This window comes from Neopsephotus bourkii, unplaced genomic scaffold, assembly GCF_033783945.1.
Source record: "Neopsephotus bourkii isolate Nb327-2 ecotype Australia unplaced genomic scaffold, CSIRO-AGI_Nbou_v1 NB_735, whole genome shotgun sequence".
Classification (NCBI taxonomy): Eukaryota; Metazoa; Chordata; class Aves; order Psittaciformes; family Psittacidae; genus Neopsephotus; species Neopsephotus bourkii.
Genome location: NW_026901233.1, coordinates 62,051 through 315,603, shown reverse-complemented (window position 1 = coordinate 315,603; position 253,553 = coordinate 62,051). Strand labels below are relative to the sequence as shown.

The 253,553-nt window shown below is 46.4% G+C and overlaps 2 protein-coding genes and 1 long non-coding RNA gene across 4 annotated transcripts; all 3 read right to left on the bottom strand.

The window, feature by feature from the left end:
• Window positions 1-11,095: 11,095 nt before the first annotated feature.
• Window positions 11,096-14,893, bottom strand: LOC133212693 (putative solute carrier family 22 member 31). Its single transcript, XM_061354379.1, has 5 exons — window positions 14,684-14,893; window positions 12,025-12,523; window positions 11,751-11,904; window positions 11,537-11,698; window positions 11,096-11,465 (listed from the first exon to the last, which is right to left on the bottom strand). The coding sequence occupies exons 1-5, from the start codon at window positions 14,891-14,893 to the stop codon at window positions 11,096-11,098; spliced, it is 1,395 nt and encodes a 464-aa protein (XP_061210363.1).
• LOC133212692 (ankyrin repeat domain-containing protein 11-like) lies at window positions 14,174-212,980 on the bottom strand. Of its 2 annotated transcripts, none has more exons than XM_061354378.1 (13): window positions 212,844-212,980; window positions 175,344-175,420; window positions 66,506-66,650; window positions 49,543-49,681; window positions 37,172-37,342; window positions 35,888-36,091; window positions 34,274-34,416; window positions 33,556-33,703; window positions 19,238-25,950; window positions 17,173-17,271; window positions 16,923-17,066; window positions 15,659-15,751; window positions 14,174-15,352 (listed from the first exon to the last, which is right to left on the bottom strand). In XM_061354378.1, the coding sequence occupies exons 3-13, from the start codon at window positions 66,590-66,592 to the stop codon at window positions 15,167-15,169; spliced, it is 8,127 nt and encodes a 2,708-aa protein (XP_061210362.1). In that variant the 5' UTR covers window positions 66,593-66,650; window positions 175,344-175,420; window positions 212,844-212,980; the 3' UTR covers window positions 14,174-15,166. The 2 variants fall into 2 exon arrangements, with proteins under 2 accessions (XP_061210362.1, XP_061210361.1); XM_061354377.1 differs by lacking the exon at window positions 212,844-212,980 and adding an exon at window positions 203,733-203,890.
• Window positions 59,901-61,353, bottom strand: LOC133212690 (uncharacterized). Its single transcript, XR_009725572.1, has 2 exons — window positions 61,018-61,353; window positions 59,901-60,295 (listed from the first exon to the last, which is right to left on the bottom strand). It is a non-coding gene; the product is annotated as an uncharacterized LOC133212690 (long non-coding RNA).
• Window positions 212,981-253,553: the final 40,573 nt, after the last annotated feature.

Here is a 253,553-nt window from a genome sequence, read left to right as displayed (position 1 = left end):
TACAGACTAAAGTGGCAGAATTGAAACAGATCTGGAGGAAAGTTGGAAACAAACTAAGATATTTCATGAAATGGCCATGGATGACACCTCCTGGGGGTTTAAAGAAATATGGAAAAAGTTAACTTCATGGTTACCCAATCTCTCCTGGTTGAGGCAATTGGTTGCAGAAATATTGGTGTTAATTATTTTAATACTGATTACTTGTGGTATGATACAATGTTCCCTCCGGTGTTGTAAACGGTCTATGATAAATTATGAAGATTGGAAAAGGAATGAAATTAAGCACCAAGTAGAAATGGGAAATTATTTCAGAAAGACTTTTGATGGTAATGGTAATATATAAAATGTTGCAAAAGAATTTGCAAAAGGACAGAAAAAGGGGGAATTTGAGACAAAGGGGAAAAAAATCACAAAATGGAATATGGAAACCTTTAGAATTAGTTTTAAGTAATGTTAAGTTTGATGGCTTTGTAACAGTAGCAGTGGAAAATTACTGAGGTGCATGATACATAGAGAAAAAAATAGAGTACAGCTAGAGAACATACTGAGAATTCTCACAAGATAAATCATTATAGTTGACATAGTTTTAAGAAAAACAGTCTAGAAGAACAGGATACAGGGATAAGGAGTATCTGGGAACTGAAGGTCTCCAGGATGGGCTACAGTTAAACTAACTGATAAATAGGAGAATAGGAGGATTATTATGTCTCTGGTGCTAACAAACCAATTAAACTGGTATGAGCATCTACTGCGCGTGCTTCAAAGGCTGCCATGAAGGTTGTTGAAAGAAGTAAATGACCCTCAGAGACCACCACCACAATTCTGTACGCATGCGGGGAACTCTCTAGAAAATGATGTAATCCATATATAGCCTCATGAATATGTATGTATGCCCAGGGACTATATAAGGTTGGCTTGTATAGCAATACAGGGACACACATTAGGAGCTATCCCCCATGTCTCCCGGCGCCGCAATAAAGAATACCTGCTTGTCAGCTTGAAAACTTTGTTGGCAAGTTTGTTCCTGGAGTTTTCTCTGAATCACTAGAGACCATAACAAAGAGGAGGGGATAATTATTTTTCCCTGTGTTGTGCTAGCCCATCCTTCCTTTTGGACACTCCACCTTGATCTGTGATTAATTTCTGATCTTCCTTATTATAATTTGGTTTATGTTTTAGGGAAATTTTCCCATAAGGAATTAGGGGCCCTTCAGCTGTTATCTCACCTTTTGTTGTTTCTTTTGTCTCTCTGTCCACCAGCTAATTTCCCTCCTCCAGTTCTGAGGTCACTTTCTGGTGTGCCTTGATGGACATAGTTGTTATCTTCTCAGGCTGTTGGACCACTTCCAAAAGTCTCATTACTTCTTGTGCATGTTTGATGTTTTTCCCTTGTGAGTTTAATAGTCCTCTTTTTTTCCCAAATGGCTTCATGTGCATGCACAACCCCAAATACATATCTTAGTCTGTATAGATGTTTATATTCTTTTCTTCTGCTATTTTTAAGGCTCTAGTCAGAGCAATCAGTTCCGCTTTTTGTGCAGAGGTGTTTATTGGCAAAGGTCCAGATTCTATTACCTCTCTGCGGGTGGTAACCACATATCCAGCATGTCATTTTCCACTGATGACATAGCTGCTCCTATCAGTAAACTAGATTTCTGCGTTGTCCAAAGGGGTATCCTTCAGGTCTGGACGGCTGGAGTGTGTGGCCTCAATGGTTTCCAGGCAATCGTGGTGTACCAGTTCTCCTTTGTTTCCATTGAGGAAAGAAGCCGGGTTGACAATGTTAGTCACCACTACCTCTACATCATCTTGTTCCACTATGATGGCTTGATATTTCAGGAACCTCTGAGGGGAAAGCCAGTGTCCACCTTTCACTTCCAGCACTGCAGACACTAGCACTGTCATTTTCTGGCCCAAGGTAAATTTACATGCTTCTTGGATATTTATCACGACTGCTGCAATGGCTCTAAGGCATCCGGGCCACTCTTTGGCCGCTGCATCTAACAGCTTGGATAAATAAGCAACTGCTTGTTGGTATGGACCCAAGTTCTGTGACAATATCCCCAGGGCAATCCCCTGTTTCTCATGGGAGAATAGAAAGAATGGTTTATTCACGTCTGGATGTCTTAGAGCTGGAGCTGACATGAGAGCATGGTGGAAGGCTTGAGTGGCTTTTTTTATCCACTGAAGATTCTTGCTGTCTTTTATGATTAGTGCATATAGAGGCTTAACAATTAGTCCATAATTGTAGATCCACAATCTACACTATCTGTAATTCTTTCACTACCTGGGGTTTTGGCGTTTGACATATTGTCTCTTTTCAGTCTTGTCCCAGTGTTCGCTGATCAGCACTAATCTCATATCCCAGGTAAATTATTTTTTCTTTACTATCTGGGCTTTTTTCTTGGATACCCTATATCCCTTGAGTCCCAGAAAATTTTAGAGGTTAACCATACAGGCAACACAGTCCTCTTCTGTCTGGTTGGCCATTAAGATGTCGTCTACGCATTGCAATAGCTTCCCTTCTTCCAGCGGAGCCTCCCAGGACTCTAAGTCTTTGGAAAGTTGTTCTCCAAACAGGGTGGGACTGTTCCTAAATCCCTGAGGCAGCACTGTCCACCTGAGCTGGGTTTTGCACCCACCCTTAGGGCTTTCCCATTCAAACGTAAAGATTTTCTGTCTGTCTTCCTGGAGAGGGAGGCAAAAGAAGGTATCTTTCAGATCTAAAACAGTAAAAATCTGTTAATAGGGCATATGGATTTGCTATCACAGGGTAAAGGTCCTCAGTTACTTTGTTAACAGCTTGTAAGTCCTGTACCACTTGGTATGGCCCATTAGGTTTATGACCCGGTAAAATAGGGGTGTTAAAATCAGACTGGCACTCCTTTAACAGTCCTAATTGGAGGAAATTTTCGATTATTGGGCAAATTCCTTCCCTGACTTCCTTCTTCAGGGGGTATTGTTTAATCCTGACTGTCTGTTTTCCCTTCTTGAGCTTCATCTCTACCAGGGGTGCATTATTGGCCCTTCCAGGTATGTTTGTAGCCCATATCCCTGGGAATACCTGATCCAGTATATCTTCCCTGACTTCTTCCTCGATATGGTTAGTAACCAAAAGCTTAATATCTTTATATACTGTTAGTTGTTTACTTTTAAAGTGATCTTACCTCCTTTGAAAGCAATGGTCGCTCCCAAGTGTTCTAACAAACCTCTTCCCAAAAGAGCTTTTGGGTAGTTAGTCATGTACAAGAATTCATGAATACCCCATTGCTTTTCCAATTGATATTTTAATGGTTTATAAAAATAAGCCTTTTCACTTTGGCCAGTCGCCCCTTTTGCCATAATATAATCATCCCCCTGTCCTGGGTTTAGCAGTAGCAGTCATTTTTCTCTTTCTTGGTAGCTGCTGCAGTGCTGTGTTTTAACTTTCAGGCTGGGAACAAAGTTGATAAAAATGATGTTTTGGTTTGGCCAAGGACTTTGTGAGCCTCATGCTCTGTCAGGGAGGAGGGGAGCCGGGAGGAAGCAGAGACAGGACACCTGACCCAAACTGACCAAAGAGGTATTCCATACCACAGCACGTCATGCCCAGGATGTAACTGGGGAGGGACCCGGAAGGGGCTAGAGGGGACTGCAGGGTTGGAGGAGGTATCGGTCGGTGCTTGGTCGGGCTAGGGGGGCGAGTTATCGGTTGCCTGGTGATGAGGTGTTGTATTCTCTTCCCTTGTTATTTCCTTTATCATTATTATTATTGGTGGTAGCAGTAGTGATTTGTGTTATACCTTAGTTACTAAACTGTTCTTATCTCAACCCGTGGGAGTTGCATTCTTTCTGATTCTCCTCTCCGTCCCTCCGAGAGTAGGGGGAGGGCAAGAAGGGGGGAGGAGTGAGTAACAAGCTGTTTGGTTGGGTTAAACCACGACAGTTCTTTTTGGCGCCCAACGTGGGGCTCGAAGGGGTTGAGATAACGACAGATCTGACCGGATTAATAGTCACTCATCACAATGCTGATTTATTGGCTCTCAGAGTTGTTCCTCTTGATCTCACAGCTTCAGAATGTTGTAACTTACTTAGAGCCGGTATTTGCTGTGTTAGTGTTTATCAAGTGTGGGGCTTGGGCTAAAGTTCCTGTCTCAATGTACTTTATGGCAATGACTTGTAATACGGGGGGGCTCCAGCAGCAGGGCGGGACGGACGTGGCCATAGACTGGTCCCTGGCCGTCCGGCTGCTCCTCACCGTCCTGGCCCTCGCCCTCCCCTCCGTCTGCATGAGGCTCTGGGAAGCCGAGGGGGAACGGTCCCGGGAGCCGGCGGCTGCTGAAGCAGCCCGGGAGAGCGGCCCCGGGGACCAAGCAGGAGCGGGACCGGAGGCCGCAAGGCTACGGCTGCCGGTGGAGGAGGTCGGGGCGGTCGAGGAGCGGGAGGGGGCGGCTGCTGAACAGCAGGAGAAGGCGGCGGAGGAGCCGAGCCCCGCAGAGGAGCCGAGCCCCGCAGAGGAGCCGAGTCCAGTGGCCAAGCCCAGCCCCGCGACGGCCGAGAGCATTCCCTGGAAGCCGCCCGCCGAGCCCCAGGAGGACGCAGGAGACCCCGCAGCAGTTCCCAGCAAGGCAGAGGAGGAAGATCTGGACTCAGGAAAAGAGAAGCTGGTGGTGGGAGAGCCGGCAAGCACAGCAGCTACACCAGCCCCAGGGACAAGTACAGCAGCATCGCTTGAGAGTTGTGAAGGTTTTGAATGGCCTTTGGGTATCTTTGGGCCCTGCCTGATGATTGTGATGGTGTTCACCATGTTGGCACACACACAGCGTGTGTTTTACCCACCACCATTTTGTCTGATCTCAAAAGTTAAGCAGAGTCAGGTTTGGGTCTTGTCTGGAGTTAGACAATATGGGAGGACCAAGAGGTTTCCCCCAAGGATGGACAGCCATGAGTGGCAGGGCATGTGGGACAGTATGGGCAAGTATCTAGTCCACTGGACCCCTCCAGTGCTTTGGAAACATTGGAGATGGAAGGACAGTGAACTATTTTGAGCCTGGTGGGCCCATGACCCTTAAGGCCAACAGAGCAGAGATGCAACATAGAGATGGACTCATAATCGAGGGGTGGACTTAGCAATGGACACTATTGCCCAGGTTATTCACAAGTGTGAACACTGCACACAACCTCTTATGTTACAAGAGATGGAGCCTGACATGATGGACCAGATGGACTCAGCAGCTTTATAGGGACTAGCGCATGCACTAAGATAGAAGTGCACTGAGATAAGGGTGATGGTATATTGAAAATGTAGGATCTGAGCATGACGTGAATGGTATGGAAGAAGGGGTGGATAATGTCCTGGGTTTAGCAGTAGCAGTCATTTTTCTCTTTCTTGGTAGCTGCTGCAGTGCTGTGTTCTAACTTTCAGACTGGGAACAAAGTTGATAAAAATGATGTTTTGGTTTGGCCAACGACTTTGTGAGCCTCATGCTCTGCCAGGGAGGATGGGAGCCGGGAGGAAGCAGAGACAGGACACCTGACCCAAACTGACCAAAGAGGTATTCCATACCACAGCACGTCATGCCCAGGATGTAACTGGGAGGGACCCGGAAGGGGCTAGAGAGGGACTGCAGGGTTGGAGGAGGTATCGGTCGGTGCTTGGTCGGGCTGGGGGCAAGTTATCGGTTGCCTGGTGATGAGGTGTTGTATTCTCTTCCCTTGTTATTTCCTTTATCATTACTATTATTGGTGGTAGCAGTAGTGATTTGTGTTATACCTTAGTTACTAAACTGTTCTTATCTCAACCCATGGGAGTTGCATTCTTTCTGATTCTCCTCTCTGTCCCTCCGAGAGTAGGGGGAGGGCAAGAAGTGGGGGGGGAGTGAGTGAAAGCTGTCTGGTTGGGTTCAAACCACAACACCCCCAAAGGCATTAAAGCTTTGTTTAAAACTGAATACGTTGCTCCCGTATCAACTGAAAATTGCACTTCCTTTTCTTTGCCCCCCAGCTTCATTAGAACCAGTGGATATGCTAGGGAAGATTCCCCCGGTTTCTATCAGTCTAGTTCAAATTCAGTCACCCGAGCCACCCCATGACACTCCCCCCCAGGGCAGTTTCACTTCCAGCCTGTTCTCACCTGGCCGCCTGACTCAGCACTCATCCCACGCTTAAACACACAAGCTGCGTGAGCTCCAGTCCTTTCCCCCTTGGTTTTCCGGATGTGCGGACTGACTCCACAACTCGTTAAAGTTGTAAAGTAGGTATGCTTTTTATTCAGCGCTGAGACGCATGGGGATAATTCCTCAAAGTCATGCGTACCTCAGTGTTGTTTCCCTCTACATTCATATTCATATCCTATCCCCGCTTCACATTACAATGAGCTACAAGGTCCTTTGCGCCTGCGCAGTGCCTCCCTCTGGTCATGGGCAGGGTTTTCAAGATGAAGTAAATGAGTCTTCCTCCTGTGGGTAGGGGTCTTCAAGATGAAGTAAATGAGTCTTCCTCTTCCTGACCATTTCACCCTTTAGTTCTCACCTATGGCCTTAGGGTTTGGTCCCAGCCATAAACCATCTGCTTCTTCCCCCTTAACAGTAGATTCAGATGTCTGCTTTTCCTTATCAATAGCTGCTTATCAGTAGAATCAGGCATCTGCTTTTCCTTGTCAATAGAACCAGGTGTCCCCTTTTCCTTATCAACAGCTAGTGCCTTTGTTCTGCTTAGTAGGCTTGATAGGTACAGACAATACCTTTACTTAAGCAGGGAATTCCTCTAACCCCCTTGTACAACCCCCTTGTACAACCCCCCTGTACATTGGTCAACCCTCTGCATCATTCCCACCCCCTTTTTTTTTTCTCAGACCTGTTCAGATGCCTGCCTGTGCAACAGCACTTTTGTTTTAACCCTTTCTTAACTCTGAATGTGAATCTGCCGCTTGTTGCCAGTGACAGCAATCTCTTCCTCCTTATCAATATCTGATAGGCCAGAGGTAGAGGGTGATCCTGTCGAAGGTACTTGTGATATATAATTTTCTAATCTATCTTCCTGATTACTGCTTTTTAACTTTAAACATCTTTCCCCAATATCACAGGCTGAACAACATCTCTCCATCTTAACTTTCAGTTTTTTTCTGTCCTTTTCCAAAGCCAAAATTAAGGGATCTGGCGGAGCTATATTAATTTTACATTGTCTGTCACTCTGGCTGGTTTCTTAAAGTGAAAAAAAAATCTGCATACATTAATTCATGTAATTTTCCTTGCCACCTCAAAACCAACATTAATTGTAACAATATTATAGTTCAGAGTTCCATTTTTAGGCCATTTTTCCTGATCTTCCAAAGTATAAAAAGGCCACCTTTGGTTACAGTATTTTATCAATGTTTTCTTGTTTACCAAGCCCCTGGGATACCCTCCCAATTATTTCCAATGTGCCAAAATGAAACCCAATGGGCTTTTCTTCAGAATTCCCTTGCTTTGACTGGCTCCTATTTCAAATAATCTTTTACAAATTTCTATAGCCTCTCTCTCTCAGTGTTCTGCAAATGTACTTATAAAAATATGAGAGTACCTACACACAAGTTTTATGATATTTGATATTCTCAGGGGGTTCAGTAAAATAATATCTCTGGGTTCTGCAGATCAACTCCTCTGCTGTTAGATAATAGTTTCTGTTCCAACAGAATTTACACTGTCCTAATATCCACGGCAGGTTCCACTGTTCAAAAGTTATTATGCAATCATATGTGAGGCTATAATTCTTTGTGTGTAAAGTCCAGGTTTCAAGAATAAGACCACAAATATTAGAGGTTACACTTTTCTCATACAGCCACTGGGGTGCAGAGAGGGAAATCTTCTTAACCCCCCCATTACCCATGGTTTACTTTCGTCTACTCCTCCCCCAGCGTTTAAATCAGAAACGAGAATATGAAACAGAACAAATACACTTCGTCCATCTCCGGCCGCTCTCCTCACAGAGAATCACAGAATCCCAAGGGTTGGAAGTGACCTCAAAAGATCATCTAGTCCAACCCCCCTGCAAGAGCAGGGTAACCTAGAGTACATCACACAGAAACTTGTCCAGGCAGGCCTTGAATATCTCCAACATAGGAGACTCCACAACCCCCCTGGGCAACCTGTTCCAGTGCTCTGTCACTCTCACAGTAAAGAAGTTCTTCCTGATGTTAACATGGAACCTTCTATGCTCCAGTTTACACCCATTGCCCCTTGTCCTATCACTGGACATCACTGAAAAAAAACTAGCTCCATCATCCTGACACTCACCCTTTACATATTTGTAAACATTGATGAGGTCACCCCTCAATCTCCTCCAAGCTGAAGAGACCCAGCTCCCTCAGCCTCTCCTCATAAGGGAGATGTTCCACTCCCTTAATCATCTTTGTGGCTCTGCACTGGACTCTTTCAAGCAATTCCCTGTCCTTCTTGAACAGAGGGTCCCAGAACTGGACACAATATTCCAGATGCGGCCTCACCAAGGCAGAGTAGAGGGGGAGAATAACCTCTCTTGACCTACTAACCACACACTTTCTAATACACCCTAGGATGCCATTGGCCTTCTTGGCCACAAAGGCACATTGCTGGCTCATGGTCATCCTCCTATACACCAGGACCCCCAGGTCCCTTTCGCCTTCACTACTTTCCAGCAGGTCAACTCCCAACCTGTACTGATACATGGGGTACGGAACTATGGATCAGGAATCCACACTCGCTTCCTAGTTATGCCACGTCTCAGCCACACACATAATTCTTGCACACAGGGATCCCATACACTCACACAGTGGTTCCACTTACCCTTCTCCTGCTTCCTACACAGTCATTAGCAGGTCTGTTCTGGCTCCAAAAACCTGGGATGCAGCAGAGACTTGGAACTTGCCTGTTTTATGGCTGCCAGATATGCCAACGAGTCCCTGGACTCACCTGATCCACCCTGAGGATCGCTAGCAGCCGCTCTATCAGTCGATGAGTCCCCAACTTGTTTGCAAGTCCTACCTGTCAAGGGGAACTATGATGTGTGCCAGATGTCTCTGCGTGCCTTACCAGCAGCCCCAGGCCGAGCGTCCGACTGACAGACCCCTAAATTACAAAAGTAAATTCCAAGGCCCCCTAAATTACAAAACTAAATTCCAAGCATACCCTTTTCCCACAGGCGGCACAGGTTGTTGTCTGTTCCTGCAGTAGGCGGATGAGAAGCGGAGCTCCTCCAGGCAAGTGGCCTGGGGTGCCTAGGATGTCTGCCCCTCAGCCCATCCTGCAGCCAAACAGAGGCCTCCCGGCTGGCTCACCAAATTGATGTGCGGGTAGACTCCACAACTCGTTAAAGTTGTAAAGTAGTCATGCTTTATTCAGCGCTGAGGCACATGGGGGATAGCTCCTCCAAAGGCATGTGCACCTCAGCGTCGTTTCCCCTTTACATTTATCCTCTATATTTATACATATGCATGAGGTTGTACAACACGCCTATACATATTCATGCCCTATCCTCGCTTCGCATTGTAATGAGCTAAAAGGTCCTTTACGCTTGCGCAGTGCCACCTGGTGGTCGTGGGCGAGGGTCTCAAGATGAAATAAGTCATCCTCGAGCCTCAACTTTTCACCCCTAGTCGTTATACATGCTCCCAGGAGGCTTGGTTATTGTCCAAACCGCAGAGCAAATTTCAGCCGGCCTGGACGTCCAAAGAACATGAACCAAATCAGGGTCCCTACCTCTTAACAATAGCTATGTCCTTATATCTTGTTCTAGCATACACGGTATGATAAGCATGAATGAGCAGTAACATTGTTAGGCAAGTGGCTTAACAGTAACCCCCCTGTACATTGGTTAACCCTTTGCATCATGAAGATTGTTGGGAGAAGTAAACGACCCTCAAAGACCACCATCACATTTTTGTATGCATGCAGGAAACTTTCTGGAAAATTATGTAATTCATGTGTAGCCTCATGAATATGTATGTATGCCCAGGGACTATATAAGGATGGCCTAAGTAGCAATTCGGGGATACACATTAGGATGAGCTATAGCCCGTGTCTCACAGTTCCACAATAAAGAATACCTGCTTGTCAACTTGAAACTTTGTTGGCAAGTTTGTTCCAGGAGTTTTCTCTGAGTCAATTCATAATTAAAAATTCTCTGCTAAATTAAATGGTTTTGTAAAAGCATTATCGTTCCTCTGTGCTCCATGTCCTGAAGCATTCTGCAAAAGGGTAGCAGGAGGAAATTTAGACACAGAACAATTTTCCTCCTGCTGGAAAAAGGCAGGTTTCTGCTCCTCGGGGACATAGCAGAGAGAGAATAAAAAAAATACCCAACCAAAAAAAAACCCAAGCCCAGGCTGTAATCTACAAGGCCACATTTCACATCTCTTTTTGTAATGTTAAATTTTATGAAAGGGATGTGGATAACACAATCAAATTACTTTTATTTTTGGAGGGTCATACCTTTAAAAGTAAGGCTGGCACACAGTGGAACCAGAACACTGAAACTTAGTTTCAAAAAACCCAACCTTCTACTTACTTACAGCAAATGTTGCTCCACTGAAAAAAAAAAAAAAAGTGAGTGTGTATATTTTTAGGCAGTACTGAGTTTTGAAAGTCACCAGAATTATTAACTCCAGATAGTCCCAAAAGAACCACAGAAAAGAAAACCCACCAAGTTTGGGAAAGGTCAGTCCTCCCCACAGTTGTTCCACAGACCCAGAACTTCTTGATCTATATTATCACCATAAATTAGATGGGTAACTCTATTCCAGTGATGTGAGGAATAGTAACGGACTAAGGAAAGGGTTTAGAGTTTCCTTCAAACTATGTATTGATTGTCTTAACTTAGTATAGGGAACAGGTATGTTCTTGTTAGTCTTGTAGTTAAACTATAACCCTGAATACTGCTTTTTAAGGCACAATTTTTAAGTAATTTCTTCCTGATATACTGCCTTCAGGTGCTTCTGCGGAAGCAAATATCCCCCCTCCCCCTTATGCCTAGCTCTGAGTTTTGCTCAGCTAGTGAAAGGGTTAAGTTTAATTTATACTGATTTCTATTTAAGATCATTCTCTCCCTGTAAGAGCCTGCAGCTGTGAATTGATTGTACTCTCTCATTATGCAGTCTGCATCACTAATGGCCTGTAACAAAGGCATGCCATGTTCCTAGCCTTACCCCCAAGGTCTGGGTGAGGGGGAAAAGCACCATCAGGGGTTGAATCCTGAACAAAACCACCCCAAGCATCGTGTTCCTAATCCCAGCCAGGAGAGCAGGGATACCCAGTCTGTCCTCACACTGGGTGAGGGCCAGCAGCAGGAGGGAGGAGATGCCTGTGAGGAGGGTGCAGAGCAGGAGGATAGCATTGTGCCCAAAGCGCTCAGCTGTCAAGAAGAGGCAGGCAGTCGCCTTGGTGTCCACCAGCACTAAGTAGCAGGAAAAGAAGTGGAGTAGGTGGGGGGCCAGGCTGCAGGTGAAGCAGTGGCAGATGCCAGAGCTAATAAACCTGTGGGACAGTGGGATCAGGGGGCTGTGGCAGGACCACCCCCTCCCCCAGCGCCCCCCTTGCCTGCTCACATTGTGAAGCCGAGGATGACACTTTTCTTCCAGATGACCCTGGTGCCAAAGATCTCGCAGGGGGCATGGTACCAGGCCTGTGGAGACCCCTTTAGACAGGGTTTCCAGCTTTGCATGGACAGCGGGACCCAGGTTAGAAGTGTCACCATCCCACCACCACAGCTTTAGGAAGGTGGCATGGTGCCTTTGTTTCTCTCAGCAGCCCCCACCATGCACCCAGGTGGAAGATTTCCTGTGGCAGGAGCTGTTGTCAGAGCTGGAGCCATTGCCTTTGGCCAGTACTTTCAGGGTCTCCCTGGCCCTCTCCAGCTGCTGTGTAGCCAACAGACAGTGTGGTGACTCCAGCAGCAGCGCTGGGCCACTGAGACACGAGTGTTTGTGTTACAGGGCTCCCCAAGGGCCTGACAGCCCTCCGGTACTGATCTCCCCTTCCCGGCTTCAAAGGGATGCTGCCCAGAAGCCAAGTTCAAACCTGAGCAAACATTTACCCGGGAGGAGGCCGGTGGCGGGCAGGGAGTAGTGCCAGCCGCATGCGCAGGGCCCAGTGCCGTTGGGCCGGCCGGTGACGCGGTACCAGTAGAGCTGGCAGGGGTTCCGGCCGCCGCAGAGGCCCGGGACGGAGGCGCAGAGCAGGGAGGCCCCCGCCAGGCGGCGCAGCGGCGCCAAGAGTGCAGCATCGGGGCGGCAGTGGTGTTGAGGGTCGGTGCCCGGTGCCCGGTGCCCGGTGCCCAGCGCCCAGCCCAGCCCAGCCCAGCCGCGCCCCAGCGCCAAGCACGGCGTCCACCCCCTTGCCCCCCGCCGGCCCCGCGGCCGACACCCCCCGACAGCATCGCTCTCCGCGACCGACAGACTGAGATTGGGATCAGGCTCCGGCTCCACGGGCAGGTGGGGGCGGCATCGGGGCCAACCAAATACCGCGGGGACCGCCCCGCCTGGCCCCAGCCCCGCCCACGTTGGACCGACACACCCCCGTCCCCGGGGCTCTGCCTTTCGCCAGTCAGCCCTGTAAGCTCCGGGTTCACCCCACACCGATTCAACCCCCAAGACCAGTCCAGCCCCCAGCCCGGTTCGCCCCCCTCCAAGCCCAGTTCGCCACCCAACCCCCCATTCTGGTCCAGTTCTTCCCCGTAACCCGGTTTGCCACCTCCCAGCTCGATTTATCTCCTCCCAGACAACCTGGTTCACCTCCCCAAGCCCGATTTGCCCCCCCCTCAAGTCCGGTTAACTCCCCCACAACTCCATGGTGCTCCAGGCCCAGGCACCCACTTGTTTGGTGCTGGGGGTCCTGGGGTGCAGCCGGGGATGCCAGGGCCTGGCTTTGAGCACCCACAGATGCACCCAGGTCCCCCTAAACCTCAAAGGTGTCTATAAGGTTGTTCCAGAAATGAGTCCCATTTTCTGACTCAGCTCTCTCTGGGGTGCGGTGTTGCCAGAGTGCAGCAGCCCAGATGGGTTTACCTCTGTGTTGCCAGTTGCTCTGCTTCCATTGCTGCAACCACCCCCACAGGGCATTTGCCACCATCGACGAGTCAATATAGAGATAAAGTACTGGCCACTTTTCTCATTCAGCAATATCCAGCTGGGGTCTGAACCCCCTGGGAAAGGAACTGGTCAGGGCCCCCCTTGCACCCAGCGTCAACAAAGCAGCCGAGTTGCAAACAAGCTTTTTGGTTTTCTCTCTTCTATTTGAAATTTATTTACAGTCACAATCTCTGAAGGACAACAATGTTGTCCTGGTGCTCCAAATCTGCAAAACTGCATCTGCATTTCTTTTGGCCTTGCTCCATGGGAAGTTGTACAGCCAAAGGGGTGATAAGGCTATATGGTGGCACAGGTCCCTAGGATAAGGGGTAATGGGTTTAAAACTTAAACAGGGGAGATTTAGGTTGTATATAAGGAAGAAATTCTTCCCTGTGAGGGTGGTGAGGCCCTGGCACAGGTTGCCCAGAGAAGCTGTGGCTGCGCCACCCCTGGTAGCGTTCAAGACCAGGTTGGATGGGGCTTGGAGCAACCTGGTCTAGTGGAAGGTGTCCCTGCCCATGGCAGGAGGTTGGAACTAGATGATATTTAAGGTCCTTTCCAACCCAAATCTATTCTATAACTCTATGCCAGAGGGATGCTCTATGCTGGTGGGGATGGCACTGCATGGCACATAGTGCTCCCAGCTGTGCTGCCCAACACCAGCCCCACAAGGGTGAATTGAGCCACAGGGCATCAGTGATCCCTGCAACCTATTTCTGAGGGTCATTATTAAAAAGAAGAGCAGGAGGTGGTGGGAGTGTAGCGGTGTCTGGAGCAGCACCCTGGGAGCCTGGCAAGGTGCCTGTCCCAGGGCACAAGGGCAGCAGCACCACAGAAGGAAGCACCTGGTGCTGCAAGCCCTGCTGCAGGCTCCTGGGCTCCAGTTTGCCCTGGCTGCTGGGAAGCCACCTCCCTTCCTGGGGAAGGAGAAAACCGATGTGGTGCTAAAAATCAGGTGAGCATTCAGAGATCCCTGTAGCATGGCCCATGGGTCGGACCACCCCTGCATACCTGAGCATATCAGATGGACTTCCAAGGGACACTGCACACCATCCTGGACCGTATTTTCTCCTTGAGAGGGAAAGTGCTGCCTAGGGTGAACTATACATAGAAAGATAATTTTAATTAATTTATTTATTTATTTACACATAACTGAAAGTGATGTTACATTACATAAGTTATTTACAACTGTGCAGTAATGTGTTGCAAAATAAATTATCTAGAAGGCAGCAAAAGTACACTATTAATGTATATAAAAACTGTACAGCATTTATGGGATACAATTTTTCTTTATATGCGTATTGGCTCTGTAGTGTTTTCAAGTTATGTTCTCAGAAAGAGAAACGAAATGCCCAAGATTAAAGGAAAACAACAAACCACATGGATTTTACTCCATTAAAAACAGAGTTGTCAAAGTCCTTTCTTTGTGTCACCATTTGCCTGCTCGGCCATGCCTCTTCAGCAGCTCCCCTGCTCTTCCCAAATGCTGGTGAGCAGCTGCTGTGGGCACCAGATCTGTCCACACGTTCAGAGCCACAGCTGCCCACCTCAGACACTGTCTTTTTGTTTCTACTTTTTTTTTTTAGACATACCCAGGATGGAATGAGAAACTCAAACACCCCCCACCCTCCCCCCATGGTTTCCTGCTTCAGCTTCTCCGAGAAGAGATCCACCACCGGTGGAAAACAGAGAGCTTGAAATCATGGTGTTCACAAGTTCATGAATCATGTGGTTGCTGGCACTGCTCAGCAGCTTCTGCAACATGCAAATGGTGTCCTTGGCCTCCTCCCTCCATGCCTCTGTCAGTCTCTCAGCCTGTGCGTACCCGCTGCCCATGCAGCCTGGCTGCCTCCCTGCCACAGCAGCTGGTTGGAAAGGAGATGCACCCTGGCCCACTGCCTGGCAGAGCTACCATCAGTTCAGAAGTGAGGGACATGTTGTGAAGAAAGTGCAATTATTTTTCTTATTGTTTTTTTCTGATAGCTGCTTCCTCCTCCTCTGACCAGGGATTCATCAGCAAGCGGTAAGGGTGAATGTGAGCTTGACCGCCTGACCTCAGATTGCTCCTGTCCATGCCAGTGCTCAGCGATGTCTCCTGGCTTTGAACAGTCATGCCGGCAAGAGCACAAAGTCGTCGTTCACGTCGACCATTGGCACATAGAATGAGGGCACCTCGTTCACACAGAGGGATTTGTGCCCCGTGGGGTCCAGCTCCTGCACCTTCAGCTGCCATTCCATCCTTTGCACCGCGTTCAAGGCAGCAGCTTCATGTTGCTGGCGCATGAGCAGGCATGTCTGGATCAGGGGAAAAAAGAACAAGCAAATATGAGGGGTGGGCAGGAGAGGGCAGGAAAGGCTCCTGCTGCACATTCCACCTGGCAAAGGCAAGGGACATGAAGCCATTATGGTGGGCAGAGCAGCAAAGGATGCCACACACATCCCAGCAGGCGTTTGGAAACCACAAAGGCAGCTTCCAGGGTACAGCAACAGCCATGACCCCTCCTGGGGAATCCCTCCTGGCAGGAGGCAGAGCAGCAGGAACTGATGTTGGCTATGCACTACAGCGGCAGCCGGGAGCACTGGGACTCCTGCACCTCTCACCTTCATTCGATCGTACTTGTCATCCACATCTTGCAACCAGGAAATGAACTGTCGTGCATTGAAACGGTCTCTGACTGATTTGTTTTCATCTCCCTAAGCAAAATACAGCACAAGGGAATTGCACAGGAGATTTTTGGTTTTGTTACTTTAAGCAGTTACAGGTCTAACAGGCCATATTCCAACCCCTCTTAGAACACACACTCATCAGAAACAAGAAAGGTGCCTGCAGGGAGGAGAATAGAGCATGCTGATCCCAGCTGCTTGTGCAGCACTCTGCCAAGACTTAAGCCTTGGGCAGCAATGTACACATTCATGCACACATGCATTCCCCATCTCTGCTTGTTTTGCAGAGAATCTCTCTGTGCCAGTCCCTCAGAGCACTCACATCTCTCTTGGCTGCTTCAACTCGTGCCCAAGATTGTAATGTCTTTGCTATAGAAGCACAGACAGTTGGCTGGGAAATGCTGGGGGATAAATCAAGGCTCTGGGATAAATACACCAGGTCACTAATGAATTACAGGATCCTGTTCCTGCACAGGATCCCTCCTGCAATGCAGCAGTGTGCTTCCCTGATCAGCCAGGCTGGCAGCAGCTGAAGGGCTGAAGAGGGTGCTGGCAAGATGGCACAGGACCAACTGCAGCCACATGGCCACCGGCTGCAGAAACCAGACATGATTCCCCCCTTCTCTGGCACAGAATGATGGGAAATTGAAAGAAGAAATGACCATTTCTTATAGGCTGTGAGATGGAGCCTGGCTCTTTCAAAGCCACTATTCAGACACATCAATTTAATGGTTCTCTCCCCTTCCTTCAACAGGAAAAGATATCCTGGAGTGTCCTACAAGATATCCCAGAGTGTAGTAAAAGAAACCTTTCAAGGGTGTGGATGATCCTGATCAAGAAGGGCAGACAGTCCTGAGACTCTCTGATAAACATGAGTCATTTCTGCTTCTAACAAGACAATGTGTTCTCTGTATCCCCATGTTCCTGGATGTTTCCTTCCCTGGAATGCATGTGGGGTATCCCAGAACATGCGACACCAGAAACTAAGTCAGATTAGGCAACCTGCAGGGTCAGATAGGAGATGCAGGGCTCCTGCAGCATGTCCTGCATCTGTGTGCCATGGTGGGTGACAGGGACCTGAGCAGGGAGAGCATTAGGAACTCCTGCCTACATCCCTCCCTCTATCCAGAAAAGCACATCCCCCTCAGGGTCTCACATAGCACCTCTGAGACACTCCTCCACCATTGAGACAGGCACTGACCTGATTTTCTAGAGGCATGTTATAGACCTCGGAGTCCAGCAGCATGGTGCAGGCACTGAAAGGCACAGCCTGGTTGGCAATAGTCCTTGCTGCCCGACAATGGACTCTCAGAATCTCCTGCTCACAGGAGACGATGAGCTTCTCCTGAGGAAGAGCAAATGAACCAGTGAGCATGGCAGCCTCAGTCTCCCCAGCAGAGGAAATCCAGGACCTCTTCCCCAGCAGGAGTTTCCTAGGTGTGCTCCCTTACCCGCTCTATGCTGTGCTGGAGCCGCAGCTTTCCCCGCACAGCTTCTTGCTGTTTGAAGAGCTCCTTCAGAGGCTCAGCAAGCGACGGTGGTGGCGCGATCTGCAGGCACACGGCAACAGGTGGTTAGAGCCAGCACTGCTGCTGGGTGTCCTTCCTGGGGAGGCTGCCTGTACCCCCTGCCACACAGCACCCTGCTTGCAGCACATTGGCCAAGGGAGCTGGTGCCACCTCGCAGGGTAATGTACTGAGCTCGCCGGAGAAGCAACTCTGCCTTTTTCCTCAGCAGGCAGTTGGCAAAGGACAACATCCTGCCCATGCCCAGACTACAGTGAGCAGTGAGACCAGGCAAGAGGTGTCCAGTGTTGAGAAATGAGCTCAGCCTGCAGAACCAGAGCTTACACTACCCCACATGCTGCAAGGGCAATTTGTAAAGGGGCCTGAGTGTGTCTGACAAAGGGGATGACACTATTAGAGAAATACTGCCAGGAGCAGCCCAGTCTGCGCACTGGTGGGAAGGGTACCTGTGTCCTGATCTGTCCTGCACTCTCCTGGGGAGCAAGGTGCTCCACAAGCACAGCCCAATTGCAGAACAGAGGAGCAGGGGGCTCTGGGTTAGTTCTAGGAAGGAACAAGATGTGAGCACAGGCTGCAACCACTGTGGTGCCGGGGCAGACTAAGCATGTATTAACTCATGGAAATAGTAACTCACAGTATCACAGTATGTTAGAGATTGGAAGGGACCTCAAAAGATCATCTAGTCCAATCCCCCTGCCGGAGCAGGAACACCTAGATAAGGTTACACAGGAACGTGTCCAGGTGGGTTTTGAATGTCTCCAAAGAAGGAGATTCCACAACCTCCCTGGGCAGCCTGTTCCAGTGTTCCATCACCCTCACTGAGAAGAAGTTTCTTCTCAGGTTTAAGTGGAACCTCTTGTGTTCCAGTTTGTGCCCATTTCCCCTTGTCCTTTCATTGTTTGCCACTGAGAAGAGCCTGGCTCCATCCTCGTGACACTCCCCCTTTATATATTTATATACACTAATAAGGTCACCCCTCAATCTCCTCTTCTCCAAACTATAGAGACCCAGCTCCCTCAGTCTTTCCTCATAAGGGAGATGCTCCACTCCCTTAATCATCTTAGTTGCCCTGCGCTGGACTCTCTCCAGCAGGTCCCTGTCCTTCTTAAACTGAGGGGCCCAGAACTGGACACAATATTCCAGATGAGGTCTCACCAGGGCTGAGTAGAGGGGAAGGAGAACCTCTCTCGACCTACTAACCACCCTTCTAATACACCCCAGGATGCCATTGGCCTTCTTGGCCACAAGGGCACAGTGTCGGCTCATGGTCACCCTGTCGTCCACCAGGACCCCCAGGTCCTTCTCCCCTACACTGCTCTCTAACAGGTCCTGCATGGACTATGCTGCACAGAAATATCCACAGACCAGGACATTCCACCTGCCTGCAGCATGGAACAAAGCCTGACACAGCTGGTCATATTGACCCTCCTCCTCCAGGCTGGATCCCAGATTAACTGCCTGCAGCACTGAGTTTATTGATGCACTTCTATTAGCAAGTCCATTCATGCAGCACAGCAGTGAAATGCAGATCCCATTGCCAAGGAGTGAGTGCTTCTGGCAAGTCAAATATCAGAGCTTGGAAAAACAAAGGCAGGAGTTAAGAGCCATCTTTTTCCTACTGTCCTCTAGGTTCATCATCTAATTATTATGCTGCTCAGAAAAGCAGTTTTGCCTTACAGCCTCAAATCCAATGGCTTCATATAAACCTGCCCTAAAACCTGAACAAACCTCAGGTTCCTAAGCACAGGTCAAGGTCTCCTCTGCAAAAGTACAGCATCTCAGAGGATGCATTTATCATGCAGCCATCCACTTACGGAGGCTTAGATTTGTCTTCATGGGCATGTTCTAAAAGTAGGCTGAAGCCATGGCTGGGGCACTGTCAGCATTGCAAGGGTGATGACGGTGCATAGGGAACAGTCTGGCTGTGCTTGCAGCAGCAAGGGAGGGGACAGTCCCTACTGCTGTGGTTTAAAGAGAGAAGGTGACTCACCACTGGAATATGGAGCTTGCTTAGAGGCTTGCCATCCAACAGGTAGGAGCCTGTATAGGTGACATACTCAGCGTAGCACTGTGGAGCTTGGGGAGTAATATAACAGAGGATTTTCCGTTTCTCTTCAATCTTTTTCCTGATCTGGAGGTACTCAAAGTAGGGGTTGGACCTGTCACTGTGATAAGGTTCAATGTCATCCAGTTTTATAGCATCTACAATAGCTGCCAGTGTTTGCTGTATCATCTCCCTCGTCTGCTGGGTGGATGTGTTGATCTGCTGCTGCAGCTGCTGGTGGTTGGATCGCTGGAAGCGGCGCTTGCGCGGGTGCTGAGCCTGGGAATCATCCTCCTCTGTAACACGGCCCTTGGCACGTGTGGCAGGTGCAGAAACAGGAGGAAATTCCTTCTCAGAAGCAGCAGTGTTCTGCTTGTTTTGGTTAGCAAGCATCTGAGCCCGGTTCCTTGTAATCCGCTGAGGAATCTCTTCCATTTTGGGTAGTTTGGGAGCTTCTGCTACTGTTTTTTGTACTGGTTCAACAATTTCTGCTTTAGCATTGCCTGGACGTGCATTTGCCTGGGAGGAAGGGACTTGGCTCCCACTGTGTGCCAAAGCATCCTCCTGTGGAGCACTGCCCTCAACAGTGGCCACAGGTGGGGGATAGGTCTGGGAGCTGTTCTCTGCCACCCCACCAGAGGAAGACAGGTCTTCATGTATGGCCTCAACCTCTTTGCTCTCTGCCTGAGCAGACTCAGATGGCATCTGCTGGGAAATCTGTGCTTCTGAGTCCTCCACTCCTTTTTCCTCAGCTATATTCAGTGCTTCTGAGGTAGCTTCTTGTGCAGCGACTTCTGATTTCTGCTCTTCTGCTTGCAGCTCTGTCTCCATGGGCAGGACAGCAGTTGCCTGGTTGGCCAGTGGCTCCTCTGGCTCACCGGATACTATTACGGATGTGCTCGCTTTGATGGCCCCAGTGCTTGCTTCTGAAGCCATTGCTGAACTTTCTTCTGCCACTTCTGCCTTGGTCATCTCTGCAACATCCTTAGATTGTAATGGCAGCTCTGGTAATGAGAAGGGGCCGAGGTCCAAGTCATCTTCTGTATTTGTGAAGGGATCAGGCCACGTTACCGCCTCCTCTGTATTTGCAGGTACAGCATTATTGTTTTCCAAATAGTTGTTTTCTGGTGCACTAACAACTTCTGCCTGAGGTTCTGCTGGCATACAAGGGGGCTCTGGAGCTATCTCAGGTGCGTCTTCTGGAAGAGGCTTGCAGTTATTGAAGAACATGTCTAACCTAGTAGGGGACATATATGGAGCTTGCTCTTCACCATTTGCTATTTCTCCTGGAACTGCTTCTTCAGCATCTTCCTTGATTTCATCGAGCCCTGGTTCAGACACTGACAGTGGATAAGATATGGGAGAAACAGAGTAGGAAGTATCTGTGGGAATGAAGGCTACTGGTGTAGTATGAATTTGCTCTAGGGAACAGAGTGGAGGTTTAGGGGACTCAGAGAACCTCTGAGGAGATTTCATCAGAAGCTCTGAGCCCATGGACCAGCTGACCGAGTGCTCTGTTGGGTTACCCATCAGGCTGGGAGGAATGGCAGTGTCAGCGTTCCTGGAAGGAGGGTTATCCCAGTCTATATTGTTTTGTTCTGGCATACTTGAACTAAAATGGTTTTCCTCAATTGGTGGTAAATAGGTAGATTCTGGTGGCATAATGGAAGCTGTAGCTTGCTGCTCTTCCGTAGTATCCAAGGGCATGCCAAGGTCAGGGGGAAGAGCATTTTCTACCGAAGGAGCCAATTTGTCTCTGTGGGAAGGGGAGGATTTTGCTTGTAAACCACAAAAGACATTTTCAGCTGACTGAGCGACTTCACTGACAGATCGTGGCACACAGTGCAGAGCTTCCACTTTGGGTGATGAAGCCCCATAATCCGGTGAGTAATACCCAGGAGATAAACACTGTAATTTCTCAGCAGGGACAGAAGAAAGTGGAACTTTCTCCTCCATTAAATGCTGCACTGGAGAGTCATAATTTGATGCCGCTGGAACACTTTGCTGTCTGAAAAATTTATCTCCGATACTGAATTCTTCTTCAGGTGCCCTTCTGATATCAACTGAGATGGAACGATAAAGGTTTGTGGGGGGTATGGTCTGAGCTGGAGTCTGACTTGGGTTCTCAAGGAGCCCACTGGAAACATTGGCATATCTGTCGAAGAAGGATGGAGAATAGGCATTCATGGACATGGTGGATATGGGCAGCGAGTGCTGCGAGTCCACACATTCCAACATCAGGTCCGTGTAGTCTTCGTTGCTGCATGAAGGAGTCCTGGGTGTCTGTGTCACCTCCTCATAGCTTGGACAAGAGACGACGGATGCCGGGGTTGGGACTCCTGTTGGCCGGTTCTGATCTGGCCTGGGAGATGCTGGGAGGATCTCCTTCAGCTGAGGACCTGTTATCCAGTCCTTAGAGTCTGTCCCAACAGCAGGTTGGGCCTTGTTTTCTGGTGACAGTATAGGAGTCAGCAGACCCAACTCTTTAAGTTTCTTGTCCTTGAGCTGAGTATCCAGTGTTAATGGCTTCTTCATTGCCAGATCCATACTCTTCTTGCGCACATCTTCTGAGCTTTTAAGTTTGTCCTTTAATTTGGGGTCTCCAGATCTGTGCCTCATTTTCTCCATTTGCTTCATTCTCTCTTTGTGTCTTTTGTGGCGCTCCTCAATCTCCAGGTCTTTCTGGCTCAGCATCCTCTCAAAGCTGGTCATCATCAAATCGCCATCTCCCAGAAGTTTCTCCCTTGGCCTGGCATCTTTCTTGCTGCTGTCTTTGGAAAGGGTTATTTTTTCATTCCCATTGCTTATTTTTATTGACTCTGATTTGTCTTTCTCTTGGTTCTCCTTGAGCTTCTCCTTCAGTTTGGTTTCGCCGAATTTGAGGTTGTCCTCCTTTGATTTATCTTTAAAGGTGGTAACTTGAGGACTGTCCTTGTCTTTAAGCATTGACTTTGGCTCATCTTTGTGATGTTTGAAGAAAGCATCTGCATGTTTGTCTCTATGTTTTTCCTTTTCCTCCTTCCATTTTTCCTTGTGTTTATCTCGCTTCTTCTTCTCTTTAGCTGTGCTGATGGTGTTGGAGACATAACTCTTGTCTTTTTCCACCTTCTTTGACAGCTCTCTTTCAGAATCATATTTATCTTTCTTTTCAGAAAATAAGCAGTCAGTGCTTTTCTCTGGTTCCTCATCAGTCTCTGCCTTCATGTTGTAGGTAGTGCTAAATGCCTCCCCATCCACGGAGAGATCTTTTTCATAATGAGTGGAATCCTTTCTGCTGATGGAATCTTTGAATTCTTCTGTTTTTTCCTTTTTCTCTGTCTTCTCCTTCTTTGCTTTTTCTTTCTCATGACTTTTCTTTGATGAAGATGAGGAATGTCTGTTTCTCTCCTTCTCCTTGAGTTTGTCCTGCAAGCAGGGTAAAGGGAGAGAGTCCTTAAACTTTTCTTCAGTGGCATCAGTAAGAGAGAGGTTAGAAGACTCAAAGAGGCTGGTCAGTCCCAGATCTTGTCCTCTATCTGTGAAACTGTCAGAAGAGATCTCGCTGATTTTGTCATTGGAGTCATCTCTATAGTTGTTCAGAGCCTCCTCCTCCAATTTCTCCAGCAGGCTCTTCTCCAATTCCCCTCCTTTCGAAGACCTTTTCTCTTTGGAATGCTCTTTATCCAGCTTCTCCTTATGCTTGCTTTTCACTTTATCATCATTGGCATGTTTCTTCTCAACCTTTTCTGTGAGCTTTTGCTTGTTTTTCTTCTCTTGAGTGGAATCTATGGATGTTCTGTCTCTCCTGTCCTTATACTTCTCAGTAGAGTCTTTATCTTTCTTCTCTTTGTGTTTTTCAAAGGAACTCTTCTCCTTCTTCTCTTTTCCCCCTTCTAATGTCCCTTTGTCCTTTTTCTTCTCCTTGGAGTCCTTATCTTTCTGCTTCTCTCCTGACTGTTGACGGTCAGAGGAGTATTTGCGGTGCTTCTCGGGGTACAGATCCTTCTCAGCAGCTGCACCATCATCCTTCTCCTGCAGACTGTCCAGACAATGGATGTCACTCCCAGCAGAGTCGCTGACTTTGAACCCACTCAAGATGTAATCATCTGTTTCATCTTCGCTTTCATCCGTGAAGATGTCTGCAATGCTGTACCAGCTTTTCTCCTTGCCTTTCTTCTCATCCTTTTTCTCAGAGAAGTCCTCTCGATCCAAGGAGAAGTTTTTCTCTTTCTTCTCTTTAACCAGGTCAAAAGAACTCTTCCTTTCTTTGTCTTTGCTGTGCAGGTCTTTGTACTTCTCCTTAGTTTCTTTTTTCTCTTTTAAACTCTTGTCTAGTTCTTTGTCTTTCAGGATTTTCTCAGGAGCAACTTTTTCATTTTTGTCCTTGTCACCTTCTTTGAATTTTTCCTTGTATTTTTCTGACTTTACCTTTTCTTTTTTTTCTTTATCAGGAGCATCTTTCTTCTCTTTTTCCTTCAAGGAATGATGTCTCTCCCAACTCTCCAGAGCTTTACCACTGAATTCAGGGTCAGACTTATCCTTGAAGAACGTTTCACAGCCATATTCTTTAAAGTCGTCTCGATAGGGCTCCTCCTGCTTTGTTTTGGTGTCTTTTCGATCTTTAGAGCCCTCAGATGAATCTTTTCTGTCTTTGGTGGTTTCACCTGTATCTTTTTCTTTCCTATCCTTGACACTCTCCGCAGAATCCTTCCTCTTCTTATCCTTCTCAGGCAAATAACCAGGAGCAACTTTGTGTCTGTCTGTTTGGTCCTTTTTCTTCTCGGAGATTTTGTCCACATAGTCTCTCTCTTTCTTCTTTAAGAAAGTGTCCTTTTCATTACGTTTCTCATTGTATTCCTTCTTATCTTTTGTTTTATTTTCCTTTTTCTTGTCTTTAATTTCCTCTTTTACAGGTTCTATGATTAGTTTTGCCATGGTGTCATTTTTAATCTCCCTGAAATCTGTTACTAGAGAATCCCAGCTATCTTCACCTTTGAAGTCGAAGGATGAATCAGAAGACAAGTCTGAAAACCACCTCTCTTGCTGATCATCTGAAAGGATGAATTTGGTGTCCTCACTGTCAGGAAATTGGGTTTTGTTATTAAACTCATCAAACCCAGACTCATCCCTGCTAATTTTTTCTTTTCTGCATTTTTCTTTCTCTTCTTTGAAGGATTTTTCTTTCTCTAGTTTAGAAACCTTCTCCTCCTTTATCTCATTCTTCTTTTCAGATTTTGACTGCTTGTCCTTTGACTTTTTCTTTCTCTCCTCCTTGTGTGTTCTCAGCTTCTCCTCTTTGGGAGACTTCTCCTTTACAGGTTTCTCTTTTTCTGATTTACTTAATCCTTCTCTGATGGATTTGCTCATATCTTTAACTTTTCTTAATGATTTCTCCTCTTTTGAGGATTTTCCAGTATCATCTTTAAACAACGATTCCTTCTCCTCCACTTTACCTTTGGGGAGCTTTTCCTCCTTCTTACTGTGTTCTCGCTCATGCTTCAATATTTTAAATTTGTTTTCGATTGGATCTTCTGTCTCTACTATAAAGCCTTTCTCAGGCTTTTGCTTAGAGTCCTCAAACTCAAAAGAAAACTTTTTGATTATTTTAATGTCTTGGCTGATGGGACACTGACCCTTCCCCTTAGTTTTATGTTTATGCTTTGTTTTATGCTTTTTAACAACCTTCCCCTCCTTGTCCAGCTTTGGAATTGCTTCATCCACATTGCTATGGAATGAATTTTTTTTCACAGAAACAGTGTTGTGTGTGTTGTTTTTCTTTTTGTGCTCTGGTTTCTTCCTGACTGGCTTTAGTGACTGTAAGCTCGAGTCCTCAGATGAGTAGTCTGACTCACTCGTCAGTCTTGTCCTTGTGGAGTCTGATAAGGAACCGACATCTGACCAAGCTGGAGAAGATATGGTTTTCCAATTGTCCATCCTCCAGTGCTTGGAATGCTGTTCTATAAGATTAGCATTATGTTTCTGGGATGATAAACTCCCATGAGAAGATGTCGATGAGGCACACAGAGAGTTAAGCAAGGAGGATTCCTTTAGCACTAGCATAGAGTCCTTTACACAGCTAGAGCTCTGAATAGAGTCTCTATCATCCTCACTCTCCATGTTTTCACTCTCTGATTCAGAGGAAGAAAACTTCTCATTTTTTTTGCCAAACCGAACCTCCTTGCTTTTTGTTTCCTTCTTCCGCTTCTTTTTTACTTTGCTTTTCTCCTTCTGTGGCTTTGTGCTTGTGGGCTCCCGAATATTGCTGCTGGGCAGTACTGAGTGGGTTGAAAGTTGCAGTTTCTCCTCCGTCCCCACAGCAACACTAGTCTCCTCCTCATCCGAACTATCCGACAAGATGCGGTGGGAAACTTTCTTTGGTGTAATTGTGTTATTTTTAGCATAGGTTTTCACTTCCATTTTGGGTATGGAAATGAAACTGTTTGTTTTAGTCTCTTTTCTGTAATCTTTTTTCAGCAAATGTTTGTCATCGACTGGCGGGACCCGGTCTTGCTCATCGTCCTCATCAAATTCATACTCATCCTTCACCAGGGTGATGGCTTTGGGGGGTTCCTGGACCTTGGGCTTGTGCTTCAAACCCTTCTCAAACTCTGAGTCTGTGTTATTGCCATCAACAGAACTGGAGGGAGCGAAGGAAGGGGCATCCTCCTCTTCTGAGGTCTCTGTAGACAGAGAAGAACAACACGTTGAGGGCTGTGAGGGGTTTTGGGGAGGGAACATCAGTCTGCTGCAGACATGATCCCTGTGAACAGCCCTGCTGCCCTTCTGCCTTACCAAGCCTTTGCTAAGTGTCCTGGGTTCAGCAGTAGCAGCCATTTTTCTCCCTAGAAGCTGGTGCAGTGCTGCGTTTTTGACTTTCAGCCTGGAAATAACGTTGATAACACCAATGTTTTTAGTTCTTGCTAAGTAATGTTTACTCTGACCAAGGACTTTCTGAGTCTCATGTTCTGCCAGGGAGGAGAAGAAGTCGAGAAGCAGCAGAGACAGGACACCTGAGTCAAACCAGCCAAAGAGGCATTCCATATCACAGCACATCATGGCCAGTATAGAAACCAGAGGCAGTTACCCGGAAGGGCTAGATCACTGCTCGGGTTGGACTGGATATCAGTCAGCAAGTGGTGAGTGGTTGCTTTCTCTTTCCTTGCTGTTTCCCTTATCATTAGTATTATTTGTGGTAGCAGTAGTGGTTTTGTGTTATACCTTAGTTACTGGACTGTTCTTATCTCAACCCATAGGAGTTACAGTCTTTCGATTGCCCTTCCCATCCCTATGGGAGTGCGGGGAGGAAGAGGTGGGAGTGAGCGAGCAGCTGCATGGTTCTGGATTGCTGGCTGGGCTTAAACCACGACAGTTCTTTGCGGTGCCGAAAATGGAGCACAATAGGTTGAGATAACAACAGGTCTGACCGGAGTGTGTCTAATCATATTTGTGATAAGCATTGTTTTCAGATTAATAGTCACTCGTCACAATACTGATTTATTGGCTCTCAAAGCTGTTGCTCTTGATCTCACAGTTTCAGCACGTCGTACCTTACTTACAGCCGGTATTTGCTGTGTTAGTGTTCATCGGCTGGAGGGCTTGGGCTAAGGTTCTTGTTTCACTGTACTTTATGGTAATGACCTGTAATACAATAGACTCATTGATAATGAAACTGATCTGGCTTGGGTTCCCACTGTGGTCACCACCTCTATACTTTGGGAGGTATATAATAGAAGTGTTTAACAACTACACTTCTTTTTTCCCCTCCTCGGGTGGTAAACCTATGAAGACATTCCCTTACCTTCCCAGCCCCCCCCCCCCCCCAGACTATTTACAGCATCACAGTATCACAGTATCACAGTATGTTAGAGATTGGAAGGGACCTCAAAAGATCATCTAGTCCAATCCCCCTGCCGGAGCAGGAACACCTAGATAAGGTTACACAGGAACGTGTAGAGGCGGGTTTTGAATGTCTCCAGAGAAGGAGACTCCACAACCTCCCTGCGCAGCCTGTTCCAGTGTTCTGTCACCCTCACTGAGAAGAAGTTTCTTCTCAAGTTTAAGTGGAACCTCTTGTGTTCCAGTTTGTACCCATTTCCCCTTGTCCTTTCATTGTTTGCCACTGAGAAGAGCCTGGCTCCATCCTCGTGACACTCCCCCTTTATATATTTATATACACTAATAAGGTCACCCCTCAATCTCCTCTTCTCCAAACTATAGAGACCCAGCTCCCTCAGTCTTTCCTCATAAGGGAGATGCTCCACTCCCTTAATCATCTTAGTTGCCCTGCGCTGGACTCTCTCAAGCAGGTCCCTGTCCTTCTTAAACTGAGGGGCCCAGAACTGGACACAATATTCCAGATGAGGTCTCACCAGGGCTGAGTAGAGGGGAAGGAGGACCCCCCTTCTAATACACCCCAGGATGCCATTGGCCTTCTTGGCCACAAGGGCACAGTGTCGGCTCATGGTCATCCTGTCGTCCACTAGGACCCCCAGGTCCCTCTCCCCTACACTGCTCTCTAACAGGTCTTTCCCCAACCTATACTGGAACCTGGGGTTGTTCCTGCCCAGATGCAGGACTCTACACTTTCCCTTGTTATATTTCATCAAGTTATTCCCCGCCCAACTCTCCAGCCTGTCCAGGTCTCTCTGGATGGCAGCACAGCCTTCTGGCGTGTCAGCCACTCCTCCCAGCTTAGTGTCATCAGCAAACTTGCTGATAGTACACTCAATTCCCTCATCTAAATCATTGATGAATATATTAAATAATACTGGTCCCAGTACCGACCCTTGAGGCACTCCACTAGATACAGGCCTCCAACTAGACTCCGCCCCATAGACTACAACTCTCTGGCTTCTCTCCTTCAGCCAGTTCACAGTCCACCTCACTACCCGATCATCCAGACCACACTTCCTCAATTTAGCTGCGAGGATGTTGTGGGAGACTGTGTCAAACGCTTTGCTGAAGTCAAGGTAGACCATATCCACCGCTCTGCCATCATCCATCCACCGTGTTATTTCCTCATAAAAGGCTACGAGATTGGTGAAGCATGACTTCCCCTTGGTGAAGCCATGTTGACTGCCCCTCATAACCCTCTTATCCTTGATATGCCTTAAGATGGCACCAAGGATAAGGTGTTCCATCACTTTCCCAGGAATGGAGGTGAGGCTGACCAGTCTATAGATACCCGGGTCCTCCTTCTTGCCCTTTTTGAAGATGGGAGTGACATTTGCTTTCCTCCAGTCCTCAGGCACCTCTCCCGTTTCCCAAGACTTGGTAAAGATGATGGAGAGCGGTCTAGCAATGACCTCCGCCAGTTCCCTCAGCACCCGCGGGTGCATCCCATCTGGACCCATGGATTTATGGATGTCCAGATTGCTCAACTGGTCTCTAACCCATTCCTCATCAACTAAGGCAAACCGCTCCGTTGACCTGTCTTCATCTGAGGTCTCAGAGGTACAGGGCTCTTCAGGACTGCCTCCAGCAGAGTAGACAGAGACAAAGAAGGCATTCAGTAACTCTGCCATCTCTGTATCTTCTGTCACCAGGGCACCCGTCCCGTTCATCAGCGGGCCTACATTGCCTCTGGTGTTAGTTTTATCTGCCATGTATTTGAAAAAGCTCTTTCTGCTGTCCTTGACCCCTCTCGCCAGCTTTAATTCCAAGGAGGCCTTAGCCATCCTAGCTGCTTTCCTACATCCTCTAACAGAAGCCTTATATTCCTCCCAAGTGGCCAGCCCCTCCTTCCATGACCTGTAAACTCTCCTCTTCCACTTGAGCATAGCCACCAATTCCCTATTTAGCCACACAGGTCTCCTGACCCTCTTCCTTGACTTCCTACGTGTCGGGATGCTCTGATCTTGACCTCGGAAAAAGCAGTCCTTGAACGTCAACCAACTATCTTGGGCCCCTTTACCTTCAAGCAGCCTAGTCCATGGGATTTCCCCTAGCAATTGCTTGAAGAGGCCAAAGTTTGCCCTGCTAAAGTCCAGGGTTGCGATTCTACTTGCTATTCTACTGGCCCTACCACACAAGATCCTGAATTCCACCATCTCGTGGTCGCTGCAACCAAGGCAGCCCTCAACCTTCACTCCTTCAACCAGACCCTCCTTGTTAGTGAGGATGAGATCCAGCAGCGCACCTCTCCTGGTTGGCTCGTCCACCATTTGCATGAGGAAGTTATCATCCATACACTGGAGGAACCTCCTGGACTGCGGCTGGGTTGCCGAGTAGTCCTTCCAGCAAACATCAGGGAAGTTAAAATCCCCCACGACGACCACGGCCTGTGACTGTGAGGCCGCTCTCAGCTGCCTGTAGAAGGCCTCGTCAACTTCCTCACCCTGATCCGGTGGCCTGTAACAGACCCCCACAACAGTATCACCCCTGCCAGCCTGCCCCTTAATTCTCATCCACAGACTCTCAACTCGCTCATCATCTGTCCCCGGACAGAACTGAATGCATTGTAGCTGCTCTCGCACATAAAGAGCAACCCCACCACCCCGCCTGGCTGGCCTATCTTTCCTGAAAAGGACATAGCCCTCCATGACTATATTCCAGTCATGTGAGCTGTCCCACCACATCTCTGTAATTGCCACCAGGTCATAATCTCCTGACTTAACACAGGTTTCTAGCTCCTCCTGCTTATTTCCCATGCTGCGCTCATTGGTGTACAGACATTTCAGGGAGCGAGCTGAGCACACCGATTTCACCCTAGGATTACAGGAGGCCTCCCAGTCTTCATCAATTCCGGAGCGCTGTCCCACTGAGGCAAGCCCAGCTACAACCCCATCCCCCTTCGAATCTAGTTTGAGAGTTCTGAATATTTTGAATGCCCTTTAGGTACCCTTGAGACCTGCCTGCTGATTGTGATGGGGATCACAATGTTGGCACACATACAGAGTTAATTGAAGAAGAGGACAAAGGTCAAGGATGATGTCCCATGAAAGATGCAGCTGCAGTCTCTGGTGAGCAGCTTCTCAGATGGAGTGGAAGAGCTGATTTTACTCCAGCTCCTGGGATAAAGAAGACTAAACCCTGACTACAGTAAGTAAGTGACCAATGTTGTGATCACTAATAGAGGGGCCCTGCCTCCAGCTAGGTGGAGGAGAGGGACAATTGGTTTTACTGGACTGTGTGGATCAGATGGCCTGGCACATTAGTCCCACAGAAGTATAAGGCTCTAGTAGATACTGGTGCACAGTGTACCCTGATGCCATCAAGCTGTCAAGGGGTGGAGCCCATTTATATTTCTGGAGTGACAGGAGGATCCCAAGAGTTGACTGTACTGGTGGCTGACATCAGCCTGACTGGGAGGAAGAAGCAAAAGCACCCCATTGTGACAGGTCCAGAGGCCCCATGCATCCTTGGCATAGACTACCTCAGGAGAGTGTACTTCAAAGACCCAAAAGGGTACCAATGGGCTTTTGGTATTGCTACTTTGGAGACTGAGGAAATTGAGCAGCTGTCCACCTTGCCTGGTCTCTCAGAGAATCCTTCTGTTGTGGAGTTGCTGAGGGTTCAAGAACAAGTGCCAATTGCGACCACAACAGTGCACCGGCGGCAATATCGTACCAATCGAGACTCCCTGATTCCCATCCATAAGCTGATCCATAGACTGGAGAGCCAAGGAGTGGTCAGTAGGACCCAATCACCCTTTAACAACCCCATATAAACAGTGCAAAAGTCTAAAAGAGAGTGGAGACTAACAGTAGACTATCGTGGGCTGAATGAAGTCACACCACAATTGAGGGGAAGACAGTCAGGGTTATTCCTGCTTCAGGTAAAGGCAAACCCACTCATGGGATTGCTTTTGCTCAGGGACCTGGATATACTTGGTGGGTAATGGGGGAAGATGGGGAAGTCCGATGTGTACCTCAAGGGGATTTGATTTTAGGGGAAACCAGCCAATGAACTCAATTGTATGCTGTTGCCTGCTATGTAGCACTTTTATAGCCAACCAACTAGATATCTTCAGATCACCAGCAACTGGTCCTGACTTCCCTCCGACCATCATTCCAACAAAGAATGAGCTTTGACAAAACCAGATGAGCTCAGTAGTGACCAGACGAATTCCGTGGTGTCATCAGCAGGCAACAGTTCAACACTGCACACAGATTGTCCTGCTCTGAAAGACTGTTACAAGAGATGGAGCCTGACATCATGGACCAGATGGACTCAGCAGCTTTATAGAGATTGGTCGATACACTAAGGAATGATATCTCTCTCTTTCTGTGTGTGTATGTATATATATATATGACAAGAGTGATGGCATTTTGAAAAATGTGGGATCTGAGCATGACGTGAATGGTATGGAATAAGGGGTGGATACTGTCTTGGGTTCATCTATAGCAGTCATTTTTCTCCTTCTTAGTAGTTGGTGCAGTGCTGTGGTTTTGACTTTCAGCCTGGGAACAACGCTGATATCACTGATGTTTTTAGTTGTTGCTCAGTAATGTTTACTCTGACCAAGGACTTTCCGAATCTCATGCTCTGCCAGGGAGTAGGGGAAGCTGGGAGGAAGCAGAGAAAGGACACCTGACCCAAACTAGCTGAAGAGGTATTCCATACCACAGCACATCATGTCCAGTTATAGTAACTGGGGGCAGTTACCCGGAAGGGCTAGGACACTGCTTGGGTCGGGCTGGCTATCTTTCGGCGGGTGGTGAGCGGTTGTATTCTCTTCCCTTTTTATTTCCCTTATCATTATTATTATTGGTGGTTTTGTGTTATACCTTAGTTACTGGATTGTTCTTATCTCAGTCCGTGGGAATTACATTCTTTTGATTCTCCTCCCCATCCCTTTGGGAGTGGAGGGAGGAAGGGGTGGGGGGAGTGAGCAAGCGGCTGCATGGTTCTGGGTTGCCAGCTGGGCTTAAACCAGGACACTAAGTTTGCAGTGGAAAGTCTGAAATGCCAGGTTTGGAGATCTTTTAGAAACAAATAGCTATCCACTCTCAAACCTGTATGGGGTGTTCCTCAAAACAACATCCTGGGTGTATGAAGAGAAGAACTTTTTAACAGGGGTAATGACTGCACGAACTGGAGGTCAAGACTTCCCATGAGACTGGAAACTCTAATGAGCACCAATTAAAACCTGCAGTGCTCCCCACAGGGCACAGCCACAATGGTGGCAGTCATGGGACTGGCTCTAGCAGGGTGCTCTGCTGAGGGACAGCCCAGGAGCACAGCCTGAAACATCAGCACTGGTATGGAGTGCCGTGCCCTCCAGCCAGGGAGGGATGGGGACACATGACTTGCACGCAAACCTTCTCCTCTCTACGCACAAGCTGGACTAGTACCCATGTTTTAAAGGTAAGTCATCCATTTACCCGGAATTGGCTTCCAATCCTACATCTTGATTGCACCAGGCAAGTGATGTCAATGTAGGCTTCCAGGGCAAACATCTAGAGCTCCTGGAGCTAAAGTGGGTGGTTATGTTGTCTGAATTTGGGTTACAGCTACAGATGGACTCCTGACTGTGGCAACAGTGTGCAGGTATTCTGACATGAGTCTAACTTCACCATCCTCTTAATGTCTCTGTATTAACAGACAGCTGCAGGCCAGAACCATCACTCCCATTGTTAGAAAAGAGTGAAGTTTTTAAGATAAATAATCATATAAAATGGTAGGAAAGATTATGTTTGAGAGGTTTATAAATCAATAGTGTGATTTTGTAGAGTAGAAAGAGCTATAATTTTGCAGTTCCGTCTGCAGTCCGGTATCATGGTTAACCTGTAACCAGTGATACAATGGTAGTCTTGGTAGCAAGAGCTTATATAACCATATATGGTGAAGGGTGTATGGGTGAATTTAGAGAGGTATATTGTGAAATTCTATCCAAGCAGAACCTAGAAATTACCAGAGGTAGTCAAGGGAAAATAGAACAATGCTGGTGTCCACATAATGGTTGGGATATGTCCAGAGGACAAAAAGGTGAAAAGAACAAGCCGAGGAAGACTTCTTACTTCATCCGAGGAAGACTCCTTACTTCATCAGGACGACCACCAGAGGGGGGCTGCGCAAGCGCAGAAGAGGCTGATGTCATAACAGACTGATGTGGCAATCCTTAATGCATATGTATTAGTTAATGATGCAATCTGTATTTAATATGTATTAGTTATGTAACCTTCAGTGTATAAATTGTGAACACGATGTGACGAGGTCGAAGCCAGATTTGGGCGCGTGCCCCTGGTTTCCCAGCGCTGCAATAAAGCACCTCATATAACCATTCCGGTGGTTATGTGTCAGTCCTTACGCTAACACCATGTTCACATAAAGGTCAATCTCACCTGTCGAGCTCTCTTCGCTAGAGAGGTACGTGGTCTTTCCCAGGAGCAGATTCACCATGGTGGGAGAATTGGCTACTTTTAAAGGTGTCTCGCCCTTCCTGTTGCTTTGATGAGGATCCCCTCCATAATGTAACAACAATTTCACCACCTGAAAACAGAAATTGAGACTTGAAGATGCTCATGACATTTCAGTTCCACGTGCTACTTTCATACAGAACTAAAAGGGGGATGTCCTCAAGCAGTCTGTCCTCAGAACATGCCTTATGGTATTAAGTCTTCAATAAGGAGTCAAAAATCAGCAAGATGAACTGACTTGAGCAGGAAATAAGGGAACAGAAGAAGACACAAAGCCACGCTCCCTCCTCAGCTCCAGAAGAAGAATGTATTATCCCCTGCAATAGGGGAACACCAAGTAAAATACTCAACAGAACTGGGGCAGGGAAATTCCTGCCCCTTACATGATGATCAGCAGCAAATGATAATAAAATCACAGACTGGTTTGAGTTGGAAGAGACCTTAGAGATCATCTAGTTCCAACCCCCTGCCATGGGCAGGGACACCTTCCACTAGACCCGGCTGCTCAAAGCCCTATCCAACCTGGTCTTGAACACTTAAAATAGCCAGAACCTCTATATTTGCACAATTGGATGCCTGAAGCACAAGTTAAAAGAAAAAAAAAGTCATTGTAAACACAACTATGAAATCTAGCAAAACCAACCTTGAAGTGTCCATTGTTGGCTGCATCGTGCAGTGGGGTGTCGTCATCCAACCCCTTTGTGTTGACTTCAGCACCCGCAGCAAGTAACTGCTTTGCAACATCATAATAACCCCGGTTGCATGCCTCATGCAATGCTGTCCAGCCTGCAAGCAAAGGGACACTCAGAATACAGACATCGCCTTCTTGGAGAAGGTTGCAGGTGCCAGTCTGTCAAGGGGATTGTTGCTCTGATGGCCAACACAATGGCCCCATTTGCTCAGCTCCCCATGGTACAGCAGGAAGAAAACTGCAGCTCTGCCTTGTTACTCCAACCAGCTTTTCCCTCTGGTCATGCAATGTACTACAGACAGATCACCTGCCAGAAGGGGCACCTGTGACCAGAATTAATCACAACTGATACTTCATAGAATCATAGAATAGTTACGGTTGGAAAGGACCTTAAGGTCATCTAGTTCCAATCCCCCTGCCATGGGCAGGGACACCTACCACTAAACCATGCCGCCAGGCTCTGTCCAACCTGGCCTTGAACACCACCAGGGATGGAGCATTCACAACTTCCCTGGGCAATCCATTCCAGTGCCTCACCACCCTAACAGTAAAGAATTTCTTCCTTATATCCAATCTAAACTTCCCCTGTTTAAGTTTTCAACCTAATACTGATATTAATCATACAGGCAGAGGAACATGCAGATCAATAGCCAAAAAATAGGGTGAAGAGAACAGCAAAGAGAAAAGTGAAGCTCTTGGACATGCTGGAAGGGCCACCTCATGCTAATTCAGCCCCATCACTGGCACAAGTGTTCACCAATAGCACCACTCATCACCTCACATCTGCCTTCTTGCCACAAGACTCAGGACTGTTCCCATCCCAGACTCCTTTCTCTATTTCCACCACCAGAAGCAGGAGCTTGGCAGCCTCTCTGAGGAGGAGTGGTGAGACCCCTGAACGGAGTCTCAGGACAGTCAATATCTCCTCTAACTCAGATGTTGGCCTGGTACAGCTGGGAGCCTGACCCCAATGTTTGGTACTTAAAAACAACCCCCAAAAGCTGTAGGCATCAGCCAGTCAACTCTGGAGCAATGATTTTATAAACCCCCTCTTTTCAATACTTTTGTGCACATCAACTGTTATATTTTAAATAAAAAAGCTAAACCAGACCACCTCCCTTTGTGAATTCCCTTCCAGACTTCCAAGAAGACACCCCTGCAGAGGGTGCCAGTCACAGTTTCAGAGCATGGAACCACAGCAGCCTCAGGGGTTACTATGATCAAGCCCAGCCCAGCATCACTGCCCTGAGCAGGACCATGTTTAGAGTGACAGGACAGCCTGGGAATTCAGCTCCCAAACTCCAACAAGGGAACTGATGCTTTTCAGGGATTTATTATTTTGACAAACTTGAAGTAGGGTTTTATTGTTTTGTTTTTAAAGGACAGCAAGACTTTTTTCCTCCCCAAAGGGCAAAATAATTTTTGCTTCAGACCCTCTTTACAAGTCACAAACCCATGTTATCAAGAAACCACTTTCTTTGGTGGAAGCCATTCTTGGAGGTGGAACATCCAACCAGGTGGGAAAAGATCTGGCTGTCCCCCCAGTGCTGCTAGCGGTCTGGTTACCTGCAAAGTCTTTCACATTGACATCAGCACCCTCAATGATGAGCTCCTTGATGCGCCGGACATCTCCTCGGATGGCAGCTCGATGCAGCCGAGTCTCTCCTCGCTCGTTTCTCTTATTTACTTTATCTTTGGTTTTGGAGGCAGAGTTAGGAGTTCCCTTCTGACAAACTGTAGACTGAGAGGGATGCTTTGGTGTTGTGTCAACTGCATGGAGGAAAGAGAGTGAAGAACTGCAATTCAAAGGAAGCCAAAGAAACCCTTAGAGGGAGCTTTTGCAACGCGCTTCACCTCGCGTCTTCCCAGAACGCTCACCACAAGGCACCAAGAGGCAACTGCACCTCTGTGTGAAAGCCTGTGTGTGCATAATGCAGATATTAATTTCAGGTTGCCAAAGCCCACTGGAGACAACTGCAGTCCTTTAAAAGACTGTAGGCAATACCAGTATTTGGAAGTAGATAATGCAGCTCCTTACCCTAAAACCTCATTTCCTAAGGGAAGTGGCCTTTTACACAAGGTCTGACAGCCTTGAGAGGAGACTACACATTTCCTGGGAAAACATCTGAATGCTCTGAAGACTATACAGCTTCTTAGCCTCCACCCCTGCCAAGTAACAGCAACATAAGCAGGTATATTTGTATTAAGAAGAAACAAAATATGTAGTTAAAAGCTGCAACATATGTGTGTAGGGTGCAGATGTGCACATGCAGACAGCACGGTGCCTCTAAAAACACTGGGGGGTCATGTATGCAACAGATAAAAATGACTAAAATACAAAATCAATGGTAAACACAATCCAGCACCTCCACATCTGAAGTTACAGTTGCAGTGGTTACACGTCTCATCCCTCTCCACAAGAAGAAACCTTAAAAAACCCACAGAAGAAGATATTTTAACTTTATTCACAATGTTCTTTTATTGAGTTAGCCTGAGAGCCAGTGGAAAACCTGGAGCTCTGACATGGAAGAGGCTCCCATGGAACCGAAGCTGTAGTTAAGCAGCCAGGGCAGGCTCCATGGTGGCCTGGATTTGGCCCGTGGGATATGTGCTACTGCCTTACGCTGGAAGAAGGAGGGGCAGCCGCAGGCATGTGTGAAACCCCAGCAGTGTCTGGAGTGGGAGCAGGTGTCCCATTGCCCCACTCCAGCATCCCACCTGCAGCACTGAGAGCAAGGAGATCCCATGAAGCATCATCAGGGATGAGCTGCTGGGGGGGTGCAGCTTATCTGTGCTGCCTTCGAGGAGCTTCCTGAACCACCCTGAGCAAAACCACCCACTGGACCTCACCTGGGCTGTTTGCAGACTCTTCTGCTGTCATCTGCATAAGGAGAGCGACTTGCTGGCGCTCAGAGAGCGGGTATCCTGCCCGGATCCCTGAAAGGCCCATTCCGAAGAGCAATCCAGGCTTTCTGGTAGCAGGCTCCTTTTTAATCCTCTTCCGCTCAGGACCCTGCTTTTCTGTGGTGCAAGGAGACACAGAAACACAAGCCGTGAATGCTGCTGTAACTGAAAACCATGTTCATTTCTGAGCAGCGCTAACAGCTCTTCAATCCATTTCTGTAACACACAAATGGAAAAGCCTGTGGTGAAGGATGCATCCCTGTGATGGGAGCACCAGCACTGCCAGGACATGCACTGCTCCTGCTGTCCATCATCTCCTCCAACAGCATCTCCCAATACAGGCTTCTACTAGTTCTCTCCCCACCATCAAAGAGCAGCACAAGAGGGAGGGAGTGGGTACTTCGTGGTCTGTACCTTGCATCTTGCATCTAGGAGCCTCCATTTCATGCCATGGTGCTTCAAGAAGCGTACACAGCCTTACACCACCACAGCATGGACTGAACTGGAGGCATCTAAAACCATCAACAAAAAGTGCTAGCAAAATACAGGCTAACAGCCTGGAAATGTTGCCATCTCACTTCCTCATCATCATCATCAAACCAAGGGCTCTGCAGCCAAATGGGTGCGTTGTCCTCCCTAGTGTAGATCATCCACCTGCATCCAGGCCAATGACTGCTTAGCTAATTCCTGCATCACACTTAAGAAAATCACAAACAGGAGGGGAGGAAGAAACCCCTGTGCCTGGCTTGTCATCCCCCAAATCCCAGCCTGATCCTCAGTCTCCTAAATCACCCAGCTACAAAGGCAGCTCTCTTTGAGGGACTGAGTACGGCTGCCTCTAAAGCCAGTATTTGCTGCTGGAATGCCATGTGCACAAGGATGAGACAAACCCCAACCTCACCCTGCACCTCTAGCCTTGTTTCCAGCACCCCATGCAGCAGCAGCCTGCTGCAAGCTGGTGAGAACTAGACCCTGTGTTGTGCAACCTGATGCCTCCCTCCCCACTGCCCAGCTCAGACACCTAACCTCTGTAAGAAGCCTGGCTCTACTACAGCTTAAGTACTTTTCCAGTTTTCTTTGTGCAAGTATTGATCTTTTTCCCATGCAAGGAGAGTCGGCAGCCCTTCCTCTGCACTTCTGGTTTGCTTGCTTGTTGATGCTCCCTGGTGAAAGCACAAATCCTGCTGCATCCTTCTCCCTGGTGGATCCACAGAGCTACAGCCATGCCAGAGCCATAGAATCACAGAGTGGTTTGGGTTGGAAGGGACTTTAAAGACCATCTGTTTTCAACCCCCTGCCACAGGCAGGGACACCTTCCACTAGACCAGGTTGCTCCAAGGTCTGTCCAACCTGGCCTTGAACACTGGGGCAGCCACAGCTTCTCTGGGCAACCTGTGCCAGGGCCTCACCACCCTCACAGGGAAGAAATCTTTTTCTCAGCCCCAGCAGTGTCTGGCACTCACCAGGACACTGCCAGAAGTTACAGAGGCATCAAGAGGGTTATTTATCACAGCAAACCTGCAAGTACCTGCTCCCCCGAAAGAGGAATGCCACAACCTGGAGCACTTTCACATGGCCTGATATGGTACACCAAGTCTTCCAGTGAGGTAGGATAGGCATGGGATCTCTTCTACTCAAATGTCAGACTCTACATATACTGATTATTATGCTGAAGATATTTTGAGAATCCCAGAAAGCATTAGAGGGATGATACAAGGAGGTCTGCAAACAAACAAATGTCTGACAACACTTTTCAAGAAACAGGGCTTCGACTCCCAGCAGCCAGGGAGGAGACACCTCACCACGTAACCACACAGCACCCTGAAACTGGGAGTCAAATGTGTGTGTGGAAATGTAGAGCTCCAAGAAGATTTGCAGCAGATCACATAGATGCAAGCTTCACGGACTAGCTGCATCCAGTCTCTTCCCTACTACCAGCCCTGTGCCAGGGCAGGGTCCAGCAGCCTGGGAAAGGCAAATCCTGCACCCTCCAGCCCAGCTCTGCTCATCCAGTCATATTTGTCATTTCATCAAATCCATTGCGGTCTCTGGCACACGGCCACCATCAGGACAGAGCCTGCTTTGCCTCTGCACAAAGTCCAGCAGGTCAGGAGAAACTGTGACAGATGGGTTTGAAGTCATTCAGTGGACTTTGCACCGAAGCACAGGTTTCCTCATTCATCCACCAAACTGCCAGTGGAGTAAAAGTCTCTGGCATTTGAGGGCAGCAGTGTGTGGGGATGTCTCCACTGCTCCAGCTCGACTCATGCCACTTATATCTTCCACACTCCCTCGGCCGTCATCAAACAGGCAGTTCCAAAACCCTTTGCCCTGCACCATGCACCAAGGTGCCACCCTCTGCTGCTCTCCTGTTGCAAAGGTCTTGCCCAGAGCAGATGATTTCCATTGCCCCCTGTACCTGGGACACTGTACATTTAAGAAATGACAACTCTGTACCAGGGAATTTCTCCAACCAGACAGCACAGGCCACCCCTCTTCAAGTAGAAGTCCTGGAAATACATCTATGCATTGGAGAATCCCAGTCTAATTCTCCAAAGTCACATTTTGGTCACCCTGGCAGCCATAATGGAGCTAGAAAATTAAATCAGATTACAGGAAAGTGGGTAGTTTTTTTAATGGCTAAAAATAAAATTAAACTGGATGTGTTTATGGTAAGAAAACAACTGAGCCCAGGCAGTTCTAGGAACCACACTGCCAAGCAAACAGTTGGCTCTGGAGCTCCTGCTCAAAGCAGGCTTGTTAAATCCTGCTCAGCCAGGCCCACTTTATCCACACACCTCAGCTCAGCAGGCAGCTCCTGGTCACATCCAGCTGTGCTGCAAAGCAAGGCACAAGGATGCTCAGGGGGTAACACCTTTGCCAGTGCCACTGGGCAGGGTCTTTGAAGTACAGGCAATGCACAAGGGTTGTACATGATAGAGGACTGCTCCCTGCGTACATGTGGAGGAAGCCACAATTAGAATGGGAATGTTTTCATTAACATTACTGGGCTGCTGCAGGCTGTCAGCATGAGCCTGTGATTTGCAAGGCTTGATTACCAAGTTCAACCGAAAACCCCTAAATTTCTATCAATCCTGCAGTTGCAGAATCTCCTCCTCCACAGAACATTGAACATTAAAAAGCAGGTGATCAACAAGACAAAAATAAACTGGAAAGCAACTGGCTCTCCCTGGCTGTGGTGAGGCAGACAAGGAGTAGGGATTGTGTGTGCTTCCCTGTGGGAAAGTGGCATCACCCAGCGCTGCACAGGTCCCTGGTGCTGAAGGACTGCATCTAGGTTTGCGTGACCATGGTGTTTCACTCCTCAGTACCTCCTTCTGCCAGGCAGGAGAGGGATTCTCTGGTTTCAGGGCCAGAGCTGAAAACGTGTTTTATTTCACTTCAGAAGACTTAGAATCTGATTTTCAGCAGATTTAAAAGGGGCACCTGCACAAAGATCTCTGCTCAGTGCTTCAAGTGCCACTGGCTCCTGCGGGCTGTTCCTCCTCTGTTAAATGCTTCTCTATAACACCTTGCAGCAACATGGAACGTTCGCAGTGGGTAAATAAATACCTCAGCAAACAGGAATAAAGGTTATTTTACACTAAAACCCCTTTAGCAAGCTGCACACATGCCAGTTCCTGCATGGAAGTACAAAAACCAGAGGCACAAGGGGGTGTGCAGTCAAGGAGTTATCGCACTGCCCAACTCCAGAGATGATGGCTGGACCAGGCACACTGATCCCAGTAGGAAGGAAGATGAGAGCAGCCCAGTGATGTGCCATGCACCTACAGTCAGATATTTTTAAAACAGCTCTCTTGCTGCTTGCTTCAGCCTTCTGCAAACTTCCAGAGCAAAGCCTCAGCCTGGCGCCGCCATGGTTTAATTTGGGAATCCTGCTCAGCTCTTCCCTCATGCTGACACTGGCAGGTACCGCGTGCACAGGCTTAAAGGAGAAAAAAGCAGGATCTGAGGAGAGCTGTGTCTGTCCAACACAGCCAGGAGCTGCTGCTCCTTCCCTTTATCAAACCCAGGAGGTTCACAAAAGGCAAGATAGGAGCAGGTTCCCAGGACAAAGGGGTTTGAGCATTAGCCTGCAGGTGGTTCTTGTGCCCAAATTTAGAGTCCAGGTCATGCAACACTCATGCTACTGCAGTGGGGACTAAATCCAGGATTGCTGGAAGACTTTCAGCAGCTCTGTGGAAGTCCCAAGACACAGAGGCATTCAGGGCTGTTGGGATGGCTCTAGCAGGCCCTAGCCAAAATGGGAGAGAGGCAGGAAAGGAAAGAGAAAACGGTGGTGATAGAAAATCTGTTGGAGATTTCTCAAACACGCACTGTGAGATACTGGCAGGTTGTGAGGATGGGAGCTCCAACCCTGAGCTGCAACTGAGCCACATGGCTCCTTGCTCCCCACAAATGTGTTGTATCCTGTAATGCAAAAAGCTTCTGTTTAAACTGTTCCAACATGACAACACACACATATAAGGTGGTACCCTGCAGAAAAATACCATTTCCAAACCAAGCAGCTCATGCTGAACATCTTGGCGCTGACTGTTGGCTAGCCAGTGAGTGGGGATTTTCAAGTTTATTTGCCAAGCAAGTACACAAACAAAAGGTCCATAAGAATAAATTAGAATGGCACAGACAGCAACAGAGACTGTATTGCACCCCTGAGAGACTGCACAAGCCTCTGCTTTCCCCATCCCCAGCCTAGCACACATAAGATTGACTAATTTTTACTGCAGAAGTTGTAGGGCATGAAACGTTTTGGAGCATGTCAGCTCAAACCAGAGGAAAAGCAGGTTTAACCTGAGTGCGGGCAGCCTGGAGCTCACAGGGCATCTGCAGATGTGGACCAATGCATGCTGAACAAGGCTGATCACAAGTCAAAGGGTTTACAGCAGCATAATACAACCACTTCAAGAGGCTCTGTGTGCATCCCCAGAATTTAAGGACAAGCGCACGGTATGGTGCCAAGGGGAAGGCTTCAGTGCTGCAGGGGCACAGCAATGGTGTGAAATGGGAAGCAGCACAATGGCATGGGCAGACAGACAAGAGAAGGGCAGCTGGGAGCAGGACAGAAGTAAGGCAGTGAGAAGGGTGAACAGGGCTGGCACGGCTGCACAGAGACCACTGAAAAGCAGAGGAAGGCAGCACTTAGGCCAGAGAGCTGCACCTGAGGGCCAGCACAGGGAGGAGGCTCTGCACCATGAACATGCTGCAGAGCCTGCAGTACACACAGGCTGGGGAGACAACAGATGGGAGATGGTATCTGGCTCATCAGCTAAGTGAAAGCAGGTGCCAAAAAGGAAATCGAGGAGGTAAACGACAGGAAAAGCTGTAGCAGGGTCTATTTCAGCAGAAAGGCAAGGAAGGTACCTGAGCTGCTCCTGTACAGCAGTGAGCTGTTCTCTAATCTGAAGGATGGAGATGGATCAGGACCAGAGCCAGAGCCTGATCCTGCACAGCTAAGCTAAAAGGATGGTAGAGATGACAGCTTCAATACTCGGGAGCAGAGGAGAGGTGCCAGCAGGAAGAACAAGCCTGTTTATAACCATGTCAGGTCCCTGTGTGGGGCTGAGCCCCATCAGCCCAGGGACAGAGCACCTGCAGGCTGGACCCCAGTAGTTGCAGTATTTTTAAAAGCATCATTCTGCTAGAGAGGTTCAATGCTGTGTGGTATCCTGCAATCCAAATACAGGCATTCTCCTTCCACTTGCAGGACAGACAACACTGTCTATGCATGTAAACATGTAAATGCATCTTCTCACCAGAACAGCCACTGGCTAACAAACTGCTACAAGAGGAACTAAGGGGCTTACATCAAAACCAAAACTCCATGTTAAACATGAATAATTCCAAGACCCCAATTTGCAGGTCCAAACCTTTCATTTCCTACAAAACAGAGGGAACCAGAGGAGAGAGGACAGGGAAGAAGGCTCCACACAGCCCCCCCTCCTGGAAGCTGGGGGCAGGACACTGCAGACAGAGCTGATAAAAGCTCTTGTATGAAGGAAAAAGACATAATTGATAGATTTTTGGTTCACAGACACACAGCGCACTGCAACCTCTCACTCTGCATGTTAAGGAGGTGATGAGGGGGGAGGAGGGAGATTTATGGCAGCTCCCATCATAAAATGACCTGCTTTTCCACACAGCACTTCCCAGATGGCTGATGCACAGGGAGTTTCTAAGGGTGACCTGAAGGTTGGTGTTTGCCAGTCTATCCACACTGTATCAGCATTATGGAGCCCAGCCAGAAATGGAGAATTCTGACATTCAGTCTCTCCCTGGTTGCTAGGTGAGAACAGTTTATTGACTATTTTATTAAAAGGACTGAAATTATACAAAGACAGACCCAGTGCAGCAGAGCCCGTTAGAGTCCCCCAGCTGCACACAGCAGAATGAAGCCAGTGACAGAAAATGAACACAAATAAGAGTTTCAGAGGCAGATGCATTTTTTAATAAGCCAGCAATTTGCTTCTCACAGATTCCCTCACCAGCTTCCCAACTTGTGACTAATGAGCCCGTTCTCATGAAGTAGCACTCAAAACCCTTGCAGGCACTAGGCAACCCAAGAGCCAGCTCCAGAAGAGGATGATGTTTTGGGTCATCTGATTCATCAGGAATTTTCTAACCTAGTAATTAGAGGAATGTAACATACTCAGGGGATTAGCATGAAGGAGGCTATGAAGCAGCACAAGTTTTAAGCTCAGAAAACAACTCCTGCTGACCATCCTCATGTCTCCCAGCAGCATATAAACCCATGGGATCAGCCCTGGGCTCCCAGACAGCCCTCTGGAGCCAGGGAAAGGTGGGTGTGCGCACATTAGCTCACAGGGCCAGCTGGGGTTTTGTCTCTCCCCTCTTTCCCCAAAAGCAAAACCATCCTGTGCCAAGGTGGGGCCTTGGGCAAGTGCTCAGGTGCTCTTCAGAGGGGCAGGGGCACCTCCAGGGTGCACAGCTACTTGCTAAATAAATATATCATTATACAGGGGGGGACTGCAATACAAAACCTCAAAAACCTGCTGTCTGGCCAGGAACAGACCTCAGGGTGGGGGCAAAGAAGCTGCCAGACATCCCAGGTCAAAGGGGAGATGGACACTGCCCCAGCCCCATGGCCAGGGGGGTCACCAACACCCCTCAAAACACCAGCAGAGTGTGATGGGCAGCTAGGAGAGATGGCAAGAGAGAGCAAGGGGTTGGGGAGGCAGGAGGGCTGGAGACACAAAGTAGTTCCACCAGCTTCTTATTTTCAGCTTATACCTACTATATTATTCAAGAACTTAAAAGCACAGTATTTCTTTCTTTTCTTTTTTTCTTTTTTTTTTTAATCAAAGCAAGAGACAGAAACAGCTTAAGGACTTTCACATTTCAGCTGCAGGGCTCTCAGGACATGTTTTCTATTCTCCCCCACCCAGTCTAGCCACCTCTCCCTGTCCCCCCAAGCTGAGATGACCATCAAATGCCACAAGACCACAACAGATGCAGATGACGACATTGTTATTTCAGTCAGCACAGCTCTGATAGCATGGAGAGAAACGGGTGCCTGCTTGGCTGTGAGCTGTTGCTGGGCTGATGGAGGAGGAGGCAGCTCACCATCACTGCTGGATCTGAGGGCTCCAGCTTTCAGGTTATCACCCACAGGATTCAAATGGCATCCAACCCACTGCAGATCCCATTCTGCAGCACTTCCAGAGGCACACAAACCCCTCCTGCCTCCCCCTGCTCCCTCCTCAGGGAGGATGTAGGGAGAGATCAGGGAAGAGCATCAAGGAGCATCTCTGTGCCAGCCACCCCAGCCCACCTCTCCTGTATCTCCCTGCAGGTGGCTTCCCAGCAGGACGGTCCCCTTCTCCCTGCTGTGCCTGCAGGATGCTCCTCTGCATGCTTCGTAACATCACCAGTAAATGCCTAACCTGCTTTCAGCACAGGAAACAAGCAAGGAGCTGCTGAAATTACTGGGAAAGAAGCTGTCTGTATTTGTTTGGTGGCTGCCAGGCAGCACACAGGCTCTCAGCAACATCTGAGGATGTGGGGAGATGCCACACGAGTGAGAGGAGAAGGAAGGAGAACTCTCAGGCAGAGAGATGCTGTTCCCACAGTGCTGGATCTGTAACATGCATAGTCACATGCTCACAGCTTTACACCTATTTTTTCCCCTAAAGATGGTTTATTCAGTTAACTCTAAGGAACCCAAGAGCCAGAATTGTTATTCTAGAAACCATTTTGAAGGAGCTAATTTAAAAAGATTTATCACTGAATCTACTGTACTCAGTACCCTTTAAACCAGTGCTGGGCTCCAGGAGCCCATCTCCGGTACGGGAACAAACCCCAAGCGGAACTGGGAGCTGCCTCAGCATCAAGACGCAGTAAAGGCACACTGCCTGGGGGTGGGATGCTGCAAACAAAACTAGATCAAGAATGAAATCGCTTGCTTTCTGAGCACCTCAGCACTCTGCCATCAGGGCATGCTCCTCAGCCATCTCTAGGAGGGAGCTGCAAGAGCAGGACTGAAGGAAGAAGGGCAGGTGAGGTGCTCTGCTGCAGGGAGTGAAGGGCTGAGGCAGATCTCTGCCATTGTCGTGGTTTAACCCCAACCAAGACAGCTTGTGCACTTACTCCCAGTGAGTGGTGCCAGGCTGGAAGCAATCGAGGCCCATGTTAGTCCGTCCCCCCGCCCCCCTTCCCCAGAGGGATGGGGAGGAGAATCGAAGGAATGCAACTCCCACGGGCTGAGATAAGAACAGTCTAGCAACTAATGTACAATACGAATCACCACCGCTACCACCAACGACAACAATGATAAGAGAAAATAGCAAAGGAAAGGAGTACAATACCACGCGCCGAACCACCAGTCTGACCCGGCCGACCCCCTGTCCTTCCGGGTACCTGCCAGTTCCCCCCTGGGCATGACGTGCTGTGGTATGGAATACCTCTTTGGTCAGTTTGGGTCAGGTGTCCTGTCTCTGCTTCCTCCCGGCTTCCCCTCCTCCTTGGCAGAGCATGAGACTCACAAAGTCCTTGGCCAAACCAAAACATCATTTTTATCAGCTTTGTTCCCAGCCCGAAAGTCAAAACACAGCACTGCACCAGCTACCAAGAAGGAGAAAAAATGACTGCTGCTGCTAAACCCAGGACAGCCCTCAAGCACACACCTTCCCCAGGAACACCCGGGTGCAGCTGGAAAAGCCATCCTGGTGACATGAGGCACCAGTGCTCAGGATAAGTACTATGAGCACACAAGAGACAGAGGTTAATATTTGCAACCTGACAGCAAGGGGATGGTGCCATCCACGCACCAAGGTGGCAGAGGCAATGAGGCACATGGGCTCATCCCAGCTGTCCCAGCACAGGTTGGCACACCAACAGTGCTGCCTGACACCTGGCCAGGGCAGGCTTTGCCACCCTTCCATGGTGAGGCAAACCCAGGACAGATGCTTTCTTGCACTACAGCGCACACACGTCAAAGCTGAGCCAGAGCTATTCAGGCACAAAAAAAACCCCAACAAAACAGGAAACAGATACACTGTGCTAAGGAAAATGAGTCACTGCAACAAATCAGGATGAGGATTCACTACTGTTTAAACATTTAAAGAGGGGAGAAAATATCCCACTACAGGCAAAAAAAGAGCTCTCCTAGCTCCCACATTCTTACAGCTAAATTCCACATGGCTGTGTAATACCCTAGCAAAACTACTCTCGAACACACACAATAGCCTGTGTACAGCAGCTCGACTATGTTATATAAATCATCTAAGACCAACCCTACAACTGGAACACTAATGTCGCAATCCTGATTTTCCCAAGAGCTGAAATCAAAGTTTAGGAGTGTGCAACTTTGGTGCACTGCAAACACACTTCTACCTGCTCAATGAAAGCTGGCCTCGAGCCAGGCCAAGGAACACAAGGGCTTGAGACACCCCATGGTTGCAATCATAGAATCAGTGGGGTGGTGCAAGAGGAGAGCAAGGTGCCAGTAAGTTTTCTCTCATCTCAAGAATCTGATTCCTGGAGTAAAAGAATCTCAAAGAACAGGCTCCTGATAAAAGTCTTGGTCTGACTCTAGGTGTTTATCTGCAGCTCCCTGCTGCTATGTCCTCCCCAACAGCTGAGTTGCTTCCTCTCCTCAGTCTCCACCAAACAGGTTTCTAGAGACTCGCCTACACATTCTCAGCATCTGTGGAGCCCAGTTTGTCTTTACATGTGTCTTTGAGCACCATGACCACCACTGGCTGTCCTGCATGCAGGGAGCTGGGCTGCTGCCCCTTGGCTTGGCTCTGCTTCTCTCACACCCACTTCCCTAGGAAGGGCGAGCTCTGAAGAGGAAGATGAGTCCAAAGAGATAGAGTCCCACTCCTGCTGAAAGCAGGGGCTGATGGGCAGGGGTGTCTCACAGGCTGCACTGCTGCTCCTCTGCACCCTGCAGCAGCTGCAGCCTCTCCCCAGCTTTCTCCTCTGCTCCCCTCCCCTGCTAGTCTCCTTTTGATTTTCTTCTCACTGCTGCCAGCTGGAAGATTTCTAACATCTCTATAGCCAGAGAGAGACCAGAGCCCTCTTAACTGCTGCTGGGGGACATGGAAAGCATGCTGGTGGAGCCCTACCATGACATTGTAGCTGTCACGAGGGTCAGACAGCCCTAAAGCAAGTTTGGCCTTAAATTCTCAACCGAGTACTGAATGTGGCAGAAACACCCTTGACATAAAGCAGAAGCTATGGTTCCAGCTAATCTGTTTTGCCTTGCCCCAGCCATCCTCTCTCCAAAGGTGAAACCCCTTGATTTATTCAAGTGAGACACTACAGCATGATGAATGTGCTTAGGAACACAAGAAGGCTCCTATGGGGACCACACTGCTTGGAGAGCAAGTGAGGATCACCCATGTCAGGCTGTAACCCCCTCTGCTCCCCGATGGTAGGGGCTATCCTTCCTCCCACCACTGCAAACCCCAGTTGATTCATTCTCCAACACACTCACCTGTCCACATACACCAAATATAAACCTGACACTTCAACCCTGCCAAGGGTCATCAGTACGAGCTGTCCTCTAATGAAATGAATTCATGTTTTGAGACTTTCTCTCTAAAAGGGAGTTCAGCAGCTGTGAAAATTACTATTGGGCACATGGAAACCCATAGCAATGACAAGACAGCCTCAGGACACTGGGCCCTCACCAACGTGGTGACTCTGACTTCTTAAAATCTGCCCTCCCAACTTCTGAACAAGAGGAGACCGGCAAACAGCTCCTGTAGGCTGACATACCACAGACCACCTCACATGCTCACCCAAGAGTAACAGCAAATGCATAATTTTTACCATTTCTAAGCACATTCCCAACTTTTAGATCATTTTATCTCTTGATCTTTACCTGACCAGAACTATTTCCAAACACAGATTTCCTAGAAACATCCAGAAAGGACCTACACCAAACTCTGACAATAAAGCCACAGCTAAGCCTCTTACAACCAAATAGCATTATTTGTTCCATGCCAAAGCTTCACTACAGCTCTTCACAACTGCTTACTGATCAAACAGCCCATTTGATGTCTCTGTAGCTACATGCGGCCATGGTGGGAAAGACACAAGTGTACCAGCCACTCTTCTGCCATGAGATGCGACCTGCCTGACCATGACACAGGCTGAAACACCCACATCAGCATCAGTGCTTCTCAGAAACCGGGCGTGTGTTGAGGATATGTTGTTCATTCATGTCACAACCACCAGAGCAACCTTGGCAGTGCCAAGAACAGGAGCAGACAGGTCACCTTAATGACCTTGGGGTCCTGAGGACCACTTATAACAGCCCCAAAGGGCCAATATAACCACTCCAAAGGCCCAGACAGCCACAGCACCAGTCACACCTCTAGCCCATCAGTACTGCCTCCAGAGAGCTTTACACACATTTGACATCACCTGTGCACACACCAACTGGAAATAATTGTTCAGTTTAAAGACCCAAAACAATAAAACATGTCTGGAGAGGATACAGATGTATTTACACAGACATACACACATATCTCAGGTTTGTTTGAGGCAGATGCATGCAAGCTCACATTTTTACTACTCGTTTTTCTTTTAAAGAGTACTCAGCTTTATTCTTTGATTTTCCAGGTTCTTACTAGCAGGCCCAGCACTGCTCGTTGGCTTGTCTAAGCTGCAGTTCATGAACTAGACTATTCAGAAACAAAGAAATGACCAGCAGACAAAGGAAGGGGGGCCTCCCCACAGAGCAATCTCTTGGTCCAGTTAAATACTGGATACTGTGTGCTCCCCCCAGCCCAAACACATTTTGAGGGTGGAATACATCATTTCTGTACCTGTATCTGAGTCTTTTTGATCTCCATTTGTTCCAACAGTGAAAGGCAACTTCCGTTTGGTCGCTCGCTCCTTCACCTCTTTGCCGCCATCACTCCGGTCCAACTTTGGAGTCTTGGTTAGAGAAACTTTATCTTTCTCCTGCAAAGAGAAGAGATCGGACTAACAAGAGCCTTCCCCAGGCTGTGTTCACCTAACCTCCCAAAGTCCTACACCAGCCTCATGCAGCATTTGTCCTTTCTTTTTCACTGTGGGTTTCCATCATCAGGGTTTACCATCCTGCAGAAAGCAACCTCTACAAAGCTAAAAACCCCACCAGAGAAGAGCAAAGCCAACCAAGGCTGCTGCATGGTGCCAAACCTGCAACCAATTCATTTGAAAACCGGAGCTGATGATGTGTGTGACCATGGAGGGAAGGCAGGTGGGGGGGGGGGGGGGAAAGGCAGGGAACCCAAGGATTTCCCAACACAACCACCCCCATCACTTGGAAGAGTTTCCTGATCCCAAGCAGAAGTGGGACACAGGGAAACACGCAGTGCATGCCTGGGGGATGCACAAAAACCAGTGATATAAGGAAAGCAAGTGCCTGGAAAACATAGGGTTAAAATATTTTTAACTTACCTTAGGTCTAAGATAGAGAACAATGTTTGTGTTGTAAATCTGTGGTGTGATAGCAGAATTTAGTAGTCTTACTAACAAGAGTGAATTGTTTCCTTTCATCCTTCTACTGAGTGAAGTATTTCTTACCATCCTTCTAATTATCAGTTAGTTTGGAGACAGTGACTCCCTAACATCTGCTATCTTAGGAGGCAATAAATTTTGTAGAGGAAGGTCACACTGTTCTAAATCTTTACCAGCTATCAGAAACTTGCAGATACGTCTGGTTTCAGCTAATTTGTGATTACTGGGGCATCCAACTGTGCCAAAGGTGAAAAGTGCACCCTGAGGAAGACTACTTACTTCATCTTGAAGACCCCTGCCCACGACCATCGGAGGGCAGTGCGCAAGCACCAAAAGGGAGGAGACTTATGATAATGAGTACCTAAACTAACTGTAATATCCCCGCCAAACTCTCGGGAACCTAATAAGTAAGTAGGTTTGTGTGTAATAAATATCTACTTGCTTAACCCCTCGGTGTGCAAGATAGGAGGAGCTATCCCCCTTGCACCCGGCGCTGTAATAAACATACCTGCTTCATAACTCTCTCTGAGTTGTAGAGTCTGATTCTGTGCTTCACCAGCACTAAAGCCCTTGGTTCCAAATAGAGAGATGAGGGCTTCACCTTGGGACCTGAAGTATTTCTAGCACAAGAATACATCATTACTACTTAAGCTTACATGGTAACATGTTATTCCAGAGAATATTCTGGCAGATAACTCTGCTAACATTACTGACTGCCACAAGAACAGCATCACAGCCAAATGCCCTGTGAAGGCTTGCACTGCACAGACAGGGTAACAATTCCATGGAATTATATAATCATAACATGGTTTGGGTTGGAAGGGACCTAAAAGCTCATCTAGTTCCACCCCCCTGCCATGGGCAGGGACACCTTCCATTAGACCAGGTTGCTCCAAGCCCCATCCAACCTGGCCTTGAACACTGCCAGGGATGGGGCAGCTACAGCTTCTCTGGGCAACCTGCGCCAGCACCTCACCACCCTCACAGGGAAGAACTTCTTACTAAAATCTCATCTCAATCTCCCCTCTGTCAGTTTAAAGCCATTCCCCTTGTCCTGTCCCTACAGGCCCTTGTCAAAAGCCCCTCTCCAGCTTTCTTGTTAGCCCCTTTAGGCACTGGAAGCTGCTCTCAGGTCTCCCCAGAGCCTTGATATAAGAAGCATTATTATTTTAAGCAAGTGCTTATGGACTGAACACTGTGCCACTGCTCTAACAACAAGGCCAGAACAAGCAGTTTTGCAATCGATTTGCTTTCAATAACCCAGCAAAACCTAGACCTGGAGCTTTAGCTATGAAGTTGAATTAAAGAATCTCTATACAGTAAATCATACAAGACCATTTCTGGAAACTCAGACAAGCACATCTAACAGAAATTCCTTTGTTTAGAGCAGCCCATTACACTGTTTGCATCAGGCTCAGCACCCTGGCAGGTGCCTCCTGTGCCAGCAGCGTCACTGTGTATGTTGCTCCTTCCTCTTCCCAAGTTCCTGTCTGGCAACCATATTTCACCCACAGATTAAAGAGAAATCCTTTACTGGGACCAACAGGTTCTGTCTGCTTGTCCCCCTCATGACAGGCAGCGTGACAGCCCCATGGCTGTACACCCAATACTTATGCTCTCACACCAGTCAGGGCTAAAAAAATGGGTTGGGGAATCCCTTTTTTGTTAAAGCAAGTGAAACAAACCTGTCTGACAGTGGCTCATGGGGCTGGTGGGAGCCAAGGCACATTCAGAGCCAGAAGAAGGGCAGCCCTGCCCCAGAGCAGCCCTTCCTCAGCACAGGAAGCAGCAGAGCAGCAGGACAGTAAGCACAGCCAAAATAAACACTCCGGTGTTTCACTTAAACACTCCAGATTTAAATGCTTTTTTTTTTTTTTCTGACTTGAACAGAAATAGTTTGCCATAACAAATAACGCTGCTTCTATTGCCAGCTGCTGTTTGGAGCAGCTCAGAGGTGGGAGGCAGGCCAGGGACCATGGATCACCTCCCAGGACCATCTGGTTGCAAGCAGATGTGGGTCTGTCCTTTCCCTCCTCAGTTTAATGCAAGCTCCAACAGCAACACTACGCTCAAACCCCACTAACCCCACATCAGTGCTGAGGCAATGTTGATGCAGGGTAAATCATCACTGACTGGTGAGATGTGGCCCCATCACAAAACTCAACTGCACTTCAAGACAACAGTCAGCCCAACAATTTTTACCCTTAAAAATCAGAGCCTTGGACAAGAGCATGAAACCAGAGAAGACCATGTGCATGTCTCTTCCTCTGCTGCCTGCGCCTAAGGGAACACTTGCACGCATTGCATCCAAGCTGCTCCACCATCACAGAGCCATGGGATCAGGCGGCACACTTCTTCCTGCTTTGGAAGTGCATTTGCACCTCTCGCATTTGACATGTGCACCTCGGGTTTGCCAGCACTGAGCAGTGGCAATCCTTGGTAAGAGACAATTCCAGAAGACTCCAAGGTGGATTGATGACACTTCCCTGCACCAGCTGCCATTCTTGTGGGCTGTACTGCAGTTTCGTATCCCAGACCCTTTGAGCAGGCTGCTCCACTCAGCATTTCAGTAGTAGGATTTTCCTTGCCTATACTCCCACCATTTCTTCCAGACATCAGTTTCACATTAAGAGCTTCAACAAGAGGTCCAGTGTGCTCAATGCAAAAAAGATTACAATTTTTTTATTGCTTATTACCTTAAAATAAATTTCAGCTGGAGAAAACTCATCACAACATGTCCTCTGCTGCCCAAAAAGCCTCATAGTCATCCCAGCTCCGGGCATCCCTTGGTAGTGCTGCTGCTCCTGCACCCCACTTAAAAGCAAACGACAGTGGGTGACTGTTTCAAACATACCTTCTGTAAATGCTCTTAATCTTTGGATTTGGCTGCTGTGGTGTGAAAGCCTGAACCTGCAGGCACAGGAGGCTGTGGTGCCTTCAAGCCAGGTCAGTTTCCTGCTGCATTAACACCATGGGGGACGATCTCTGCACACTTCGAATAAGGAAAACATGCAGGACAGCTAAAAATGCAACTTATTCTAGAAAATTACTACAGTGTTGTTAAAAGCTCTGAGTTGGGGAGAGAGAGTAGAAGAATTGGGAAAAAAAATTTCCCAGACCAGATGGTGAGCCCAGCATGGAAGTGGGAATGGCTGCGTGAACCCCAGTGCCAGGCACGCACAGGCAACATTCCATTTGCATTCACCCTAACGCTTGGATTTGCTAATCCAGTAAGTTCAGCACAATTAAATACCAAGGAATGAAGGAAGAAGAGCAGTCCCAGCACCACTTTGAAGATTAATTTGTACAGTAGCACAAGGATAACCGATCTCTAATAAGCAAGAGAGAGACCCTGATATCAATCTGCTTGTGTCATTTATGACATACATGAATAAAAGCCATTTTCCAGCCTCATGCAGAACTCCGGCTAGGCCAGCTTACTGCCCCAATGCCAATTTGCAGGGCAAAACCAAACGTGTTGTTTTTTTTTTGATGCAAAATTCTACACTTACAAACTCATGAAAAGAAATCTGTATTTCCAGTAGGAAGCTGACCAAGTCCCTAGCTTGCTTTACAGGACAGACCATGCATCTGCAGCACGCTCCTCCCCTTTATCCACCTATGCCCGCACACAAGCTGTGAAGCCCTGCCTGTGACCAAGGGCTGAGTCGGAGCTGTGCCTGCACTTCAATACTGACAAAACCTGACTCGCATCCCAGATGCTTATGCAAAGACTTGCATTACCAGCAATGGAAATCCCCAAGGCTCTTTGCTCTCCAAAAGGAGTTGAAAGTGCTTCAGATTGCAATGCTAGTAAAAAGCAAGCATCAATGAACAAAACCACAACTGGGAGCCTGGAAGGAGAAGCCCAGAAGGACCATGGGCTCCAATGCCTGTGCCCCTGGGTGATGCCCCATGCCAAGCTGGCAAACCAAATTCCTGCTGTGGGCAAAACAACCCACAAACCTGCTGCAAAAAGCAAATGCTGCAAGAGCGTGAGTTTCCCTGCACTAATACAGGCAGCAGTGTGTCATTCCATGACCAACCTCTGCCGTGGGAGGAGTAGGGCTCTCACCCTGTGGTACAAAAGGGGTGGACTCCAGAGAGCACGTTGGACGTGGTTGGAACCAAACCCCAGCAATCCCTAAATCTGGGTCCTTTGTAGCCTTTCTACAACCAGAGTACAAAACATAACACACACATGCAAAATTTCAAGAAGGCTGAATTTGTGTCATTATCAATGCTGCAATAATACATTGAAGCACAGAGACAACTGGAACTGAAGCCCTATTCCTGCATGCCTCAGGTGCTGAGGTTTGTAAGAAATACAACCCTGAAATGACTGTGGGCTGATTATCTTCATGGAAACGATGGCTCTGAAGTCACCCAGGGCTTTGCATATTCCATGCCCTGGGTGGGTGGCTCTGGACATACAGCCCAGCACTTGTTTGTATGGCACAGGAAGGCCCTACCAGTCCAACAAGTTTCAAGAAGAACTGAGAAATAAGGACTATGATCCCTTTTCTGAAACTGGAAGAAGAGGGAGGAGAAAAGTAAAAGCTTTTTTTTTAACCTCTGTGAGCTCCTACAAGCAAAAACCAGGAGTCAAGCACCATTCTGCTTGGTGTTCAGTTTCAACCACTGCGGCAAAAATGCAATTCAGACAATGCATGCGGGAGCATTCCCCCATAAAGAGACAAATCCTCCACTGCAGCCTCTGCACATTGCCACTCAGCAAGCGGTCCCAGGCATATAAGGAAATGGTTTTGATAACTGATATAATTCTTGCTGTAGTGCTCTGCTCAAAGTCATGAGTAATCTGCTCCTGGTATGGGGATCTGCGGATTTACACCAGAAAGGAGAATTATTCATATATGGCATGCATATTTCTACAGAACCCTTCAGTATGAACTCAATTGGAGCGCCTTCCCTGAGCAGGCTCTGTGCAGCCATATAAGGCTGGCAGGGCCCAACTGGGTGCCCCGCTGCTGTTGCTAACCCCAGAAGAAAAAGCTCCTCACTCAACAGCAGTGAAGCAGACACAGCATCTAATGTTGTCAGCCATGGAGGACAACAGAAACATGGTCTTCAAACCGCTTTGCTCTTGTGGCTGTGCCAGCACAAGCAACATTTCACTAGTTAATGCATCCCTCCCATGGAAAGGCAAGAGCAGAGAGCAAGAAGGAGTTCCCTCTTGTAATTAGCTCTACAAGTGGAAGGCAACAGATCACATCCTCACCCACAATGCACAAGCTCTCCAGGAGAGCCTGGCTGTAGCATGTCCAAGTGCAGAACTTGACCATTTCCTGAAGCACTCAGCCCACCACAGCACCAGGACCACTGAGCATGCTGCACTGCTGATTGCCTTTGATGCTAGAGCTTCAGAGCCCAAACATGTAAAGCCTGTTTAATGCTAAAACAATTGTCACTATTAAGGTCATATTGAAAGAAAACCACACAAGTGCCACTGCAGCTACTGCTCTCCTCATGCACCATCACAGGTAGTGATGGGTCCCTCCGTGTGTCATAGCTCCAGCACTACCACAGCCACTCTGCCTTCCCTAGTGAGCCTATGCCAGCAAGTGTGTGCCAAATCCCAGGCTTGGGCCTTTAGAAGTGTTCATAGAATCATAGAATAGTTAGGGCTGGAAAGGACCTTAAGATCATCAAGTTCCAACCCCCCTGCCATGGGCAGGGACACCTCGCTCTAAAAAGTGTTGACAAAGGAAAGACAAATTAAAAGCAGCGTCTGGCTTGACAGGCAGGTACAACAGCATCCGAAAGTAGGAGGTCTAATGACAGAGTGCTGTAAAAGCTGAGTCACTGCTCCAGCTCGCACTTCAGAGTTAACCAGAAACAGGGCAATTTGCTGCACCATGTCCTTTGGCCACTTGGGCTAGATCTCTGCTCAGTCCCCAAAGGACAAGAGCCTGAAAATTTCTTCTCCATTGAGAAGACCAGAATGAAGTGAGCAGAAAGGCTTACTCAATACCACTCTCTACAGGTCTGCACTGATGCCTCTGAAAGGGAAGCATAAAATTATTTGTGTCCTAGTTATTTAGCCAGCGGGAGACAACTCCAGTTCCCAGTATCCCTAGCACTGCTCAACAAACCTGCTATGTAAATAACATGCAGCCTTTAAGCTGCTGCAAGTGGATGAAATAAAATGGGAGCTGATTCATATTATAACTGATCCTTTCTCTCCACCAACATTAAGCTTCTTAACCAGCACTGTCAAAACCCCATATTTACATATCCTGTGCTGCTGGGCTCAACCTCATTTACCAGGGTAAATGCTGGTATCTCCCTGACACAACAGGGCAGCTGCTTCACCTCCAAAATCCAGGCTCCCAGTTTTTACCCAGCTACTAAAAGCCCCACACTGTGCAAAAAAAAGTGCCTGTGCTGAGGCAATGCTCCTGCTCTTGACATGACTCTTGAACTGGATCCGTGCACACACCACAACGCAGAAAAAGGAAGGGATGCTACCAGCGTGCTTGATAAAACAAACTCTTTCCTGGGAATAAATAACCCTTTGGTTATTTGTCATTGTCCTGGGTTCAGCTAAGTAGTCATTTTTCTCCTTCTTAGTCGCTGGTGCAGTGCTGTGTTTTTGAATTTCAGACTGGGAACAATGCTGATAACACTGATGTTTTTAGTTGTTGCTAAGTAATGTTTATTCTGACCAAGGACTTTCAGAGTCTCATGCTTTGCTGGTGAGGAGTGGTACAGGAAGATGGGAGGAAGCAAAGAAAGGACACCTGACCCAAACTAGCCAAAAGGGTATTCCATACCACAGCATGTTATGCCCAGTATATAAACTAGGGGGAATTACCTGGAAGGCCCAGATCACTGCTCAGGTCAGTCTGGGTATTGCTCGGCAGGTGGTGAGCAATTGTATTCTCTCCCGTTGTTATTTCCCTTATTATTATTACGAGTGGTAGCAGTAGTAGCTTTATATTATACCTTAGTTATTGGACAGTTCTTATCTCAACACGTGGAAGTTATATTCTTTTGATTCCCATCCCTATCCCTCTGGGAGCAAGGGGAGGAAGAAGGGGGGAGTGAGCGAGAGGTCGCATGGTTCTGAGTTACTGGCTGGACTCATGGAAATATTCTGGGCCTTGGCCTATACCTACAGAGCCCTGTTCAACACTATCCAGCTCCTTCAAAAGGAAAAAGATGTCTCTGGATATGAAGGCAAAGCAACAGACAGCGCAGCTACTCCAACTCCAAGCACAGAAACTACAGCAACCCCAGCGACAAGTACAGCAGCTACTCAAACCCCGAAAGGAACAGACAATGCATTTGATGATTGCGCTACTCAAAACTGAAGCACAGCAGCTGCACCAACTAAGACAACAGATATTGCAGCCACTCCAACCACAGTGATAATCACAAAGGTACAAAGAGCAACCCATGAAGTGAAGAAAGATTAATGCACTTACTACACGGGACACCATATGAACAAGAGTTATTATGTGAATCAGAGGAAGAGGAAGAAGAAGAGGTGACTTATCAACCTCAAAATTCAACTGAGCTACGGAATATGTGAAAAGATTTTACCAGTCAACCAGGGGAGCACATCATCACCTGGTTGCTCCGATGCTGGAACAGTGGGGCCGAAGGCCACAAACTAGAAGGCAGGGAATCTAAGCATCTGGGATCACTTGCTAGGGAAGGGGGAATTGACAAAGCAATTACAAAAGAGAAACAGTACCTCAGCCTTTGGAGATGGCTCTTGGCAGCTGTGAAGTTTTCCATACAAGGACAACATTATGAGTCATTCAGCCATCTGGACTACAACAGAGAAAGGCATTCAGTCTCTGAGGGAATCAGACACTCTAGACATGATCTATAACAGGCCGGATGCCAGGAATGCACTCATAGATCCAGCTGAAGTAGAATGTACACCATCCATGTGGCGGAAATTTACACGGAGTGCACCATCATCATATGCCCACACATTTGCATCAATGACCTGGCATGATGTAGCACCACCAAGAGTGGATGAAATGATTCATCAACTCCAAGAGTTTTAAGACAATCTCACCCCTTCCATCATTTCAGCTGTGGAAAAACTGTCCCAGGAGTTCAAAAAATACAAAGACGATCTATCTGATCTATCCAGCTCCCCACATGTACAAACCCATGTCACAGCTATTAACAAAAGGTGTCCTACTGATCGAGAGAGAAGATAAAGGAGGTACACACCACGGGCCACCCTATGGTTTTACCTGCGAGATCACGAACAGTAAAGACTAACAGTAGACTATAGTGTCCTGAATGTAGTCACACCACCATTGAGAGCTGCCGTACCAGACATGCTAGTACTTCAGTCTGAACTGGATTCAAAGGCAGCCAAGGGGCATGTGACAACTGATATTGCCAATGCGCTGTTCTCAATCCCTTTGGCAGCAGATTGCAGGCCACAGTTCTCTTTTACTTGGAGGGGCATCCAGTACACTTGGAACTGACGGTCCTAGGGGTGGAAACACAGCCCTACAATCTGCCATGGACTGATCCAGACTGTACTGGAACAGGGGCAAGCTCCAGAATATCTGCAATACATTGATGACATTATTGTGTGGGGCGATAGAGCAGAAGAAGTTTTTGAGAGAGGAAGGAAAATAATCCAAATTCTGCTGAAAGCCAGTTTTGCCATAAAACGGAGTAAGGTCAAGGGACCTGCACAGGAGATTCAATTTTGGGAATAAAATGGCAACATGGATGTCGCCAGACCCCATAGATGTGATCAACAAGATAACACCAATGTCGCCACCAACTAATAAGAAAGAAAAACAAGCTTTCTTGGGTGGTGTGGAGTTCTGGAGAATGCACATCCCAAATTACAGTTTGATTGTAAGCTCTATCTATCACATGACCCGAAAGAAGAATGATTTTAATTGGGCCCTAAGCAACAACAATCCTTTGAGCAAATGAAACAAGAGATAGCTCATGCAGTTGCCCCTGGAGCAGTCCAGACTGGGCAAGATGTGAAAAATGTGCTCTACACCGCAATCAGGAAGAATGGTCTTACTTGGAGCCTCTGGCAGAAAGCTCCAGGGGATACTCGAGGTCAACCCCTCGGCTTTTGGAGTCGGGAATACAGAGGATCCGAGGCCAGCTACACTGCCACTGAAACAGAGATACCTGAAGCCTGTGAATGGGTTCGAGCTGCTTCAGAAGTGATTGGCACTGAAGCACAGCTCCTCATGGAACCCTGGTTGCCCGTGCTGGGCTGGATATTCAAAGGCAGGGTCTCATCTACACATCATGCAACCGAAGCTACATGGAGCAAGTGGGCTGCACTAATTATACAACAAGCTCAAATAGGAAATCCCAGTTGTACAGGCATTCTAGAAAACATTATGGACTACTAGAGGATAAAGATTTTGTAATGCCACCAGAGGAGGAGGTGATGCGTGCTGAAGAGGCCCCACCATATAATCAGCTGTCAGAAAGTGAAAAGCAGTATGCCTTGTTTACTGATGGGTCCTGCTGTCTTGTGGGAAAGCATTGGAGATGGAAGGCAGCTGTATGGAGTCCCCTATGACAAGTTGCAGAAATTGCTGAAGGAGAGGGTTAATCCAGTCAGTTTGCCAAGGTGAAAGCCATCCAGCTGGCCTTGGACATTGCTGAATGAGAAAAGTGGCCGGTACTTTATACTGACCCATGGATGGTGGCAAATGCCCTGGGGGGGTGGTTGCAGCAATGGAAGCAGAGCAACTGGCAACGCAGAGGTAAACCCATCTGGGCTGCTGCACTGTGGAAAGGTATCGCTGCCCAGGTGCAGAAACTGCTGGTGAAGGTACGCCACGTAGATGCTCATGTACCCAAGAGTCGGGCCACTGAGGAACACCAGAACAACCAACAAGTGGATAAAGCTGCTATGATTGAAGTGGCTCAGATGGACTTAGATTGGCAACATAAAGGTGAATTATTTTTGGCCCAGGGTGCCCATGACACTTCAGGACATGAGGGCAGAGATGCAACATACAGATGGGCTCCTGACTGAGGGGTGGACTTAACAACGGACACTATTGTCCAAGTTATTAATGAGTGTGAAACGTGCTGCAATTAAACAAGCCAAACGGTTAAAACCTCTGGTATGGAGGACGATGGCTCAAGTACAAATATGGGGAGGCCTGGCAGATTGACTATATCACACTCCCACCAACCCGCCAAGGCAAGCACCATGTGCTTACCATGGTGGAAGCAACCACCGGATTGCTGGAAAAATACTCTGTGCCCCACACCACTGCCCGGAACACTATCCTGGGCCTTGAGAAACAGTTTTTGTGGCGATACAGCACCCCAGAGAGAACTGAGTCAGAGAGTGGGACTCATTTCTGGAACAACCTTAAATACACTTGGGCCAAAGAGCACGGCATTGAGTGAGTATATCGCATACCCTACCATGCACCAGCCTCTGGAAAAATCAAACAATACAATTGGCTGTTAAAAACTACACTGAGTGCAATGGTTGGTGAGACTTTCTAACATTGGGATACACATTTACCAAAAGACACCTGGTTGGTCAACACTAGGGGATCTGCCAACAGGGCTGGCTCAGCCAAATCAGAACTTTTACGTACTGCAGAAGGGGATAAAGTTCCTGTGGTGTACATAAAGAATTTTCTGGGGAAGACAGTCAGGGTTATTCCTCCTTCAGGTAAAGGCAAACCCACTTGTGGGATTGCTTTTGCTCAGCGGCCCAGACATACTTGGTGGGTAATGCAGGAAGATGGGGGAGTCCGATGTGTACCTCAAGGGGATTTGATTTTAGGGGAAACCAGCCAATGAACTCAATTGTATGCTGTTGCCTGCTATGTAGCACTTTTATAGCCCACCAACTAGATATCTTGAGATCACCAGCGACTGGCCCTGACTTCCCTCCAACCATCATCCCAACAAAGAATGAACTTTGATGAAACCAGACCAGCTCAGCAGTTACCAGACAAGTTCCGTGGTGTCATCAGCAGGCAACAATCCAACACTGCACACAGCCTGTCGTGCTCTGAAGGACTGGTACAAGAGATGGAGCCCGACATCATGGACCAGATTAATCCAGCAGCTTTATAGGGATTGGTCCATGGACTAAGGAATGATATCTCTGTCTTTGTTTGTGTGTGGGTACATATATATATATATTTATATATATATGAGACAAAAGCGATGGTACATTGAAAAATGTGGGATCTGAGCATGACGTGAGTGGTATGGAATAAGGGGTGGATACTGTCTTGGGTTCATCTATAGTAGTCATTTTTCTCCTTCTTAGTAGCTGGTGCAGTGATGTGTTTTTGATTTTCAACCTGGGAACAATGCTGATAACACCGATGTTTTTAGTTCTTGCTAAATAATGTTTACTCTGGCCAGGAAGGAGGGGAAGCCGGGAGGAAGCAGAAGCAGGACACCTGACCCAAACTAGCTAAAGAGGTATTCCATACCACAGCACATCATGCCTATTATATAAACTGGGGGCAGTTACCTGGAAGGGGTAGATCGCTGCTTGGGTCAGGCTTGGTATCAGTCGGCGGGTGGCGAGCACTTGTACTCTCTTCCCTTGTTATTTCCCTTATCATTATTATTATTGGTGGGAGCAGTATTGGTTTTGTGTTATACCTTAGTTACTGGACTGTTCATATCTCAGCCCATGGGAGTTACATCCTTTTGATTCTCCTCCCCATCTCTCCAGGAGCAGGGGGAGGAAGGGAGGGAGTGAGCGAGTGGCTGCATAGTTCTGGGTTGCCGACTGGGTTTAAACCACGACAGCCCGGCAGGGCTGTTCAGCCTAGAGAAGAGAAGGAGAAAAAATGACTGCTACTGCTAAACCTAGGACAGATGTGCACTTTGAGAAACAAGGAACAATTGTTCTTTGTGCTCCAGAGAAGTCCGTCTTTTTCCACCATGGGTACAGAAGCCCAAGAGCAGAAGGAGGTCTGCAAGCCAGCAGTGAAAACACAGGCCAATTACAAAGCTTAGCTGTTAATGAGATAGTGCAGAATTAGCACGAGGTGCTAATTCCTACATCCATTACCCAAAACAAGGGGAACTGAGAGATCTCTACATTTCTCTGCTCTGAAAGCAGTCTGCTGGAAAGCATGCTTGCCTGGTGGCATATATGGGCTTCACAGCTCTGTCATGCCCTCGACTTCAACTCAACATCTCACCTTTACCCTGGGAAATTTGCTATCTTCTTGTTCCTGGCTTCTGAAGGTGGATGTTGCTCCTTATCAGTTCTTACAGATAAAACATCTTTCTTCACCTGTGCATGGCTTCTCCTCAGCCTGTTCTCAAAGTCAGTACCTGGTCCCTACAATAACTGTCCTTTCTCCTGCATTTCTCAAATATTTATTTCGCCTTAACCCACAGTGTTTCCTGACCTTCTGATGAGCCTGTAACTATTCACATATGGATGCACTTGCATGGGGCTCAGGCAAGGCTCACTTGCTTCCACAAATACATGCCAGCCAAGTACACTTAGTATGTTACTTAAATTAAACTGGATAATATTAATGAATTAAAACAGTCATTACTATTTCAAACATTTGTGAAAAAGATGCCCCATCCAAGTGTTTCTTAGCGCACAACGTATTCATGGATGATAGTCAAGACGATGCTCAAGACCTCACCAGGGACCATGAACAACCAACTCCCCAATGGTTCTCTGGCAATGACTCCCTACATGAAACCAGCCCTGGCATCAGAAGACCGGGCAATAATCTCAAATCATATAATCACAGAATCATAGTACAGTTAGGGTTGGAAAGGACCTTAAGATCATCAAGTTCCAACCTGTCCTGGGCAGTGGGCAGGGACACCTCACACTAAATCAGGTCACCAAAGGATCTGTCAAATGTGGTCTTGAAAACCAACAGGGATGGAGCATTAACAACTTCCTTGGGCAACCCTTTCCAGCACCTCACCACCCTAAAAGTAAAGAACTTCTTACTTATATAAAATCCAAACTGCCAATGTTTAAATATTAACCCGTTACACCTTGTCCTATCACTATAGGCACTAATTAAGAATCCTCTCCCAGCATCCTTATAGGCCCCCTTCACATACTGGAAGGCTGCTCTGAGGTCTCCATGAAGCCTTCTCTTCTCCAGTCTGAACAGTCCAATTTTTTTAGCCTGTCTACATAAGGCAGGTGCTCCAACCCTCTGATCATCCTTGTGGCCCTCCTCTGGACTTGTTCCAACAGTTCCATGTCCTTTTTATGTTGAGGATGCCAGAACTGTAGACAGTACTCCAAGTGAGGTCGCATGAGAGAACAGTACAGGGGCAGGATCACCTCCTTCGACCTGTTGGTGACGCTCCTTTTGATGCAGCCCAGGATACGGTTGGCTTTCTGGGCTGCGAGCACACACTTAAGCCGGCTCATGTTAAGTTTCTCATCGACCAATACCCTCAAGTCCTCCACAGGGCTACTCTGAACATCCTCTCCGCCCAAGCTGCAGCTGTGCCTGGGATTGCCCTGAACCGGATGTAGGACCTTGCACTTGGCATGTTTAAACTTCGTGAGGTTGGCATCAGCCCACCTCACAAGCGTGTCAAGGTCCCTCTGGATGGCATTCCTTCCCTCCAGCTTATCAACCAAACCACACAGCTTGGTGTCGTTCGCAAACTTGCTGAGGGTGCACTCAATCCCACTGTCCATGTCATTGACAAAGATGTTGAACAAGACCGGTCCCAACACCGATCCCTGAGGGACACCACTCGTTACTGTTTTACAACTGGACATTGAGCCAATGACCACAACTCTTTGTGTGCAGCCATCCAGCCAGTTCTTTATCCACAGAGTGGTCCATCCATCAAATTGATGTCTATCCAATTTAGAGACAAGGATGTTGTGTGGGACAGTGTCGAAGGCTTTGTTCAAGTCCAGGTAGATGACGTCAACTGCCCTACCCATGCACATCAGTTCCGTAGCTCCATCATAGAAGGCCACCATATTGGTCAGGCAGGATTTCCCCTTAGTGAAGCCATGGTGGCGGTCACCAAGCACCTTGTTGTTTTTCATGTGCCTTAGCATGCCTTCCAGGAGAATCTGCTCCAAGATTTTGCCAGGCACAGAGGTGAGACTGACTGGTCTGTAATTGCCTGGGTCATCCATTTTCCCCTTCTTGAAAATGGGGGTTATATTTCCCTTTTTCCAGTCATCGGGAACTTTACCTGACTACCATGATTTTTTAAATATGATGGACAGTGGCTGAGCAAATTCATTCACCAGATCCTTCAGGACTCGTGGATGGATTTCATCAGATCCTATGGATTTGTGCATGTTCAGGTTCTTAAGATGGTCTCGAACCAGATCCTCTCCTACAGTGGGCCCAAGGTCTTCATTCTCACAGTCCCTGAGTCTGCCTTCCAAGTCTTGGGTGGTGTGGTCAGAGCATTTGCCAGTGAAGACTGAGGCAAAGAAGTCATTAAGAATTTCAGCCTTCTCCAAAGCCACGGTAGCCAGTTCTCCTGATAGCTTCCAGACAGGACCCACGTTGTCCCTAGTCTGTCTTTTATTTGCAACGTACCTAAAGAATCCCTTCCTTATATTTATATGATAACACCAATGTTTTTACTTCTTGCTAAGTAATGTTTACTCTGACAAAGGACATTGGTCATCATTATAGGTGGACATCATTATTGGTGGTAGCAGTTTAACTCATGAAGTTTAACCATGACATGTGCAAGGTCCTACACCTGTGTTGGAGCAATCCCAGGCACACCTATAGGTTGGTCAAAGAAGAGATTCAGAGCAGCCCTGTGGAGTAGGACTTGGGGGTGTTGGTCGATGAGAAAATGAACATGAGCCGGCAGTGTGTGCTCGTAGCCCAGAAAGCCAACCGTATCTTGGGCTGCATCAAAAGGAGCGTCACCAGAAGGTCAAAGGAGGTGATCCTGCCCCTCTAGTCTGCTCTTGTGAGACCTCACCTCGAGTATTGTATGCAGTTCTGGTGTCCTCAACATAAAAAGGACATGGAACTGTTGGAACAAGTCCAGAGGAGGGCTACTTGCCCCCCCAGACCGACCGATACCTCCTCCAACCCCGCAGTCCTTTAGCCCTTCCAGGTAACTCCCAGTTACATCCTGGGCATGACATGCTGTGGTATGGAACACCTCTTTGGTTAGTTTGGGTTAGGTGTTCTGTCTCTGCTTCCTCTCAGCTTCCCCTCCTCCCTGGCAGAGCATGAGGCTCACAAAGTCCTTGGCCAAACCAAAACATCATTGTTATCAGCTCTGTTCCCAAGTCGAAAGTCAAAACACAGCACTGTACCAGCTACCAAGGAGAAAAATGACTGCTACTGCTGAACCCAGGACAGTTCCTGATGTTGTCAGTAAAACGACCTTAGTCATAAGAGGAGTTGCTATCATCAACACATGTGGGATTGCGGGGGACGTGACAGAGCAAGGGACACAGCACTACTGATGCTCACAACCCTCAGTTTCAGCTCCAGGAGCTGGGAAGTATCCCCTGAGGGTAAGCTGAGAAACTGTAGCAAGATGAATAGAAGTAGATGATGACTGTTTCCTGAGAGGAATACAGTGGATGTAGTGTTTAATTTTTATTTATATGTAATATTTGCACACAGCAACTATTTACTGGAAACTACCAATGCTGAGAAGGATGAAAAAAATCTGAAGGAGAGGAGGCATGTCTTAAGCCTGGAGCAAAACAAGAATCTGGGAATGAAGGGCAGAAATATGAACTTATTTATCCTTTAACTCAGACTTCATCTCAGTAACCTCACCTCAAGCCCTGTCAAAACCTGAACACCACAAATAAAACCCCAGAAGCAGTTATTCTGGCAGAGCAACTCACATGCTGCATGCTCGTCAGACCACACTCAGAGCCCAGGCTCTGGGTGAAGCAAGACTGGCTGAGTCTGACATAGACATGGCATTTACAGCCAGAGGAGGAGGGAGGAGGAAAAACTCCCTCCCACAGCATGCACCTGAGCCATCACTGTACTAATTGGTCCTTCCACAGCTCAGTGTAGAAAGCCTTAAAAATGCACAGTACTTGCAGAAAATAAACTTGCAAAGCATCCCCCCATTGCTTGGCTGAGTCAGGTCTATGTGGCCGCAGCACTTCTCCTGAAGTGTGGAAGTCACTGAGAAATAAAGTGGACCCCATCAGCTGGCCAAATACCAACACATAGATTTGATTCTGTGATAACAACCCAAAGGAGCCTGCTGCCACATGAAATACGGTGATGGCTTGAAGGCATCAGGGGCAGCATTCCTAAAGGAAGGTGAGTGAACCAAACACATTACCTTTTTCCCCGTTTGTTTCTCCACCATGTCGTTGCTGAAAGAGAAATCTTCTGGCTGTGGTGTTTTAGAACACCCACCCTTGGGCATTGTTCTGCCTTCCTTACTTGATCTTCATTTATGCTGCCATAGCTTCATCATCAACCGCCTGTTTAGAGAGGAAAAGAGAAGTTAGCAATAAAAAGTGTGAGGTATATAGGAATGATTCGTGTCAGAAACTTAGGAGTCCTTGTCATCATTGCACTTTGGGAGGAATCGAAAATCATGTGTAGAATGTATACGAATGATCAGATTAAGATGGGAGTTCCTGTAAATACAATGATGAAAAGAAAAGAAGGAACAAAGGAATAATCCTTCCTAATCAAAGTCTTTGTTACTTTAAGGGGTACTTTATTTAACTACTTGAATGTCTCAAATGCTTTGCTAACTACAGAGGGTGTTTTGTTTAACTGCTTGAATGCCTTAAGGGGGTTAGGTAATCAAGGGATACATTCTGTTAGGGGATGAGGTGAAACTTGTGTATTCAATATGTAACTATATAAGAAATGGAATTGAGGGGGCTAAGATAGTGGTTAAGCTTGTGACAGACATTCCCTGTTAATGTATTGCCAAGGAATTCAATGACTTTTTAAGAAGTTTCATCACCCAAAGATAAGATCCCAGCAACAGGAGGAGAACAATGAAAAAGAATCACGTCGGTATTTGGGTGAAGGAGACAACAGAATTGGCTGAAACCCAAGACCGAGGAGTATAAGAGACTGTACCCCAGAACTCTCGGTGTGCGTCTTGGGTGGAGCGGAGACTTCCCGGTGCACCCAGCGCTGCTTGCTTATTGCCTCTCGATATTAATCAATTGTAATAAAAAATTAATTAAATCAGATCATGGCCAAGACGGAATTTTTATAACAAAATTGGTGACCCCGACGTGATCTCTGTGTGGCTGCCTGGGACTATAGCTTTTACGAGGAGGCGCCCCACAATTTGTGGCTCGGGAGTTGTAGTCCCGGGTAGTCCCACGAGATCAACGAACAGAGAGGCAATATCCAAGGAATTCGAGCTCCCGTAAAAACTGCAGTATAAGGTACCCGTAATTCTTGTGCACGAAGACCCGGACGAGAACAATGGACTGTGAGTATCGTTCGGTTGGGTGGGAGGGCCGGTGTGTGAGTGTGACTGTGATGTTTTCCTCTAACCGCGGTTCCAATCTCCCCTGAGGGAATTGGCAGGTGCAGAGAAGGATTGCTTGGTGATTTGTGTTTGTGCACCATTGAGACACGGACTGAGTATCCTGGACCTGTGGAAATACGGGCCAGGGCATCGGGATCTGTGAAGCAAGTGTGGACCTCTTCTAAGCGCGTTTCCAATCTCCCGCGAGGGACTTGGCCGCTGAAGGAGGGAAATGATAGTGATTGATTGAGAGGAGACACACCCGACAGGAAACGGGTCAGAGTAGGAGTCATAACTCTAACCCAGGGAGAGGCCCACGGAGAGGTCCCAGGAATAAGACAGGGAGCCAATTACCAGATACACCCCCAGACAGTCCCTTGGGGTTAACACTTAAGTACTGGGGCTTTTGGCCGTCCCAGGAGGGAAAAAGTAAAGAAAAAAAAAAAGGTCCATTACTGTATGGTGTGGAGCAATGGTTATTCTCACGAGGGCCTGCACAACCCAGGATTAGAGCCGAGTGAGACAGCCTTGAACTCTTTCTGACTCAGCTGAGCCGAGGAGGCCTGGAGTCGAAGAAATGTAAGCAGAACGCTGAAACAGGAGCTTGCTGGCCACAAGGCATGCACCCTGCTGTTGCAGAGATATGTGTGTAAAACTTAGCTTAGCCAATAGCAATGTATAGACAGGCACGTGAACAGTTGTTGGGGACCAATGATAGCTTTGCTTTAGGAGCGTGGCTTATTTAGAATCCTATATAAACACTGTGTATGCAAACAATAGAGGAGAACGATCATACTCATATTGAGGTTGCGTCGTTACTCCGGGCCCGACTCCCACTCCGACATCTGGTAGCAGAGGATGGTTCCCGACCAAAGATCTCCGAGACTGTGGTAAGCAGCAAGAGGAGGGTCGGAGCGGGAAGAATCGGCTGGGGAAGCCCTGCCGGGGACAAGAGGTCCAGGCAGACGCGGAAAGCCGGCGTTAGAGTAGCTCTCTAACCCCCAGGTGCAGCTATGGATCAGGAAGCTGCAGCCAACTTGCTTGCCGGAATCCTCTCCAAGAGAGGGAAAGAAGCGCCGGTGAAGCGGCTGATACGATTAATTAAGTTAGGCCAGAAATGGGGACATGTTGAGGACATTTGTCTGATATTTTCCGTATCGGAATGGCGAGACTTTGGGGGAACCATGTGGCAAAAACTGTGGAAGATGATAGTAAGGGTGAAAAGGAGGTTAAAGTGGTGCGACACCAATGGAACTCTGTCCTAGAGACCTTAAAAGAAATGAGGGCAGAGAGGGAAGCCCCCCCAGTTGTGCCTGGCACGGCATCACAGAAGCCTCCTCAGCATAAGGGGGAAGATAAAGTGAAACGGCGCTCGCGTCCAAAAGTACAAGTAGAAAGTGCAAACGCGGTCACCTTCGACCTAGAGGAAGAAGACCCCGAATCGGAATTGGAACCAGACCCAGAGTCTCTGGCAGAACCGGACTTGTACCCTCCCCTTCCTGATCCTGACTCGGATTCAGACAGTTCAGAGAGTTCGGCTCGTCGGCAGATGCGAACCAGCCTCAGTGATGGTCAACTGCAACAGCTGCTGAAGAAATTAGAGTATTGGAGGCAAAGGAAACCTTCGAACCCTCTGCTCCACCCTCCTACAATCCAGTAGTAAAGAAAGGGGAATGGGAGGGGGGTGTTGGGCACGGGGTAGGGGATTACAGTAATAACCCTGCTAAAGGTTATGGTCAAAGATGCAATTGTTATGGGGGAATTTTTGGCTATGGGTCCCTCGGCATTCCCGGTGTTTAACACTCCACAGGGGGGAAAAAAGTGGGAGGCATTGGATTTAAAGGCTGTAAAGGAGGCGCGTCAACCGGTAACATCCTACGGGTTAAAATCATCGTATACTCGGGCAATTATCGCACATATTTTTTCTGCATATATCTTAGCACCATATGATATCTGTATGATAGCTCAATTGTTGCTTACTCCCCACCTTCAGATGTGATTTAAAGTGAGCACAGCAGAGGAAAAGGCTGGATACAAGGCTACTGCCTTTGCTGCTGCTGTTAAACCCCTTTTACAATAAGGTTAGAGCGATCGCGGGGGTACTAAAGGTATGAGATGTTATAATTGTGGATGGACGGGACATTGTAAAAAAGAAACAGGGCACTGTAAAGAAAATTAGTTCAGCAGCCCGCCGCCCCCGCCTTGTCAGTGATTGAATGAATTGAAATTTGATCTTAGGACATCCGTTTTATGGATGTTTTCAGTCCTTCTTAAGGTGAAGGGAGCAACCTTTTTTACGTTAAAGTAAAAGTTCTGCATCAAGACCTGCAGTGGAAAGGTCTGTGATGGACTGTGGACTTATATACAACTCATTTAATACATTCTCTCTGTGATACTCATGTACTAGTGATGCAGAGGGTTTGTGTTAGAGGATTTTACTTGTGTTAGAGGAATTTACTTGCCTAGACAAGGTATTGTCTGTTGTAAGTGCTTACTAAGCAGAACAAAGACACCAAGTCCTATTGATAAGCAAAAGCAGGCACCTGGTCGTATTGATAAGCAGACACCTGATTATAATGATAAGTAGCTATTGATAAGGAAAAGCAGGCGCTGGATACGGGAAGAAACAGATGGTTTATGGCTGGGGCACCGACCAAACCCTAAGGCCATATGTGTAAAGACTAAAAGGTGACGAGTTCAAGAAGAGGAAGACTCATTTACTTCATCTTGAAGACCCCTACCCTGAGCTGGAAGCCATTTACTTCATCTGATGTGTATTGCCCATGACCAGAGGGGGCACTGCACAGGCGCAGAGGACTTTCTAGGTCATTATAATACGAAGCGGGGGTAGAATATGAATATGTATAGGCGTATTGTGCAACCTTGTAACTTTAGAGGATAAATGTAGAGGGAAACAACACTGAGGCACGCATGCCTTTTGGAGGACCAATCCCCCGTGCGTCTTCAGCTGAATAAAGCATACCTACTTTACAACTTTAACGAAGTTGTGGAGTCTATTCCGCTATCAATTTGGCGAGCCAGGCAGGAGATCTCTGTCGACTGCAGGACCGGCTGGGAGACGGATATCCTGGGTGCCCCAGGCCGCTTGCCTGGAGGAGCTCCGCTTCTTGTCCGCTCACTGCGGGGACAGACAAAAACCTGTGCCGGCTGCGGAAAAACGGTATGCTTGAAATTTATTTTAGTAATTTTGGGGGTCTATAAGTCGCACGCTTGACCCGGGGCTGCTGGTAAGGCACGCAGAGACGTCTGGCGCACAGCGTAGTTCCCCTTGGTAGGTAGGGCTTGCGAACGGACTCGCCGACCGACAGAGCGGCCGCTAGCGACCCTGGTGGTGGGTCGGGTGAGTTCAGAAACTCCCCAGCAGGGGCTGCCGTAAACTAAGCGAGTTCCAGGTTTTGGCTGCATCTCAGATTTCGGGAGCCAAGAGGAGGGTAATCGAAACCGCTGTATCAATGTATGGGATGCAGTGTGTACCCTTGTATGACTGAGACGTGGCATAGCTACGAAGTGAGTGCGGAGTCCTAATCCGCGGTTCCGTATTCTCCGCGAGGAGAGCGGCCGGAGACGGACGAAGTGTTTATGTTTCCTGTCTGTTGTCTTGTGTGTCTTGTTTGTAACTAAAGGTAGTTTAAAATTAGGGGAGGGAGCAACTGCCCCTCCTATGTTGGCTAGCTTCACGCCAGACACCAAGAAAAGATTCTATGTGTGCCTTGTGGGAGTGAAGTGTACGGTGGTATTGTGGGAGTGTAACTGTATGTGATGGTGGCATTCCGCGTGGGTACCTTGTGGGAGTTGAGTGGACGTGATGGTGGCATTGTGGACCTTGTGGGAACTAAGTGGACGTGACGGTGGCATTGTGGACCTTGTGGGAGCTAAGTGGACGTGACGGTGGCATTGTGGGCCTTGTGGGGACGTGACGGTGGCATTGTGGACCTTGTGGGAGCTAAGTGGATGTGACGGTGGCATTGTGGACGTTGTGGGAGCTAAGTGGACATGACGGTGGCATTGTGGACGTTGTGGGAGTTAAGTGGACGTGACAGTGGCATTGTGGCTGTGTGCCTTGTGGGAGCGTGGCTGCATTTCACGTGGATATTGTGGCTGTGTGACTGTAACAGTATGTGGTGACAACGTGTCTACTGCAAAGTTTGTTTTTTTGTTATTTTAGTCACACAAAATTCTGGTGGGATAGATATTGTTCTGGATAATCAGAAATTTCTGGCTGGCCATTTCTTGGAACTAAGATAAGTGGATTGATCTGTGGTGGAGCCACAGAGTCCTGAGGAGTTATCGGGAAGTGAGAAAAACCTGAGAACGTGTTTGTAAAAGTATCAAAGAAGTTTGAGGAGACGTGATTACAAAGGAGAAAGTAAAATGGGAATAAACCAAAGTAAAGAAATATTAAGAAAGAACCCCTTAGGGTGTATTTTGGTAAATTGGAAAGAAATTACAGGGCCCGAGGGCTCAGAAAATAAGAAAACCCTGATTAAGTACTGTAACCAATGGTGGCCTTTATATACTTTGGAAGATCAGGAGAAATGGCCTAAAAATGGAACTCTGAATTATAATACGTTGTTACAATGAATGTTGGTTTTGAGGTTGCCATGAAAATGGGATTAAATGCTGTATACAGATATGTTTTTCACTGTGGGAGATCACCCGGAGTGGCAGGCAGAATGTGAAATTAATATAGCTCTGCCAGATCCCTAATTTTGGCTCTGGAAAAGGACAAGGAAAAACTGGAAGCTAAGCTGGAGAGATGTTGTTCGGCCTGTGATATTGGGGAATGATGTTTGAAAGTTATAAATAGGAAAATTATGTATCACATACCTCTGAGAGAAGCATCCTCTATATCTGTCCTATCAGATATTGATAAGGAGGAGGAGATTGCTGTCACCTGTGACAAGCAGCACATTCACATTCAGAGTTAAGAAAGGGTTAAACCAGAAGTGCTGTTGCAGCGGCAGGCATCTGAAACCTGAAAGGAGGGGAGCTCGCGCAGCTCCTGTGTTTGATCACGGGATGGGTGCTGGGGCAGGCAAACAAGTGGGAACAGACATGTTGACAGACAGGACTGAGGGGTTGTCGAATAAATGTGGACAGAAGTGCTTTGAAACTGATGGACGAGGAATGTCGAGCAAAGGTGGGGGAAGTGGATTCTTCTCCTATGGGACCGGATCGGTGTGTGTGCTGTGGGGAGTTTTGAACGTTGGAAGTGAGACTGCCCTGCGGGGGAGGGAGCGCCATGGGGTGGCTCCGGTGCCTGAATTGGACCTGGGGAATCTACCCTAGCAGATCCACTTGTTACATTAAATCTATGGACTAGAGGAAATAAAGTGGAATTTAGGTGGATACAGGAGCAACTTATTCGGCGTTAAATCAGAGGGAAAAGAATTTGTTACAGATGTGGGAGCTACTGGCCACCAAGAAAAAAAAAAAAAAAAAAGTGCAAAACGACACAACCCTTGAGGTACAAATTGGGATAACAAATAGGAATGCATAAAATTTTTATGCATGCTGAATTCTCCGAAATCTTCATTAGGGCAAGAAGCAACATTTAAAGAAGGCAAAATGGAATTAAGAGTTAAAAATCAATTAATTGCAGTTTTGAGTATATCTTTAATTCAACAGAGAAAGCAAACAGGAGGACCTCCCTGAAATAGAAGAAATCCTTAACCAGGTGTATGTGGGAGTATGGGCATCTGAAGTTCCAGGTAAGGCGAAAAATGCTTTGCCTGTTAAAGTAGAAATAAAAAGGGGGACCTGCCCAATTAGAATAAAATAATATCCAACACAACCCACATTTATTTATTAATTGAATGTGAATTGGAATATAATACTCCTATCTTGCCAGTAAAGAAATAAAGTTGCAGATTGGTTCAAGATATCAGGAATCAACAAATTTATAGAGGATATTTATCCAGTAATAGCTAATCCATTTTCCTTATTGACTAAATTGAATCAGAAATGATTTTCCGTCTTGGATTTAAGGACTCTTGCTTACCATTGGCCAAAGAAAACCAGAATTTATTTGCTTTTGAATGGGAAAATCCTGACACGGTAAAGAAAACCCAATTAACTTGGACAGTATTATCTCAAGGGTTTTAAAACAGTCCTTTCAAAATCAGCACTGGAACTAGAATCATGGAAATCACCCATTCAGACGGGGACTCTGTTACAATATGTGGATGACCTATCAGTTGCTACTGAAACAAGGGAAGAATGTGTTCAGTGAATGGTGGGATTATTGAATTTTCTGGGACTGAATGGTTATTGGGTAACCAGACAAAGACCCAACTAATCCAAACCCGAGTTTCCTACCTAGGATATGAAATAACAGAAGGACAGAGAGAACTTGGAACTGCTAGAAGAGAAGCCATTTGTCAACAACCATCAAGAATCTTCGTATATTCCTGGGAGTGACTGGATGTTGCCGACTTTGGATGTATGATTATGGTGTTCCGGTAAGACCCCTAGATGAACTGTTAAACCCCTCTCTCTTTATTCATCAGAGGAGCGCTTTAGAAATTTAAAAGCAGAGCTAATGAGAGCTGCAGCTCTGACTTCTGGATATGACTAAATCCTTTTGGCTATATTCCTATGAAGAACAGGGAATAGCTTTGGTGGTCCTTACTCAGAAACTAGGACCCTATAAGAGGGCAGTGGTGCATTTTTCAAAACAGCTGAATGAAGTGAGCAAAGAATGGCCTGGATGCCCAAGGGCTGTGACAGCAGTTGTCATGAATATTGAAGAGGCTCGCAAATTCACCTTGGGACAAAGGATTACTGTACTAGTGTCCCATGTGGTATCAGCAGTCCTGGAACAGAAAGAAGCCCACTGTCATGTTTTTTTTTAAAAATACCAGGCCACCCTTGTGCAACATCATGATACAGAAGTTGTGGTCAGTTCTGATCCAGATCCAGAATCCTTTTGCAGAACAAGCAACAGAACTATTCACACCCGACTGAACTGTGCCAACCAGATTTGAAAGAAACCTCTGGAACGTGCCCTGCAATTGGCTAAAGGCAAAGGGATAAATCTTTGGACTGATTCTAAATATGCATTTGGTGTGGTCCATGCACAGTGTGCCATCTGGAAGAATGAGGACATTTGAGCACACAGGAGAAACAGATTAAACATGCTACAGAAATTCTGTGACTACTAAGAGCTGTTCAGCTACCTGAGGAAGTAGCTCTTATGTATTGAGGGCATCAACAAGGTGAATCTGATCAGGAAATTGGAAATAATTTGGCCAATTTTGAAGCCAAATGAGCAGCTGAACAATCTAAACTCATTCCCTTAATCCCTGATGGCAAACTAACAATTGAGAAATCTAAACCTAGGTATTCAAAGGAGGATAGAAAATTGATTGGAGCTTTCAAAGGAGAGGAAAACAAAGAAGATTAGGTTCAGATACCTGATGGGCGAATTATAATCCCCTATAACCAACTCTGGAAGCTAGTTCAGGAAGAACATAATAAAACTCATTGAGGTAGCAACTCTTTCTATAAATACTTAAAAGAACAAATTGAAGGAAGGAATCTGTATAACATAGTTCAATTAGTGACAATGTCAGCTCTGTCTCAAGAATAACCCTAAAATTGAAAGTAGAAATCAAATTGGTACAATTGGGGAGGAAGTTATCTGGGACAGCACTGACAAATAATTTTTTTCTGAATTATTGAGACCAATATTTGTTGGTGTTAATGAATACTTTTTCAGGGTGGCCAGAAGCATTCCCTTGTAGAATACATAATGCAAGACAAGTAATTAGAACATTGTTAAACAGTGTAATACCTTGTTCTGGAGTACCAGAGGCAATTTCTTCTGACCGAGGCTCAACCTTTAGTACAAGAAATTAGCAAAAATTAGAAATTCATTGGCAACTACATGTTCCATACAGGCCAGTGGGCAAGTTGGAAAGATAATAAAACAACAGATTAGTATGTCAAGATACTGATACCAAGCCTTACCACTGGCTTTATTAAGAATTTGAACTAAACCTCGGTCGAAAGAAGAGGCTATCCCATGTAAAATTTTATATGGAAGACAATATCAGTCCCAGTTTAAAGGAGAAAGTCTTCTGGAAGTGGGAGAAGGTTATCTCCTAGAGTTTCTGATCAATATGGGAAAAGCAATTAAAAGAAAGAAGAAAATACTGAGGACAAGAGCGAGAGGCGTGGATTATCCGACTCACCCTTTTAGATCCAAAGACTGGGTTTAAGAATTTTTCAGGAGATCCTCTGCGGGAAAAGTGGGGCGGACCGTACCAGATAATATTGACCACCTTTACAGCAGTGAAGATAAAGGAACAAAGAAAGCACCAGAACCAGAAAAGACATGGCGGATCGAACCTTCAGGACCCTCGCATATGAAATCATATCAGTCATAATTTGGATTTATGCGATAACTGACATACCACCTTGGGACTAATACTTATGCCTGAAATTAATGCAGAATGTTACTAAAGTTGTTAATTGTAGTGACTGTTGTGTGTGTGCACAGTTGCCTGAATCAGGGGAAGATCAGGGCCTTCCATTAATTGGCATTCCATTTCCAACACTATCTCATGCAAAGATGTACTACACCAGGAACCAGAATAGGAGACTATGTTTGTTTAAATGCCACAGGTGTAGGTCACTATTCACATTGTAATCACACTATTAATATAGATGGTATTGTGGTTCAGTGGTGGCCTGTTCCTGAAGGGAAAGGATGGTATTGGTTAAGTGAGGGTTTAACCCTATTGCTGAACAGAGTACTGCATTTCATAGTTTTGTGAGATGGCTAATTCCATCTTTGGGAATAAGTGAATTAGAGAAGGCAATCATAAATATCGCAGCAACCATAGGAAATAGAAAGTAAAACCATTGATATAATCCCAGTGGAACAAGGATCAATAAGAACTCCTGTTCCTGAGACAGATCTGGAGGAAATCTGGAAACAAACAAAAATATTTAATAAAATGGCCAAGGATGATACCTCCTGAGGTTTGAAGAAGTTACCTTCATGGTTACCTGATCTCTCCTGGTTAAGGCAACTGGTTGCAGGAATATTAATGTTAATTGTTTTAATATTGACTACTTCTAGTATAATTTTCTTCCTGGAATTATAAATGATCTATGATAAATTATGAAGATTGAAAAAGAAATGAAATGTAAATATCAAGTAGAAACAGGAAACTATTTCAAAAAGACTCTGGATGATAATAACAGTATATAACATGTTGCAACAGAATTTTCAAAAGGACAGAAAAAGGGGTATAGACATTTGTTGGTACTAACAGACACCTTTTCAGGTTGGCCAGAAGCCTTTCCAAGTAGAAGCGCACAAGCCAGGGAGGTAACAAAGATATTGTTACAGGATGGTTGTGAGGATTTTGAAGGTATGTGCTCCGTAAATTTATCTGACCATTCTGAATCAATTCATGCTAAGCTGTGAAAATCACAGGAAAACATGCAAGAGCTTAGAGTTGTTGGAGGCGGATTGGATGAATGGCTAAATAACCTAGGAGTTACTGGATGGTTCAGGAAAATACTTAAACAAGGCCTTCTAATGTTGGTTATAGTACTACTCAATTTACAATGTATAGCAAGATCACCTCAGAAATCGATAGAAGGAACATGGATAACTCTGTCATAAATAATATAGTAAAAGAATTTACTAACTTTATAGAAAAAGGGGGGATTGATGCAGAGGGTTGACCAATGTACAGGGGGGTTAGAGGAATTTGCTTGCGTTAGAGGATTTTACTTGTGTTAGAGGAATTTACTTGCCTAGAGAAGGTATTGTCTGTTGTAAGTGCTTACTAAGCAGAACAAAGACACCAAGTCCTATTGATAAGCAAAAGCAGGCACCTGGTCGTATTGATAAGCAGACACCTGATTATAATGATAAGTAGCTATTGATAAGGAAAAGCAGGCCCGGATACAGGAAGAAGCAGATGGTTTATGGCTGGGGCACCGACCAAACCCTAAGGCCATATGTGTAAAGACTAAAAGGTGACAAGTTCAAGAAGAGGAAGACTCATTTACTTCATCTTGAAGACCCCTACCCACAGGAGGAAGACTCATTTACTTCATCTTGAGACCCCTGCCCATGACCAGAGGGGGCACTGCACAGGCGCAGAGGACTTTCTAGGTCATTATAATACGAAGCGGGGGTAGAATATGAATATGTATAGGCGTATTGTGCAACCTTGTAACTTTAGAGGATAAATGTAGAGGGAAACAACACTGAGGCACGCATGACTTTTGGAGGACCAATCCCCCGTGCGTCTTCAGCTGAATAAAGCATACCTACTTTACAACTTTAACGAAGTTGTGGAGTCTATTCCGCTATCACTAGAAGCTGGTAAAAATAGGTATGTCCAGGTTTCTATCAACCTTTGGAGACCTTTATAAATACTGCTGGCTAGTTCTTCCAACATAGGCTGGCCACCTGTGTCGGAATGAGTGTGCATTTTGGTCAGTATAAAAGCCCAAGCCTCATGCGATGTGGGGGAGGTAGAGCCTCTGCGGGGATGCCTGCTAAGGTTGAGCCTGCCACCTCGCACTGTGATGATGGTTCTCGGAGCTGGTTTTCTTGTTAGTCTCCACAGGGTCCTTGTGCCACGTTCTGTACATGGGATTGTGTAGTGGAAGTAATGATTGTTGGGATTTTGTGCTTCAAATATTGTAGTTTTGTGGACTGTGCTTGTGGGATCCCATACGTGTATGTGTGTGTGTGTGTTGAGGGCAGACGGTATTCTGTGTGCTTTTTGTTGTTGGGTTCATGTAAAAGTTTCTAATAGATAGTAGTTTAACATTTCAGACAAGAAAGGGTTAATGCAAAAGTGAGGTTGCCAGCAGATATTTATGGTTGCTGCTGAAGCAGGCAGGCAGCTGTAGCTGCTGCCGAGCAGGCAGGCGTTTGTAGCCGTGCAAAGCAGGGTGAGCGACTTCTGGGGGGAAAAAAAAAAGAAAGAAAAAAAAAATAATGTTATTTGATAAGAGTTCCGTCCCCATGTTCAAAAACAGCTGCCCTCTGATTCGGCTCCCGGTGCTCCACTGGTGGAAGGACCAGGATGGGCACCAGAGCCGAGGAGAGAAAAAAAAAAAAAAACCACCAAGCTTAATATGTTTAAAGTAACCTGGGGATGAATCCAAGACTTGGAGGAACAGATAGATCGGTTGAAACAAGAACTGCTAACTGAAAAAGCGAGAGGGGTAGTGCAACCACAAGCCTTATGAGCCATCACCTAAGCAGCATCAGGGTGGCAGATACAGAACCTATCTACTTCTCAAGAACTGATAACCTGGAAAAGTGGGTATATTTGTGTCCTCCTGCCTACAGGTCCATGGCAAATGCCTGCAAAGTTTGTCAAGCCTTGCCATGAGCTGGACAGACAAATGGAGGAACCTGATGCTTCAGCTACAGGAGCTGAACGTGAATACCCCGAGCGGAATGAGATAGAGGAAGAGAAAAACCAATGATTGCTAAACATTATTTGGAAGCAACTGAAAAGTAACAGCTTGAATATGTGTGTTTGTAAAGTAGCTGTTGTTAGAGGCTTTGATTTTGTGTATGAAACCACCTGTATTTACTAGCCAGTTACTGATAACAAACTACACCTTGCATTATATGGATTTATCACTTGTAAAAGAGATGTTAGAGTGTGCAAATTTGTAGTAGCTGCTAGAAAATGCTAAGGCAAAAGATAGAAATATTCTAATACAATGGTAGTGTTATAAAGCAGGTAATGGAACAAATTAAGAGGGTGAGAGAATTCCACTGGTAAGAAATCTCTTTGGCTAGTCCCTTGCTGGCATCAGCATCTTCAACATGCTGCTGCACCCTGTAATAGTTACTCTGCTCATGTAAATCTGTGTGTGTGCCTTGCCATAATAATGACTTGTTACTGGATGAAGCAGGTGAAACTCTGCAGTGACAACAAGGTGCAAGGATTGAGGCTGACCAAATGCCTGCTACCACAATCAAGGGCAAGACTGGGTTGGCCTCTGTGTTTGCCTCCAAGAGGAGCCTTTAGCTCCACTGCTGGCTGCAACCCAGCAGGCATGGAGCGGTGAGGACACATGCCATGGGATGGCTTATATCTGATTCTGTTGTATGGCCTCGAAAAGTAGAATTGCACCTAGAGCTGAGGACGTTGACCGATGTTCAAACCCTAATGGGGCATTTGCAATGGGTCCAGCCTCTTATTGGAATTACTAATGAACAGCTAATGCCTTTACGTCCTTTGCTAAAGGGTGCACAAGCTGACAAACCAGTCGTCGTTTCTGAAGAACAACGGTCGTCTCTCATGCACAGTCAGTGTTTGCTGTGATCTTGCAATGGCAAAAGAAAAACGGGGGAGACATCTTGGCTATTTTGGAATGGTTATTTTTGCCATTGCAAGCTCGCAAGAGCATTCAAACACACATGGAAGTGGTTGGACAAATCATTAGAAAAGGGAGAACATGCATACTTGCCATTTCAGGAGAAGAGCCAGCTAGCATTCACATTCCTATAGCTGTGGAGGGTAATGGGGCATTCCGTTAGCCTGCAGATGGCCTTGCTGCAATATGAAGGGAAAGTCTCGGTGGATTTACCTAACGGAAAAGAAGCCTCATTGCTATTGTCCAATGCATGGATAACACGACCAAAGTTATCCATGAGACCCATTCAGGGAGGGCTAACTGTATACAGATGCAGGGAAAAAATTGGCTAGTGCAGTGGTCACGTGGTGCCACGGCAATCAATGGAAACATCACAAACTTTTGCAAGGTCAGGAGATTCGTTACAAACTTTAGAGTTAACTGTGGTTGTCTGGGCAATATTGTATTGGTTACATGTCCCGCTTAATGTGGTCACTGATTCGTTATATGTGGTGGGCGTAGTACAACGAATCAAAGATGCATTTATTAGAGAAATGTGGAATGAGCGTCTTATGACTCTTTTTCAGCAACCTTAACAAGCTATCCACCAGCGTTCAGCAGAATATTACATCATTCGTATTTGGAGCCACAAAAGTCAAGATGGGTTAGCTGAAGGTAACGCAAAAGCTGATAAACTCATAAGCCATGTTCGTCCTATCGTCAGTCAATTTGATGCTGCACGGATGGCACATGCTCCGTTCCATCAAAATGCATGAGGCCTACGGCGACAGTATCGACTAACATGGACTGAAGCCACCGGAATTGTTTGAAGTTGTCCTCAGTGCAGCAATCATGGACCAGGACTTGGACTTGGGGTCAACCCTTGGGGTTTGAGGGCTTTGAAGCTGTGGCAAATGGATGTCACTCATGTTTCTGAGTTTGGGCATTTGCGTTAGGTACATGTTACGGTAGATACGTATTCTAAGTTTGTATGGCCTACAGCACAACCTGGAGATTAAGTGGTTGGCTACGTAGTTTGATCAAGGCATGCATATGGGGATTGATTGCTTTTGTTTTTGTTTTACTATTGATACCTTGCTTATTACAATGTTTGCAAAGCTTACTTAGTAGATCACGTAGCAAAATTTTCCTTGTGTGACAGCAAGCATTCTGGTTTGTGCAAAAGAAAAATGGGGGAATTGTGGAGCAATGGTTATTCTCACGAGGGCCTGCACAACCCAGGATTAGAGCTGAGTGAGACAGCCTTGAACTCTCTCTGACTCAGCTGAGCCGGGGAGGCCTGGAGTCGAAGAAAAGTAAGCAGAACGCTGAAACAGGAGCTTGCTGGCCATAAGGAATGCACCGCTTATCACAAGGCACGCACTCTGCTGCTGCAGAGATATGTGTGTAAAACTTAGCTTAGCCAATAGCAATGTATAGACAGGCGTGAACAGTTGTTGGGGACCAATGATAGCTTTGCTTTAGGAGCGTGGCTTATTTAGAATCCTATATAAACACTGTGTATGCAAACAATAGTGGAGAAGGATCATACTCATATTGAGGTTGCGTCGCTACTCCGGGCCCGACTCCCACTCCGACATATGGAAGTGTGGATCAAAGAGGAAATACGACCTGACCATATTGGCCAATATTCGGGTATTTTGATGATTGGATTTGTCAGGCTTTAAATCTATATGTAAATGGCAAGGAACCTTTCAACCAAGAGGAGAGTGATTATGCTGCAATATGGAAAGGGTCATCTATAACTGTTTCGTTATTTCCCTTAACAGAAAAGAAAGGGAAGGTGAATAAACCAAATAAACCATCATGGGAGCCTTTAGATAATTTACCACCCCCTTATCAAGGGTGGGACTCGAGAGGTGATCGGGAAGGCATTTACCACCGATACCACCCTATCCTTCTCCATTGGCTCCCCCATCCTCCCCTCTCTTCAGTCCCAGGAGTAAAATAAAAATACAGGATAATTGCTATGTTTGGTGTTAATAAAGCCATTAAGATGGTGTAAACATCTACTGGGGAGTATCCCAGACTAGCTGATGTCCAGGATGGAAGCAGTTAAACTAACTGATAAGTAAAAGGGCAGGATGATTGCTATGTCTGTAATGTTAATTAAGCTTGTTGGGAAAGTAAACGACCCTTAAAGACCACCACATTGCTGTATGCATGCCCATGTCGCTGCAATAAAGAATACCTGCTTGTCAAGTTAAAACTTTGTTGAGGAGTTCCTGGAGTTTTCTCCGAATCAATTTGGCACCCCAGATGGGACCCTCTCTGCTCGGCTGCAGGACCCGCTGAGGACAGGGCTCCCCTAGGGCCCTCGGGAGTTTTTTCCCGGAGGGACCCCTTGACTCATTCGGATCCCGGCAGGAGCAGACAAGGACCATCTCATAAAAGGTATTCTTTTCATTTATATAGTCTGTAAGATGCAGGGGGCATCTCTGTTTGGTAAACTGCTTTGGTAAGCGTACGCAAAGTTTGGAAGCCTTCCGTAAATCAAGATAAGAAATCTCGTGGGTAAACACGTATACCTGGCTGCTAGCGTCTGTTTGGTATACACCCACAAGAAGCAGGGGGCTTCTTGTGGTTTAGGTCCTGCAAAGACGCAGTGGGCGTCTTGTAGAAAAAGTTTTGGATTTTTACTGGTATTTGACTTATGTTGTGGGTTGTTTGACTTGGTCTTGTGATTTTGGTATTGGTGACAGATTGTTATAACTGCGTTATTAATTGTTGTCTCTGTTTCAAGTGTTGTAACTGTGGAGTATGTCTGTGGGATCCTGTGTGTGTATGTGTGTGAATGCAAGATTAATAATGGGAAATTGGCAGAGTGGAGAGATCTTGAAAAAGAGTCCTTTAGGGTGCATTTTGGCACATTGGAAAAAACTGAGAGGGTTTCCTGGGGGCTCAGTAAACAAGAAAACATTGATAAAATATTATAACCAATGGTGGCCTTTGCATACTTTGGAAGATCAGGAGAAATGGCCTAAAAATGGAACTCTGAATTATAATACATTGTTACAATTAATGTTGTTTTTGAGGCGGCAGGGAAAATGGGATAAAGTGATGTATGCAGATATATTTTTCACTTTAAGAAACCACCCGGAGTGGCAGACAGAATGTTAAATTAATATAGCTCTGCCAGATCCCTAATTTTGGCTTTGGAAAAGGAAAGGGAAAACCATAAAGCTAAGCTGGATAGATGTTTTCCAGCCTGTGATATTGGGAGCAGAAGGACTTGGGCATGTTAAAGAAGTGTGGAGAGTGTATCGGAATCGGAAACATGTAGAGAAGAAAGAGCTGAGTCGTGCTATAGGCACGGCTACAGTGGCTGCTTTGGGACAAGTAGAAACTGGTGGAGGGACTAATGTGAGAGGATGAGGCAGAGGTAGAGGAGGAATGACAGGCAGAGATGAGAAACTGAATTCTCTTGTGGGATGGAATCAGTGTGCATACTGTAAGGAGTTTGGATGTTGGAAGTGAGACTGCCCTGGGGGGACTACCATGGGGTGGCTCCGGTGACTGAATTAGAACTAGACTGACAGGGACCTGGGGAATCTACCCTAGCAGATCCACTGATTAAATTAAAACGAGGAACTAGAGGAAATAAAGTGGAATTTTAAGTGGATACAGGAGCAACTTATTTGATCTTAAATCAGAGGAAAAGAATTTGTGAAACCTTTAAAGTATAAATTGAGAAAACAAATAGGAATGCATAGATTTTTATACATGCCAAATCCTCCAGAAATCTTTATTAGGGTGAGAAGCAACATTTAAAGAAGGCAAAATGGAATTAGGAGTCAAAAATGATCAATTAATTGAAGTTTTGAGTTTATCTTTAATTTAATAGAAAAGCAAACAGGAGGATCTCCCTCAAATAGAAGAAATCCTTAATCAGGTATACCTGAGAGTATGGGCATCTGAAGTTCCAGGTAAGAAAAAAAAAAAAAAAAAAAAAATCTTTGCCTGTTAAAGTAGAAATAAAAGGGGGGGCCTGCCCAATTAGAACAAAACAATATCCCTTAAAATTGGAGGATCAAAAGGGAAACAAAGAAATAAAAAAAAATGGATTATTAATTGAATGTGAATTGGAATATAACACTCTTATCTTGCCATGAAAGAAATCCGATGGGAAAATTTACAGATTAGTTCAAAATCTCAGAGCAATCAAATTGTGGAGGACATTCATTCAGTAGTAGCTAATCTGTATACTTTATTGACTAAATTGAATACTAATCAGGGGTGGTTTACCGTTCTGGACTTAAAGGATACATTTTTCTGTCTGCCCCTGGCCAAAGAAAGTAAAAATTTATTTGATTTCGAATGGGAAAACCCTGAAACAGGTAGAATGACACAACTCACGTGAACAGTGTGTTACCTCAGGGATTTAAAAAATAGAATGACCAGGTTTGGAAATCAATTGGCACTAGAATTAGAATTCTGGGAAACACCCACCCAGACAGGAACTTAACTATGGTATGTGGACGACCTGATAACTGCTACCAAAACTGGGAAAGAATGTGTTCAATGGACTGTAGAATTGTTAAACTTTCTGGGGCTAAAATGGATACCCGGTATCTAAACTGAAGGCTCAACTAATTCGAACTTGAGTATCTTATTTAGGATTCAAAATAACAGAAGGACAACCAGAACTTGGAGCAGCTAAGAAGGAAGCAATCTGCCAAACACCTTGACCATCCACAGTTAATGATATCCGGACATTTCTGGGAATGACTGGATGGTGTCAACTCTGGATCCATGATTATGGTGTTCTGAAATGGTGATAAGAACTGCTGAAAAAGGGTGGACACACACGTCACGAGTAAAAGGACCGGTAAAATAATGGAAGGTCGTGACTGAACCTGGAGACATCAAGCTGACCCTAAAAAGGACTTAATGAGTAACTGAGGGAATTCGTATTGACTCTTGTAAAATGATAAGGGAAATACAGGTATAACTGGGCTCAGAGTTTCAATTGTTAAAAGTATATTACTGTTTGTAGGGAGGACCAGGAATCATTTTTGAGAAATCAGTTACAGTCCTTTTGCATTTGGTGTAAAATTATCACCTCATTGGGACAGTTGTTTTGAGGCAAATGATATTGCCATAATAACCGACAGAAAATATACCTCTGACCTACCAGAGAGGGCAAGACCGGAGGGAATAAGGTGTTGCAGCTGAAAAGGTCTGCCGAGGGCTGCAACCCCTGGGGCTGTGACTGCTGAGCACTATGATCCTGACCGGACCTCTTTTCGTGTTGGTCCTGATAAGACCCGTATGGGAAACTGCCGTGGCTGCTAGAAATAACAACTGTAGTGAATATGTTACTACAACTAGACAAGGAGAAGTGACCTCTCAAACACTGTTCTATCACACTGTGTATGAATGCAAGGGAATGGTAACTGGCTACTATATATATATTCAAACTCAATATGGACTTTGTAAAGAAGGAACTAAAATGGTATGTTTTAATCAAAAAAAACCTCCCCTATCAATATTGGATAGAGATAAGAACAAACTCAGCAGAAGGAAGACTAATGGCAACAAGCCAAATAATAACTAATCTAAGACAACCTGTATGAGTAACCTTTGATGCCTGTGATGCTATTGATGATGACCTATATTCAAATTGTGGAAACTTGGATTGGAGGAGGTATTATAGAGAATGCGAATAATGTATTTGTCTCCGACCAAAAGAGAAATCATATTTACCTACAGGTTGTTATGCAGATTGGGAATATGATAATGAATCCAAAAGAAGTTACCATTTTCGTGGACATACTGGATGGAGTTGTGCCTGTTGGAGTACAACTCCTACATGGGGATGACCCCAAGAATGCAAGGGATCCCAATTGAGGGCAAAAATTAGAAAGGGAATAACTTTTGCCAATTGCACAGCCCATTCTTGTAATCCTGTCAATCTAACTATCTGGAATCCAGGACAATGGAGATGAGAGGAGGTAAAAATTGGACTAGTAATTTATGGAACTGGAGAAGACCCAGAGGTGATTTTACAAGTAGTAATTAAGGAAAAATCTAGAGAGTCAGTGCAACACCACTTATTATTCAATTCCTTTTATCATGAAATGGAAACAGGAGTCCAATATGAAATTCCCACAGTTGCTAAAAATCTCTTTGTAAATCTTGCTGAAAATATAGATAAAGCATTGAATGTAACTAACTGCTATATTTGTGGGGGAACTAACCAAGGGGTGAGATGGCCCTGGGAGGTAATAAAGAATAATATAAGCAACCCTGCAATTTGGAAAAATCGAAAAGGGAAAAACAGGAGACAACAATGGATCTTACAAACAAATATAATTGGGAAAAGTTGTTGGCAGAATTTAGAAAATGGTGGGAAACCAGTAGGAAATTTACTTTGTAAAGGGGGTTATATATGGAACAGAACAAAGACTGGGAAAAATGGGGAAATCGTATAGAAAAAAAATCAGTGATTCAGTAACTGGACTAATGGAACTAACATATGAAATGGTTGGCCCACTCCAGATGGACATTATTGGATCTGTGGTAAAATAGCCTTTGCATTTTTACCTCAAAATTGGACAGGATCATGTATATTAGGAACCATCAGACCCAGTTTCTTTTTGTTGCCTATAAGCCGAGAGGAACACTTGGGAGTCCAGTTATATACAGAAACAGGTGAACTAAGAAAAAAAAAAAAAACGATATAAAAGAGAACTACAAATTGGTAATTGGAAAGACAATGAGTGGCCACCTGAGCGAATAATTTCTTATTATGATCCAGCGACTTGGGCTGAAGACAGGTCCTGGGGTTACAGGACTCTTATATATATGCTGAATAGGATTATAAGATTACAAGATGTAGTAGAAATAATAGTAAATAAAACAGGAAATGCTTTAGGACTAGTTGCAAAGCAAAATACTAAAATGAGAACTGCAATATACCAGAATCGTTTGGCCAACCTGGAATGGAATCAATTTAGGAGGATTGGGATCTTGGGGACAATTTTTAAATGGGGACTGGATCACTAAAATCGGTATAGTGATATTAGGAATATTTGGAGGACTATTAATTAATTGTTCCATGTATAATCCCATGTTTCACCACATTGATCCATAAAGTTATACAAAACATGCAATTAACCGTCATGCCATTGGAACCAGAAGATAAGGGAGGAACCCACTCGTTAATGGTATTAAAAACAAAGACAACTCCATTATTATCCGCTGCTCAAAAGGCAGTTATTAAATTGGAGGCCAAGGCACGAATCAATAAGTTGCACAAAAAACAAAGGGGGGAATTGTGAGGTATATAGGAATGATTCGTGTCAGAAACTTAGGAGTCCTTGTCATCATTGCACTTTGGGAGTAATCGAAAATCATGTGTAGAATGTATACGAATGATCAGATTAAGATGGGAGTTCCTGTAAATACAATGATGAAAAGAAAAGAAGGAACAAAGGAATAATCCTTCCTAATCAAAGTCTTTGTTACTTTAAGGGGTACTTTGTTTAACTACTTGAATGTCTCAAATGCTTTGCTAACTACAGAGGGTGTTTTGTTTAACTGCTTGAATACCTTATGGGGGTTAGGTAATCAAGGGATACATTCTGTTAGGGGATGAGGTGAAACTTGTGTATTCAATATGTAACTATATAAGAAATGGAATTGAGGGGGCTAAGATAGTGGTTAAGCTTATGACAGACATTCCCTGTTAATGTATTGCCAAGGAATTCAATGACTTTTTAAGAAGTTTCATCACCCAAAGATAAGATCCCAGCAACAGGAGGAGAACAATGAAAAAGAATCACGTCGGTATTTGGGTGAAGGAAATGACAGGATTGGCTGAAACCCAAGACCGAGGAGTATAAGAGACTGTACCCCAGAACTCTCGGTGTGCGTCTTGGGTGGAGCGGAGACTCCTCGGCGCACCCAGCGCTGCTTGCTTATTGCCTCTCGATATTAATCAATTGTAATAAAAAATTAATTAAATCAGATCATGGCCAAGACGGAATTTTTATAACAAAAGGATCTTTCTAACTGGGGGGGGCAAAGGCAAGATGCTTCCCATGGGGATACCCCCCCAACTCTTCCAATGGCAACACCAGGAGGGCAGAGCACCTCCAAATGCCACACACCACAGATCAGCTGGCTTCTGAACCTTCTGAATGAGAAGCAAGATAGGACCTGCAGCAGCAAACGCAACTTGTTTTATGAGCAAGAGATAGCCTAAAATGGATCATGCCCAGAGAGCAGCATCCCTCCTGTTCTTCATCTCCAGCATCACTCCAAGCTTATATAAAGCTTACTGCAGCTACAGCTTTATCCAGAGCGCAGGGACATGGGGATGAGTCTGCAGGGATGTGCCTGGGACAGGGACAGCTCTACTCCCTCAGCCAGTTGCACTGAATTCCCAGATACTCGCTGGACCAAAACACACATCCCTAAATTACAAAACCTACTTATAAAATGCACTTTTTGAACATGTCACCATTATGAGATGAGACTAGAAACTGCCAAGGGGTCCCAGTGTTCCCAGAACGGTTTGTCCTGGGCTCCTCACCCCAGCACCTTGGCCTAGGTAAGACAATTTGGAGAATAACAAAGCACTCCCTGCTCCTGCCATATGTTGCCTGGTTACAGAGCTGAAAAGACAACTGACATCTGAAATACGGCGAAGCATGAACTGCAGTAGGGATCAGAAATATCAGCTGAAACCAAGGCAGGCCTCCTTATATGAACAAAAATATCTCCTCTCCTGAGATCGGAGGCTAAAAAGCATTTGTGCGACAGAATATCTCTGACCCACATCAATCCCTATAGCAAAGGTTTCCTCATACTTACACTGGAACAGCATAAACAGGCACCATTTGAAAACTATCCCCAGCTATTTGCCACCTGACAACACTACTCATTGCACCCATTAACTTATAATAGTGGCTGGGTTTCTGCAGAGCTACAGTAGCAGGAAATTGCCCAGGAACAAAGTCATGCACCGCTCCATCACAAGATGGGAATTCTGTGGGCAGGGAGAGATAAAGAAAACAGGTGAGGAGAGGAGCCAAAGCCTCCTGCCTGCTCAGGGCTGGGGATGAGTCAGTGTGGAGCTGAAACCTTGTCCCAGGCAGCACTAGAGAGCCCAGCACCACCTTGTCAGGTGCTGGGTCCCTCACCTGCGATGGCCAGGGCAGGACAGGGATGTAAAGGCTGGAGGAACACTATCATGGTGCTTTCATCAGCCTTGTATTCTAAAAGTTTCTTGTAAATCCCTTCATAACTTAAATGTCTCATTTATTCTTCAGAGGCTTTAGGGCCCTTTGGGTTGGTTTGTGTTGGGGTTTTTTCTTTAAAAAAACTTCAGAGGCCCCAGCCCAGCCATGCAGCAGCATAAATGCCCAGACTAAAGCACAGGGCACAGAAAGTGCTAAGACATCTTCAGCAGGAGACTGTACTTTCCAAGGCATCTAATCCTCTACCCTAGCTCCCTTGCCTGGGCTATGGGATGATTATCCATGTTTAGGAATGAAGGCTTTGGGGACTGAGGCCTCTGTGTCACCCTGCTTGACACAGGGATAGCAGTGCTGAGTTTTAGGACCCCAAGATTTTATCTGCAAGAACAGGAAAGGACCTGAGCTGGTAAAGACATGAGCTGGCTGATCAGCCCTCCTCATCGCCACAGCTAGTAAGCAAAAACAGGGGGGGAAGTGCAGAAAATTCAATATACCAACCCAGCATGTCCATACATAGCAAATGGGGAAAGGAAATCTGTTAGTGAGAGACGACTGCAAAAATCTGCATCTCCCAATTTCTGCTCTTGATCATGTGAAGGACCTGCAGCAAGTACCCAAGTTCAAACACCACAACGGCTGACTGAAAACAGCACCTTAAAAAGGCAGCATGGCTGTCCTCAGCATGCTGGGGGCTGGAGCTGCAAAACCTGAAGCCAAGAGCAAGTGGCTCCTGCACACACAGACAGGGGTTCACTGCCTATGAGATGTCACATTCTGCAGCAGCATGGCTGTCCTGGTGCTGAAGATGCTCCACCATGCATGGCTCTCATGCCTGGGGTGTCCCCTCCATGCTGCACATTGACAGGGTCCCAGGAGCTGCAATTACTTCCCTCTAAAAGCAGCTGCAACCATTTACAGCCTCAAGAACCTCACTCTGTCAGCCATCACAAGCCAATTTGTGAAGTTTAAGGATTTTTTCCCCTCAGTTTCACCTACTGGTGCTCATTAAGGTACAGATGAAGGAGAGCAAGTGCCTGGGCCTGGGAGGAGGCAGGAGTGATGGGTCACTGTGGAGGACACAGAGTCAGCCACCTGAACAGATTCACTTCAGTATTCACTGCAAATCTAAGGAGTGGAAATTCAGACAACTTGTTGGGCCATGGAAATTTATTTGCACTTGGCAAAGGATATTAAAAACAAGCAACTTCACTCATGGTCATGAACACAGGGACCAGCATGGCCAGGACCAGGGCACATTCTGCTCCTCACCATGAACAGCCCCAAATGAAAATCACACCATTTCCAGGGCCTCAGGGCCTGCATGCTGACAAATTATTCCCAATAAAACACTGTCCACTCCCAATGTCTTTGTGGCTGCTTGTAACTGGGGTAGGCACCTCTTCACATGACTGGCATCAGGGCCCCCACAACCCCTCTGAGCACAAAGAGCACCCTGAAAGAGGGCAGAGAAACAGGACTGTCAGGAGCAAAACCCGGAGTGGGGCTGGAGACATGCCTAGTGAGGCTGGCTGGGAATGGTAGAGCACTTCAGAGCCAGCACCCGTCATGCACATACACAGCATGTGATCCTCTCCCCTTGCTGGGGCAAGGAACTGGTTGAAAATGGGTTTTATTTCACCCAGGGCATGCCAAGCCCAGAGCCACACACTGAGACCAAACATTTCTGAGAAGGACCTCAAAGGGCAATGGTCCCAGAAGGGATGGGAAGGGGGGGGCATTTGTCTTGAGCTACAGGAGAGCACTGTTAGCTCAATGCTCAGCTTGTCTGGCTGTCTATACAGCTGCAAGGCAGCATGGGACCAGTCACACCTGTTAGCCAAGATCAAGCTCCTGGTGAAGCTGACGGGCAAATCAGGATAGGTACAGATGATCATGGCTGGAGCCCACTCTCAGCCCAACCAGCCAACACCAAGGAGAGAAGACTCCTTATCACCAAAGCAAACAGACCCGGTGTACATTTACACACACCCCCCCCATTCCTACTTCTGCCTTCACCAGCACATCAACATCCCTGTGTCCTCAAATGCTATCAGCTGCATATCCAAGTTGGAGCAATAGCTTTCCCTGGTCTGTTCATCCCATCACACCCCTCCAACCCTGCCCTCTGGCAGATCCCTGCACTGGTTTTGCTCTGCCTCTCACACCCCACTGTGAGCAGAGCAGCCAGGCTCCTGCCATCTCTCTCTCTGAAGCCATAACAAATTAGCTCATGGCCAAGATCTGTGCACTGGAGCCTGCTTATACCCTACCAGCTTGGAGTAAAAAAGACTGTGCAAACATCTTTAAATTCCAGACAATAAGAAGAAAGCTGGCTGGAGGCTGTAACCATTACACAAAACTCCAATGCAGGGACAGCAATTAGAGGCGCAGATGTAATTTGAACAAATCCAACACATTTGTTTGGTCTGAAAATGTTGGAATAGGAACAAACCCCATTGAAACATGAAGATTTTAAAACCTCAGGCTACTTTTGAGGACTCTGTCCCAGAAAAACATATAGGAATAAGAACAATATAAGAACATATGAGACAGGAAAAGCCTCACGCTCACAGGCCGTTGTTCTCACGAAAGACTTCAACCACCCTGACATCTGTTGGAACGAGGGTACGGCCTGGCACATGCAGTCCAGGAGGTTCCTTGATTGTGTGGAAGACAACTTCCTTCTGCAAGTAATAGAAAAGCCAACAAGGAGAGGTGCCATTCTTGACCTTGTGCTCACCAACAGGGAAGGGCTCGTTGGAAATGTGATGCTCCAGGGCAGCCTTGGATGCAGCGATCACGAGATGGTCAAATTCGAGATCCTCAGGACAGTGAGAAGAGTGCGCAGCAAGCTCACTGCCCTGGACTTCAAGAGAGCAGACTTTGGCCTCTTGGGGAACCTGCTTAGTAAGGTTTCATGGGATATAGCCCTAGAGGGCAGGGGGGCTCAAGACTGTTGGTTGATATTCAAGGATCACCTGCTAAAAGCTCAGGAGTGTTGCATCCCAAGTAGAAGGAAGTGCAGCAGGAGGGCCAGGAGACCTCCTTGGATGGATAAGGAGCTGCTGAGGAAACTTCGAGGGGAAAACAGAGGCTTATAAGAAGTGGAAGCAGGGACAAGCAGCCTGGGAAGAATACGGGGATGTTGTCTGGAAAGCTAGGGACCAGGTTAGGAAAGTTAAGGCCCAGTTAGAATTAGACTTGGCTAGGGATGTTAAGGATAACAGGAAGGGATTCTATAGGTATGTAGTGAATAAAAAACAGACTAGGGACAACATAGGCCCCCTCTGGAAGCCATCGGGAGAACTGGCTACACAGGATTTGGTGGAGAAGGTTGAGGTTCTGAATGACTTCTTTGCCTCGGTCTTCACTGGCAAATGCTCTGACCACACCACCCAAGTCTTGGAAGGCAGGCACAGGGACTGTGAGAATGAAGACCTTGGGCCCAATGTAGAAGAGGATATGGTTCGAGACCATCTTAAAAACCTGAATGTACACAGGTCCATGGGACCTGATAAAATCCATCCACGAGTCCTGAAGGGGCTGGCGAATGAAGTTGCTAAGCCACTGTCCATCATATTTGAAAAATCATGGCAGTTCCCGACAACTGGAAAAAGGGAAATATAACCCCCATTTTCAAGAAGGGGAAAATGGATGACCCAGGGAACTACAGACCAGTCAGTCTCACCTCTGTGCCTGGGAAAATATTGGAGCTGATTCCCCCGGAAGGCATGCTAAGGCACATGAAAAACAATAAGGTGCTTGGTGACAGCCAGCATGGCTTCACTAAGGGGAAATCCTGCCTGACCAATATAGTGGCCTTCTATGATGGGGCTACAGAACTGATGGACAGCGGTAGAGCAGTTGATGTCATCTACCTGGTCTTGTGCAAAGCGTTTGACACTGTCCCACACAACATCCTTGTCTCTAAATTGGAGAGATATCAATTTGATAGGTGGACCACTCTGTGGATAAAGAACTGTCTGGATGGCTGCACACAAAGAGTTGTGGTCAATGGCTCAATGTCTGGCTGAAGACCAGTAATGAGTGGTGCCCCCAGGGATCAGTGCTGGGACTGGTCTTGTTCAACATCTTTGTACCTGACATGGACAGTGAGATTGAGTGCACCCTCCGCAGGTTTGCTGATGACACCAAGCTCTGTGGTTTGCTTGATAAGCTGGAGGGAAGGAATGCCATCCAGAGGGACCTCAACACACTTGTGAGGTGAGCTGATGCCAACCTAGTGAAGTTTAACCATGATATGAGCAAGGTCCTACACCTGGGTCGGAGCAATCCCAAGCACACCTATAGGCTGGTCAAATAAAAAATTCAGAGCAGCCCTGTGAAGAAGGACTTGGGGATGCTGGTTGATGAGAAAATGAACATGAGCCAGCAGTGTGTGCTTGCAGACCAGAAAGCCAACCGTATCCTGGGCTGCATCAAAAGGAGTGTGACCAGCAGGTCGAAGGAGGTGATCCTGCCCCTTTATTCTGCTCTTGTGAGACCTCACTTGTAGTATTGTGTGCAGTTCTGGTGTCCTCAACATAAAAAGGACATGGAACTGTTGGAACAAGTCCAGAGGAGGGCTACGAGGATGATCGGGGGACTGGAGCAACTCCCATATGAAGATCGGCTGATAAAGTTGGGGCTGTTCAGCCTGGAGAAGAGAAGGCTGCGTGGAGACCTCATAGCAGCCTTCCAGTATCTGAAGGGGGCCTATAGGGATGCTGGGGAGGGACTCTTCATCAGGGACTGTAGTGACAGGACAAGGGGTAACAGGTTAAAACTTAAGCAGGGGAAGTTTAGATTGGATATAAGGAAGAAGTAACCCTAACCCTGTGGTGCACATAAAGAATTTTCTGGGGAAGACAGTCAGGGTTATTCCTGCTTCAGGTAAAGGCAAACCCACTTGTGGGACTGCTTTTGATCAGGGACCTGGATATACTTGGTGGGTAATGCGGGAAAATGGGGAAGTCCGATGTGTACCTCAAGGGGATTTGATTTTAGGGGAAACCAGCCAATGAACTCAACTGTGTGCTGTTGCCTGCTATGTAGCACATTTATAGCCCACCAACTAGATAACTTGAGGTCACCATCAACTGGCCCTGACTTCCCTCTGACCATCATCCCAACAAAGAATGAGCTTTGATGAAACCACACGAGTTCCGTGGTGTCATCAGCAGGCAACAGTGCAACACTGCACACTGTCTCTCCAGCTCTGAATGACTGTTACAAGAGATGAAGCCCAACATAATGGACTGGATGAACTCAACAGGTTCAATTGGTCCATGAACTAAGGAATGATATCTCTGTGTGTGTGTGCATATACATATGAGACAAGAGTGATGGTATATTGGAAAATGTGTGATCTGAGCATGACGTGAGTGGTATGGAATAAGGGGTGGATACTGTCTTGGGTTCATCTATAGTAGTCATTTTTCTCCTTGGTAGCTGGTGCAGTGCTGTGTTTTTTATTTTCAGCCTGGGAACAATGCTGATAAAACCAACGTTTTCAGTTGTTGCTCAGTAATGTTTACCCTGACCAAGGACTTTCTGAGTCTCATGCTCTGCCAGAGAAGAGGGGAAGCCAGGAGGAAGCTGAGATAGGACACCTGATTCAAACTAGCCAAAGGTATTCCATACCACAGCACATCATGCCTAGTATATAAACTGGGGGCAGTTACCTGGAAGGGGTAGATCACTGCTTGGGTCAGGCTGGGTATCTGTCAGCAGGTGATGAGTTGCTGTATTCTCTTCCCTTGTTATTTCCCTTATCATTATTATTATCGGTGGCAGCAGTAGTGTTTTTTTGTTATACTTCAATTATTGGACTGTTCTCATCTCAACCTGTGGGAGTGTATTACCAGAAGTGCATTTAAAAGCCATTTTAATCTACAGGCTAGGACAAAACACTGCCGTTACCACTCCATCAAACAAAACAACTGTCTGGTAGCTACTAAGATGTTTGTGATGGTTAGCATCACATGCCAACATGCATGGACTAAAAGAATATATGAAAGGTTGCAAAAATCACTTGCTGCATGTTAATGTTTACTTGCTGCTTTTAGGAAGATGAGCGAGACCTCATAGCAGCCTTCCAGTATCTGAAGGGGGCCTATAGGGATGCTGGGGATGGACTCTTCATTAGGGACTGTAGTGATAGGACAAGGGGTAATGGGTTAAAACTTAAACAGGGGAAGTTTAGATTGGATAGAAGGAGGAAATTCTTTCCTGTTAGGGTGGTGAGGCACTGGAATGGGTTGCCCAAGGAGGTTGTGAATGCTCCATCCCTGGCAGTGTTCAAGGCCAGGTTGGACGAGGCCTTGGGTGATATGGTTTAGAGCGAGGTGTCCCTGCCCATGGCAGGGGGGTTGGAACTTGATGATCTTAAGGTCCTTTCCAACCCTAACTATTCTATGATTCTAATACTGCATATAACACCACTGAGCTGTCCCGATGCTCCAGCAGTTCCACAGAGATCACAGAATCACAGACTGGTTTGGGTTGGAAAGGACCATTGAATTTTTTCTAGTTCCAACCCTCCTACAATGAGCAGGGACATCTTCAACTAGATGCATGGGCAGGATGGAAAAGGAAAGGACCAACTGTTATCTGTACTGGGTTTTAACTCGAAAAAGGCAGAAATAGCCATGGACATCATATAGAACTGGTTTCCACCTAACACACTTTCTGCATTCTTGCTAAAGATGTGAACTGGAAATTTTTTTCTTGCTTTCTATAAGCTGATTCAGAACCATGTTTTTTTAGCACTGAAACCCGCAGACCAGTCTAGAAGGAACAACTCAGCACTCCGCAGGAGTGGAAACTGCAACACAGACCATGGGCAATAGCATGAGGAACAGCAGGCAGGTCAGCTACTTGCACTGCAATAACATGTCTCAATGCACCGTTTTAAAGGGGAAAAAAAAAAAAGCTCTTTTCTAATTTTACTGAGCTCAAGCTCTCGCCTTCACAGTCAGCCCGTGGCTGGCAGGCAGCCCCAGCAGCACCTGTCAGCAGTCATGCAGCTGAAAGAGCAGCTTGGATGGAAGGCATGAATGCTCTGCTGGTCCTTGCAAAACCACACACACTGCATTGCTACTAACACACAGCTGTTTGCTCTGAGTGGCTATTTCTGCACAGCCTATAGAACAAAACTATTAGGTAGGTATGTTAGGTGAAGGTTTGCACTGTTTCAGGGTGTGATGACAGCCAAACTGGCTCAAGCCCTAGCCAGTATCCTTTAAAAAAGGGAAAGAGGAAAAAATAATCAGTAGAAGAAAAGTGAACTCCCAGGAACAAAATGTTTTTTACCACCTAAGAAACGTACTGTGTACTAGATGAGTGGAAAAAAACCAAGAAACCAACATAAATATATCCACATCTTCTCACAGTTTAAACCTGTGTAATTACACACCTACCAGCACAAGTGGTGATTGTTCTACTGCATGCTACTCTCAGATTCAGAAATTTCTCAGAAACAAGGGTTTAATAGAAATCCTGCTTCAAATTTAATTTAAAAATACCTGGAGAAAAACCTGCAGAGAACCTCACGCAGCATGAGGGAAGGCTAAAGGAAACCTGCTCCAACCTACAACCCAGTGCTTAAAGCCAACAAGTAATAGTCTCAATTTAGGAGAATTATCTGTAAATAAGAAAATAAACAATGTGCTTATGGGCTTTATCACTGACTCATACAGAAACTGTGAACATGAACCTGCTCTGAGGACGTGCCCATGCCCTTGGTGAAGAAGAGTTCAAGCAGCATCAGATACTAATGTGCAAGAGGAGCCTGTGCTGGAGAGCAGACAGCGTGAATGGAGCATATTCTGAGTTCTCTCATGTTTGGTACCTCATTATGACCTTTAACTGTCCATATAGGGAGTCCCTCAACCAGCTATCAGCTTAAGACATGAGGACAATATACTTTTTGTTTTCCTCCACTGGTTGTGACCCGTATTTGAGGTCTGTTGTGCAGGATGTGACCTGGCCAGCTAAAGAAACCTTTGCAGTGCCTTCCATGTCAAGCTGGCATGATGGGAGGGAGAGAAAGGAGAGGGGAGAAACAGGCTTAATAGTGAAATAGAGAAGTATAGGGTGAAATATAATCCATTGTAAGCAAGTAAATTCAGTTCTACTTTGTAGTCAAGGGACATTAATCTTGATGAGTCTGTAACAATAGAAAGAAAGAAGTATCTGGGTAAATGCTCCACCAAGACTGGCCTAACTGGACTGGTAATTATTGGCTTGACAATGGGACTTTGACTGCTGCAGCTAAACCCAAGACAGTATGCACCCCTTATTCCATACCATTCGTGTCATGCTCAGATGCCACATTTTCAATATACCATCGCTCTCACATATATATACATCCACATACACACACAGACAGAAAGAGATCATTTCTTAGTGCATGGACCAATCCCTATAATGCTGCTGAGTCCATCTGGTCCATGATGTCAGGTTCCATCACTTGTAACAGTCTTTCAGAGCAGGAGAGGCTGTGTGCAGTGTTGGATCGTTGCCTGCTGATGCTGATAGTTCCTTTACCACAGGACTCGTCGGGTTTTATCAAAGTTCATTCTCTGTTAGGATGATGGTCAGAGGGAAGTCAGGGCCAGTCGCTGGTGACCTGAAGACGTCTAGCTGATGGGCTATAAAAGTATTACAAAGCAGGCAACAGCATACAATTAAGTTCATCGGATGTTTTCCCTAAAATCAAATCCCCTTGAGGTACACATCGGACTTCCCCATCTTCCCACATTACCCACCAAGTATATTCTGGTCCCTGAGCAAAAGCAATCCCATGAATGGGTTTGCCTTTACCTGAAGCAGGAATAACCCTGACTGTCATCCAAAGTAAATTCTTCATGTGGACCACAGGAACTCTGTCCCCCTCTACAATATGTAAAAGTTCTGACAGTGCTGGGCCAGCACTGTTGGCATATCCTCTGGTGTTGACCAACCAGGTGGCCTTTGTGCCACAGAAAATATATGGACCCAGTCAGAGATCAATAAGATCAGACAAAAGCCGTTTATTACAAAGCCTTAACCCCTTATATACTATTTCTTACATGCACAGCTCTGTTCCCAGGCCGAAAGTCAAAAACACAGCACTGCACCAGCTACTAAGAAGGAGAAAAAAAGACTGCTACTGCTAAACCCCAGACAGCTGGGCAACCCATCCCAGTGCCTCACCACCCTAACAGTAAAGAACTTCTTCCTTATATCTAACCTAAACTTCCCCTAATTTAGTTTAAACCAATTACCCCTTGTCCTATGACTATAGTCCCTAATGAAGAGTCCCTCTCTGGCATCTTCATAGGCCTCTTTCAGATAGTGGAAGGCTGTTATGAGGTCTCCACACAGCCTTCTCTTCTCCAGGCTGAACAGCCGCAACTTTCTCAGCATGTCTTCATATGGGAGATGCTCCAGGCCCCTTATCATCCTTGTGGCCCTCCTCTGGACTTGCTCCAACAGCTCCATGTCCTTATATTGAGAACAACAGAACTGCACACAGTGCTCCAAGTGAGTTCTCACGAGAGCTCTGATCAGCCAGCTCTTTGAACTGGAGCTGGCCAAAATCTTCCAGCATTTTGAATGCATTTGCTAAGCTGCACACCTGTGAGAGGTGAAGGAGATGCTGCTGAGCTTGGGGAAGGTAAGGCAAGAGTTCCCAGCATGGGAAAAAGCAAACCTGGCATCACTGAATTGCTGGCCCTGGAGCTTGGGGCCTGGCAGCAGCAAGGCAGGGGATGGAACAAACGACCACAGAACTGCTTGTAGTCATATCACCCTAGACCCCAGCCACCGGGCAGGACCCATTAACAGTTTAAAGTATTTTACACGTTACTGTCCTATAAAAGCTTTCTTATGTCCAGGGCATTTGCAAACGTAAGTCAGTAACAGCCCAAAGCTGTGCAGGGATGTACTCACCCTGCAGCTGGAGAGAACAAGCATCACCTTGTCACCTGAAGACTTCTGCAAGGTCCTTTCAGCAGAATGCACAATACTGAGATGCTGATGCAGCTCAACACCCTTGGAAAACACCTTCCTTGGCTACAGCCCAGTCCTGCCTCCCACTAGGTCCTACTGCAGGGTGGCTTATGGGTGCTGCACTAGCTCCCATGTTAGTAGTAGGACAAGAGACTGGCGGCCTCCCCTCCTCAAGAAAGCCACAAAAAGGCTGGTGCAAGTGTCCTCACAGCTAAGAAACATGAGAAAACTGCAGGAAAAGCTCATGTCTCTTTCCAGGGACCTACGCTTTTAAAAGTAAATGTTCAAACACCCTGTGGAAGCTGGTGCACACATGCCTGGAGACATCATGGGACAGGTAAGCTGGTTACTCATGATTTATCACACCATCTCCCATCTAATTGCATAGCTAAACGGTCAGTCATTTTAATCCACCGTAATCTGCTTATGTTTTCTTATGGAGCTCTGCAACGTTGCTCACTTCCTGATTTGGAATCTTTGCTCTAGAAGGTACAAAACTTACCATTTTCACAGAAACCCTGCACAGATTTTGAGATCTGTGAGGTACGCACATAGGACAGGTGTCTCCTGGAAGGAGGCCCCAAACATCTACTTCATACTCAGTGTCAAGCAAAGTAGAGGTTTTTTCATGAGGGATCACAGAAGAAATTCTATATCCACATGCAATCCCTTGTTGTCCAATAATGGCCAAACATGTTTCTAATCTTACCATGAATCATACCCTTAGCCAAAATCTGGTAATTATCTTCTTTCAACAAAGGGAAGGGACCTTAAAGCTCATCTAGTTCCAACCCCCTGTCACAGTCAGGGACACCTTCCACTAGACCAGGTTGCTCAAAAAACCCCATCCAACCTGGCCTTGAACACTGCCAGGGATGGGGCATATTTGATATTTTTTTAAACTGTATTTTCAAAATCCTTGGGGACCCACACAAATGAGCAGAAAAAAATGCTAGGGTCCACCCAAAAAGTGTGTCCCCTCATGTACAGAGACACACACCCCCTGTCCCCAAATCCTGGAGTAGTCAAAGCACATTTTAGCTTTTCCACACAAACATGTGGATAAGCAGAGGTTACAGAATTTATCTAAAGACTTAGGTGAAAGAAACCAGGGTTTTGGTTACATCAAGCTCTTCAGTGCTGGAAAACTACATCCATTGAAAGTGAAAGCTGCCATGTGAGGGACCAAAGCTTGTGCATGCTGCTCGCACACCTTCCACTCACACAATGGCCATGGCCAAGGGGGATTTTCTGACTTGCAACACTGGAGAACTTTCACAGAATCACAGAATCCCAAGGGTTGGAAGGGACCTCAAGAGATCATCTGGTCCAACCCCCCGCAAGAGCAGGGTAACCTAGAGTACATCACACAGGAACTTGTCCAGGCGGGCCTTGAATGTCTCCCCAAAACCACCCCTGAACTTAGGCCAGTGACCCCAAGTCAAGCTTCAAAATCATTCCAGATAGCCCACCAGACCAAAAGCCCAGAGCTGGAACCACCTGCTTTTGATACACTAAACCCGTTACTGAAACTGGGAGAGACTGTAGGGCTAAACTCCTTCTGCAAGAATTCTTTAGCTTGATACAAAACTTACTTTACCATACGTAAAATTCATCTGTGTAGTTTCACAACCTAATAGGCTTGAATGGGGCAAAGGAGTATTTCAACTCCCAGTGCAATTTATTATTTATGAGCAGTAAAATGACAGTGCTGATAGGGGAGCTGTGGTGATGTAATGGGTGATGATGAAGTTCTGCTCACTGAAGGAACCGCACTGTACATTAGCATGCTGGCGAGGGTGGTTGTTCCTATCAATTATTTATAGTCTTCTGGCGTGCAGCCTGGAGAGGGTCACATCACTGAAAGCTAACTTTATCTGCATTGTTCCCAGCCTCCTGCCCAGCTGTCACTCTGTCCCTAATCTAATACACACAGCACAATGGGAAAGGATGCAGGACTGCTGAGTTGGGCCCTTCCTGAACTGGAGGAGGAAGATGGGCTCTGACCATGAGCTGGTGGGGTCACAGTGAACTTTGCTATGGTGATGATTTGGCCACTTAAAATCTGTGCTTGAGACTCCCCTGGTTGCTGGGATGAAACACAGAGCGTGCTCCAGAGGCGTGAAAGTGGGGACATCCATGGTGTGATGTGGTTCTCCATCTGTTACCATGCCACACTAAGGGCAAGCTCATTGCATGTTTTCACAGAATCACAGACTGGTTTGGGTTGGAGGGACCTTAAAGCTCATCTAGTTCCAACCCCTTGTCACAGTCAGGGACACCTTCCACTAGACCAGGTTGCTCCAAGACCCATCCAACCTGGCTTTGAACACTTTCAGGGATGGGGCAGTCACAGCTTCTTTGGGCAGCCTGTTCCAGTGCCTCACCACTCTCACAGGGAAGAACTTCTTCCTAAGATCTTATCTCAGTCTCCCCTCTGTCAGGTTAGAGCCATTCCCCTTGTCCTGTCCCTACAGGCCCTTGTCAAAAGCCCCTCTCCAGATTTCTTGTTGGCCCATTTAGGCAATGGAAGCTGCTCTAAGGTCTCCCCAGAGCTTTCTCTGTATCACAGCAAGAGCTATTCAACAACTTATGTAAATATGGGGGGGGGGGGGGGGGGGGGGGGAGCACACATCAAATCTGCAAAAAAAGATATTAAAAATGTAAATATCTAAATCTAAATATATATATATATATAAAAGGAAAAATCTCTCACAGGGTCTTTTTCAGCTACAAACTGGAAGGGCACAGCCAAGGGCTGATTTTCCTCTATTTCACCACCAAGGAAGGGACTCCTCAAGGCTTTGTCCCTACAACAAACCAGCAAACCTCTTCCACTACTCACCCCAAAATTAAATCTACTATGGCCACTTTTCAGACCTCTGAAACATGATCTTAAACACACTGTTCATTTGGCCCCATATCTATATAAAAGCAGTTACATTTTAACTTCAGCTGCTTCAGGGTCTCTGTTACTGCAAGAGATGCTACCATAGGGAATTGCTCCAGCAAATATCAGATACAGGAAGATGAGCTGCTGCTTCTGCAGCTTCTGTGCTTGGTCCTTTCCCACTGACCAACAGTATTCACCTATCTCATATGCTGCATCAAATATCTGTCCCATGCCTCAAACTAATGTTAATTCCTGCTAAATAAGAAGGCATTTTTCAAGCCTTGTGAAGCCAGGAAAACCTGGATTTTCCTGTGATCAGGACTGGCTGTCTTGTTTCAAGCAACACCCACATTTGGTTTAGAGGCACAAAACAATTCCAGTGATTGGGACTGAAAATAACACACGGCACCTTCATGACAAACACAATATTTGCACCAAAAGGAAGTTGTTGAAAAAGAACACACAGGCCCAGAGAAAGCAGGTTTGTTCTGTGGCACAAACAGGGGCCCAGGAGAGGCTCCTGCTGCAGCACCACCAGGTCAGCCATGTCCAGCACAGCACGGCACCCAGCACACCAGGAGCAGAGAGGGGGAAATCTCTCTAAATCCAGCACAGACCCCACTCTGTGCAGCCACAGAGGCTCAGGTAAGGCAAAGGCAACAGCTAAATCCATTAATCCATTAATAAATACATTAGCATGGTTCAGGCCAACACAAGACAGAAAACTGTAACTAATCTTCACACAGTGAAAATCAGCATTTTCGGCACCATAAAAATCAGGAAAATTCTGCCCAAAATGCCAAAAGGAGGGAACCAAGACAGCCATGGGAGGAACAAGCTGGTTCCCATCCCAGAGCTGGCACCACCATAAAGAGCCAGTGTTTTCCTGCCTGGAGTATGCAGACCACATGCTGTTGCCACCACACGGGAGTCTTTGGGGCCTTTAGATCCTCTCCGAATCCAGGACTATTTCCATGGCAACTATCTGGGGAAATTATAAAGTAAAAAACCCAAGAAGAGTTTGAACACACAGAACCTACATCCGTAACATACTAGCTGACTAAATTAGCAGTATGAAGATTTTTAGTAATCAAAATAGATCAAGTTCTAGAAACTAAAATCTTTTCTTTGCCCCAGCTAAGAAGAAATATCAGTATGGGGGGAGGAGGAGGATTTACAGGTTTTCTGAGACCACAGCCCTAAATCAAGCCAAATCTTATCCCATTCAAGTGGTTCAAGAAACATTATTTTAACAGTTCAAGGACTGTTAAATAAGGCCGAGTTTCCATGAGATGATAAACTTTGTTGCAAGGCAGCTATTACAGAATCCAAAAGATTACTATCATGTGGCACAGAGCAGTTATTTAGTACAAAATTTTATTGAATCACCTCAGAGTTGTATATATAAAAGCATAATCTGCAACTGTGACCTGCCAAGCTTTGTGTAGTACTGAGTATCGCTGATGTGCCCAAAGCAGGGCTTGCACGAACATGGTCCCACATGTGTTGGGTAATTCAACAGATGCAGCAAGTAACCTGCTCATGCCTGACCCCAACCCAGCTCCTAGTGCCTAATCATCTTTCTCACTTCACTCAGGCATTAGTTTAAACAGCAGAGGAAAAAATCAGCAGTCCTTTATCATATTTACAGCGAGGCCCTGGCACAGGTTGCACAGAGAAGCTGTGGCTGCCCCATCCCTGGCAGTGTTCAAGGCCAGGTTGGAAGGGTCTTGGAGCAACCTGGTCTAGTGGGAGGTATGCCTGCCCATGGCAGGGGTTGGAACTAGATGAGCTTTAAAGTCCCTTCCAACCCAAACCAATCTGATTTTATATTTAGCTTGAAAGATTTATGAGTTTGGAGTATTTGCTCTGAGAAAGGACAATTCACTTATTAAAGCTAATTTCAAATAGACTGAAAAATAGCAAAACCTGATACTGCAACACTGAAAACGATTCATCTTTCTTAGTTCAGTTATTTGTCGTGGTTTGAACCCAGCCAGGCAGCTTTTCACTCACTCCCCCCCTTCTTGCCTTCCCCTATTCCCAGAGGGACAGAGAGGAGAATCAGAAAGAATGCAACTCCCACGGGTTGAGATAAGAACAGTTTAGTAACTAAGGTATAACATAAATCACTACTGCTACCACCAATAATAATAATAATGACAAAGGAAATAACAAGGGAAGAGAATACAACACCTCACCACCAGCCGACCGATAACTCGCCCCCCAGTCCAACCAAGCACCAACCGATATCTCCTCCAACCCTGCAGTCCGAGCCCTTCCGGGTAACATCCAGTTACATCCTGGGCATGACGTGCTGTGGTATGGAATACCTCTTTGGTCAGTTTGAGTCAGGTGTCCTGTCTCTGCTTCTTCCCAGCTTCCCCTCCTCCCTGGCAGAGCATGAGGCTCACAAAGCCCTTGGCCAAACCAAAACATCATTGTTATCAGTTCTGCTCCCAGGCTGAAAGTCAAAACACAGCACTGTACCAGCTACCAAGAAGGAGAAAAAGAACTGCTACTGCTGAACCCAGGACATTATTCCAACCAAATTCCTGTTTCCTTTCCGGATCATTCTGCAAAACAGCAGAGGAGTCATGACAGAGCACAGAATCCCAGAATCCCAAGGGTTGGAAGGGACCTCAAAAGATCATCTAGTCCACCCCCCCGCAAGAGCAGGGTAACCTAGAGTACATCACACAGGAACTTGTCCAGGCGGGCCTTGAATATCTCCAACATAGGAGACTCCACAACCCCCCTGGGCAACCTGTTCCAGTGCTCTGTCACTCTCACAGTAAAGAAGTTCTTCCTGATGTTCACATGGAACCTCCTATGCTCCAGTTTACACCCATTGCCCCTTGTCCTATCACTGGACAACACTGAAAAAAACCTAGCTCCATCATCCTGACACCCACCCGTTACATATTTGTAAACACTGATGAGGTCACCCCTCAGTCTCCTCCAAGCTAAAGAGACCCAGCTCCCGCAGCCTCTCCTCATAAGGGAGATGTTCCACTCCATTAATCATCTTTGTGGCTCTGCGCTGGACTCTTTCAAGCAATTCCCTGTCCTTCTTGAACTGAGGGGCCCAGAACTGGACACAGTATGCCAGATGCGGCCTCACCAAGGCAGAGTAGAGGGGGAGGAGAAGCTCTCTTGACCTACTAACCACACCCTTTCTAATACATCCTAGGATGCCATTGGCCTTCTTGGCCACAAAGGCACATTGCTGGCTCATGGTCATCCTCCTATCCACCAGGACCCCCAGGTCCCTTTCCAGCAGGTCAGTCCCCAACCTGTACTGGTACATGGGGTTGTTCTTCCCCAGATGCAAGACTCTACACTTGCCCTTGTTAAATTTCATCAAATTTCTCCCGGCCCAACTCTCCAGCCTGTCCAGGTCTCGCTGAATGGCAGCACAGCCTTCTGGTGTGTCAGCCATTCCTCCCAGTTTAGTATCATCAGCAAACTTGCCAAGGATACACTCAGTTCCCTCATCCAGGTTGTTGATGAAAATATTAAACAGCACTGGTCCCAGCACCGACCCCTGAGGTACTCCACTAGTCACAGACCTCCAGCTAGATTCTGCCCCACTGACCACAACTCTCTGCCTTCTTCCCTTCAACCAGCTCTTGATCCACCTCACTACCAAAGGAATATGCTTGTGCCTCCAGCAAGGAGTACAGTTCCTGCGATACAAATCAACTGGAAGGCTGCAAGGGGGGACAGGGACACACCACACATCAGGCTGGCACAGCACCACATGAGGATGCAGGACCAAGTCACAGGCTTTGTGCATCCTCCACTCCCAAACTCGCATCCTCACAGGAATTTAGTGGGTGTCTCAGTACGAGGCTTGGCTAGGCACTGCAGCAGCAACTCTGTATGGTTCCTCCTAAGCACGGGGATGATGAGGACATTACCAAAGTTTTGGCAGAACTAAAAAAAAACGCTGCCCAAAAATTTCATAACAACAAATTTAGAGAGAGGAATGATTTTGCAAGTGCTTTAAGAAAAAGTGGTTAAATGAACCACTGACTCCATCACTAAGTCCAGCTCAGAAAATTATAGGCATTATTGATTTACCTTAGAAAAACCTGGGAACTCATTTCCAGTGGTTTCTAATGGAACCTGGATTTTCTCAGGCCTAATCTGCCTTGTGAGGTTGAGCCTTCTGCAAGGAAATGCAATACCACAGCATTAAAATGGCAGCTGTCAGATGGACAATAGCCCCATTCATTTAATGAAGACAGCCCAATGATGATAGGGATTTTTAAAGGCCAAAAGTTTCCTCTGCAATTAAACAGAGTGGTGAGACCATCATAGTGAGCGTGGCTTTGTGAGTACCTATAGATAATGGTATGGACCTGCAAATCTGGGGATTTACAGAAACTAAAAAGTTTATTTTTGTAATATCAGCTTGCATGCACTATCTATAGACCTTTCAGATGAATGCTGAGTAGTGGTTGGAGTGGAGAAATGGCAGTTTTGAACCTCAGCTCCATTGTCTGCTCAGCCACAAACATACAAAGCATCTGGGCGAGGTTTTCGGCAGCCGCAACTGTACAATACGCAGAGTGATGCTTCAGATTCTATTCTTAGCAAAGCAGGGATGGAGACAGCAGAGAAGATGTACAGCCAGTAAAACAACTCTTCCCTATGACAATGAAAGCCATTTTAAAGGAGTAAATTCCCATCCGAACAGATGAAAATGTTTGTGAGAGTACACAAGCATCAGCCCCATTTGCAGGTGTGACAGGCTCAGAGCACCCGAGAAAAGCAAGTTTGTGTCCACTTTGGCACAAGAGCAGGCAACCTCGTAAACAACCAGGTTCCACAGCTTTCCTCCCCAACACACTGCACTGGACCAGCCCATGTCCTGAGCACCATCCCACCTGCCTCTGAAGCAGGACAGTCCCCTGCTCCCAAAAACCACATGCAAGGGAATATGGGATGGAAGCAGGGAGCAGGGGAATGAGATTTTGACCAGGACAACATACCATCAACCCTCAACCTCTGCTTCAGCAGCAAGAGCTTCTCCACTCAGGGAAACACTTTTCCTCAATAATATGCCCTGTATCAGGCTCAGCTTCCTGAACTGTTAGCCAGGTTTTTTTAGTAGGTAAAAAGAGTACTATTCCTTTATGGACCTAAAAGGAAAAGATTTTTGTAGCCTGAAAGGAGGCTTCCAGAAAGGTGTGAGCATAGAAAACAGAAGCTCAAAGCAGGAAGAAAATTGCAACATTAGCTACAGACGTTTTACACACAGGCAGATCTGCAACACTGAACACCAACAGTGAGCAAAATATTCAGTCCCAAAGAACAAACCACATTTGATATTCAGCTACTTCAAAACTTCATCCGCAAATGCATCCTGCCTTAAGACAAATGAAAACCCAGGCACAATGGATACATGACAATTAACTGTAATGCTTACTTTTATGATTCGCAGTGCCAAACTGTCATGGTTTAAGACCAATTGGCAATTCCGCCAAGCAGCCACTTGCTCACTTCCCCCTACACTCCCCCTCCTTCCCCGGCTCCCGGAGGGATGGGGAGGAGAATCGAAAGAATATAACTCCCACAGGCTGAAATAAGAACAGTCCAGTACCTAAGGTATAACACAAACCACTACTGCTGCCACCAATAATAATACTGATAAGGGAAATAACAAGGGAAGAAAATACAATTACTCACCACCTGCAGATCGATGCCCAGCACGACCAGAGCAGGGATCTAATCCTTCCAGGTAACTGCCTCCAGTTTATATATGAGGCATGATGTGCCATATTATGGAATACCTTTGGCTAGTCTGGGTCAGGTGTCCTGTGTTATCAGCGCTGTTCCCAGGCTGAAAGTCAAAAACATTTCACTGCACCGGCTAACAAGAAAGACTGCTACTGCTGAACCCAGGACAGTATCTACCCCTTATCCACCTTTGGTCACTTGAAGTTCCCGAAGACTGGAAAACAGGAAATATAACCCCCATTTTCATGAAGGGGAAAATGGATGACCCAGGGAATTACAGACCAGTCAGTCTCACCTCTGTGCCTGGCAAAACCTTGGAGCAGATTTTCCTGGATGGTATGCTAAGGCACATGAAAAACAATGTGGTGGTTGGTGAAAGCCAGCATGGCTACACTAAGGGGAAATCCTGCCTGGCCTATTTGGGGGCCTTCTATGATGGGGCTATGTAAATGATGGACAGGGGTAGAGCAGTTCATGTCATCTACCTGGACTTGTGCAAAGCGTGCAACACTGTCCCACATGACATCCTTGTCTCTAAATTAAAGAGACATCAATTTGACAGGTGGACCACTCTGTGGATAGAGAACTGGCTGGATGGCTGCATTCAAGGACTTGTGGTCAATGGCTCAATGTCCGCCTGGAGACCAGTAATGAGTGGTGGCACTCAGGGATCAGTGTTGGGACTGGTCTTTTTCAACATCTTTGTCATTGACATGGACAGTAAGATTTAATGCGCCTTCAGCAAGTTTGCCGATGACACCAAGCTGTGTGGTTCGGTTGATATGCTGGAAGGAAGAAGGAATGCCATCCGGACGGAATTTTACAAGCTTCTAAGGTGGGCTGATGTCAACTTTATGAAGTTTAACCTTGCCAAGTGCAAGGTCCTACACCTGGGTTGGAGCAATCCCAGGCACAGATACAGGCTGGGCAGAGAAGAGATTCAGAGCAGCCCTGTGGAGAAGACTTGGGGGTGTTGGTCGATGAGAAAATGAACATGAGCTGGCAGTGTGTGCTCGCAGACCAGAAAGCAAACCATATCCTGGGCTGCATCAAAAGGAGTGTCAGCAGAAGGTCGAAGGAGGTGATCCTGCCCCTTTATTCTGCTCTCGTGAGACCTCACTTGGAGTATTGTGTACAGTTCTGGTGTCCTCAACATAAAAAGGACATGGAACTGTTAGAACACGTCCACAGGAGGGCCACAAGGATGATCAGGGTACTGGAGCACCTCTCATATGAAGACAGGCTGAGAAAGCTGGGGTTGTTCAGCCTGGAGAAGAGAAGGGTGCATGGAGACCTCATAGCGGCCCTCCAGTATCTGAAGGGGGCCTATAGGGATGCTGGGGATGGACTCTTCATTAGGGACTGTAGTGACAAGACAAGGGGTAACAGGTTAAAACTGAAACAGGGAAAGTTTAGACTGGATATAAGGAGGAAATTCTTTCCTGTTAGGGTGGTGAGGCACTGGAATAGGTTGCCCAAGGAGGCTGTGAATGCTCAATCCCTGTCGGTTTTCAAGGCCAGAGCCTTGGGTGACATGGTTTGGTGTGAGGTGTCCCTGCCCATGGCAGGGGGGTTGGAACTAGATGATCTTAAGGTCCTTTCCAACCCTAACTATTCCATGATTCTATGATTCTTATTCCATACCGTTCACTTCATGCCCAGATCCCACATTTTCAGTATACCATCATGTGTGTGACCAACAGGAATAGTTAACAAAATGGATCCATGCGTTCCAGGTGTTATCGCTCTGGCCCGGCTTAAGACTTGGGAACTGTGAAGAAAACACCAGGTGTCAATGCCCTGCTTGGGCTTAAGCCTTGGGAACTGTAAAGAGAACTATGAAAGGTAAAGATTGCTTAGCAAAACAAAGCAGGCGGTTTGCAAGATAAAGGAGGATGTGCATCTCAAAGACAGAGCAAACTGTGAATATTTGCAACCCTTAGTAGTGTTGCTAAATCGTGATTATGTAAGCAAAAGTATATAAGAAGTTAATGCTTTACAATAAACAGCTGTAGTCTGATCACATTGATCTCTGACTGAGTCCATTCCATGGCAAATAGAGCCCGAACAGGGACCCTTTATATTTTCATGGTGAAATTGGACAGCATGAAACGTGGGGCCGCGAGGAAGAAAATCGGCGGGATTCAATCTGGCAGGACCAGGATCCGGAGGTAGACGCCTCAGAGGTAGACCCCTCGGAATGGAGCCTTGTGAGCCCGGAAGTTGAATTAAGGTGAGCAGCTGATGTGGATGGAAGAGCATAAAGATGGGTAATCAAATGAGCAAAGAAGAAACGGCAATAGTTAAACTCTTCCAGCATATCCTCTCTATGAGAGGCATTAAGGTTGATGAAAGCCTTGTAAAGCACCTATTATTGTGGTGCAAGAAGAGAGGGTATTCCCGAGAACCACAGACAGCGCTTGATGTGAAGACTTAGGAAAAGATTGGTGCGGAACCATGGGATGCAGTTACAAAAGGCAATGACACTGTCAAAAATTTGTTAGTCATTTGGAGAACTACTTTATAAATGTTAAAGTCAAAAAATGAGATGGTGGAGCCCAGTGCCGCCCCCCCATAACCTCCGCCAGTTGCCGCCACACCTACAAAGACCGAGGACAGAGATGAAGATGATCCTTTTCACTCATGCCCTATTGATCCCGAGAAGGAGCCTGTGAGCATTCATCAGACTGCTGTTGCTGCTCCTGAGGTTCTGATGCCTGATAATTCTGATGCTGACCTGGATGGTTCCTTTGACCCGGAGCCTATTCACCCGGAAAAAGAAGCCTGACTTATATCCCCCAGATACTCATGATAAATGGGCAGCTGTAACGGGAGAAGCGAGACTGGTGGGGGATGCAGATGTATTGTGTGCTTTCCCGATAATATATGTTCTGGGTCAAGACCCACGGTGGGAAGGTCTCTTGTATGCTCTTATCAGGGGTATTGGGCGGACTGTGGCGGACTGTGGACTTGGGACGCCATATACAACTCATTTGATAGAGTCTTTCTGTGATACTCATGTATTAGAAGTTGGCAAATATAAGTATGTCCAGGTTTCTATCAACCCTTGGAGACCTTTATAGAAATTGCTGGCCACTTCTTCCGACATAGGCTGGCCACCTGTGTCAGAATGAATGTGCATTTTGGTCAGTATAAAAGCCTGAGCCTCATGCGATGTGGGGGAGGCAGAGCCTCTGTGGAGACACCCGCTAAGGTTGAGTCTGCCACCTCCCACTGCAATGATGCTTCTCAGTGCTGGTTTCCTGATAGTTTTCACAGGGTCCTTGTGCCACGTTCTGTACATGGGACTGTGTAGTGGAAGTAATGATTGTCTGGATTTTGTGCTACAAATATTGTAGTTGTGTGGAGTATGCTTGTGGGATACCATGCATGCGTGTGCGTATGTTGAGGGCAGATGGTGTTCTGTGTATTTTTTGTTGTTGGATTCGTGTAAAAGTGTTTAATGGGTAGCAGTTTAACATTTTAGGCAAGAAAGGGTTAATGCAAAACTGCAGTTGACAGCAGGTATTTATGGCTGCTGCTGAAGCAGGCAGGCAGCTGTAGCTGCTGCCGAGCAGGCCATGCAAAGCAGGGTGAGTGACTTCGGAAAAAAAAAAAAAAAATCTACATTATTTGCTGGAGTTTGGTCCCCATGTTCAAAAGAAGCTGCCCTCTGATTCGGCTCCCAGTGCTCCACCGGTGGAACGGCCAGGATGGATATTGGAGCCATGGAGTGAAGAAAAAAAAAAAAAAAAAACACAAAACCCACAAACAAATAAAACAAACAAAAAAACAAACTCAAACCTCTCGATCTATTGAAGTATTGAGGCAGTTTGTAGAGACACCACAGACAAAGCCTAAAGAACGCCTGCAACACAGTGGGTGCATGGTAGGAGCCTTGCTTAGTGTGTTTAAAGAAACCTGGGAGTGAATACAAGACTCGGAGGAACAGATTGGTTCACCAAGGGGAAATCCTGCCTGACCAATTTGGTGGCCTTTTATGATGGGGCTACAGAACTGATGGACAGTGGTAGAGCAGTTGATGTCATCTACCTGGAGTTGTGTAAAGTGTTCGATACTGTCCCACACGACATTCTTGTCTCTAAATTGGACAGACATCAATTTGATGAATGGACCACTCGGTGGATAAAGAACTGGCTGGATGGCTGCACACAAAGAGTTGTGGTCAATGGCTCAATGTCCAGTTGGAGACCAGTAACGAGTGGTGGCCCTCAGGGATCAGTGTTGGGACCGGTCCTGTTTAACATCTTTGTTGGTGACATGGACAGTGGGATTGAGTGCGCCCTCAGCAAGTTTGCCGATGACACCAAGCTGTGTGGTTCAGTTGATACGCTGGAGGGAAGGAATGCCATCCAGAGGGACTTCAACACACTTGTAACTTGGGCTGATGCCAACCTCATGAAGTTCAAGCATGACAGATGCAAGGTCCTACACCTGGGTCGGAACAATCCCAGGCACAGCTACAGGCTGGGCAAAGAAGAGATTCAGAGCAGCCCTGCAGAGAAGGACTTGGGGTTGTTGGTTGATGAGAAAATGAACATGAGCCAGCAGTGGGCGCTTGCAGCCCAGAAAGCCAACCGTATCCTGGGCTGCATCAAAAGGAGTGTGACCAGCAGGTCGAAGGAGGTGATCCTGCCCCTTTATTCTGCTCTCGTGAGACCTCACTTGGAGTATTGCGCACAGTTCTGGTGTCCTCAACATAAAAAGGACATGGATCTGTTGGAACAAGTCCAGAGGAGGGCCACGAGAATGATCAGGGGACTGGAGCACCTCCCATATGAAGATCGGCTGAGAAAGTTGGGACTGTTCAGCCTGGAGAAGGCTGTGTGGAGGCCTCATAGCAGCCTTCCAGTATCTGAAGGGGGCCTATAAGGATGCTGGGGAGGGACTCTTCATTAGGGACTGTAATGGTAGGACAAGGGGTAATGGGTTAAAACTTAAACAGGGGAAGTTTAGATTGGATATAAGGAGGAAATTCTTTCCTGTTAGGGTAGTGAGGCACTGGAATAGGTTGCCCAAGGAGGTTGTGAGTGCTTCAGCCCTGGCAGTGTTCAAGGCTAGGTTGGACGATGCCTTGGGTAATATGGTTTAGAGCGAGGTGTCCCTGCCCGTGGCAGGGGGGTTGGAACTTGATGATCTTAAGGTCCTTTCCAACCCTAACTATTCTATGATTCTATGATTCTCTGTGTGCTTGTAAATTACAGGCTGTGATTTTGTGTATAAAAACACCTGTATTTACTAGCAAGCTGCTAATAAGAGACTACACCTTGTATTGTATGGATTTGTCACTTGCAAAAGAGATGTTAGAGTATGCAAATTTGCAGCAGCTGCTAGAAAATGCTAAGGCAAAAGATAGAAAGATTCTAATACAATGGTAGTGTTATAAAGCAGGTAATGGAACAAATTAAGAAGGTGGGAGAATTCCACTGGTAAGAAATTTCTTTGGCTAGTCCCTCACTACCATCAGCATCTTCAACATGCTGCCGCACCCTGTAATAGTTACTCTGCTAATGTAAATCTGCGCATGCTTTGCCATAGTAGAGACTTGTTACTGGATGAAGCAGGTGAAACTCTGCACTGACAACAAGGTGCAAGGACTGAGGTTGGCCAAATGCCTGCTACCACAGTCAAGGGCAAGACTGGGTTGGCCTCTGTGTTTGCCACCAAGAAGAACCTTTAGCTCAGCTGTTGGCTGCAACTCAGCAGGCGTGGAGCAGTGGGGACACATGCCAAGCCACACCTTGATGTGGGAGATGGCCTCCCCTGTTATCAGTGAGCCATCCAGTAGAAAAAGGGCAGGCCCAGAAGCCTGTGTTTGGCATATGTTGGAGATATGATCTAGCCCAAATCCCTCGCTCAAGTACGGTCATCTAAAAAATTTAAAAAAAAAAAAAAAAAAAAAGAGGTACGCAAGGATGTCCTCCACACGGACAATTAGCAAAAGTGCAATTTGTACTAAATTATTTAAATTTGTCTAGATTTTTCAGGAAGATGAGGGACTGAATTGGTTGAACAAAGTGTTTTCTGGCTTGAGCATTACAGGATGGCTTTACTTTATCTTAATCATTTTGTTAAATCTTTTTAGGTATTCTAATCTGTGTGCCTTGTTTGCTACCATACTTAATGGACAATAGAGAAACTTTGGCAAAAGTAGATCGTAAATCTATAAAAGCTGTCTTTTAGTAAAACAAAGAAGTTAAGGCTTTACAATAAATGGCTGTAGTCTGATCGCACTGATCTCTGAGTCCATTCTGCAGCACCATCACTCTTATATATATACATATATATATATATATATATATATCTCCACAGAGAGAGAGAGGTCATTCTTTAGTCCATGGACCAATCCCTATAAAGCTGCTGAGACCATCCGGTCCATGATGTCAGGCTCCATCTCTTGTAACAGTCTTTCAGAGCAGGACAGGCTGTGTGCAGTGTTGGATCATTGTCTGCTGATGAGACCGTGGAGCTCGCCTGGTTTCATCAAAGTTCATTCTTTGTTGGGATGATGGTTGGAGGGAAGTCAGGGCCAGTCGCTGGTGACCTCAAGATATCTAGTTGGGGGGCTATAAAAGTGCTACATAGCAGGCAACAGCATACAATTGAGTTCATTGGCTGGTTTCCCCTAAAATCAAATCCCCTTGAGGTACACATCGGACTTCCCCATCTTTCCACATTACCCACCAAGTATGTCTGGGTCCCTGAGCAAAAGCAATCCCACGAATGGGTTTGCCTTTACCTGAAGGAGGAATAACCCTGAGTGTCTTTCCCAGCACATTCTTTATGTGCGCCACAGGAACCTTGTCCTCCTCTATAGTATGTAAAAGTTCTGACTGATCTGGGCCAGCCTTGTTGACAGATCTTCTGGTTTAGCTGCAGTGATTATCACTGTGGTTGGAGAGTCTGCGGTATCTGTTGTCGGGGTTCAGATAGATGCTGTAGTCGCTGGGGTTGGCATAGCTGCTGTGCTTGGAGCTAGAAAAGCTGTGCTGTCTGTTGCAGTCGAAGTCTGAGTAGCTACAGTACTTGTCACTAGGGTTGGTGTAGCTGCTGTGCTTGGAGCTGGAGTAGCTGCACTGTCTGTCGCTTTGCCATCAGATCCAGAGATATTTTTTGCATTTTGGAAGTGCTGGATAGTGTTGAACAGGGCTCTGTAAGCATAGGCCAAACCCCAGCACTTTGCCATGATTTGTCTCTCTCTGGTATGACCAGGATGACAACACACCTCATTTAAGTGTTTTACTAATTTTTCTGGATTTTGTACTTTTTCATTGGTGAAGTTCCAAAGCACTGTAGGGGCCCTCTGGCCTAGATACTTGTCCATAGTATCCCCCACACCCTGCCACTCATGACTGTCCAGCCTCGAGGAAAACCTCTTGGGCCTCCTATATCGTCGTCTAACCCTAGAGAAGGCCCAAACCCAACTCTGCTTAACTCTCAAGATCAGACAAAATGGTCGTGGGTAAAACACATTTTGTATGTGTGCCAACAAGGTGATCCCAATCACAATCAGCAGGCAGGTCTCAAGGGTACCCAAAGTCCATTCAAAACCTTCAGAAATCTCAAACGATGATGTAAATGGCCTGGTGGGGGGCTTGGAATGTAAGGGAATGTCTCCTTCATAGTTTGACAACCCGAGGAGGGGAAAAAAGACATGCAATTGTTAAACACTTCTATTATATACCTCCCAAAGTACACAGGTGATGACCACACTGGGAACCCAAGCCAGATCAGTTTCATGATCAATGAGTCTATTATATTACAAGTCATTACTATAAAGTACAATGAAACAAAAACCTTAGCCCAAGGCCCCCAGCCAATAAAAACTAACACAGCAAATACTGGCTGTAACTAAGATATGACATGCTGAAACTGTGAGATCAAGAGCAACAGCTTTGAGAGTCAATAAATCAGTATTGTGACGAGTGACTATTAATCTGAAACAATGAATGCTTATCACAAATACGATTAGACACACTCTGGTCAGAAATGTTGGTATCTCAACCGTTCGTGCCCCACACTGGGCGCCAAAAATAACTGTCAAGGTTTAAGCCCAGTTGGCAACTCACCCAAGCAGCTACTTGCTCACTTCCCCCCACACTCCACCTCCTCCCCCTGCTCCCATAGGGATGGGAAGGACAATCTGTAACTCCCATGGGTTGAGATAAGAACAGACCAGTAATTAAGGTATAACACAAACGACTACTGCTTTCACCAATAATAATAATGGAAATAACAAGGGAAGAGAATACAACCACTCACCACCTGCCAACCAATACCCAGCCAGACCTGAGCAGTGATCTAAGCCTTCTGGGTAACTGCGGCCAGTTTATATAGTGGGCATGACGTGCTGCAATATGGAATATCTCTTTGGTTAGTTTGGGTCAGGTGTCCTGTCTCTGCTTCCTCCTGGTTTCCCCTCATGCCTGGCAGAGCATGAGACTCACAAAGTCCATGGTCAGAGTAAACATTACAGAGCAGCAACTAAAAACATCAGTGTTATCAGTGCTGTTCCCAGGCTGAAAGTAAAAAATACAGCACTACATCAGTGTCCTGGGTTTAGCAGTAGCAGTCATTTTTCTCCTTGGTAGCTGGTGCAGTGCTGTGTTTTGACTTTTGGCCTGGGAGCAGAGCTGACAACAATGATGTTTTCGTTTGGCCACGGACTTGGTGAGCCTCATGCTCTACCAGGGAGGAGGGGAAGCGGGGAAGAAGCAGAGACAGGATACCTGACGCAAACTGACCAAAGAGGTATTCCATACCACAGCACGTCATGCCCAGGATGTAACGGAGAGTTACCCGGAAGGGCAGTGGACTGCAGGGTTGGAGGACGTATCGGTCAGTGCTTTGTTGGCCTGGGGGGTCAAGTTACTGGTCAACTAGTGATGAGGTGTTGTATTCTCTTCCCTTGTTATTTCCTTTATCATTATTATCATTACTATTATTGGTGGTAGCAGTAGTGATTTATGTTATACCTTAGTTAGTAAATTGTTCTTATCTCAACCCATGGGAGTTGCATTCTTTCTGATTCTACTCTCCGTCCCTCCAGGAGTAGGGGGAGGGCAAGAAGGGGGGGAGTGAGTGAAAAAGCTGTCTGGCTGGGGTTAAACCACGACAGCTCTTTTTGGCACCCAACATGGGGCACGAGGGGTTGAGATAACGACAGATCTGTCTGGATTGATAGTCACTCATCACAATGCTGATTTATTGGCTCTCAGAGTTGTTCCTCTTGATCTCACAGTTTCAGAATGTGGCACATTACTTAGAGCCGGTATTTGCTGTGTTAGCGTTTATCAAGAGTTGGGCTTGGGCTAAGGTTTTTGTCTCAATGTACTTTATGGCAATGACTTGTAATACGGGTGGGCTCCAGCAGCAGGATGGGACTGACGTGGCCGTGGACTGGTCCCTGGCCGTCCGGCTGCTCTTCACCATCTTGGCCCTCGCCCTTGCCTCCGTCTGTGTGAGGCCACAGGGAGCTGAGAGGGAGTGGCCCTGGGAGCCGGCGGCTGCTGAAGCAGCCCGGGAGAGCAGGTCTGAGCACCAAACAGTGGCGGGAGAGGGGCCGGAGGCCGGCAGGGAGCCGCTGCCGGTGGAGGAGGTCGTCGCGGTCGAGGAGCGGAAGGAAGCGGCTGCTGAGCAGCGGGAGAAGGTGGCGGAGGAGCCGAGCCCCATGGAGGACCCAAGCCAAGTCCAACAGCCGAGCCCAGCCCCGTGATGGCCGAGAGCATTCCCTGGAATCCGCCCGCCGAGCTCCAGGAGGATGCAGGAGACCACACAGCATTTCCCAGCAAGGCAGATGAGGAAGAGTTGGATTCAGAAAAAGAGAAGCTGGTAGGGGGAGAGCCAGCAAGCATAGCAGCTACACCAGCCCCAGTGATAATTACAGCAGCATCGTTTGAGAGTTCTGATGGTTTTGAATGGCCTTTGGGTATCCCTGGGACCTGCCTGCTGATTGCGATGGGGATCACCATGTTGGCATACATACAGAGAGTGTTTTACCCACCACCATTTTGTCTGATCTCAAAAATTAACCAGAGTCGGGTTTGGGTCTTGTCTGGGGTTAGATGACAATATAGGAGGATCAAGAGGTTTTCCCCAAGACTGGACAGTCATGAGTGGCAGGGCATGTGGAACAGTATGGGCAAGTATCTAGTCCACTGGGCCCCTCCAGTGCTTTGGAAGCATCAGAGATGGAAGGCAGCTGTACGGAGTCCCCAGCAACAAGCTGCAGAAACTGCTGAAGGGGATGGTGAATAATTTTAAGCCTGGTGGGCCCATGGCACTTCAGGCCATAAGAGCAAAAATGCAACATAGAGATGGACTCATGATCGAGGGGTGGACTTAGTAATGGGCACTATTGCCCAGGTTATTCACAAGTGTGAACACTGCACACAGTCTCTCCCGCTCTGAAAGACTGTTACAAGAGATGGAGCCTGACATCATGGACCAGATAGACTCAGCAGCTTTATAGAGACTGGTCCATGCACTAAGATAAGAGTGCACTGAGATAAGAGAGATGGTATATTGAAAATGTGGGATCTGAGCATGACGTGAATGGTATGGAATAAGGGGTGGATAATGTCCTGGGTTTAGCAGTAGCAGTCATTTTTTCTCTTTCTTGGTAGCTGGTGCAGTGCTGTGTTTTGACTTTCGGCCCGAGAGCAGAGCTGATAAAAATGATGTTTTGGTTTGGCCAAGGACTTTGTGAGCCTCATGCTCTGCCAGGGAGGAAGGGAAGCGGGGAAGAAGCAGAGTCAAGATACGACGCAAACTGACCAAAGAGGTATTCCATACCACAGCACGTCATGCCCAGAATGTAACTGACAGTTACCCAGAAGGGGTAGAGGACTGCAGGGTTGGAGGAGGTATCGGTCGGTGCTTGGTCAGGCTGGGGGGGCGAGTTATCGGTCGCCTGGTGATGAGGTGTTGTATTCTCTCCCCTTGTTATTTCCTTTATCATTATTATCATTGGTGGTAGCAGTAGTGATTTGTGTTATACCTTAGTTACTAGACTGTTCTTACCTCAACCCATGGGAGTTGCGTTCTTTTTGATTCTTCTCTCTGTCCCTGGGAATAGGGGGAGGGCAAGAAGGGGGGGGTGAGTGAAAAAGCTGTCTGGCTGGGGTTAAACCATGACAACCAGCTACTAAGAAAGAGAGAAATGACTGCTACTGCGGAACCCGGGACACTCACAAGCAAAAAAATGCTGCCCTCAGCCCCGAGACATCCTGCGGAAGCAGGAAGCCAGTTGCAAAAATTACTGAGCATTGTTTTGCCCCTTCTCCAGTTCAACGTCTTGCCCCGCAACTTCAAAGCTCCTGGCTCTGTCCTTCCCCCTCCCCTCCTCCTGCTCCTTCCCTTGCAGCCAGTGGCTCCACCTCCTTCTCTCCTGGCAGCAGTGCCAGATGTCAGCCTGACCCCACAGTCACTGGTTCGGGTCAGTTATCGGGGTTATGGTGCAAGGGGAGTGGTGAGCTCTGGACACTGCTGACAAATTTAGTCCCAGTTTTTTTCTCCTGGTAATAAACTGGTGGTAGCAGAGCTGGCAGGAAGTTTGAAAGACTTCATGCATGCTGCAATGAAAGCCTAAGACACCAAGAGCTGGGAAAGGTGACCCTCGACTCTGTTAAACATCAGTCATTCATAGAAGTGTCACTTAACTGCATGTGGGAAATGGATGACCTGAATGTCTCCTGCAAGAATAATTGCACACTGAAGGCAAGGGCTAATGTTTCTGGAGAAGGGCTGCTGCTGTTTACTGGGAGGGTGATGCCAAGGCACTCCAAGGAGAACCATTCAAGGGACCCTGGGCTGCTGCAAGGAGGTAGCAGAGGCACCCATTGGGGAACATCATGTATATTTAAACCAAACCCAAACCTGTATTCTTGACCAAAATCCACTTCTTGAAGGATGTGCTCTGATGAAGGAACAGATCCAAGGCAATGGTACAGTTTGCTGCAAGGAAAGGGGAAAGCTTCAAGCCTGACATAAGCCAGGGCTGTGATTCCCCTATCATCCCAAGGCTGCACTACAGATAAGGCTGCATCAACTTTTTGATTTGAGCACTCTCCCCTCTAAGGTTTACAGTCAGAGCAAAAATGTTTTGGCCAAGTGGAAACTTAACATACAGGCTCCCAAAGCAGGGAGCTGCCTAAGTATATAAAACATCACAATGTCACCCACCCAGACTTGGTTTCTCTCCACTGGGAAAAAGAAAAATCTCATCTTCCTTCCCCATGAAATTCTTCATATTCCTGTGCAGCAGATAAACTGCACCATTCACATGGGCGGGGGCTGCTCATCTACAGTCCAGAGCTATACAAAGTGCCCCATAACATCAAACAACCCGAAGGACTGAAAACCAACAGGTGAAACTTTAACCCAGGAGCTAAGAGGAGGACATGTGACCACAGCACTGCGATCCTGCCCCAGCGCAGTGGCACCAGCCATGCCCAACCTCTCCTGCTGTGCCATGATTTTGGAGAGGCAAAATTATGAAGATGCTAGGTAGGAACTGATGGAGAAGCCAAATTCCCACATGGCCCCCAGGCATTGGTCCTTGCTCCTGCTCAAGTGCAGCACCCAGAACCCAACCCCACATGCTGGGGAAATTTCGAGGCCTGTGGACATGCAGTGGGCTGGGGAGGTATTTGGGTTCCAGTGAGCGGCACAGTCAACCTGTGCCCTCCTCCTCCCCTCCCCCCCCCCTCCCCCCGCTTCACTGCAGTTATCCCTGAAGACAGAAAAAACTGTGCTTATTTTTCTGCTGCTGCTAAGCAGCTATGAAATGTCTCCCACTACAAAAAGCTGGAATAAATCCCAGCTCCTGAAGCAGCATCTGAAATCAGCTTTTCTTCAATCTCCATCACAATTTCAAACCTTTAATTCACTGAGGCTTGAATGAAAGCAATGACTGTGTTTGTTTACTGGCCACAGAGGAGCTCTGAGCACTCCTGGCTTACCCAACAGATACATCCTGAGGGGCTTCTTGGACTAGCTGTGACTTATCACAAATTGCCAGTCACAAACATTTCCTCCCTGTCCCCATGAGAGCCCAAGGACCTGTCCCTGGATGGCCAGGCATACACCATGCCTCCAGCAGCCATTTGGGAGCACTTGAAAGGAACCTGGCTTTCCCCTTCTCAAATAATTAAAAAAAAATCAACCAAAAAACAAAACAAACAAACAAAAAGATAAAAACAGGCCAATTTTCTTCTTCCTCTATTAAATCTTGGAGTGCTGAACCAAGCTGCAACATTGCTCACCTAGAGAAGCACCCTCGCAGGCTCTACAGAAGGGTGGAGGTCATGTGGAACGTGGAACACTTTTCCCCAGTACCTTTGGTGAACTGAAGATTCACTGCTGTATGTCAATGAAGCAACATTGTTCTTTCGGGAGGGAATGGACAGATTGCAGGAGAAAACTAAATCCTACTACATTAAGCTCCATTAGCACCAAATCTCTGGTCCAGCCTGGACCTTTCCAATGGAGCAGCATCCTGGTTCCAACATGCACTTGGCATCACATACCAAAAATTGTGTTTTCCTGGGTGCTACCTCCCAGGCCCCTTCTCTGCAGATGTATTTAATGTGGTTGTCTTAAAAAATAAAATCTCAAGCAAAAATACAGAGAACACAGAATTATAGAATAGCTAGGGTTGGAAAGGACCTTAAAATCATCTAGTTCTAACCCCCCTGCCATGGGAACGGATTAAAAATGAGGGAGTGGGGGAGATAAATAAAAGCGCAGCTGCACAAAGGGAAAACAGTTTTGCTCTTCTTTTTTAACTCGCAATCAACATCTGAGGAAGAAAGAGAGGAGAAGTGACATAAATTATGCAAGTCATTTTACTTTTTGATAAGGAAGTGTCCTGGGTTTAGCAGTAGCAGTCATTTTTCTCTTTATTGGTAGCTGGTGCAATGCTGTGTTTTGACTTTCAGCTGGGAACAGAGCTGATAAAAATGATGTTTTGGTTTGGCCAAGGACTTTGTGGTCCTCATGCTCTGTCAGGGAGGAGGGGAGCCGGGAGGAAGAAGCAGAGACAGGACACCTGACCCAAACTGACCAAGGAGGTATTCCATACCACAGCACGTCATGCCCAGGATGTAACTGGGAGTTACCCGGAAGGGCTTGGTGGACTGCAGGGTTGGAGGAGGTATGGGTCGGTGCTTGGTCGGGCTGGGGGAGGGTGAGTTATCGGTCGCCTGGTGATGGGGTGTTATATTCTTTTCCCTTGTTATTTCCTTTATCATTATTATTACTGGTGGTAGCAGTAGTGATTTGTGTTCTACCTTAGTTAGTAAACTGTTCTTATCTCAACCCGTGGGAGTTGCATTCTTTCTGATTCTCCTCTCCGTCCCTCCAGGAGTAGGGAGAGGGCAAGAAGGGGGGAGGAGTGGGTAACAAGCTGTCTGGATGGGTTAAACTACGACAGTTCTTTTTGGCGCCCAACGTGGGGCTCGAAGGGGTTGAGATAACGACAGATCTGACCGGATTAATAGTCACTCATCACAATGCTGATTTATTGGCTCTCAGAGTTGTTCCTCTTGATCTCACAGCTTCAGAATGTTGTAACTTACTTAGAGCCGGTATTTGCTGTGTTAGTGTTTATCAAGTGTGGGGCTTGGGCTAAGGTTCCTGTCTCAATGTACTTTATGGCAATGACTTGTAATACGGGCGGGCTCCAGCAGCAGGGCGGGACGGACGTGGCCGTGGACTGGTCCCTGGCCGTCCGGCTGCTCCTCACCGTCCTGGCCCTCGCCCTCGCCTCCGTCTGCGTGAGGCTCTGGGAAGCCGAGGGGGGGCGGCCCCGGGAGCCGGCGGCTGCTGAAGCGGCCCGGGAGAGCGGCCCCGGGGACCAAGCGGGAGCGGGGCTGGAGGCCGGCAGGGAGCGGCTGCCGGTGGAGGAGGTCGGGGCGGTCGAGGAGCGGGAGGAGGCGGCTGCCGAGCAGCGGGAGAAGGCGGCGGAGGAGCCGAGCCCCGCGGCCGAGCCCAGCCCCGCGACGGCCGAGAGCATTCCCCGGAAGCCGCCCGCCGAGCCCCAGGAGGACGCAGGAGACCCCGCAGCATTTCCCAGCAAGGCAGAGGAGGAAGAGCTGGACTCAGGAAAAGAGAAGCTGGTGGTGGGAGAGCCGGCAAGCACAGCAGCTACACCAGCCCCAGTGACAAGTACAGCAGCATCGTTTGAGAGTTCTGAAGGTTTTGAATGGCCTTTGGGTACCCTTGGGACCTGCCTGCTGATTGTGATGGGGATCAGCATGTTGGCACACACACAGAGTGTGTTTTACCCACCACCATTTTGTCTGATCTCAAAAGTTAAGCAGAGTCAGGTTTGGGTCTTGTCTGGGGTTAGACAACAATATGGGGGGACCAAGAGATTTTCCCCAAGGGTGGACAGCCATGAGTGGCAGGGCATGTGGGACAGTATGGGCAAGTATCTAGTCCACTGGGCCCCTCCAGTGCTTTGGAAACATTGGAGATGGAAGGACAGTGAATTATTTTGAGCCTGGTGGGCCCATGACCCTTAAGGCCAACAGAGCAGAGATGCAACATCGAGATGGACTCATGATCGAGGGGTGGACTTAGCAATGGACACTATTGCCCAGGTTATTCATGTGTGTGAACACTGCACACAGCCTCTCCTGCTCTGAAAGACTGTTACAAGAGATGGAGCCTGGCATCATGGACCAGATGGACTCAGCAGCTTTATAGGGACTGGTCCATGCACTACGATGAGAGTGCACTTAGATAAGAGTGATGGTATATTGAAAATGTGGGATCTGAGCATGACGTGAATGGTATGGAATAAGGGGTGGATAATGTCCTGGGTTTAGCAGTGGCAGTCATTTTTCTCTTTCTTGGTAGCTGGTGCAGTGCTGTGTTTTGACTTTCAGCTGGGAACAGAGCTGATAAAAATGATGTTTTGGTTTGGCCAAGGACTTTGTGGGCCTCATGCTCTGCCAGGGAGGAGGGAAGCTGGGAGGAAGCAGAGACAGGACACCTGACCCAAACTGACCAAAGAGGTATTCCATACCACAGCACGTCATGCCCAGGATGTAACTGGGAGTTACCCGGAAGGGCAGTGGACTGCAGGGTTGGAGGAGGTATGGGTCGGTGCTTGGTCGGGCTGGGGGGGGTGAGTTATCGGTTGCCTGGTGATGGGGTGTTGTATTCTCTTCCCTTGTTATTTCCTTTATCATTATTATTATTGGTGGTAGCAGTAGTGATTTGTGTTATACCTTAGTTACTAAACTGTTCTTATCTCAACCCGTGGGAGTTGCATTCTTTCTGATTCTCCTCTCCGTCCCTCCAGGAGTAGGGAGAGGGCAAGAAGGGGGGGGGAGTGGGTAACAAGCTGTCTGGATGGGTTAAACCACGACAGGAAGGTATTTCAGCAGAAGTTGATGGAGACCATAGTGAAACATATTTGCCTCCATCTGCTTTGAAAAATCATCTTTCAGCTGAAATCTCAAGTCACTCCTTTTGAAGGGGTCATGTAAAAGAGCACATACAGACCCAGAAAGGTTCGGATGCCCTCTGCACCCCAGCATGGATCAAGGAAGCCTTCACTCACAACAAAGCTTGCAGCCAGATCCGGACAGTGACCTCTCCTCACTCCCTGGTCACGAGATAGATTCACATTTTGCATAGCAGTGACATTATCAGCATTGTCACAAGAAGACACCCATCCCAAAGCCATGGCCACAAACACCGTTTGGATCTTTAGTCCAGAGTGTAGACACGCACAACCCAGCCCCAAGGAGCCGATTCTGGTTTTCAGAAGCCATTTCCTAAAAATAACAAACTGCAGCCAGGAAGAAAGGGGCCTGTGGAGAGCCAGAAGATGAAACCCAAAGCCATGGCCACAGTAGTGCAAGGCTGGTTTTGGCGAGGCAGCGGCACCACTCCTCCAGTGCAGCTCCCTCTTCCGTTTCCTCCCACCACTGCAGCAGTGCAGATGGCAGCAGTGTGAACCTCACTGTTCCTGCCTCCTTGTTTTGATCCTGCAGTCTTGACTGTTCAGGCTAATCCCATGCTGCCAGCCAGGACTCTTATTAATGGCACAAAAGCTTCTCATTCCAGCTACTTCTACATCCACTAATGCTGTTGTTCCCTTTTCTCACTCCCTCTCACCATGTTACAAACTGGAGCTAGAATATATTTTACAAGGAGAAAAGCAAACCTCTCTGACCATCCTTACACACTGAATGCTCCATCAGAACCATACAGGAAAGGCTTATCAGCTCCAGCAATAATTACCAATGCCAAAGCAATAAAACCACCCTGCTCATCCAGCAATCGGCTCCAAAGTGATAAACAACACACAGATGTGGGGAGTTTCCAGCAATCCCTGAAGGAAACACAGGATCCCAGGCAGAAGTATGCACAGATGCTGGCAGGGGCCAAGGGATGGTCTCTGCTGCCCAGGGCAGGAAGAATACCAATACTGATCGGAGGGCCAGGCAGCACCATGGCCACAGAGGCACAGCACGCATCTTATTTCCTGCCCCTGCTCTATGCAACAGCTACTAGATTCAGATAACTGTGAAGCCCTCATTAAAAGCACACACCAAAAGGCTTCAATCTCTTTGCAATTTAGCCCCTCACATGCCAGTCTTTTACAGCAGGTCTTCTCTCCCTCTGCAAGGAACCCAAAATCCCCAGTGCAGGGCCTATGAGCCATACCTGGGTACATGCCCTCTGCCTAGTGAAGGCTTGGCACTGACAGCCCACCACACCAACTGCCCAGCCATTCCCCATCCTCCCTTGGCTTTAAAAACCCTCCCTAGTGAAAGGTTTGCAGGGCTGAAGCCCTGTGAGGAAATGCTCAACCAAAAAGGAGGCTGCTGGCACAGTACTGAGGAGCAGGACCCACATCAGCTCAACCTGCTCAGACCCAGGGCTGGCTTGGGAGGGGAAGTGATGAAGATATTTGCATCAGGGCGGTTTGATCTACCAGAAACCAGCCAGCCATCCTCACCATGCACAAACTAATCCCTGGGACAAAGCTTACAGTGGCTGTGTAACCTTAAATTTTAAACAGTGTGTGTGCCTTTAACACAGAATATGCCAAACTGTTCTAACTTGCTAACACATAGAGAGAAAGGAATGTTCGGCTGATGGGGGAAGGAACATCATAGGACAAAAAACAACTAATGAGACAGTAAATAAGACCAAGGATGTCAGTCTTCAAGATAACAAAGTGGCACCCTGTGTGGAGCGAGACTGGAACAGAAAAGAAATAAGGACACACCAACTGCTAACTCAGCACTAGGACCTTGCAAGTATGCGGAAGCACTGAGGTTTACTGAGGTAAACACAGTGAGGAAGACTATCGAAGACCACCAAAGACTCCCCACTCAGCAAGAAAATGCATATGTAATTAGGATGCAAATATCATAATTACTTCCTGGGAAAGCTATGAATATGCATGAGTATGCTAAATACACAGCTACTGCCTGCAAGTATCAGGTGCACTCACCTTTGCGAAACGATTGAAGGGTGTACCCAACACTGCAATAAAGAATGCTGCTTTCTAAAACTCAAAATCAAGTCTTAGGGAGTTTCTCCAACCGACTTTTACAGTAATGATTTGGCACCCAAACAAGGAACCTCTGCCGTGTTTCCTGCAGATCCGGGGAGTCTCTGGGACCTTCACCCGGCCGTTGGGGGAGTTTCCCTGAAAAGAACCACAGCTCAAAGACCAACTTGGGACCTCAGTAACATCCCCGATTTTATTTCTTTGAAAAGGCATTCTTTCTGGTCTCTTTCCAGGTGAGGCGCAGAGGATGCCCTGCACGGTTGGGTAAACGGTACTTTGGTTTTGGTTCTCCAGATTTTGGTATTTGGTGGAGATCAGGACCACTGCCTCCAAAGGGGGGATTCTGAAAATGTCCCCAATGGGGTTGCATTTTGCAACACTGGAAACAAATTGGTGAACCCCAAGGGGGTTCGGTCACTTGGGAGACTTTGAAACAAAGTGATGGACCCTGAATGTTTTGGTTACTCGGGAGACTGATAAAATACTGTAATCATTAGTGGATGTTATTCCTGAGACGCAAAAGGAAAGTGGGATGAAGTAGCTTACACAGAAACGTTTTTCACTTTGAGACACCATTTGGAATAGGAAAAGGATTGTAAGTTTAATTTAGCACACCAGGACGTGTTACTATGGTCCTTAGAGAAAGACACTAAAATTTGCTTAACCTTTGTTGCTCTTTGTGCAGCACAGGACAGTTATGCATGAAAGATCAGATGCCTCTATACAAACGCCCATAGTACAAACAAGAGGAATTAGAGATGCGTGCACATCTACAGGGATATGATATATTAGGCATCACAGAAACAGGGTGGGATGGCTCCTATAGAATGGAAGGCTACAGACTCTTTAGAAAAGACAGGCCCAGCAGACAGGGAGGGAGAGGTGCTCTTTATATTAGGGATAGCCTGGAGAGTATGGAAATCTGTCTGGGGGCAGGTGAGCAGTCAACAGAGAATTTCTGGGTCAGGGTTAAATGGAGAACAGCGATGAGAGACATTACTGTGGGGATATGTTACAGACCACCTGATCAAGAGGATTCTGTGGATGAAGCACTCTATAGACAGATAGAAACAGCCTCACGCTTGCAGGCCCTCGTTCTCATGGGGGACTTCAACCACCCTGATATCTGTTGGAGGGACGGTACTGCCCAGCACAAGCAATCTAGGAGGTTCCTTGATTGTGTGGAAGACAACTTCCTTCTGCAAGTAACAGAGAAGCTGACAAGGAGAGGTGCCATGCTTGACCTTGTGCTCACCAACAGGGAAGGGCTGGTTGGAAATGTGATGCTCCAGGGCAGCCTTGGTTGCAGCGATGATGAGATGCTTGAGTTTGAGATCCTCAGGACAGTGAGAAGAGTGTGCACCAAGCTCACTTCCCTGGACTTCAAAAGAGCAGACTTTGGCCTCTTCAGGAACCTGCTTAATAAGGTTCCATGGGATATAGCCCTAGAGGGCAGGGGGCCCCAAGACTGCTGGTTGATATTCAAGGATAACCTGCTATAAGCTCAGGAGTGTTGCATCCCAAGTAGAAGGAAGTGCAGCATGAGGGCCAGGAGACCTCCTTGGATGGATAAGGAGCTGCTGAGGAAACATCAAAGGGAAAAAGAGGATTATAAAAGGTGGAAGCAAGGACAGATGGCCTGGGAAGAGCACAGGGATGTTGTCCGGAAAGCTAAGGCCCAGTTAGAATTAAACTTGGCTAGGGATGTGAAAGGTAACAAGAAGGGATTCTATAGGTACACTGAAAATAAAAGACAGGATACAGAAAATGTGGGCCCTCTCCAGAAGCTATCAGGAGAACTGGCTACCCTGGATTTGGAGAAGGCTGTTTCTTAATATCTTTGCCTCAGTCTTCACTGGCAAATGCTCTGACCACACCACCCAAGTCTTGGAAGGCAGGCACAGGGACTGTGAGAATGAAGATGTTCAGCCCCACTGTAGGAGAGTATCAGGTTCGAGACCATCTTAAGAACCCGAACGTACACAAGTCCATGGGACATGATGAAATCCATCTACAGGTCCAGAAGGACCTGGTGTATCAAGTTGCTAAGCCGCTGGCCATCATATTTGAAAAATCATGGCAGACAGGGGAAATTCCCAAAAACTGGAGAAAGAGAAATATAACCCCCATTTTCAAGAAGGGGAAAAGGGATGACGCAGGGAATTACAGACCAGTCAGTCTCACCTCTGTGCCTGGCAAAATCTTGGAGCTGATTCTCCTGGAAGGCATAATAAGGCACATGAAAAACAACAAGGTGCTTGGTGACAGCCAGCATGGCTTCACTAAGGGGAAATCCTGCCTGACCAATTTGGTGGCCTTCTATGATGGGCTACAGAACTGACAGACAGGGGTCGAATTGTTGATGTCATCTACCTGGACTTGTGCAAAGCGTTCCACACTGTCCCACATAACATCCTTGTCCCTAAATTGGAGAGATATCAGTTTGATAGATGGACCACTTGGTGGATAAAGACTGGCTGAATGGCTGCATGCAAAGACTTGTGGTCAATGGCTCAATGTCCAGATGGAGACCAGTAACGAGTGGTGGCCCTCGGGGATCGGTGTTGGGACTGGTCTTGTTCAACATCTTTGTCGCTGACATGGACAGTGAGATTAAGTGCTTCCTCAGCAAGTTTGCCGATGACACCAAGCTGTGTGGTTCAGTTCATACGCTGAAGGGAAGGAATACCATCCAGAGGGACCTCGACACGTTTGTAAAGTGGGCTGATGCCAACCTTATGAAATTTAACCATGCCAACTGTAAGGTCCTACACCTGGGTTGGAGCAATCCCAGGCACAGCTACAGATTGGGCAAAGAAGAGATTCAGAGCAGCCCTGTGGAGAAGGACTTGGGGGTGTTGGTTGATGAGAAAATGAACATGAGGTGGCAGTGTGTACTCGCAGCCCAGAAAGCCAACCTTATCCTGGGCTGCATCAAAAGGAGTGTGACCAGTAGGTTGAAGATGATCCTGCCCCTCTACTCTGCTCTCATGAGATCTCACTTGGAATACTGTGTGCAGTTCTGGTGTCCTCAATACAAAAACCTGCTGGAAATTGAAGTGTTGGAACAAGTCCAGAGGAGGGCTACGGGGATGATCAGCAGACTTGTTCCAACAGTTCCATGTCCTTTTTATGTTAAGGACACCAGAACTGCACACAATACTCCAAGTGAGGTCTCGCGAGAGCACAGTAAAGAGGCAGAATCACCTCTTCGACTTGCTGGTCATACTCCTTCTGATGCAACCCAGGATACAGTTGGCTTTCAGGGCTGCGAGGGCACGATGCCGGCTGATGTGCATTTTCTCATCGACCAACACCTCAAAGTCCTTCTCCACAGGGCTGCTCTGAATCTCTTCTTGGCCCAACCTGTACCTATGCCTGGGATTGCTCCAACCCAAGTGGAGGACCCTGCACTTGGCATGGTTAAATTCCATGAGGTTGGCATCTTCCACCTCACAAGCATGTCAAGATCCCTCTAGATGGTATTCCTGCCCTCCAGCGTATCAAATGAACCAAACAGTTTGGTGTCATGCTGGCTGTCACCAAGCACCACGTTGTTTTACATGTGCCTTAGCATGCCTTCCAGGAGAATATGCTCCAAGATTTTTCCAGGCACAGAGGTGAGAATGACTGGTCTGTAGTTCCCTGGGTCATCCATTTTCCCCTTCTTGAAAATGGGGGTTATATTTCCCTTTTTCCAGTTGTCGGGAACTTCCCATGACTGCCATGATTTTTCAAATATGATGGACAGTGGTTTAGCAGCTATACACCAGCTCCTTCGGGACCTGTGGATGGGTTTCGTCAGGTCCCATGCACTTTTGCATGTTCATATTCTTAAGATGGTCTCAAACCTGATCCTCTCCTACAGTGGGGCTGAACGTCTTCATTCTCACAGTCTCTGCACCTTCCTTCCAAGACTTGGGTGGTGTGGTCAGAGCATTTGCCAGTGAAAACTGAGGCAAAGAAGTCATTAAGAACCTCAGCCTTCTCCAAATCCAGGGTAGCCAGTTCTCCTGATAGCTTCTGGAGAGGGCCCACGTTTTCTGTAGCCTGTCTTTTATTTGAAATGTACCTATAGAATCCCTTCCTGTTATCCTTAACACCCCTCGCCAAGTTTAACTCACGTTGTCCCTAGTCTGTCTTTTACTTTCTACATGCCTGTAGAAGTCCTTCCTATTATCTTTCACATCCCTAGCCAAGTCTAATTCTAACTGGGCCTTAGCTTTCCTACCCTGGTCCCTAGTTTTCCGGACAACATCCCTGTATTCTTCCCAGGATGCCTGTCCCTGCTTCCACTTCTTATAATCCTCTTTTTTCCTTTGATGTTTCCTCAGCAGCTCCTTATCCATCCAAGGAGGTCTCCTGGCCCTCATGCTGCACTTCCTTCTACTTGGGATGCAACACTCCTGAGCTTGTAGCACGTGATCCTTGAATATCAACCAGCAGTCTTGGGGCCCCCTGCCCTCTAGGGCTATATCCCATGGAACCTTATTAAGCAGGTTCCTGAAGAGGCCAAAGTCTGCTCTTTTGAAGTCCAGGGAAGTGAGCTTGGTGCACACTCTTCTCACTGTCCTGAGGATCTCAAACTCAAGCATCTCATCATCGCTGCAACCAAGGCTGCCCTGGAGCATCACATTTCCAACCAGCCCTTCCCTGTTGGTGAGCACAAGGTCAAGCATGGCACCTCTCCTTGTTGGTTCCTCTATTACTTGCAGAAGGAAGTTGTCTTCCACACAATCAAGGAACCTCCTAGATTGCTTGTGCTGGGCAGTACCGTCCCTCCAACAGATATCAGGGTGGTTGAAGTCCCCCATGAGAACGAGGGCCTGCAAGCGTGACGCTGTTTCTATCTGTCTATAGAGTGCTTCATCCACAGAATCCTCTTGATCAGGTGGTCTGTAACATATCCCCACAGTGAATGAATCACCTTCTTTTTTTGTGAAAATATTAAAAGAAATGATGCATTAATATACTACTATACTACTATTGATCCTGAATCAGAAGAAGGAAGGAAAGGACGAATATGATTTGGGGAAAATAATGAATGTAACCTGGAAGACCTATTGCAATCAGACCACCATTGCCCTGGTGAAAGTTGTTTGAAATGGTTCAAATGGTAGTGGAAAGGGATTCAAGTCCCTAATATTTAATATATCTATTATTAGCATAATAATTAATAATAAATATAACTATTAATAGAATACAATATTGTGTATTGCAGGTTATAGTGTGTCAGGTTTCAACTACGAATCGGTTACTGTATATGTGGGGGGGCATAAGATAAGCTCCATAGTAAAATTGCAATCTTTAGGAAAAGTTTTGGATATAACTCTCACCCATGAAATCAGGAAAGGGGGGAGAGGCCCAGGAGGAGAGAAAAGGATTACATGGAAATGTTTCTGAACAGACTCTACAGGTTGCACTGGAAAATACCCTCAAAATCAAAACAAACACCAGAGATTTAGTGCAATGTCAAGACTGGCAGAGAAAATTATTACTTTAGATGAAGACTGAGGAGGACCAGGGGAAGATTCTAAACCCTCCCCAGCAGAACCCCTGGCTATAGTTAGTTTGGGGAATGGTAAGATAAAATTTCTTATAGAAACAGAAACTACTTGTTCTGTTATAGAATCATAGAATCATAGAATAGTTAGAGTTGGAAAGGACCTTAAGATCATCAAGTTCCAACCCCCCTGCCATGGGCAGGGACACCTCGCTCTAAACCATGTCACCCAAGGCCTCGTCCAACCTAGCCTTGAACACTGCCAGGGATGAAGCATTCACAACCTCCCTGGACAACCTATTCCAGTGCCTCACCACCCTAACAGGAAAGAATTTCCTCCTTCTATCCAATCTAAACTTCCCCTGTTAGGTTTTAACCCATTACCCCTTGTCCTATCACTACAGTCCCTAATGAAGAGTCCCTCCCCAGCATCCCTATATGCCCCCTTCAGATACTGGAAGGCTGCTATGAGGTCTCCATGCAGCCTTCTCTTCTCCAGGCTGAACAGCCCCAACTTTCTCAGCCTGTCTTCATATGGGAGGTGCTCCAGTCCCCTGATCATTCTCGTGGCCCTCCTCTGGACTTGTTCCAACAATTCCATGTCCTTTTTATGTTGAGGACACCAGAACTGCACACAATACTCCAAGTGAGTTCTCATGAGAGCAAAGTAAAGGGGCAGAATCACCTCCTTCGACATGCTGGTGATGCTCCTTTTGATGCAGCCCATGATACGGTTGGCTTTCTGGGCTGCAAGCGCACACTGCTGGCTCATGTTCATTTTCCCATCGACCAGCACCCCCAAGTCCTTCTCTGCAAGGCTGCTCTGAATCTCTTCTCTGCCCAGCCTGTAGCTGTGTCTGGGATTGCTCCGACCCAGGTGTAGGACCTTGCACTTGGCATGGTTAAACTTCATGAGGTTGGCATCAGCCCACCTCACAAGCGTGTCAAGGTCCCTCTGGATGGCATTCCTTCCCTCCAGCGTATCAACTGAACCACACAGCTTGGTGTCATCGGCAAACTTGCTGAGGGCGCACTCAATCCCACTGTCCATGTCAGCGACGAAGATGTTAAACAAGACCGGTCCCAACACTGATCCCTGAGGGACACCACTCGTAACTGGTCTCCAGCCGGACATTAAGCCATTGACCATAACACTTTGTGTGCGGCCATCCAGCCAGTTCTTTACCCACCGAGTGGTCCATTCATCAAATTGATGTCTGTCCAATTTAGAGACAAGGATGTCGTGTGGGACAGTGTCGAACGCTTTACACAAGTCCAGGCAGATGACATCAACTGCTTTACCGCTGTCCATCAGTTCTGTAGCCCCATCATAGAAGGCCACCATATTGGTCAGGCAGGATTTCCCCTTGGTGAAGCCATGCTGGCTGTCACCAAGCACCTTGTTGTTTTTCATGTGCCTTAGCATGCTTTCCAGGAGAATCTGCTTGAAGATTTTGCCAGGCACAGAGGTGAGACTGACTGGTCTGTAGTTCCCTGGGTCATCCATTTTCCCCTTCTTGAAAATGGGGGTTATAAATACTTGTAAAGGGTAATTAAGCAAACAAAGAGCTTCAGGCATTGGTGCCACAGGGTAGACAGGAAACCAGCCTTTATTTAAATATTAAAAATTGGCAAACATATGTTGACCCATCAATATCTTTTCATGCCTAAGTGCCCCGTGCTGTTATTGGATAGAGACATACTGAGGAAATTATGAAAAGACTGTGGAGGCCCAAGTTTTTATGTTACAAAAAACAGCCACTGAGCCAGATATACCAGAGGATGTGGAGAATACACCCTGCAAGTATGGGCTGCTGGAGTACCAGGACGATCACGAAAATGCAGAAACAGTAACTATACATCTGAAGCCAAACATCAGACCAGTAAGACAGAAACAATATCCTACAAAACTGGAAGCAAGAAAAGGACTAGAGCCTCTAAGAGAAAATTCTGTCAAATACTTTGGGACAAAAGTGAACTGTATTTGTACTTCACATGGTAACAACCATTCTGGAACAGAAAAGCAGTCATTGGTTTTCCCCAAGCAGGCTTTCAAAATATCAGTCTGTGCTTTTAGAACAAGAAGACACAGAACTGAAAGTAACTAACCGTTTGAACCCAGCAGTGGTTTTGACAACCGATCCAGAAGCAGGAGAAATGGCTCACAACTGTTTACAGACTATCGAGCAGATGTATTCCAGTCATAACGACATGCAAGATACATCCCTGAAAGATGTGGACTACCAACTGTTTCTGGATGGTAGCAGCTTTATGAAAATAGAAACTGGAAAGCAAGTATGCTGTGGTAACCAAACATAAAACAACAGAGACTAAAAGCCCTGCATTCCTCCCCCCCAATCAGCACAGAAAGCCAAGCTGATGGTGCAGCTGAGATGTCAGGAACTGTCAGAAAGTCAAAAATTGCTTTTAAGGAATAATTTGATAACACTCCAGTGAATACTGCTGATCACGTTGCTAACAAAGCAGCAAAAGAAGCTGTGGGCGGGGACCTTTTATTAATATTACCTCATAAGTAATCAGTGCTTGCATAATGAAGTTCAAAGTTATCAGAGGATGAGAAATTACCTAGTCTATTTGGAGCCAAGAAGAATGATGAAGGATGGTGGCTTACATCGAACAGGCAAGTAATTGCTCAGCCTCTTACAAGAAGAAAACCACCAGGCAATTCATGGGGGAACAGAATCAATGACTGAGGCTTTCAAGCTCCAAGCTTAGAGTATGCAAATAACTCGAATTGCTGAGGTGACTAGCTCGAGAGAGGACCCCTTCAACACCAGAGCGGGTGGAAGATCACCGTCCAGGAACCGCAACTCAGAGCGGCAAGAGCCACCGAAGGAGCCTCAAGTCATGAAGAAGCCGCAAGTCATTGACAGGCTCTTTAGAAAGGACAGGCCTGGTTGAAGGGAAGGGGGATTTGCTATTTATGTTAGGGATAAGCTGGAGAGTATGGAACTCTGAGGGCAGGTGAGCAGTCAACAGAGAGTTTGTGGGTCAGGGTTAAATGGAGAACAGCGATGAGAGACATTACTATGGGGAATTGTTACAGACCACCTGATCAAGAGGAATCTGTGGATGAAGCACTCTATAGACAGATAGAAACAGCCTCACACTTGCAGGCCCTTGTCCTCATGGGGGACTTCAACCACCCTGATATCTGTTGGAGGGACGGTACTGCCCAGCACAAGCAATCAGGACCTTTTATGGTCCTGAGTCAGCTGAGCAGAACAGGTCTTTAGCACACACTGAGGGCCACCAAGCCGAAGGTTAATGAGGTTTAGAGTTGCTCTAAACTGCAAACCCAGCAAGAGGTATGTGTCCCTGGGACCCTTCTAGGGGAGCAACCCCATGATCCCAATGCTGCAGAGCAGCCAGTATCACAGGTGCTGAGAACGTGCTGTGTGTGGAGCATCACACCGGAGCAGTGCCTGAATAAAGCTGCTAGGTTTTCAGGCCAAGCCATTGCCCTGTTGAGATAATTCACCATTCATCCCTCACTACTTGTCAAAACTCAGGGAAGGAAAAAAGCAGCTACAGGCACATTTCTTCTGATTAAGGTGGTCAGTACTTTTTTAAATAAAGGGCTCTTTAAAGATAATCTCATTTCAGTATTTACACATGATAAAGAGGTTACAGAGATCCAGGCATAATGAAGTCAAGGAAAGGACAATAAAAGTGCAGCTGGGATACTGAAGTGAGTGATCTTTACCAAGTCTTGGGAAACAGGAGAGGTGCCTGAGGACTGGAGGAAAGCAAATGTCACTCCTGTCTTCAAAAAGGGCAAGAAGGAGGACCTGGGTAACTATAGACCGGTTAGCCTCACCTCCATTCCTGGGAAACTGATGGAACACCTTATCCTTGGGGCCATCTTAAGGCATATCAAGGATAAGAGGGTTATGAGGGGCAGTCAACATGGCTTCACCAAGGGGAAGTCGTGCTTGACCAATCTCATAGCCTTTTATGAGGAAATAACACGGTGGATGGATGATGGCAGAGCGGTGGATGTGGTCTACCTTGACTTCAGCAAAGCGTTTGACACGGTCTCCCACAGCATCCTTGCGGCTAAATTGAGGAAGTGTGGTCTGGATGATCGGGTAGTGAGGTGGACTGTGAACTGGCTGAAGGAGAGAAGCCAGAGAGTTGTAGTCTATGGGGCGGAGTCTAGTTGGAGGCCTGTATCTAGTGGAGTGCCTCAAGGGTCGGTACTGGGACCAGTATTATTTAATATATTCATCAATGATTTAGATGAGGGAATTGAGTGTACTATCAGCAAGTTTGCTGATGACACTAAGCTGGGAGGAGTGGCTGACACGCCAGAAGGCTGTGCTGCCATCCAGAGAGACCTGGACAGGCTGGAGAGTTGGGCGGGGAATAACTTGATGAAATATAACAAGGGAAAGTGTAGAGTCCTGCATCTGGGCAGGAACAACCCCAGGTTCCAGTATAGGTTGGGGAAAGACCTGTTAGAGAGCAGTGTAGGGGAGAGGGACCTGGGGGTCCTGGTGGATGACAGGGTGACCATGAGCCGACACTGTGCCCTTGTGGCCAAGAAGGCCAATGGCATCCTGGGGTGTATTAGAAGGGGGGTGGTTAGTAGGTCGAGAGAGGTCCTCCTTCCCCTCTACTCTGCCCTGGTGAGACCTCATCTGGAATATTGTGTCCAGTTCTGGGCCCCTCAGTTTAAGAAGGACAGGGACCTGCTGGAGAGAGTCCAGCGCAGGGCAACTAAGATGATTAAGGGAGTGGAGCATCTCCCTTATGAGGAAAGACTGAGGGAGCTGGGTCTCTATAGTTTGGAGAAGAGGAGATTGAGGGGTGACCTTATTAGTGTATATAAATATATAAAGGGGGAGTGTCACGAGGATGGAGCCAGGCTCTTCTCAGTGGCAAACAATGAAAGGACAAGGGGTAATGGGTACAAATTGGAGCACAAGAGGTTCCACTTAAACCTGAGAAGAAACTTCTTCTCAGTGAGGGTGACGGAACACTGGAACAGGCTGCCCAGGGAGGTTGTGGAATCTCCTTCTTTGGAGACATTCAAAACCCACCTGGACACGTTCCTGTGTAACCTTATCTAGGTGTTCCTGCTCCGGCAGGGGGATTGGACTAGATGATCTTTTGAGGTCCCTTCCAATCTCTAACATACTGTAATACTGTGATACTGTAACACCCTGGAACAAAGAGAGTGGGATGGGTGTCAGACAAGGCTGGCCCAAATCCAGAGGGCAGCAGATGTTTAGAAGGCAACTGTACTCCCAGCACCCTGCCCAGGTTCTGGTAGTCATAGAATCATAGAATAGTTAGGGTTGGAAAAGACCTTAAGATCATCAAGTTCCAAGCCCCCTGCCATGGGCAGGGACACCTCGCACTAGGTGTTAACTCCAAAGAGTTAATGGAGCTTCCAAAACCATCAGATGCTCTCCACTTTCTCCTTGCTAAGATAAATAGCTTGTGTTTCCAACTCCTAACACATTAAATGAGTCTCCTGAGCCCCATTCAGCCAATCAGTAGCATCTTCTTTTTTTAAAATGAATACTATATTAATCTCATTAGGTAGGCTATTGCAAAGCCAGTCTGTGAGTTAGTCCCACCTACTACCTAAATAATCTTCAGCAGCACCCATAACACGCAGAGCACTCTAACCCCAGGGGTACCAAATTTAGGATAAACCTGATCTTATTGTTGGTATGGAAAAAGCAGCAGCCTAGGGCCCCAGAGCAACCCTTCTACCCTATCCCAGCCATGAGCAGTGCCTTCCACTGGCCTTACCCAGCCCTTGGCACCAGTCACTCATCTTCCTTGGCTCCAACACACCCACACCTCAAGAATGCCCCTGCACCACACCTACACCTACTTTCCAACATACAGCCCAGCCTCAGCACCTCCAGCTCCACACAAGTCTCCCCTGCATGAGAGTAGCAGCAAGTAACAGCTGATGGATGCTTCTGCACAACTCTAGGGCTCAAACAACAAAATGCTGAGGGTCTCAAGTGTGCTTGGACATCATTTGGAAAGCATGGCCTTGATGCTTGCTCATGGCATCACCAGTGTTTAGGATATCCCTTGAGGAGAACCCCAGAAATCCCAACCAGCGCAGTCTTTAGTTCAGACCCATCTTACGTTTAGCTGTGACCAAGAACAACAGAAACACTCAAGTTCTGTGACCCCAAACAAGTTTATGTGGGAAAACACTGTTAAAAATGCAAAGAGGCACGTGATGGCAACACACCTACACAGAACACTCAGGCCTGCAACTGGGGAAAGAATTTAATCACCAGTTTCTGCTTCCCATGGGAGCCAAGGCACCACCTGTATCCAAAGCGCTGGGTCACCTCTTCTCCAGTGCTTCAGACCTAGCATGTGAGGAGATGAAGATACCATGGCAGCTGCCCTGGAATACAACAGTACCAGTGCTGCACCAGGGACATAGGGACAAGGTGGGTGAGGATAGGGAAGGTTGCAAAGCCCTCTCTAAGGGCAGGAGCACCAATGTCTGCACGTACACGCACACAGCCCCTTCTGAAGAGAGGCGGTGGCATCATGGAGGTCCACAATGGCCAGGAGGGATATCCTGATGGGTGGGTGCAAGGAGCCTCATGGTGAAGATCTCCCCTCATGAGGGGCAGCTGGGGTCCCCCAGGAAGAAGTACCTTCACTGACATCCAGATCACTGACATTAATTCTTGTGAGCTTATCTGATAGTTTGGAGCTGACAAAACAAACTGGACAAGAACAAGTGAGATTCCTGCTTCCCAGTATGTACAACTGAAGGGCACAAACACAGCAGAGGGAAAATCCACATGCTGTCCTTCACAAGAAGGCAGCAGCACTGACCAGATGGGTCTGTAAACGGGATTATGAGGAAGATTGCTCTACTACATCCAGCCTTTTCCTCCAGGGCTGGAAGCTCACCCTCCTGACAGCCAGGTCTCCACAACAGGGAACCAGCCTTTTTTGCTTTTACTCTCTTTGTTCTTCCAAGCCACTTCCTCCCTGGTGTTTACTTTACAGACCTGTCATCTCCCCCTAGCTCACAATTTCTCCTTCTCTGGAAAGTCTTTGAGATGCACATTACACATGATATACAAAAATAAATTGTTTTAACCCTCCAGATTCTAGTGCTACCAATCAAGGATCTTCAAGAACTTTACAAACAGTGTATTATGCCCTAAGGCTCCCTGTGAGGTCAGAAAGTGCTTCTCTCAGAAGCAAAGTGAGCAAGACCCTAAGGCTCTACAATGCAACTTTATCATCACCTGTTTCTATAGGCACAAACACAAGTAAGTCTGCCACCAATCCATCATCAGTCCAGTGACACCTTTGCTATTTCACTCCAGACTGAAGCAGCTTCAAACCCACCATAAGCTTTCAAATGACAAACTCTTGTTTTCTTTCCCAAGTTTAAGCACCAGGGTTAGGGTTATCCTAACCACCCCCAGGACAGCAGCACCACCAGGTCCTGAAGCTGTGGATGGACACAAGGCTTCTCTTAGAGCACTAATAAGGGGTGGTGACAATTGGCTTTCATCCGCAGGAGCACAGGAAGCTTTCTCAGCATGTATTTCCAGCAGCTCACCAGATACAGCCCTACAGAGAAAGGTACCTTCTTGGTTTGCTCCTCAATGACACGATAACCTTGGGTCACTGACTGCAACCTATATTAGCATGACATCAAGTATTCTTGGTGCAGCCTGGTTTGTAAACCCCTTATTTTTCTTCCCAAATATATTTTGCATACATCTTGTAAACAAGCTTTACATCCTTTTGATCAGCACTCTGCACAGACCCGGGGGGGGGGGGGGAGAGACTTCCTGTTTCACTACTGCAATTAAAGTGGCATAACAATTTGGTGCAGCATCTCCTTTTCACACCAAGATGGACAAGAATCCTGTTCTCTAGGCTGAATGCCTTCACATGACCTGGCTTCTCTGTTTCCTTGCCAGTTGTCTGAAAGCAGATATTTTTGCTGAAGAACTTGTTTACAGAGAACCAAGCTCCTGAACACAGTAGAGCACACCAACGTGTTTTCTTCCTATTACTTATCTGCTGCAGATAAGACCAGTTTCTGCTTGCCCATAGGCAAGCAGCCAAATGCTACTTCCCTGTACCTCATGGCAACTTCACGTACCCCAACCCTTGCTTTTCTTACACCTACTGTCCTGGGTTCAGCAGTAGCAGTCATTTTTCTCCTTCTTAGTAGCTGGTGCAGTGCTGTGTTTTTGACTTTCAGCCTGGGAACAACACTGATAACAGGGATGGTTTTAGTTGTTGCTAAGTAATGTTTACCCTGACCAAGGACTTTCTGAGTCTCATGCTCTGCCAAGGAGGAGGGGAAGCCAGGAGGAAGCAGAGACAGGACACCTGACCCAAACAAACCAAAGGGGTATTCCATACCACAGCATGTCATGCCCAGTATATTCACTGGGGGCGTTACGTGGAAGTGCTAGATCAGGTCGTGCTGGGTACTGGTTGGTGGGTGGTGAGCAGTTGTATTCTCTTCCCTTGTTATTTCCCTTATCATTATTGGTGGTAACAGTAGTGGGTTTGTGTTATACCTTAGTTACTGGACTGTTCTTATCTCCTCCCCATCCCTCTGGGAGGTGGGGGGGGGTTGGGGGTAGTGGTGGTGGAAGTGAGCAAGCAGCTGCGTGGTTGTGAGTTACCAGCTGGGCTTAAACCACAACACCTACCCATATCTGGGAGGTACACCTGGACTGGACCGCACGCCGACACCAGTGCTGATAGTAAATACCCCATCCTGGTTCCAGAGACAGGACATCAACTGAAGCTGCAGAAGGTTGGTATCGTCCTCCTTTGGAAACAGCAAACACCCATAGACCCTGGTGGGTGCTGGAAGCCTCCAGAAGTGTAAATGGTTAAAGGCAATCGCTGGTGCTCTCTTGTGACTCCAGCTCACCACTTCCACATCCTCCTTTTGCTAGCTCAGATGAGGAGCTTATAAAATCAGTATGCTGTAGGCAGTCTAACAGCAATGCAGAAACCTTACAGAGTCAGTTACCAATACAGTGTTTTGCATATCATGTTTCAAACACTACATGCTCCTACAGGTTCAGTGTCAACAAGGGAAAAAAACTGTCGGACCAAAACAGTGTCTTCCTAATATGAGTTATTAGCTATCTAGCTGGCTGCCAGGTCCACTGCAAAGACTGCAGGGATACACAGGCATTCATTTCAACCATTTCCTTTGGAGTACAATGTCAGTTCCTTTCCTAATGATTTCCGTCCTCTGGCTGGAATCAGCGTGCTTCTCATCTCTGCCCATCACAGTCTGGCACAGGCTTCCACAATGCCTGCAACCAGGAAGGTATCGCCTGCCTTATGCTCATCAATGAGACAAGCAGCAAGGACCTGGCAGGTTTAGGATACTAAACAGGGAGGGAAAATAAATGCAGAATAGATTCCTTTGTTAAACCACTTCCAAATTCAAGGGAAGGCATTTTGTTTCCAACAAAGAGAACATAGATGAAGCTGTGGGCGTGCTACTCTTACAGATGTTCTATGTGAACCAAAATTTGCTGAAATTAATACGGAAATATTCCACCATCTCCCAAAATAAGCATCTCTCTGTGTCTTTGCCCAGCTAAATTATTAAAAAAGCCCTGCATAATGGAGCACAGTTTCCATTTCCTTGCACACTCCTACCAGGGCTGAGCTTACAACTAAACACACTGACCTTTCCTCAAAGAAATCAGTGTTTGTTGCACCTCATAAATTTGCAGGATTTTGGCTAGCTTCCTATTCACCCACTTTTGAATACTATGCTTTCCACCCTCACACAACTGTTCCTTTCTGAGAGATGACAGGCTATCCCAAAAAATAACAAGACTGCTTCAGCATCCTCTCTGGATAGCACTGCTCCAGAGTGGACAAAGGAGCACTGGGAATTTCAGACCAACCTGTTGCAAGGAGCACGTCACCATGGTTCAGTGTACCAATTTCTCTTGACCTCCCTTCAAGAATGACATTTTTCCAGTACTCTCCACACCGATATTCTAGACAATCATTTGAGGCACATTTGAAATTCTTTATTATTTTCCTATCTGTCCTGGGTTCAGCTCTAACAGCTGTTTTTCTCCTTCCTAGTAGCTGATGCAGTGCTGTGTTTGGGCTGTAGTCTGAGAACAATGCTGATAGCACACCAATGTTTTAGTTGTTGATAAGTAATGTTTACTCCCATCAAGGACTTTCTAGTCTCTCATGCTCTGCCACTGAGGAGGAACACAAGAAGCCGGGAGGAAGCAGAGAAAGGACACCTGACCCAAACTAGCCAAAAGGGTATTCTACACCACAGCACGTCATGCCTAGTATAGAAACTGGGGGGAGTCACAGATCATTGCCCAGGTCGGGCTGGGTATTGGTTGGCGGGTAGTGAGCAACTGTATTGTGCATAACTTGTGCTTATTACTGTTTTTTTCCTTCCCCTTTTAGTTTTATATCATACCTTAGTTACCAGACTGTTCTTATCTCAACCCATGGGACTTAGATTCTTTCAATCGAATGGGGGGGGGGGGGGGGTGAGTGAGCGGCTGCGTGGCTCCGAGTTGCTGGCTGGGCTTAAACCACGACACACAAAAAAAATCAGACCTGGAATCCCTTACAAAAGGCCCCATAGTTACTAGAAGGATCACCCCACACCCTTGATCTAGTTTTCAGTCATTGCTGATGTGGTAAACAAAAAATGATTTTTTTCAATTTGTTCTGTCCATGAGCCAAAAATTCCTCTTAATTGGCTGAATATGGTGACTGTGCTAGGCTCTCAATGCTACTGCTTACAACAGTCACTACCTACAACACAGAGTTGGCCTCCTTTTGCAGGAAAATAAGGGCAAAAAAGCTTGAAATCATGTTTGGAATCTGGAGATTAATTCCCATTCAAACTTCTCTGTACAGCTTCAGAAAAGGCTTCCTGATCCCGATGAGAAGTAGGTCAGTGCATAACGACATGGTACGATGGGGAGGCCAGCAGACCTGCCTCCATTTTTGAGCTATTACCTAAAGCTCACAACCACGAATGCAGAAGCAGTATCCTGCCCTGATGCACCAGCCACACCAGTACTAAGCCACCCGCCTGTCCATGAATCATCACACCCACTGCCCACCACTCACAGGCAGGGAGCACAGGGAGAGTGTGCTGGAAAGGCCTGCAAGGAGACAAAGAGGGGTCAGGAGAGCAGAGCAGCAGATAAGGACAGCTCCCATGGGAGGCTCTGCCCTAGATCTGGAATTTGTTGGGTTTTTTTATCAAAAAATGCCAAGAGCAACAAAGCCCTGTGAGGCCACTGGGGGACCCACGCTCCTGTATGTGCCACAGCACTCCCCTCGCCAACAGCTCCCCACTTTTCATAGAATCATAGACTAGTTAGGGTTGGAAAGGACCTTAAGATCATCTAGATCCAAACCCCCTGCCATGGGCAGGGACACCTCACATTAAACCATATCACCCAAGGCTCTATCCAACCTGGCCTTGAACACCGCCAGGAATGGAGCATCCACAACTTCCCTGGGCAACCCATTCCAGTGCCTCAACACCCTCACAGTAAAGAACTTCTTCCTTATATCCAATCTAAACTTCCCCTGTTTAAGTTTTAACCCGTTACCCCTTGTCCTGTCACTACAGTCCCTAATGAAGAGTCCCTCCCAGCTTGGTGTCATCGGCAAACCTGCTGAGGGCGCACTCAATCCCACTGTCCATGTCAGCGACAAAGGGGTTGGAACTTGATGATCTTAAGGTCCTTTCCAACCCTAACTATTCTATGATTCTATGAACAAGACCGATCCCGTCACAGATCCCTGAAGGACACCACTCGTTACTGGTCTCCAGCTGGACATTGAGCCATTGACCACAACTCTTTGCGTGCAGCCATCCAGACAGTTCTTTATCCACCGAGTGGTCCATCTATCAAATTGATGCATCTCTAATTTAGAGACATGGATGTCATGAGGGACAGTGTGGAACGCTTTGCACAAGTCCAGGTAGATGACTTCAACTGCTCTAACCATGCACATCAGTTCCATAGCCCCATCACAGAAGGCCACGAAATTGGTCAGGCATGATTTGCCCTTAGTGAAGCCATGCTGGATGTCACCAAGCACCTTGTTGTTTTTCATATGCCTTAGCATGCCTTCCAGAAGAATCTGCTCCAAGATTTTCCTAGGCACAGAGGTGAGACTGACTGGTCTGTAATTCTCCAGGTCATCCATTTTCCCCCTTCTTGAAAATGGGGTTATATTACTCTTCTTCTAGTTGTCAGGAACTTCCCATGACTGGCATGATTTTCCAAATATGATGGACAGTGGCTTAGCAACTTCATTTGCCAGCTCCTTTAGGACCCGTGGATGGATTTCCACAGGTCCCATGGACTTTCCACAGGTCCCATGGACTTGTGCACCTTCACGTTCTTAAGATGGTCTCGAACCAGATCCTCTCCTACAGTGGGTCCAAGGTCTTCATTCTCACAGTCCCTGTGCCTGCCTTCCAAGTCTTGGGTGGTGTTGTCAGAGCATTTGCCAGTGAAAACTGATGCAAAGAAGTCATTAAGAATTTCAGCCTTCTCCAAATCCAGGGTAGCCAGTTCTGATAGCTTCTGGAGAGGGCCCACATTGTCCCTAGTCTGTCTTTTATTTGCAATGTACCCATAGAATCCCTTCTTGTTATCTTTCACATCCTTAGCCAAGCTTAATTCAAGTTTTCTTCACTCTCTCTCTCTCTGGAAGAGAAATTATTCATAATGAAACCATTTTGAACTCTGTTGGAATGCTGAGCAAAGCTAAGATGGGTGGTGCTGCAGAGGAAGTTGTCAGGGACATGACCAGGTCTTCCTCACACAGAAGGTTACAAGTGGAACTGCAGTCAACCCACCTCAAACCCAATGCCACAGAACACAGAAATAACTGAACACAAAGCTCTAAGAGTTCCCACATCACAACCGGAGACACATCAGCCTGAGTGCAAGACCTAGGGCCCTGCTAACTCCAAGCTCATTTATGGAAGCTCCCAGAAAGCCACCCCATGAGAGATGCCTGAGCACTAAATGACCTTAATCCTATATTTTCTTCCTGCTGGCATGGTATAAAGCATCAGAAATAAGGACAGCTGAGTCCTGTACTGTTTGCATGGGATCTTCACATGTTAGGGCAGCCCGGTGAGCAACACGGCAGCCTCACAGACGTCACACATCCAGATGTGCTTCATGGATGCTCCTGCAGACCCACCTCTGCCGCTGTGCTCTCCCACAGTGAACAGCAAATGGAAACAGGGATGGCACATGGAGGCTGACAAATTCCTCCTGGGTGACCAGGCTCGGGTGACACCCAAGCTCCCCATGCTGCGTGCCACTGCCACAGTTAGGTGGGAGGTAATAGCTCCCATCAGAGAAACACAGGGCTGAGGCTGTGGAGGTGTCTCACAGCCAAGACACCCCCACCCCCTGCTGCTGGAAGGACTGGGCCAGCCTGCAAAAAGCAATAGGCAGCACAGCAGTGCTGTGAAGGACAGGACCCATCCTGCAGTGGGATGGATCACCAGAGAGGTCTCTGGCTTCAACCCACCACTGAGCTGCTTTCCACCAGGACTACACCAGCAGGACCCTCTTTGACAGGTTGTCTGACATGCAGCATGTGGCCAGCAGCAGTTTGCACCAAATATGCTCCTTAGACATAAGCACCAGTAAGGTGCATGACATGGGGCCCCGCCATACATCTGTATTCGGGTCCAAGAGGAGAACAACAACAAATAGGTAGTTCAGAAGAGAGGGTTTTTTTGTGTTGTTTTGTTTTTAAATGAAGAGACAAAATAATTAAGTGGCCTGGAAACTATGCTACATTAAAGGACATTATAGCACTAAAAACCTAGCTCTGACAAGTTCTGGCTGAAGCCCTTTAAAAGTTACCATGGTAGTTGATGCAGGTATTCACCCACTCCTTCAGTAATTCTGGATGATTGTTTTTAATGCAATTCAACCACAAACAAGCAAATGTTGCTGAAAGAAAAAGTACTTTTTCACACCATGATCCCTCTCCCCCCCCCCCAGCCTTTATCTCTGCCACAAGCACACAGCTAAGGAGGAGGCAGGAGGTAACGGGGAGCCAAGCCAAGCACATAATGCTGAACTTTGTTCCCTCTCTCTCCAAGGAGAGAATAAATTTAAGCAGCAGATTCAGGATTTCAGCATCCATTTCACTTTCCCTGCCACCTTCTGAACTATCACTCCCTGGGCCCCAAACAGCTACTCATGCTGGCAGCTGAATGCTCCGCTTGCTTCCTCTCAAAGACCAGCTCAGCAAGCCTCGCAACACACTCCATGTCAGATGAGAAAGCCAAATATATTTGGAATATATCTTTCCTCCTTTTAATTAAAGGCCCAGGTAGAGAACAGCTCATGCAGGAGCACTCACTCTGCAAAGCCGCATCCAGAAAGGCCGACAGGCAAGTTGAAGCAAGACAAGACCCAAACAAAGGAAAGCAAGCATGGGCTGTAAGGGAGGAGCAGGACACAACTGCATTGACCTGCCTGGCTGTTATTTTTGGAATCAAACTGAGGTCTAGAAACTCTTATGGCCAAAGGGAAGGCTTTTCCCACCTGAGAACACCTGGCAGCAACCCCCCCAGCAGCACAGCCCTTGTCCCATGCACAGACAGAAAGTGAAAACCTCTCAAAGACCAGCTCAGCAGCAGTTACTGCAGCTATCTGGTGGAAGCTGAAGAGTCACCTCCACATCTGCCAGATAAACCCCACTCCTTCCCCAGGGACCTCCCTCAGCCCAGGGGCACCCCAGAAACAGAGGCGGCCATAGCTCAGCCCCCTCAAAATATGCAGCTCCAAGCGGGGTGAGACAGATGGGGAGAGGGAATAAGGAGCTTCCAGCACTAAGCCAGGGAAGGCAAGAATGAGCCTGCGTGTTGTGCATGCCAGGGGCACTGGGTGCCATGCCATGGCCCAGCCTTCTCACCCAGTGCTGGCCTAAGCAATACATACTGCTGGTTCTACACAAATAACATTCCTCATTCTTAATCCAGTATAAATTATTTGTATAAAGACTTGCACTGAAAGCCTTGAGGCTTTACTAACAAAGCTGGGCTTGCACACAAGCTGCCAGGTTTTGAGAACTGGTTTAATCAGCTAGAGAAGCTGTGAGCATGCTGGGGGAGCACATTCAGGCTTCACAAGACAGTTTAAGTGACTCTTTAAGCAGCTCTTCTTCCCCAAACTCCCCTCGACTTTAACTGACACCAACATGGAACAACTCAAACTGGGAAACTTTTTGCCACAGTATGAACTGGGATCACATGATCACTACTGTAGTCCGTGAATGGGTCCATCCATTGAGGGATTTACATTCTCAGCAAAGGGCAGCTTTTGTGCCGAAGTATGTTTCCAGCCAGCGCCCCAGTGAGCAGCAAGCCAACAACTTTCAAGATGAATTAAGGCCATGGCTTCCATGGAGTCACACTGGTGGAAGGCAGCTTTTTTAAACAGAAATGAAAACTAAACCCTTGCTACATTCACCCCATTATTCTTTGCCTTTTCTAATAGCCATTTTCTCTCCTCCATCACTCAGGCTTTGCATGCTCAGCTGTGACTCTGTGCATCCCTTTCACTGCCTTCTGCTTCTATTTGTCCTTTTGATCTCCACTTCTCAGCTTGTGTTTTCTGCTGCATCCCCATCCCCCATGCCTGATTTCCACTTTTATTAGGGTGCAAGGCAGAACGGCTCAAAGGATGAACAATGCATCTTATCTGAAAAGGCTTTGAAACTGAATTGGATTGTTTACCAATAGATTCCCCCACTCTCCTCCTAAAATAAGTATTTTACCTCCACCAAAGCACTTGTTTATTTTCAGTTGGAAGCAATTATAAAAAGCATAAAACCAGGAGCAGGAGCACTGGAGTATGATCACTTTCAAAAGAAACAGCAAACAAACAACAAAACCTCAGACAACCACACCTATCAAAAGCCCACAGTTTCTAGGAGAAGTTATTTTGGAGTCCAATTGCAAAGCTTCTGCTGCTGCAAGGACAGGTTAAAGCTTCAACCAGCTCCTAAATGTGAGCCAACACACTGGTTTGTGTTTGAGACAAACCTGCTGTCCTTCAACTCGGACAAGGAATGTGTACAACAAAGCTGCTTTCCCATCCAAAAGCAACTCCAAATAATTACTTCAATTTATGTGTGTTCTTTCAAATTTAAATACTGAAACTCTTCAAACAACTTTGAACAAGTGATAAAGCACAACTATGTGGCTCCTGCCTCTGTCACTACTTCCCAGCCAAAAGCTGGACCTTTCTTACAGAACCAGCATCTCCCGAAGATGATCCTTGGCTGGGTAACACTGTCCATAAATTAAGAGGCAGGACAAGAGATAAAGCAAAATATCATGAGCTGCAGAGATAAGATTTCAGTGCTTTGGTCTGCTCCATGCAGCTGCCTCCATCAGCCAGGATGCCCAGAAGTGCCCAGGCAGAACAGATTAAACCAGCAGAAAGGAAAAGGCTAGGATGAGCTTGTGAGGTCTGCATCTCAGAAAAGTCAGAACCATGAGGCTCGATCAGAAATAAGACTAATTTCCAGAAGAGCAGCACCTTAGGGCCCACAAGCCCTAGGAACCCAGCAACCATGAGAGTTGGGCAACCAGTTTCAATGTACCTTCTACTTTAATCAGAAGTGAGGTCTCTTGGTGGCCCCCCTCTGAAAGCATGTGCTGGCCCAAAACACATGGATCTATGTTCAAGTGCCCAGGATGGTTTTGATCCCCTCCTCCTTACACACATGCAAACCTCCTCAGGGTTAAATGTGGAAACAGGGTAGGTTTGTATCACCCTCTGCCTTCCAGAAAGTTTCAATGTAGAAGCAACATCATCATTATTGCTAAAACACATCTCCTAAGCTAGTTCTTAGTTTCCAAAACTAAAAATTTCATCAACTCAAACTCAACACAGTAAGATGCAAAGAGAACCAAGGCCACCGAATGAAGAATTCAGTATCTGAAGGGGGCCTACAAGGATGCCAGAGGGACTCTTCATCAGCAACTGTAGTGATAGGACAAGGGGTAGTGGGTTTAAACCTAAACAGGGGAGACTGAGATGAGATCTTAGGAAGAAGTTCTTCCCTGGGAGGATGGTGAGGTGTTGGCACAGGTTGCCCAGAGAAGATGTGGCTTCCTCATCCCTGGCAGTGTTCAAGGCCAGGTTTGACAGGGCTTGGAGCAACCTGGTCTAGTGGAAGGTGTCCATGCCCATGGCAGGGGGTTGGAACTAGATGATCTTAAAGTCCTTTCCAACCCAAACCATTCCATAATTTTAAGTCTCTTCACAGCAGCGACAACTCACACATCACTGGATCAGCTCTCCTGCTCACCTTCCACCAGGAAGAAGAATGGGTACATCCAGAGCTTTGGGGACAGTGAGAGGAATAGCTCACATGGGCTTACCTGACCCTAAAGCTCCAGTTTAGATGTTTCTCATGAGAAGGATTAGGAATTATGGGATCACCCATGGCACAGGAAGAGAAATCTTCTGCAGGCTTTCAATGCAGCACAGAGCGAACTCCCAACAGTGAGCCAGCACTGATCACAGACAGACATCAAAGCAGAAAACAACCACAGAAGGGTTTTGCATAAATTATTCTTCCTGGCACATGTGAGACACCAGCTGAACCCTTGATCAGATGGGAAAGGCAGCTATCTAGGTGTGGGACAGGGAGCAGTGGTGGCAGCTCTGGCCAGGGATGGAGCTCAGTCCCCACGGCCATGCTACACCATGACCCTACCTTACTGAGCAGGTTTGCAACACCCTGTGGAGCCCTAGCAATTTCATTTCTTTAAAAAGGATGTAAAACTTTCAGTGTCCACTCTTGGTCATGCAGGTGAGCAGATACAAGCACACCACTCAATTTGCAAGGCAGCTTTGTAAGCCTGCTTCGTCTTCTTTCAGTGTCTTACCAAGAGAGCAGCCCTGCCATTGTTAGGTATCTCACCATTTTCAGTAGCTTCAACACTGAAAAAGGCAAGACTAAAAAAAGAAATCACAACATTGGAAACAGCTGTCTTCACAAAAACTGTTTTTAAACGCCTACTCAGTCAAAACTGTGCCAAAGGGGAGCATGACACACTTTGCACATTCATTCAGGGGCTCAAGCCTTCTCCTTAAATTCCCAAAAAACAAACAAAACCTCCTGCTGTGGAGCACAGAGACACCTTTGGCTAAACTCAAATATCACTTCCAGTTTATTAAGATGGAGCTACCAAGTAGGAGCAGTGATTCTTCCATTAAATAGTGGTTTGCAGAGAGCCACCAGCACAAAGGTGTTTCCCAAAGCCCAGGCTGGAGCCAGACGGGCTGTCACAGCCATGCAATGCTGGAGGAAGGAACACACCATGTGTCCTCTAGCAGACCCTGTCTGGAGGAAGACAGGTGTGCTGGAGTTGTGCAGGGAAGCCAGGTGTGAGGCCTGGCACTGATGCCAGCAGCTGAGCTATTTTTACTCACCAGTGAGTTGCAGTGACAGAGTAGGAGCTGATTCTCCTCTCCCAGCCTGGCTCACTGCACTCAGCCAGGAGAGAAGGATCAGGCAGCTCTCAGGGCCAAAGTGGGAGCCCAACATCTGCTGCTGCCAGAGCAGGAGGGATTTCAGGCACCACTGGAGATACTTTGCCCACATGGAGAAACACCAACTCGAAAATTTTTTTTTTTTCTGTAGCAGAGAGGCTTCCCCATCAGAATCCACGGGGGGGGGGGGGGGTATCAATTAAATCACTCAGCCCAGAGAAGCCAAAATAGGTGATTGTTTCTCCTGCCCACACTGACACCTTAAGCCCTCCCCGATGTCAGCTCCCTCCCCCCTGGACAAGTCAACAGCACTTACTAAATCCCATTTGGAAAAAAAAAACAAAACAAAAAAAAAAACCAAATGTCAAGACAATAAAAGTTTAACTCAAAAAACATATTCAAATTATTCAGTGCATGTCACTAGTATTCACTGGGTTTTCAAACCGGGCTTCACAGTTTCTGGAAGCTGAATGCTAGGAACACCTGCTGGAATTATCAAAGCAATGCCAGCCTTCCTAGTGTTCTCCATTTCCTCAGGCTTCCTTCCAGGATTCCCATCTCTTACAGAAGATCCTGTTTTCCTTCATCCGTGTTGTTTCCTCCTCTTCATTCTCATTGCCACCCACTCATTTTTTCATCATTCCCAATACTGTATTTGCTACGTCCTCTCCCTGCAGCCCTCTCCCTGTGCTCAGCCCTGCACTGCTCACTCCAAAACCCCAGTGGCTTCTCCCTTGTGCATCTTCATACTTGAGAACCCTCTGATACCAGCTGCTTCTGCAGACCCACCTCTGCCCGGATACCCAGGAACTGGAGTTTGCCAGGAAGAGCAAACTAAGCAGCAAGCTGTGCCTCCATCTTCTTATGGCCCAATGTTATGGCACAGGTATTGCTTGGAGTGTTTAGTTGGAAATTCAGAGCAATTACCTCTCTCACAGATGAGTTAAACAGCTCATAAAATGCTTTATTTCACAAAGAAGGAAGGTAAAGGGTGTTTTGGGTTTTTTGTTGTGTGTTGGGTAGGGTTTTGGGGGGTTTTGCGATTTTTGATTTAATAATACGATGGCATATCAGATTTCTGATCACCCAACTAAATATTAGCCCAACGTTTCAGTGCTTTAAGAGTATGTCTCTCGTGGGTTTGAGCCCCACATTGGAAGTCAGGATTTGAAGACGGATCATCTCCATCACAAGGTGCCCTCCTTCCCTTCCTCTAGACCAGATCAAGAAAGCCAGAGAGCTGAGATCTCCTGCCAGCCTCCTCCACAACTGTCCTACTGCAGTGCAGATCCATATCTCCCCAGCCTGACCCCATCTTCTCTAAAAATGTGCCCTTTTGTGCCAGGCACTGCATTAAGCACAATAACCTCAACTCTAGAAAGCACCAAATACATTAATAGAGTAGCAATAGAGTCACAGAATCATAGAATAGTTAAGGTTGGAAAGGACCTTAAGAACACCTAGTTCCAATGCCCCTACCATGGGCACAGACACCTCACAGTAAACCATAACACCCAAGACTCCATCCAACCTGGCCATGAACACTGCCAGGGATAGGGCATTCACAAATTCCTTGGACAACCTGTTCTGTTCCAGTGCCTCACCACCCTCACAGTAAAGAACTTCTTCCTTATATTTAACCTAAACTTTCCCTGTTTAAGTCTGAAAACATTACCCCTTGTCCTATCACTACAGTCCCTAATGAAGAGTCCCTCCCCAACATCCCTATAGGCCCATTTCAGATACTGGGAGGCTGCTATGAGGCCTCCACGCAGCCTTCTCCAGGCTGAACAGCCACAACTTTCTCAGCCTATCTTCATATGGGAGGTGCTCCAGTCCCCTGATCATCCTCATGGCCCTCCTCCGGACTTGCTCCAAAAGCTCCATGTCCTTTTTATGTTGAGGACACCAGAACTATACACAGTAATCCAAAGTGGGGTCTCACAAGAGCAGAACAGAAGGGCATGATCACCTACTTCAACCTGCTGGTGACACTTCTTTTGATGCAGCCAGGACACACGTTGGTTTCTGGGCTGCAAGCACACACTGAAGCTGGCTCATGTTCATTTTCTCATCAACCAACACCCCCAAGTCCTTCTCTGGAGGGCTGCTCTGAATCACTTCTCTGCCCAACCTGTAGCTGTGCCTGGGATTACCCTGACTCAGGTGGAGGACCTTGCACTTGGAATTGTTGAACTTCATGAGGTTGGCATCTACCCACCTCACAAGCATGTCCAGGTCCCTCTGGATGGCATTCCTTCCCTCTAGCGTATCAACCAAACCACACAGCTTGGTGTCATTGGCAAACTTGCTGAGGACGCTTTCAATCCCACTGTCCATGTTGCCAACAAAGATCACCAAGGCAGAAGAGTCCCGTCAGCATCACAGACCCTACAAAAGCTCTTCAGAGGGACTCCCAAGCATTTGGGCTGTTTTCCACACCTCCAGATCTTCATAGCATCCCAGCACTCGACTTGAAGGGCACTACTGCCCTCAGTATGGCCACAGGCAGGCACACAGCTCCTGTCAAAGCTTTGTTAGTGAGTTAACATCACACTCATACAACAGAAATCACAGAGTGACCTGAGCAACATGCATCTTTCATTCTTTCCACACAAAATCCTGAATCGTTTCTGGTCAACACTCTGCAGAATCTCAACAGGGTACGGGTGGAAAGCAGGTCCTCACCCAGGGTTTCCCATAAGCCACCTACAGCCACTTGCCTTCACCCGAGATGCACACAGACTTCTTCAGACTAAACACCCCAGTTCCCTCAGTCATTTCTTATCAGACTTGTGCTGCAGACCCTTCACCAGCTTCACTGTCCCTCTTTGGACCTGCTCCAGCAACTCAGTGTCTGTCCTGTAGTGAGGGGATCAGAACTGAACATAGGATTCAAGGTGCTTTATCAGGTCCTCTCAAATACAGTTGGGAGAGGCTCACTGCACAGAGCACAATGACCCTCTGTGCAAAGCAGCCACTGGACTGGAGCCATAGAAGAAGGTTTTCATCTGAGGCTTCCTGAGAAGCAGCATGGAGTCACTAAAATGACCCCACAGCCCCTTACAGCTAGCCCGGTGCACAGCAGGACTTTGCTGGGTGTTGGGTTGTCAGTTGCTGGCTGGCAGCTTGCAGCACAGTGATAGCACCAGGTTGGCAACTGCAGATCCCCATTCTCAGCAACAACCTAGGGACTTGATGGCATAGCTACTGTCACAGAGCACTGTTAGAAACCCTCCTCACTCCAGGTCCCCATCTCCTGGGCAGAGGACTCTCCCCTCTCCCAATTAACAACACAACAGGCCTTAAACTAAACACATATAATAAGAAAGTAATGCTTTGCTAGCGACATCATCCTCAGTGGTCTGGGCTTTCAACACAAGTGTCACTCAGTGGGCTGGAGGAGGACCAAGATGTTGGCTCACAGCTTGCGAATTTGGTGCAGTAGCTCTTTCCCTTGCACCCTACCAGCACCCCGTATAGTTTCTACCTTTGCTCCACTTGCAACACAGCTCCACTTGTCCTGGGCTCATGTCCCCTCACTCACCTCTTGCCACCACCCAGACAGGGACATGGGACATGAATGGAGATTCCCAACCCACTGCTCCGGCACTGTGCTTCCAGGGGCTGCCAGCAACAAATGCAATCATCTGCTGTGCTGATGCTGCAGTTGCCACTAATGAAAGACCGTGATATTAAAGCGACACGGCACCGAGCATGCTGTAAGGCTGGGAATTAACTCTCTTCCCCCTCTTTCCCAGCAGGGCAGCCAACTAAGTTCTGTTTCTTCCTTTACCTACAAGAAGGTAGAAATGACGAGATCTCCCAACTCATGAAAAGTCCTAAAATTTTACTCAAGTTTTTACTATTAGATCTGCAGCATTTGCAAAGACACATGACAAGAACTACGGATCAGGTCCCTTTCTCTGAGCATAATAAAGCGAAACCAAAGAACAAGCTTCACAAGCCACTGGGATATAGTAGCAAAATCACCACTTTCCTAAATAAAACTTCATTCTTCTGTTGGAACTACCCAAAACTTGTAACTTTGTGCTACATAACATTAAGCTACGGTATGTAGGACTGAGTCAGCTCCTCCTGATGAATGGAAAAAAAAAAAAAAAATCACTAAAAAGCTACTGTGCCTTTAAAAAGAGATAAGCTAAAAAAACCAAAACCAAAACAAACAAAAAAAAAACAAACAAGCTTTGTTGATACTAGATGTGAAAAATTCCTCCAGTCTGGTTTCATGGAGGAAGTAGGAAGGTAAGCTGTGACCACCTCAATTCAAGCACGCCTGGTCAGTCCTGCTCTGCAAGAGAAAGTGAGATAGGCTTCAGCTCAAACATTAACTCTCCCCAGAAAACACCTCTCTCCCACAGCCAGCTAAGGAACAGCAAAACCAGGAAGTTAAAGGGCACTGCAGACACATTAAGGACAGACCCCAGGTCCCCTGTGTGCAAAGAGCGTCTGGAGCAGCACCCAGCTCAGCTGACGTGCTCTGCCATAGGCGTAGAGGCACGAGCTAGCTGACTGCCCCACATGTGCCTTTCTTGGAGCCTCTTCCAGCTCCCCCTCAAAGGAGCCTGCTGGGATCATGCCTTCCAGTGAGGAGAGGCTCTGGCAAGCACAGGCAGTCCCTGTCTCAGCAGTGTTCTGCAACCAGCTAAGATAAGCCCTGAGTCCAGGGGTTAAGCCAGTAACTGCCTCGCTATAGCTCAAGGGAAGTAGAGTGAGAAAGGTACTTCAAGACACTACCAACCACATGTACCAGTTCCCATGAAACTGCAAAGTTGACTCAAATCATATCCACATTAAGTTGTGGGAAGGTTCATCAAGCACACAACTGCTCCACTGTGTTTCAGCAATCTAAAGCTGTAGATACATGACTATGCTCCCCCAGTAGTTTTTCTACAATGCATGAGGGCATTCCCCAGAATTCCTTAGAAAAGTCCTCTCTAAAAGCTGATTCCTTTGGAACGTCAATACTTTGCCCCTCCAGCAGTCACATACTTCCAATGAGAAACCAAGTGATTTGGGGAAGTTTCTTTAATTACTTATATGTTTGGACCCGGATACTGAAAACTAAGGCAACACAAAGCCACAGCAGAGCAAGCATAATGTTCACCAGGTATGGCCTCTGTAAACAAGAGAACAGCATTCGGTGTTTCAAGATGCACCCTGTTGTGGTTTATGCCCAGCCTGTAACTTCGAACCACACAGCCATTTGCTCACTCCCCCCCTCCCCAGAGGAATGGGGAGGAAAATCAAAAGAATCTAAGTCACAGTATCACAGTATGATAGAGATTGGAAGGGACCTCAGTCAGTAACTAAGGTATAACACAAAACCACTACCAATAATAAAAATAATAAGGGAAATAACAAGGGAAGAGAATACAACCGCTCACCACCTACCAACCGATACTCAGCACGATCCTAGCAGCAATCTAGCCCTTCTGGGTAACTGCCCCCAGTTTATATACTGGGCATGACATGCTGTGGTATGGAATACCCCTTTGGTTCATTTGGATCAGGCGTCCTGTCTCTGCTTCCTCTTGACTTCCCCGGCAAAAATGAGACTCAAAAAGTCCTTGGTCAGAGTAAACATTACTTAGCAACAACTAAAAACATCGGTGTTATCAGCGTTGTTCCCAGGCTGAAAGTCAAAAAAAAAAATAAGCACTGCACCAGCTACTAAGAAGAACAAAAATAACTACTACTACTGAACCTAGGACACACCCCATCAAGGTTAGAAAACAGCACAGCTTTGACAAATAAATAGAAGCAAAAAGCCATATGCTAATTTGGTGCCTTTTAAACTGCAACTCTGAAACTAAGCTTTATATGAAGGGTTTGGGGTTTTTTAACATCTGTTCCTGCAAACGGGGAGGAGTGTGGGAGCATGGGAGTTACGTGCACAGGTCCAGGACAGAGAACCCTGCTCTCTGCTCCCATGTAGCTGGGATGCAGGTCAGAGAAATCCCAGGCACAGCTACAGGTTGGGCGGAGAAGAGATTCAGAGCAGCCCTCCAGAGAAGGACTTGGGGGTGTTGGTCGATGAGAAAATGAACATGAGCCAGCAGTGTGCGCTTGCAGCCCAGAAAGCCAACCGTATCATGGGCTGCATCAAAAGGAGCGTCACCAGCAGGTCGAAGGAAGTGATCCTGCCCCTTTGCTCTCATGAGACCTCACTTGGAGTACTGTGTGCAGTTCTGGTGTCTTCAACATAAAAAGGACATGGAATTGTTGGAACAAGTCCAGAGGAGGGCCACAAGAATGATCAGGGGACTGGAGCACCTCCCATATGAAGATCGGCTGAGAAAGTTGGGGCTGTTCAGCCTGGAGAAGAGAAGGCTGCGTGGAGACCTCATAGCAGCCTTCCAGTATCTGAAAGGGGCCTATAGGGATGCTGGGGATGGACTCTTCATTAGGGACTGTAGTGATAGGACAAGGGGTAATGGGTTAAAACTTAAACAGGGGAAGTTTAGATTGGATATAAGGAGGAAATTCTTTCCTGTTAGGGTGGTGAGGCACTGGAATAGGTTGCCCAGGGAGGTTGTGAATGCTCCATCCCTGGCAGTGTTCACGGCCAGGTTGGACAAGGCCTTGGGTGACACGGTTTAGTGCGAGGTGTCCCTGCCCATGGCAGAGGGGTTGGAAATTGATGATCTTAAGGTCCTTTTCAAACCTAAGTATTCTATGATTCTATAGCACTGCCCTTCTGTCGACACAGACACAACTCCATGACCCTTCAGTTGCTCCTTGGATTAATGTGCTTTGGAAGCAAACAGAAGGGTCTCCACTGAAGACAAGTTTTTGAGCTCAACTGCAGAAACCAAACTCTGACCAGACTGCCTGTTCCAAATTTTTCCATCCCTCCTCCCAGCAGCCTTAATTCACCACCCACAGCTGCCTGCGGACAGCGTGAAGTGGAGAGTCCTGAAAACCATCAACTTTCTTTTAGGTTTTAGAGTTCTTCAACTCTCCCTTTTAAGACAGAGAAGCTGCCTCTCGGAATAAAAGCATTTACTGCTGAACTGCAAGCACATAACACTCCTTTGTAAATAAGAAAATGTACAGTGGGGATTTTTCCTGGCATTAATCCCAAAGACCAGACAGTTAAGAAACAAGCCATCAGAAAAATTAACTCCATCCAAAGAAATAGTTGGTTTGTGAACAATTCTCTGAAGGGTTTTGAAGCTGCCCTCCTTGTTAGGTGTGTTAAGATGATCTACTGGCTAAAAAGCAAGCTTTCATGTGTAAAAGGTTAACTGCATTTATACCTTAAACAGCATAGCTAAAAACATCCAGACCAACTGGCACCTTAGCAATCCCTCCCAGGGAGATGGAACAACTGAACCGGTTGGTCTCATTAGTACATAAAGTCTCCAGTATGCTGTTTTTCAGTAAAGATTAAAGTCGGCAAAGTTCTGCTGAGCATTAGGAACAATACTGAGAATCACCAGCCCTAATGATTACTGAAGGCTGCCCCACAGGAACTCAGTATTTTTTCTAGTATACGACTAGTATACAGAAAAATTCCAGTGTGACAGGCATTCCTGTGGGACATAATGAAAGGGGGCAGTTTGCACATGGAACAAACCTCCTGCTGCCCTTGCAAAGGGGCTTCAAAAGCCACATCAAGATCTGTTACAGATCACCTGATCAAGAGGACTCTGTGGATGAAGTGATATATAGACAGACAGGAGCAGCCTCACGCTCACAGGACCTTGTTCTCATGGGGGACTTCAACCACCCTGGTATCTGTTGGAGCGACGGCACTGCCCAGCACAAGCACTCCATGAGGTTCCTTGACTGTGTGGAAGAAAACTCCCTTCTGCAAGTAATAGAAAAGCCAACAAGGAGAGGTGCAATGCTTGACCTCGTGCTCACCAACAGGGAAGGGCTGGTTGGAAATGTGATGCTCCAGGACAGCCTTGGTTTCAGCCATCATGACATGCCTATATTCAAGATCCTAAGAAGAGTAAGAAGAGTGCGCAGCAAACTCACTGCCCTGGACTTCAAGGGAGCAAACTTGGGCCTCTTCAGGAATCTGCTTAGTAAGGATCCATGATATATAGCCCTAAAGGGCAGGAGGCCCCAAGAATGTTGGTTGATATTCAAGGATCACCTGCTAAAAGCTCAGGAGTGTTGCATCCCAAGTAGAAGGAAGTGCAGCAGGAGGGCCAGGAGACCTCCTTGGATAGATAAGGAGCTGCTGAGGAAGCTTTGAGGGAAAAAAGAGGCTTATAAGAAGTGGAAGCAGGGACAGGCAGCCTGGGAAGAATACAGGGATGTTGTCCGGAAAGTTAGGGACCAGGTTAGGAAAGCTAAGGCCCAGTTAGAATTAAACTTGGCTAGGGATGTGAAAGATAATAGGAAGGGCTTCTACAGGCATGTAGAAAGTAAAAGATAGACTAGGGACAATGTAAGCCCTCTTCGGAAGCTCTGAGGAGAACTGGCTACCCCGGATTTGGAGAAGGCTGAAGTTCTTAACGACATCTTTGCCTCAGTCTTCACTGGCAAATGCTCTGACTACACCACCCAAGTCTTGGAAGGCAGACGCAGGGACTGTGAGAATGAAGACCTTGGGCCCACTGTAGGAGAGGATCAGGTTTGACACCATCTGAAGAACCTGAACGTACACAAGTCCATGGGACTTGCTGAAATCCATCCACGGGTCCTGAAGGAGCTGGTGAATGAAGTTGCTAAGACACTGTCCATCATATTTGTAAAATCATGGCAGTCAGGTGAAGCTCCCGACAACTGAAAAAAGGGTAATATAACCCCCATTTTCAAGAAGGGGAAAATGGATGACCCAGGAACTACAGACTAGTCTGTCTCACCTCTGGGCCTGGCAGTGCTCCACCCCTAGCAGTGTTCAAGTCCAGAGGCTTGGGTGACCTGATTTAGTGCGAGTTGTCCCTGCCCATGCCAGGGGGGTTAGAACTGGGTGATCTTAAAGTCATTTCCAACCCTAACTGTTCTGTGATTCTATGTTCCACCACTCAGGTTTTTTCTGATTGTTTGGTAGAACCTCTTCTACTAATAAACAGTGATCAGCATGCACTTCATGGCTTAAGTGGCTTGCAGTCATGAAAGATTCACCCACTGTGACTTCCAGCCAATCACAGAGACCCCATGATGGCTATCAGGCACTCTCATCTCAAGACCACAAGATGAGCAGACAGACTCCAGAGATAAGGGAAAGCAAATCAGACTGCTGACTCCAGACACCCAAAAAACAGGGAAAAGCTGCACAGCTGCATAACACCCCACACACACTTCTCTCTTTAAGGAAGTCAAAAGCCAAGGACTGGAGCACAAACTCAGCTCCAAGAACCTCACATGGGTCACAACACATGCAGGGACCTCTCTAAAAGATCAGGTACATTCAGAGAAGAACGGTTTGCAGGGATGTGTATCACAGTATCACACAGTATCACAGTATGTTAGAGATTGGAAGGGACCTCAAAAGATCATCTAGTCCAATCCCCCTGCCGGAGCAGGAACACCTAGATAAGGTTACACAGGAACGTGTCCAGGCGGGTTTTGAATGTCTCCAGAGAAGGAGACTCCACAACCTCCCTGGGCAGCCTGTTCCAGTGTTCCGTCACCCTCACTGAGAAGAAGTTTCTTCTCAAGTTTAAGTGGAACCTCTTGTGTTCCAGTTTGTACCCATTGCCCCTTGTCCTATCATTGTTTGCCACTGAGAAGAGCCTGGCTCCATCCTCGTGACACTCCCCCTTTATATATTTATATACACTAATAAGGTCACCCCTCAATCTCCTCTTCTCCAAACTATAGAGACCCAGCTCCCTCAGTCTTTCCTCATAAGGGAGATGCTCCACTCCCTTAATCATCTTAGTTGCCCTGCGCTGGACTCTCTCCAGCAGGTCCCTGTCCTTCTTAAACAGGGGCCCAGAACTGGACACAATATTCCAGATGAGGTCTCACCAGGGCAGAGTAGAGGGGAAGGAGGACCTCTCTCGACCTACTAACCACCCCCCTTCTAATACACCCCAGGATGCCATTGGCCTTCTTGGCCAAAAGGGCACAGTGTAGGCTCATGTTCACCCTGTCGTCCACTAGGACCCCCAGGTCCCTCTCCCCTACACTGCTCTCTAACAGGTCTTTCCCCAGCCTATACTGGAACCTGGGGTTGTTCCTGCCCAGATGCAGGACTCTACACTTTCCCTTGTTATATTTCATCAAGTTATTCCCCGCCCAGCTCTCCAGCCTGTCCAGGTCCCCTTAATCAGTGCTTATCTGCCTTCTGGCGTGTCGGCCACCCCTCCCAGCTTAGTGTCATCAGCAAACTTGATGATAGTACACTCAATTCCCTCATCTAAATCATTGATGAATATATTAAATAATATTGGTCCCAGTACCGACCCTTGAGGCACTCCACTACATACAGGCTCCAACTAGACTCCGCCCCAGAGACTACAACTCTCTGGCTTCTCTCCTTCAGCCAGTTCACAGTCCACCTCACTACCCGATCATCCAGACCACACTTCCTCAATTTAGCTGTGAGGATGCTGTGGGAGATTGTGTCAAACACTTTGCTGAAGTCAAGGTAGACCACATCCACCGCTCTACCATCATCCATCCACTGTGTTATTTCCTCATAAAAGGCTACGAGATTGGTCAAGCATGACTACCCCTTGGTGAAGCCATATGTTGACTGCCCCTCATAACCCTCTTATCCTTGATATGCCTTAAGATGGCACCAAGGATAAGGTGTTCATCACTTTCCCAGGAATGGAGGTGAGGCTGACTGGTCATAGTTCACCCGGGTCCTCCTTCTTGTCCTTTTTGAAGACAGGAGTGACATTTGCTTTCCTCCAGTCCTCAGGCACCTCTCCCGTTTCCCAAGACTTGGTAAAGATGATGGAGAGCGGTCTAGCAATGACCTCCGCCAGTTCCCTTAGCACCTGCGGGTGCATCCCATCCGGACCCATGGATTTATGGATGTCCAGATTGCTCAACTGGTCTTTAACCCATTCCTCATCGACTAAGGCAGACCGCTCCGTTGACCTGTCTTCATCTGAGGTCTCAGCAGTACAGGGCTCTTCAGGACTGCCTCCGGCAGAGTAGATAGAAACAAAGAAGGCATTCAGTAACTCTGCCATCTCTGTATCTTCTGTCACCAGGGCACCTGTCCCATTCATCAGCGGGCCTACATTGCCTCTGGTGTTAGTATTATCTGACATGTATTTGAAAAAGCTCTTTCTGCTGTCCTTGACCCCTCCTGCCAGCTTTAATTCCTCCCAAGTGGCCAGCCCCTCCTTCCATGACCTGTAAACTCTCCTCTTCCACTGTAGCATACCCAGCAATTCCCTATTTAGCCACGCAGGTCTCCTGACCCCCTTCCTTGACTTCCTACGTGTCGGGATGCTCTGATCTTGAGCTCGGAAAAAGCAGTCCTAGAATGCCAACCAACTATCTTGAGCCCTTTTACCTTAAGCAGCCTAGCCCATGGGATTTTCCCTAGCAATTGCTTGAAAAGGCCAAAGTTTGCCCTGCTAAAGTCCAGGGTTGTGATTCTACTTGCTATTCTACTGACCCTACCACACAAGATCCTGAATTCCACCATCTCATGGTTGCTGCAACCAAGGCAGCCCTCAACCTTCACTCCTTCAACCAGACCCTCCTTGTTAGTGAGGATGAGATCCAGCAGCGCACCTCTCCTGGTTGGCTCATCCACCATTTGCATGAGGAAGTTATCATCCATACACTGGAGGAACCTCCTGGACTGCGGCTGGGTTGCCGAGTAGTCCTTCCAGCAAACATCAGGGAAGTTAAAATCCCCCACGACGACCACGGCCTGTGACTGTGAGGCCGCTCTCAGCTGCCTGTAGAAGGCCTCGTCAACTTCCTCACCCTGATCCGGTGGCCTGTAACAGACCCCCACAACAGTATCACCCCTGCCAGCCTGCCCCTTAATTCTCACCCACAGACTCTCAACTCGCTCATCATCTGTCCCTGGACAGAACTCAACGCATTGTAGCTGCTCTCGCACATAAAGAGCAACCCCACCACCCCGCCTGGCTGGCCTGTCTTTCCTGAAAAGAACATAGCCCTCCATGACTATATTCCAGTCATGTGAGCTGTCCCACCACGTCTCTGTAATTGCCACCAGATCATAATCTCCTGACTTAACACAGGTTTCTAGCTCCTCCTGCTTATTTCCCATGCTGCGCGCATTGGTGTACAGACATTTCAGGGAGCAAGCTGAGCACACCGATTTCACCCTAGGATTACAGGAGGCCTCCCAGTCTTCATCAATTCTGGAGCGCTGTCCCACTGAGGCAAGCCCAGCTACAACCCCATCCCCCTTCGAATCTAGTTTAAAGCTCTCCAAATGAGCCCTGCTAATTCGTGCCCCAGCATCCTTTTGCCTCTGTGCGATAAACCTTTCCCACATGCCATTGTCCAGACTGGTGCCCTATAAAACCAGCCGTTATCAAAGAATCCAAAGCCCTGCCTGCAGCACCAGCCTCGAAGCCAATCGTTTATGGACTGAATTTTCCCATTCAGTCCCACATCATCAACAGAAGATGGAAGGAGTGAGGAGAAGATCACTTGAGCCCCAGAGTCTTTCACCATCTGCCCCAAGGCCCTGTAGTCTTTCTTCATCCCCCTCAGACTGCGGGAAGCAGCTTCCCCCTCACCCGTCTGGAAGACCAGCAGCGGGTAGTAGTCTGTCGGGTGCACCAGGTTGGGGAGCGCCCTGGTGATATCCCTGATCCGGGCTCCAGGCAGACTACACACTTCCCTATGATGAGGGTCAACTCTGCATATCGGGCCCTCTGTTCCTTTCAGAATGGAATCACCTACTACAATGACCCTTCTTTCTTTCTTATCAGAGGCAGTCTTGAGGTGTGAAGTCGACCGCTTTTTCCTATGTGGCCTTGTAGGTGGGCCTTGCACCACATCCTCACCTACCTCTCCTTCAAGATCCAGGGCCTCAAACCTATTACAGAGGGACACCTGGGGAAGCGGGGCAGGAAGGGAGGAGGGCTGCCCACGACACCGAACTGGAACTTGCTTCCAACCCTCGTCATCTTTTTGGTCCCCTACCTCCGTGCGGCAGCTACAGGGCAGGGGCTGTCTCGGGACATCCCCCTCTGTCTGAGAGGGCAGGGGGTCCATCCCCTTTTGGGGGGTATCTCCCTGGAGCCGTTCCAACTGGCCAGCCAGGGAGTTACTCCACCAGTCGATCTCTCTTTCAGACTCCCTGATGATCCTCAGCGTCTCAACCTCCTCCTTGAGTTTTGCCACCAAGCTAAGCAGATCTTCTACCTGCTCACACCTCACACAGGTGGAATGCTGTCCTCCCTCCCCCGGCAGTAGCAGGCTCTGGCACTCCCTGCATCCAGAAACCTGAACAGCCACGGTTAGGGCCGGGATCTGTGTCTGAGTTGCTACAGCCCTCTTACTGCTAGCTCTCTTTCTGGAGACGACCATATTGGTCAGCAACATGATCTACCTGTTCTTCCCTGCACCTGGTGGGCAGCAACATGTCACTGCCCTCTCAAAGGCTCTTTCAAGTCAAGGGGCAGGGGGGTGGTCTCCGTCACCATGGGAACGCCCCCCACCACGGGAACGCCCCCCACCACATCAGCCGCTCTCTCGCAAGGGCTGCTGGGGCTTCGGGAATCAGGAAATGTCGGGAAACGTCAGGAATTGCGATGCCTCTGCGCTATCCCCTCTGATTTTCCTAATCTCGGTTGAACCTCGCGGTCGCTGAAGCATGCCAGCTGCGGCTCTAGCTGGGCTAGCTCCAATCAGCTGACTGAATGTGTGGAGACGTACATTTCCTACCTAAGGCAAGATGGCACATCTATGAGCCAAGACAGTGCCCCACAACAGCCTTCAAATTCCCTGCTGGAAAACTACCCTGCATGTTAAATGCCATTTCCTGCTCCAAGTCACCAGGACTCCCAGCTATCAGGGAAAGAAGTGGAGCTGTCTTCGGTGGTCCATCTTTGAGACCAGCTCTCAAGTAACAGTATTTATCCTACAAAGGAAGGAAAGGATCTGACCTGCACAGCTGGTACTACATAAGAAACAAAGCTGAGAGGAAAAGGGAGGTAATAGGTGTTAACTACAAGGATACTCAGATCCAAGCTGCAGATACACCCAGGAACACAAGTTAAAACCAACTGCACTCTCGTCGGGCTCTTTCCTCCCCAAATCCAGCTGATTAATTCCAAGAGTGCAACATGGAAACCTGCACATCCAAAATCTCACACTGCAGCCTCCAGAAGCAAACTTGGAGCACTGCTGTGAACTCACACACTGGAATGGACCTGTTATCCTGGAGAACTCAGGTGCAGAAAAGGCCATTTTAAAGAGGGGGTTGTGCTTTGTCTCTTGCTCAGATATAGTTGAAGATGTACCTGCTCATTGCAGGGGGTTGGACTACATGGCCTTTGAAGGTCCCTTCCAACTCAAACTATTCTATGATTCTACGATATTAAACAGATTAAAATTCACTAAAACTAAGCACCTACTGTTACAAGTATAAAAGCTTATGGAATAGGTTGTTGACACCAGATAGCGACCACAGTCTGAGTGCCCAAGCAGAGACTCCAATGCCATCTGGGCAAATCAAGGCAGTGCCCTTGCACTTACACAGTGCTCTCCTTCACGTAGCCAGTGAAAAGCAGCATGATAGAGCAGCTTCCCAGAGACAATAAACAAGCCTGAATCACAGGAGAGCGCTATGGGGAATTAATTGCTCCAGAACAAAAACTGGAAGAGTAAGCACAATTTATTTTGCAGCATTCTTAAAATGAAATAAGAAAACATTGAAACATTACAGCTTATTTAGATAATATACACTGGAAGACATCTTTTACTGCTGGCAGCTTGAAAGAACATAATTACAATTCCAAGCATGAAATGAGCTCTCTTCCACACATGCCTAAACCAAGTCTGTTTCACCAACAGGCAGAATTCACCAGAAAGGACCTAGAAGCAGCAGCTCTTGATGCCTTTAACCTAGTAATTGCATGGCACCTGGATCCAGAAGGACTGCAGAAGATTTAGCAGTTGCAGATGTGCAGCTCATGTGGTGCACAGAGCATTTGATCTCCCTGGAATGCAGGACCCCAAACGATTCATCTGTGTACTGGCCCACCACACACCCGGGTGTGGGCCCCAGGGGATATATAAAAGCTAACATTATATTACAATTGAAAAGAAAAAAGCCACAGCATGAGCTTGACTGTTGTTTAAATAAGAGAAAAACAATAGCAGCTTTGGTCTTAAGTATCTGCCAGAGTGACCACTGGCCACTTCCAGATACAGTCTTTGTTCAAGAACTTCAATATTACATGGCTTCTTCAACCACCTGAAATCAAAGGTACAAAGGGGGCTGCTAACTGTAAATCCATGGCAACATCTGCACCTCCAGCTTGTCAGAGAAATCATTAGAACAGCTCTGAACTGGAACTGTTACCATTATAACCCATAGTGAAATTGAGTTCTGAGTCTTCCCACTTTTGGATATCCAGCATGATGTACAAGTCTGCTAATCTCATGCTTCACAGTGGTTTCGCATCTGCTTTCTTCAAAGTAAGTCACAATGCACCACTGAAGAAAGTAAACTCAGCTAAGATACTTCTGAAAATCCAAGCTGAGCTATACACATGGACCATGGGAAACCCCTGGACTCATCCTTCCCAGGAGCAGGGAGCAGTTGATCAACTCCAGCTCCAGCCACAGCACCTGCATTGCTCACATGGTGAAACAAAGCTGAATGAAATCGTAAAAATAAACTACACAGGAATTAACATTGTCAGACTAAGAGTAACTCTAAGCTTGATCCTGCGTTTGAATAGAGATTTCCAGAAGAGCTTCATTCTTTGGAGATGAGTAGCTAGAAAAACTGCTGTCCATGTCTCTGCCAGGGAATGAGGGGAAGCCCAGCCCAAAAGGTTTATTAATTTATTCTGACCCCTGGTATCACCAAGGCAATCTTACCAGTACAGTTCTGCTGTTAGAGAAGTATTCTTAATGTGTCCAAGAAAAAGATGACAACACTCACAACTGAAAGAAGTGAACATTTCTTTCAGTTTGTATACACATACATTCCCCTAAGATTATTTGTTTTTGAAACAAAACCAGAAGTACCAGCCCAGCCACCTAGAGCAGTGCCACATAACATCTTGTGTTGCTGCACAGCCCTATTTGCACCTTCACAGCATTTTCCTGGCTGGTGCTAACAGAGCAGCCTGAGAGGGACGGGGTAGTCTTCTGCTATGCACTCAGAAGGCAAAAGAGCAGTTCATATTAAAAGGATAGTTTAAGGTCACTTCCGTATCATTCTAGCTGAATTAAAATAAAAATATTTAAATTTCAGTAATTTCAATTACTGCAATATTAGCTAGGACATTAAATTTAATCTAAAAAGTTTTACAAATAGGTTTAGCTACAATAAACAAAATAAGCAAACCTAACAAAAAAGAGGAACATTCTATATTTAAAAAAAAACCACAAAAAACCCACGCAAACCTTAGTGCATGCCTATATATATATTTATATGCTTATTGACTCATTCTGCTTTAAATCATCTCTGCTACAGCAATCTTTCCTTCCCCGTTTTTCAACCCCAAAAGAATTACCATTTCTTTCCGGACAATAACTTGTGCCAACATTCTGGAGGGCTAAGTCCAAACCACACATAGTTCAACAACAGCAGAGTTGAACAAAAAGGAAAACTATAGCTTTTTTCTTAATTATACCTTGTAAAAGTATGGCTAAACAGGGGGGGGAAGTCAGTTATTGATTAATTCCAGGGTAATGAAGACTGTTTATAGCACACTGTAACAGATACTCACTAAGTTTATCAGATTTATCACCATCCTTCAGTGTCTAAACTCAAGGTGGCTCTACAGAAAAGAATACACTACTGTAACTCCAATACTAAACTGGCTTAGAGTCCACAAATTAATACTTTCAGAGGCAAGGGTTTCATAACTAGGTCAAAACAGGGGGTGGGTGGTATATATGCGTTTAAATTTCTATTCACCCAACAGAAAAAGCCAGAATCAACCTCCTTTCCTGGGGATCCCCAAGGTTTTAACAAGAAAAGAAAAAAAAAAAAAAAAAACTTTGCAAAATTGCAAAATATAGTCTTCTTTCAGCACCTTTTGATTGAAGCCCCTCCAGGATCATGTCTTAAATTATGACCAAACCTTCTCCTAAGCTACAAAGCAGAGCTCTTCACTATCACCAGCAGAAATACAAGGTTTTCAGCAATGAAAAAAAGCACCCAAAATATGTATCAAGAGGTAAAGCTACAAAGAATCACAGCAGAAAAGGAACTGGAAAAGTGTAAGGGGTGATTAGAACTACTCTAAGTTATCTGATGCACTTCACCAGTTTTACCTTCATATGTTAAAGCCTTAAACACTTACAGCTTGAACCAAAAAAAAAAAAAAAAAAAAAAAAAAACTCACTGCTTTGCCCAGTACCCACCATCCTCCTTGTTTATATCCGAGAGCTGTTCCAAAGAAATGTAATAATGACTCAAAGTCCAGTACTTTCTTCATTCCTCTGAGCTACTGTAAGTTAAGTATGAATATAGAAACTACTTCTGTGAGCAAAGAAGAACTGCATGGGGAAGATATATTTTTAAACTGAAGTTTCACTAACAACAGCATCACTTTAAAGTGAAGCCTAACCTTAAAGCCAGCACCTTCTCTGGGGCACGAGTGTTAGTGGCAGCCCAGTATTCTGAAAGAAACTAAACTTGCCTGCAGCCCTAGCCAAAAGTATACAATTTGTATGGTAACAGTCTAGTCAATTCCTATCTTTGCAACCTAATTTGAATCCCCTCTTTTTTTAATCTTAATTTAGCATTATAAACCAGTAAGTCTAAGTCTACAGCAGCATCTTTGAGGTATCCAAACTGTAGGCTATCATCCTGTAGTAGGAAGAAGCCACCATGGATAAGTGATCAAATCAGCAGTTAATCCCTGCATTGACAAATATTTTTGGTGTGTGCAAAGCCAAAGTTGAGCTTTTTTTGTTCATATAATTTGCTTACTAAATTTTGCTACAATGCTCCAAGGCATTTGGGTATGCAACGCCGAGAAATAACAATGCTCCAGCCAAGGCATGCATGCTGCACAGCTCTCTGCAAATATGCCACTGGAATTCCAAGCTACTATTGTGCCCAACTCATTGCTCTAGTTATCCATCTTGAAGATCTAATTAATCCTCCTGCTCATCATTGCCTAAGCTTACACAGGAGCATCTCAAAGCTTGGTGACATTTTGCAAGTATGAAAACAAATAGGTGAAGTAGATCTAAACTCCTGTGGGAAGAGAGACTGTCAGTCCATGGTCTTCTCATCCAGGCAAGTACAAAGCACCACATGGGATCAGATAAAAACCTCTTCTTTGGTCCCCATCCCACACTCCTTTCAGACCATGGGAATTACCCCCAGTAACAGGTATCTTGCCAAAGGAAATATAACCTAAGCTTCAACTTTAATTGTGTATGACCTTGACATAAGGGACATTTAAAAATAAACATACAGCTTCATGCATAAACAGCCAGAGCTCTGGGTATTTTAAATGCTTTCCTACCTTTTGCAAGACTGAGATGAAGGAAATGAGGAAAGTTTCTACATCTTTGACCAAACATTTGAGTATATAATTCATATATCCAGGTAGTCCTTTTATTAAAGCGCAACCAATAAAATGCAAGAAGAAAGGAGAATTCAGCTGTGCAACACCCTGCTGGACACAGAGTCCAGAGGAACTGCTGCATCCCTGCTACCACTTTGTCCAGAGAACTCCTTTCAGATTGTTGTGAATGCATCATATTAAAGCTAGTGGAAGAAAAAAAAGAATTCAGAACTGGCCAGCTGCTACATCCAGATACAGTCTTAACTGTTGACAGGAAGACAATACTTTTTCTCCTCTCCTAATTTGTTCTCACATTTTCATTTTGTCAAATTATTTACTACCTACTGTCATTTGATTTTGACTCCATGGAACTTTTGCATAGCATTAAATCCGTATCATTATGATAAATGACAATTTACAATACAATAAAAATAGACTCAGGATACTGGCAAGAGTACAAGAATGAGGTAAAAACTACTGAAGATGACAACATAACTTTCCTGACTGTGTAAATAACAAGGAAGTATATTTCTTATATGACACCAGCAATAAGTCTAGTCCAGCAGAGACTAACCATGTAGTGGTTTAAACCCAGCCAGGCAGCTTTTTCACTCACTCCCCCCCTTCTTGCCCTCCCCCTATTCCCAGGGACAGAGAGAAGAATCAAAAAGAACGCAACTCCCAAGGGTTGAGATAAGAACAGCTTAGTAACGAAGGTACAACACAAATCACTACTGCTACCACCAATAAGAATAATGATAAAGGAAATAACAAGGGAAGAGAATTCAACACCTCAGCACCAGCCGACCGATAACTCGCCCCCCCAGCCCGACCAAGCACCAACTGATACCTCCTCCAACCCTGCAGTCCTCTACCCCTTCTGGGTAACTGTCAGTTACATTCTGGGCATGACGTGCTGTGGTATGGAATACCTTTTTGGTCAATTTGTGTCAGGTGTCCTGTCTCTGCTTCCTCCCCACTTCCCCTCCTCCCTGGCAGAGCATGAGGCTCACAAAGTCCTTGGCCAAACCAAAACATCATTTTTATCAGCTCTGTTCCCAGGCCGAAAGTCAAAACACAGCACTGCACCGGCTACCAAGGAGAAAAGTGACTGCTACTGCTGAACCCACAACAAACCAGAACCATTCAACGTTGACCTTTGAATCCCTGTACCGCTGAACAAATAAAACCTTGAATGAAAGGACAAAAATTACTAAGATCAAGGACCTCCTCCTGGCATACCTACCCACACCACTACCCTGACCAGCCCCTCTATTTGCAGTTCTCCTCACCTTAGTTTGCTGTTGAACTCAGTTCTACCAACCCATAAGTCAGCCTTGGGGTGAAGCTCTAGGTGCTCCGGTGCACAGACACACGCAGCCCTCATGCTGCCATCCTGCCTTTCACTAAACTTGGAAACAATCTGAGTATCAAGACTTCCAGGAAATTAAGTGTTACCATCTGAAGCCAAGCAAAGTCAGGGATAATGTACTCTTATCAGCACCTGAGCTGATAAGAACACACACAGGTACAACAACATAGGAAAACACTAGGTAGGAAACACTCTCCACCAACTCATCTCCCACCCACCCCAGCTGTTGCCTTTCCCAGGCTGAGCCATGCACCAGCACTAACCCAAACAGCCTTGTCTGAAACACTCTGGGCAAACCTGTACCTGAAGAGCCACCCAACTGCTTTACAGCACTTCCAAAACCTGATTTTCCCTGAGAGAAATGGCTCCACCATTTCAGGGTGGGATAAGGACCACAGCAGAAATCAATCAAACCCACAAGCCACACAGCTCTACTTTAATGTTACATGAGATTATTATTTCCACTTGCACATTGCTTCCCCTCCCCTCTCCAGGCCCTGCTTCCTAACACATCCACTTCTTGCCCCAAAAAAGCCAATGCTTCCATACCATACCCCAGCACCACAGGAAAACCTCTGCTCGGCTGTGACCGACATGCTAAGGAAAAAACATACACTGCTCTTCTTGCATTGCCTTCAAACCCCTCTAATTTGGAAGGGATAACAGCTGAAACACGTGGGGAAAAAAAAGCCAGAAAGCTCAGAACAACACTTCTATGCAAAGAAATAGCTTCCCCATGGAATACTAAGCTCTATTTCCCCCAAAGCAGTAAAACTTGAAAACCATATATGAACACATTTTAAAACATTAATAGAAAAACATTGAGCAGTTAAGTCACATTCCACCTAAGCAGCACTACCATTATTGCAACACCTGACTGCCAGAGGACAATTCAATCCTGGAAGCATGTATTTTAATTGCTTTTCCACAACAGGCCTCAGCTTTACAATTGCATTCTTCTCAGGAGGTCAGAACAAGGCACAGCTGCAGCTCTGAAAAGCAATTCTGTTTAGCAGTTCCACCTTATTCATTCTTTAAATCTTACACCTACATATTCATTATGAACTCTGTAAAATACCAGTGCCAAAACCACCATCAAAAGCCACTGCAATCTCTCTGTTGCTTGGAGAAAGGCTTGACCCCTCTCTGCTTCCCTAATGAAAATGTGGGGAAAGCACAAACTCATGCCAGATGTCAGCTCTGGTGCTGCAAAGCAGCCACCGAACCCCAGAACAAGCTCAGTGCAATACAGCCATTTCCTGCTGAAAAGCAAAAAGGAACTACCACGATGAACCCAGCTTGTTTTGATCAAAGCATTCAGACAGTTTAGTGAGAAAATACCTGTCCTAGTCATTGCAGCACAAGAGCCAGCATTTCAACTCAACACCCTTTTCCTCTATTTAGATAGGACCTTTCCTGTTATTACTACAGAAAGCCGGGAGGGGGATGGACAGGGACAGGACAGGGACAATGACACACAGCACCCCAAAAGAACACAAGTCTCTTTTAGAGAACTGAGAGTAGCAATGGTTGTAGAAACTCCCATAATTCACAATAAAGGAGCCACCTACCAAAATGGAAAAGTCTGACTTTTGTAAGGTTTCCTACAGTGGAACAGCCCCCCTGCTCCCTATGACCTACCACAGCATTCCTGGTCCTCTGGCTGCACCAATTCAGCTACTTCTGCAGATCACACCAGAAACAATCCACACAAATCTCCAAATACAAGTATTTTATTTGACCACAGAATATTTTGGTGATCAGATTAACAGCATGACATCACAAACAACAGCATGGCATATGTGGTAGGAACAAATGACCTCCCAGGGACAGAAACAGCCTGCATCAGGTTTGCAACTAAAGGAAACAGCACAGCAGATGCCCTCAAAGTCCCTTTCTAGCACAGAAGCTTTATTTCCATTAGCCAAGCTATGAAGTGCAGAACGGTACCATCAGAAGAGAGTAAACATTGCAGGATCTTACTACAAAGGTAAGCCTGGTTCTGAAAAATCAGGCTCCTCATTACCCATTGCAGTGGGGAATGTCTGCAGCATCCTTTACAGCAAGTTACATGCTGGCATGCACAAGTTGCTTGAACAGGGAAGAAAAACACCAAACCAGTCAGGTTTGTGCCCCAGTGCACTTTTACTCACAGGTTTATAGCAAAAGCAACCTCATTCCCATGGTCATGAACAGATGAGTGACAGAAGCTGAGCACTTTCACAATACACCACCTTCTCCTCAAACAAGATGGAGGTGGCACATCATCTCTCGGCTAATTTGGCCCACAAGTCCCAAGGCTTTAACCAGCACAGGATAAGGAATAAACACAGACAACAACAACCTGCTTTTAGAATGTCTGTGCTTTAGGATGAGAGGTTTTAATTCAAGCCTGGGCCAGACATTCATTTTAATTCAAGCCTTGGGCTACTCAGAGTACAGCACAATCTGCAGGTGCTCCTGTGGGAAACTGCAGGGGCCACGTATGCCAGAGCCTCTATACCAACACAAGGCCTAGGAATTCACCTCTACAGCTTCAGAATGTGGCAGATTTTTTTCAGCCAACACTGGAGAATTCTGATCTCCTCCCCTTGTTCTCTTTTCCCCAACATCTCCATACTGCAGTAGCCCAAGAATGGAGCTGAGCTGTGGAGTGTTGATCTGATCAAGGTTAGGAAAGCTACATAGAGGGATCAGGACTTGATAAGCACAAAGGTCTTTTCTAAGCTAACCGGTGCTATGATGAGACCCCCAAGACCAAGATGCATTTTAAGCAATGCAACAGTCTGTCTCTGCAGAGAAGCAGATAAAACCTTATTTTACTAGAAAAGGTCACTCAGCTATCATCTCCAAGGGCTTACAAACCCACACAGCAAAATCACTTTTTTGTTTGTTTGTTTCAGAAGTTGGAGAATCATAGTTTGCATTAAAAAACAAACAAAAAAAAAACAAAAAAACAAACAAACAAAAAAAAAAAAAAAACCACCATTTACTTCAAAACTCAAGAGTGAAAAACCTCTGTACCAGACTATGAAATGTAATAGGTAGTGACCAATCTGGGTTATAACTGATGCTTGGATTCGGATGGGTTTTCCAGGGGAGTGCAGAGCAGCCATTAAGAGTTACTGCACAATACAGCAAGAGGTCCACGCTTTATACACTTTAATTAGTTAGCTGCAGCAGGGGAGAGTTACTGATGTCTAGCCTGGTTTGTTTCACTGTAAAAGGCTTCTACTGCTATTAATATTCACTGAAGGAAACTGAAATAACATCTTGTCTCCATCTGAATACCTTGGAATTATTATGGACAAGCTAAATACAATTATTTCACACACCCCCCCCCAAATAAAAGGACAAAAGAAACCTACCAGCTTGCAAACCCTGACAGAACACACCTGTATTTCTACATAGAGCAGCTCTCCTTCAATGATGCCCTTTATCATAATTACAACTTCAACACAAATAATCCCGCTGCAGCATAACCCAAGAGGTCAGTCAAGTAGAGCCCCATAGCAAAAGCAACACACTATAGGTTCTCCACCTTCACTGTAGCATTCCTGGGTACACTGAGGATGACCTTGAACTCACACAGAGCTTCCCCTCCATACCACTGCCACAAAACACACTGCAAAGCTAAGCTCACTGAAAGCAGCAAACAGCTTTTATCCAGCTTGCACACACCAAGCCACCAGTGCTGCAGGGAAAACCAGCAAGAACAAATTCCTTCCTACTGGCTATACCTGTGTCATTCCATTTTCTAGAGGACAGCACCGATACCTCTCAAATTACCAAGTCAAAAAAATATCTCTTCTTTTCCCCCTAAATTCCACTCTAAGGTAGCCTATTATTTCTACATCTGCTAATGCTACCAAAGAGCTGAATCCTAACACTGAATCAAACTGCAGTCTCAGCATATTGGGAGGTTTCCCTGCCCAAAATGAAACAGGTGTCATCTGTTTCAATTACACTAATCACAAGGAGACATAACATTACAAAACTGGCACTTTTTATCATAGAATCGTAGAATAGCTATTGTTGGAAAGGACCTTAAGATCATCTAGTTCCAACCCCCCTGCAATGGGCAGGGGCACCTCACACAAAACCATGCCTCCCAAGGCTTCGTCCAACCTGGCCTTGAACACTGCCAGGGATGGAGCATCCACAACCTCCCTGGGCAACCCATTCCAGTGCCTCACCACCCTAACAGTAAAGAATTTCTTCCTTATATCCAATCTAAACTTCCCCTGTTTACGTTTTAACCCATTACCCCTTGTTCTGTCACTACAGTCCCTAACGAATAGTCCATCCCCGGTATCCCTATAGCCCCCCTTCAGATACTGGAAGGCGCTATGAGGTTTTTTTCTTTTTAAAAAAGACATTTCGAAAGTGGACCATGATATACTAGAGGTAGGAGAATATTTAACACTCAGCAATCAAGAGCACCAACAACTGCACAGTCTGCTAGACAAACCAGTGCTGGAAGTGACCCTGCAGGAAAAGTAACTTTTGCTTTCAGTGAAGTCAAGGATAAACTTGTTACATTTGAAATGATATAAAAGTGAAAAGGCATCTCAGAACCAAAGACATTTCCTAATACATTCTTGGTTAGTACCTTTAAATTAATCCATGGAAGTTTGCAATTTTTACTTTCATATTTCAGAAAATAAACAGAAATTAAAACCACCATACCTAACACACCATGGACACAAGCACCTGTTAGGTAATAAAAGCAAAATCTGGAACAGAAGCCAAGTAAATATTTACCGATTCCATAGTTGAAAGCTGTCATTAGCAGGAAATACATTAAAATCCAGATATGCGTCCCAAAAATGCTGTGTAATCTGAAAAATACAGGAAGTTTTTCGTTAGAAAATTAAAATGCGCAATTTTATTTGCAACAAGTATGCTATATTCGAGTACATGAAGGGCTAATAAATCAAAATCCTCGTCTAATCCAGAAATAAACTTCCTGAGTCTGCACAAACAGAAGTGGAGATGTGCACAAACAGAGCAACAGCTCTTGCTGCACTTTTCAAGGATGTTTTTCCAGCTACAAATTCCCAAAGTGAAATTTCAAACACCGGGCAGGAACCACAAGGAGCTCGCAGCACCCAAGGCAAGGGGGAACTGCATTCATTAACTGGTACATGAAAGGGTTGGCAGCTGATTCCAAGCCCAAAACCGGCGTTTTTCCTGAACTCGTTCACCACAGCTGTGTGGGGCCAAGCAGTCACAGGTGACTGTCACAGGGGATACAATTTTTGGACAGCACAGCTCAGTAGAAGCCTGTCATATGAGCAAGAGCAAGCCTGAACTTTGAGGTTCAGACCTTTGAGGGTCTGCAATGCAGAAGACCAGAGTTTGGGCAGAGCCACATGTAAAACACTGCCTTATTCCAGAAGTTTTTATGCCCATGATCACAGAACCATAGAACGGGGGGGGGGAAGCTGAACTTCCAACTACATTATTTGGAAAATCAGTAGTGCTGCTTGCTGACAGTAGTGACTAAGACCAACTGTGCACAAAATTATCAGAGTCAACAGAAATCCTGTCCTATGACATGACACATAGTTTTGAAGATTCCTATCTGCTTCTTGGCCTATACATAGCTATTGTATTCATTACTTGCTCATGTGCAAGATATACAAGTATTGTAACACTGAAATAGTGACCACATATGAGCCAACCAACAGTGTACCGTTTTTTTATGAAACTTATCAAATTATTTATTAAGTACAGCAAATAGTGCAGCAGAAGATGCCCAATGTACAGATCACTCACACAATGCTGTGCAGAATCCCACATTTCAATTTAAAACTACCTGCTTCCAAAAGCCTAAACTATAATTAATAATGTTAGACACATTTACCTATCCAATTTTCTTAGCTTTAAGTCTGATGAAAACATATCAGTTCAAAAGCTAACATTTCTATCCTTGTTTTCCCTTCTGTGAACTCAGAAGACGAACTGCTGTACAAGGCTTGATGCAGTGGACAAGGCTCCTGTATGTGCCAAGCTAACTGCAGCTACAGAGAAAACCATTCGCAATGCAAACCAGCAGACACTGTCTTCCTTTGCATTGAAACAGTAGTATAAATACTAAATAATTAATTGTTCCTGGTGATCAGATTCTGGTTTAAAACAGGCTCAGTCTTTCAACTTATAAGTTCTCCCACCAGCATCTTTTTGTTCTTTCACATTGACCACATCATCCTCAGCAGTTCACCACTGATCAGTTACTGGTTCCTCTTGCTGCACTCCCACACAGATCGGTAAACTGCAGATTTAGAGCACACAGCACAACTTCTCCAGCATTAACAAAACAAACAAAAAAAAAAAAACAACCCACACAAAAAAAAAACAACAACAAAAAAAAAACCCACACCCTAGGAATTAAGTAATTCAAACTTCTTTAATAAAAGGGTATCTTGTGACTTTACAGAAATCCATATTTGGAGACGGAAACTGTTTTATAATCACAAACATGACCTGAAAAAAAAAGGTATACTTGCATTAAGATTAATTACAGACTATTTCCACCAAAGCAGCTGGGGCAGACAGCCATGATCTAGCAGGGGAATGATGATTGGGAACATTGACTGGTTCCAGTAGCAAGGCAGAAGCTGGCTTCAGAGGCCAATGTCAGCAATGAAAGAACAAAAGCAGAGTGTTTCTGATGCAGTCACTTAGAAAGGTCTCTGTGAAAAGTGTGTTCAAGATTCAACAATTTTACACATCTAGATATTTCTCCATTTGACCGACTGAATGCAGAAAGGGTTCTACTTCAATCCCCATTTTACAGGGAGCAGGAAAGAAGCCATGTGCTGAAGTCTCATTTCAAGCCATGGGAAAGCCAGTCCCCCCACAAGCAAGAACAGGTTTCTTTATTGCTTCTTTGAAGCAAAAAGTTGTATTTTGATTTACAGACAGACTTGCATCAATTCAGATTCTATGGTACTCCAGAATTAAGAAGTGTAATGGGATATCAGTATGAGATTCAGATTTTGGCTTAGACCAAGTTCCGATATGGGTATGGGGCTCTTCGGAGTAGAATAGCTGCTTTCCACAGCAGTCATCTGCTTCCCTCTAATTTAAGGAAGAGACAGTTTCAATGAGGCATCTCTCTGAGGGCTTCAGTGAAAATATATACCAGGGAACAGCAAAACACCAATGAGTTTACGTGCTCAGATATGCTCCACTACCTCAGATACAGAACTCAAGGAAGCACAAGTACAATAAATGTGGAGGGAGGGGAAACCTAGGAATGTTTTCCAGTGCACTCCATAGGCATGTTCAGAACAACGTGGCAAGGCTGCCTGCATGGCCTTAACAGCACCTGGAATACAAACACTAATCTTTCACCCTGCTGAAACAGTGTCAAGTGCTTTTTCTCAGAAACTGCAAAAATCACAATTCCAGAATCCAAGAAAACTGAGGTTGTGGGAAGAATACATAAGCAGACAGTACTACAAACCACACATGTGAGAGAAACAGTGTTTGTTTTGCATAATTGGGGATGAGGCTTTACAATATTAGAGCTTTAAGATCAATATTAAGGCTTTGCAATATTAAGATTTTTCAATACTGGGGCTAAGTTACTAAGGGAACAAAACAAGTGTGCCTATAGTGTGCCTACTTACTCAGACACCCATTTTTGCACAAACATTAATAAACAGATGCTTCACTGCTGTGTCTACCCTGAGCTTTTACAATAAAAGTTTCTGTCTAGAGATGATTTCTCACACCAAATACTTATCAGCTATGTGTCCTCCAGGAATATCTGTAGATAGCTTCTGCAACAGGGATTCTATTCCTGCCTGGTTACAGCACCCAAGTCAATTCCAAACAACAAGTGTTGGAGTTCAGGGAATCACAGAATTCTAGGGTTGTCTGGGTTGGAAGACGCCTTAAAAGTCATCCAGCTCCAACCCCCTGCCACAGGCAGGGACACCTTCCACTAGACTGGGTTGTGCCAAGCCCTATCCAACCTGGCCTTCAACACTGCCAGGAATGGGGCAGCCACAGCTTCTCTAGACAACCTGTTCCACTGCCTCACTACCCTCACAGGGAAAAACTTCCTAATGTCTAATCTGAATCTCCCCTCTGCCAGTTTAAAACCAGTCACCCTTGCTCTGTCCCTACAGGCCCTTGTCAAAAGCCCCTCTCCAGCTTTCTTGTCAGCCCCTTTAGGCACTGGAGCTGCTCTAAGGTCTCCCCAGAGCCTTCTCTTCTCCAGGCTGAACAAGCCAAGCTCTCTCAGCCTGTCTCCAGAGCAGAGGAGCTCCAGCACTCGAGGCATCTTTGTGGCCTCCTCTGGACTTACTCCAACAGATCCACGTCCCTCTTGTGTTGGGGAGCCCAAGAGCTGGGCACAGGACTGCAGGGAAGGTCATGAAGAAACTGAAATGTCACAGAAACAGTACAAAATTGACCACCGCTGCTTCTTCCCACAGGTTTTGCTCACACCCCTTTGAAAGCCAAGAACAGTCCTGCCCAGCACAGCAACAGAAGTTTCCCCTTGGCCTCTCAAAAAAAATAAAGATCATCAGATTTGTAGCAATGACATTTGAGCACACATAGACCACTACACAGCTCAGAACTATTTAGACAAAGAAAAAAGGAGACGTGTTGCAATGCAGATCTGAAGGGTGGGGGAGAAAGTTTTCCAAGAAATACATACAAATGAGATTAATAACATGCCTTTAACTGCAAGGCCCTGCATCCTATCAGTAACTTACAGACCAACCATCTCCAAATACACACATACTGAGCAAACTGTTCTGTGCAGTGGGACTCAAGTCACATTCGATCACACATGAAGCTGCTCCTACATTCCAAAACCAAATTTCTAGTAGTGGTGTGAACCACAGAAATTGCCATTCACCAGAATTCACAAAGCAGCAAGTATTTCTGCAACAACAGGACAGCCAACTGTGCTCATCCAGCACCAATTACTGCAGTGAAACACCAAAGCCACCAATGTTTAAAAAAAGAAAAAGGGAGTGTCCTCTGTTCAGCAGTAGTAGCCATTTTCACCTTCTCAGGACCTGGCACAGATCTTTGTTTTTTACTTTAGTCTGGGAACACCACTGATAACTCCAAAGCTCAGTAATGTTTACTCCAACCAAAGACTTTGTGAGTCTCATGCTGTGCCAGGAAGGACGGGAGGAAGCAGAGACAGGACACGTGACTCAAACAAACCAAAGGGGTATTCCATACCACAGCACATCATGCCCAGTATATTAACTGGGGGCAGATACCTGGAAGGGCTAGATCAGGTCATGCTGGGTATCAGTTGGCAGGTGGTGAGCGGTTGTATTCTCTTCCCTTGTTATTGCCCTTATTATTGGTGGCAGCAGTAGTGGTTTTGTGTTACACCTCAGTTACTGGACTGTTCTTATCTCAACCCATGTGAGTTATATTCTTTCCGTTCTCCTCCCCATTCCTCTGGGAGTGGGAGGAAGAAGGGGTGGGGAAGTGAGCGAGCAGCTGTGTGGTTCTGGATTGCCAGTTAGGCTTAAATCATGACAGCTCTTTTTGGCACGCAACATGGGGCACGACAGGCTGAGATAAGGAAATATCTAACAAGAGTATGTCTAATTGTATTTGTGATAAACATTTACGGTTTCAGGTTAATAGTCACTTGTAGCAATGCTGATTTATTGGCTCTCAAAGTTCTTGATCTTGGAGTTTTAGCATGTCATACCTTACTTACAGCCTGTATTTGTTATTTTAGTGTTTCTCAGCTGGGAGGCTTGGGCTAAGGTTCTTGTTTCACTGTACCTTATACTAATGACTTGTAATACAATAAACTCATTGATCATGAAACTGATCTGGCTTGCATTCCCAGGGTGGTCACTAGCTCTATGTTAAGGAGATATATAATAGAAGTATTTATCAATTACACATCTTTTTTCCCCTCCTCAGGTAGTCAACCTGTGAAGGAGACATTCCCCTACCTTCCCACCCACTCCACCCCCCATCCCCCACCCCCCAAGACTACTTACAGCATCATTTGAAAGTTCTGAAGGTTTTGAAAGGCCTTTGGGTAGCCTTGAGACCTGCCTGCTGATTGTGATGGGGATCACCATGTTGGCACACATACAGAATGTGTTTTACCCACGGCCATTTCGTCTCATCTCGAAAGTTAAACAGAGACGGGTTGGGGTCTTGTTTAGGGTTAGAAGACGATATAGGAGAACCAAGAGATATTCTCCAAGGCTGAACACTCATGAGTGGCAGGGTGTGTGGGATAGTATGAGCAAACATGTAGGCCAGTGGGGCCCTAGAGTGCTTTGTAACTTCACCACTGAAAAAGTATAAAATCCAGAAAAATTAGTAAAACACTTAAATGAGATGTGTTGTCATCCTGGTCATACAAGAGAGGGACAACTCACAGCAAAGTGCAGGGTCTTGGCCTATGCTTACAGAGTCCTGTTCAACACTATCCAGTACCTTCAAAAAGAAAAACAAAGGACTCTGGAACTGATGTCAAAAAAACAGAAAACAATCAGAAAAAACTGAGTGGTGGAACATAGAATCACAGAACAGTTAGGGTTGGAAAGGACCTTAAGATCACCTAGTTCCAACCCCCCTGGCATGGGCAGGGACAACTCACACTAAATCAGGTCACCCAAGCCTCTGTCCAACCTGGACCTGAACACTGCTAGGGGTGGAGCATTCACAACTTCCTTGGGCAACCCATTCCAGTGCCTCACAAGCCTCACAGTAAAGAGCTTCTGCTCTCTTGAAATCCAGGACAGTGAGTTTGCTGCACACTCTTCTCACTGTCCTGAGGATCTCGAACTCAAGCATCTCATCATCACTGCAACCAAGGCTGCCCTGGAGCATCACATTTCCAAACAGCCCTTCCCTGTTGGTGAGCACAAGGTCAAGAATGGCACCTCTCCTTGTTGGCTCCTCTATTACTTGCAGAAGGAAGAATGTCTTCCACACAATTGAGGAACCTCCTGGATTGCTTGTGCTGGGCCGTACCGTCATTCCAACAGATGTCAGGGTGGTTGAAGTCCCCCATGAGAACAAGGACCTGCAAGCGTGAGGCTGTTCCTATCTGTCTATAGAGTGCTTCATCCAGAGTCCTCTTGATCAGGCGGTCTGTAACAGAGCCCCACAGTAATGTCTCTCATCGCTGTTCTCCATTTAACCCTGACCCACAAACTCTCTCTTGACTGATCACCTGTCCCCAGACAGAGTTCCATACTCTCCAGCCTATCCCTAACATAAACAGCAACTCCCCCTCCCCTTCTTCCAGGCCTGTACTTTCTAAAGGTCCTGTAACCTTCCATTCCAACACTCCAGTCATAGGAGGCATCCCACCATGTTTCTGTGATGCCTATTAAATCATACCCTTGTAGACGTGCACACATCGCTACTTCCTCTTCTTTGTTCCCCATGCTATGGGCATTTGTATAGAGGCATCTGAGCGGAGCTCCAAATGAAGCCGGATCATTGGCTGGAGCAGGTGGAATATCTCTACATTTCTCTGCGCATTTATTATAGGTGCTGGCAACTGACTGGAAGTGTTGGGATGGAATGATGCCCCTCTCCCCCAACTCTTCTAGTTTAAAGAATCCCTGACCAACCTGGCAAGCCTCCTATCAAACCCTCTCTTCCATTTCTTTGTCAGACCAGCTCCACCAGCCCCCAGGAGACCTGATCTACTAACTTGGGTCCCATGTTCAAGATACCCAAACCCCTGACTATGGCACCAATATGGCACTCCAACCACAGTGATAATCACTGCAGCTAAACCAGAGGACCAATTCGTGCCAATATCAGTTGCCCCTGTACGCAAGAGGAAAAGCAAAAAAGAGGCAAGAGAGATTCAGAAATATGTAGAGACAATGCACTTACTACCCAGGACAGCATCTGATCATTTGTTGTTATTATATGAATCACAGGAAGAAGAAGAAGAGGCGACTTCTCGACCCTGGACCTCAATCGAGATACAGCAGAATATGCGGAAAAATTTCACCCATCAACCAGGGGAGCACATGCTCTCATGGTTGCTCTGATGCTGGGACAATGGAACCAATAGTCACAAACTAGAACGCAGGGAAGCAGGGAAGCTAAGCAGCTGGGATCACTTGCTAGGGAAAGGGGAATTGACACAGCAATTGCAAAAGAGAAACAGTCCCTCAGCCTTTGGAGGTGGCTCTTGGCAGCTGTGAATGAAAGGTTTCCATACAAGGATGATGTTATGAGTCGTTTGGCCAAGTGGACTACTCTAGAGAAAGGCATCCAGTCTCTGAGGGAATCAGCCATTGTAGAGATGATCTCTCACAAGCAGGATGCCAGGAAAGCACCCACAGATCAAGATGAAGTCGAATGTGGCGGGAATTTACACGGAACACACCGTCATCATATGCCCACTCATTGGCAGCAATAACCTGGAATGACGTAGCAACACCAACAGTCGATGAAATCATTTGGCAACTCTGGGAATCCGAAGATAATCTCACCCCTTCCATCATTTCAGATGTGTAAAATCTGTCCCAGGACCTCAGACAATCTATACTACAATCTATATACCTATATCTATTGTCTGTATATCTATATACAGACAATCTATACTACCTACCCAGCTCCCCACGTGTACCAACCCACATCTCAGCTATTAACAAAAGGCATTCTACTGCTCAAGAGCCAAGATACAGAAGGTATGCACCACGGGCCACCCTATGGTTTTACCTGCGGAATCAAGGAGAAGATGAAAGGAAGTGGGATGGAAAACCTACCTCAGCTCTGGAAGAACGGGTGCATGAATTGCAGAGGAGAGCAAAGATCAAGGATTATCAACCCATGAAAGATGCAGCTTCAGTCTCTGGTGAGCAGCTTCCCAGACGGAGTGGAAGAGCTGATTTTACTCCAGCTCCTGTGACAAAGAAGATTAACCCCTTTCAAAAAGATGTAAGCAACCAGTGTTGTGATCACTATTAGAGGGGCCCTGCCTCCAGCCAGGTAGAAGTACGGGACAATTGGATTTAGTGGACTGTGTGGATCAGATGGCCTGGAACATCAGTCCCACAGGAGTATAAGGCTCTAGTAGATACCGGTGCACAGTGTACCCTGATGCCATCAAGCTGTCAAGGGGTAGAACCCATTTATATTTCTGTAGTGACAGGAGGATCCCAAGAGTTGACTGTACTGGAGGCTAAAATCAGCCTGACTGGGAGAGAATGGCAAAAGCATCCCATTGTGACTGGTCCAGAGGCTCCATGCATCCTTGGCATAGACTACCTCAGGAGAGGGTACTTCAAAGACCCAAAAGGGTACTGATGGGCTTTTGGTACTGCTGCTTTGGAGACAGAGGAAATTGAGCAGCTCTCCACCTTGCCTGGTCTCTCAGAGGATCCTTCTGTTGTGAGGTTTCTGAGGGTTCAAGAACAACAAATGCCAATCACGATCACAATAGTGCACTGGCAGCAATATCACACCAACCAAGACTCCCTGATTCCCATGCATAAGCTGATCCATATACTTGAGAGCCAAGGAGTGATCAGTAGGACCCACTCATCCTTTAATAGCCCCATATGGCCAGTCTAAGTCTAAAAGAGAATGAAGACTAACAATAGACTACTGTGGCCTGAATGAAGTCACAACACCGAGTGCTGCCGTACCGGACATGCTAGGAAAAACCCTTTCAGTATGTTTCATTGGGGCAAAACTGCAGCATCAAGCAACATTTAATTTGATAGCATACAGAAACTAAGTAGGTAATATATTTGTGGTCTCAAAGTTACTTTATTTTGCCCTGCAGATGCGTATTCAGAAGAGTATGCAGAAATCTACGTTTTATTAAAGTTCCTGTCATCTTTGCCACTTGATAAAATGCACAAAATAACCTGACACCGTCCTCAAAAGACACAGATCAAGATACTTACATGTTGACTGAAGAGCCTAAAGCTCAATTTATCCCACTGAAACAAGCATGACGGAAAGGATAGACGAGATTCCTGTGGAACAAAATCATCCTTGAAGCATTTCAATTAAAAGTCCAATATGGACACCACAGTCCACAAGAAACTGAGAGTTGACAGTTGTCTAATTTCAGAACTAAGCCATTTAGAGACTGCCAGCGAATAAAAACAAACCTGGAAATCATATAACTAGTTTCAGTGTGCTCCAGGTATTCCTGAAGATTTGCACTTTTTCCAATTCAAATGACACCACTTACAGCATTTACACACTGATACAACAATCAGACTCTGCTTCCATCACCTGGTCATTTGGGCTGAACCTGAGGGATTATTACATGCCCTTGTTGTCTACTAATACTCCACACAACCCCTTGCAAGGAGAATGGGAACAGCACTTGTGTAAGTGAGTTTCCATGTCTCCTTTTGTAGAAGAGACTTGAGAAGATCAAATAAAATTTAACACTTCTATACTATGCCTGAACTGTATTAAATTAAAAAAAAAAAAAAGACAAAAAAACCCCCACACCAAACCAAAAACAAGGCCACTCAGCCACACAAACACCAAAAAAACAAAGAAAAAAAAACAAACACAAAAGCAAACAACCTAATTATCAGCAGAAGCCTAACATTTCATTGAGTTTAACCCTTGCAAACACGCAACAGTCAGCCGAGTGATAAACTCTAAAATTACCAGACATGCCAACTTTATTACTGGTTATCTGGTTCCTTCATACCAAACTTCTTTACCCTTAAGAATACCTTGAAATTGATAACATCTAAAATCACCTAGCATTTCTCCTGTAAAGAGGTATGAAAGCAGCCTCAAAGGCACTTGGCAGGGTAAAAAACTAAGACTGTCAGAAGAGTCCCAGCTCCCAGCACAATCTGAAAGCTTAAATCACTGAAGTAACTTTTTTCTTAGCATGATGTGGCAGAAGAACCAAGCAAGCCTGAACAGTTTCCACTGAACTAGTTTTTGATTCTGTGCACACAATTAAGAGTTCTGGACATACACAAGCATGCACCTCCCGTATGAAGACAGGCTGAGAGCATTGTGACTGTTCAGCCTGGAGAAGAGAAGGCTGCGTGGAGACCTCATAGCAGCCCTCCAGTATCTGAAGGGGGCCTACAAGGATGTTGGAGAGGCACTCTTCATTAGGAACTGTAGTGGTAGGACAAGGGGTAATGGGTTAAAACTTAAATAGGGGAAGCTTAGGTTAGATATAAGGAAGAAGTTCTTTACTGTGAGGGTGGTGAGGCACTGGAATGGGTTGCACAAGGAAGCTGTGAATGCTTCATCCCTGGCAGTGTTCAAGGCCAGGTTGGATGAAGTCTTGGGTGACATGGTTTAGTGTGAGGTGTCTGTGCCCACGGCAGGGGGGGCTGGAACTAGATGATCATAAGGTCCTTTCCAACCCTAACTATTCTGTGATTCGATGTTCCCTCATCTCTCCCCCTTCACCTTTTACCACCCTTCTGTGGCTTCTCTGCTGAGTGGAAAGTATCAAGTCAAAATATAGCTCCTGCAATTTCCTTAACCAACCTTGAGCTAAAGCTCAAGGCTACAGCTTGCCCTTCTGTACTAGCAAGCAGAGACAAGCCTTGCTCTGCCAGTCTAGAGGACACACTTCTCCAGGCTATAATTTAATCTAAGTTAAAACCTCCCTCAGTTTAGCAAAAAAAAAAAACCAAAAAAAAAAAAGTTGAATACCTTAAAGATGATGCACTGTTATCAGCAAATGACTAAATAAGTCTTAACTATATAAGCAAGGTGACATGACATTTTTAACTCAGGAAATAAGATAATTGTGGTTCAACGTAAATGACTACAACTACACATCATAAACAGTCTCTAATTTTAAGCCAGAGCCCCTCTAATGCCATCCATATTTCAAAGAAACCACTGTGGTCATCCTTGACTGCCAGGCTGCCCTACACAGCACTGTAAGGCTGGTGAGGCACTGGAATAGGCTGCCCAGGGAAGTTGTGAATGCTCCACCCCTGGCGGTGTTCAAGGCCAGGCTGGACAGAGCCTTGGGTGGCATGGTTTAGTGTGAGGGGTCCCTGCCCATGGCAGGGGGGTTGGAACTAGATGATCTTAAGGTCCTTTTCAACAATAACTATTCTATGATTCTAAGAAGGTTTCCTTACAAATGCTTTAGGTTAAGTAGCTTGTGACTGAACCCTATTGCCAACGAGCATCATTAGCAGGCCCTGGGAAAGCCACGGGCAGGCACAGCAGATAAAAGTCCAGCAGATGCAGTGGGTGAGCTCCTGTATCAAAATGAGTCAAAGTAAGCCAAGCAAGAAAGGAGGAAAACACACTTGGAATCTTAAGTAGCTTGAGGTAAAACCTGCATCTTAGGAACAGACAGAAAACGGCAAGAGCTGAGACAAAAGCTCCACATCCTTCGGCAATGTTTGCCACAGTCATTTTCTATGACAGCCCTCAGACACCCCACTCTGCTTCCCCAGTGGCACAAACAGCAAGCATTTAAGTCAAAACTCACTGTGAGGGCATCAGCTACCAAGGTGTTCAGCACAAGGCAGTGAACTCGTCTACAGCCAGCCATGCTGTGCCAAAACTAGCTCTTGTCCTACTGCCATAAAAGAGCCTCCACAGTTCCCCACAAACAAAGCCTTGTAACAGACATCACAAGCCAGCATTGCTGAAGTACATAGAATCATAGAATAGTTAGGGTTGGAAAGGACCTTAAGATCATCAAGTTCCAACCTCCCTGCCATGGGCAGGGACACCTCACCCTAAACCATATTACCCAAAGCCTCGTCCAACCTAGCCCTGAACACTGCCAGGGATGAAGCATTCACAACCTCCCTGGACAACCTATTCCAGTGCCTCACTACATCATCTGAACTTGTCTGGAACTACAATGAAGTACTGAGGGCAGCAAGCTGTCTGCCTCCAGAATGAATCATTACACAGAGGTAACAATAACTACAAGTACTTCTTATAGCTGTTAGCCTGGTAGGCTTTCATTCCTCCTCCCCAAAAGAAAAAGAAGTGCCAAATTACAATCAAATGAGCACAGCTGAACGAGAAAATGGAGTAGAGCAAGGGAGACCCAATGCAAACAAAGCATTCCAAAATAGTTGTGCTCAGAAGGCACAGGAGTGGTCAGAACTATCCAGCCAACCAGTTGTGAGAATGCTTTTCAGCTTCCTGCAGAAACAGCAGTGAAGAGGAATCGCATAGAATCGCAGAATAGTTAGGGTTGGAAAGGACCTTAAGATCATCAAGTTTCAACCCCTCTGCCACGGGCAGGGACACCTCGCTCTAAACCATATCACCCAAGGCTTCGTCCAACCTGGCCGTGAAAACTGTCAGGGATGGAGCATTCACAACCTCCCTGGACAACCTATTCCAGTGCCTCACCACCCTAACAGGAAAGAATTTCCTCCTTATATCCAATCTAAACTTCCCCTGTTTAAGTTTTAACCCATTACCTCTTGTCTTATCACTACAGTCAATAATGAAAAGTCCCTCCAAAGCATCCCTATATGCCCCCTTCAGATACTGGAAGGCTGCTATGAGGTCTCCACGCAGCCTTCTCTTCTCCAGGCTGAACAGCCCCAACTTTCTCAGCCTGTCTTCATATGGGAGGTGCTCCAGTCCCCCAGTCCTCTGATCATTGTCCTGGCCCTCCTCTGGACTTGTTCCAACAGATCCATGTCCTTTTTATGTTGAGGACACCAGAACTGCACATAATACTCCAAGTGAGGTCTCACGAGATCTGAATAAGGGGGCAGGATCACCTCCTTCGACCTGCTGGTCACGCTCCTTTTGATGAAGCCCAGGATACGGTTGGCTTTCTGGACTGCAAGCGCACACTGCTGCCTCATGTTCATTTTCTCATCGACCAGCACCCCCAAGTCCTTCTCCTCAGGGCTGCTCTGAATCTCTTCTCTGCCCAGCCTGTAGCTGTGCCTGGGATTGCTCCGAACCAGGTGTAGGACCTTGCACTTGGCATGGTTAAACGTCATGAGGTTGGCATCAGCCCACCTCACAAGCGTGTCAAGGTCCCTCTGGATGGCATTCTTTCCCTCCAGCATATCAACCGAACCACACAGCTTGGTGTCATCAGCAAACTTCCTGAGGGCGCACTCAATCCCACTGTCCATGTCAGCAACAAAGATGTTAAACAAGACCGGTCCCAACACCGATCCCTGAGGGATACCACTCGTTACAGGTCTCCAGCCGGACATTGAGCCATTGACCACAACTCTTTGTGTGCAGCCATCCAGCCAGTTCTTTATCCACCGAGTGGTCCATTCATCAAATTGATGTCTATCCAATTTAGAGACAAGGATGCCGTGTGGGACAGTGTCGAACGCTTTACACAAATCCAGGTGGATGACATCAACTGCTCCATCCTTGTCCATCAATTCTGTAGCCCCATCATAGAAGGCCACAAATTGGTCAGGCAGGATTTCCCCTTGGTGAAGCCATGCTGGCTGTCTCCACGCACCTTGTTGATTTTCATGTGTCTTAGCATGCCTTCCAGGAGAATCTGCTCCAAGATTTTCCCAGGCACAGAAGTGAGACTGACTGGTCTGTAATTCCCCAAGTCATCGATTTTCCCCTTCTTGAAAATGGGGGTTATATTTCCCTTTTTCCAGTCGTCGGTGTCGTGGTTTAACCCAACCAAACAGCTTGTTCACTTACTCCCAGTGACTGGTGCCAGGCCATCTGATCCACACAGTCCAGTAAATCCGATTGTCCCCTACCTCCACCTGGCTGGAGGCAGGGCCCCTCTAATAGTCATCACAGGATTGGACGCTTAAGTCATGTTGAAAGGGATTATTCTTCTTTATCACAGGAGCTGGAGTAAGATCAGCTCTTCCACTCCACCTGGGAAACTGCTCACCAGAGACTGAAGCCGTAGCTCTCATGGGACGCTCAGTCTTGGCCTTTGCTCGTCTTTTCAATTCACTCACCCGTTCCTCCAAAACTGAAGTAGGTTTTCCATCCCACTTTGTCATGTCTTCTCCGTGATCCCGCAGGTAAAACCATAGGGTAGACCGTGGCGTATACCTCTTGTATCTCCTTTCTTTGACAGCTGCCAAGAGCCGCCTCCAAAGACTGAGGGACTTTTTCTCTCTTGCAATTGCTTTGTCAATTCCCCCTTCTTTAGCAAGTGATCCCAACTGCTTGGCTTCTGTACCTTCTATTTCGTGACCATCGGCCCCATTGTCCCAGCATCGGAGCAACCAGGTGATGATGTGCTCCCCTGGTTGACGGGTAAAATCTTTTTGCATATTCCATAGCTCGGTTGAGGTCCGAAGTCGAGAAGTCACCTCTCCTTCTTCATCATGTGATGATGACTCCTGATCAGGTTCTGGATCGAGTAGTGAACACATTGTTTCTTCATCTTGCGTTAACCTTCCTGCCTCCTTTTTGCTTTTTCTCTTGCGTACAGGGGCAACCGATATTGGTACGAATTGGTCCTCTGGTTTAGTTGCAGTTGTTATCACTGTGGTTTGAGTAGCGACTGTACTTGTTGCTGGGGGTGGTGTAGCTGCTGTACTTGGAGCTGAAGTAACTGTACTGACTGTTGCTTTGCCCTCAGATCCAGAGACATTTTTTTCCTTTTGAAGGTGCTGGAAAGCATTGAACATGGCCCTGTAAACATAGGCCAAGCCCCAGCACGTTGCCATGATTTGTCCATTTCTGGTATGGCCAGAATGACCACACACCTCATTTAAGTGTTTTACTAATTCTTCTGGATTTTGCAGTTGTTCGGTGGTGAAATTCCAAAGTACTGGAGGGGCCCACTGACCTAGATACTTGCCCATACTGTCCCACACATCCTGCCACTCATGGCTGTCCAGCCTCAGAGAAAATCTCTTGGTCCTCCTACTTTGTCATTTAACCCCAGACAAGACCCAAACCTGACTCTGCTTAACTTTTGAAAACAGATGAAATAGTTGTGGCCAAAATACACTCTGTATACGTGCCAACATGGTGATCCCCATCACAATCAGCAAACAAGTCTCAATAGCATTAAAAGGCCAAGACTGAGCGTCCCATGAGAGCTACGGCTTCAGTCTCTGGTGAGCAGTTTCCCAGGTGGAGTGGAAGAGCTGATCTTACTCCAGCTCCTGTGATAAAGAAGAATAATCCCTTTCAACATGACTTAAGCGTCCAATCCTGTGATGACTATTAGAGGGGCCCTGCCTCCAGCCAGGTGGAGGTAGGGGACAATCGGATTTACTGGACTGTGTGGATCAGATGGCCTGGCACCACTCACTGGGAGTAAGTGAACAAGCTGTTTGGTTGGGTTAAACCATGACAGTTCTTTTTGGCGCCCCACGTTGGGCGCCAAAAAGAACTGTCGTGGTTTAACCCACAGCCAGACAGCTTGTTACCCACTCCCCCCCCTTTCTTGCCCTCCCCCTACTCCTGGAGGGACGGAGAGGAGAATCAGAAAGAATGCAACTCCCACGGGTTGAGATAAGAACAGTTTAGTAACTAAGGTATAACACAAATCACTACTGCTACCACCAATAATAGGAATGATAAAGGAAATAACAAGGGAAGAGAATACAACACCCCATCACCAGGCGACCGATAACTTGCTCCCCCCAGCCCGACCAAGCACTGACCGATACCTCCTCCAACCCTGCAGTCCACCCTGTCCTTCCGGCTAACTCCCAGTTACATCCTGGGCATGACGTGCTGTGGTATGGAATACCTCTTTGGTCAGTTTGGGTCAGGTGTCCTGTCTCTGCTTCCTCCCGGCTCCCCTCCTCCCTGGAAGAGCATGAGGCCCACAAAGTCCTTGGCCAAACCAAAACATCATTGTTTTTCAGCTCTGTTCCCAGCTGAAAGTCAAAACACAGGCACTGCACCAGCTACCAAGAAAGAGAAAAATGACTGCCACTGCTAAACCCAGGACAGTCGGGAACTTCACCTGACTGCCACGATTCTTCAAATATGATGGCCAGCAGCTTAGCAACTTCATTCGCCAGCTCCTTCAGGACCCGCAGATGGATTTCATCAGGACCCATGGACTTGTGCACGTTCAGATGGTGAAGCTTGGGCAGCTTGTGAGAACTTGCTCTTCCAAAATTTATCATTAAGCATTTTCAAACACACACACACACACACACACACACACACACACACCATTGCTGCTATTGTTATGAGAAGGAATTTCAACCAGAACAATTTTCCCACCACATTTTTGTTGGAAGAAAAATGCTAATTCTGTAAATTGCATTTTTGCTGTGCACAGTATTTTATACAGCAACACAAGTCTCCTCCTTAAAAAAAAAAAAATTAACATGCCTCAAATCCAGTGTGCGGCAGCAGGAATGTATTTTTAGATACAACCATTTGAAGGCAGCAATATGGTAGAAGTCTCCCAGCCTGAATTTCACTGTGGAAGGTTAATCTGTGCACCCTGGAGAGGGCAGTTCATTAAGAAGCTGTTCAGACTAGAAGGAAACAATTCACTCACTCTCTGAAGAAATCCCTCTCCCAAGACTGCACACAGACAGCTCCTCTGAACTCTCCACCATCCCACATCTTGTCCAGATTTGCTCCATTTTCCTGGTACCAACAAGTGTGCCCAGGCTGTGTTAGAAAGCACTCCTCCCCTCCACATCTCTAGCACAATTAATGCAGCTGAATGCAAGGCCATCTTCAAAACACAACACGGTACAAAGCAGCTCAAAGTCAACCCCAGTGCCCAAGAGAAGGAGGGAGCAAAACAGTTTGTCTTTACAATATTTTATCTGCAATTAACACTCCTTCATTACTTTTGATAAGGTAACATCTTGGCTGTCAGACCAATCCCAAGTGCAAATAAGTGAACCTTCAAACATTCTCAAAGTGAAGCTTCAGAAAGAGTCAAATACTCATGTTAGAAAACATTTAATCCAGTTACTCAGTCACCACTGCATTAGTTTGTACTCATACTGAGCAATTCGTTGAGCAGCCCTTCAGGACCACACCTTTGGGAAAAACACACCTCAAAGGCTCCCCTGAGAGAGCTGCTCCAGAACTGAGAAGGACTCACAAGTTAGCCATCCTGTGCACTCATCTATAGACATACCACAGGGCCGTATGGGGTTGGGGTTGTTTGCTTGTTTTAAGCAAGTTAAGCGGAGTGCCCAGCTATGCTCTACCAATACAGTGACATTCTCTTGACTTAAACCACATGCTAAAGAGCCATTGTACACCTCTGCCTTCATCCCATATGAGGCTATTCCTATGATACTAGAAATACCAACTCAAGACCCGCTCAAAAAATTGCTTCCTCATATTTTCTTACAGCATTACATACTTTAATACCCAACTCTCAAATAAATTACTTTCAAATTATAAAGCATTTGGTGTGGAACACTTGATTTTTGGGTAGCTGCAGTTAAGCACAAACGGAATAAAATCCAGATAAACCTATGAGTAAGTGATCATTATATCATAACTTGCCAGCAAGTCTGACTGTCCCATATGACAGCTTAGAGGTACCAGCAATGTCAGGATGCAGAGCACATTAACCACCTGTGTCAGTGACAATAGATAATGGTCTGTGGTAAAACACACAAAGATAAAAAAGTACTGTTTGTCCGCTATGGCTCCTCCCTGGAAAGTCCAACTTTGGTTCCTACCCGGAAAGTTCTGCTCCACTTTAGAACTCCCTGGAAAAGTCTCAACCCTTGGACACCTTTCTAGATATAGCTGGCCACTTCTTCCAATGTAGGCTGGCCTCCTGCATCGGAATGAGTGGGCATTTTTGTCAAATGAGCCCAAGCCGCATGCAATGCAGGGAAGGCAGAACCTCATACCACCCAAGTCAACGTTGCCTCTGCGAGGACGCCTGCTAAGGTTGAGCCTGTCGTCTCACACTGTGATGATGTTTCTCAGAACTGGTTTCCTGATCATCATTCCATGGTCTTTGGGGTTGGTAAGATAACCGCACATCAGAAATATCCTTTACTGTATCTTTTATTATCGCTATATTTTCCTATATTAGTAAACTAGTTGAAAGTTTTCTATTTGTCTCTCATTTTCTCTCTCCTGGAATCATCAAACTTTGGAACAGCAGCCCCTTTGAAGAGGTACTTTTGAGTATCCCAAAGGTGACAGTGTGTCGTGGGTTCAGCTATAGCAGTCATTTTCCTCCTTCTCAGCAGCTGGCACAGTGCTGTACTTTTGACTTTCAGCCTGGGAACAACACTGGTTTTAGTTGTTGCTAAGTAAAGCTTACTCTCATCAAGGACTTTCTCAGTCTCATGCTTTGCCAGGGAAGAGGGGAAGCCAGGAGGAAGTAGAGACAGGACACCTAGCCAAAGATGTATTCCATACCACAGCATGTCATACCCACGATGTAAACTGGGGGCAGTTACCAAGAAGGCCCTGATCACTGCTCAGGTCTGCTGGGTATCGGTCAGCAGGTGGTGAGCAATTGTATTCTCTCCCCTTGTTATTTCCTTTATCATTATTATTATTATCAGTGGTAGCATTAGCAATTTTGTGTTATACCTTAGTTACTGGACTGTTCTTATCGTGGGAGCTACATTCTTTCGATTCTCCTCCCCATCCCTCCAGGAGCAGGGGGAGAAAGAAGGGGGGGAGTAAATGTGCAGCTGTGTGGTTCTGAGTTACTGGCTGGGCTTAAACCACAACAGTGAAGAACACAAACTAATGGTCAGTTGTGAGCATTTATGTGACAACAGGGAGAGAGGGCTTGTACACCGAAGAAGAGCACCAACTTCATATGTGAAAGACACAGAAATACGCAAAAGGGGACAGAGATGAGTAACATCTACTGCAAGGCTATGCTATCCCCACAGTGCACATACCGCACCGTGCTTATACACCTCAAAAAAAAAGGTTAATATTGTTCACAGGTCTCTCGGAAGGCAGGCAGAACTGTGCTAAAATATGGTGTGTAGGTATAAAAGAAATAAAGGCTGATTCAGCCCTGCTCCCTTCCTGAGCCTGACCCTCCCTCCAAAGGCTCTGTCTTAAATAAGATGTTATCACTACCTGTTTATATACCATTACAGGAAAAAAAAAATAAAAGCCTCAGTTTCTTCATACTGCATTACAGAACAAGATGTTACTCAATACTTCCTGTAAAGTACTAAGAAATAACTGAGACACCATGAACAACTGAAAGCATCCATAAACTGGAGTAATCCAGACTTACATAATCGACAACTGACATCTAACCGTGCAGAGAAGGATAACACACACCTTTGAGACTTAAAACGCAATTCTAAATTCTTTTTAAGGAGCCTAATTCAGGAGGGAGCAAAATTCATTTCTCCAATATATAATTTAAGGTTTGTGCCATAACAGTACACAGAAGATAACCCCATGGGGTTGACTTGCACTCCTTCAGCTCATCCTGTTGAACAAAATTAAATAATTTGCTAATTGACAAGTTCAGTTTGAACCGATGCCACCATGACTCTGATCTTGGTAGCTGGAAGGTAAGTATTTCCAAGTTTCAAGAATCCATGGAGAACAGCAGAGATCAGCATCCTTATATTTTCTTAGTGCATCCTAAAACTTCAAATATCTGAGCACAGATACTCCTGGAGATCACGCTGTACTTTACCCTTAAAACCACAGCAAAGACAAAGCACCAGCTTCTTCATGCCCACAGTACCCACCACAGCCCCTCCAGATGAGGGCAAAGCCCACCACCACACTAGGGCTTGTATGCAGGGCTAACTACTAAAGCCCTAAACCACCCCTGCCTTGGGATAGCCCCACTACCTTCAGCTGTAAAATCTGCTTCCTACCACCAGCTGCAGTGGACATCCATAATGCTCACTGTCCTGGGTTTAGCAGCAGCAGTCATTTTTTCTCCTTCTTGGTAGCTGGTGCAGTGCTGTGTTTTGGCTTTCGGGCTGGGAACAAAGCTGATAAAAATGATGTTTTGGTTTGGCCAAGGACTTTGTGAGTCTCATGCTCTGCCAGGGAGGAGGGGAAGCCGGGAGGAAGCAGAGACAGGACACCTGACCCAAACTGACCAAAGAGGTATTCCATACCACAGCACGTCATGCCGAGGGGGGAACTGGGAGGTACCCGGAAGGACAGGGGGTCGGCCGGGTCGGACTGGTGGTTCGGCGCGTGGTATTGTACTCCTTTCCTTTGCTATTTTCTCTTATCATTGTTGTCGTTGGTGGTAGCGGTGGTGATTTGTATTGTACATTAGTTGCTAGACTGTTCTTATCTCAGCCCGTGGGAGTTGCATTCTTTCGATTCTCCTCCCCATCCCTCTGGGAGCGGGGAAGGGGGGGGGCAGCCCCTGGGGAAGGGGGGGGGGACTAACGTGGGCCTCGATTGCTTCCAGCCTGGCACCACTCACTGGGAGTAAGTGCACAAGCTGTCTTGGTTGGGGTTAAACCACGACAGTTCTTTTGGCGCCCAACGTGGGGCACGAAGGGGTTGAGATAACAACAGATCTGACCGGATTAATAGTCATAGATTAAAGTTCTTGTCTCAGTGTACTTTATGGTAATGACTTGTAACACAATAGAATCATTGATCATGAAACTTATCTGGCTTATGTTCCCAGTATGGTCACCACCTTTATACTTTGGGAGGTATATAATAGAAGTGCTTAGCAATTGCACATCTTTTTTCTCCTTCTCGGGTGGTCAACCTGTGAAGGAGGCATTCTTTTACCCTCCCAGTCCTCCCCCCAGAGCATTTACAGCATCATTTGAGAGTTTTGAATGGCCTCTTAATGCTGTTGAGACTTGTTTGCTGATTGTGATGGGGATCACCATGTTGGCACGTATACAGAGTGTATTTTGCCCACAACTATTTCATCTGTTTTCAAAAGTTAAGCAGAGTCAGGTTTGGGTCTTGTCTGGGGTTAAACGACGAAGTAGGAGGACCAAGAGATTTTCTCTGAGGCTGGACAGCCATGAGTGGCAGGGTGTGTGGGACAGTATGGGCAAGTGTCTAGGTCAGTGGGCCCCTCCAGTACTTTGGAATTTCACCACCGAACAACTGCAAAATCCAGAAGAATTAGTAAAACATTTAAATGAGGTGTGTGGTCATTCTGGCCATACCAGAGACGAACAAATCATGGCAACGTGCTGGGGCTTGGCCTATGCTTACAGGGCCATGTTCAATGCTTTTCAGCACCTTCAAAAGGAAAAAAATGTCGCTGGATCTGAGGGCAAAGCAACAGCCAGTACAGTTACTCCAGCTCCAAGTACAGCAGCTACACCACACCCAGCAACAAGTACAGCAGCTACTCAAACTTCGACTGCAACAGACAGCGCAGCTATCCCAGCTCCAAGTACAGCAGCCACATCACCCCCAGCAACAAGTACAGTCGCTACTCAAACCACAGTGATAACCACTGCAACTAAACCAGAGGACCAATTCGTACCAATATCGGTTGCCCCTGTACACAAGAGAAAAAGAAAAAAGGAGGCAGGAAGGTTAAAGCAAGATGAAGAAACAATGTGTTCACTACTCGATCCAGACCATGATCAGGAGTCATCATCACATGATGAAGAAGAAGAAGGAGAGGTGACTTCTCGACTTCGGACCTCAACCGAGCTATGGAATACGCGAAAAGATTTTACCCGTCAACCAGGGGAGCACATCATCACCTGGTTGCTCCGATGCTGGGACAATGGGGCCGATGGTCACGAAATAGAAGGTACAGAAGCCAAGCAGTTGGGATCACTTGCTAGAGAAGGGGGAATTGACAAAGCAATTGCAAGAGAGAAAAAGTCTCTCAGTCTTTGGAGGCGGCTCTTGGCAGCTGTCAAAGAAAGGTTTCCATACAAGGATGATGTTATGAGTCGTTCGGCCAAGTGGACTACTATAGACAAAGGCATCCAGTCTCTGAGGGAATCAGCCATCGTAGAGATGATCTATCACATCGAGCCGAATAACGGGAATATACCCATAGATCCAGATGAAGTCGAATGCACACGACCCATGTGGTGAAAACTTACACGGAATGCACCATCATCATATGCCCATTCATTGGCAACAGTAACCTGGAATGACATAGTACCACTAACAGTGGATTAAATGGTTCATAAACTCCGTGAGTTCGAAGACAATCTCATCCCTTCCATCATCTCACCTGTGGAAAAACTGTCCCAGGATCTCAAACAACTGAGGGACGATATATCTGACTTATCCAACTCCTCGCGTGTACCAACACACGTTTCAGCTATTAATAAAAGGTCTTAAGAAATCCTTTCAAGAGGTATGGGGGGAAGGAGTCAAAACATTTTCCAACTTCCACCCAGGGTACTGAATATTAAACTTCTCAATCCATTCTGCTTAAACTAGTAACCTCAATGCTCAGAAGTAGCCCAGATCAGCAGAAGCTGACAGCATCCCTCTCCTCCCATTTTTAGCCTCACCATTCTTGCCAGAGCCCCTCAAATGAACAAAGCAGAAAAAAAGAAAAATAGGTACTTGATAACAGCAATCAAAACTTACATCAGAACAGAGTAAATGATACACCTAGCTTTGGTGACATACAGCAAAATATGTATAACTGTTTGCCACTAAATGTCTGTAGTTCTGCTTTCGGTGTTGTGGATTATACAGCTATGGACAATTTTCTTATTTCAGCTACTTCATATTCTTGAAGATGGCAGGAACGCTGGAGTTGTAATAAACAAAAAGCAAATCCAGTGGTTGGAGATGATTTTTTGCCTTCTGCTTGAGCTACATTACTCACCAATACTGAGTAACTGCACAGAACAAGAACAAACCTAACCAGATAATGGGCTGCTACAAAACCAAATGCATGAAACCCCAACATCAGCAAAACCCAAACAAACAGATAACAAACCCCAAAATAATACCTGAGAACATTTTTGCTAAGTTTATATTCAGATGCTTTCTTCTTTTCCTCATTTGAATAACAATTTTTGCCAAGGTCTTTATTCATAGTGAACTGCAGATGACTTTCTATTTCTAGGTCAGGAACATTATTCACCCTTCAATGTACATTTCCATTTTTAAAATATTTGAATGAAATTCTGGGCTGCTGCACTGTGGAAAGATATTGCTGCCCATGTGCAGAACCTGGTGGTGAAGGTACGTCATGTAGATGCCCATGTACCCAAGAGTCGGGCCACTGAGGAACACCAGAACAACCAACAAGTGGATACAGCTGCTAAGATTGAAGCGGCTCAGATGGACTTAGATTGGCAACATAAAAGTGAATTATTTTTGGCCCGGTGGGCCCATGACACTTCAGGCCATCAGGGCAGAGATGCAACATATAGATGGGCCCGTGATCGAGGGGTGGACTTAACAATGGACACTATTGCCCAGGTTATTCATGAGTGTGAAACATGTGCTGCAATTAAACAAGCCAAACGGTTAAAACCTCTTTGGTATGGAGGACGATGGCTGAAGTATAAATATGGGGAGGCCTGGCAAATTCACTGCATCACACTCCCACCAACCCCCCAAGGTAAGCGCCATGTGCTTACCATGGTGGAAGCAACCACCGGATGGCTGGAAACGTACGCTGTACCCCACGCCACTGCCCAGAACACTATCCTGGGCCTTGAGAAACACATTTTGTGGCGACACGGCACCCCAGAGAGAATTGAGTCAGACAATGGGACTCATTTCTGGAATAACCTTATAGACACTTGGGCCAAAGAACATGGCATTGAGTGGGTATATCACATCCCCTACCATGCACCAGCCTCTGGGAAAATCGAAAGGTACAATGGGCTGTTAAAAACTACACTGAGAGTAATGGGTGGGGAACTTTCAAGCATTGGGATACACACTTACCAAAGGCCACCTGGCTGGTCAACACAAGAGGATCTGCCAACAGGGCTGGCCCAGCCCAATCAGAACTTTTACATATTGTAGAGGGGGACAAAGTTCCTGTGGTGCATATGAAGAATTTGCTGGGGAAGACAGTCTGGGTTACTCCTGCTTCAAGTAAAGGCAAACCCACTAGTGGGATTGCTCTTGCTCAGGGACCTGGATACACTTGGTGGGTAATGCGGGATGATGGGGAAGTCCGATGTGTACCTCAAGGGGATTTAATTTTAGGGGAAAACAGCCAATGAACTGATTGGTCAGCTGATTGGAGCTAGCCTTGCTAGAGCCGCAGCCGGCACGCTACAGCGACCGCGAGCTTCTACCGAGATCAGGAAAAACAGAGGGGATAGAGCGGAGCCATCGCGAATCCCGACATTTCCCAACACTTCCGGATTCCCGAAGTTCCAGCAGCCCTTGCGAAAGAGCGGCTGACGTGGCGGGGGGGCGTTCCCACGGAGAACCGTGACCACTCCCCGTTCTTATCTCAGCCCGTGGGAGTTGCATTCTTTCGACGGACTAACGTGTGTGTTTTCTGAGCCTGAGGGCTCACAAGTGGAAGTAAATCAACAGGAAACAGGCACAGTTCAGAAGAACAGCAGCCATGACATTGAGCAGATGTGGACAGGACAGCCAAAACAGAGAGGTGCAGAATAAACCAAAAATCCACAGACAGGCAACAAATGTAACTAAGATTTATCTTCACCCCCTTCCTACCTGATCTTAGCCAAGAGGAAACATTTTTTTCTTACAAACATGAAGAAGCACTTTGGTATCACTCCTGTAGACAGAGCTCACTGCTATTAGGTGCCAGGCTTGAGGTGGAAGGGAAGGCATTTGCCTGACTACAAGCACCACCGTAAAGACAAAGGGACATTATTATGAAAGCAAATCAACTTTTTATGCACAGATTAATGATAACAAGCATTTCATTGATGTGTTTGAAACATTTAAGATTTTAAACTAAACCATAGGAAAGTATGTTACTAGTTAGGCTATTACAGCAAATGAAATTAAAACTGAAAATTAAGTCTAACGGACATCAAATTTAAGTAAATACATATCAATTTCACAATCATCATAATACATGGTTCTTATGACAAAACTCATGCAGAACATAAAAGCACCCTTTATAACTCCGAACATTAAGCTGAGGTACCACAGGCATCTTACAGATTATATAAAGTGCCTCGTGCAAATAATCACAGTTCCTTGAGTGAGAACTGCCTCATGATTAACACAGGTCCATTATAAAGTCAATACATAACCCAGCTCCTGTGAGTAGTCACCACCACATCAGACTACGTTTCTGTAGCAACCAGGGTAGAAAATATAAAGCAAATTACAGTTTCATTATTCTCCATGACAATATCTGCAAGGCCACTCTGGATAAAAATGCTTACATTCACACATGTATTTACTAAAATAAATAAAAAGCAGGATAGAACTGCTAATGGATCATCATGCATTAAGGATCAAGAGTCTCTATCCCTCCCCAAAATTTTAATGCATGCATAATAAAATTCTTCAAGCTAATAGAATGGAAAACAAGCCACCTCAGAAAAGTTATCTGCACATTTAGATAGAGCATACATACTTGAAGAAACAGGTTTTGCAAAGGTCTAACATGCACAGGTCTGGATGTTGTGATCCTTTAATTTTCCTGGCTGCAAACAAAGAGCACATTTATACCTCCCCATCCCAGCAGAAAACACTTTCAATAAGAGAAGTCACTTGGAGTATTTACAGAGACTTGACTGGAACTGAAATAATGACTTACTTTAATCAGCTATAACTTACTTATTGAAAACTTAACAGTGCTTTATACCTCAGAATTGACAATGCTGACTACAGCATGGAGAGTCTTACACCTCACTGGGGTTTAAAAGCAGCACAGGTCAATAAGAACCTGTTGTCAGATACTTTTATGAAAGCCCACAGTTAAGGCCTGAAAAGGTTTGGCTATTCTCCCACCATGATCACTTAGCCTAAACAGTCCTTTTTTTAGGTAATATCTCTCTGGCTTTAAATATCTCCTGAAGCATGAGCGAATTGGAATGAGGCTCATTCAAGAGGCAGCCACTTGGGTTTTTTTAACTCACTTTGCTTGGGCCACAAAAAAAGCCCACAGAAAGAAAGAAGGTTATAAACTGACTTACAGTCTCTTTTCCACTCTGAAGCACCACATTTTAAGAACAGTTTGAAATGCTGCATTGGAAAAAAGCATTCCTCTCAGCCATGTTTCAAGGCTCCCCCTGCCAAGTTCCTTTACCATGAAAATGGTCTGCCTGTTCTGCAAGTAACACAGGTGCAGGTTTCTTAGGAAGACCCAGAAAGAGCACAAGCAACTTTCTGAACCCATTCCAGTGAGCTAGGAACACAAAGGACAGCATTAACTCCACTGGCACATCTGAATTCACAACAAACATGCTTCCAGACCTCTGCATCCATCTCTTGCATCCACCTACAGAACTTGAATCATGAGGATCATAACTTTTTATAACAGTGGGAAAACTGCAATATTCTCCAAAAGTTCACTCCACCCTGCACATAAAAATGTTCATAGGTTCAACCATAAAGCCAACTACCTTCTTTGAAGTTCAACTTAAAGGCGACCTGAAAAAAAAAACTGCATGAACATTTTACACAACTCCCCTTGCAGACAGCATCGCTCCTTAGTCATTTGGTGTGAGTGTTGACAAAAGCAAGTTAGGTCAAGAAAGGATCTGGGTAACAAAATTCTTTACAGGTGAGCTCAGGTTACCCACAAACACCAAATGCACACACCACCAAATATATTCCAGTCATGCACCACATTCCCAGAGGACTGCTTGCTGCAAAGCCCACAGTAGCATTACCATTATCATTTCAACTAATATTGTCACTGATCCATGACTCCCTTCACCTTTCTCTCTACAGCCATATGCAGACTACCTCTGTACAATGTAAAGAAAAATGCTACAATCCTTAGACTAAAAATAAGTAACAAATCTGCAAATTGAACCACAGTAGCAGTTGCTAGGTTCCTTTCAAAAGCTTCCCTGGTTGCTAGGATTGGATTTCTACTGAAGCTCCTTACTGCAGTGGTGGAGGGGTTGAATGCTGTTTTCAGAAAAAACTTCTAAAACCACAGGCTGCATACTTGCACCAACAAGTACTTACATTCTGTGCACATATCAAATTACTCATACACACACCATCCTTGCTAGGCTTCAAGCAGATGAATCCCACCAGGCCCAGCTACCTTCCCTGTGCCAGAGCATTAGACACTGTCCCACATAACATCCTTGTCTCTAAATCTGAGAGTCAACAGTTTGATAGATGGAGCACTCAGTGGGTAAAGAGCTCGCTAGATGGCCGCACACAAAATGCTGAGGTCAATGGCTCAATGTCCAACTGGAGATCAGTAATGAGTGGTGTCCCTCAGGGATCAGTGTTGGGACAGGTCTTGTTCAACAACTTTGTTTGCGACATGGACAGTGGGACTGAGTGCGCCCTCAGCAAGTTTGCCGATGACACCAAGCTGTGTGGTTCGGTTGATACGCTGGAGGGAAGGAATGCCATCCAGAGGGACTTCAACACACTTGTAACTTGGGCTGATGCCAACCTCATGAAGTTTAACCATGCCAAGTGCAAGGTCCTACACCTGGGTCGGAGCAATCCCAGGCACAGCTACAGGCTAGGCAAAGAAGAGATTCAGAGCAGCCCTGCAGAGAAGGACTTGGGGTTGTTGGTTGATGAGAAAATGAACATGAGCCAGCAGTGTGCACTCGCAGCCCAGAAAGCCAACCATATCCTGGGCTGCATCAAAAGGAGCGTCACCAGCAGGTCGAAGGAGGTGATCCTGCCCCTTTATTCTGCTCTCGTGAGACCTAACTTGGAATACTGTGTGCAGTTCTGGTGTCCTCATTCATAAGAAGGACATGGAATTGTTGGAACAAGTCCAGAGGAGGGCCACAAGGATTATAAGGGGACTGGAGCACCTCCCGTATGAAAACAGGCTGAGAAAGTTGGGGCTGTTCAGCCTGGAGTAGAGATGGCTGCGTGGAGACTTCATAGCAGCCTTCCAGTATCTGAAGGGTGGCTATAGGGATACTGGGGATGGAGTATTCATTAGGGACTGTAATGACAGGACAATGGGTAATGGGTTAAAACTTAAACAGGGGAAGCTTAGACTGGATATAAGGAAGAAATTCTTTACAGTTAGGGTGGTGAGGCACTGGAATGGGTTGCCCAAGGAGGTTGTGAAAGCTCAGTCCCTGGCAGTGTTCAAGTCCAGGTTGGATGAAGCCTTGGGTGGCATGGTTTAGTGTGTGGTGTCCCTGCACATGGCAGGGGGGTTAGAACTAGATGATCTTAAGGTCCTTTCCAACCTAACTATTATATGATGTTATGTACCCCACTTACTGCTGACGTGCTCCCACATCCTTTTGCAGAGAACTGGGTTACTGTGCCGAAATGCATCCACATCAGAACAATCACTTTTTCTGTAAACACAAGCAAATGCATGCTAACATGAAGTAGAATTCTAGAGCAAGCCAGGCAGCCTGCAGCTCGCATGCTCCAGCAAGCAGCAGGAGGTTCAGGGGGAAGCCAGGCTGTTATGCAATACTAAGCATGCAACACTGCCAGAAGACCTCCCATGCACTCTTCTCTGCTACAAACTGCATCAAGTAAATTAGCACCAGATGTACGACATAACAGCCCTGAAGAGACTCTCCAAAGGATTCTTGCAGATTTCAATTACTTACACTACTCTGTAAGAGTAAATTCTGCCTACAACTATTACTGGTAATGTCATTGTCCTGGTTTTAGCAGTAGCAGTCATTTTTTCTCTTTCTTGGTAGCTGGTGCAGTGCTGTGTTTTGACTTTCAGCCTAGGAACAGTGCTGATAACAATGATGTTTTGGTTTGGCCAAGGACTTTGTGAGCCTCATGCTCTGCCAGGGAGGAGAGGAAGCCAGGAGGAAGCAGAGACAGGACACCTGACCCAAACTGACCAAAGAGGTATTCCATACCACAGCACGTCATGCCCAGGATGTAACTGGGAGTTACCCAGAAGGGTCTTCTGGGTCAGACTCGTTTTCGGCGGGTGGTATAGTATTCTCGTCCCTTATTATTTTCTCTTATCATTGTTGTCGCTGGTGGTAGCGGTGGTGATTTGTGTTGTACATTGGCTGCTGGACTGTTCTTATCTCAACTCATGGGAGTTGCATTCTTTCGATTCTCCTCCCCATCCCTCTGGGAGCAGGAGACGCGGGCCTCGACTGCTTCCAGCCCAGCACCACTCACTGGGAGTGAGTGCACAAGCTGTCTGGCTGGGCTTAAACCACAACAGTCATGAAAAGGAGACCCATCATTCATATCCAGAAACAAATCCATAAAAGAGAAAGCTTCAAAGAGCTGATCTAACCAGAGACAACAGCTAGTCACAGGGATACAGAAGAGGTAACAAGCTATTAGCAGTACACACAACAGCAGCCCCAATGCTAACAGCACTCCAAACTCTTATCCCTGGCAGAAGTCTCCACACCCCCAAATCCTTCACCTCGATGCTACCACAGCTTCACTCCATTTTTCAAGCACTTCCCTCTCAACACACAAAAACAAGGCCCCGATCTCGAGAAGGAGATGAAGATGCAGGATGATCTCAGATAGGAGAAAAGCAGGAACAGATGGGAGGGAACATCAAAAGACAGAGACAAGAATCCTGGATGAGGAAGACCAAAGTGAGAGCAGAACACCAAGCAAAACCTCCATCAGATGAGGCTTCTGGGAAGAGGGAGGGACAGACAGAAGGGAGAAGAAATATTATGGTGGGTGAAGCAGGGGAAGCTAGCAGACAGAACAGACTGCAGAAATAAATTCAGCATTTCAAGACTACAACCTGAAGCCTTCTAAGGAGCACTCCTCAGCAAACCAGGAAAAAGCTACAAAGTTGACTTCTCTTCTGATCTCTTTTCCCCGGATGAGGACTAACTCAAAGGCAACTCTGTTCTCACCACATAATGAATTTAAAACTCTGGTACCAGCACCAATCACAGGGGAAAGCAATTTAATTTGCCACCATCACCCACAACAGAGAACAGCCCTGAGTAATGCAGGACACCTCAAATCCCAGTTAGAAAGCCAGAAGCCTTCTGGGCTGCTAGCAAAATGGAGAGCATAAAACAGATCAGACCAGGACAGTTACAGCACAGGGCCCAGACATGTGCCCAGAGACAGGCCACAGCAAGGAAGGAAGCCAGAAAAGATATAGCAGTTATCAGCTATTCTCATTTCCAAAACTAGCTTATTCTCACATGTCCTTTCTTGAGTGGTAGGACAAGAAACCACACAGGCTGGAATAAAAAGATCAGCTTTCAAGGAGAACAGGCTTTCCTCTTCAAACCTGGCTAGCACATTCAGTGCTTAAGACTGCTCAGAAAGGTAAACTTTTACACACAAAAATACCACCCTTGCTTGTTACAGACAAACAATCCAGCTTGGATAAATGTATCTGCCTGTGCCTAGCTGCAAGATGAAACCAAGAAGATAGCTAGCTATGGGAAGCAGCCAAACACTGTAACCAGAGTTAGAGCTCACCCAGTGGTATTTAAATTAACTGTAGCCCAGCCATGAGCAGGATGCTAGTTTCCCCCTATACAGCCACTCCCTTTCCTGCATCCAACTGTAGCTCTTCCCTGCATCAGCATGGCTAATCTCATCCATCTATCTAAAGATATAGCAGTACTTTATAAATAGGCTTACATCTTCAGACCATGCAAGGCCTGACTCAACAGTCGGTGCAGCAAGCACTGTGCACTGTTACGACAACAGTGACATTTCACAATCCTCAACAGCCTGCAGAACATGGAAAATAACAGACTGAAGGTGTAACGTCTACCCAAAAGATTACTGTTTTTCACAGGATACAGTCACTGCCACAGTCAGCAGGATACTAGATCTGTTATCTCCTCCCAGAGGAAGGCAGCTATCAGGAGACCGTTCCCAATGGAAAGCTTCTTGGAACTTTATCTAGCTCCTCCTGGATCTAACATGCCTGCATAAAACCCAGCTACTTACTAGCAATTTGGAGCTCCTAGTACAACTTGCTTACACAGAGGGGGTCATAGGACAGGCTGAAAGGTGTAAGCAGGATATAGTTTTATGGCTCTGAACTCATGCCCAGATAATCTGATAAGACTGTGCTCGAGGAGAGGGGAACATTTTCATGTGTGCTGTATTTAAAATGAAGATGCACCATGAACTGCAGTTAAACATTTTATATTTAATAATTAAGTTTCCATTCACATTGTTTTCTATTTAATAGGGTTTTTTTAGGAGTTCTTAATTACACATCCTTTCATTTCCTATCAAGATACTCAGAGTAGCACAGTATTTCCAACACAAGCTCTCCAGTAACTTGCTGCACAGGCTGTCAAGCCTTCAGGGACAGGCTGCCTCTGGATTGCGGTGACTTTTTCAGAGGGTAACATTACCCTTCCTTGCCATGCCCGTGACACAATTTTAGCAGCTTCATGTTGCTCTGAAGGCAAATTCTTTTTTACTTTTTCTATACTGCAAAGCTGTCAGTCTTTAAAAAAAAAAAAAAAAAAACAAAAAAAACCACAAACACCTTTGCAGAGGTGGCTTGTTCAGTGTTTGCTTCCCCTCCCTCCTCCCCTGATTACCCACAGCCATTTAACCACCCCACCACAACACCCTGCAGATGTTGCATCCCCAGCTGAGGGCCTGAAACCAACCACTCAAATGAGGATAGCCTTAATTTTCTCAGAGCAAATCCAAAACAACACAAGAGGAAAGGAGATGCTTTCTCCCTGTTCATGAGAAAAACACTGGTTCCCTCAGTACATAGTTGAGATAAAGCTTCTTTTACACATACTGAAGCCTTCTACACTTTCTACTTTCAAAGCCTGTAAATTTTATTACTAAAGAAGCAGGAACACATTTTAGTCACACATGAACCCAGTACAAACACTCTTGCACCTACCAGCAGAATTAATATTTCAGTGTTTCCACAACATTTCCAAAGATGTAAACTTTGGTTTACTAATACAGATGTAATATACAATCAATAGTTTGCTCCTGCCACTGCAGGAAATACCCATCAGATGAGTTTGGTTTTCTTGGAGACAGGGGAAGAAAGGCTGCCTACAGATTTTGAGAGAATAATTCAATGCATGAGTGCCAATGGCAGTACTGCACACATCCATATGGCAGGGACAACGTAAACTGTAATATATGCTTCACATCACCACCCTGACAGTGCCTTCAACAATGCAGGAGAAGGTAGAGGCCGCTCACTGGGGAAGCCTCTCCACCACAACCCTTATGGCCAGCAACCCTGCAGCTGCCCTTGTTTCACACCCCCAAAATTAACTGTACAGATAGACACGCCCCTGCCCCACTGTCATATTTTGGTGGCAATTTGGGAATTTTTCTACATGCTGCAGCCTGGGGAAAACATTCAAGAATCAAAAGGAAGAATTTTGGAGTCTAAAATACCCAATATAATTAACTGCATTTTCTAACAGGATTATTTCCTTTCCTGACCCCAATTACTCCTTCATTTTATTAAAGGGAACTCATACACAGAAATGTTAACACCCTAAAGAGTCACATAAACAGAAAAAAAGTCTGAGGGCACCATTATAAACAGAGTTAATAGAACTCAATGACTGGAAATGGATCTTGAAAGCTGTTAGATCAAAGCAAGATCTTTCTCATGCAAGGACTGCATTACCCTTGGAGCCACAGAGCTAATACCATCTATAAAAGTATTTTGCTCAAGTAAGTTCAGAAGAGCAGCATTTCATCTGTAAAAAGGTGCAAGGTTTTTATGGGATTAACCATTCCACATACAGCATAAAAATTAGAACAGCTTTTTAAAAGCATGCAGCTGACAAAGACTATACAGACCAACATGTGAGCCTGTTGTCTTCACACACACAACATGCTGAACAAATTTTTTCACTATTAGCACTTAAGCTGCTTTTTATTTTTTTAATACATGCTTGTAAAATATTACAAATTGGCATCACCTTTAACTATCCACAGATGAAGCCTGCACCACCACCCAGGCTCAGACAAATTAAGATTTTTAAATACCCAACAGTTGCACTAGAAAATACACCGGAAAACACCGGTTCTCACATAGGCTTAGAAATTCCAGGTACAACTGAATACCCTCCAGAGCAGCCTCCAGACCGCTGGCGCCAATAGCTTCCTCCCCTCCTTGCAGTAGGATACTGAAGACAGCATTTTGCCCAAGCATATTAAGGCTCTGGCTGCACAAGCCCATACAGTTTAGGATGCCTGTGATTTCAGATAACTGGCTACACCAGCTTTTCCTTGAACATTCTTGAGAGTATTTTTACGACCATGCATCAGTGACATACAAATTACATAAGACTTGGTGGAGAATTTCATCGCCCTGCACCCTCAGAAAAAAAGCAGCTCTCTCCATGCTGATCTCTCTTGCAGGAAAAAGAAAATATTTAAAAGCTGCATACAAATCATTCCTGTAAAGTGCCATGCAGACTGGTTTAAATTAATGGGTTAAAAATACATGCAAGTTTATCACAAAACACTGAAATCTCTGCTATGGAGACACCAGTTTCTCTCCACAGCCTTTTACAACTGAAATACCTACAGTTCTGACTCACCACAGAGACAGCAGACAAGCCACCTTTACTAGAGGCCCATCAAGAAAATATAATTAGAATAACAACCACCATGTAAATATTTCCAAGTATTATTTGCTTCAATGTACAGGAAAGCAATAGTACCTATCACTACTTGCTATGTATCTACCACCATTAAATCTTAATACCAAGGAAGAATTTCAATCCATGAGACAGACAGTCAAGCCTGAAATTCAGGTGTTGCTCAAGAGGAAGAGGGGTTAAACTCAGGAGGGAACCTCACTCACTCATTTCAGAAAATGTAATTAACCAGCTCCTGTGCATTTCTTACCCTCAGAGAAGGATTCCTTCACCAAGTAATCAAACCATCCCAGTTAAGACTTAAGTCACAACACAACATGTTCCCCTCCCCCACCCAAAAAAAAAAAAAAAAAAAACAATCACAAAGCTTGTAGAAGATTCAAACATTACTTAAAAAATACTACCATTTCTTCACAGTAACTTAAAGCTCTTCTTCATTTTTGCCTTAGTCACTGCATGGATCTAAAACTAACTGAAACCAAGACTCCCCATCCCATGGGAGCCCCCAAAATCCTGGTTTTGTTCCTATACTTGAGACACTTCATTATTACAGATGCCTTCCTTTAATGTTGAAATATCTGCAGGAAACACTGCCATCACACAGCCATGTTACAATTACACAGTTAAAATAATCACCACCAGTCGTGAGCAGTCCATCTGGGTTACGGAACAGGAGCACTGCTGGTACAGTACTGATTAACATGACTAGCCTTTACTGACCCTAGAGAAATACATTTGTCTGCTCTACTGAACAGCATAAGAACACTGCATGACACTGTGAGATGCATTGGTTTGTCTAGAAGTGGTTTGGGGAACTTAGTTGATGAAAGCATAAGTAGAAAATAAAATTATTTTAAACAGGTTGTCTACCACACACAAAAGAAGAAATTAAGCCCAGCACTCTGCTGGAGGGTTTTTTGTTTTCAGGGCTTTTTTTGCGTTTTCTTCCCCCATCCAGAGTCTGATAAAATGGTATTACATTTAGGTAAAACATCCTAAAAACAAAAAGTAGCACATTTAAAAAAATCACTTTACCCCGAGCCATAGGTTGGGTGCCTTTAAAAAAAAAAAAAAAAAAAAAAAAAAAAGGATAGGGACAAGAGTTCATTTTTAAAAGCAGAACTGAAGAGTAAAACCAATTGTGAAACACTAAGTGTAACATCACCAGCTCCCAGCCTGTCAAAGGAGCAAATGTTTCCATGACCAGGGCTCTTGTCATCAGCTGAGAGCAGAAATAAGGAAAAACCAGGCGGGAACTGATCCAGTCAGAGTGCAGAAATCAAAGGGCTTGCGCATGCTCCAACTCCAGTGCATTGTTCACTGTGTGAGCAACAGGGTCTGCTGTGAATGTCACAAACCAAACCCTCAGCACTTACTCAGACAAGTCTGAACATGATTCAAGTCCCTGCTAGCCCAACAATACAGGTACATAGCAAACCCCACAGAGGCCCAGACCACCCTTTTCCAGGGAGGACACAGACAAGACAGACCCTGGCAAGTCTTATCCCTTCCTGCACTACCTCCTTTAGGACTGACAAGTTCTTGTAGAAGCAAAGAGACCTGAAGCATTTTTGTATAAAAAGAGCTGAGTTCCACAAACCCCAGACACAACTTGGCAAGAGCAGACACAGGGACAGACATGGTAGCACAGACATGGCTCTGCCTTGGGGACAGACACAGGAAGACCATGAGGGTGACTGCTTCAGGGAGCAGCTCCAGCAGAGCCCTGAGTGCACACCCACAGGCACAGACCACCCACCAAGGGAGCTTCCTACAGGAAAAAAAACAGGTAACACAGCTTCAGGCTAATGCTTTGCAAGGAAACAAGGTGCCTGAGACTTTCCCTGCCAAGACAGAAGGCAGTACAGGTCTCACACCATGCAACATTTTAAGCCCTTCTACCATAACCATGTGAAAGTGCTCAAACACACACCTTTAACTGCCAATAAATCAGTAAATCCATTTGATAAAATGCCAACTTTTTTTTTAAGTTAATCAAGTCAAATACTTAGTTCCTGGGTAGAGCACACACAAAAGAATGTATCAATGGCATTTGAAAACAGGCAAGAGTAAATTTTTCTCCTCTCCATGGAGTGGTGCTGTCCGTCCCATCATTCCCACCCCCCCCAAAAAAAAGGGAAATAATTGGAGAGGTTATACAAAAACATTCCATTTTATGAACAAATCAGAAAAAAAAAAGGAGAAATACATTTAATTCCAAGTTCCTTGAATTTATATAAATCTCAGAAAAGCACACAGCAACTACAAAGCATTACATTCACAAGATGTTTTCAGCTAAATATCTTTACCTTCACAGGAAAGGAAAAAATATATACAAAATGAATTGGTCTGTATCCAATTTCAGAAGCCATCTAAGGAAGAAACTTTGCTTCAAGAGCTGCCTGGAATTTGTTCTCTGCCCATAGGGCCATGTCCCCAGTGATAAGAGAGTACTTTGTGTACAAAACCAGGAGGGCGGAAGAATCCTTTCCTGCAACTGGATATCAAAACACATTTCCAAGCCTGGAGTAGAGACCAACCCATAAACATACCAACTCTTGTGCCTCAATGAAGAGGCCGGTTCTGAACCTGCACACACACTCCCTGGCAGGACAGCTGCTCTCTCTGGGAAAGGGCAAAGGACATCAAGGGCTCAGCTCATCCCAGCTCCTTTTTGAGGCAAGAGCTGGGGGGGAGAGCAACGATTTGCCTTTCTAAACATGCAATCAATCTATCTGATAGGGAGAAGTTAATTCTGGACTGCAGAAGTGGAACTGTTTTGGACTGGGATGATTTTTTTCCCCCTCTTTCTTTTTTTCTTCTCTTCACTAAAGGGCAAAGGTATCAAGCAGCCCCTCCCCGGCACACAAAGGGTTCTCCAAGCAGAAAACTACCAAGCAATTTAAAGATTAAACTATAAAATAAATAAACACGCATCAGTCAGGCTGGCTGGCGGCAGCTCAGTTCAGCTCCATCCTCTGCGCATACACACGCAGGGCTAACGCCTACCCAGCGATGATGAAATGTGAAACGGGAACTACCATTTCAGACAACTTTTGGTCTTGCTCCTCCCAGCACAGCACTCATCCCAAAACGCACGCTCCCCTCCCACTTCCCCCACCACACCTCGGCGTCCCCCAAAAAACAGGGTGGATGTGGGGGGACACAGACACCCGCGTTTCTCCTGCTCTCTCATGCGCCCCACCGCCCCTCACAAGCCTCCATAGCCCTGAACGGTCACCATGCCCCCAGCTCTCACTGCAGCTCCCCCCAACCCACACACACATCAGCGACTCCAAAACCAAAGCACACACACCAGCCCCCCCCAAACCCTCCTCACCTCAGCGAGGCCCCCTCAGCCCCCTGCCAGCCCCCTGCCCCCCAGGCCCTCTCCCCTTCCAGCCCCTCCACCCTCAGTCCCCCCACCTACCCCACCCCACCCCACACACACACAGCCCTTTCTGACCCTGATCTCTCTCTACACACCCCCACAGACCCCGCATCCTCTTCTCACCTTCAGTACGTCGCTTTCTCCCCGCGAGCCGACCTCGCACTACCCTCACCCCACAGTCCCAATCTTTCCCCAGCCGCTCCCGGTGCCGCCTCTCTGGACCCCTCTACCCTCACGCCCTCGACTCCCCCCTATCCCAGTGCCACTCACCCCCGCCTAGACCACCCCTCTCCTCCCACACAAGGCCGCGGCAGCCCCTTCACCCGCCCCAAGCTGGGCCCCGCTCCCTGGGCACAGCCCCAGCCCCGACCCCGCCTCGCTGCCCCTTACCTCAGCAGGCCGAGGGCAGCCTCGCGGGAGAGTGCGGCTTGCGGAACTAGCGGCAGGAGTAGCGACACTTCCCAGTCACATGCTCCATGACCCCACCACGCTCAACCTCGGCTAGCAGAGCTGATCTGGAGGGCTCCTTCACTCCCTGCCTAACGACCAACCGACCACCGATCAGACGCCACTACTCATTGGCTCACCGTATCGGCACACCCCATTGGCGGAACACAGAGTGAAGAAAGGGGGAGGAAAAAGAAAAGGGGAGGGAGATGAACAACAGCATAACAGCATTCTGCCTCCAGCCGCACACGAGAGCCGCCGGAAGTAAAAATGCCGACATGCCCCGTGAATCTATTGGTGAGCGCTGTAGAGGTCACGAGCGTGGCGGCGCTTCCGGGCTGGTTTTGCGGCTGATGGGAGATGCTGTGTGGAGGTTCTGCGTAGGATTGTGGTGGGGCTAGTCCTATCTCCGATCCCTGCCCTGCCAGACCCTCGGAGCCCCTGGCCGCCCTCACCCGAGGGTCTCTCCACCGGTCGGCCAAATCCGACTACCCTTCCCCGCGGTCCCGGCGCGGCCGAACCACTCTCTGCTCAACTGTACTGCGCCTCCGGTGCTTGTCCCCGGTGTGTATGGGACGCCGTCAACGGGGGCTCCCAGGTTTTAAGAGAGAACAGTGGCCGGTAGCATTTGCCCACTGACATGCTTGAAAATCTACAGCCTGAAAAAAGATTGTAGTGAGGTGGGGTCGGTCTTTTCTCCCAAGTAGTGTGAAATAAGAACTCAATCCTCTAAAGATAACAAGGTTTTATTGAGGGACAAAGTCAATAAAGCAAAAGCAACAGCGCTGGGCGCATGACCGTAGCCAGAGGCGGAAGTGATTAGTATTTGTTACAGGTTTTTATACTTTAACTATTGCATTAGTCACGTACATATTCATAATTCCCGTGTATAGGTGGGGAATATTATAACTAGCTCCAGGAACTTATTATCATAAGTCCCCTCCTTGTGGTGTCTGCACACTGCAGATTGTGGGCAGGGGTCTTGAGGAAGAAGTAAGCAGTCTTCCTCTTGTGAGTAGGGGTCTTCAAGATGAAGTAAGCAGTCTTCCTCACAGTGTACTTTTCACCTTTGGCACAGCTGGGTGCCCCAGTAATCACAGAACTACCTGAAACCAGCTCTATCTGTAATTCTTATGATAACTAGCAAAGATTTAAAACAGTGTGACCTTCCTGCAAAATTTATTGCAGGATGGGCAGACAAGGAGCATCCCAAGCTAGCAGATGTTTGGGAGGCTCTGTCTCTAAACCAACTGATAAGTAGAAGGATGGTGTGAAATAACTCATTCATGTTTAGTAGGGCCACTACATTCCACAGACTTACAACATAAACATTATTCTCTTTCTACAACCTAAGTTAAGCTAAAAAGTGCTTTAACTCTATGTTTTCCAGGCACTAGCTTTTCTTATATCAAGTCGTCCATCCCCCCTCTTTCTTTTACCTTTACAAATTCTTTTGCTATGTGACTCCATTTTGCTCAAGAGTTCTGGCCCTTTTTAACTTGTTGTCTAATCTTATGTCTTTAGCGAGCTTTGTTTCTGTTATTGTAAATTCCTACTGTTATATCCACATAACCACACCTATGATTTGCAAAAGCCAATACATTTATGTGTTGTTATCACAGTAGCAAATGAGGTAATGGCCTCAAGCTGCACCAGGAGAGGTCTAGACTGGATATTAGGGAAAAATATCACCAAGAGAGTGATCAGGCATTGGAACAGGCTGCCCAGATAATGGTTGAATCATTGTCCCTGGAAGTGAAACTGTGTAGACGAGGTCCTTAGTGACATAGTTTATTGGTGGTCTTGGCAGTCCTAGAGGAACAGTTGGAATTGATCTTAAAGGCTTTCTTCAATCTGGTTGATTCTATGATTCTATGAAAAGCAGTGGCAGGGTAACATGCTGGCCTGTGAAACAGCAGTGGTGTCAGGTGTAGGTCTGCTCCTGCTCCCAGGGCGCTGGCTGCTCAGGCTGGGGTGGGCACAGGGAGACTGTGGGTGCTTCATTACTGGGCATAGGCTCAATGGTTTGATTCCACCTTCATCCTAGTGCTGGGGACACCAGCACTACAAATCGCCTGGTGGTTTGGGGCCAAATTCCTTAATTATGTTATCATTAAAAGGGCTTGATGCCAAATGTTTGCTTTCATTTTCAGAAGAGGCTTTTCTTGGAAGTCACCTACATGAAACATTGTTCCTGCACCACTGCTGCAGGAGAGAAGTGAAGGGGTCACGCAGGCTGGGGTCCAGGCTGGTTGGACCCATTGGCACAGTGCTCGTGCTGTCCTTTGTCCCTCAGGGAAGGCTGTGAGTGTGGCAACTTCACCAGATCCAGGCTGTCACCAACAGACAGAGAAGGCGCAGCAGAACAGGCCGTGCTCCTTTGTGGCCCTGGGATGGGTCTCCTGCTCCTGACTGGCTGCAGCAGTTGTGCCTGAGCTTATTTTCTTTAAAGTGCTAATTTCATAATACCAAGAGGGGTTTGTGTGGGTTTACTTCCAGGGTCTCTCCTAAACAACCAAACCCATGACTCTCCAGATGAGGATAGTGGACAAGTCTCCTGCCTTTGTCCTGCTGGGATTGGGGCAGTGGCAGAATTGACTGTGCTGCATAGGCAAGCAGACATGTGACAGCTCAGCTCCTGCACTAGAGAAAACTCAGCCAGTGCCTGTCCTGCCTGGCTGTGGCTGTGCTGCAAACCCCAGTGAGGTTGCCATATCTCCTCCCAACAGTCGCTCTGTTCCCACCCATTGTGTTTGTGCTCTCCAGCACTAAGGTAATGCCAAAATTCCTGGTGGATCCTGTTATTTGCACACAGCTACCCATGCCTGAATTGATCATGACCCTTCTGCAGAGTAGGAACACCCGTTGTACATCTGCATTTTGTACTGCACATCTGTGCCAGAGCCCCCTCGTGTCACCCAGGTAAACCAAGCATTGTGGTTTTCCCTGTGGGAGAGCCCTGTTCATGGAGTAGATCTTCACAGCAAGTACGGAATGGGTGCATGTGTGGTTTTTGTTTTGGTGGTTGAGGATGGGGAATCAGGAGGTGGCAGCTCTACCATAACCTTGGCAGTAATTGTTAGGGGGGTTTAACTACCTGTTTCCAGGAGGGTGGCCTATAACTGCAATTGCTTTTTTGGCAGTCACAATTCCACTTTGAGTTACATGTTTGGCAGCCTAAAGGATTTCTCTTGTGCACTGGAGATGACAGTAGTTCCCAGAAGAATCTCTTTGCTGGTCTCAGTGGTGATGGAGGAGTAGCTCAGTAACATATATCTGACTTTGCTGTTAAATAATACCATGAGAGATTTATCCTGAGCCTGTTAAGCTGGTCCTGTTCTCTACTTAGGCTTACTCTTTTTATCTCTGCCCATCTTCCTCCTCCTCCTCTGTCAGGTCTCCTAAACCAGTCAAAAGAAAGGTTGTTGGGGCTTTTTTGTCCTCCCTTCCATTACGCTTCTTGTCACACTCCTCTGAAAACATTGCAAGTAAGTGTTTGGCTCTCTGGGGCCTCTGAGCAAGTAGATGAGAGGGGAAACGTGTTTTTTCATTTCCTAAATATAGTTGGCTGTAACTGCCTCCTTGGCAGCCTCGAATGTCACCCAAGTCAAAGATCCAGTGCTGGAGAGGAAGTTAAATCCTTTCTATGTCATCCTGACCTTTTTCCACTTGAAGGCAATAGTGTGGACAGTCAACTGATTTCAAGGAGGGACGTTAAAAGCACTTGGTGGAAGAAAACTAACAGCAGGAGCAGGGCGGGATGATTCCAGTTGGGAGTGTTCTGTTGATTTCTAGGTGAGAATTCTGTTATGAGGGTCTTCAACCTGCTTGGGTTCATTACCCTGAAGTGGCTTTTGCTCCTTGCAATGTAATTGCAATACTTAAGAGGAAAAAAAAATCCCCAACCTATAGTTAATTGTTGAGCATCTTTATCCTGCACTAGAGCTCTCAAATCCTAAAATAAAACAAATGCTGTGCTGAAGAAAGAGAACATTGCACAAGGGCAGAAAAATTAAGCCACTTGGGAAATATGCTCAGGCCTATTCCTGTCTGTCATGGCAAACTGAAGGGACACTAATTTGGGGAAGGAGCTCAGTGACCCTTTGGACTTTGTTCTATTTCTCTTCCCCTGTCTCGCTCTGGACATGGCATCTGCACACGCTGCTCACCTCCTTTTGCAACTTCAAGATAAACATATCCATCTCTGCTTCAGCCAAGCTTCCTTAAAGCTCTACAGCAACTCTCTCACGGTGGAAGGAACCATTATGTCAAGCATAAGGTCAAAACTATCCATCTGTGCTCACATGGGTGCAGTTCTCTGCTGATTCAGCTCCTCTCAGGATGTAAAGATGGGAATCTATTTTTAATACATGAGACAACATGTGATTTACGACTATTACAATCACACATCAGAGTAAATCCTGTGTGACCAGCCAGGTGCCAACATCAGAAGCCAAGAGAATAAAACTTTAGAAGAACTCTGATTAGAAGAACCTTTAAGCTTGGCTCATATTTTAATTGGTGTAATCTATTAACATTTTGAAGAGAGATGGTTTTGGCAAACAAAGCAGCCATTTAGAAAGCCAGCAAGAAGTACAGCTGATGCTCTTGGTACTGCAGCAGAAGCCTCCCCAACTCTGCACACAATCTCATTTTCTTAAATAAAACTAATTTCAAGCCATCCTTGTTGTTTAGTGGTTGCTGTTAAAGGACAACTCCAACTTAAAACAAACCCTTCTTCCTGTGATGCCATTAAGAAATAAAAGGCTGGGCTTCCACCTGCTTTATAATGAGGTGGTTGCTCACAGCTCCATGAGATGTAATTAATTAATGAGGCTAAACTAAAGCAACAGCTCACTCTTACCAAAATCAGCTGCCTTTTGAAGGTTTAACTCCTCGCTGCAGCCCGCAGTATGACCAGTGGTGGCCCAGTGGCGGCCCAGTGGCAGAACCACTGAAGCAGGACCTGGATTAGTTCCTGTGTGTGGAAGTGGGGTTGGCAGGCAAGGGTTACGTTCCCATGGCTGAACTTGGCCAGGGACCAGTTTTGTAAAAGTCATTGAGAAACCCAGCTCAGTAAAAAACACCAGCTGTGCAGGGGGGTAAACTGACCTTGTAGTTAACGAGTATCTTGAAGGGAGGAATAGGGATGTTAGAAAGTGGGATGTGCCTGTAAATAATAAAACCACAGAAGTTTCCCAAGAATATGTGTGAATAACAGCCTAGCTCTATATAAACCCCAGGCTTAAGCAGAATAAATGAATCACTTCTATCAATCATACTGGTTGTGCTGTGTTCCCTCCGCATCGCGACGACATAAAGTCTTCGACACCTGTGCTCCCTCACACTGTCAGTTTGATTAGGCAGCAGTATTTTTGGACCCCTCAAAGTTCTGAGCTGCTCTTGTGGGTAGTAAGTCTATTTACATGGTTCCTTGCAGTATAGACCCTATGCTCATGTGAATAGTAAGTCCAGGGAGCTTTGGGCCTCCTACATCACTAGAGGAGGATGTTTTCCCAGGGTAGCAGTCCCCTGCTGCTGGATAAATGCCTTGTATTGATGTTTTAGATGTGACCTCATGGCAGTCCTGTTCTAAATACTGTTTTTATGATTCCTAATGATCAGCTTTAGGTTTCTTAGCCTGCTTATGAATTTCAGGGGTGTGGAGTGACCATTGCTCACTTGCAACTTACTGACCTCCACCAGTCTGTGGGGTTTGGAGATGACTTCAGCCATCTCCTGCACACAGATAGATTCCTGGTCTTCTCCTGCAATCTGCACACTTCAGCAGCTCTCCAGGGGATGTGCTCCCATGGAGCAATCTGTTCATTTATGGTCTTTGAGTCACAAACAAGCTGTTTCCCTCCTCCTGTTCTACTGCTGCAAGCCAAGCTGAGAGGTACCCATGTCACTTAGAATCATAGAAAAGTTAGGGTTGGAAAGGACCGTAAGATCATCTAGTTCCAACCCCCCTTCCACGGGCAGGGATACCACACACTAAACCATGTTACCCATGACTCCGTCCAACCTGTTCCAGTGCTTTACCACCTTCACAGTAAAGAACTTCTTCCTTATATCTAACCTAAACTTCCCCTGTTTAAGCTTGAACTCAGTAGTAGGTTTCCTGTGACCTCCTGGTCATGCTTCTTTTGATGCAGCCTAGGATATGGTTGGCTTTCTGGGCTGCGAGCACACACTGCCGGCTCATGCTAAGTTTCTTATTGACCAACACCCCCAAGTCGTTCTCTGCAGGGCTGCTCTGAATCTCTTCTCTGCCCAGCCTGTAGCTGTGTCTGGGATTGCTGCGACCCAGGTATAGGACCTTGCACTTGGCATGGTTAAACGTCATGAGGTTGGCATCAGCCCACCTCACAAGCGTGTCAAGGTCCCTCTGGATGGCAACCCTTCCCTCCAGCATATTAACTGAGCCACATAATTTAGTGTCGTCAGCAAACTTGATGAAGGTGTCCTCAATCCCACTGTCCATGTTGCCGACAAAGATGTTGAATATGATTGGTCCCAGCACCAACCCCTGAGGGACACCACTAGTTACTCATCCCCAATTAGACATTGAGCCATTGACCACAACTCTTTGTATGCGGCCATCCAGCCAGTTCTTTATCTACCGAGTGGTCCATCCATCAAATTTATGTCTTCCCAGTTTAGAGACAAGGATGTTGTGTGGGACCTCTCTCAGTGTTGCTTCTTCTTTCATTGGCTTTGCTTTTCTAGCAATTCATAAGCCATGACTAGCAGACAGTTTGGTCACTGCTGCTGTACAGCCGATTCCCTCTGATCCCCTGCCTATGGCCATCTGTCACTTTCCTATCTTAAACTCTGTGGTCTTTAGAGGTGACTTGAAGATAAGTTTGTACCTCAGCACCGTGTCCCAGTTATGCCTTACGCCCATCAGCTGCCTCACCGTGAGGCTGGGGGTGTCCTCCTTGCCCCTAGGGAGGAGCAGTGTTGCATGCAAGAGGAGCAGGTTGGGAGGTAGGTTTGGCAGTGGCAGTGATCCCAAGCTGATACTGGAGGAATAGGTGTGATGATTTTGGACTGACTCATATGAAGAGGATACTCACTGAACAGATCTTTCCCTGGTGAGGGGTCTCACTGTGCTTGAGGGAGAAGAAGTGTGGTCTTTTAAGCACAGCTTTTTTTCCCAAGCCTGAAGCTTTTCTGGATGCTTTGCCTTGCTATGCTGAAGGGGAGTATTTATCCCATGACCTTGACTTGTCATCTGCAGAGAAGTAATGTAAAGAAAACCCATCTGGCACATGACAGGTGCATGCTGCTGAAGGGTGCTGGAATACTCTAGGGCATCACTGAGCTGTGCATTTTTGTCCTGCCACAGAGGCGGCCTGGCTTCTGCTGCTGGATGGGTAACAGCAATTTTTCATCCCTTGAAAGAGTCTGAATTTACCTTCTGGCACATGTTGAGTAAGCATGAATAAGAAGTAACATTGTTAAGCAAGCAGCTTAACCCTAACCCCCCTGTACATCGGTTAACCCTTTGTATCACTGGTGCTGAGCCTTGGACCCATTCAGCTTTCTCTGCCCTCCATCATTAAATGGGTCCAATTTTGTCTTTGCAGAAGCTAGAGCAAACCTGTAAGGCAGGTGTCATGAAATCCATTTGGCTCGCTCTTGGGTCAGAATGGCAGAAGTCAGTGAAGTTCTGTCTAAGCAAACTGTACTGCTCCACTTCTAATCAGACCATAATTCCTTTTAAATGATGCAACTCTTTAAAAATAGATGAGGCCTAATTAGCAACAAGTCTAATCAAGAAAATGGATGGAAGCAAGGTGTGACATACCTTGAGTGAAGTAGAGGTAGGGCTGGAACCCTGCCACGGTTAGGGGGCAGTGAGGGGCCCCATAGCCCCTGACACACTTTGCTGTAGTTGCTGTATCCCCAATGGAGATCCCATACTTCTGTGCCTGTGCTAGAGGGCACAGCATTTCCAAACGAGCCCTTTCCTCTTCCAAACATAGCTGGGGCATAAATACCCCACCACCATGGATCCTTCTGCAGAGTGGGTGAAGACATGACACTCATGTCTGCAGCAGACACCAGGTCAAGCAGGGTGTCATGCACAAGTGACAAACAAAGGGCTTGTACTCTGCCTGCGTTTGTGCTCAGTCGGAGTTTTTTATTCTATCCTTCTCTGGCCTAGCCACTTAGGGCCACTGCAGCATCAGCTCGGTCTGTCCAGCAGTGCCAGGTAGTATCTGTATCTCCACAGCTACTGTCACCTCCCCACCACGACACTGCAAGCTATGATCAGATTAATTGCAACCAGTTTAATTTTGTGTCTGTAAATTAAGCTGTTTGACGATTAAGCCGGTGATACAAAGAGACTTCCAGGAGTGAGGAGGACATAAACATGCTATTAGAGCTTGCTGGTAGAAGGTTTACTTAGACACATCCCAGGGGGCAGATGGCAATTAACATCCTAAGAGACTCTTCTAGAAAGGGGATGCTAATTCAGACGTGCTGGGAAGAGAGATAATTTATTATTATTTTATGTAGCCCTGCAACCTCCCATTCAAGAATGACTGAGATAGTTGAAGACAGCTAAGTTAGGAAAACTAACAACAGCGAGGAACCTAAAAGTCATCCTGGAACAACCTGAGGGGAGAAATATGGACAGGAGTGAGAGAGAAAATGCTGCAGAAACCATCCTGGTCATCCAGACAGGAGAGGAGAAGGAAACGTGACTTCTTGTAAGCACATCAAAGAAATTGGGCAGGAGAGATCAGACCTTCTTGCCTCACATATTCATTTCAGTAGATCAAGAAGGGTATAACTGTGGTAGGAGGGAGGCAATGGCTCCAGAATGCCTTCCTACCCCAAAGAAATACTCATCAGAGCACATTGAGGCCACCCACTCTTTGGTGCACAACTTGTGCAAAACAGGAAGAGATTACACAACATTTAGGATCAGGGACTTAAAATACAATGACCTTTGTGATAACTGTGCACAGGGAACTTAACACTACTCATAACCTTAACGTGCCCTGGTTTAATGCTTGGGGGGGGGGGAAGAGTCCACCCATGTTAGAACTGTGCACGTGCACCAACAGAACAATTTCAAATGCAGACTACCAGTTGCGTTGTATCTTGGCTACCATGAGTTGTCAAACACATTGTAATGGCTTTTCCACAGAAAACAGATCATGGGAGCCAGCTAACCTGCCTGACAAAGAGCAAGCATATCGTTGTATATGTATATTTGTTCACTCATTTCACTTCTGAGAGCACTTGATAATCCATCATGCTCAGCTGTAGATTGAGACAAGGAGGTGCCGCAATAAAGAATACCTGCTTGTCAACTTAAACTTTGTTGGCAAGTTCCTGGAGTTTTCTCCAAATCAAGATATTAAATGCTGTTTTCAGAGCTAATTGAGCTATCAGAAGGGGAGTCTTCCTCAGCAACAGCTGCAAAAGGAGGGAGCTGGTCTCTTTCCTCTCTGATGAATTTCAGATTGAAGAGGTCTGTCAATGCGGGAGTCACGGACAACGCAGGAACGATCAATGTGATCAGCGAATGCCAATTTATTACAAAGCTTTAACTCCTTATATACCATTTCTTACAGGCACTTACAGTGATTTGGCATATTATGATTGGATACGTGTCTTGAAGACCCTTAGTGACTAACACACAATTGGTTAAGCACAGGTGTGAGAACTTGACCTCAAAAGCTTTCCAACAGTCCACAGTTCTCATTAACTCAGTGAATTCCAGCTTCTTCTTATCTTGCTTGCTTAAGCTTCCTCGGGCATCTCACGACCTTGCTGTATCTTTCAGGATTATTCAATTTTTCACCAATTATCCATTCTCCCATGAGAGCACTGTCTCCACATCTCCCCCTTTTTGTTTTATGCATCTTTTGAATGACCCTACTTGAGCAGGGGATTTGGGCTAGATCATATATTCAACATATGCCAACTACAGGCTGCTGGGCCTGTCCCCTTTTTCTCCTGCATGGCTCTCCGATAACAGGGGAGGCCATCCCTCACATCAAGGTCTGGCATGGCATGTGTCCCCACCGCTCCAAGCCTGCTGGGTTGCAGCCAGCAGCGGAGCTAAAGGTTCCTCTTGGTGGCAAAAAGAGAGACTAACCCAGTCTTGCCCTGATTGTGGTAGCAGGCATTTGGTCAGCCTCAGTCCTTGCACCTTGTTCTCAATGGAGTTTCACCTGCTTCATCCAATAACAAGTTGTTATTATGGCAAGGCATACAGATTTACATTAGCAGAGTAACTATTACAGAGTGCAGCAGCATGTTGATGATGCTGATGCCAGCAAGGGACTAGCCAAAGAAATTTCTTACCAGTGGAATTCTCCCACCCTCTTAATTTGTTCCATTACCTGCTTTATAACACTACCATTGTATTAGAATATTTCTATCTTTTGCTTTAGCATTTTCTAGCAGCTACTACAAATTTGCATACTCTAACATGTCTTTTACAAGTGACAAATCCATATAGTACAAGGTGTAGTTTCTTATCAGCAACTGGCTAGTAAATACAGGTGGCTTCATACACAAAATCAAAGCCTCTAACAATAGCTACTTTACAAACACACATATTCAAGCTGTTACTTTTCAGTTGCCCCCAAATGATGTTTAGCAATCGTTGTTTTTTCCCTTCTTCTATCTCATTCTGCTTGGGGTATTCACGTTCAGCTCCTGCAGCTGAGGCATCAGATTCCTCCATTCCTCTGTCCAGCTCATGGCAAGGCTTGACAAACTTTTCAGGCATTCGCCATGGACCTGTAGGCAGGAGGACACAAATATACCCCCTCCTCCAGGTTATCTGTTCTTGAGAAGTAGACAGGTTAAATGAGGAGTTTGCCGCATCATTGCCCCTTTTTTTTTTTCTTCCAAAGTGACTCACCCTGCTTTGCACGGCTACAAACGCCTGCCTGCTCGGCAGCAACCATAAATACCTGCCGGCAACTGCACTTTTGCATTAACCCTTTCTTGCCTGAAATGTTAAACTGCTACCCGTTAAAAACTTTTACATGAACCCAACAACAAAAAATACACAGAACACTGTCTGCCCTCAACACACACACACACACACACATATGGGATCCCACAAGCACACTCCACACAACTACAATTTTTGAAACACAAAATCCCAACAACAATTAGAATCATAGAATCATAGAATAGTTAGGGTTGGAAAGGACCTTAAGATCATCAAGTTCCAACCCCCCTGCCATGGGCAGGGACACCTCGCTTTAAACCATATTACCCAAGGCCTCGTCCAACCTAGCCTTGAACACTGCCAGGGATGAAGCATTCACAACCTCCCTGGACAACCTGTTCCAGTGCCTCACTACCATAACAGGAAAGAATTACTTCCACTACACAGTCCCATGTACAGAACGTGGCACAAGGACCCTGTGGAGACTAACAAGAAAACCAGCTCCAAGAAGAATCATCGCACTGCGAGGAGGCAGGCTTAAAACCCTGGCGGGCATCCCCGCAAGGCTCTGCCTCCCTCACATCGCATTAGGCTTGGGCTTTTCATACTGACCAAATTGCACACTCATTCTGACACAGGTGGCCAGCCTATGTTGGAAGAAGTAGCCAGCAGTATTTATAAAGGTCTCCAAAGGTCGATAAAAACCTGTATATACTTATTTTTACCAACTTCTAGTACATGAGTATCACTGAGAGAATGTATTAAATGAGTTGTATATGGGGTCAGAAGTCCACAGTCCATCACAGTGTGCCCCATACTCCCAATAAGAGCATACGAGAGACCTTCCCACTGCGGGTCTTGATGCAGAACATACACCACCAGGAAAGCACACAATACATCTGCATCCCCCACTGGTCTCACTTCTCCCTTTACAGCTGTGCATTTAACATGAGTATCTGGGGGATATAAATCAGGCTCCTTTTCCAGATGAATAGGCTCCAGGTCAAAAGGACCATCCAGGTCAACATCAGAATTATCAGGCATCAGAACCTTAGGAGCAGAAAAAGCACTCTGATGGAGGTGCACAGGCTCCTTCTAGGGGTCAATAGGGCCTGAGTCAAAAGGATCATCTTCATCTCTGTCCTCAGTCTTCACAGCTGCAGCGGCACCTGGCAAAGGTTGGGAGGGGAGTCGTGGGGTGGTGGTGGTTTTGGTGTTGTTTTTTTGGTTTTTTTTTTGTTTTTTTGTTCTTTACTTTAACGTAAGAAAGGTTGCTCCCTTCACCTTAAGAAGACTGAAAACATCCATAAAACGGATGTCCTAAGATCAAATTTCAATCACTGACAAGGGGGGTGTCCTGGGGCAGTAATTTGTCACATCTAATACATTTATCTGCAAAACCAGTAACCCCACCGGGGGGGGCAGGTTGCTGAACTAATTTTATTGACAGTACACTGTTTCTTTTAAAATGTCCCGTCCGTCCACAATTATAACATCTCATACCGTTAGTACCCCCATGATCGCCCTGACCTTACTGTAGAAGGGGTTTAACTGCAGCAGCGAAGGCAGTAGCCATGTATCCAGCCTTTTCCTCTGCTGTGCCCCCTTTAAACCATATCTGAAGGTGGGGAGTAAGCAACGATTGAGCTATCATACGGATATCATATGGTGCTAAGATATATGCAGAAAAAAATATGTTCGGAGGTTTCTTTTGTCTCCAGTACTTTAATTTCTTCAGCAGCTGTCGCAATTGACCATCACTGAGGCTGGATCGCATCTACTGATGAGCTGAACTGTCTGAACCATCTGAATCTGAGTTGGGATCAAGAAGGGGAGGGTACAAGTCCGGTTCTGTTGGAGACTCTGTGTCTGGTTCCAATTCCGATTTAGGGACTTCTTCCTCTAGGTCGAAGGTGACCGTGTTTGCACTTTCTACTTGTGCTTTCGGGCGCAAGCGCCATTTCACTTTATCGTCCCCCTTATGACGAGGAGGCTTCTGCGATGCCGTGCTAGGCACAATGGTGGGGGGCAAATACCATAGAGGTAGCACTCTTCTCTACCTCTGACTGACTTTGTGAAGGAGCAGCAGCCAGGAAAACAGATGCCACTGCTGCCCGTTCCGATTTCATTTCCTTTAAAGTCTCAATTATCAATCTCCATAACGAATACTTCAGGGCTTCCTTTGTCCCTTTACTAATCTCATCCCACAACGCCTGACCTATACGTTCCCATTCAGAAACTTCAAAGGTGGCTTGCTCTGTGGGGATAAAGCCACGATCCCGGGCCCACTTTACCAGCCTCTGTACGGCGGCACTATCATGTTGCAGTCCTCTCTTAGAGAGAATATGTTGGAGGAGCTCGATCACTGCCTGTTTCTCTTTGGAAGGTGAGTGCCCCTTCTTCTCCCCGGCCGCTCACCTGATCAGGGTGAGATCCCCCTGTTATTCCACTGTTTGCAGATGTCTGACTTTCACAGGTCGGGGCAGCGCTGACTTACGGCCGGCTCTCCGCCCCCTCTTCTTTGATTGGACCTTCAAACTTGCATGCCACAAGTTACCGATCTGAGGGTCCCTGTTCTGGCGCCGTTTGTCGATGCGGGAGTCACGGACAACGCAGGAACGATCAATGTGATCAGCGAGTGCCAATTTATTACAAAGCTTTAACTCCTTAGATACCATTTCTTACAGGCACTTACAGTGATTTGGCATATTATGATTGGATGCATGTCTTGAAGACCCTTAGTGACTAACACACATTGTTTAAGCACTTGACCTCGAAAGCTTGCCAACAGTCCACAGTTCTCATTAACTCAGTGAATTACAGCTTCTTCTTATCTTGCTTGCTTAAGCTTCCTTGGGCCTCTCATGGCCTTGCTGTATCTTTCAGAATTATTCAGTTTTTGCACCAATTATCCATTCTCCCGTGAGAGCACTGTCTCCACAGAGGTCGTTTCTTTCTTCTTTTCCCAGCCATTACAATTATGTAGGACATGATATTAAGAGTGATAAAAATCCCAGAGCAGGGCTAGTTGTGTAATTACTGCTGCCCTAGTGCCAGGTCTCCCTGCCTGCTGTGGCTGCAAACTCGTGAGCGCAGAAACCTGCTTGCTCCTCCTAGCTGTTAGTTCTCGTGCCTAAATCTTCTGGGGCAGCCTGGCCAAGGCTGGGTACCTCCCTGCGCTGCAGGGCCTGGCTGTGGGAACCGTCTGCTTAACGGAACTTGGGCAGGCAAACCTTGGCCTGGGGCTCATCTGCAAAAGGCATCCCCCCCCTTGCGACGAGCCTGGCTAAGGCCAGACAGTTGGGATTGTGGCTAAACAGGCGGTATTGATTCCCTGTTGTTGTGGTAACCGCTCGGCCCGTCCCGGTAGCCCCCACACGGCTGGGGGCGGGGCCAACGGTTGTAGCCGCCATCTTGAGGCTTACTGCCGGCCTCTTTTCAAGATGGTTGTTTGCTTTTTACTGGGTATTTGTGTCTTCACTGAGTCATCCAGCTCCTGGTGAGACGGCGAGTGCAGCGGTTAGCTCCCACGGCCTTTCCTTCAGCGGCTCTTCGGCGCCCGCTAGTCTGCGGTCGCTCCTCAAAGGACTCTAGGCAGAGTGGGGCGTCCGGTGGGTCATGATGTTGCTGGTGCTGGCGGCGGCGTGCTCTGCCGTCTGTCCTGGCTGGAGCCCAGGCTCGCCTGCAGCCCGGTGGTGCTGCCCTCTGCGCGGGACGTGGCCCGCAGGTAACGGGGCGGTGGTGGAGCCCGCGGAGTGGGGCCCCTGGGTGCGGCGGAAGGTGTAGTGCCGAGAAGCGGGGAGGTCCCCGCTGGAGCAGTCCGGTTCTGCCTCCTTACGGAGCCCGGCCCCTAGTCTTCTTCGGTAGTGTTTCAAAGGAAGTTTGAGAAAAGAGATGGGGGCAGGTCAGAGCAAGGAAATTTTGAAAAAGAGCCCTTTGGGGTGTATTTTGGTACACTGGAAAGAGATCACAGGACCCGGGAGCACGGAAAATAAGAGGACCTTAATTAAATATTATAATCAATGGTGGCCTCTCTATAAGTTAGAAGAAGGGATGAAGTGTCCACTTAAAGGGACACTGGATTACAACACTATGTTACAACTAATGCTGTTTCTGAGGAGAGAAGGGAAATGGGATGAAGTATCATATGTGGATATGTTTTTCACCCTCCGAAACCACCCGGAGTGGCAGAGAGCTTGTGGAATGACACCTCCTCAGGATCCCCTTGTTTTGGCCATAGAAAGAGAGACAACAGACAGTCAAATTAAGCCCAAACGCTGCTGTTCCTCTTGTGATATTGGTCAGCAGCATACCAGACAGGAAAAGGTTCGGCACCGAGATACGGAAAAAGAATTAATAGATGTCTTTAAGCCTCCACCAAAGAGACAGGAAAGTACAGGGTCAGGAAGTTCAGAAACTTCCTCAGAAATCCCAATTTCCTCCCGAACATGACATAAACAAGTTTTACAGGCACCCCTTCGGGAAGCAGTGGGACCAGAAGGAAATACCATGTTAATAAAGGTGCCCTTCACAACGTCAGATCTAGAAGCCTGGAAAAAGGTAGCCAGAGATTATTGTAATGATCCAGGCAATGTTACAAAATATTTACAGGTTTTACTGAGGCAGCATAATCCAGACTGGAACGATATACAGCTACTATTAGAGGCAATGACAGAAACTTAAAAACAATTAATTTTAAAAACAGCAAGTGACCTGGCTGAAGACTTTTATAAGACTAGACAACAGGATGTTAAAGAATTCTTCCTGCTACAGGACCCTAAATGGGACCCTAACCGATCGGCAGAGCGAGAAAGGTTACAGGCATATCAAGAATGGATCATTAAAGGGGTGAAACGAGCTATCCCAAAGAGCATAAACTGGTCAGCATTATATGCTGTAAAACAGGGCCCTTCGGAATCACCTTCCGAGTTCTTAGATCGGCTCAGAGATGCAATGCGCCGACACACACCACTAGATCCTAGCTCAGAAATAGGAATACAACAACTTGTGTCTTTGTTTCTGGGTCAGTCAACTGGGGATATTAGGAGAAAGCTGCAGAAGCTACGCCCAACAGAGGGAAGGAACTTAGAAGTGTTGCTGGATGAAGCTTGGAGGGTGTTCAGTAATCAGGAAGAAGGTTATAAACAAGGAATGCGAAGATTAGTATCAGTTGTGGAAGAAGGGAGAAATAGAGGACCGAGACAGAAACCACGGTTAGGAAGACAACAATGTGCCCTATGCCAAAAATTTGGACACTGGAAAAAGGAATGCCCAAGAAACAGGGAAAATCAAAATCAAAAGCATAAAACAGCCACAAAGCAGGTAGTGGCACATGTAGATGATTGACGGGGACCGGGGGAATCCTCCCTAGCGGATCCACTGGTTCTAATGAAGCTAGGGGATGAAAAAGAAGAAGCAGACTTTTTAATAGACACCGGGGCAACGTATTCGGTTCTGAATAAGGCATTGATACCTGTGGGAGAATACATTACTGTAAAAGGGGCAACTGGCCAAAGTGAAAAGGCATATTTCTGTAAACCATTGAAATATCAATTGGGAAAGCAATGGGGCATTCATAAATTTTTATATATGCCGAATTCCCCAAAGGCTCTCCTGAGATTTACTGGAACAATTAGGGGCCACTATTACCTTCAAAGGAGATGAAATCATAGAATCATAGAATAGTTAGGGTTGGAAAGGACCTTAAGATCATCAAGTTCCAACCCCCCTGCCATGGGCAGGGACACCTCGCCCTAAACCATATTACCCAAGGCCTCGTCCAACCTAGCCTTGAACACTGCCAGGGATGAAGCATTCACAACCTCCCTGGACAACCTATTCCAGTGCCTCACTACCCTAAGAGGAAAGAATTTCCTCCTTATATCCAGTCTAAACGTCCGCTGTTTAAGTTTTAACCCATTACCCCTTGTCCTGTCATTACAGTCCCTAATGAATACTCCATCCCCAGTATCCCTATAGCCACCCTTCAGATACTGGAAAGTCTCCATGCAGCCTTCTCTTCTCCAAGCTGAACAGCCCCAACTTTCTCAGCCTGTTTTCATACGGGAGGTGCTCCAGCCCCCTGATCATCCTTGTGGCCCTCCTCTGGACTTCTTCCAACAGCTCCATGTCCTTATAATATTGAGGACACCAGAACTACACACAGTAATCCATGTGGGGTCTCACGAGAGCAGAGTAAAGGGGCAGGATCGTTTCCTGTGACCTCCTGGTCATGCTTCTTTTGATGCAGCCTAGGATATGGTTGGCTTTCTGGGCTGCGAGCACACACTGCCGGCTCATGTTAAGTTTCTTATTGACCAACACCCCCAAGTCGTTCTCTGCAGGGCTGCTCTGAATCTCTTCTCTGCCCAGCCTGTAGCTGTGTCTGGGATTGCTGCGACCCAGGTATAGGACCTTGCACTTGGCATGGTTAAACGTCATGAGGTTGGCATCAGCCCACCTCACAAGCGTGTCAAGGTCCCTCTGGATGGCAACCCTTCCCTCCAGCATATTAACTGAGCCACATAATTTAGTGTCGTCAGCAAACTTGATGAAGGTGTCCTCAATCCCACTGTCCATGTTGCCGACAAAGATGTTGAATATGATTGGTCCCAGCACCAACCCCTGAGGGACACCACTAGTTACTCATCCCCAATTAGACATTGAGCCATTGACCACAACTCTTTGTATGCGGCCATCCAGCCAGTTCTTTATCCACCGAGTGGTCCATCCATCAAATTTATGTCTTCCCAGTTTAGAGACAAGGATGTTGTGTGGGACCTCTCTCAGTGTTGCTTCTTCTTTCATTGGCTTTGCTTTTCTAGCAATTCATAAGCCATGACTAGCAGACAGTTTGGTCACTGCTGCTGTACAGCCGATTCCCTCTGATCCCCTGCCTATGGCCATCTGTCACTTTCCTATCTTAAACTCTGTGGTCTTTAGAGGTGACTTGAAGATAAGTTTGTACCTCAGCACCGTGTCCCAGTTATGCCTTACGCCCATCAGCTGCCTCACCGTGAGGCTGGGGGTGTCCTCCTTGCCCCTAGGGAGGAGCAGTGTTGCATGCAAGAGGAGCAGGTTGGGAGGTAGGTTTGGCAGTGGCAGTGATCCCAAGCTGATACTGGAGGAATAGGTGTGATGATTTTGGACTGACTCATATGAAGAGGATACTCACTGAACAGATCTTTCCCTGGTGAGGGGTCTCACTGTGCTTGAGGGAGAAGAAGTGTGGTCTTTTAAGCACAGCTTTTTTTCCCAAGCCTGAAGCTTTTCTGGATGCTTTGCCTTGCTATGCTGAAGGGGAGTATTTATCCCATGACCTTGACTTGTCATCTGCAGAGAAGTAATGTAAAGAAAACCCATCTGGCACATGACAGGTGCACGCTGCTGAAGGGTGCTGGAATACTCTAGGGCATCACTGAGCTGTGCATTTTTGTCCTGCCACAGAGGCGGCCTGGCTTCTGCTGCTGGATGGGTAACAGCAATTTTTCATCCCTTGAAAGAGTCTGAATTTACCTTCTGGCACATGTTGAGTAAGCATGAATAAGAAGTAACATTGTTAAGCAAGCAGCTTAACCCTAACCCCCCTGTACATCGGTTAACCCTTTGTATCACTGGTGCTGAGCCTTGGACCCATTCAGCTTTCTCTGCCCTCCATCATTAAATGGGTCCAATTTTGTCTTTGCAGAAGCTAGAGCAAACCTGTAAGGCAGGTGTCATGAAATCCATTTGGCTCGCTCTTGGGTCAGAATGGCAGAAGTCAGTGAAGTTCTGTCTAAGCAAACTGTACTGCTCCACTTCTAATCAGACCATAATTCCTTTTAAATGATGCAACTCTTTAAAAATAGATGAGGCCTAATTAGCAACAAGTCTAATCAAGAAAATGGATGGAAGCAAGGTGTGACATACCTTGAGTGAAGTAGAGGTAGGGCTGGAACCCTGCCACGGTTAGGGGGCAGTGAGGGGCCCCATAGCCCCTGACACACTTTGCTGTAGTTGCTGTATCCCCAATGGAGATCCCATACTTCTGTGCCTGTGCTAGAGGGCACAGCATTTCCAAACGAGCCCTTTCCTCTTCCAAACATAGCTGGGGCATAAATACCCCACCACCATGGATCCTTCTGCAGAGTGGGTGAAGACATGACACTCATGTCTGCAGCAGACACCAGGTCAAGCAGGGTGTCATGCACAAGTGACAAACAAAGGGCTTGTACTCTGCCTGCGTTTGTGCTCAGTCGGAGTTTTTTATTCTATCCTTCTCTGGCCTAGCCACTTAGGGCCACTGCAGCATCAGCTCGGTCTGTCCAGCAGTGCCAGGTAGTATCTGTATCTCCACAGCTACTGTCACCTCCCCACCACGACACTGCAAGCTATGATCAGATTAATTGCAACCAGTTTAATTTTGTGTCTGTCCACTACAGTCCCTAATGAAGAGTCCATCCCCAGCATCCCTATATGCCCCCTTCAGATACTGGAAGGCTGCTATGAGGTCTCCATGCAGCCTTCTCTTCTCCAGGCTGAACAGTCCCAACTTTCTCAGCCGATCTTCATATGGGAGGTGCTCCAGTCCCCTTATCATCCTCGTGGCCCTCCTCTGGACTTGTTCCAACAATTCCATGTCCTTCTTATGAATGAGGACACCAGAACTGCACACAGTACTCCAAGTGAGGTCTCACGAGAGCAGAATAAAGGGGCAGGATCACTTCCTTCAACATGCTGGTCATGCTCCTTTTGATGCAGCCCAGGGTACGGTTGGCTTTCTGGGCTGCAAGCGCACACTGCTGGCTCATGTTCATTTTGTCATCGACCAGTACCCCCAAGTCCTTCTCCACAGGGCTGCTCTGAGTCTCTTCTTTGGCCAACCTGTAGCTGTGCCTGGGATTGCTCCGACCCAGGTGTAGGACCTTGCACTTGGCATGGTTAAACTTCATGAGGTTGGCATCAGCCAGGGACCTCACAAGCGTGTCAAGGTCCCTCTGGATGGCATTCCTTCCCTCCAGCATATCAACCGAACCACACAGCTTGGTGTCATCGGCAAACTTGCTGAGGGCGCACTCAATCCCACTGTCCATGTCAGCGACGAAGATGTTAAACAAGACCGGTCCCAACACCGATCCCTGAGGGACACCACTCGTTACTGGTCTCCAGCTGGACATTGAGCCATTGACCATAACTCTTTGTGTGCGGCCATCCAGCCAGTTCTTTATCCACTGAGTGGTCCATTCATCAAACTGATGTCTCTCCAATTTAGAGACAAGAATGTCGTGTGGGACAGTGTCGAACGCTTTACACAAGTCCAGGTAGATGACATCAACTGCTTTACCGCTGTCCATCAGTTCTGTAGCCCCATCATAGAAGGCCACCAAATTGGTCAGGCAGGATTTCCCCTTGGTGAAGCCATGCTGGCTGTCACCAAGCACCTTGTTGTTTTTCCTGTGCCTTAGCATGCCTTCCAGGAGAATCTGCTCCAAGATTTTGCCAGGCACAGAGGTGAGACTGACTGGTCTGTAATTCCCCGGGTCATCCATTTTCCCCTTCTTGAAAATGGGGGTTATATTTCCCTTTTTCCAGTCGTCGGGAACTTCACCTGACTGCCATGATTTTTCAAATATGATGGCCAGCGGCTTAGCAACTTCATTCACCAGCTCCTTCAGGACCCGCGGATGGATTTCATCAGGACCCATGGACTTGTGCACGTTCAGATTTTTAAGATGGTCTCAAACCAATTCCTCTCCTACAGTGGGCCCAAGGTCTTCATTCTCACAGTCCCTGCGTCTGCCTTCCAAGACTTGGGTGGTGCGGTCAGAGCCTTTGCTAGAGAAGACCGAGGCAAAGAAGTCATTCAGAACCTCAGCCTTCTCCAAATCCTGTGTAGCTAGTTCACCCGAGAGCTTCCTGAGGGGGCCTACGTTCTCCCTAATCTGTTTTTTATTTGCTATGTACCTGTAGAATCCCTTCCTGTTATCCTTAATATCCCTAGCCAAGTTTAATTCTAACTGGGCCTTAGCTTTCCTAACCTGGTCTCTAGCTTCCCGGACAATAACCCTGTACTCTTCCCAGGCTGCCTGTCCTTGCTTCCACTTTCTATAAAGCTCTTTTTTCATTTGAATTTTCCTCAGGAGCTCCTTATCCATCCAAGGAGGTCTCCTGGCCCTCCTGCTGCACTTTCTTCTAGTTGGGATGCAACACTCCTGAGCTTGTAGCAGGTGATCCTTGAAGACCAACCAAGAGTCTTGAGCCCCCCTGCCCTCTAGGGCTATATCCCATGGAACCTTACTAAGCAGGTTCCTGAAGAGGCCAAAGTCTGCTCTTTTGAAGTCTAGGGCAGTGAGCTTGCTGCACGCTCTTCTCACTGTCCTAAGGATCTCAAATTCAACCATCTCGTGGTCGCTGCATCCAAGGCTGCCCTGCAGTGCCACATTTCCAACGAGCCCTTCCCTGTTGGTGAGCACAAGGTCAAGCATGGCACCTCTCCTTGTCGGTTCCTCTATTACTTGCAGAAGGAAGTTGTCTTCCACACAATCGAGGAACCTCCTGGATTGCTTGTGCCGGGCTGTACCGTCTTTCCAACAGATGTCAGGGTGTTTGAAGTCACCCATGAGAATGAGGGCCTGTGAGTGTGAGGCTTTTCCTATCTGCCTATGGAGTGCTTCATCCGCAGATTCCTCTTGATCAGGTGGTCTATAACAGATCCCCACAGTAATGTGTCCCATAGCTCTTTTGCCTTTAACACTAACCCAAAAGCTCTCTGTTATCTGCTCACCTGTCCCCAGACAGAGTTCCATACTCTCCAGCCTATCCCTAACATAAAGGGCAACTCCCCCTCCGTGCCTGCCAGGCCTGTCTTTTCTAAAGAGTCTGTAGCCTTCCATTCCAACACTCCAGTCATAGGAGCCATCCCACCGTGCTTCTGTGATGCCTATTATATTATACGCCTGTAGATGTGCACACATCTCTAATTCCTCTTGTTTGTTCCCCATGCTACGGGCATTTGTATACAGGCATCTGAGCCGAGCTCCAAATGAAGCTGGCTCATTGGCTGGTGCAGCTGGAATATCTCTGCATTGCTCCGAGCATTTATTATAGGTGCTGGCAACTGACTGGGAGTGTTGGGATGGAATGATGCCCCCCTCCCCCAACACATCTAGTTTAAAGCCTCCTTAACCAGTCTGGCAAGCCTCCTACCAAAACTGCCCTTCCCCTTTTTTATCGGACCAGCTCCACCAGCCCCCACTAGACCTGGCCTACAAACTTGGGTCCCATGTTCAAGACACCCAAACCCCTGATTGTGACACCACCCTTTTAACCATTTATTAGCTGGCTAATCCTAGCTTTTTTTAGGTCCTCCCCCTGTATCCTGGAGAATAGACGAAAAGACTATCTGAGCTCCAGAGCCCTTAACCACCTCTCCCAGGGCTCTGTAGTCCTTCTTTATGTTCCCCAGGCTACTACTATCTATATCCCTAGCACCAACATGTATCACCAGAAGTGGTGTGGGGCTTACCAGAGCAGGCAGCCTCTCTGCCACATCCGTGATCCGTGCCCCTGGTAGGCAACACACCTCCCTTGAGACCGGGTCAGGCCAACAGAGGAGTGCTTCTGTCCCTTTCAAAGTAGAATCCCCTACCACTACGACTCGCCACTTTTTCCTGGCAGCACCAGTAGAAATCTTTACATCACCAGGCTGTTTCTGGCGCAAGCGCGTTTCCTCATGAGCCCCCTGCAGGACAGCAATGCGGTTCTGAGTGGGGGCAACAGGTTCAGGAGGAAGTCCCTTGCTTTTAATTGTCCTTTTACTCCTTTTTTTGTTGTTTTTTTTTGGTCACCAATTCCCAGCTTTGAGAGCTAGCAACCTCCTTCTTTCCTCCATGAGCTACAGGGGAAGCTTGAGAACTGTGCACAGTTTGGGCAGGGAGCAAGCATTCCTGTTTTCTCTCAGCTACGCTGACATCTTGTAGCCTATTAATAGCTTCCCACAGCTCAGCTACCTGCTGCAGAAGAACCTCCACCAGGGAGCACCCAGTGCAGTCCTGCCCGTTGCGTACCTTTCCCTCACCAGAGCAATGCAGGCACTCTTTACACCCCGAAGTCTGCACTGAAGCCTCTCCTCTCATCGGCTCTGTCTGGGTGCTTATGGTGGCTACCGCCAGGGCAGCCAGAGCAGAGCTCCCAGACCGGGTCCTGGTCATATGGTGAGTGCTCACCATCCCGCTCGCCGGCGCGTGCGAACAGCCGTGCAAACTGCCTCAACCCGCTCTGTTTGCCCGCTCTGTTCGCTGAGCTCCTGGTCACTCACGCTCCCTGGGGCAGGTTTTTAACCAGTCAGGGCTGGTGCCTTTCCTCCTGGCTCCGCCCCCGGTGAGTCAGCTGATTGCGTGAGCTGAGCTGCCGGCTCCTGGGCAGGTCCTGTCGAGGACTTGAGGCTCCCTCGGTGGCTCTTGTCGCTCTGAGTTGAGGCTCCTGGAGGCTGATCTCCCCCGCTCCGGTGTTCAAGGCGTCCTCTCTCGAGCTCAAGAAATCAGGGAAGATGTATTGGATCAAGTATTCCCAGGGGTATGGGCTACAAACCTACCTGGGAGGGCCAAAAATGCACCCCCGATACAGATTAAGCTCAAGGAGGAAAAACAGCCAGTCAGGATTAAACAGTATCCTCTGAAAAAGAAAAATAGAGAAAGAATTTACTCAATAATTGAGAACTTCCTGCAATTGGGACTGTTAAAAGAGTGCCAGTCAGATTTCAGTACCCCTATTTTACCTGTTCAGAAACCTGTCAGGTCATGCCGAGTGGTACAGGACTTATGAGCTGTCAACAAAATAACTGAGGATCTTTACCCTGTAGTAGCAAATCCATACACTTTGCTAACATGCTTAACACTGGAGCTAACTTGGTTTACCATTTTAAAGGATGCCTTGTTTTGCCTCCCTCTCCACGAAGCCAGCCAGAAAATCTTTGCATTTGAGTGGGAAAGCCCTAAGAATGGGCGCAAAACCCAGCTCACGTGGACGGTGCTGCCTCAAGGTTTTAAGAACAGCCCCACTCTGGAGAACAACTTTCAAAAGACTTAGAATCCTGGGAGGCTCCGCCAGGAGAAGAGAAGCTACTGCAGTACGTGGATGACATCTTAATAGCCACCCAGACAGAAGAGGCCTGCATGGATTGGACAGTAAGCCTCTTAAATTTCCTGGGACTCCAGGGATATAGGGTGTCTAAGAAAAAGGCTCAAGTAGTGAAACAGAAATTGATTTACCTGGGCTATGAGGTTAGTGCTGGACAGCGGACTTTGGGGCAAGATCGTAAGGAAGCAATATGCCAAGCCCCGAAACCCTGGACAATAAAAGAACTGCAAACCTTCCTGGGTATGACGGGGTGGTGCAGGTTGTGGATTTACAACTATGGGCTGCTTGTAAAGCCCCTATATACACTCATTGTCAATGGAAATAGAAACCTCCAATGGACAAAGGAGGCCACGCAGGCCTTTGGCCAGCTGAAGAATGTTCTCATGTCAGATCCAGCTCTAGGACTTCCAGACATGAGCAAACCATTCTTTTTATTTTCTCATGAGAGGCAAGGGATTGCCCTGGGAATGCTAGCACAAGACTTGGGTCCATACTGTTATAAAAATTCCGTCTTGGCCAAGATCTGATTTAATTAATTTTTTATTACAATTGATTAATATCTAGAGGCAATAAGCAAGCAGCGCTGGGTGCACCGGGGAGTCTCCGTTCCACCCAAGACGCACACCGAGATTTCTGGGGTACAGTCTTTTATACTCCTCGGTCTTGGGTTTCAGCCAATCCTGTCGTCTCCTTCACCCGAATATCGACGTGGTTCCTTTTCATTGTTCTCCTGTTTCTGGGGGTCTTATCTTCGGGTGAAGAAACTTCTTAAAAAGTTATTGAATTCGTTGGTAATACATTAACAGGGGATGTCTATCGCAAGCTTAACCACCATCTTAGCCCCCTAAATTCCATTTCTCATATAGTTACTTATTCAATACACAAGTTTCACCTCATCCTGTAACAGGATGTATCTCTTGATTACCTAACCCCTTTAAGGCATTCAAGCAGTTAAACAAAGTACCCCTTAAAGTAACAAAGCGTTTGATTAGGAAGGATTATTCCTTTGTTTCTTCTTCTTTTTCATCATTGTATTGACAGGAACATCTATCATAATCTGATCATTCTTATACATTCTACACGATACAATGATTTCAAGGATTTTCGATTACACACAAAGTACAATGATGGCAAGAACTCCTAAGTTGCTTACACGAAAAAAAAAAAAAGGGGGTTATTTGATAAGAGTTCAGTCCCCATGTTCAAAAACAGCTGCCCTCTGATTCGGCTCCCGGTGCTCCACCGGTGGAAGGACCAGGATGGACACCAGAGCCGACAAGAGAAAAAACAAAATAAAACAAAATAAAACAAAACCAAGCTTAATATGTTTAAAGTAACCTGGGGATGAATCCAAGACTTGGAGTAACAGATAGATCGGTTGAAACAAGAGCTGCTAACTGAAAACGCGAGAGGGGTAGTGCAACCACAAGCCTTACGAGCCGTCACCTAAGCAGCATCAGGGTGGTAGATACAGAACCTATCTACTTCTCAAGAACTGATAACCTGGGGGAGAGGGTATATTTGTGTCCTCCTGCCTACAGGTCCATGGCGACTGCCTGCAAAGTTTGTCAAGCCTTGCTATGAGCTGGACAGACAAATAGAGGAATCTGATGCCTCAGCTGCAGGAGCTGAATGTGAATACCCCAAGCAGAATGAGATAGAGGAAGAGAAAAACCAACGATTCCTAAATATCATTTGGGGGCAACTGAAAAGTAACAGCTTGAATATGTGTTTGTAAAGTAGTTATTGTTAGAGGCTTTGATTTTGTGTATGAAACCACCTGTATTTACTAGGCAGTTACTGATAACAAACTACACCTTGTATTATATGGATGTCACTTGTAAAAGAAATGTTAGAGTATGCAAATTTGTAGTAGCTGCTAGAAAATGCTAAAGCAAAAGACAGAAATATTCTAATATAATGGTAGTGTTATAAAACAGGTAATGGAACAAATTAAGAGGGTGAGAGAATTCCACTGGTAAGAAATTTCTTTGGCTAGTCCCTTGCTGGCATCAGCATCTTCAACATGCTGCTGCACCCTGTAATAGTTACTCTGCTAATGTAAATCTGTGTGTGTGCCCTGCCATAATAATGACTTGTTACTGGATGAAGCAGGTGAAACTCTGCATTGACAACAAGGTGCAAGGATTGAGGCTGGCCAAATGCCTGCTACCACAATCAAGGGCAAGACTGGGTTGGCCTCTGTGTTTGCCACCAAGAAGATCCTTTAGCTCCGCTGCTGGCTGCAACCTAGCAGGCGTGGAGTGGTGAGGACACATGCCATGGGATGGCGCATGCTCAGTTCCATCAAAATGCACGAGGCCTACAACGACAGTATCGACTGACATGGACTGAAGCCACCGGAATTGTTTGAAGTTGTCCTCAGTGCGGCAATCATGGACCAGGACTTGGACTTGGGGTGAACCGTCGGGGTTTGAGGGCTTTGGAGCTGTGGCAAATGGCTGTCACTCATGTTTCTGAGTTTGGGCATTTGCGTTAGGTACATGTTACGGTAGATACGTATTCTAAGTTTGCATGGGCTACACCACAACCTGGGGATTAAGTGGTTGGCTACGTAGTTTGATTAAGGCATGCATATGTGGATTGATTGCTTTTGTTTTTGTTTTACTATTGATACCTTGCTTATTACAATGTTTGCAAAGCTTACTTAGTAAATCACTTAGCAAAATTTTCCTTGTGCGACAGAAAGTATCCTGGGTTGTGCAAAAGAAAAACGGGGGAATTGTGGAGCAATGGTTATTCTCACGAGGGCCTGCACAACCCCGGATTAGAGCCGAGTGAGACAGCCTTGAACTCTTTCTGACTCAGCTGAGCCGAGGAGGCCTGGAGTCGAAGAAATGTAAGCAGAACGCTGAAACAGGAGCTTGCTGGCCACAAGGAATGCACCGCTTATCACAAGGCATGCAGCCTGCTGTTGCAGAGATATGTGTGTAAAACTTAGCTTAGCCAATAGCAATGTATAGACAGGCGTGTGAACAGTTGTTGGGGACCAATGATAGCTTTGCTTTAGGAGCGTGGCTTATTTAGAATCCTATATAAACACTGTGTATTCAAACAATAGTGGAGAAGGATCATACTCATATTGAGGTTGTGTCGTTACTCCAGGCCCGACTCCCACTCCGACAACGAAGCATTCCTATATATCTCACAATACGGACGAGCAGTTGCTTATTTTTCTAAGCAGTTAGATGTAGCGGCCGGGGGGGGCCTGGGTATCTCAGAGCTGTCGCAGCAGTCGTCCTGAATATCCAAGAAGCACACAAATTTACCTTGGGCCAGAAAATGACAGCGCTAGTGTCCCATACAGTGTCTGCAGTGTTGGAAGTGAAAGGCGGGCACTGGCTTTCCCCTCAGAGGTTCCTGAAATACCAAGCTGTCATTGTGGAAAAAGGTGATATAGAGATAGTGGTAACTAACATTGTCAACCCAGCTTCTTTCCTTAGTGGAAACAATGGAGAACCTGTACAGCACGATTGCCTGGAAACCACTGAAGCCATATACTCCAGTCGCCCAGACCTGAAGGATACCCCTTTGGACAACGCAGAAACCTGGTTTACTGATGGAAGCAGCTATATCACCAGTGGAAAGCGACATGCTGGGTATGCAGTCACCACCTGCAGAGAAGTAATAGAATCTGGACCCTTGCCAATAAACACCTCCGCACAAAAGGCGGAACTGACCGCACTTACTAGAGCTCCGGAACTAGCAAAAGGGGAAAGGTTAAACATCTATACAGACTCAAGGTATGCATTTGGAGTTGTGCATGCACATGGTGCCATTTGGAAGGAGAGAGTACTGTTGAATTCACAGGGAAGAAACTTTAAACATGCACAAGGAATACTGAGACTATTGGAAGCAGTCCAACTACCTGAGAAGGTGGCAATTATGCATATCCAGGCACACCAGAAAGTGAGCTCAGAATTAGAGGAAGGAAATGAGCTGGCGGACAGAGAGGCAAAAGAAGCAGCAAAGGGTGAGATAACAATTGAAGGAGCTTTAGTTCCTGATGGGAAAATTTCTCTGGAAGGTAAGCCAAACTATAATAAGGAAGATCAGAAATTGATTATAGATCAAGATGGAATATTTAATGAAGAAGGGTGGGCTAGTACACCACAGGGGAGGATAACTGTTCCCTCATCTTTGTTATGGGCCTTTATAAAAAATGAACATCAGAAAATGCATTAGGGAGTGGATGCCTTACATAAATATTTAATAAACAAAATCATAGCTAGAAATTTGTATGCTACCATCCAATAAGTAACTCAACAATGTGATCTTTGCCTTCAAACAAACCCCAAAATTACTCCCAAACTTAAATTAGGCCAAATTGGCAGAGGTAATCGACCAGGCCAACAATGGCAGATTGACTTCACGAAACTGCCAAGAAAAAGGGGGTTATAGACATTTGTTGGTACTAACAGACACCTTTTCAGGTTGGCCAGAAGCCTTTCCAACAAGAAGCACACAAGCCCAGGAGGTAACAAAAATATTGTTACAGGAAATAATACCACAATATGGAATTCCAGTCACTATATCTTCAGAGAGGACCACATTTTGTTTCAAAAGTGGTACAACAAATTAACAAACATTGAGGTATTGATTGGCAACTTCATACTCCCTACCACCCTCAGTCAAGTGGTCAGGTGGAGAAAATGAACCAATTAATTAAACAACAAATTGTGAAATTGGGTCAGGAGGCCCGTCTACCTTGGCCCCAGACACTTCCATTAGCCCTGTTCAGGATGGGGAAGGGCAGGAGGAAGGGAATATTTTATGAGGCTTTACCACAAATCCAGAGGGTGTTTACAGCCTCCTTTGCAACAGCTGAGGCTGAGAAAGTGTCCTCTCCAGCTAGGAGCACAAGACACCTCCTAAGTCACCCAGGCCAGTCTCTGGTCATTATGGATACTCACAGATTCCCTTTTCATTTACTTCATAAATCTTGGCTTAAAACGTTTTATTCCCCTTCTTTTTGCCACATTTGACAATTGCTTCAACTAGAAACCAGAACAGAATTTCTATTCTGATGAATTAGGAGATGCCTCTCATCCCAGGCTTATGTTAATTCCTGCTCTTTTATCTCCAGGTTGTACAAATAGTGTTTGCTAGCTGAAACAGCCTTTCCCCCACAAATATTTGTGTACTGGTGTCTACTAGAGCCTTATACTCCTGTGGGACTGATGTTCCAGGCCAGCTGATCCACACAGTCCAGTAAACCCGAATCTCCCTGTCCTCCACCTGGCTGGAGGTAGGGCCCTGAAATAGCAATCAAATGGCATGAAATAGCAATCGCATGTCTATACCCCCTTTTTCCTGGCGCTTCCGTGAAGTCAATCTGCTATTGCTGGCCTGGTCCATTACCTCTGCCAATTTGGCCTAATTTAAGTTTGGGAGTAATTTGGGGGTTTGTTTGAAGGCAAGGATCACATTGTTGAGTTACTTACCATTTCTTACCAGTGGAATTTTCCCACCCTCTTAATTTGTTTCACTGTCTGGTTTATAACACTTCCATTGTTTTAGAATATTTCTATCTTTTGCCTTAGCATTTTCTAGCAGCTACTGCAAATTTCCATACTCTAACATCTCTTTTACAAGTGACAAATCTATACAATACAAGGTGTAGTTTCTTATTAGCAACTGGCTAATAAATACAGGTGGTTTTATACACAAAATCACAGTATCTAACAATAGCTACTTTACGAGCACACATATTCAAGCTGTTACTTTTCAGTTGCCCCCAAACGATGTTTTGCAGTCATTAGTTTTTCTCTTCCTCTATCTCATTCTGCTTGGTGTATTCACGGTCAGCTCCTGTAGCTGAAGCATCAGGTTCCTCCATTCATCTGTCCAGCTCATGGCAAGACTTGACAAACTTTGCAGACAGTCGCCATGGACCTGTAGGCAGGAGGACACAAATACACCCCGTCCTCCAAGTTATCAGTTCTTGAGAAGCAGACAGGTTAAACAAGGAGTTTGCCGCATTATTGCTTTTTTTTTTTTTTTTCTCTCTGCCACTTTGATGCTGCTTAGGTGATGGCTCATACAGCTTGTGGTTGCACTACCCCTCTTGCTTTTTCAGTTAACAGTTCTTGTTTCAAACTTATCTGTTCCTCCACGACTTGGATTCACCCCCAGGATACTTTAAATATACTAAGCTTGGTTTTGTTTTGTTTTGTTTCTTCACTCCTCGGCTCTGGTGTCCATCCTGGCCATTCCAGCGGTGGAGTACCGGGAGCCGAATCGGAGGGCAGCTTCTTTTGAACATGGATACCAAACTCTCATCAAATACTTGTTGTGCTTTTGTTGGTGGTTTTTATTTTGTTTTGTTTTTTGGTGGTTTTTTTTTTGGTTGGTTGGTTTTGGTTTTTCTTCCCCCCCCACCCTCCAAAGTTGCTCACCCTTCTTTTCATGGCTACAAACGCCTGCCTGCTCAGCAGCAGCTACAGCTGCCTGCCTGCTTCAGCAGCAACCATAAATACCTGCCGGCAACTGCACTTTTGCATTAACCCTTTCTTGCCCGAAATGTTAAACTGCTACCCCTTAAAAACTTTTACATGAACCCAACAACAAAACAAATACACAGAACACTGTCTGCCCTCAACACACATACACACATATGGGATCCCACAAGCACAGTCCACACAACTACAATATTTGAAGCACAAAATCCAGACAATCATTACTCCCAGTACAGAATCCCACGTACAAAATGCACATTCAATCCGACATAGGTAGCCAGCCTATGTTGGAAGAAGTGGCTGGCCAGCAATATCTATAAAGGTCTCCAAAGGTTGATAGAAACCTGGACATACTTATTGTCCTGGGTTTAGCAGTAGCAGTCATTTTTCTCCTTCTTGGTAGCTGGTGCAGTGCTGTGTTTTAACTTTCAGGCTGGGAACAAAGCTGGTAAAAATGATGTTTTGGCTTGGCCAAGGACTTTGTGAGCCTCATGCTCTGCCAGGGAGGAGGGGAAGCCGGGAGGAAGCAGAGACAGGACACCTGACCCAAACTTACCAAAGAAGTATTCCATACCACAGCACGTCATGCCCTGGATGTAGCTGTGGAGTGACCCGGAAGGGGCTAGAGGGGACTGCAGGGTTGGAGGAGGTATCGGTCGGTGCTTGGTCGGGCTGGGGGGGCAAGTTATCGGTCGCCTGGTGATGGGGTGTTGTATTCTCTTCCCTTGTTATTTCCTTTATCATTACTATTACTGGTGGTAGCAGTAGTGATTTGTGTTATACCTTAGTTACTAAACTGTTCTTATCTCAACCCGTGGGAGTTGCTTTCTTTCTGATTCTCCTCTCCATCCCTCCAGGAGTAGGGGGAGGGCAAGAAGTGGGGGGGGGAGTGACTGAAAACTGTCTGTCTGGGTTTAAACCACGACACTTATCTTTACCAACTTCTAGTACATGAGTATCACAGAGAGACTGTATTAAACGAGTTGTATATGGGGTCCTAAGTCCACGGTCCATCACAGTCTGCCCAATACCCCTGATAAGAGCATACGAGAGACCTTCCCACCACCAGAAATGCACACAATACGTCTGTATCCTGCAGTGGTCTCGCTTCCCTGGAGGTTCGATGGGGTGGGGGGTGGTGGGTTTTTTTGTTTTGTTTTTTTTTTTTGTGGGGTTGTGGTTTTTTTTGAGGTTTTTTTTTTGAGGTTTTTTTTTAACGTAAAAAAGATTGCTCCCTTCACTTTAAGAAGGACTGAAAACATCCATAAAACGGATGTCCTAAGCTCAAATTTCAATTCATTCAATAACTGACAAGGGGGGTGTCCTGGGGCAGTGCTGACTGTTTCCAGGGTTTCACCCATCGAGCTGGCACCCACCGCAGACCAGAATCTGTAATTACGCACATATTACCTCGACCAGTTAGTTTTACTTCCACAGGACCTTTCCAAATGCCAGTTTCCAAATCCTTGTACTGGACCAGACTACCCGGAGTTTTAGTCATATAACCTGAACCTAATGCCTGACCATATATTATAGCAGGGGGGCCATTAAAGTCTCCTGTCAGTCGCAATAAAAAATCATGACATATACAGCTTTCTGTATCCTTTCTATCGGTGTAAGTCCTTCTTCCCCCATTTTTTGTTTTTCCAACAACTGTTTCAAAGTTTGATGTGTTTGTTCGATAATAGCTTGTCCTGTAGGAGAATGAGGAATACCAGTGATATGAGAAATATCCCAAGTATTCAAAAATCTAGAAAGTATGGCTAGATGCATTGTTTGGTTTTAGCTATAAAGGTACTCCCATAGCTGCAAAGCAGCCACGTAGATGTATGATTACATGGCACAGTCTCACCAGCCAGGGGAGTGGCCCAGACAAAGTGAGAAAAAGTGTCAATAGTAACATGGAGATACTTCAATTTCCCGAAAGAGGGTACATGAGCCACATCCATTTGCCAAAGCTGAAGAGGCTGGAGGCCTCGAGGGTTGACACCAAGGCCTATACCTACTGCTTGGCCTTGACAATCAGGACAAGATTGCACAATGCCTCGGGCATCTGTTAGGGACAGTCCAAACTGCTGAACTAACATCTTTGCTGATTGACGGAAGAACGCATGGGATGCTCGAGCTTGTTGAAAGATATCTACAGAGGGTCCTGCCCATGCTGGGGCAACTAATTTATCCACTTTGTTATTGCCTTCACTAAGGCTTCCTGGAAGGCCTGAATGACTGCGAATATGCATAATAAAATATGTACATTTACGAGTATTCGCAAGATGTAATGAGGTTTTTAACAAGATCCACAACCTGTGATTAGTGACTTCTTGTAAAATTGCCCTTTCTATACATTGAACAATGCCTACAACATATGAAGAATTGCAGACAATATTAAGAGGGGTGTCAGGCCATCGTTGAAATACTGCAATAACACCACTTAGCTCTAGTGTTTGTAGCGAATCAGAAAAATGACCAAATATCTTCTGCTCTTTCCAACCATCGTCTGTTTGCCAAACATATCCAGCTGTGTGATTGATTTTGCTTGCATCTGTAAAAGCAGTTAATCCTACAACAGGTTTACAAGGATAAAAGGTAACATCTTCAAACTGATTATTATTTAGCATTGTAAACATCTCATGAGGTGGAAAATGTATATAAAGAGGACCAACAAAACCTATCAGAGCAAACTGAAAAGCAGAGCTAGATTGTTGTGCCCAGTCTAACCATACCCTGGCAAGTGGCAAACAAATTTGTGATGGATCACAGCCCATAATTTCCTGACAACGTGAACGACCTCGTGATTTTTGTCATGATATCATCTAAGGCCTCATACTGAGCTTTTGATAGAACTTTTTTTTTTTTTTTTTTTTTTTTTGACTCACCCCTTAAAAGGGGCATGAGATCAGTCAGATCATCATTTGTGATTCCACACAAAGGGCGGATCTATCAAATATCACCCATCAATTTCTGCACGTCAGACAAGGTTTTTATCTGTGTGGTAATTTTAACTTTTTGAGGCCTAATTTCAGTTCCAGAAATGATCCCCCCCCAGATATTTCCAAGGGGCTTCACATTGCACCTTGTCTGCTGCAATTATCATTCCTGCTTTCACTAATTCTGATTGTAGCAGGCAGAGCAGATGGTCCTTGTTTAAATCTTTGCCTGCAATTAGGATATCATCCACATAGTGATAGATTACGCATTTTTGCAGTTTTTGTTGGATCGGTTGCAATGCCCAGGCAACATACAGTTGACAAATAACAGGAGAATTTTTCATACCTTGAAGTAAAACAGCCCATTCATACCTCTTAGCAGGCTCTCCTTTGTTAATTTCTGGGATAGAGAAAGCAAATTTTTCACAATCGCTTGGGTGTAGAGGAATTATGAAAAAACAGTCTTTTAAATCAATTACTATTAAATCCCAACCCTGAGGTATCATTGAAGGGCTAGGCAAGCCAGGTTGCAAAGCAACGACATTCCATTGTCTTGTGTCCAAATTTGTCACATTTAATACATTTATCTGCAAAACCAGTAACACCACCCTGAGGGAGGAGGGTTGCTGAACTAATTTTCTTTACAGTACACTGTTTTGTTTTAAATGTCCCGTCCGTCCACAATTAAAACATCTCATACCTTTAGTACCCCCACGATCACCCTGACCTTGTTGTAGAAGGGGTTTAACAGCAGCTGCGAAGGCAGTAGCCGTGTATCCAGCCTTTTCGTCTGCTGTGCCCACTTTAGAACATGCATCCATAATTTCTTGAAGACCAGCAGATTTTGGCAAAACCTGCAAAATACGCTTACAAGCGGGGTTAGCATTTTCCATAGCCAGAGACATAAGCATCAATTCTTTAGCATTAGATGCCAGATCAATATTCTTTTCAATACCCTCTGTCAATCTGTCTATAAATTACATATATGGCTCAGTAAGTCCTTGCTTTACTGATGTATATGAAGGATTAGGTTTTCCTGCTTCCGGCACAGCTTTCAGAGCAGCTAAAGCCAATTGATGTGCTTGCTGTAAAACTTCAATTTTCATATGAGCTTGTACTCCATCAGGGTGAAATTGTCCCTTTCCCAATAACATTTCAGATGAAACCATGCAAAGGGTGATGAGGATTACACTCTGAATTCTCATCTGCAGCCCTTTCAGCAAGCTCCTCAAATCCACTTTTAAAATGTAGGAGCTGTGAAGGAGTTAGTAAAATTGCAGCCACTCTAAGACAATCATTTGGAGTTAGAACAGTACTGGAAAAGAAAGCAGATAATATTTGCTGTGTTTATGGGGAAGACAACCCATACTGATTAATTGCTCACTTAATTCCTTTCATAGCTTTCCAGTCCATAGGAATCCAGACAGGCTGTCCCTAAGTATTTATAATAACCCTGAATGCAGCCTTGCCATCTCATGGCACTCAGATTAACTTTATTAAATGTAGGAGTCGGTGGTAATGGCACATCACAAGGACTGATCTTATTCGTTTTTTCCGGTTTTTCTGGGGCTTGCTCCCTCTCCTCCCCCAATTTGTCCAGACGGTCTCGCAAGTCCTGTAATTGTTTATCTAAGGATTTTGTCCATTGTCCCCAGTCCCACTCATTTTTGCGGCTCCGGTGGGAGCGGTGCAAGTGGTGGTGTAGGTGGCGGAGGTGGGTATTTATTCAGAGTTACACTCTCCTCCTTAGGAGACTCCCACCCTGGCAAAAAATCTTGGAGATTAAGTTTAGGGGCAGTAGCAGCACGAAAAGGGTTAACATCAGTTTGTTTCGGTTGCTCAGTAGCCGCTACTGGCTCCCGAGTATCAGCTGAAGCTACTCCCGGTAAAGGTGTTGTCAACACAGGACTGGGGAAAGGCACAGAGTCCTCAAACATTTGTACCTTACAGCGCGCCAGTTTTTGGCCAGAATGTTTTATGCCCGAAACAGACGACACTACCATGGCTGTAGCACCAGGTGCTGAATCCAGTGTAGGTGCCGAGCCCTGCTATTGTGAAGGCGAGTCAGAGAGAGCTGTAAAAGCAGATTTTTCTGCCTGTTTCTCATCCTTCATTGCGGCTAGAGTCTCTTTCAGTATTAGCCAGGGGGCAACAAGAGACTTGGCCTCCTTAGACCCACAAGTAACTTCATCCCACAGGCGTGCCCCAATTTTTTATTTATGTTTTTTTCCAAGTCCCAAGATCAAAAGCTTCATTAATCCCCTTGATCAGCTCTTTTTCTTTACTCCAGAGCAATAGTCTTTTTAACAGATTATCATCATATTCTATCCCTCTCGCTGAGAGGATATGCTGGAAGAGCTTAAGGATGACCATTTCTTCTTTACTTAATTGATTCCCCATCCTAACCCTCTTCCAGACCCCATCGGCTGTTACCTTATTTGCACTGCGCAGTGTCTTCTGGGCTCACAAGGCTGTGTTCCGAGGCATCTACCTCTCGATCCTGGTCCTGCGGATCGAACCCAGCCAATGTCCCTGCGGCTCCGCGTTTTCCACTTTCTTCAGTGCCACGCACTTTAATTCCTTCAGTTTCAATATGAAAAATAGGGGTGGTCCCTGTTCAGGCACCATTTGCTGCAGAAAATATATGGACCCAGTCAGAGATCAATATGATCAGACAAAAGCCGTTTATTACAAAGCCTTAACCCCTTATATACTATTTTTTACAGGCACTTACAGTGATTCGGCATATTATGATTGGATACGTCTTGAAGACCCCCAGTGACTAACATATAATTGGTTAAGCAGAGGTGTGAGAACTTGACCTTGAAAGCTGCCAACAGTCCACAGTTCTCATTAACTCCGTTAATTCCAGCTACTTCTTATCTTGCTTGTTTAGGCTTCCTCAGGCCTCTCATGGCCTTACTGTATCTTTCAGGATTTATGTACCAATTATCCATTCTCCTGTGAGAACACTTTCTCCACACTTGTTGGATGGTAGCATACAAATTTCTAGCTATGATTTTGTTTGTTAAATATTTATGCAAGGCATCCACTCCCCAATGTGTTTTCTGATGTTCATTTTTTATAAGGGCCCATAACAAAGATGAGGGAACAGTTATCCTCCCCTGTGGTGTACTAGCCCACCCTTCCTCATTAAATATTCCATCTTGATCTATAATCAATTTCTGATCTTCCTTATTATAGTTTGGCTTACCTTCCAGAGAAATTTTCCCATCAGGAACTAAAGCTCCTTCAATTGTTATCTCACCCTTTTCTGCTTCTTTTGCCTCTCTGTCCACCGGCTCATTTCCTTCCTCTAATTCTGAGCTCACTTTCTGGTGTCTTCACTTACTTCTTGTGCAAAGGGATTAGCATTCCTATTCATAGGAATCAGAGCAAAATCTGTAAAAGTAAAAGCTCTTCCACTCCATCTGGGAAGCTGCTCACTGAAGACCGAAGCAGCAATTTTCTTGTGAGGATCATCACTGGCCATTGTTTTCCTTTGCAATTCATGCACCCATTCCTCCAGAACTGAGGTAGGTTTTCCATCCCACTTTCTCATGTCTTCTCTGTGATCCCACAGGTAAAAACATAGTCTGAAATCAGACTCCACCCTTTGTTGTCTCAAGGATTGATATGAAAAGGTGAGATGGGATTCCACAGTCCATTGCCTGAGATGGGTGTGAGGAACTGAAATGGGACTCGACCATCCATTGCCTGAGAGATGAGTGGGAGGAACTAAGACTCTAGTCCATTATCTCGAGGACTGGTATGAGGAATTGCTTCCCATTATCCCAAGAACTGCTGCAGACATGTGCAGTTGAAGAGCTGGCTGCAAGACCACTGGTCCACCAGGAAAGTGTAGTACATGACATTAAGAACAGAGGTACTCCCCCAATTCATAATAAAAAGGGAAAAAGTAATCACCAGGAGGACACCCTCCACAGGGACACCCACCTCTGGCAACTACTATGGACTCTTGGGCACACTCTGCTCTGATACTGACTACGGACCCTGGAGGACTCCCACCACCGAGGACAGCAACTACGGATCCCTGGGACACTGCTGGATCCACAGTGGTGTCTATCTCTCTCTGCACCCCGAAGCTTTGCTTGATTTCTATCTTTTTTTCCCAACCAGTCCTTTCTCTATCTCCTTATAAAAATTGTCTTTTTTGTAATTAAAAAAAACCTACGGTACTTGACCTCATTTGCATCTTAATTTCACTCTGGAGATCACAGACAAAATGGGTCCAACATTGGGGTTTTCTCCAGTCAGACCCTGAAAACATTAAAGTAGAGAATCTTTTTCTACCTCATTAGCAAGGCTGAAGATGAAAAATGTCATTCACCTTTTTCAGAAGTCACATCATATGACCTTGCTGAAAGCCTTGCACTGGAATAAGTTAAAACTGTATGTTAGAAAATGTTATGTGAATTTTTAGAGCAAACACACAGAAAGGTAAACCAAAGTCAATTATTCTTGCTGCCCTCTTCAAGTTGGAAAGACAACTTTGCTGCTGCCTTGGAAATTTGAACAAAACTGGTCACAGCTATTCAAGCCAGTGTGGGCCTGCTGACCTTGGGCTGTTCTACCTTTTAGAGGGCTGGGATTTTTTAAGTTAAAATAAAAATACATGAATAATCTTTCAAATGGCAGTGAATCCTCTAGTAGAACTAGCAGTGGACAAGCAGTTCCAGTTTCTGCTTACTTCTTTTTCTGGAGCCTTCATGAAAGACCGTGGGAATTAGAAACCACTGTCACCACCTCAGTTGTCTGGCTTCTCAACTTCTTGTATTTTTCTGATGGAAAATGCCTTTGCTTGTTGCTTTGTAGCAGTAACTGTGAGTCTTACTGTTTGTAGCCTTACTTCCTTGGGTTTTATTATTAGAGTATCGTATCAGCATTTACCGAGAAACCTGCGGTTAACTCTAGTACCTATTAAAGGCAGTTCCTAGTGTGAGGCTGTTGTTAACTGACTCCACTAGTGTTAACTACAGTTATGCCTTGGGAAATGTGTATATGTTTCAGCACTGACAAAACAGCTACAAATTATTGTCTTTGCTCCATGAAAAAAATCTCTCAACAAAGACTTTTTTTTTCTTTTAGGATTGTCAAGAAAAATATATAAGGAAACGGAAGGAATCTGTCCCTCCTGTTAGTTACGATGAGGCTGACCTAGGCACATGAGCAAAGCTGGGTGCTTGGGTGGATGTGGAGCTCAGCTTTCTCTGCAGTTGGAGCTCATGTGTGTTTCTGTTATGCTCAGTCCCCTTCTCACTGTCTCCTGAGGTGATCCTAGAAGTCACTGTGGACTGGCCAGAGGGCAAAGTTTTTGGAATGTCACCAGAGGAGGAGGTGATGTGTGATAAAGAAGCCCCACTGTATAATAAACTGTCAGAAAGCAAGAAGCAATATGCCTTGTTTACTGATGGGTCCTACCATATTGCAGGAAAGCATCGGAGGTGGAAGGCAGCTGTATGGAGTCCCTGACGACAAGTGGCAGAAACTGCTGGAGGGGAGGGTGAATCTAGCCAATTTGCTGAGGTGAAAGCCATCCAGCTGGCCCTGGACATTGCTGAATGAGAAACATGGCAAGTACTTTATACTGACTGATGGTGGCAAATGGCCTGTGGGGGTAGTTGCAGCAATGGAAGCAGAGCACCTGGCAACACAGAGGTAAACCCATCTGGGCTGCTGCATTGTGGCAAGATATCGCTGCCCGGGTACAGAAACTGGTGGTGAAGGTATGCCACGTAGATGCTCATGTACCCAAGAGTCGGGACACTGAGGAACACCAGAACAACCAACAGGGAGATAAAGCTGCTAAGATTGAAGTGGCTCAGATGGATTTAAATTGTCACGTGTATATTCTTTTTAGCCCAGTGGGCCCATGACACCTCAGGCCATCAAGGCAGAGATGCAACACACGGATGGGCCTGTGATCGAGGGGTGGACTTAACAATGGACACTATTGCCTAGGTTATTCACAAATGTGAAACATGCTGCAGTTAAGCAAGCCAAGTGGTTAAAGACTCTCTGATATGGAGGACAATGGCTGAAGAACAAATATGGGCAGGCTTGGCAAATTGACTATACCACACTCCCACTGACCTGCCAAGGCAAGCACCTTGGTGGAAGCAACTACTGGACGGCTAGAAACATACACAGTGCCCCATGCCACTGCCTGGAACACTGTCCTGGGCCTTGAGAAGCAAGTCTTGTGGCAACACGGCACCCCAGAAAGAACTGAGTCAGACAATGGGACTCATTTCTCGAACAACCTTATAGACACTTGGGCCAAAAAGCACGGCACTGAGTGGGTATATCACACGCCCTGTCATACACCAGCCTCTGGGAAAATCAAATGGTACAATGAGCTGTTAAAAACTACACTGAGAGCAATGTGTGGTGGGACTTTCAAACATTCAAATACACATTTACCAGAAGCCACCTGGTTGGTCAACACCAGAGGATCTACCAACAGGGCTGGCCCAGCCCAGTCAGAACTTTTATGTACTGTAGAGGGGTATAAAGTTCCTGTGGTGCACATAGATAATTTGCTGGGGAAGACAGTCTGAGTTATTCCTGCTTCAGGTAAAGGCAAACCCACTTGTGGGATTGCTTTTGCACAGGGACCTGGATATACTTGGTGGGTAATGTGGGAAGATGGGGAAATCTGGTGTGTACCTCAAGGGGATTTAATTTTGGGGGAAAACAGCCAATGAACTCAATTATATGCTGTTGCCTGCTATATAATACTTCTATAGCCCATCAGCTAGATGCCCATCTCCACCACACTGGTCTTTGAAAAGGAGATATGTGCTATCATGATTGTCAACAGAGAATAAAGTCGTGGGCAAAGCCGGCAGCAGCAGCGGGAGTCTCCAAGTCTCCTCAGGTCACCATCGACTGATCCTGACTTCCCTCCGATCATCACCCCAAATAAGAATGAACTTTGATGAGACCAGGTTGTTACCATAGAAGTCGGTCAGAGAAACTCTCTAAGACTCAATTTGGAGTTTTAGAAAGCAGCATTCTTTATTACAGTGCTGGGCACACATGCAAATCATTTCGCAAAGGTGAGCACACCCGTTACTTGCTGGCAGCAGCTGTATATTTAGAATACTCATTCATATTCATAACTTTCCCAGAAACTAATTACAGTATTTGCTTTCTAATTACACATGCACTT

What these genes read in the sequence shown, in the direction of transcription:
- LOC133212693 (XM_061354379.1), bottom strand. Translation starts at nt 14,893, where the DNA reads ATGGGCAGCGGGTACGCACAGGCTGAGAGACTGACAGAGGCATGGAGG. An exon ending in AGGAAATCTTCCACCTGGGT is followed by an intron (nt 11,699 to 11,750) that starts GCATGGTGGGGG and finishes ACCTTCCTAAAG; the next exon opens with CTGTGGTGGTGGGATGGTGA. An exon ending in GTCATCCTCGGCTTCACAAT is followed by an intron (nt 11,466 to 11,536) that starts GTGAGCAGGCAA and finishes ACTGTCCCACAG; the next exon opens with GTTTATTAGCTCTGGCATCT.
- LOC133212692 (XM_061354378.1), bottom strand. Translation starts at nt 66,592, where the DNA reads ATGCCCAAGGGTGGGTGTTCTAAAACACCACAGCCAGAAGATTTCTCT. An exon ending in TCAAAAAGACTCAGATACAG is followed by an intron (nt 37,343 to 49,542) that starts GTACAGAAATGA and finishes CTTGCACCACAG; the next exon opens with AAAAGCAGGGTCCTGAGCGG. An exon ending in CAATGTGAAAGACTTTGCAG is followed by an intron (nt 34,417 to 35,887) that starts GTAACCAGACCG and finishes CTTTGCTTGCAG; the next exon opens with GCTGGACAGCATTGCATGAG.